General features: G+C 37.7%; 2 protein-coding genes across 11 annotated transcripts; one reads left to right on the top strand and one right to left on the bottom strand.

The window, feature by feature from the left end:
* Nucleotides 1-109,340: 109,340 nt before the first annotated feature.
* On the top strand, nucleotides 109,341-188,709 carry SMARCAD1 (SNF2 related chromatin remodeling ATPase with DExD box 1). Of its 8 annotated transcripts, none has more exons than XM_070505358.1 (24): nucleotides 109,341-109,501; nucleotides 110,119-110,357; nucleotides 126,333-126,510; nucleotides 133,394-133,565; nucleotides 136,601-136,667; nucleotides 142,712-142,812; nucleotides 152,217-152,318; nucleotides 153,301-153,382; nucleotides 155,159-155,550; nucleotides 165,154-165,353; nucleotides 170,833-170,923; nucleotides 173,654-173,753; nucleotides 174,466-174,525; nucleotides 174,634-174,709; nucleotides 175,807-175,942; nucleotides 176,472-176,609; nucleotides 177,855-177,950; nucleotides 178,048-178,165; nucleotides 178,384-178,505; nucleotides 179,817-180,005; nucleotides 180,603-180,721; nucleotides 181,853-182,035; nucleotides 182,895-183,004; nucleotides 187,366-188,709. In XM_070505358.1, the coding sequence occupies exons 2-24, from the start codon at nucleotides 110,168-110,170 to the stop codon at nucleotides 187,425-187,427; spliced, it is 3,084 nt and encodes a 1,027-aa protein (XP_070361459.1). In that variant the 5' UTR covers nucleotides 109,341-109,501; nucleotides 110,119-110,167; the 3' UTR covers nucleotides 187,428-188,709. The 8 variants fall into 8 exon arrangements, with proteins under 8 accessions (XP_070361459.1, XP_014694176.1, XP_070361460.1 ...); XM_014838690.3 differs by having other exon boundaries at nucleotides 142,709-142,812; XM_070505359.1 differs by having other exon boundaries at nucleotides 109,389-109,501; nucleotides 126,333-126,373; nucleotides 142,709-142,812.
* Nucleotides 188,710-190,021: 1,312 nt separating this feature from the next.
* On the bottom strand, nucleotides 190,022-219,234 carry HPGDS (hematopoietic prostaglandin D synthase). 3 transcript variants are annotated; one of them, XM_044766330.2, is made up of 7 exons: nucleotides 218,654-218,713; nucleotides 216,393-216,520; nucleotides 209,171-209,312; nucleotides 203,817-203,909; nucleotides 200,347-200,456; nucleotides 193,665-193,763; nucleotides 190,022-190,843 (listed from the first exon to the last, which is right to left on the bottom strand). In XM_044766330.2, exons 3-7 carry the CDS (start codon nucleotides 209,301-209,303, stop codon nucleotides 190,679-190,681), a joined length of 600 nt encoding a protein of 199 aa, XP_044622265.1. In that variant the 5' UTR covers nucleotides 209,304-209,312; nucleotides 216,393-216,520; nucleotides 218,654-218,713; the 3' UTR covers nucleotides 190,022-190,678. The 3 variants fall into 3 exon arrangements, with proteins under 3 accessions (XP_044622265.1, XP_070361462.1, XP_014694183.1); XM_070505361.1 differs by having other exon boundaries at nucleotides 216,273-216,520; nucleotides 218,654-218,711; XM_014838697.3 differs by lacking the exon at nucleotides 216,393-216,520 and having other exon boundaries at nucleotides 218,654-219,234.
* Between the last annotated feature and the right edge of the window lie 69,124 nt (nucleotides 219,235-288,358).

Below are 288,358 nucleotides of genomic sequence, written 5' to 3'. Positions count from 1 at the left end.
AGGTCAATGACCTAAATATAGGACAAAAGCTATAAACTTATGTAAGAAAACATAGGGGTAAATCTTCACGACTTCAGATTTAGCAATGGATTCTTAGATTTGACGCCAAAAGCATGAGCAACAAAAGAAAAAATAGATAAATTGGACTCTATCAAAATAAAAAAACTGTTGTGCATTAAAGAACATGAGAAGACAAACTACAGAAAATATTTGTAAATCACATATTTGATGAGGATTTAATATCCAGAATATGTAAATATGTTAGAAATCACCAACAGAAAGGCAACCCAATTAAAAAATAGGCAAAGGACTTGAATACAGATTTCTTCAAAGAAGATATACAAACGGCAACAAGCGCAGGAGAAATGCTCAACATCATTAGTCATCAGGGAAATGTAAATTAAAGCCACAATGAGATACAACTTCACACCCATTAGGATGACTAGAATCAAAAAAGCAGAAAATAACAAGTGTTAGTAAGGATTTGAAGAAATTCAAATCCTTGTACTTTGTCCCGTGTGGAAAACAGTTTGGCAGTTCTTCAAAACTCAAATATAGAGTTGCCATATGACCCATCAATTTTATTCCTAGATATTTACTCAAGAAAAATAAAAACGTGTGTTCCCACAAAAAGTTGTACACAAATGTTCACAGCAGTATTATTCACAATGGCAAAAAAATGGAAATAATCCAAATGTTCACCAACTGATGCATGGATAAACCAAACATGGTATATCCATACATAGTGAAACTAAGTAAGGATACCTGGGATCTTTTTTTATTGTTCCCTATGACTGCATGTGAATCAAAATAAAATATTTAATTAAATAAATCAACCTTATTTCTATATACTAGCAATAAAAAAATTAAAAACTAAAATTTTTAGAAACAATAGCTCATAGTATCTCCAAAAGTAAAATACTTGAGCATAAATCTAATAAAGCATGTGTATGATCTGTATGCTGAAAATTACAAAGTGCTACTGAAAAAAAATCAAAGGCTAAAACAAATAGAGAGGCATACCTTGTTTATGGATTGGAAGATTCAATATATATAAGATGTCAATTTAGATGGTCTCTAAATTGACCTATATGTTTAACAGAATGCTAGTCAAAATCCCATCAGGAATTGTTGAGGGCGGTGAATAGCCATTTATAACTAGCACCTAGAAGAACCTAAATAATTTTTTGAAGTAGAATATAGTTGGAAGAGTCACACTACCCAATTTTAAGACAGTATGAAGCTACAATTATCAAGACAGTGTGGCATTGGCGAAGGGATAGACACAAAACTCAATAGAAAAACACAAAGTCCAGAACGAGAAAACATGAAATATACCCAACTGAGTTTTTACAATGGTATTAAGGCAATTCAATAGAGGAAGGATGGTATTTTCAAAAAATGGTGTTGAAACCATTGAACATCCATAAGCACAAAAATGAACCTCAATCTGAACATCAAAAATTAACTCAAAAAGATTCCCAGATCTAAATGGAAAACATAAAACTATAAAATTTTTAGAGGAAACACTGGAGCCAACTTTCATGACCTGGGATTAGGCAAAGCGTTATTGGATAGTACACCAAAAGGACAATCCATGAAAGAATCAATTAATGGATCTCAACAAAATGTAAACATTTGGCTCTGTGAAAGACACTACTAAGAGAATGAAAAGACAAGCTAAAACTGGGAAAAAATATCTGCAAAACACATATCTAAAAAAGATTTATATCCAGAATTTATAAAAATTCTCAAAACTCAATAATAAAAATACAATCATACCCCCAAAAATGGGCAAAAAAATTGAACATTTTGCCAGAGAAATTGCACAATGGCAAATAAGCACATGACAATATGCTCAACATCATTAGCCATTAAGGAAATGCAAATTAAATCTCCAGCAAAATGTCACTGCACATCTATCAGGATGGCTTAAAAAAACTGACCACACCAAGTGTTGACAAGGAAGCTGATCATCTGAAATTCTCATACATTGCTGGTAGCAAGGCAAAATGGTACAGCTACTCCGGAAAACAGTTTGATAGTTTCTTTAAAAATCAAAAGCTCACTTCCCATATGACCTAGCAATTGCACTTCTGGGCACTTATCCCAGAGAAATGAAAACATATCCACCCAAAAACCTATATGTAAATGTTCCTAATGACTACTGGAAAATTTCAAATTATATACGTGGTCTGCATTGTATTGCTGTTGATAGTGCAACTGTACACTTCCATATCCAACTGCCTGCTATGCATCTCCTGGACATTCCACAAGCATCCCAAACTCAATTTGATTCAATATGTCAATATGTCTCAAATTCAATTCACCACCTTTTCTCGAAAACCAATTTATGTTTTTTTTCTTGATTACTGGCACCATGACACACTTATTCAAGAAAAACTCTTCATAGCCATCCTAGACTCTTTTAACCCACTCAACAGCTCATCAATCATCAGGTCCCATATTTTCTACCTCCTTAATCAGTCTCAAATCTGTATACAATTCTGCGCTGTTACTATTATCTCTTTATTTCATCTCTTCTTACTCTGATGACTGAACAGTCTCTAACTAGCCTCCTTGCTCTCCCTCTCATCTCCCCAGTTCCCACCTCCCTCAGTCTGTTACTTCCTCTGATAGTGGACTAATTTTCCTACAATTCAATTTCAGTCATATCACACCCCAACTCAAATTCCTGTAGCTGCTCCTTTGAAACTTTAAAAAATTCAAACTCCATAGCTTGGCCTAGATAGATCTTAAGTTTTTGTTTCTTGCCTCTGTGTTTTTAGACTGCTTTTTACCTTGTCTGGACTATAATTCCCCGACTTCATCATTTTAGCTCACTTATTAATTATCTCAGATTTTACCTCCCAAGGAAATGCTTTTTAAGAGTCACTCCCCAAACACCCTGTATATGTCTTCATCTGCCAGCACTTGAAGTAGCTGCCTCCTGTTTCATTTACCAGTGTGCCTGCAAGACTAGATTCTGTGAAATCAGGGTCATTTTTTGTTATTTTACACACCCAAAACCCGACACTTAAAAGGTTTTCGACACACGTTTACTAAATTAATGAGGCAGAGGCATCGTCCTTTTGCTTTCCTTTTTTCTTCATGAATATACAATTCATAATCTGATAGAAGTTCCAAGAATGTGAAAAATAATTATAAAACAATTTAACAAGTGATAAAAGAAGAGAGAGTGATAGTTTTATAGAAGTTTTTGACATGTTTTCTATGTAAAACTTAGAATTGAGTTTCCTTCTATAAAGAACGTTAAACAATTTCCTATAAGAGCAAACTAAGAAAAGTCCAGTTTAGATCAGATGTTCCTCACCAGTTTTTGTGTATAGATGTATAGGAAACAAAGTTAGCCTCTTTCTTTCCTTCTCTCTCTTCCTTCTCATAAGCAGAGGCAATAATTTACTTTAAATGTGATGTTATTAGTTTTCAGTAATTTTTCAGTCTGCATTACTATTATGTATGTCATTGCTGCTGAGCTTAGAGGCAAACTCCAAAAACTACGTTTTAAACCCTTACCTTGCCATTTGATAGTTCTCTCCCAATGGTGGGGTTCACTAACAATCCTATCGTGTTCTTATTTGACTTGGGAAGTGTTCTTTTGGGTATATGGGTGCCAAGGCATAGATTCAAATCCCACACGGTAAAATTCATAACGGTCCTTTAATATGCGTTCTGATATTTAATTCACACACAAAAAACCCTGTAAGGTATAAACTACTATCCCCACTAAACAGATAAGGAAAATGGAAACCACACAGATAAATTGGCTTACTCCAAGACCTTACTAGTAGTAAGCAGAAAACCAGGATCCAAACCCAGATCATGGATTTCCAACTCCAGTGTTTTCCCCATTTCATCACAATTTGCTTTGTGCACTGTCAATGCATCTTATCATTGAATGTAGTAGCTAATGTATTTGCATTAATATAAATCTTTTACCACAACAAACAAAACTCAAAGAGCACTCCTGATTGACAATTGACCTTTCATTTTTTTTTCCTCTGAGGAAGATTAGCCCGAACTAATATCTGCTGCCAATCTTCCTCTTTTTGTATGTGAGCCGCTGTCACAGCATGGCCACTGACAGATGCGTGGTGTAGGTCCACGCCCAGGAACTGACGCCAGGCATCTGAAATGGAATGCACCAAACTTAACACTAGGCCGTGGGGCTGGCCCCTGATGTAAAATATTACTAAACTTCCCCTTCAATGAGGCAAAGACTATTTTTCATAGCCTAGTTAAAAATATTTACATTTATCTTAACATGCTGCAGGTGTCCATTTGGTTGAATTTTTTAACTTACAAATGCCTGATAAAAACACAAATGATCAAAATATAAACATCACAGCAATAAAAATCTGTGGGCCTATAACAAAGAGGCTTGACTGAACCCTTAATGCTGATCGAAAACACGCTAGCAGGAAAAGGCTTACTTTTGTTAGTGTTGAAACTTATCTCAGTAATTGAAATTTTTTTCTGTAAGCTGTCAGCGTTTATTCTGAACTGTGAGTAACAACTGAAATCTTTGTAACAAATAAACAGAGGAGACACTGTCTAAATGGAGAGAGGATAGAGGGACAGAAAGGGAAAATGGCATGAAAAATTAGATATATTAGATCAAACAGGAGAAAATATAAGTCTATTTTATCCCATATTTTGAATAGCTATGACAGAGTTATTCCCTTTGTGACCTTTTGTGTCTTTCATTTCTTCCCGGCATTCAATCACATTTTCAATACAAATTCTCGTATTATTTTGCAGAAACACTTTTTGTCCCTGGGTGGATTTATTCCACTAATTAATGTTTAAAAAAAGAATTACTGAAAGCAAATATTGCGAGAAATAATTTCCAAACTGAAATTTATACACTTGAAAGCTGATTCCTACAAAAACGATTTGGCTCTATAAAAAAAGAAGCAATCCATCAGCTCCACAGACCCAGACATGGGCCTGAGAGGCTTTCTTTTTCATAGGAAATTACTGCTGTGATTGATTCTCGTTAACCCTAACGGGGAAAAAAATCCAATGGTGAGGCCAAATCAGAGACTGAAGCAGAATGTTCTAGTGTCTGAAATGGCTATCTTTGTGTAGTAGTTGAAAGACAAACTCAATGTGTTAGAATCGAGTGAAATATTCATTTTCCCTCTTTCTTCACTGGCTACCTCACTTTAACTGAATTACTGCTAGGTGCCTTTGCCCCTTAACTCCTCTCACATCCTGATAATTAAATCTATACCTCGTATTTTGTTTTTATTCAGACTCACAGCGGAAGACTGCTTGCTGTGGCCTGTCCGCCGATTTCACGGGGCCTGTCCCAGTACCCCTGCCCAGCTGTATTTGCTGCCTCAACCATTCCCTCAGGCCATCCTGTGCCGCTAAGGACCATGTCAGACACAATTCCCTGTCAGTCCTCCTTTCATAGGTGGCTTTTTCTTGAGAGCTGTCACCCTGACCCCCGTCCCAGAGGGTTCTTGCCAGCCCAGGCAGCAAGGTGGAGACAACGTGAGAATATTTACATCCAGTAGCTTCTGTTGCTGGTTGTATTTACTTGTGTTCCTATGAGTGTAAGATAGCTAAGGAGACAGGTTATATCTTTCAAGTGAAAATGCAGCGGCCCAAACCATTCCGGAAAGTTAAGCCTTCCATGTTGTTTTCTGATTTCCCAAGTTTACTAAAGATGCCGATAGTATTTTTGAACATCACAAATGCTTTTCTTCAATCTTCAACAAGAAGTGTTTGTCACATAATGAAACAGTGAACTGAAATCAACATCTCTGAAGACATATTTAAATGATAAATCACGACTCAGTGGTGTGTCTATAGTTCAAATAAGCTATGCATTTCACGGTGGCACCGCAGCAAGCCGTCGGCTCTGGCGTTCAACACCCACTCACTCCGACAATGGCTCTACGACCTTGAGCAAAGTACTGCAACTGCCTGTGCCTATTTCCTCCTTCCGTAAAATGGAGACGATAATAGTACCTATCTCCTCCAGCTGTCGTAAGAATGAACTGAGATAATACACGTAAAGCACATATGACAGTATCTTCCATGGAGTCAGACTTCCACAAGTGTTACTTGTTACAATTAATAAGAATATTGTAAATGAAAAATAGTCCAACATATTACTCTGTAGACAATATGAAGGCACGATATGGATTCTTAAATAACAATTTAAAAATCTTGGATCTTATTCCTCAGAGCTAGCTCTGCTGTCTTATAGCTATTATGAAAGAAGGAAGCGAATGAAAAAAGCCTAGAGTCATTAGTATTTATAGTAACGTAAGCTAACAAATAGGCCTCGTGTCAACTGCTGATGCTGTTACTTTGTGTTCCTATATCCCATGGGAGAACACACTGTTTTGAAAATAAGGCAACAAAGTAGCTGAGAAAATTTTCAAGAGAATTCCTCGTTCTAGGTCATTCCTTCCCAGCCACCACTTTTACCTTTATTTATTGTCTTAGAGAATAGCCTGATAGCCTATTTCTGCCCACCTAATCAAGTCGAAAACCCACATGTCAGAGGATACTTTACAACTGTTAGAATATTTGTCAATATACTGGTTGTTTTCATGTTTTTCCTCCTTCTTCTTAATGTATCTATAATTTTTCTTTTCTGTTTTTGCTTAGAAAGTAGAATCGAAAAGCATTCCGCCACGTGACTTAAATGTTCTGTTTGTTCTAACATTAGATTGTCAAGACAATATTCTATAACAAGAAGTAATTACAGGCGTTTTCATGGGCCTCTGCTGAATTGATATCAGTGTTTTTCATCTCTGCTTAAAATTAATACGCCTGGTGAAATCGGGTTCTGCCTCTGCCATACAGCGTTTGTGCTGCCACGTAATGTTCAGAACGCATCTCTTCAAATGCCTGCTATTTAGCTTTAGTCTTCCCCATGAAATGAGCAGCCAGTGATACCATTGTTCTTTTTTTATACTGGTGAAATCAACATTTTCTCATTTTACCTCCTGAATACAACACTGATTAGACTTTTGAAAGATATTTGCTTATAAAAATAAACGAATTCATTTTCCTCTCAATCATAAGTCTAATCTTCCTGGGAATCTTGCACTATTTTTCACCCTAATTATTCTCATTCTTTATTCAACATTTCAGAGAGAACTGACTTTGATATTGTAATGTCTGTGCCTAGCGATGGCTGGTTTTAAAAAAAAACAACACAGAACTTCCACTCAGAGCCTTTCATGAGACAGAATTCAAAGTTGGTCAGTCACTGACTAACTTGGATATTTGTGTCATACTAATGCCATGTCCCTAAAGGGAACTTGTTTATTTTGACAAGTAAACTACAGGACTAAGATACTTGAAGCTGAAGGTGGTCATTTAAAGCAAGCCCTTTCTTCCAGCCCAGCAGGCCATGGGGCGTCAGGCCCAATGCTGATCTTAGAGGTCCCTGTGGTAGCTAGAGCTGCCTGGAATCACGCTTTATATTCTCACTTAAATGCGTATTTCATGTAGACCCCACGCTTTCTTTCCCCCACAGTCATGCACAAATTTTGCATGGCTTCCTTTGAGACCCAAACCAAATATCTCTCCCCAGATGGACTATTCTTTTAGAAATACCTACCATGCGCTTGGTTTTTTATTGACAGTTCTCTTACCTATGTGTTCTTTTTTTATCTTTTTAAGGCAGTCATCCACTGCAATACTTCAATGCTTTGTATTTCACAGCCCCCACATATGGGTACAAGATTTGTGCCATAAGAATTTAATGTTACTTCTTGTACCCAGCAACAACAAAATAACCACCTGGTGGAATTCAACACATATGAATTTCTGTCCTTCATTGTAACTAGGTCTAGTTTAAATTATATTTTATTTAAAAGAACGAAGTTTGTGATGACAAAAATTAAAAACTGAGCGAATAAAGTAGATTAGATATCAGGCAAAAAAAAAATTAAATCCTCATTCCACTGCCTTTCTTTCTATTAAAATTTTCTATTGAGGAAGAGTGTTTATTCTTTTTCTTTGCTTTAGTGAGAAATAGAATTGTTTATTTTTGCAAATCTATAAATACAGTGTTTATGTTTTGGGTTTTAATTTTATTTTTCATTTTTGTTTTTGTCCTTATCTGTGAGCAACATTGAAATTTGCAAGTGTTCCCAAAGACATTTGCTAGGGTGGTGGTGTCACATTTTCTCCTTAATTCTTTGCTGCCAACAGAATTTTGTTATTCAAAATATGTGCATACACACAATAATTAATAAGAAATGTATAACAATGCAAGTACTGAATTTATGAAAAATGCATAGGAATATTGAAAGTACTTATATTACAGAATAATGTTGGAACTACTTGTATTACAGAATAGCCTTATGTTCTCACATACTTTTTACATACTGATTAAGAAAATTCTGGTAAACTTAAGCCAGCATGGTACTTTCTCTATGCTGTGACTTTCTCCATGCCCTGGAAAAGCAAGAAAAACTAAAGGTCCCAGTCTAATTTTATAAACTATTATTAAACGTGCAGCAAAGATTTCATTTAATTTAAAATGTAGGATATTGTCATAAAATAGTTCTGAATCATTTTTGTTTCATAAGAAAAACGTGATATGATTTCCTAACTTTATTTAGATTTGAATAAAGTGTTACCTTGGATTTATATAAAGATTGTATCCTATGTGTGTTACATCTTCCTTTCCTTATCCGTTCATGTTTACGTTTTGTTTTACCTCATTGTCGCATTTCCTGTAAGCCACCTGGAATACTTTCTGAAATGAAGGACAGTGTGAATAAATAACTTATCTTGTAAAATCACTTTTCAAATACAAAAGCAATAAAGTTATTCACTGTGGAGCAATACTGCAATGAACTTATGAACTATAGAACAGTATAACTTAGAAAAGTAATCACCTTTCTAGCAGGAATTTATGTCTATATTTTACATGTTGGAGTATTTTCCTTAGAGGGTTCTAAATTGTGCAGATTCTGGCTATGCAGTGACAACCTTCACCAAACTAAAACCCAAACAAGGAAGCTCAGCCCAACACTAATTGTGTGTGACGTTCAGTTCCGGGCATCCTCGGTCAGATCAGAAGCTACAGCCACTGTATTTCTGCATCCTGACACAGCAGGCAGGCAGGACCACTCTTCATTCAGGCAGATGCTTCTCCCCGTCTAGGGAGGACAGCAGGCAGAGTCTCTGCCAAATGACCTTTGGCTCTGAGTCACGGCTCAGAGAGACCAAGAGATACCCCAAGAACAAGCAGCAGTCAAGCCTTTTCGAGCTGGCAGTAGCGTTTGGCTACCAAGTTTGAGGTATATACTGAGCAAAAGTGAAGGACAGACAACACGAAAAGTTATCAAAACTTTTGAGCACATAAAACGTCTCATAGGGAAATTTTTTAATTTATCCTTCTGTAAATAAAAAGTTGTGACTGAGGATCAGCATCTTTCTAAACCAAAAATATATATACCTTGTTTCAGAAACAACTAGTCTTAGAAAGGATATAATTGATTTTGTGCACCATCTGCAGCTTGTTGAAATCTCCCCAACAATGGCAGTTTGGCAAATAATAAGCCTGTGAACAAATATGCATTTTTTTCTAATTGGTATCCATGATGAGGTTTCTATACAAAAGAAAAGAAAAGAAAAAACAATCCAAGATAAACTGATGAAGAGGAGGACCTCTCACAGCCTTTAGTGTTGAGATCATTTGGAATTGTTCTTTGACAAATGCAATAACCTTTTAAATTAATAATCATATTTATTTGTCAGGCCTTATTCTGAAGATACAAACCAGTCAGCTGAATCACAGAAAAAGGCTGGGATCTTTTTTCTTTTGTTGCCAATGCATTGACAATAAACATTTGCTGGCTGCAATTAAGAAAAAGTAGGTCTCTGTTTTTGGCAAAAGCTTATGTCAGATTTACTTTCTACAAATAACAGTGTTAAAGGAGTTTGAAATAACTGTCAACAATCACCTTAAACCAGTGCAACATGGGTTACTGACATCTGAAACTTCCATTGCTTATAAAATCACGATCTTCAAAACTAGTGGCTATTGGATCACTTGTCTCTAAACGCCATCACTAAAACAATAAGCTAGAGTCTCAACTCAAAGAGTTCTTTTCTTCTTTTGAATCTCACAGAACGAAAACCTGACCCACTATGTAAACTTGCTGGTACATCCTTTAAAGTGTACATTGGATTGTATACAGTCTGTGCTTTGGCTTCTTTCTTTTCTTTATCATGTCCAATAGAGATCTCTGAGAAGAGTAACTTAGCCCTTACAACACCACCGTTTTCCAGGATGCCTGCCAAGTGAGTACTTAGGAGGATGGCCTTTGGGCTGGGAGGAGTGTGTTATCCTCTATCTGGGCCCTAGACACAATCCAGGAGGCTCCCAGGAGGATAGGCTCTGTTATCTGATAGCTCTTTTCCATTTCTGACTAAATAGATGTCAGGAGTTTCCAAGGGGTTAATATTTCAATGTAGACCAATAAATAGACTTCTTTCGCCGCTTCCTTGAATTTAGCATGTCATATTTTTATTATTTGTAGTTTCTTATTCTCAGAAATGTGCACTCTATAATTGATTTCTTTAATTAAAAAAGAAAAAAAAGATTTTCAACCCTTCATTGAATCCAATTAGCAATTTCCCAATGCCACTCCATTCGAGTTCATAAGAAAAAAGAGTCATTCACTTCTTCCCTTTGGAATTTATTATATGTACAGGATTTGGGGGCCTTGGGAATCCTATTTTGTCATAGCCACAAATAATGCTTTCAAATAATATTTATCCTTCCTACATTTTGTCAGTTTAATTTCCCCTTGATGTATGTCCTTTTTAAAAAGTCTCTTTACAGAGCTGTTATTCTATTTATGACTCCAATCAAGCATGGGAGGAGCATTGTAGTGACGTTATGGTTTAGGCCAAAATTTGCAACCAACACTGCAATAACAGAGAATTTTGTTCTAATACTGTTGGCAGGACCTCATCCTCACAGACTCTAATTAATAAGTCTGGGTTGGGGCCCCAGCATCTGAATGTTTTTAGAAACTTTAAAATAATTTTATTATTTAGAAAATAATTGTTGTAAGTGCTCCAGGTGATTCTAATGTGTAGCCAAGGTTGAGAACTGCTGATTTATGGCCCAAAGAGGAGCTTAGAAGCCTGTCTTCAGGATGGTGATTTCCAAAGGACAGAGTGCACTATAACAGTGAAGCTTCACAAACTATCAAAAGAAAAAAAAACAATCCTGTTATAAGGTTTAATGATGAGCTTCATAGAGAATGTCAAAACATATTCCCCACCTCTCCTAAGCATATGCTTCCCAGTGAGTAATGGGGCTATTACCCAGCTACCTTGTATTTCCACTTTTCTTTCTTCCCTATATTTGGGAAATTTCACAACCATTAACAATTGAATCAAGAGGTATGGAAGAAAGAGGCGAAAGAAGCGGGAAAGAGATGGAAACTAACACTTGCTGAGCCAGATCTACCAGGAGTCAGCATTGTCGTCTTTGTTTCCATTAGTCCTTTCATCCGCTGTGAGGTGCATGTATTAAATCCAGTTTACGGGTGAGACAACTGCTTCAGAATGACTGTGCGGTTTATCCACGTTTATGTCACTAATAAGTGGTGGAGGATGGATTCTAACCCAAGATTCTCTGCCTCCTAGTTCATGTTATTTCCACCAGCTCCGAGGAACGATCTAAGATTTGTTTCATTATTCTTCATCGGCAATGGTGGATGGAGAGAAAAACACAAGAAAGGCAGATTTGAAAGAATATTTCAGCAGAAGTTTTGTGATTATCTGGGGACATGTAGCCATAAAACTTTCATGGCACCATACACAACAACCACTTCATTTCACCCTAGTGCGAAAAGTGAGCTGCTGCAGCACGTTGCAGACCACAGGGTTGAGGGCAGTTGTGTACGTCGGTGTCCTGACAGCACAGAGGGAGAATGGACCTCACCTGATACCAGAGCTGCTGCAGTGACTTCTCCATCAGTGCCGCTCCCACTGACTCATTGCCTAACTGGAGGGCAATATCTAAAGCAGAGATGGGAAGAGCAGACAGGAGAAAGGGGAGTTCTTACAACACATCACTCAAACACAAGACCTAGGTTACTCTGGTTGACTTGCTCAACCCTCTAAAGAAAATTAAAATGCTCTTCTTCATTCTCTACCACCCACCTCTAGTCATACAGCTCTCACTTGCCCAGGCTGAAGGAACACGAAGGTATTATTGACATGCGCTTCCACGATTCAATCTAAAATACTGAACAACGTATTGGACACTATACTGTGCCAGGGGATATAGAAATTATTGAGATAGATCTTTGCCACCAAGAACCTCACTAACAGGAGAGAGAAACACGTGACAGGACATTTCAGTAAAGATCATCAAGCCCCACAATAGTGGTAAGGACTAAGTAACATAGTGAGCCTGAAGAGGGAAGGTGGACCAGACAATGCTTCACATTCTGCAACCGGGTCTTGAAAAATGAGTAAGAATTTCCCAGGTAGACGCAAACACAGAGTCAATCTAGGAATGCATAATACGTAAAAGGAATAGAGAAATGAAACCACACAGAACTACCTAAGTATATACTTGTCCAAGTAAAACTAAGTATACGAGAGGCTACTGTGGAATAACGGGATCATCTCTAAGTGAAAACCAGAAGCTTTAAATTTAAGATCTGGCTCTGATATTTTGTAGGTATGTAACACTGGGCAAGTCCGGCTCAGAGTTTCCATTTCCTCTTTTGTAAAATAGAGACAATAATGCCTGCACAAGACACTATGGAAGTACACGTAGGGTACCCAAGCCAAGCTTGGGGAGTGGTGTCTTCTGGAGAAGTAAAATGTGAGGCTGAGACATGAAGGATGAGAAGATGCGATAAAACATCCTGGCTGAGATAAGGCAGCGTTTGGAAGTGAGAGAAAATATGGCACTTTCAAAGAATTGAAAGTTTAATATAGCTGGAGCGTGAAGTAGTAAAAGTGAAAGTTGAGGCTGTGGCAGAAAGATCATGAAAAACCATGAGTTGAGGCTTCAGTGGATGGGTTAGTGGTAAAGTACTGAAGATTTTTGCTTGTTTGTTTACGTTTTGCTTGCTTTTGTTCTGTTTTTATTTTAAAGCAGAGAAGTAAGTGGATCAGATGAGCCCTTTGGAAAGAGACAGATTATGCTTCAAGTTGGCAAATTACTTGGAGGAGAGTCACACTGGACTGAAACACACGGATGAGAGCACAGTTTCTGTCAATGAGTTGGAACTGGAAGGTGGGTGGAACTAAGGCAGGAGAAATGGAGTATTCTGATTTCTCTTCAGATTGCATGAATCCTTCGCCCTTTCCCCACAGATGTTGATTATAGCCACCCCCTCTCACTTATCACCTACCAAAGGTTTCTATTCCTTGGTTTGGCTCATCTTTCTTGCTTTTACTTAACTCAATCTACATTCATTTTTTAGATTTGTCCTAAATATCTTTCCCATCAAAATGGAAAATTATTATGAATATTGCGCCACTACAAAGGATATTCAGAGATGTGTGTGAGTGTCACACTTGTATTGACAACAAAGAGAAATATAGCGTTTGATCTCACTTGCAAGGTCTGGTTGATTGGCTTGGAAAAGTTGTTCCAGTGTCTGTAGACTTCAACAGTTACTGAGAAACTTTTACACAAAGCGACATTTGCACGTATCTACTCCTTAAATTACTTGACAAATGAACATTCTGTATTTTTATTGCCCTTCAGAGCATATGTCTTTATACAATAAATACAAGTTTCTCGAAACACTAACTGCACCAGGATTATACTTGTGTTGGAAGAACAAGGTCATCCAGGTTATACCAAATTGCTTGATGATGGATTATCCTAGACAGCATTTGCCGAAATCTCTATACAGTATGTCACAAGCAGGTCAAAGATCATGTTACTCTTCTGCCAGGCCCTCTATCTCGAGACGCTCTCTCTCACTCTGGGTTACATACCAGAAGAAGGCAAGAGAGTTTACAGAGATTTAGTATGTGTCACATGAGACGTTCTAAGAATACAGTTGCCTAAATTGCAACCATAATGTTGCCTGAGAACCTGGCAATAAACATCAGATCAAAGGCAAACTAAGATATAAAATAACAGAATGGCGAATATAAAGTCAGGTGGGCCTCTTTGATTTGGCAAAGTGCAGAGAATGCCTTGAAGTTGGCTCATTATCTACAGAAAGCAAAATAGTTATTTTGGCAAATGAGGAAAGAGTGCTAAAGCAATGTTTTTTTCATTTCTCAGAATTATTGTTCTTTCTATGGTGTGCCATTTTACTGTGACATGGTGTGATCTCCCCCTCCTAACAATTCCATATGATTTAAAGCTCTTTCATACCAAATTTTATGCAGTAATGTTATATAGAGTTGGATTTTGAAGTTAAAGTAAAAATATTAATTTGACATTTTTTAATCTCATTCATTTCAATGTTAGGAAAATATCATTTTATAGAAATATTTTGGCAAGCTATTTTCAAGACAGTTCTAATAACAGCTACCCTAGTCTTACATAATAAATTTGAAAAAAAGAACCTTGAATTATTCCACATAATACGTCACATATATTTGCTGAATATATAGTCGCATAATACCCACTGAAATACAAAAAATGCTTTGTTCGCTTCTCATTTACACTGTATACAAATTGCTGTGTCAACCATTGTGTCAAAAATTGCTCTTTTATCTCAATCCAGGAGCAAATAAGTTTTTCTTACCTATATTCCTAAATAACCAGAGTGATAATTTGCATTACACTAATATCCTTAAATATGTTAAAATCCTTAAATATGTGTTTATACTAATTCTATTTTTTATCACCAAAATGAATCATAGCATTGGAAAAAACTTTTAATTTCCCTTTCTTTGTTATATTATTTCATGCCAAAATTGAAAACACTAGATATTTTATAAAGACTATTAGTTCTGCCAATATAGAAACAATCTTTGTGCTTTCAAATTATAGAGATTAAATGTCATTTCTAATTTTTTTATTAAAATGAGTCTATAAAGTCATTCAAGTGTTTACTTATTTTATTTACATATTATTAGACTGTATTTTGTTCTTAAAAAGAAAGTAAAGCAGCACTTCAAAAATGTGTAAGAAATCACTCATGTTATATATTTGATTTATAGTATTTTATGTTATAGTAATGTTAAGTGTGTATGTGCCTCCAAGAGCAAGGAATCTCATCTTCAAGTAACCACTAGGAGAGTGGTTCTAAAGAAGCTGATCTACCTCCACTACACCCAAGGCCAATAAACCTCCCCTAAGCTTTATACCTGCTGTGAGTTGACCAAAAGCTGGTACTGACTGGACTGTCCAGAAAAAGAGAGCAAGCCTGCACGGGGGTGAGTGGGGGTGGTGCAGATATTGTGAAGCAGTCAGAAACACAGACCTGGAGTGATCACTACCTCTTCACTCCCTCCCTGCTCAGCCATTTGCTACGTGTGTGATCTGGAGCCAGTTAGATAACCTTTCTAATCTTCTGTGTCCTAATCCATCAGTCAGAGGTAATAACTGCACCTTCCTCTTATGTTTACTGTGAAGATTTGTTGAGGTAATCCACGCGCCACACTTGATATAGTGCTCAGCACAAATTATAACTGGGCCAAGTAGAGGAGATGCTAATCAACCGAAAGACGTAAGAGTAGATGAAGTCCAAAATCCCTTCTGGCTGTAAAGTTCCACAAGCTACTCACTTTTCTCTCTCCGAGAACATTAATTCTGTAGTTGGAGAATGAGTTGGGCACATTTTTCCTTAGTGCAGTATTGGAATATACACATGCAAGTTAAGAGTGGAGGAGTAATCTAAACATGTACCTCTCATTTGCTTTGTGGAGAAGTGGAGGTGGTTCGCTTCAAAAATTATCCGGTGAAGAGAGAAGGAAGCTAGTCAAAACCTCAGAGCAGATTAATAGCAGGCTTGCTTCCCTTATAAGCTACAATTTAATGCATTGTTCTTTGGAGATATGAAATACAAATTCATGTGCAAAAAATAGTTAGTAATCCAATAGTAGAAAACCTGTTTTATTCAAATATCTTAGTGGGAGGATTTGCCATATTATCCTATATACCTTAGGAGGAAAGATAATAATGGTAAATAATTACAGCTATTTATTGAGAAATTACTATGTGCCAGGAACTACGCTAAGCACATGGCATATACTATCAAGCATAATTTTCATTAAAATTCTATCATGAAGGCTCAAAAAATTAAGCAGTTTTCTTGTATTTGCACAGTTATTAATAGGTAGAACTAGGACTCAAATCCAGGTGTAATGAATTCCAAAAGTCCCAACCTTCCGCTATACCACATAACTCCCAGCAATCACTGAACGACTTTGATCTTCCTGGTGACAAGTCACTGCCTGTACATTGGTCCTGGCATCCAGGACCGAGGTGAGAGAAGCGGTGTCAATGGGACCCCTCATTTAAGTTCTGAGCACAATTGTTGCACCCATGTGAAGACGGTTTTTTTTGTTTGTTTTTGGCTTCATTTGTAAAACAGGGACATGGGAAATTTAGTCAACACCAAAAAATTAACCAACCTCATTATTGTTACCCCAATGGTGTCATAACAGAAATGATTTTAAGTGAAACAGCAATTCCATTTCCAAGCTTGTTTGGTCTCTCCAGCTCCTAATAATAGGCTCACAGTACCAACTGTCTTCCTTCCCTTTGTAATTCCTGACCACTTGTACCGAAACCAATCATCGTTTCCCCTTCATGGAGAGTGTTCTGCAGCAAGAGCTGCTAAAAAGACTTTGGCCGTTTTCTGTGTTCACCTGGGATCCGAGGTAGTAACTTGAAGTAGATAGTTTTATTCTCCAGTCTTTCGGTGTTGATCAGCACTTGCCTTTTTACTTCAGGATAACAAGAGGAGAGTGCCTAATTTAAATTCAAATATTTCTAAGCTCATCTCAGACCATTTACGAAAAGCTCAAGTATGATTTTGATCGGCAATGAATATATGTGTCACTCAATTTACTTTTCTTCTTATCACACGAGAGCCAACCCACAGAATCTTTAGCTTATTCTCAAGCTAGGGTGTAGCTTATCTTGAGACATCAAGATTTCCAAAACTAGGTAGAAATGTAACCTGAAAGCAGCAACCAAAATTTCATGACTTAATAAACCTATGCTTGCATGTTTTAGATACTGTCCTTTTAAGCAGTAAAACAAATCTTTGTGCAACTGCAGCTGATAAAAAACAAGCTGTTATTAGTAAACATGTTAATGAATACACAGGTTAAAATTATCTGAAGATATGCACAAGGAAATCACAGACTTTTCTATCACGTTCACCTCTCCTTTATTTAACGTAGATTTATTGAGTCTGTAACATGTACTGGACATCATGCTTGGCATTGGAGATACAGAAACAGACAGAGTAGATGTCATCTCTGCCCTCCTACTGGCCTCCGATATAAGTAATAAAGAAGAAAGGGGACTGTAGGTAAATTCCTTTATCATAAACAAAATGGTAAAGATTATAAAGATGTCATTTATGTGAGCTTATTGCCAGAAAACTGGAAATAAAAATCCAATGGGTCTTCATGCACCGGTATTTGTACTCATGCAGCAAGGTTTAATAAAATTTTTTAATTTTAGAGTAGAAGCCTTGTCAAATGCAGTTTACATTTCTCAGCCAGTAATTATATTTTCCTACAAGTGGCTATTACATTTTTAGAGACAGACACAACAAATAATAAGAGGTTTTATTTGAGAGGAGAAACAAGCATGATGGGGTTTTTTTTAGATGAAAGGGGTATAATAAATTTATGAGACCTCACATACAGCTATAATACAATAAATTAGAAGGATTAATAGAATTGTGAGCTACAGTAACCTGCACTAGTAGAATGCCTATTTTATGGAGCTCGATAATACAGTTTATCATTGACTCCATGGGAATTCCCACAATATATTAGCTGCAGTGTAACAATAAAGCACACACAGTAAGGGGCATGTCCCTTTTGACACACATTCTCTTCCCACACTTATTTTACCAGGGAAACAACTCTGGCGCAGTTTAATTAAACTGCACTGCCATGAATTAGCCCAGGTCTTAGCCCTCTGACAGAGAGGGGCCTGGCGGTACCTCAGGGGTTTGTCCCCTTATGACACCAGAGAGACTTCAGAAAACCTGGGAAAAAAAGTGCAGAGTCTCTCAAATGACAATGTCACTGGGCAAAGCTAGAGCTGTCAATCAGGTTGCTTAAGGAAGCACTCACCCCTTTAGAGAAGTCTCTATATTTCCCCATCTGGTGACTCTGGGTCAGTCTTTGGGGGGACATCTAAATGACTTGGGAAGGTTATGTTCTATTCCCCTAGTTGGGGACAAGACCATCTTTGCTGACTTTAAACAAAAATAACCTTTCTATTTTAAAGTCCACTGTGTATTCCTAGCTAGCTTCGGAACGGCAAGCCAGAAAGTAATAACTGGAAATAAACTTAGGATGATGATGAGTTCAAATAAACTCTATTGGAAATAAGATATGAGTAAAAGCATTTTCGTTCAAAGTAAAAACTCTGCAGATAAACATGATCTGGAATATCCAAGACAGGAATATATTGCAGAAAATATGTTATTTCCCCAGAGTTTCTGATCAACAGTGTAGTAAGGTTACCCCAACCTTGACATAGAAAATCTTGCATTATTGATGAATATTCTTATTATATCTAAATGCTGTTTATTAATTCATAAGGGTGTTTTGGAATTGAAAGATAAAAATTTACGAAACAATTATGTTTTTAATAACTGCTTCTAGCTAGATACAGTGAATATTTAAGTAAGCCGACACACAAAGACCTCAAAAGAATTTCTTAGACAATGGCAATTAGATCTCTAATAACTTGGCTCCACTGGAATTACTGAGCTCCATTTAGATGCCAGACATGACACCTTAGTGATGGTACACCATGTCGCCACCCTGCCTTTGGCTGGGGACCCTGAGAAATGACAGTCCCATTAGGTGTCGTGTAAAGCAGCTGACCTCACACTCTCAGCACTTGATCTCTGCACTGCAAGTGACCATTTGTCACAGTTGCCCAGAGATGGAACTCAGGTGACTCAATGTCACCACTGCCTTTTCAAAAGAATAAGACAATTGTACGATTTTTCCAAGCCTAGGACAGAAGATGCAAATTTGCTTAGAAAAATGGAAAGGCAAATTAAAAGCAAGAACTAGAACTTTTTTACGCATAAGGAATATGCTTTCCAATCATTACAAAAATTATCTGGACTTGAAACTTTTTGACCAAAGGAAAGAAAGGAGATTAATGGTTTCCTGAAAAATTTTTCTATTACAGTATTTTTCCTAAGTAGGTAATAGAGAATCAAAGTATTTCTACCAGAGCAAACACATTAACTAGAGCATCACAGAGGCTCATTCGCATAAAGCAATATTTCTCTCTCCTTCTCAAACAAGGCTTAGTTTTCTGTAAATTGAGACTCATGTAATAGAAAAATTCCCACCATATTTTCAAGCTTGGGGATAATATGCTCTCCTCTATTTGTTGTGCTTAGATATCCCAGAATTTGAGCTAATTAGTCAAGAAAATTTCCTCACATTTCCCGTCTTCTGGAAGCTTTTTTACTTCAAGTGATTCTGAAATGTCTATGTTGATTTCTTAATAGTACCGAGTGTGGACTCATGATCACTACATGCAGGCATTGTACTAAGGGCTTTATAAAGTGTATTTTATAAGTGTTTCATTTTACTTCTCACTAAAAGCATGGGAGTTTGATATTATTATTGTCATTTTATAGATAAGCAAACTGAGGGTCAGAGAACTTATTTTATTTGCCCAAAAGCAACAGAGCTAGTAGGTAGCGGAGTCTGGATTCAAACTGAGTGATTCTAGTTTTATAACAGATGCTGTTAAATTCTTAGCTACATTATCTCTCAAAATTAAAAGTTTGCCAATCTTATCTCACCAGTAAATATTTCCGTACTTATTCTACTTGAAAAAAAAGTCTAATTTTTTCAACAAGATTCTTAAGAGATTGAGTCATCTCTTGTCTCTCTAGACCCATCCTATTATGTAGTGATAGAGGCTGAAATACTGTTCTATTTGGAGAAGCAACTATATTATTATTTAGTCTGGACTCATGTTTCCTCAGAAATGAGATTGTTCATGTGGGGAATTGGAATTGGCCACCCCAAAATGTGTCTCTTTGGCATGAGGATTATTTTGGGATGGTTACTTTTAAAAACTGCAGACATGGGGCCGGCCCAGTGGCGCAGCAGTTAAGTTTACACGTTCCGCTTCTCGGCGGCCCGGGGTTTGCCAGTTCGGATCCCGGATGCGGACATGGCACCGCTTGGTAAAAGCCATGCTTTGGTAGGCGTCCCACGTATAAAGTAGAGGAAGATGGGCACGGATGTTAGCTCAGGGCCAGTCTTCCTCTGCAAAAAGAGGAGGATTGGCAGCAGATGTCAGCTCAGGGCTAATCTTTCTCAAAAAAAAAAAATTAATGTCATGCAAACAATGGAGGCATAGGCCCTATAGTAGATTAAAAAGATTTAAGAGATATAAGAAATAAAGGCAGTGTGTAGTTTTTGGTTGGATCCTGGTCTGAAAAAAGAGATTAGAAATATTCAGAACAATTGACAAATTTTGAATATCTACTGAGTGTTAGTTGATGTTAGAGAACTGTTGCTGATATTTTTATGTATGGTAATAGAATTTTATAAATATTGGAGCTACCCTTAGTTTAGAGAAACATGCTGAACTTTTTGCATTTAAGGGTGAATTAGCATGATGTCTGTAAACATATTTTAAGTTACTGGCTAAAGTGTGTTTGCGTGTGTGTGTAGATAGAGAGTGCAAACATGGCAAAAAGTTAACAAATTTTTGAATCTAGATGGTAGGCAAATAGGTGTATGTGGTCCTATTTTGTACTTTTCTGTATGTTTTAAATTTTCGTAATACAAAATACAGAAAGAAAGAAAGGATGATGTAAAGATATTCTCATTCAAAGACTGAGATAGGTTTTTGTCGCTCGCAAACCACACCAAAAGATTTAGCAATAAGTAAACTTTGGTAAGAAGGAAATTGAACTCAGGAAGTTACAGAGAACAAAGAAATCGGAATGTAAATCAATAGAAGCAATACCAGTAATGACTGTTAGAGGCAACGCAGGCAAAACCAGTGATGGATATAAAACACTCACATGAAAATTTGAAGCGTGATTCAAGGTATGCATCCTAAAAATTTACAAGAAATGTAAAAAGGTCAAAACCAAGATTTTTTAGACAAGTATGAGTAATAAAAAGTTGAGGGTTTTGCTGGAAGAATGGAAAAAATTTACTACTTCAAAAACAGAATGAAAAAAAGAAAATTATAAATCAAACCATTCCAATAGAAAGCAAGAGAAAAGAAACAAGAAAAGTAAATGGGAAATTAAATATAAGATAGCATAACTAAATTAAAATACTCCAGTTACGGTAGTAAGTATAAATGACTTTAAATCACTAGTTAACATATTCCTAGATTGGATGCTGAAACTGTAACCGTATGCTGTTTATAAAAAGATCAACAATGATCAATAGGGATGAATCAAAAACATAATGTTGCAAAAGGATAAAATAATTTGGTACGGTTTATATAAATGCTTAATACACACACAAAATTAAAACTATAATACACACACACAGAATACTATTCAGCAACAAAAAGAAACAAACTTTTGATCATTTCTGAAACAAACACAGAATAGTGGTTGCTAGAGGTTGGGGAAAGGAAAGTGGAGGAAAAGGGTTGGATGTGACTATAGAGGGATAGCATAAGGGAGATCTTCGTGGTGGTGGAATAGCTCTGTGTCTTGCAGTGGTGGTCACGCCAATCTACACATGGGATAAAAATGACAGAAGTATACACGTGTTGTACCAACGTCATGTTCCTGATTTTGATGTTGTACCCTAGCCACATAAGATGTAACCACAGCGGGAAACTGGGTGAAGGGTATACAGGACCTCCCCGTCCTAACCCTGCAATTCCAATGAATCTATAATTATTTCAAAATAAAAACATTTTTAAAATGCTATACTTTGCTTTTAACTAAACACATATTTAGTAAAAGTATAAACACGTCTTGATGTTTTTTAATTTTTCTAAATGCTACATGCTTGATACTTATTTATAGAATAATAGCAGTGATGCAGAAGACAAGAACTGCGATAGCTTACAAACAAATAAAAATGTTGGATCCTGGTATCAAGTGAGAAAATAATATGCACAGACAGGCAAACTAGTAAGATATTGAGACATTTTCTTTGTTTTGTGATAATTATTAATTCATTTAACTCCAGTCTCAGACACTCAGAGGGAATTATGACATTCCAGTTTAAGCAGAGAATGCAGGCAATCCTGACTTTGCAAGATTCCAATATTCATGCATTTCAATGACCATGGATTGGTCAAATAAAACCTGTGCCCCAACAACAATTCAAATTTCAGTTACCATGGTATATTTAATGTCAGTAATTGCTCAAAGTACAAACTCCTCTGCTAGGTCTTCAGTCCAAAAATCACTACATCAATAACACATGTTCCCTCACCATCAGTGAGCAACCACATCACTTCTTTCAACGTCTGTTGGTGATCAATCACTGAGCATCTATTATTCAGCTCACACACAGACAGTAAAGTGTGTAGTTGTGTTGTGTCCTTGTCTCACAGTGATAAACTCAGGTGACATTTTACAAAAATGGATAATCAAAAGAGGGAATTGGTCAGCAAAGATGAAAGTGCAGCAAAGGAAAGAAAAGTGAAATTGCTAGTAGTGAAATTAGAATCAAACACAAATGGAATTATAGGGGAAATAGTTTATCATGTAAACATAGTTACTGTCGCCATTAGAGAGTCCAGCAAGTGGAACTTAGTGAAGGAAAGCATCAATGGGAGAACTGGTTGTAATGAAAACGATGAAGATGTTCCAGAGGAAGTGACTCCAGCAAAAGCCTCACATAAAAGAAATTCTCAGAGATATTTCCCAATATTGAAATGCATAGGATAAAATGTTGGAAGCTGATGCAAACTTTAAAAGGCAAATGACAGATCACCAATGCATAGAAAGGATGCCCACTCATTAACTACATAAGTAGAAAAACACTTCTCAGACTACACTTAATAAATCCTTACAAACAAATACAACACATTAATTCTCAATATTTCTAATGTTTTATATTACAGTATACTAAATACTAGTTTTACTATTTTTTGTGTCCCTATATATACATAACCATCTATATATATGTATAAACAGCAGTAGGAGTTTTGTATATTTTGACAAAAATGTTTAAAGATCACAGACCAACCTCGGTTTTTTCCTATTGATTATTAAGATGTTCACACAGTTATTTTTATCGTCCCACACCGCTGCCCAAAGCGAGGACTGCCCATATAAAAGGGGATAACCTACTTGTGCTTAAATTGAGCAATGACTCCATTCTCTTTTAAGAAAATATATTTTCTGTATGACTTAAGAGGTAAATAGCACAAACAGGACTTACTTATGCTTCTCTACCACCCCTGCGTGCTGTCATTTGACAGTCAAATCCCCGTTTTAAAGGTCCTTCACATATTTTTAAGCAATAGAACTCTCACTTGAAATGAAATGAAATCTGAAATTAAACAACTTCTTAAACAACAAATCAAGATTATACTTAAATTTATTTTGTCTATAAAGTTAATTAATGAGAATTATGATAAGTTAATGACTGTACATGAGAGCTATTGCCCTTTCAACCTCAGCATCCAATTTTTTTCCTGCAATTTTTGTTGGTCAGAGATATACACAGATAAATAGCTGCAAGTGCTACCAGTTCGAGCTACCCTCAAAATCTCTGAATGCTCTTCAATTAATCTGAAATGGCTAGTGTGCCTGAGTACATGTGTGAAATTTTAGTACTAAAAACAAAGCCACTTTATTCAAAAACATGCACAAAAATTTAAAAAGGAAAAAGAAACAAATAAAATTATCATTAGTTCTAATGATATTAAAGAAAGAGGTTTGTAGTGGCATAATTTATAATGCCTAAAATTTTTTTAAAGGAATTGACTTAAATATTCAAATTTAGATGAATGGTTGTGCGATATATGGCAAATCCAGAATGGAATATTAAGCATCTATGAAAAATCATGTTTAGAAAAAGTTTTTAACAATGAGAGAAAATGCGCATGATAATTTACACAAAAAAGATTATAAGATGATACATGTAATGCAGCTACCTTTTTAAAATGCACAAAAATAGTGAATAGTGGTATAACACTAGTAATTGTCCCTGGAAGGTAGAATTGTGAATGTTTGACTGATTGATGGATAGAAGGATTGATATTTGCATCTTTAGACTTTCAACACTTTCCAAAATTTATATGGTAATAAAAGTGTTTCTAAATACCTCTCTAATAAAAACTGTATAAAACAAATAAGGCTTTCCTTTTGAACTAGAGGTGGTTCTCAAAAAGGCTCATGCAGCTTGGGCGACCAAGAAGGGACTCTTCTTGGTGAGGAACTTTCTGAGAAAGTTTATCTGCATCTACTTAAGGCCCATCCCAGAGACTAAGTGCATAAGGAAAGACAGGAGCCCCGGAGCCGCACCAAGGCAGCTGCCTGCAAACTCTGCGGCAATTCTCCACCAATCCCACGCCGGCCCCCATCTCCTTGTACTTATGATGGAGAATTTGCCAGATGGAATTGGCCTCTGGCTTTTGTATCATTTAGTGTTTTGTAACAACTTGACGTGCTGGAAAAATACTAGATCATTCCTGCCAAATTTGGCTATAGCTTATACAAGACTTCTTTAGTAAAATAGCATTTTTTAATAAGGAAAAGGTCAGGACAATGATTACTCTCTTAAAAAATTAAACTAAATAAATAATCAAACCCAACCAAGTGAAAAGAAGCAGAATCAGAGAGAACAGAAAATTATCACGCACCACTTTACCCTAAGTCAGTCTTGGAGGTAAAGCAGATGAAAAAGATCAGGATTATCAATGAACCTGTGTTATTGTGTTTTTCCACAGTTTCCTTATCAATAATTTATCTATAACTTAACAATATTGATTTACAAAAATGGCACAATTTTATTTTTTAATGTAATTTTTTATTATAAAAACAACATATGCACGTGATTTTTTAAAGTAAATTCAAATAAACTGAAGGCAATAAAATAAAAATCAATAAATACCTCCCTCTACTCTGACCCCAGGTCCCACTCTCTGGATGCAAAATTAATCGTTTCTTGAGCCTCGCTATAGAAATTTTGGGAATTATACAAGTATACAAACACAAACACACAGATATATATTTATTTTAAGCAAGTGAGAAACGAAATATGCCTGTTGTTCTGTATTATCTTTTCTTCCTTAAAAATATTCATTGGGAAATATTCCATGTTGGTACATAAAAGTACACTTCATTCTTTGTAATAGTTAGATATTATTGCTTGCACGGTTGTGCGATAGTTTATTTAACAATTCCCTATAGATATATGTTTCAGTTACTTCCAGTTCTCACATTACAATCTCCTGAAATGAACATCCATGTACATATATTTTTGTATATTAGTTCAAGTAGGATGATTTCTTAGCAATGGAATTGCGAGACCAAACGCATGTATATTTTAATTTTTGAGAGATACTACCAAATTACACTAAATGTAAGTTTACACTAACTGAGATTCCCACGAACAGTGTGTAGGAGTAATTCTCTCCCCACAACCTCATCTTGCAGCATTATTCTGTGATCGTAAAGCATACATCCTGAAAATAAGTACCATTTCATCCACAGTGAGCCATCACACCAGAAGACTTTGCTCATGTATTCTTCCGTGTTATTCTTGCCATCGGAAGTGTTCGCCTTAGTTCTGTAGTTGTTGCATTTCTGGTTTGCACATTCACCATAGAATCTAGTGGTACTGGATTTTGACACCCTCATCGTAATGAAGAAAATAACTGTATAATCTAATTTACAGAATCTTAGATGTATTAAAACTGTCCTGAATGGTACATCTAAATGCAGCCATTAAAGAAATGTTTTTTAAAAATAAAAAGTGGGTATTTATTTTTGAATGATACTCTTTGATTTCCATTTGTGCTCTTTTTTCAAAATATAATTTAAAAAACTTTTAGCATTCTTCATGCCCCCCCCCAAAATAACTTCGAAAGGTTTATCAGATCTCATACTAATATCTCCAAAAAATGCATGTTTTTCAAACCTTGGTAATGAAAAATTAGCTTCCTAATTATTAGCAATGTAAAAATAAATAACATCTTACCTGAAGTTCTTAAACTTCTTCAATACCTCTCTTAAAAGCTCTATAAAGCAGAAGCTGTGAAACATATGGTACATCCAAGAAGGGAGTCTTTACATTTTGGACACAGGCACAAAGTTGGTGGCTCTTTCAGAAGAGAATTTTCTCCACTGCAAACCAGCTGTAGGCACAGTCTAGTTACAGCGCTCTGAGAAGCTGTGCTGTGATATATTAATTTACACCTACTGTGCATTAAATGAGAAACCAAAGGCCGTGTACTGGGCACATAACTTATTACCCCGACATAAAATAGGTACTACGTTTACTAGTACAAATATTTAAGGTATGATGTCTGGGAATTTGTAATGTGACAAAAAAGTAAAGAGCTTGAGAATTTATGGTATAATTAGCTAACCCATGATACCAAAATGTCAATAATAAATAGTGAAAGAAATGATCAACCAGACCTTGAAAATGTAATCAAATAATGGAAGACTGGTTAATTACTAAAATTATGAAGGCCGGAAGTCAACGTTTTCACGCCAAATTTTTGAAGTGTAGTTGACATTAACTAAGCAGACTATATTACGTTATTCTTATTCCATAAAGCAGTATTGATTCTGCATTACTTTTTGAAAAGGCAGAGCCTTATATCTCACGAGCCAAACAGCAAATAAGTATAACTCTCTCATTAGCAATGTTCCTTTTTAATTGTGACAGTTGGGTTCCTTTTATATGAGAAAACAAGCAAGAACAATGCTATATTACTCAGACACTCTTGATGCCACCCCATATCAATGATTACTTCACCTGCGGTGACACATGAAAGTAGTTTCTGGAACATGACAGCTCTAGGGAGTAAACACGCTGGGAAGGAGACATTCTTACCCAATGGATAAGGGAGTGAGTCGATAAATATTCCAGAATCGCTGCTTACTGCTGGGTGATTTTAAGACGAGTTTTTCAGAAGGTCCCAAGTGGGATGTGCCCACAGCAGTTACCCATCTTTGTGCCTCCTTTATTGCCCTTTCTCTCTTGCTGTGCTTCCTAGGATGACGTCTCAAATACGTTAACTGCCTCCAAGTCCTTGTCTCAGAGTATGCTTTGGGGTAACCAAATTAAGAAAAGCAGCTTAAATATGATAGAGGTTTATTGCTGTTTCTTGAAACAGTTCAGAGGTGTATAGTCAAGGCTGATAGGGTGGCCCTGCCATCCTCAACATGTCACCTCTTTATCCAATTACAGGATGGTCCAAGTAGGCTGCTCTGTCTCTAACCATCTCCCACCTGTGGAAAAGTGGAAAAAGTCCCTTTTTCCCATTTTGAGACCTTGTCTTTTAATGGCACCTGGAAGTGATGCACAACACTGTTCATGGATCTTTGGTCAGGACTTAGTCTCATGGCTAAACTTGGCTGCAACGCTGATTGGGAAATGTCATCTCTATTGGGCAATGACATACACAGGTAAAACTCAGGAGTTCTATTATTTAAGAAAGGGAGAAAGGCTATTTGTGACAAGCAAACACTTGCACCTTTATAGTGCCCTACATTGCTTTAATCCAATTATATTTAATGTGATTATTGTTTGGGTTAGTTTTAAATCTACCATCGTGGTATTTGTTTTCTATTTGTCCCATCTGCTCTTGGTCCTATTTTCTTCTTTCTCTGACTTCTTTTGGATCATGTTCTATGATTCTGTTGTTTTCTCTTTTTTCAGTGTACTGGCTAAAAGTTTTTGTCTTATTATTTTAATGCTGGCTTAAGGACCTCTAGTATTCTCTTTTTTTTTTTTTTTTGAGGAAGATCAGCCCTGAGCTAACATCTGCTGCCAATCCTCCTCTTTTTGCTGAGGAAGACTGGCCCTGAGCTAACATCCATGCCCATCTTCCTCTACTTTATATGTGGGACGCCTGCCACAGCATGGCTTGCCAAGTGGTGCCATGTCTGCACCCGGGATCCCAACCAGCAAACCCAGGGCCGCTGAAGTGGAATGTGCACACTTAACCACTGCACCACCAGGCCAGCCCCAAGGACCTCTGGTATTCATCTTTAACTTACCACTATCTACCTTCAAGTAATATGATGTCACTTCACATACGGCGTCAGAACCTTGCAACAGTATATTTCCTTTCTTCCCTTGCAGTCTTTGTGCTATTTTTGTCACACATTTTATTTCTACATATGCATAATCCCCACAATACATTATTGTTTTTGTTTTGTCAATTATCTTTTTAAAAACTTAACTAATAAGAAAAAGTCATGCATTTACCTACGCAAATGGCATCTCCAGTGCCTTTTATTTCTTAACATAGATCCACATTTTTACCTGGTGTCGTTTTCCTTCTTCATGAAGGATTTCCTTTAGCATTTCTTGTACCACAAATCTGCTTATAATTAATTCTTTCAGCTTTTGTAGCTCTGAAAAAGTATCTCATGTTCACTTTTGAAAGACATTTTTGCTCAGTATAGAATTCTAGTTTTTTTCTTCCAGTACCCTAAAGTTGTTGCTTCACTGTATTCTTACTTGAATTGTTTTTTAAAAAGAAACCTGCTGTCATTCTTATTTTTGTTTCTCTGTACATAACATGTCTTTCTATTCTGGCTACTTTCAAGATTTTCTCTTGAAAATCTGGTTTTCTCTTGTAAATCACTGGTTTCCTCTTGAAAATCACTGGTTTTGAGAATTTGTTCATGATTTGTCATGCCATTTTCTTCATGTTTCTTGTGATTAAAGGTTGTTGAGCTTCTTGGATCTATAGGCTTACGGTTTTCATCAAACTTGATGGTTTTCATAAATCTCAGCCATTATTTCTTCAAGTATTTTTTCTAAACTCCTTTCCTTCAGGGACTTAAATTACACGTATAATAGGTTTCTTGAAGTTGTCTTATAACTAATACTCTGTTTCTTTTATTTGTTTGTTTATGTTTTGTTTTTTCTGTTTCATATTCGATAGTTTCTATGTCTTCAAGTTCACTAATATTTTCTTCTGCAATACTTAGTTTGCCATTATTTCCTCCAGCGTATTTTTCATCTCAGACATTGTAATTTTCATCTCCAGAAATTTGATTTGGGTTTTTTCCTTATTTTTCATGTCTCCACATATCCAATCTTCCCTTCAGCTTTTTAAACTTATAGCATACACTGTAATAACTATTTTAACGTCTTTGTCTGCTAATGCCAACACCTGTGCCACTCTGGGGCAGTTTAGATTGATTTTTCTCCTCATCGTGCATCATATTTTCCTGCTTATTTAACTTTACTGAAATTTAACATTATATGCAACCAATCTCCAGAACTTTTTCATTTTGCAAAACTAAAACTCTATATCCATTAAACAACAGCCCCTCATCCCCCTCCCCCCAGCCCCCGTGACCACCACTCTTTCTGTCTCTGTGAATTTGACCACTCTAAATACTTCATATAAGTGGAACCATACAACATTTGTCTTTCTATAACTGGCTTGTTTCCTGTGGCACAATGTCCTCAAGTTTCCTGAGTGTTGCAGCATGTTTCAGCATCTTAGTCGGCTCAAGCTGCTGTAACAAAATACCATAAACTGGGCAGCTTAAACAAGACATTTGCTTTTTGTTTTTTGTTTTTTGTGTTTTTTTTTTGAGGAGGGTTAGCCCTGAGCTGCCAATCCTCCTCGTTTTTGCTGAAGAAGACTGGCCCTGAGCTAACATACATACCCATCTTCCTCTACTTTATATGTGGGACACCCACCACAGCATGGCTTGACAAGCAGTGCATAGGTCTGTACCTGGGATCCAAACCAGCGAACCCGCAGCCTCTGAAGTGGAACATGCAAACTTAATCCCTGCGCTACCAGGCCGGCCCCAACAACAGACATTTGTTTCTCACAGTTCTGGAGGCTGGGAAGTCTAAGATCAGGGTGCTGGCTCAGTCAAGTTCAGGAAAAGTCCCTCTTGCTGGCTTGTAGACTTCTTGCTATATCCTCACATGGTGAAGAGAGAGAACTCTAGTGTCTTCCTCTTCTTATATGGACACTGACTCATCATCCTAGGGGCTCCATCCTCATGAACTTGTCTATACCTGATTACCTCCTAAAGGCCCCACCTCCAGATACCAACACATTGGGGATTACGGTTTCAACACACGAATTTGTGGGGGACACAAACATTCAGTCCATAACAGTCAGAGTGTCCTTTCTTCTTAAGGCTGAATTGTGTGTATATACCACATTTTGTTTATCCATTCATCCATCGATGGATACTTGGGTTATTCGGCCTCTAGGCTGTTGTGCAGAGTGCTGCTACGAACACAGGTATGAAAATACCTCTTGGAGATCCTGCTTTCAATTCTTTTGGACATATATCCAGAAGTAGAATTGCTGGATCATATGGTAATCACATTACTAATTTAGGTCTCAGGGTTAGGTCTCCGATCCAGCTGAGTTAATTTTTGTATACGGTGTTAACTAAGGTCCAACTTAATTCTTTTGCATGTTGATATCTAGTTTTCCTAACACCGTTTGTTGAAGAAACTATTCTTCCCCCATTGAATGGTCTTGGTACCCTTGTTGAAAATCATTTGACCATATTTGTGAGGGTTTATTTTTGGACTGTCTAATCTGTTTCATTGTTCTATATGTCTGTCTTTATGCCAGTACCACACTGTTTTGATTATTATAGTTTCATAATAAGTTTTGACATTGGGAAGTGTAAGACTCCCAACTTTGTTCTTCTTTTTCAAGGCTTTTTTGGCTATTCAGAGTCCCTGGAGATGCCATCCAAATTTTAGCACATTTTTTATGAATCTAAAATTATTCTAAAATTAAAAGTTTATAAAAAATGTCATGGATTTTTTCTGTCAACAAATATAGATATTCCTATGTATTTCATTACTACAAAATATAATATGTATGCACTACAATTTATTTCCACAATTTCTGATGATAAACACCTGGGTTTTTGCCAATGCTATGCTCTCCAAACTGCTTCAGTGAACATCCTTGTGCATATATCTTATCTAGCAAGAACAATTATCCTTTTAGAAGGCAGTACTAGGAGTGAGATTGCTAAATCAAAGGATATGCTCATTTTAAATGTTGACTTATACCGAACTGTACTAGAGGTTACTATTATCGATTTACACCCTCTCAGCAGTGCATGAGAGGGTTTGCCCTTCTCTCCTTAGTGTGGAGTTTTATCTCTTTTGTCCTTAATAATTTGAGGGGCTAAATTTGACATCTCCTTGTTGCTTTATCTTCTGCTGCATTCATTTTTAATCACCTAAACCTTGAAAGTTAGTGTTACAACCTCATTATCATGTGAACTTACTTAACTGTAACTATTCCCATTGCCTTCAGTGGAAATATTTCCTGATTACAAGCCATAGAAACCGACTCTGACTGACTTAGCAGAAGATAAGGTCCCAGAAGCAAATCAGGAGAGTCACAGAATTGACAGACGCTGAAGAATCAGCTTTTTAAAATAGGAGGTGGGAGTTCCTGAAGGTGAGGCCAAAAGAACTATAGCAGTGGTCCCTAAGCAAGAAGGATTTGATTAGCATGTTGCCACAGATTCAATGACTAACCTTCTGCTCCCTCTGTGTCTTTCACTCGATAAGCAAAGTCCTGGGAGAGTCAGGTCTAAGTTGGCCAGGTCTAAATCACACGCCTGCCCTTGGCGGCATCAGGGAGAAGGAAAACTGACCCCTTCAGTCACAGACTGACTTCCACAGTGGGAAGTTAGTTCTGCCTCCCTTCAACTACGCAAACAATGAGGATTCTCCAACAGGAAGGAGAAAGTGCTGTTGAAGACCAACCGGATGCTGAACTGCCCCCAAAATGACAGATGTCTGCTAAATGGGGGGGAAAAAAAAAACCACATGCTTATCACCTAATAAACTTTTCTGTGATTGGGTAAAGAATTTAAGTGAATTTTCCTTCAGATTAATGTCATTGGTACCTTAACATGTGTAGGTAGTTTTTTAAACTAAATATTTCAGACATTTGGTATCTTCAACAAAAGTTAGCATGCAAATAGACACATGAATTTATAGTTCTAATATATTAGTTTCTATTGGGTATTGAAACTTTAAATTTCCTAGTGAATCCAAGAATCTCAAAAAGTTTATAAAATCCATTCTAATAATACTCCTGAGGGAAGAAACTTCTGTTCTTAAATGAATTTTACAAGCATATGTTTAAAGTTCAGCTAACCAAAAAAAGAAAATTATTAGATCATTACAAAGCTAGCTGGTCAAAAAAGACAAATCTATAAATCTATACATACCAAAAAAATCTGACTTAAGGGGCAGCCCGGTGGCATAGTGCTTGAGTTCATGTGCTCAGCTTCAGTGCCTGGGGTTCACAGGTTCGGATCCCAGGCCCAGACCTAGCACGGCTGATCAAGCCACACTGTGGCGGCAGTCCATAAAGTAGAGGAAGATTAGCACAGATATTAGCTCAGCAACAATTTTCCTCAAGCAAAAAGAGGAAGATTGGCAACAGATGTTAGCCCAGGGCCAATCTTCCTCGCAAAAAAAAGAAAAGAAAAGAAAACACAGACATACACAAAAAAATCTTACAATTTTGTAGGTTTTTTTAGCGTTTTTGAGAGACTGTAAGACATTTAAGTAGTTTGCCAGAATTATTTACATTTTATTCAGTGATTCAGGAAAACAATTTCAAAAATGATTAGAAAATGTCTAAGATTCCATTCTACTCCTTATTCTAAAGTAATCACCCTGATCCTTGTCAAAACTTGGTTAGCTAGAAGCAAAAACTACATCTGAGGTAAAGGACAACATTCTACCTCATCAGGGAAAAATAATTGTAGGATATTATAAAACGAAGATGTCCTAAATCTAATTTAAATAATTTCAAATATCACAAAAATTATTTTTTAAATCTCTGAGTTTTTTGGCGTGTGAAGAGGCAGGAATTTGCACGATTTTCAGGCAGGAAGGCAGCAAGTAGATAACTGCCATCCCACTCATAGCCATTTTTCTTTAACCTTTTACATCGCATTTGGTTCCAAGTGACTTTCAGTTATGGCTACTAGCTGGAACAAAATCCACTCTCGAAGAAAAAGAATCCATGACTAAGAAGGATGTTGGGTCTATAATTGAATTTCCTGTTGGAGCTCTACCTCGGTGTAAGAATGTAATGGTCATGCTCACAGAAGTCTTCCATTCCTCGTGAATTCTAGTCTTACTTTATATGGGAAAATTTGCTTCTTGCTATACACATCAGTCTTGGTTAACACTGGTACTTCCTTGAGAGATTTTATTCATTAGAAGAGGCTAAGTTATTCTGAGATAAATGACTCAGCAAAAGCTCAGTGATTACAATACAGGGGTCTCCAGCTCTGATCCACATTATCTTCACTCTGGAGCCCCAGCCTTACAGAAGGTCTCCTATTGGGAACAGCACAGCACAAGAGAAAGAGAACGTGAAAGACCCCTACCTAGAAGTGATATCAGCAAGACAAGTCACTTAGCTTCATCTGAGTTCAATAAGGTGACAATACATTAGCCTCATTCAGTGAGGGGCAACAAGTGTTTGGAAACAATCCACTACAGATAAGTTCTTACTCTTTAAAGGCTGACAAAATTACATGCTTGAGCCTGAAAAGTTAAGGAGAAGACCCACCAAATACTTGCCTCTTTAGGGGACATCTTGGATGCCCCTGTAGTCAAACTCTGTTCTCTTTCAAGCTTCAACTGAACATCCTGATGTCTACTAACTACTAATGATCTATTAATGTGCTTTGTTAAATAAGCGATATTAATATACCGTTAAATGTTGTAGCTCCCCTGAAGCCGTCACTAGACAAGCTCTACAACTCTGTATCTTCAGAGAAGCAAGGGTGCCCTTTTCTGGGTGGAGACTAGGAAATACTCTTTCTGCTACTCCCTGTATCCAACAGCAAATCTAAATTAAATAACTTAGATTGTACTGGAGATCAACCTAACACGTAGTGGATTGCAGCCCGTCTCCATCTTCCTGGCCAGCAAATTCACCTACCAGCTATTAGAGTCTGAAATTTCTTGACAGTTCCAAGTTCTGAAAATGTATCTACTTGTATTTCTATTTTAACTCACAGTGTTCTTGGTTACTAGGATATTTGATGTTTGTGTACAGTGAACACACTTTCCAGCTGTCCAATGCTTAAAGCTAAAATGAGGCCCAGCATACACTAAAAAAGGTCAGCTGATGCCATAGAATAGGTACATACAAGATATTGCACAAGAACTCTGAGGAACCACCTAGACGCCATCTCTTAACTACAAAAAAGAGGAACTATTTTGTTGATTCTATTTTCCATTTTAAACTTAAAAATGGCAAGAGGGTTTCTTCAGAAATATTTGATAAAACTGTATAAGAATATTAATAAGCTAATTTGTTTGTTGGGTAAAAGAAACAACCAACAAATTCACAAAAGAAAAAAGAAAAAATATTAAATTATGTTTGACTTCATCAGTAATTGATGAAATATAAATTAAAATAATATTTTTTCAGTCTAATTAGCATAGAATTTTTTTATTTTGAATAGGTAATTCAAACAGGTGAATATGTGCCTATTGTATATAACTCAAAAAGCATAATTTCAATGTGAATCTCTCCAATATCACCTATGTTATATTCTTGCCAAAAATGATTAAGCTGAATCTAATCATGAGAGAATATCAGAAAAGTCCAGGTTATAGAACATTCTACAAGACAATTGGTTTGGGCTCTTTAAGAATACAAAGATCATCATAAAAAAAAACAGTGGGAGCAGGAATATTCTAGATTAAATGAGACTAAATAGTCTAATAGTTTAATCTAATTACAACTATATGCAGTGTGAAATCCTTGATTGGGCCCTGGAATGAAATGGAGGAAAGGAAGGGAGGGAAGGAAGCTATATAGCTCTATAAAGGGCATTTCGGGGACAATTGAGGAAATTTGAATACGGATTGTATTTTAGAAACTATTATATTCATTTTAATTTCTTGTGAAAATAGTTTTGAGATTTTGTAGAACATCCTTGCTTTTGGGAGACACATGCCAAGATATTTAAGAATAAATTATCATGATGTCTGCAAAGAGTTCACTTATTTTCGAAGGGTTCAGCAGCAACAACAAGAGATTCCAGTACAAGGCATTAATCACAATATAATTTAAAATAGTAAAATAATATTACAGTCTAAATGTCCATCGCTGAAATCTCTATATACTGAGGTTGTATATATTAAAATATCCTTATGCTTTTGGCTACATTTCCCTCAAGGAACATGTATTATTTAAGGAGAGTTTTCCAAAAGGTGGCCTTTTCAAAAAAAATAATTTTTAGTGTGAGTTCCTTGAAATATAAGAAGTACCAAAGAACCACCAAACCTAGTGCAAGAATCAGTAAGTTTCTGAAGTAGCATTCCAATTTTTCACTGACCTATTCCCTCAGATTCAAGGATTCCATGCAAACAAACCCATTGGCAAAAATGAGATAAAGAAACCTAGATGATTTACACGACCCAAATTTTGGTTCCTGTAGTCAAAACAACGACTAAATAGGAAAGACAGAAATAAGAGGGTGAACAACTTGGTATGTACTGTGCAGTTTAAGAAGGTTGAAATAATAAATTTGAAGTCACTTTCACATATTCTGGAAGAGGTCAGCCAATAAGCATTTATCAGGTAGCACCTTACTAGCAAAATTCAAGAAATATTTGAGAAGATAGTCATAAGGACGGAAAAATAAAGTGTTGAGGCATAAAAAGTTGTCAAGATGAACTTTTCGCACTACTCTTTTTTTTTTTCTGGGATCAGTCCTGACACCCACATAAATCTCTCTCTGGATTCCTTTCTACTGTCCATGAATAACGATCTCATGTCATCTTTGGCATGTGTACGTTGGTTACTGATTTGTTCTATCTCCCTGTTGCCAACAATAGGACAAGTAGAGAGAGTTGAGTTGCAATGTCTTAGGTCTATGAACGGGACCAGTTGGAAAAGCAGTTTTCCTGTGGAACCTGTCCTCTCTAACTGAAACCTCTTCAACAAGACTGTTCATTCCTGATCTCCTGCCCCCTTGACACTGATCTGTCCTTAGAGGATGCCAATAGATTGTCTGTCAAATTTATATTAGAAAGCCATAGCATAAGGTCCCTATTTCTACACTGCACACAATGCTTTATGTCAAAGTTTGATAAACATGAAATCACATTTTCAAAGGTTAAAAAACAAGTGTCAGTCAGTCAAAAATAGTTGACCCCTGTGAGGGTCTCACTGGTTGACGTTGAACTCCTCCATGACTCTGAGGTCAATGATATGTCATTAGAAGAGGAATTTCTTGCAGATTTATGATAAGCTTACTTCTTTGACTGTGATCTTGACATTAGAAACAATTTTAAGTTGTCCATCTTCAAACACCTACCTGGTAAACGAAAACATAAAGCTATGAAGGGATCAATATTCCTTTCAATTGTGCAATGAACTAACAATGTTCCTGCAATGAAATTGATGTTCATAGAAGTTGCATATCTGTGAGACAAAGAACCCTAAGATTTCAATAGAATCTAAGACAATAAAAGAGACAAGAAGGTAGAAGAAAAACAAAGAAATGTTCAGTATTTACCACACACTCTGTGTCCACCTCTATTTTATTTATATGTAACAGGAAAGAGTTAGCAGGTAGAATTATGCAAGCATCACCAAAGGTCTGAAAGATTTGTGAAGTTCGCCTTTTACTACATTATGGCTATGATATATTATTTAAATATTACTCTTATATTTATAACATGCACACAAATATATTAATTAATGCTGTCCAAAGATTGTCAGGGTCAGGTTTCAATGTCAAATACTAAAGGATTAAATACAACCCACGATAGTTTTTAATATCAAATACTAAGCGATTAAATATAATCCAAGACTCTGTTTGGATAGTAAAAGTGTCACGTACAGTTACTTACTCTCAAAATACAGTTCTGTCCTAGAAATAATGTTTTGTTGGCTAGTTTTATTTATTTGGTTGTTTGGTTTTCCCTACCTGAAAAAGACAGGGAAAGGAAAGGAATTAATCTGCATCTACTTTTCTTCAGTTTCTCTTCTACCAAAGTTATAAGCAATCAGAAAGATTTTAAACCAACGGCACAAATCTGTAGCAGACACTCACAGATGATTATAAAGAACATCCTTTTGTTTTTTTCATCCTTTGAACATTAAAAGTTAGCTGACTATCCTCCCAGGGATGCACAATGGACATAAAATAAATCTTAAAAATTCTCAATTATGATTTAAAAGAAGTGATATCCACTTAAGTATTCTGCACAACTACAAGGACATAAATATAGGCTGCTGTCTCTAAATATTTGTTAAGCTATGCATTTCAAGTGTTTTCAGCCATGTGATATTCTGTACTGTGTCTTTCACATCAGATGAAGTGTGACTGAAAATAATGCTAGGCAGCTTTATTATTACTAGCAAACACTGCTCTTTAACCTATTTGAGTTTCCAACTCAGATAATCAAGTTCATTACACTTTAGTGTCTATGGACATTTCCTTAATGCCATTTGTTAAGACTGGAGTAAAGATCGTCACTGGGGGGAAGACAGCCCTTAAACCCTATACTTAGTAACTTTAGACTCACATCTACTTGCAGGAGAAATACATGACAGATCTATTGTTCTGTATTAGCAGGACATTGTCCCAGTATATGAACACATGCAAACTACTCAGGAAGGCCTTTGAATATTTAAGGCAAGACACTAGTGGCTCATCCCAGTGGGAAACCGCAGAAAAGGGGAACCTGATTAAATTTAATGTCATTGTCACTTTTTTTCATTGCGAAGAATTATATAGGTAGCCATAGCTACCACACTGTTCAGACAGCATGACCACAATATTCCCCCTCAGAGGTTGGCGTCAAGGACTGAATTATTCACTCGAAGAATGTGATTCATTGCTGGATGTGGTTCTTACAAGATTAAAAGAGTCATCAGTATATAAAACGCACGTACATACTGTAGCGGCAAAAGTAAAACAAACCGCTGCAACATTTGATCACTGATTAGGGTTTGTAAGAACAATTTGTTAAAAATTATAAATATTTATTTTTTGAGTATAATTTGGACTGTGAGACCAGGTCTCTCTTTTTTTCCCCATTTAAAAATCAATTTGAAGTTAAAAAGGTTTCCTATAAACTGTTAGGGGAGTTTAGAACAAGACCTTCTTATTCCTATTCCTTTTAAAAGGGAAGGCATTGGCTCAATATTTAATTCTATTTTTCTACAGTATGCAGCATCGCTGGGTAAGACCTGTTAATTCATAAAAGACTGCTTGTTCAGCAACAGCAAGGAAGCAGCGTAATAACCGAACAAGGTTTACAACATTCATTCTCTTTTGTTGAAATGTAATTTCTCTTAAGTCTCTAAATTTACAATTTTCCTTGTCTTGGGCAAAATTTTTTAAGTGTGCAGAATCATTTCCAAACACATATTTTGCCTAGTTAATTCAAGTAAATATGTTTAAGTAAGGTTGTAGAAAATTTAAACTTCAGATAGTTTTCACTTACTCATCTAATTAAATAATCTTCTCTCTCATAGAAGAAAATATGCTATTACTTAGTTATCTATATTAAATTTCTTGGACTTGTTATCTTTTTTACTAAATCAGGCCCTGCTCTTTAAAAGGCAATATAAAAGTAAACACTAGCTGCTGCATCAAGTAGTCAACCGAGGAAGTAATTGGTGGCTTTTGATAAACTCTGGGGACTAGTAACAAGCTTTCACTTGCAGAATGTCAGTTCATCAGTTCAAACTCAGCCCACGTGGGCCTGACGGAAAGCCATGCCACCTGAGTGTCACTCACTGGAGTTTGTACTATGAACTGAAGGCAGACTCAGTCTGGTTAATGGTGGGCACAAGTCTATAACCCTGTGCCCACCATCATAATTGGCTCCCTCGCTTGAAGTCTCAGGAGACTGAATGGGCAATGGAATTTGAACCACCCACTCATTCCCGTCTCACCAGGGAAAGATAAAGGCTCCCTGGTGGGGCTACTTGGAGAAGCTGGTAATGATGCTATTGTGCCCTGGACCTGTCCTATAGATAAAAAGAGAGTTTTCCTCTGAATAAGTACACACTTATGCACCTTTAAAACACCAAATAATTCATTCTGCATAATAGGATTAAAGTACTGTTCTTGAACGATTGGCTTCAAAATAAAGAGGTAAATGAGCTTCTTTATTTGTATTTTAATCTACTTGGTAACAATTTTGTTGAAAATATTAATTGTATTGCAAAGAATTTAATTTGTACTCTAGTAAACTTAATCACATTATCTTCTAGTAAAATTTTATTTACTGAAATGAAATCACATCTAGAATTTTCTTAAATAAAATCTTATTCCACAGTATGAAAACATGCTAATGTCCAATTCAGAGATCATAACTTCTTTCTGTTTTAAAAACATCTCTATGAAGATTCTACATATTGATTATTCAAGTTAGATGCCTACAGAGATATTACTTTATTGAGAGTTGGGTTGGTTACCATAGAATTTCTGAGAAGACACTGTAAGCAGAGGAAGCTTTGGAGAGGCAACTTTGCCCCTGAAATACCAAGGGATATTTTCCTCCGTGAAAAGTTAACAATGTGCCTTCAACAATAAACCGACAATGCCTTTCCTGAGGCTTGTGGTGTGGTCACGGTGTTGATCTTGTCTTTTCTTCTTACTGTGCTCCCATACCAGAGACACTACAATGGTCATTCACAAAAACTACAGTACGGCGAAGTTTAAGATGCTTCTTCTGTAATGTTTCTTTCTTCCATCTGCAGCTGGGGGTTTACAGCTGCTGTCTTTTTTTTTGGTTACCTGAATGGATTTCCGCTTCTTAACTGTACCAGCTTGCCATTCATTGTGATGATAGGTTCCATCAGAATATTTTAGTGTCCTTTGGCTTCTGAGTTACCTTTCACCCTTTAAACAGTTTTAAAGCAATTTTTGCTAATGTTGAAAATTTTCTTATTTAATGCCCTCAGTTATATTCCTTTATAATTATCTGAAACTCTCTCACATGGTGAAATGACTAATAGTTGCAAATAAAAATGATTGAGAAAGTTTTTAAGGCCTATATGTAAAGGACTTTCCTTTTCAAAAATAGCTTAGAAGCAGAAAAGAGGTTATTAAAAATGGAATTACTTAACCACAGTTTTTTGATATTTCATCTGTAAATTTTTATGGCATTTACAGAAATAAGGGGAAATGAGGCATAAAATAACTAGAATTAGGCTCTCTGCTTCTTAGTCTATATTCTATCTAGGACAAGCAATGGAAAAGACTCAATCCAAGGTCACTACTAGGATTGTTCAATATCAGATACTGAAACAACACAGACTTGACCTGAATATTTACAATAACAATAGTTACCATTTATGATGTCCTTACTACTTACTATGCATTGTACATATACTTTACATTATCATATTAAATTAATTTTCACATTTTCAAACCTATGAGGTGAGTGCAAATATGCCCATTTCACAGATGAGAAAACGAGTGATTAGACAGGCTAAGTAAATCGCCTAAGGTCCATAATGATCTAGGAGAATTTGAACTCACATCTTTCTGACTTCAAGCCCCTTGCTCTTAAATGCTGCATTACACGGTCTCACCATATTTATATACGCAGTAGGATGTTTGTCAACTGTGGCTTTTTTGCTGAGAAAGATTCTCCCTGAGCTAGCATCTGTGCCAGTGTTCCTCTATTTTCTTGTATGTGGGACAGCTCCCAACTGTGGCTTTTTTGATAAACTATTACTCAATAGAGTAATATCCTCAATGGAGGATATCCCCTGGTATTTCTTATTATTGGCTTTGATTTGTTTTTGTTGACAAACTGAATACTTACCGAATGAGTAACCTTGGGTATGTCATCTTCTCTTCCTGATTCTCAACTCTCTCATCTCAAAAATGAGAGAAATGAATTAGATAAGTTTCTAAAAGTCTGTATTAGTTAGCTTCTGCTGCATAACAAACTATGCCAAAACTCAACGACTTAAACAAAAAACAACCATTATTAGCGCGTGATTTTGTGGGTGAGAAATCTGGGTTGAGTTTAGACCATGGTTCTTCTGCTGGTCCTGGCTGGTTTCAGTCATGTATCTAGGATAACCAACCATTTCACTTTGCCTGGGACAGACTTGGTTCCTGGGATGTTGGACTTCTAGTGCTAAAACTGAGACAGTTCTGGACAAACCAAGATGAGTTGGCCACCCTATATATAACTGTGGTCAAGTAGTGTTCAAGACTTCACTCACATGTGTGGAGACTGGCTGGCTGTCAACTGAAGCAACTAGGTAAGTGAGGGACGAATATGACCATCCTGCCGGGCTTGTCCAGGTTCATTTACGTTGTGGTGGATATAGGATTCCCAAGAGCAGCAAGAGAGGCAAGTCCCAAAGAGCAAAGTCTCTATTTCTGTTACATTTGCTACTCTCCCATGGTTCAAAGCAAGTCACATGGCCCAGATTCAAGTAATGAAAAAATAGATTCCACCTCTTTATGGAAGGCTATACAAAGTCACACTGTAAAAGAAAAAGAGGTATATAAAGGGATAGAAAGAATTTGTATCCATTTTTGCAATCTACGGCAAGATCATTTCTGGCTCTGAAATCAGTATTTCTGTGCTTATCTCCATGCTCTATCCAAAAACATCCACGGGAGTAACAGAAGTGACAGAAGTTACAGTCTACCTGTGGCTATTCTGCCCTGAGTAAACAATGTGGCTCGTTAACCTGTTCCGGGACTGCCTGTTCCAGTTGGTGAGTTTGCTTGGACCCTTTAAGCGGGAGACAGACAAGGGTTAAATTTGCGATGATGATCTTTATATTATGTTTCTTCTCTTAACTTCTGTTACGATTAAATCTGAAAAGATATTCAAAACTGTGATTATATACACTGAGTAGCATTTCTATTTAATTTCAGCTGTGCATTGAAAGGGACCCTCCCCAAAGGGTCAGTGACCCAAGACAGTCTAAACTGAGGGCAACCCAATAACAGTTGTTTCCCAAATTAGAAAGATCTTTGTGAAATGAAGGAGGAAAAAGGAAAGTAAGGAAGTGAGTTTCTCATAAAGGAAAATACATTGGGCTATTTTTATAAATAATGGATAAGTACATATGTAGCATATATCCATACATGTATAAATTTATGTATATTGTATATATAAGATATATCTTCCTTTCGTATTGCATTTGTCTTGTAGTTTATCTGACTTGCAATACAACAGTCAGACAAATAATGCAAACGAGTAAAATTGGAGAAGTAGTTTGGTGCAATAAAAAACAAAGAATGGAGGGGAACATAGCAAAATGGAAGCAGGTGTCCCATTTAGAGGATGAAACTGTTACTGACTTCTTGATCTATCTGATTATCATTTTCAGATAGAATTAGAGCCCAATGTTTCTTTTTGTTTTTAAAGAGAAACCAGAAATACACAATTTCTCAACTTTAAAATGTTGAAACCTGAATTTTTCAAACTTTGTTAATAGTACAAGCTAAAAAAACTACATCCAGGGCCTAACTCAAGCCACAGCCACCAGGTTCCAGCTTCTAAAATAGTTGTCACTGTGGATTATTTCCTTATTTGCCAAAATATGAAGTTGTGACAAATATTTGGGGGAAATTTACTGGTCTGTAAGTTTTCCAAGTTTGGTGTATTTGTTATCTATTGCTATGTTACATATTACCACAAATTTAGCAGCTTAAAACAACACATCTATTGTCTCACCATTTCTGTAGTTTCGAAGTCCAGCATGGTGCACTGGTTGTCTGCTCATGGCCTCACTAGGAGGAAGTCAAGCTGTTGGCCAGCGTTGAGTCTCACCTAAGGTTCAGGGTCCTCTTCCAAACTTACTTGTTATTAGCAGAATTCAGTTCCTTGCAGTTGTAGGACTGAGGTCCTGCTTTCCTGCTGGCTGTAAAGTGGACTCATCCACAGCTCCCAGAGGCATCCCACAGTTGCCTAAGGTGGGTTCCTCTCCACAACGTGGCAGTTTGCTTCTTCAAGGCCAGGAAGAAAATCTCTCTATCTCTTTTAAGAGCTTGCCTGATTAGGTCAGACTCACCCCAAGTAATCTCTCTTTTTGATTAAGTCAAAGTCAATTGACTAGGGACCTTAACTACGTCTGCAAAATCCCTTCTGCCATATAATGAACATAATCACAAGCACAACATCCGTCATATTCCCAAATTCCAGTCACATGCAAGGGGAAGGGATTATTCAGGATGTGTAGAGGAGATGGGAATCTTGAGGGCCGTCTCGGAATTCTGCCTACCACACACAGGAAACACTAGTTTAGAGAATTATGATGCTCTACGTCAATATACATGCAGGGAACATGTTTTGTGCCCTAATCCTCTAAAGAATTACCTTTACCAAGATGTACCATTTCTATTCTTTTGTTTTGTCACTTTCTTTTAATGAAAACTGATCTAAGACACAGTCTTTGAAAACTGTTTCTTCTTGCTTTGTACAAATAACGAAATTATAGTCCAAACTATACTCTGATCTCCTTTAAGAGAAAAAGAGACAAAATAACAGTTGCGTATTCTTCCCATTTTATAGTCTACCTATTCAATTCCATAAATGTATGTACCTGTCCTTGTACCAATATCTCATCATTTTATTTTAACAGTATTCTAACATACTTCATAGTCTAGAAGGGTCTTGTTTTCAATTGATGTAGTTCTTTACAAAAAAAATCAGTGATAAAATGAATGATAATCAATTATTTTAATATTAGCATTTAATATTAGTTCACCAATCTATTCTCTTTTTTTCCCCCAATTTTCTACTTTCTTTGAACATGTTGTGTCTGATGCCTTATAAATGTAACCTTACCAAAGTTTTGGAGATACAGTCTTATTCCTGCTTACATTCATAGTTCTCTAGAGGCGTTAGACCAATTTTAAAACCACAGAGCTGTTTATTTCTCTTACAGAATATTTCTACGTTGCATTTATATAACCATAGTCACTTGGCATTAACTCCATACTTTTACCACATGTGCACCTCATCAGAGAAAAGATGCTGTAGGTAAAAGGTTTATTCAAATAATTGTAATTTATTTTGTTTTTAAATTTATTTTTATACCCTATTAAAATTTAAAAATACAATAATCAATAATTATTAATAATTGAAATCTAAATATAAGAGAGTGTATAGATTATCAAGACGAATATTCCAAATGTGACAGTACTTCAAGCCTTTGAGTTCTCTAAAATTAAGATAGTCATCTCCTAATAATGATTTCCGGAGTATATTGAAGTTATCATATGTCTAAGATTCTGAGACATTCCCAATGAATTCAAATATTTACTCCCACCGTGTAGAAATAGATATTTCAGGTCTATGGCAGGGAAAGTATAGAAGGCAAGTCTGGAAGATTTTGTGCCATAAAGCAAGGAAGTGCTCAAAGAATGATGGAGTTATGTAGAAAGAACACAAGTGCCAGCTTGAAGAGGCTCCCACTGACCAAATTTCACAAAATGTGAGCATCAGAAATAATTATAACAGATGAAATTGAGCAAAACAACTGAGTCCTTAGAGTTACTCGAAATGCAGGAGGAGACGGGAGAGGGCATGGAACACACGTCTTTACAGAAGAGTGACAAGTAATAAATGCCAAAGGATGATAGGAAAATCATTAAATGGGGAAACTAGGGAAGGTGCATATGGTTGTCCATTGAACAGTTCTTAGCTTTTCTCTGGGTTAGAAAATTTTTTTAATTAAAAAATAAATTAGGGGCCGGCCTGGCAGTTAAGTTCTCACGTTCCGCTTTGGTGGCCCAGGGTTCACCGGTCCTGATCCCAGGTGCGGACATGGCACCGATTGGCAAGCCATGCTGTGGTAGGCGTCCCACATATAAAAAGTAGAGGAAGATGGGCACAGATGTGAGCTCAGGGCCAGTCTTCTTCAGCAAAAAGAGGAGGATTGGCAGCAGATGTTAGCTCAGGGCTAATCTTCCTCAAAAAAAAATAATAATAATTAATTAGCAATGCAACAGCTAAACTATATTTGAGCCTAGCATCATACTTTGTTCCAGAAAATAAATTTTATTCCCTTTTGAGTTGGATACAGTTTAACTGATATCCAATTACAAACAGACTAGGAAACAAGGAAACATTCTAAGATGCTGATAAGGATTTTGGAGTTTTCTTGAGTAGCTGATATTCACGCTGTAGCTTTACTAGTTTGTTAAAATACTCAGAATTACAAGAACAACATATGTGCGTGCAGTCAAAATATAGTCCAAAAATATATCTGAAAGTCTAGCATAAAAAAATGCACTTGCACTACTTACAATTTTGGTTAAGATTCACAACATGGCACTTAATTAAAAGTTAAGGCAGCTAGGCAAAGGGAAGGTGGACGAGCTTTGGACTCAGCCAAGCCCAGTTTTGAATCAGGTTCTGCTACTTGCTATCTGAGCAATCTCACACAAATTATTTTCCTACTGAATCCTCAGTTTCCTCACCCATAAAGAAAATGGATATAATAATATCTGCTTCAGAATTATTTGAGGACCAAATGAGATAAATGTGTGGAGCATCTATCCCGGTGACTGGCACTCCGTGTGACAAGCACTGACCTGGGCCCAGGGACCCAGCAGTAAAGAAAACGGAGACATTCTCCTCTTGGAGCTCATGGTCTCGAGGAGAAAAGAAAATAATCAGACAAATTACTACGTAATTACAACTTGTAAATGATGGGAGAATACGACAGGAGTGTTTAATGTACTCACAATAAACACTTTCTAATGTGTGTAGACGCAGTTACACACACCCACACTCACATATGCACACAGACGCATTTCCATGTAAAACTGAGCAGTCAAATAATCATTGGCAAATCCAGAATCAGAACTTGGGCCTTGCTCACTGGTAATCTAGCACTTCCTCTTTTACACACGTGCTTTATAAAGCAGTGTCTACTGAGACGGCTGTATACCAGCTACATTTACATCACAATTCAGTTTGTAATAAAATGTAAAAGATTATCAGTAATGATTGAATCACAGGTCTGGAAGGAAACAGAAGACGTCTTACAATGAAGCTATCACCTTCCGGGCAAGTTCTCACCTTAAAAGAAAAGTGTGAATCAGATATTCTCTTTTTTGTTTGTTTAAAATATATTTACTTCTGATACATACTACAATATGAACTTTGGAGGCATTATGCCAAGTGAAATAAACCGTACACAAAAGGACAAATATTGTATGGTTCTCCTTATATAAGGTACCTAAAATAGTTAAATTCATAGAGACAGAAATTAGAATAGTGGTTACCAGGGGCTGGGAAGAGGGCAGACTGGAGAGTTATTATTTAATGGGTACAGGAGTTCAGTATGGGATGATTTTAAAGTTCTGGAGATGGATAGTGGTGATGGCTGCACAACAATGGGAATGTACTTGATGTCACTAAAGTGTACACTTAAAAATGGCTAAGATGGCAAACTTTATGTTATCTGTATTTTACCACACAATTGTAGTATTGTAGTACTGTATTGTAGTAAAATACAGATAACATAAAATTGACAAATATAAATAATATTTCATGCAATTAACATAAGCATGAAATTCTTAATATTTGTTATCCTTAAACAGGGATCATAGTGAAGAGGAATATTTGTAGTTTCTGTGTAATATATATCTCCTTTGTTTAAATTATTTATGTGTTACTTTTATAAGCTGTAATAAATTTTTTAAATAAAATTTACTTTCAAGGTTTCATCCCTATAACTATATAAATATGGCAAGATGGTATCCGTAATATGCACAAAAGATAATGCTGTCATACGAAAAAATTTTCCATTATATTTTCTTTACTAATGAAGGGTAAAGAACAATAATATAAGATGTAAGGCAACATAAACGGCTTGCGGGCACCGTAACACAAATATACCTCCAAGGATCCTCTTATGAGGGCCCCACCCTTCATACACGGTGGCTCCTGTTGTCAGGGCCAGGATAGGGAAAACTTCTGTGCAAGCTAAGCCTGGACAAGTCTGCTCGGTGCTAATCCTCCAGGGGAGACCTGCAGGTGGGCAAGGAATCAGAACCTGAGCATTAGACCTGGAGGGGAACAGAGAGAAAGGACTTAGAAGACCTAATGGTGATCCCATAAGGAAAGCAGGCATTTCACGTGTTCCTAGGTTCACCCACACATTTTTTGGAGAACGTCGTGAGAATCCCACTTCACAACAGGGTACTGCTTGAGATAAACATATTCTAATTCTGGAGATACTCAAGGTCAAACCTGGGGGAGTTTAGTCATACAGAGGATTTTTTCCTTCAGGGTAACTTTGAGGACCAGCCAAATCTTAAACTTAAGGGGTGATCTGCAAAAGACTTAACTTCTGTTTTTCACCACTTTTGTAGGAAGATTATATAAAGTCTCTTGGTTGATCCTATTGACTGGGCACTCTGGGGGTGACGAGAGAATGTGGACAGTGAATAGCAATGGCAGAGAAATGTATCCCTTGACCAGGAAACCCAAAAGTCCATCTGAGCCCCCAAGATTTAGGCCTATCTTATCTCTAAGAAACATATAAAGTTCTTTATGAGTTTCCAAGTTCTTCCTTTGGTACTCAAGGGCCTGAAAGGAGGTGTGCAGACACATTAGGGAGTTATCAAATATTATTCTTCCAACAATTGTAATTATTCAAATTATTACCAAGTGAGAAATTTCTTCTACAATATGCACTGAGACCTATAGAGAAAGTGAATACTAACGTTATATTCCAACTTGAGGTCTTTTGTTTAGATAGTCTATTAATACTTCTGTTATCTAAGGATTTGAACAATGAACATATTCTATTAGAGTTTAAAATTTTTAAGATCTTGTAGATTGCTTAAGGAGAGTTCTCCACCCCAAGACACACACCAGGCCACCCCCTTACACTCTTGAACAATTTTTTTCTTTTGGAGGAAGAGTCACCCTGAGCTAACGTCTGTTGCCAATCCTCCTCTTTTTTCCGCTTCAGGAATATTAGCCCTGAGCTAACATCTGTGCCACTCTTCCTCCACTTTGTATGTGGGATGCCTCCACCACATGGCTGATGAGTGGGGTAGGTCCACACCTGGGATCCACACCTGCAAACCCAGGCTGCTGAGCAGAACGTGTGGAACTTTAACCACGTGGCCACGGGGCTGGCCCCCTCTTGATCTAATTTTTAACAGGATCCAGATCTAAACACATTTCAATCTTCATCAATACACATTAGTTCATCTCAGCACTAACTTGGAAAAGGAATTCTTGAGGACTTCATGCGTTACTGTCCACAGTGCCTATAATATGCAGATCATATTCTCAATGCTCAAATACGTTCACTGCCTGGCAATTTTTTTCTAGATGACTTCTGACACAAGTACAATTTCTTTGAAAATGGGAGGGGTGAAGGTAAAGTTTGTCTTTAAGGCAGTCTGTTTACTCTTAGAATTCAATGGAAGTAAATTACAGTACAAATTACAGTATCTTTACCATAGTAACATCATTCAGACAAGGGTAAAAAATGTTTTTTGAGGGCTTAGTCTCTGGGTTTCCTTCGCCTGTAACTAGCCCTTTGATCTTTCAGTGCGTACTCTTAGAGGCAATCATAAAGAAACTAGAATGAACATCATCAGTCGCTTCTTAGAGTAGTTTCAGGAGGTGTCAAACATTGCTATCTTGTTTTGTTTACTTGAACCCTTTTACAAAGCTACATTTTGGTTGATCTATTTCTTCTAGTTTCCTTTGGAAAGTTGCCACAAGTTGTGTACGTTTCCCAGTGAATGGAATCTCCAACAATAGATGCTACATACATGGGAAAAAAATACTCGAAAAAAATGTGAAACGATAGGAATTTATTTGAATACCTTCTGTTATAGATATACAGATTTTCTAAATTGACAGCTCAAAGCAGTTTCGTTGATTGGACTGTTTGTTGTTTTCTTTTTTGTTGTTTAGTTTGGAGATTTGTTTGGTTAGTGTTTTTCCTCCCCTATAGAATTTATTATTTTCTTCAACAAATTGACCTGTAAATTTAGTCAATCTTATGTCAATTATCAAGAGAAAGAAAAAAAGACAGACTTTCACACAGGTTACATTAAAAGAGATTTATCTGGAAATTAACCCTCAAAACACATTAATTTAAAAAAGAAAAAAATTGCAAACCAACTGGTAAATACACTAGTTACTCCAGCAGCTAAAGTCAGCCTAAGTGTGATTTTTAAAATTCACTGCAGATTCCTTGGTGATCAGGTATAGTGATCAGATCCTCCAAAGATCTTGAGAATAGGGAAAACGTAATGCTATAAAGTTGTAACTGTCCCAGGGAACAATTGCTCAGGTGACTAGTTATCCGGAAGAAGAGAACTGGCCTCACACTATCACATGATTAAGGTGTGTTATTTGCTTTTTATCACCAAATGCTGATCTCAGATTACTTTCTCGTGAAGATGCCATAATTGACAATTCACAGGTAGGTACGTCAAATACTGTGATTCGAACTGAGTATCAGGATTCTGAATACTCGGTAGTCCTTTCAGGTTTGTCTCATAGCATAGGGTAGGAGTTCGTGAGATAGTGCCTTGTACTGCATCGTTTACTGCATTCGATCCATGTCATTATTGAATTCGACCTACTGAAAATGTCAAAGAAAATGGAAAGATCTTTATTTTTCCAGTTTTAATAGTCTCTGAAAACAAAGTAAAATATCAGTGCCCCTAAATATAATTCAATGACAGTTTCATTCAACACTGTGTTCTAAACAGTTCAATTGTGACTCTTCATTACACTTTTAGAAAATTGGATTTTTTCCTGTATTTTCCTGATAGAGGAACAGAATAAACATACATGAAAAAAGAGCATGTAATTTAAAAAATTAAATGATGGAAAGGACAAATGAAGCCATCTTTAGCTGCCAAAGACAAAAAAAAACCCCAAAATGACTTGATCTTTAAGTCAGTAACTATAAGTTCCCTATACTCCTGCCAAAGGATCTCAACAGCACTTTACCAAGCTACACTACTATGCAAATTTTGGATGATTAGGCATATTGATGGAGGAGGAGCATCAGAGAGAGAATGTAAGAGAAAAGACAATGAGTTAGGGTCCTGTGACCAGATAAAATTGCATCTGCTTGAGGCTTGCCGAACTACTGCTCTACTCTGCAAAGGAAGTGTGGCATCTAGTGGACATTTCGTTTCTGCAATGCCTTCCTGCGTTTTGCAGAGAAGTGGATGTGGTATAGGTTATATCTTTATGGTTTAACTGTTTTTCTGTTGTTGTTTTAAATAAGCCGTGTTTTCATCTTCTATGTTGAGTGTGATTTTTTTTTCACTAATTTGGCAATAAAATTCCTTTCAGCTCATATGAAAAAAATTATTTAGAATCAATAGTCCTACAAAGTGATTCTTATCTGTGTGCTTACTGTTTATTTTGAAAAATATTGCAATATGAGATTATTAAATTGTATTAACCTGAAATAAAATCCTTTTTGTTTTTCTTGGAATATTAAATTTCACAAAGTGATTTAAGAAAATTAAAATGAAAAATTAATAAGAAAATGTATTGCTTCATATCATGAAAATCTTCTACAAATCAGAGATTTCAAGTAATAACAGACATAATGAACTTGAAATTCATACTGTTCTAAGGTGCATTTGACTTTATTTTGAAAAACAGCATTTTCAAAATAAGATATTTTAAATTACAAATTACAGATGAATTTCAGGCTTTGTTGATTTTACTTATTCACTGATAAAATAAAAGAGTTAAACATGTTTCCAATAAAAATTTACTTCTGAATATTCATCATGATTCAAAATACATTAACTTACTACATTATAAAGGCATATTTCAAAATTCACCTCTGTTTTCATGTCAAATCAGTCAAGTGTTTTTAAAAACTTATAAGTGTACAACTTAGTATTTATTAAAAGTTGAACAATTTCAAAATAGTTTAGTGCTTTCTATCAATTGACTAAACTTTCAAGTGATCAAAGACTCTAGACAACCTTTGGCTCTACTCTAAAATATTATTGGTCTACTATTGATTCCTCAATGTTTCTATAGAGTTGCTCATATATCCTGATAGAGTTGCCCTTTTACCAAGAGGGAACTTTGAGAATAATTTGTGAATTTTGGTAGGCGGTCTGAAATGGCTTGGGTGTCTTGCCACTTGGGGAAATAGAAGCATAAACTTCTGTTCATGGTTTGGTCCCCCCTAGTGGACATCAGGTAACACTGTAAATCAAAATTCTCAGATAATAATCCAATGGTCAGTCAAGTAATAGAGAGTAGTTGTAGGTTCAGCTGAGGGAACTGAAGCAGTCATGGTCCTGTGACATGTTTGAATCTTACACTTCACATTTGGTATCTAACCATCCGTTACTCAAAATGTGGTTGAAAGACCTTTAAATAATCTGTGAATCCATGAAGAAAATTACACATATCCAAAGTTAATATCTTGATGATTTGAAAAATATTGAAATAACACATTTATGTGGAAACTTTTTTCCTCTTTTATTTCCAAAGTAAATAAATAATCATCCATATTTTGTTCCATGAGACTTTTGTAAATTTGAGAGCAAACCTCCTCCCACTTCCTAAAAGATACCTCACTCTTAATATTCTGCAGTGGCTTATAAAGTGGGCAGCAGTATTCTTAAAGGGAAAGCTCTTCTTTCCCTTATAATGATACACTTCAGCATATAATATTCCTTCCATGAACGCATGAGAAAATAAAATGGAAAGAATCAGTGAATTTTTAATGTAATATTTGTGCTTAATAAAACTTGTTCTTCCTAAAAAGTTTAATAAAACTTTGAAAAAAGAGAGAGAGACAGGGAGGGGGAAGGAGGGGAGTGGAGAGACAGGAGTAAAATTGCCGTGCAACCTCAGAGAAAGGGAAATGCCCCGGTCTGGGCATTTCAGCGTGGCACTATACAAATAGCGATGGCAAAATATGGCAATTAACACGAATGCATTCCACACACATAGCTGCAAATGGCTTTAGTACCAGTTACGACAGGGTTTCTGCCAGCATTAAATGTGAACGTTTTCCGTAATGTCTAAAGCACTACACAAATGTAAGGTAGTGCTATTAGAATTGCTGTTTTTAGCAGCAGGGATAGTAACTAAGACAGAGTTTTCTTACAAAGCAGCAGACACAGCTGTGACTGGTGTATATACATCTCTTCATTTAATCCTCAAAACAGCCCTACAAAGCGGGCTCTATTTGATCTTTATTTTACATAAGAGGAAAATGAGACAAAGAGGTAAATTGCCCAAAGCCACACAGTTAGGAAATGGTAGAGTAAGCTTTTTCGCCAATAATCCTCACTCCCAAATCTGTATGCTTAACCTCTGAAGCTCTTGAAAATAACTTTAGTGATGCTAATAGTAGGAATAGCAGTAAGAATCTGGCAAGCAAGCATACTAAGTGCATATAGTAGAGCCAAATTATTATGACCTCAATTTTGGCAAATTCTACTTCAAAATTACAAGCATCACTATCATGCATTTTAGATGTTGATATTGTCATTTAGATTTATTTTTACATTTGAGAAAACAAGCAGCAAAAGTTGCCCTTTTGCAGAATCAGCTTGTTGCTACAGATGAATATTTAGAATGAAAACAGAAAAATGACAAGGCTCTGTACTAACCTGTAACAAGAAAATAATGTATTTAATCCAAGATATTCATTTATTCTTTTTTAAAAAGTTTTTTTTGTAAATAGTGAGCCACTTATAACCTTTCAAAGGCCCTGGATTAAAGGGAGATTTACCTTTTTCTTTAAAAACAGCTTGCATGTAAAGATTTGGAAGTTCCCCAGTTTTGGGTGACGAAAGGTGAGGGTTTATACAAATGTATTATTCTTCAGGGATATTTGGAATTGGATGAGTTATAGCAAACATTAAATAAATAATACCAATTTCAAGGTGCTTCTTGTAGTTATAAAAGGTCAAAGTATCATGTCTGCCATAATAGTACCATTGATACATTTTAATACCAATCTTTGTAGTATTCACCATCATTTTGCACACAATGACTAATTAATTTAGTTCTATCTTCTGTAATAATGTTAATTTTAGTGGTATTATTTGATATGAGGAAATACAGCACTCAAATCACATGAATTTCTTAAACCAGAAAAGATAAAAATGGATCTTCCAGAAATTTCCTCTTTTCAATTGATATGTTTCTGATTGCTATACAAGTGGGATTTTTTATTTTTAATAGACCTCAAAAACATAAATACTAATATATTAGAGCCAATACCAAAAGTATCCAAATAGAGTAGGTATTTCAAAGAATTAATGACCCTTGAGTAATAAAAGAAGTTAATAGAAGCAACAACAATGAGGTACCCCAGAACTGCTTAAAGTGTTTTAAGTTATCTTATTTCATTGATTCTCACTGTGGCTTCCATTCCAGCACATAATCATCACCAGGATACTTGTTAGAAACACAAATTCTCAGGCCCACATCAGAGCTACTCAATCTGAAACACTGGAGGTGAGGCTCAGCAACTAGTGTTTTAATAAGCCTTTCAGCTGTCTAATTTAATCTTCACAATGACCCTATGAAATGAATAATTTCTATATTTTGTAAACAAATGTTAACCAACATCCTAATGGTACCAAAAGAGGGAGAGAGATCCAGCTCTTTGCTATCTACAAAGGGCACATTTTAGATTCAAAGACACAAATAAGTTTAAAGTAAAAAGATGAAATAAAGATATAATGTGCAATGGATAACCATAAGAGAGCTGTGGTGGGTACACTAATATCGGACAGAATAGACTTTAAGACAAAAATTATTACTAGAGCCAAGAATGGCATTTTAAGATAAAAGAGTCAATTCATCAGGAAGATATGACAATTATAAACACATATACATCCAACAACTGAGCCCCAAAATACATGACACAAAAAGTAAAAGAATTGAAGGGAGAAATAGACAACTCAAGAATAATAGTGGAGGGTTTAATACCCTACTCTTAATAATAACAAGGGGTAGAGCAACCAGACAGAAAATCAGCATGGATATAGAAGATCTGGATAACGTTATCAACGAACTTGACCTAATTGACATCTATGGCACACTCCAGCCAAGAGTAACAGAATAATTCTGAAATGCACATGGAACATTCTCCAGGACAGACTATATGTTAGACCATAAAGCAAGTCTCAATAAATTTACAAGGATTGACATCATACAGAATATGTTTTCTGACCATAAAGGAATTAAATTAGATATCAAACAGGAGAAAATATGGAACATCTACAAATACTTAGAAATTTAAAAATGTACCTCTAAATAATCTATGGGTCAAAGAAGAAATAACAAATATTAGAAAATATTTTGAGCTGAATAACAATGAAAACAACATATTACAATTTATAAGATGTTGCTAAATCAGTATTTAGAAGGAAATATATAGCTGTAAACGTGTATATTAGAAAGGAAATAGAAAAACTAAATAGACATAACAAGTAAAGAAATTGAATTAGTAATTAAAAATCCTCACACAAAGAAAAGCCCAGGCCCACATGGCTTCACTGATAAGATCGACCAAACCCTTCACAAATTCTTCCAGAAAATAAAAAAGGAAGTAACAGCTCATTCTATGAGATAAGTATTATCTTCACATTAGAAAAGAAGAAGAGCTGGTCAGAAAAAGAGAAAACACAAACTACCAAAATCACAAATGAAAGAAGGGACATCACCAATGATTTTACAGAAATTAAAATTATCATAGGGGAATACTGTGAAAAACTCTATGCCAACAAATTGGACAACTCAGATGAAATGGACAAATTCCTAAAAAAAGATAAAAATACTGTTATTGAAACTGACTCAAGAAAAAGAGAAAATCTGAATATGCCTACACAAATAAAGACATTGAGTCAGTAATTTGAAATCTTTGCACAAAAACAAAGCTCAAGCCTAGATGGCTGCACAGATGAATTGTACCAAACGTTTAAAGGAAGAGTGCCAATCCTTCCCCAACTCTTCCCAGAGACGGAGGAGAAGGGAACACTTTCCAACTCATTCTATAAAACCAATTTTATCCTGATACCAAAGCCAGACAAAGATATCACAAGGAAACTACAAGCCGATATCCCTCATGAATATACACACAAAAGTCCTCAACAATATATTGGCAAACCAAATCCAGGAACATAAGAAAAAGGGTAATGTAGCATGATCAAGTGGGATTCAAACTTGGAATGCAAGGTTGGTTTAACATCCAAATAGCAGGTAACGTAATATCTTATTAATAGAATAAAGAACAAAACACACACAATCCTCTTAATAAATGCAGGAAAGGCATTTGACAATCCACTGATGATAAAAGCAAAAAGAAACAAATAAACAACAACAATAAAAAACCCTTGACAAGTTAAGGATAGAAGGGAACTTTCTTAATTTGATAAAAGAAATTCATGAAAAACCTACAGCTAACACTTAACGATGAAAGACTGAATGCTTTACCCCTAAGAACAAGGCAAGGATGCTTGCTCTCGCCACTTCTATTCAACATTGTACTGGAGATTATAATCAAGGTAATCAGGCTCTATAGACTAAATGTTTGTGTTACCCCAAAATTCATGTATTGAAATCAAATCCCCAATGTGACAGCATTTGATGGTGGGGTTTTGGAGGTTAGTGCTCTTATAAAAGAGACCCCAGAGAGCTACCTCCACCTTCCCCCATGTGAAGACAGAGAGAGAAGATGTCTGTCTACGAACCAGGAAATCGATCCTCATCAGACACCTAATCTGCCAGAGCCTTGATCTGGGACTTCCCAGCCTCCAGAACTGTGGCAGATAAGTTGTAGTTTAAGCCCCCCACTTTATGGCATTTTGTTACAGCAGCCCGAACAGACTAAATAAAAGATGTCTTCCTGAGAAAGGAAGAAGTAAAAAAATGGTCTTTATTCACAGGCAACATGATCTGATATGTAGAAAATGCCAAAGGATCCACAACAAAACTACAAGAACTAATTAATAAGTTCAGCAATGTCATGGGACTCAAGAATATATAAAAATCAATTGTAGGGGCTGGCCCCATGGCCTAGTGGTTAAGTTCTCGCGCTCTGCTGCAGCGGCCTGGGGTTTTGCTGGTTCGGATCCTGGGCGTGGACATGGTACCATTCATCAGGCCATGTTGAGGCGGCGTCCCACATGCCACAACCAGAAGGACCCACAACTAAAATATACAGCTATGTCCTGGAGGGATTTGGGGAGAAAAAGCAATTAAAAAAACAAACAAACAAAACATTGGCAACAGTTTTTAGCTCAGGTGCCTATCTTTAAAAAAAAAATCAATTGTACTTCTAAATACTAAAAGTGATTAACCCAAAAATGAAATTAAAAAGACAATTCTATTCACAGTAGCTTCCAAAAAATCAAATATCTAGGAAAAAAATTAACAAAAGAAGTACAAGACGTATACACTGAAAACTACAAAATATTGCTTAGAAAAATTAAAGAAGATCTAAATTATAAGAGAGACATTCCACGTTCATCAATTGGAACAAGAATATAAACACAGCAATTCTTCCCATACTGATCTGCAGATTCAACATAATCCTAATCAAAATTCCATCAAGCTTTTTTACAGACGTTGACAAGCTGATCCTAAAATTTATACAGAAATGCAAAGGACTCACAATAACAAAAAAAAATCTTGAAAAAGAACAAAGCTCACACTATTCCATTTCAAAATTTTCTGTAAAGCTACAGTAATCGAGGCTGTGTGCTTGGCATGAGGAGAGACACATAGATCAATTGAATTAAGTTGAGAATCCAAAAATAAACCACAAAACTATGATCAATTACTTTTAGACGAGGGTGCCAAGATAATTCAATGGGGAAAGGGTAATCTTTTCAAAACTTAGATCTCTACATGCAAAACAGTGAATTTACACTATTAACTCACACATTACACAAATGTCAACTCAAAATTGATCTTAGCCCTAAACAGGAGGCTAACTACGCATAAAGTAACTAAAACTCTTACAAGAAAACATTACAAGAAAATTTTCATGACTTTGGGTTAAGCAAAGATTTCTTAGCTACAACACCAAAAGTGTAATCCATAAAAGAAAAACTGTTAAATTGAATATCAAATTTTAGAATATTGCAGTACAAAAGATGCCATTAAGAAAATTATAAGACAAACCACAAATTAAGAGAAAATGTTTGTAAATCATATCTGATGAAGGACTCCTATCCAAAAATATATATATATATTTAAAGCACTCTAGCAACTTAATGAGAAGAAGACAAATAAGCCAGTTAAATAGGCAGAAGACTTGAATAGATATTTCACCAAAGAAAATATATGAATGGCCAATAAATACATGAAAAAAGTAAATTAGCTGTCAGCAAAATGCAGATTAAAATCATTTCACACCCACTAAGATGGCTATAATAAAAAAGACAGAAAATAGCAAGTATTGAAGAGGACATGGAGAAACTAGAACCTTGAAACTGTAGCCACTTCAAAAAACAGTTTCGTAGTTTCTTTAAAAATTATACATAAACTTACCCTACAGCCTTGCATTTCTGCTTTCAACTATCTACATCTGAGAAATGAAAACATATGTCCACACAAGGACTTGACAAGGAATGTTTACAATAGCATTATCCGCAATTGCCCAAAGTGGAAAATTCCAAATGATCATCAGCCGATGAATGGGTAAACAAAATGTGGCATGTCTATATATCGGAATTCTATTCTGCAATAAAAAGAAGCAAACTACTGAAATGGATGAACCTCAAAACATTTTGCTAAATGAAAGAAGGTAGCCACAAAAGACCACATATTATCAGATTCTGTTTATGTGAAATGCCCAGAAAAGTCATATCTATCGAGAAAAAAGAGTAGACTAGTGCTTGCCTGGGCCTGGGGGGTGGGGATTGATTGCAAATGGGCAGAAAGGAGCTTTGGGGGTGATAAAAATGTTGTAAAATTGGGTTGTGGTAATGGTTCCATAACTCTGTAAATTGACTAAAAGATCATTGAATTGTACACTTAGAACGGGTAGATTCTATGGCCTGTAAATTATACCTCAATCAAGTTGTTAAAAAAATTATCCCCTTCAAGGGATGGGCCTGGGGTTTAAATTTAGGACTAACTTGTCTTCAAATCTGTATTCTCTTTTATGATGACTTAATTCCATAAAAAATAGAACTTTTAGATTCGGAGGTAGCTGAAAATAAAATATTTCAGCAAAAGTTGCCTTCCGATAACAATTGGCTTGTGAAGCATTTTTTCACATTTCCTTGCCAAAATATTTGCCTTTAATAAAAATTGTGATTAGTCAATGATAATTTGCAGGTTATTATCCTTCATTTGCTAACAACCTTACAAACAAAAAGGCATAAAAAATTCTGGAGTTCAAAACATAGTATACTTTGAAAAGTGCTTTGTTTTCCTCTCTTCAACAAAGTAACAGATTCTATCAGTAGCCGGCTCAGCCTCTGATTCCTACTCTCTCCTTCTCACTTCATCACAGGCTGAGAGTGAGTCACCTTATCCAACACCTGCATAAAGCAGGATCACCCCAATACTAATCCCACTAAGATTTTTATCTAGCTCATTTTTCTACACCTCTAATGATCCTGGTTTAATAACAAAATATGGCAATATATCAGAAAAACACAATTCCTTTACAAAAAATAATAGGAATTGTCCTATGTTTCACAAAACAGAGTAAAGCAAATTTCCTTTTTTTTTCTCCCCAAAGCCCTAGTACACAACTGTACATCCTAGTTGCAAGTCCTTCTAGTTCTTCTATGTGGGACTCTGCCACAGCACGGCTTGATGAATGGTGTGTAGGTCCACGCCCAGGATCAGAACTGGTGAGCCCCTGCGCCACCGAAGTAGAGCACCAAACTTAACCACTATGCCACCGGCAGGCCCCAAGTAAAGCAAATTTCTAACCCAATATTTGTGACATTTGTTCCAGATGGTCTTTCTCTTTTCGAAAGTTTCCAGAAGCTCTATGCCGAAAACTCTTCCCATGCTCCCTTCCTACTACACACCCTTTGCCTAGTTAAGCTCTAGTCCTCTTTGTGGTCTTAGTTTAAAAGTTTCTTCATTTAGTTGTTCATTTACTTAAAAACAAAAAAATTACCAAATGCATACTAGAGGCAAGGTGCTCTGCTGAGTCCTGAGAAGAAGTAGGGGAAAGAAACATTGCAACCTAAAACAGACATATACCCACATGATCACTAAAGGATGAGTTCTTTGAGGGGACAGTGCAGGTTAGAAAGGGAAAACCAGGGGCCAGCCCGGTGGGGCAGTAGTTAAGTTGGCGCGCTCCACTTCCGCAGCCTGGGGTTCACAGGTTCAGATCCCAGGCACAGACCTGCACACTGCTTATCAAGCCATGCTGTGGCGGGTGTCCCACATATAAAATAGAAGAAGATGGGCAACTTCAAAGAGCCACACCAGAAACCTGCATGTTATGGGGACCAATGATTGCTAATAAACGCAAAAATAAGTCTGAGAGTAAAAAAAGTAAAGTGTATTTAATCTTGCGTCTCTACCCTGAAGTCTAACAGGGGACCTCTTAAAAGTTCTATTTTTTTATTATCTCACTTTGAGAGATGAGAATAGGAGGGAGGGCAAATGCCATCATGTTTATATTTTGTTTAAGAAAGCAGAATTAGAGTGAATTGAAGATTAAAAATATCTGATTTACATGGGGAAATATCATGTTTGGAATCACTTCAAAATCATTCAACAGAAAGGGTTAAAAATGAAGTTGGTGGGGCTGGCCCCATGGCCAAGTGGTTAAGTTGGCATGCTCCACTGCAGGCGGCCCAGTGTTTCGTTGGTTCAAATCCTGGGCGCGGACATGGCACTGCTCATCAAACCACACTGAGGCAGCGTCCCACATGCCACAACTAAAAGGACCCACAACGAAGAACACACAACTATGTACTGGGGGGCTTTGGGGAAAAAAATAAAATCTTTAAAAAAAATAAAAAATAAGTGAAGTTGGTAATTGCTGAAACTGGATGTTGTGTCCATGGGTGTTCATGACTATTTTCTATTTTACATAAATTGGAAATTTTTCGTAATAAAAAGCTTAAAAACCCCATATGGATTGAGGAAGTAGACATTCTCTCACACACTATTAATGAGAGCATAAATTGTCACAGCCTTTTAAAAATGAATGTGGAAATAACTGTTAAAATTTAAAATCTTCTGCACAGCAAAGGAAACCATCAACAAAATGAAAAGGCAAGCTACCAAAGGGGAGAAAATATTTGCAAATCATATATCTGATACATCTGACAAGAAATTTTCACGTATTGAGGTATATTGGGTAACTATTTGGGTTCAAAACTGATTCGGTTTGGGGGCTGGCCCCGTGGCCGAGTGGTTAAGTTCGCGCGCTCCGCTGCAGGCGGCCCAGTGTTTCGTCGGTTCGAATCCTGGGCGCGGACATGGCACTGCTCGTCAGACCACGCTGAGGAAGCGTCCCACATGCCACAAATAGAGGAACCCACAACGAAGAATACACAACTATGTACCGGGGGGCTTTGGGGAGAAAAAGGAAAAAATAAAAAAAACCTCATAAATTTAAAAAAAAAAAACTGATTCGGTTTGAACCAAAAAGCCTGACTTATGGCTTATCAAACATACATTGTACATCTGCTTAACCGTTAAAGTAAATAACGCACTCTCTTAAGAATGCATACTTCCCCTCCCTACGCCCTATTGGTAATGCCCTATTGATAACACCTGGATTAGTCCCTTTCCTGACATCACAGTCATGTTGACCTGCTAATTTGCAACTGAATACCTTTGAAAATGTATCCTGGGTGTGTTTAATGTATCTTCTTTGCTCTAAAAAGATATAAGACTGTACTGACACCCATGCTTCTCCAGAACACCATCTAAGGCCTTTCCAGGTTGTGATCCTCACTCTGGCTCATAATAAACTCACCCCAATTTTGATTTATAGGTTGTTTATGGATTATTTGCATTGACACAGGGTTAATATCCAAAATATATAAAGAACTCACACAACTCAACAGCAAAAAGAAAACCAATCTGATTAAAAAGTGGGCAGAAGATCCACATAGATATTTTTCCAAAGAAGAAATACAGATGGGCAATATGTACATGAAAACATGCTCAATTCACTATTAATCAGGGAAATGCAAATCAAAACCACAATGAGATATCATCTCACGCCTGTTAGAATGGTTATTATGAAAAAGACAAGAAATAACAAGTGTTGGTGAGGATGTGGAGAAAAGGGAACCCATGTGCACTGCTGGTGGGAATGTGAATTGGTGCAACAACTATGGAAACTAGTATGGAGGTTCACCAAAAAATTAAAAATAGAACTACTATATGATTCATCAATACTGCTTGTGGGTATTTATCCAAAGGAAGTAAAATCACTATCTCAAAAAGGTATCTGCAACCCCATGTTCATTGCAGCATTATTTACAATAGCTAAGACGTGGAAGCAACCTGAAAGTCCATTGATGGATGAATAAATAAAGAAAATGTGGTGTATATGTGTGTGTGTGTGTGTGTGCGTGTGAGTATATACACACAATAGAGTATTATTCAGCCATAAAAAAGAAGAAAATCTTGCCATTGACAACAACAGGGGTGGATCTTGAGGGCATTGTGCTTAGTGAAGTAAGATAGACAGAGAAAGACAAATACCATTATGATCCTACTTATATGTGGAATCTTAAAAAAAAAAAATGAACTCATAGATACAGATAACAGATTGGTGATTGCCAGAAGCAGGGGGTAGGGGGTAGGTGAAATGGATGAAGAGGGTCAAAAAGTACAAACTTCCAGTTACAAGTAAGTCCTGGGGATGTAATGTACAGCTGGGTGACTATAGTTAATAACACTGTATTATAGGGGCCAGCCCAGTGGTGCACTGGTTAAGTTCACACATTCTGCTTCGGCTGCTCGGGATTCGCCGGTTTGGCTCCTGGGTGCGGACATGGCACCACTTGGCAAAGCCATGCTGTGGCAGGCATCCCACATATAAAGTAGAGGGAGATGGGCACGGATGTTAGCTCAGGGCCAGTCTTCCTCAGCAAAAAAAAGGAGGATTGGCAGATGTTAGCTCAGGGCTAATCTTCCTCAAAAATAATAATAATAATACTGTATTGTATTTTTGAAAGTTGCTAAGTGAATAAATCTTAAAAGTTCTCATCACACACAAAAATTTGTAACTATGTAGTGATGGATGCTAGCTAGACTTATTGTGGTGAACATTTTGCAATATATAAAAATATTGAATCATTATGTTGTACATCTGAAACTAATACATATGTCAATTGTATCAATTAAAAAATAATTAAATTAAATTAAATATATGCGTGTCTTTTGACTCATCAGCCCAGTTTGAAGTCTAACCTACAGAAATAATAACATTAATATTTATGTATTAGGATGTTCACTCTACCACCAGTGGCAAAATCATGGAAACCTAAATGCTCATTAAATAGACCAACAGTTAAGAAGACCAAGGAATACTATAGTCATCTTTGTCATGAGGTAGATTCATATATACTAACCCAGAAAATGGTCCATGTTAGATCATTAAATGGTTTTTTTTTAATTGCAAGCCAATTGATTGGCATCATGCATGTGTCTATTATATACTGGTGCGTATAACTTCGGGAAAAAAGTTGAAAAGGATTCAATCAAATGTAGAGTGGTTAATGAAGTACACGTTTGCTTTCATCCCTTATTGTAAATACTTTGTATTTTCTTAAGTAGTGGGATTATAGGTGGTTTTTATTTGTTCTCCTTAAAATCACACACACTTAGTGGCAAAGCTGAGCGACAAAGCCCGGCAGTCTGGCCCTGCTTTTAACTGCTCTCTAAACTGCCCTTATCTGGAGCAGTATGTAAAACACAAGCTAACAATCTTAGAATTTTATTTAGTTCTTACTTAGCACACCCAGAGTCACCGTACATCTCTGATTCCAAATCCCTCCTACCTTTAATGAGTCGAGTGCCTTTTGTTTCGCAAAGTCTTGACCCATAACATTTCAGGCCCTGGTTATTCTTTCAGAGGTCTATCTACAGGACAGAAAGAGCAGAGAACTACTTACAGAGCTTTAAAATAAATCATTGTTAATTGTGGTGCCCTTAAAATTACAACAACTTAGTTTGGGCATGTAACTAGGCCAATTATCTTGAAAATGCTACTGAAACTTTCAGTAAGCAACCACTCTCCTGGCCTCTTTGCCTGGCACCCCTGCCAGGTTCGGAGCTTCTGTTTTGAAGCACAATAACGTCCTTGTTGCAGAGCCACAGGTAAAAAGCGCTCTTGCTCAAAGGTGACAGGATGCCTTCACCACTAATCTCAGGAGGCCCCCGCCCCACCCTCCAGAAGTTCTTAGACTATAAAGGTTCTCGTGTACATGCCTGTTAAAACCAAGTCCTTTAGCCCTGTTCTTGTCTCTTTCTTCCCACCTCCTTCGCAACTTCTTCCTTAAGGCATTTTATTTAAGTAGAAACACTAAGTTAAGGAAAGGTGACAAAGAACATTTTCTTGCCTATCCAACTAAAGGAATCCTCTTGAAATGAACTGAGATGGGATTAGTGAAAAAGAGAAAACCTTCTGCCAAAAAAAGCAAAAAAAAAATGTTGTTAATAGAGCCCAGAATTAATTAGATGGATAGTTACATTACTAATTTTTTCCCTTATCTCCAGTAGCTTTTAAAAGACTGTGATTTACCAGGCATATTTTCTGGCCAAGATTTCTTTTATGGAAAAATTTCCTTTACCTACACAAAGTACATGAAAGCAATTTAAAGCACATGTAGAACTTAAAGAGGTTCCAATTTTTTTTCAAAGCATGTCTTTAAATTATCCTGGTCTTTCCCGTTCTTTTTTACAATCAGTTAGTGCAGGAGCTTGTGCAACACGCACACTTACTAACTTCGATCTGAAAATGTTTTGCTCTCAGAGTTCTACATAAAACTCCACTGCAGATCCAATGAATTCTTTAAGATTGATATCGGTCCTACTTGTGATCTGGACAATTAACTCTGCAGCAATATATAAGTATCATGCACATTTGTGTACACATGAAAATGGTGGCTAGCTGAAATAATACCTTCCCTGAAAAGCTATGCCCTGAGTTAGCACACACAGTTACACTATCATGCCCAATAATACTTACCGGATTCTTTCATCTACAAAAATTTTTGAGGACTTTTTCTCCCAGAGTGAGATGAATGAACTAACTTTTTCTGATCTTCATATTAAATAATTGAGAGACTGCCTACCATGGCAGCCACTCCCCATAAGGACCACAATGAGATGGCAATTTGAATGCAAAAAAGCACCCTATTAACCCCAATTTGCTCCAGGAAGTGGCCAGCCATGGAAAACCCTCCTCTCTTAACATTTGGTGGGGATCAGGGCAGGTTGCCCCAAAATTTGCTACTTTGACGTACTGATTATTTTGAATTAAAGTTACTTAAGAAACAGCTGGTGCAGGAAGGACACTCTCACCCTCCTCTCCGGACCTCTGAAAGCAGGAGCAACTCTCCCGTGTGAAAGGCAGCCTTCCTGCAGCAGGAGGTAGACACATCCTCATCTTCAGAGAGAGGCATTCAGGGCCGAGAAGACTGAGTAGACAACCTCTGGCTTAGTTTCTTCACTAATTAGCATCCAAGTCTAAGTTTCTTTGTCTTGTCAGTTCTTCACAAGTTTACTATTTTTTTGTCTAAAAGCTGCCTGTGTGGTCACTTCTTTGAGTTTTCCTATGAGCTCCCATAAGTACATAATTAAATTTGTTTTTCTCCTATTAATCTGTTCTAGGACAATTTAGTTACTAGGCCAGCCAAAAAACCTAGAAGGGTAGAGGAAAAATTTTTTCCTCCTCGACACATTGAACAATCAATCTTTCTGCTTTTGAAAAGACCTCAACCTGCTTGCCGCCTTACAGCCAACCAATAACTGCCAAATGGACACAACAATCAATTAGAAAGTCTCCTCTGCTTCCAAAAATTCCCACTCTAACGAATGCTTGCCAATCAGACACTGTCTCAGAACTCTCTTTTCACACATAAACTCAGGCCTTCCTAACACTATTGAAAGCCTGCTGAAGTTAAAGTGATGGCAGAGGATTCCTTTGCTGCAAATTTATGAATAAATAGGGTTTGTTAATTTTGTCTCGTGCTTAGTTTTGTCTTTAACATAATTGTATATGATGTTATGTTAAACTATCTCCTAAATACCTCTGAGTCTTCTTCTCCCATCTCTACTGTCATTACTAATATCCTTATCATGCCTCACCTGAAGTGAGAAATAGTCCAGGAGGTGATCTTTTTGCCTCCAGTGTCCTCATATTTGGCCTTCTCCTGCTGACAAAGCAGTCTTGGTGGAAGGCAAATTTGTTCACTCTCTTCCCCTATTTCATTGGCAGTCCAAGAGCTAACTACAGTAATAAAGCCTAAATGATTTCCATGAAGAGGACTTATTGTAATACTACTAGTAGAATATTCAAGTTTAATTCAATTAATATATGTTAATTTATAATAAGTTTATAAATTATAAATTATATTTCCATTATTATTAATTTATAATGTTTCACATATTCTGAAAGGTAGAGAGGTTTTGTTATTCCAGCCCAGGAATCTGAGATTCGAGGAAGCTAAGTGTCTTCGTCTGTTTGGGCTGCTATAACAAAATACCACAGACTGGGTGGCTGATAAACAAGAGAAATTTATTTCTCACAGTTCTGGAGGCTGAGTGTTAGGATGCCAGCATGGTTAGGTGAGGGCTCTCTTCTGGACCCCAGACTTCCTGTTGTATCTTCTCTGGATGAAGGGGTTTAGGGAGCTGTGGGATCTCTTTTATAAGAGCACTAATCCCATTCACGAGGCCCCCACGTTAGTGACCTAATGACCTCCCAAAAGCCCCCCCTACTAATAACCATCACCTTTGTGGTTAGGATTTCAACAAACGAATTGCGGGGGGACAGAAACATTCAGACCACAGCACTAAGTGAATTTATCTAAAGTCATTAGCTAGTAAGTGGTAGAGCCAGAATCTGAACCCATGTGTGTCAGACTCCAAAGCCTGTGCTTTGCTCTAAATGTCCTACCCCACAGCTAAATTAAACCAGCACTATGCTTTCAACGTGTTGTGCTGGTCCGTACGCCCTTGCCTCTGTATTGTTTCGACCACCCTCATCTTTCTGGGAGGTTTACCTCACCTTCACTCTCTCCAGGCAGAGATGATTATTCCCTCTTTGCCCCACTGCTTTAGCTGAAACTTGCCTTTTATATCCCTTATCCCACTTTAACATTAGCATTTCACTACACTATAAGCTCTTTGATGACAAAGAATTCCATTCTGTTTCCTAGTAAAATTTGTTATTCTGACATACCAATGATAGGAATTTTCAGAGAAGGGAAATAAGCTGAATTTTTTATAGCCCACCTGGGCTCTTCAGTGAAGGAAAAAAATGAAAATAGTGATTAGTAATTACCTCACAGGGTTATTCTGAAGACTAAATCAGTGGTTCCAAAATCTGACTGCATATCGGGATCTCCGTAGGAGATTGGGATGATGGAAGTATCCAGATCTGATGCCACGTCTTCTCCCTCATAATCTGTAAATGGGGAGCTCGTGAATCTGTACGTGTGTAGGTTCCCAGGGGATCTACACTGGGCAACTAGATTTGGTAACCACAGAATTTAATGTCATAAACTATATAACCTCCCAGCACAGTGCCTCCCCTATGGTAAATGCTCAATAAATATTAGAATTTAAATGATAACACCTTACAAATATCATACCACTTTATAATTTACAAAGCACTCACACAAGAACTATCCCCTTTGATCTTCAGAGCAAAACAAGCATCAATATTAATCTTCATTACTGCAAATTATTCAGTAGATTGTAATCACTTAAATGCTGTATTTTTCAAGTGGAATAAAATAGCAAGACGGAAACTTCTTAATAAGGTCTTCCTTAGTCTGACAAATATCCATCTGCTCCTCCAATGGCTTGTTGTCTACAATTCCTCTCAACTTTGAGTAATCAGATCTCTAGCTTCTTTAAATGATATTTAGATCCACTGGAATTAGCAGGATGAAAACAATGAGTCCTGGTTAAGCAACCAACACTTCTGTTACAGGGACATCTTTAAGGAGGATAAAAAGGAACGTTTAACCAAGAGAGTCCTAAATTTGTACCTTGCGAGAAGTGTCCCAAAAGGTTGAGAAAAGATGCTGCTGTAAATCTAACACCAAGTTGGGCAATCCCTGCTCGTTTCCTGGGGCAACTCCAGAAAACACTGAACAAATTCTTCCAGATCTTTGCTTCTGGAAGGCCCAGAAGGGCAGACTAGAGGTAGTACTGAGGAATTAATAAATACGTACGTCTGAAGCAGAAGGTGATCTTTGTCAATAAATGACTACAGAAAGTAGTCCATGAGACACATAAAAAAATAAAATATATGGTAGGTTTGGTGTCAAATCAGGTAGTAATGAAATTCACCATAATTCTGATAGACGTGAAGAATTTCAACAGTGTAAACATGGCAATTAAAAGGTGTGGCAAAGACTACCAACACAAAGCACCAGGGGGCAAAAAATAGCACGAGTGTAAAAGTCACATTACAGTAAAAATTAATATTAACCTGGGGCTTGAGGGGAAATCGTCCTGTAAGTAGTGTCCTGGTCCCTTATGTTGACACAAATAACCCATAATCAATTTACAAACCAAAATTTGGGTGAGCTTATTGTGAGCCAGGACTGAGGACTACAGCCCAGGGCTTTCCTTCCCTAAGGAAGGAGGCGCGCCAAAGAAGTAGGGTGTACAGAATGGTTACATACCATCTTGGAACAAAGAGCATACACCACATATGACAGGAATATGTCTTTTACTACTGTCACAAGATGCTTCGCTGGCACAGCAGGTCAGTGGTCACAAGATGAGCACAGATAACCCTTAGTTTCCAGGAAGAGATACTTACCCTTAAAGAAATACCGAGATGGGGGGAAGCCACATCCCTCTCTTTAAGGGCATCTTTCTTGGCTTTGGGACACAGTAAATGTTTAAAGCAGATGTACAATGCATGCTCAACAGGACATGTCAGGCTTTCTGGAAAAACAAGGTCAGGCTGAATTAGTTTTAAACAAAATGGCTTCCTCATATACTGCAATAAATCCTATTGCTTTTCATCTGTCTATCACTTAGGAATCTGTAACAGTGTAAAGTTTTCAAGTGCTAACCAGTCATCTTAGGCACGGGCAATGGTGGGCATGCAATACTGCACCCCTGACAATCTAACAAATTAAATACGTGATTTAATATCAAATATTTAAGTGCCATTAGATTTATAGATTTAATTTGAACTGTATAAGTGAATTTGACTAATATTAGACTTGTGATTTTAACAGAAAATTGCAAAATACTTTAATTTGTTTATAAGCCTTATTTCAAATTTTAAAACAAAATCTGGGAGCCGGCCTGGTGGTGTAGTGGTTAAGTTTGTGCGCTCCACTCCAGTAGCCCAGGAGTTTGCGGGTTCTGATCCCAGACATGGACCTACACACCACTCATCAAGCCACGTTGTGGCAACATCCCACATACAAAATAGGGAAAGATTGGCACAGATGTTAGCTCAGCAACAATCTTCCTCAAGCAAAAAGAGGAGGATTGGCATCAGATGTTAGCTCAGGGCCAATGTCCCTCACCAAAAAAATAATAAATAAATATAAAATCCAATAGTAGGGGCCGACCTGGTGGCGCAGCAGTTGAGTGCGCACATTCCGATTTGGTGGCCCCAGGCTTCACTGGTTCAGATCCCAGATGTGGACATGGCACCGCTTGGCACGCCATGCTGTGGTAGACATGTCACATATAAAGTAGAGGAAGATGGGCATGGATGTTAGCTCAAGGCCAGCCTTCCTCAGCAAAAAGAGGAGGATTGGCAGCAGTTAGCTCAAGGCTAATCTTCCTCAAAAAAAAACAGAAATTCAGTAGTAAACCTCTAAGATTAAATTTACCAGATTTGTAAGTAGCATTTAAATGCTTACAAAGATTTGTTGGGCTTGTAAGCCTTCCTAGATTGGTTGCTTGAAGTACTTGAGAAAATAAAAATGTGAAATCCGTGATTATATTAAAAATTTACAACTTCAGTACATTGAATGTTATTTTAAATATAAGTAGGGGCCGCCTGGTGGCACAGCAGTTAAGTGCACACATTCCACTTCAGCAGCCCGGGGTTCGCCGGTTCGGATCCCGGGTGCAGACATGGCACTGCTTGCACACCATGCTGTGGTAGGCATCCCACATATAAAGTAGAGGAAGATGGGCACGGATGTTAGCTCAGGGCCTGTCTTCCTCAGCAAAAAGAGGAGGACTGGCAGCAGATGTTAGCTCAGGGTTAATCTTCCTCAAAAAATAAATAAATAAATAAATAAAAATAAATACAAGTAAGTGTGAGTATTCTCCTCCCAGGCATTAAAAAATTCAATTGACTATCTTCCTCTAGCTAGAGGGGAGGAATGTATTACAGGTAGAGGGGGAAAAAAAAAACCAGAGAAAATGACTGAGCATTTGGTTTTGGAACTGTATCTACTAATTTGCTCTGTTTGGAGTGATCGCTGTTTCTTAAAATTTCTGATTCTACTAACACTGAGTGGAATGCCTAAAATTCTCTGATTTTTATCAGGTAATGTACAAATTTAATCATAGTTTATATTTAGGTGGACAGGCATTTCATTCACAAAATTATTTTAATTGTATTTCTGATTACCTAATATATATGCCTTTGAAAAAAAAAAAGAAGGGAGGGAGGAAGGAAGAAGGAGAGGGAGGAAGGGCAGAAAAATAGAGAAAAAGGTAAGATTCCTGTCTTCCAGAGAGATTCAAAATATTATCTTTTTATTCTTTCCTGTTTTGGAAATATTCATGACCAAATATTTTTCTGGTGCCCAAGGGCCAAGTCCTATGTTCAATGCTAACAATACAGCCCTGAACAATACAGGCAGAGTCTGTGTCTGTGCTGAATTTCAATAGAACTTGACAAACTATAATAGAAAGGACTAAAAAAGTAAAAGGACAAGTAGATGTTAATGTTTCTAATTAATTTAAAATATCTCAGGGCTGGCCCCGTGGCCAAGTGGTTAAGTTCGCGCGCTCCGCTGCAGGTGGCCCGGTGTTTTGTTGGTTCGAATCCTGGGTGCGGACATGGCACTGCTCATCGGGCCACGCTGGGGCGGCGTCCCACATGCCACAACTAGAAGGACCCACAACGAAGAATATACAACTATGTACCGGGGGGCTTTGGGGAGAAAAAGGAAAAAATAAAATCTTAAATAAATAAATAAATAAATAAATAAATAAAATAAAATTTCTCTAAAGTATGTTTTAATTATGCACTTTACCAAACTTAACTATATCCTGATAGTTATATATACTGAATTTAAATATATACTGAATTTAAAGGGTAGATGTGGGAAAAATGATGTTCTGCTATCACCTTGTAGGTGATATTTAAGAAAAACATTTCCATATTTCAGTCTTACAGACTAGTTGAGACTATTTACTGTTGTTGAACATAGGGACAAATAAAACATAACAGGCTAACTATGCTGTGTGGGGAAATAGTTTTTAAAATAGTCACAATTAGTATAGTTCAAGAATTGTTTTCTAGGTTTGCACAAAGCCAAGGGACAAAAAATTCTTACTTTTAATCCATGGAAATTAAGTCTGAAATTATCACATACAACAGAAATAGAAATATTTGAAATCAAAGTTACTTAAGAAAATCTCTTATATAATAAAAAAATTGTCCTATAGTCTACAAGGTTTTAAGGGAAATAATTAAGTGCAGATAAGAAAACCATCTCAATATGAATTCTCCTGACTCTTGAGAACATATTTCAATTTAAAAACCATTTCATATACTTGTTCTTTTCTAAGTGCTTCACCCATTTCCACAATCTGAAAAGTAGAATTTAGTAAAAAGCATAATTTAGATTTAAGTCTTCCCTCCAAGAAAGGGTGAGCACGAAAGGCTAATTCTACTACCTTAAGTATAAAGAAAAATCATTACTAGGAAAGAAATAGGCTAAGCTGGCAGAGGCTGAGAGTGTGTGAGTCCTCTCTCAGGGCTTCGTTCCTGTCTGGCTTCTTCTTTCCCCTCAGCCCCTCACCAACGCTGCACCTCTCCCTCATCCTAAACACCACTTAGCACCCTCAGGTTGTCCTGATTCATTCACGTCTCTTGACATCTTGGTTTGTTTCTTCTCATGTTGTACCATACACTTCCTTTCGCTCTGTTGAAGCAACAGAAATTATTTCCCGTAAACTCTGACCCCAGCGCTTGTTCAAGAACGGGTACATCAAAATTTTTTCCTTACCTTTTAGATGTTTCCCAAATAATCCTATAGGCTTCACTCAAATTCAAAGATCTAGTTTGGTCTCTGTGGCGCTGAAATGTTTACGGACGGCCTCCTCACTGGCTCTGCATCTCCAGGCTGCCTCCCACTTTTCAAATCATTCCATAATCTCATTTGAGAAGACAATGGCAGCAGTGACTATCAGCTAACGTTTGATACCTTCCAGAACCCAGTATTTCATGTCCGACCTCTGGGACACGTGCCTGAGTAACACCAAGCTCACCCTATTACTGCCTGGTAAGCTATCACTGCTCTTCAATTTCTTGCTTTGTCCTTGGAAGATGTCTAAAAGAGCTTGGATAGGGTTGTCTGTCTTGCAGGAATCAGATCTTAAGCAGTGCCAGTCCACAGAACATCAGACTCAGCACCTGCATCAGGCTCTGATACACATCTGTTGGCCTCTACCTAGTTCAAAAACATACAAGTTTTGTGTATGCATGGCCACATGATCCAAAAAAAGCAGGCGGCATGAATTATTTTACTAGTAACAATGATGAAGCAAAAAGGTCTGTGTGGCAACTCTCAGGGGTAATCAAACAAGTCTGGAGGTTCTAGCTGTACTCATTTTCCATCTATTGGTGGTTATTCATATGCTCCAATTCAAAGGGGTTTTTAGTGGAATTTAATTTGAATGTCTCAAAATCAATTAGCCAGCTTCAATTGCTATTTGTAGTGTAATACCTTATAGCAGGCAATTACCACGACAGCACAGAATTGGTTAGGACATAGTGACACCCAGCTTATATGTGTTCCGTAATATATAATTTCTTCTTTTAAAATCTCAGCACAGACATACAGCGTTTGGGATGCTCAGGGTCTACTTTATTTCAGGAATAACAACGTTGTATTTTTACTGCTACCCCTCCTAGTTTGGTACACATCCTATAACTCAAAAAGTGTTTAATAAATGTGTACTAAAATTTTTTAAGCTAGCAGGCTGCCTTTCTGGTAAAGCAGAGCTATAATTCTCCTGGTTTTTAAAGTTACATTTCAACTGAACCACAATTTTGATCTCAAACCCATATAATCAACCTTTGAGTGAAAGACAAAATGTACCTGACAATTAAACAGAAGGTTTTATTCAGGCTATTGTAATAGGGAGAAGATTGATTAATGAGGAACATCTCAAGGAAAAGGAGGTGGGGCTAGGGTTTCATAGAGGCAGATAAACCAGGGAGTCGTTGAGGCAGGATGGAGATGGGTCTTCCCTGGAAGCAGAGTATGTGACAGCAGCATAGTCTTTTATGGTTGGCCATTTCTTGGAACACAAACAGTAGGAAGAAAGGGTCCCAACTGTTGCTGCTCTCCAAGAACCCAGGGCTCAGTTCAACATTGTCAAGACAGTGACAACTGTTCAAGACAAATGACTATCATTCATCAACTCAGAGCCGATTGTAAACCTCCTGAATGGGATGAAGCAAGGTCTAAGAAATAGTCTCTCAAGGGTTCTTATTGGCATTGTTGCTATAAAATTAGATAAACCATCTGTTGAGAGGTGGTGGCAAATGTCAATTGTTTTAGGATCCTGGAGGCCCCAAAGACAGGAATTTTAAAAGAAGGATGCTTAAAAGGAAAAAGAGAAATATTGTTATCAAAACTTGTATTGAAATAAAGAGCCAAGTGTTGAACCCTGAGGGTAACCAGACCAATGGGTTCCAAGAGCTATGGAGGAGAATCTTTTGGTTATGCAGCACTGTTTGTTGAGTTTCATGTTCTCAAGCTGGGACAACAGTGCTCTTGGTGATACTGTCCATAGTATTGGATACGTCTTTTTTTTTTTTTTGAGGAAGATTAGCCCTGAGCTAACTGTTGCCAATACTCCTCTTTTTGCTGAAGAAGACTGGCCTTGAGCTAACATCCATGCCCATCTTCCTCCACTTTATATGTGGGACGCCTACCACAGCATGGGCTGCCAAGCGGTGCCATGTCAACACCCAGGGTCTGAACCAGCCAACCCCAGGCCACCAAAGCAGAACGTGCACACTTAACGGCTGCGCCCCTGAATACATCTTATTTTTTTATTTTTAATATTTTACTTTTCCTTTTTCTCCCCAAAGGCCCCCCGGTACATAGTTGTATATTCTTCGTTGTGGGTCCTTCTAGTTGTGGCATGTGGGACGCTGCCTCAGCATGGTCTGATGAGCAGTGCCATGTCCGCGCCCAGGATTCGAACCAACGAAACACTGGTCTGCCTGCAGCGGAGCCCGCGAACCTAACCACTCAGCGCGGGGCCAGCCCCTGGATACGTCTTATTTAAGGGCATGCTTGACCCAAGCGTTTCTCTGGACTTCCTTAGCGGTCTAGACACTTATTTGTCTGGTGGAAATCCAGTTCACACACATCAGCTGTTGCAGTGGTGAGTTCTCCAAGGTTTATATCAGGTCACAGGGCTTCAGCTTGCAGTTTCTGATCCTCTGGAAAGGAGTGGCTATAAGCAGCCTAGAGTCTGGGGGATTTGGGCAGTCACGTTTTAGTTCAAGATGCCGATTCAGGCAGAAGTGAGAAAAATTGGAAATAGTTTGGATGGCTATAGCTGGATATTGAAGGAAACTTGTAGAATTTAAAATTTGGTAAAGATTGACAATTTCAAGAACATAACTGAATCCAGTTCCACTTACAAGTAGGTACCAAAGCTGATTTTTCCACAGGGTGGGGGTGGAAGCCATTTAAATCTCTGCCAGACAACACAGAAGTTACATATCCACCAGTTATCTGTAATTTACCAAGAGGTATGCAAAGGAGCTCAAAGACCACAAACCAGGCTTGAATCTGATAACTGGGAAGGGTGTGCTATAAATGCTGTGGTTTTCCATGAAACACAAAATTTCTCTCTACAGTCACTCACCTGTTGATCAAAAATAATCACAAAGAAAGATTATTCTTGATCACAAAATAAAACTGATATAATTAGATTTACCCGATTATTTACATAACGTGTGGTGAAAATGTGATTTACCGTCTAGGCCTTCTTAAATTTACTTGGCTGGAAGTGTTGATAAGAAATCTCAGATTAGACTCTTAAAGGCCTCCTGAGGCAAAGAAGCCAAGCCAAGAAACTGATATTAGATTTCACCTGCAGTAGCTATAAATTTCGGGTGATGCTTCTTTTCTCAAGATCCCCAAAATACCCTAAGTTTCCTGGGCTTGCCAGGAAGTAATCTTCCTTACTCACCCGTAAGTCAGGGAGCTCTATAAACCAGGTGCCAGGTTAGTTTTCCCAAGAGAGCTATGTGGGCCTTGCTTCATAAAGTCAATCTTAGTTCCTTAAAAGTGCCTTGTTGAGCCAGCCCTGGTGGCCTAGTGGTTAAGTTCAGCACACCCACTTTGGCAGCCCAGGTTCAGTCCCTGGGTGTGGACCTAAAACACTCATCTGTCAGTGGCCATGCTGTGGCAGCAGCTCACATACAAAAAGAGGAAGACTGGCAACAGAGGTTAGCCCAGGGCAAATCTTCCTCAGCAAAAAAAATAAAATTAAAAAAAAGGACCTGGTCATACAGATTAAATGAACCTCATTCTCAAACATGATTTTCTAGGCAAGGTCTCAGTTGCATAACCAATGCTTCCAATTATGTCCTTGTAACTAGGAAGACAGATTCTTTCTGAACCTATGCAAATAACTATGTTACTATTAAAATAAGAATGCAAATAACTATGTTGCAATAAGGGTTTTACAAATTCTAGAGAGGCCAGACAAAGAGAAAAAGATCATTTACAAATATTTTATTTCTGTTTTAAAAAAGCAGAATCTACTAAATTGTTACATTATAGATAGCTTAGGAGAAAAGAGAAAGTAGTTTCTTATATATCCAAAAAATAGAACATTAAAACATCAATAATATTCCAAACAAAACCCACAATTATCTCTCATTAGTTCATTCAGTGCTATGTAATTAACTCTTGTACTGCTCACTCTTGGATTAGCAGTTTCTTGGACCCATCTGCTTCTTGACTAAAGTTCTGGAGATCCTGACTCAGTTCATTGATATGGTCTCAAAGTCGTTGAAGCAATGCCATCAGAAGCATGTACCCCTAAATACCTGGCATCATCTTTTTGCACTGAGACAGTCCTTTGTTGACGAAATATTCAGGCCCATAGCTGACTGTAAGAGCTTTCATGGAAGCATTAGAGAAAAACAAAAAATTCTCTATAGATGTAAAATGACTGTGGTTAAATTATCACTAATAATTTTACAAAGTGAAAGGCCTCATAAGAGCTCTTAACAAGAATAGTGCAACTGACAACGAAATTTGGTTGTTTCTGTGGCATGCAAAACAAGATTCTAAAGTTAATCCAAAAATAAGTTTTAGACAAAATATCTATAAACATAATATTTACAAAGAAGAATGGCTAGTACGTCTAATGTATTAAAATGGCTGAACATAATCTTTACAAAGAAAACTTTGGGTATAATATATAACAATCCTGAGACACAATATACCATGAATACACCAAGCATATAATTAGAATATAACAAGAATATGTCAAGAATATCAAGTAAAACAATTCTATAAGTCTGAAGTAGGTCCTAAACATTTGTATATTCATAAAACTCCATAGGCAAGTGACGTGGAAATCACTCTCCTAGAAGATGCTAGATTCAAATTGAAGAAGTAAAGTTGTGGCCAATATTTTTGTTTGATTTTGGGGTTTTTTTGGTTTTTGTTTTATTGGTTTACATTTTTTTCTTTTCTACTTTATTTTTATTGAAGTAACATTGGTTTATAACATTATATAAATTTCAGATGTATGACATTATATTTCTGTTTCTGTGTAGACTACATCATGTTCACCACCCAAAGACTAATTACCATCCATCCCCACACACATGCCCTCTCGCCCCTTCCGCTCCCCCCCCCCCCCCCGGTAACCACCAATCTAATCTCTGTATCTGTGTGTTTGTTCGTTTATTGTTGTTTTTATCTTCCACTTATGAGTGAAATCATACAGTATTTGACTTTCTCCTTCTGACTTATTTCCCTTAGCATAACACCCTCAAGGTCCATCCACGTTGTCACACATGGCAAGACTTCATCCTTTTTTATAGCTGAGTAGTATTCCATTGTGTATAAATACCACATCTTCTTTATTCCTTTGTCCCTTAATGGGCGCCTAGGTTGCTTCCAAATCTTGGCTATTGTGAATAATGCTGCAATGAACATAGGGGTGCATATATCTTTACACATTCATGTTTTCATGTTCTTTGGATAAATACCCAGAAGTGGAACAGCTGGATCATATGGTAGTTCTATTTTTAACTTTTTGAGGACTCTCCGTACTATTATCCATAGTGGCTGCACCAGTTTGCACTTCCACCAGCAGTGAATGAGAATTCCCTTCTCTGGCAGAGGCAAGCCAATAAACAAACGCCTCTTGGTTTCTGGGCCCAATTATGGAAAGGGGCTGAAAATCAGTATAGCGCCCTGAACAACAATTGTGTGCTGCTTATCTGGCCCTCCAGCATGTGGAACCCATAACTCGTTCCCTGCCAGTCACAGTCCGTACTCATCTGCCCATTGTGGAGTGGCTACAGGACACTTTCCAAAAGCCCCACTCAGGAACAGCCCAAACACAAATATTGGCAAAATGGCATGCACACTTACAACAACGAGGGACCCCCACTAGGAGTCCCCTAAGTGCAGAACTGCATGTCACCCTGGGACCAGTAACATATACTACAGAGGAAACAACCCCATTAGATGAGGAGCCCATGCCTGAAACCCTGCCAAGTATATAGGAAGGAGAAGGACCAATCCTGGAAGAGGCCTGGTATACGGATGGCTCCACAAGAGGAGACCCCCTCACTGCCATGGACAGAGTGGCCATCCAGCCTTCGACTGACAGCATGTGGTTGGACTCTGGGTCTGGGTACAGTAGTCAGTGAGCTGAACTGTGCGCCACCTGGATGGTGCTGACTCGTAAGCCCGATCCAATATGTCTGTGCACGGACAGGTGGGCAGCCTATAAGGGGCTCACCCTGTGGATGGCCCAGTGGGAGCGACAAAAGTGGACTGTTAACAGTCGCCTGTTGTCGGGGGCAGAGCTCTGGGATGATATCTGGCAATGGATCCTGGGAAAGACAGTAACAGTGCACCATTTGTCTAAACAACAGGCGAGAACACCACCAGGGAACCAACAAGCAGACGAGTTAGCTCCGACTCATCTCCTTGAGGAAGTTCTAGCTGAGAGAGTGGCAGTATGGCTACACAAGAAGACTGGACACAGAGGACAAAGGACCCTATGGGCTATTGCCAAGGCCTGAGGCCTCCCCCTGCACTATGCTGATACTTACAGGCGTGCCCTTCTTGTTCCTTGCAGAGACCCCAGGCCATTCACCGGGCACAGGCCAAATCACCAGAGGCAACCAGCCTGCTCAGTGCTGGCAGGTGGACTACATTGGGCCCTTGCCTCTTTCTGATGGCTGCCGATATGCCCTTACTTGTGTGGACATGTACACAGGACTCCTGCAGGCGTACCCCAGCACAAGGCAACACAAAGGACAACCATAAGAGGCCTGGAACACCTCTGTGCTGCGTATGATGTGCCCGTGGACATTGACAGTGACCAAGGTATGCATTTTTCTAGACTGTAGGTACAGACATTGGCTGATCGAATGGACGTACTTGGCTCTTTCACCTGCCCTACAACCCTACGGCTGCAGGGCTGGTGGAATGAATGAATGGCCTACTCAAACAATAGCTGAGGACAGAAGACAGGACACTAGCCCACTGGACAAGATGTGTGACCATTGCAATATGTCAACTGAACGAGCATGAAAGACACGCTTGACCCAGTGCATAACAAATGTTGACACAAGGACCTGACAGGACCGTATGGCTATAGGCAAAAGCTACTCAAGGAGACACACTACAACCACAGATGGGAGCTCAAAACAACTTGCTTTTCCTCTGCCACAAGAACTTCCTGTCAGGACCCATGTGGTCAATTGGCCCTGGGACTGGCAGGTGGGGCCCCACTGATGTGGTCTCTTAGCCTCTTGGGGAACAGGCTTAAAACAGGATATCACAGTAGCACCCTTCATGGTGGGGATGCCACCCAAAACCTCCAAACTTACTAATCCAGGGCCTCCAGTTCCCCACGGTACGTTCATCCTTTCCCTCTGGTGTGTTATTGTTCCGCCCTTATCCTATAGCACAGCAAGCACATGTGTCTTGTTGGACAGTCATGACCTTCTTGCTTTAGTTCCCTCTAAATATCTTACTTTCATCCTTAGGACAACGTCTGCCAACCTTTTCACTGCTTGGGCACACACCGTTGCTGGCATATAAAACCGCTCCAGCTGCTGGGTATGCAGCCAGCTGCCTCTCTCTTCAACCACAGGCTTACCATGGCTTCTCCAAGCTGCCCACACCTCTCACTGGAGAACCCCTCGAGAGTGGAGGAACACCACCCACTTTCCCATTCCTACTCCCCTCCCACCAAGTACCCTGTCCTTGCCCTCTTATGCTGTCTCTCAAAAGTGTATCTCCCAGCTTGTGCATGAGCAGGTTAATACAACCCCAAAGGTGTTGTGATATCTGGTTACAATGCTCCTCTGTGTGTCTGGCTCAGGGACTCTGTGAAAGAATGATGTGATAAGATCGTGAGGGCCCTTCGGACACTTTAGGGGTGGAGTGTAGGGCCTGGGCCTTGCTTGCTCAGCAAGAACCCACAAGCCCATTGCAACCTTGTGTCCTTCTGGCTCCCCTCTGGGCAAGATGTGTAGCAATCCAGGGCCTGGCCAGCCCAGATTCTACCTTATCTCACTTCAGGAACATCACATCTTGAAGGGACACAGAGCCCCTCCACGTGAGCTCTCGTTCCTGGGAACTCTGGTCATACCAAGGACAGCCTCTAGGCAGGCATATAGCCTTTGTATCCCCTGCGTCTATAAGAAACCCCCGCCCCGCCCGCAGTAGTGGGTGCACATTGCTGTCCAGCCGGCGGCCACTGGATCTCCCTCGAAGTAACTCCCAATAACCTGTATGTCTCGTTTGATGACTCTCGGTCTTTTCTTTGGTCTCTCCACAACCTATCCCACACTGCTCACCCAACTGGACCTGCGGCCACACATAGAGAAAGGGTTTCTTTTAGGGGAGAATAAAATGTTCTAAAATTAGATTGTCGTGATGGTTACACAACCCTGTGAATATATTAAAAAATATTGAATTAGGGGCTGGCCAGGTGGTGAAGTGGTTAAGTTTGTGCACTCTGCTTCGGTGGCCCAGGGTTCAAGAGTTCAGATCCAAGGTGTGGACATACACATCACTCATTAAGCCACGCTGTGGCAGCGTCCCACATACAAAATAGAGGAAGATTGGCACAGATGTTAGCTCAACTACAATCTTCCTCATCAAAAAGAAAAAAAATTAAATTGTCACTTTGTATAAATTATATGGTATGTGAATTAAATATCAATAAAGCTGTTTTTAAAAAATTTTATTCATTCTATGTTTAAGAGAACTAAAATGTACTAAAATTCAAAAACATATAGTTATTAACAACTCGATAACATGGTAATGAAATATTTCAGAACTTATGTCCTCTATTAAAAATAATTGTTATTAATCACGAGAAGAGAATTGTTTACCTAATTGATTTAGGAAGGCCATTTATTTAAAAAATACCATGATATTTCAATATAATACCGTCTGGTCTTTTTTTTAAAAAAGTGTGTTATCATGGAGACTGCCTTATAATTTATTTCACAATGCTTGTACTTCCATAATTTAAGTGATTTAAAACAAATTGTATTGAATTTTGTTCTCTACTAATATTTTAATGTGACATTAATGCTTTGGCTTCTGTTTGGACCATATTTATAAAACTTTGCAGTTATTGGTTATTTTAATTACAAAATAATGCTGAATCATTTCATCAAAGATTAACAAATTTCTCCAGCATGGATTGCGAAGCATTAACTCCAAGATGTCCCTTAGCCGTTGGATACATCATCTCCTCAGGGATTTTTACTGCTACACTGTAGGACCAAATTAGGTTTCCAAATCAGTCTTACTTACATTCTTCTTAGCAGCCTTTGTTTTTTATGCATTCATTCACTTAACAAATTTTTATTGAGCACCTCTTATGTGCCAGGTGCTGGGAACACACAACAGACATTATCACTGGAAGGTAAGAGTCTAGGAAAAATGTATAAGTGAATAAATCATTACAATAGTGTAGACATTGTGAGAGCACGTAGCATGGAGACCTCAACAAGTCAGGCTAAGGCATTTCAAAGAAGGCGATGTCAAAGTTGAGACGAAAAAATGAGCAGAAATTAGGGAAGCAATAAGTAGGGTAGTTCAAAGGAAAAACAGTATATGAAAAAGTTCAGAAATAGGTGACACCATTAAGCTAGCAAGGTAATTTTCCCACAGTCCAGAATGGTTTAAGAATTGAGTGCAAAGAAGGAGATATGGCTGGAGAGAACTAAACAGGTTTTGAAACGCCTAATAAGCCGTTCTAAGGAATTTAGATCTTCTAAGGGCAGTGAAAGGCTTTGAAGAGTTTTAAGCTTTACAACAAGATAAGACCTGTGTTTTAAAAAGAGTAAGTAGGATTTTTTTTCTTTAAAGTTACCTCTCAAAACCAGGCAACCTCCCAAATCCTTATAATCATGATTCTTATGGACTTCAGCTATTATTTCCAAATATTTGACAAGTTTCCCACTTGTAAGAGAGCCATCCCAGGGCAATAATCAGTCCCATCTGTTATCAGGTCATCAATTTGCACAGGGAGCCCTCTTGGCCAGGAGCTTCTGGGTGACCTGGTCAAGGACAGTAAGAGCAACCGTTTTTAAAACTCTCACTTTGTGGAATGTTCCCCTTTGCAGAAATAATGGTGCATTTGCACCATGGCACATTATGCAATCATTAAAAATAAAGAATTAGCACTATTGACATAGAAAGGATTCCAGGAGTAATTCTGACAAGAAATGCAAAATGTAGGTAAATGTCTCCTAAGCCCATTTTTGCAAAACCATGACATCCCACCATAATATGTATGCATTAATATATAAGTAGTATTTATATATGTCTGACTATGATAACATGAGCATTTATCACAAGATCTGAGCTGAGTAAATTCACTCTTACTCATTGAGCTTCCTTTTCCTTTTGCTATGTCCTTATAAAAATACACATTTGACTGTACAGAACAGAACTAAAAAGAACCCCACCAACTAATTCCCACGAGGAATCTCAGATTGGTCTTGATTTTTTAGTGGATGTGAATATATATATTCCCCCTCTCTTAAATTATCAAATAACTCTACTACCTTACTAACCTATTGCGTTCTTCCCAATTCCAGTCATTACTGAAAGTGGGGATCGAAGGTGTTTCCAGTTTGCTCATACGTTCCAGAATTTTTATTTTTGTGGCACACTCCTTTCTTTCTACAATTGCTATATAACATATATTAATATATATTAATCACTTCTAATGTATAAAAATTACCTTTATTTTTCCCTTCTTATACTTATAAATCATGTTTATTTGAGAAAATGCCAACCATTTTTTATGTATAAATACATACACACGTATATAATTTTGCAAAAATGCATTGATTGAATCATAAACTCCCTGGCTGTGTTTGTTTGTTCGTTTTTTGCTGAGGGAGATTTGTTTGCTTTCCGCTGAGGAAGATCTTGCTGAGGAACAGCTAACATCTGTTGCTAATCTTCCTCTGTATGTGAGCTGCCACCGCAGCATGGCCGCTGACAGACAAGTGGTGTAGGTCCATGTCCGGGAACCGAGCCCAGGCGACCAAAGCAGAGCACACCAAATGTAACCCCTAGGCCACCAGGGCCGGCCCTCATTGGGGTTTTTTCCCTAGTGCTGACTCTTTTGTTTTTGTTTTTGCTGCCCTGCCCACCTCCTTCCCTCAACTTGCAGCAAAAATGGAAGTAATGGAACAATAATTCCAAAGCCAGCACTTTACACACTTACCATTACCAAGAACTGTTCAGAGTGCTCTATACGTACTAACTTATTTAACCCTGGCAACAATCTCATATGGTAGACGCCATGGTCCACGTGTGATAAACAAGGAAACTGAAGCACTGAAAGATAAAGTAGCCTGCCCAAGGTCACCTAGGTGGTGAAGGGCAGGGACACACTTGAACCTAGGCAGTCCACACTGCAGCCACTATTCTAGTCTCCCCTTCACAATTAACACAGCCTTCATGCTCATCTCACCATATGCAAACACATATAAACATGAACTACATACACTCACACACACATACATACATGAGTGGGAATGGATGGTTTTGCAAAAATGGGATGATAGAGACTTTCCCACACTTTGTCTTTCTTACATACAAGCAACCTTCTTATTTTCAATACTACAACAAATATTCTTTGACTATATTCTTACTTACTGGTATTCTAATTTCTCAAATATATGTAGATCCCAAGTAGTGGAATTACTGAGTTGGAGTACATGTATATGTACTTTTATTTTTAACTGATGTTGTCATACTGCGTTACCAAAAAAAGCTGTATAATTCACATTTCTATAACAATATGAGAATACACTCTTCATTTCCACCAGCAGTAGACACTAGATTTTTACATGTTAATTAACTAATTAGTTCTGAACAGATAATACAAGCACGTGGTTCAATGTTGATCAGGTACACAATAATACGCAGAAAAACAACCCTTTTACTCCTGTTCCCTTTCAAGGAAGGAAGTTTCCCTTCCTAGAAGCAATTAATGATACCAATTTTGAAGTAAATTAACAAAGGTATTTCATGCACAAACACACACAAATATATCTGGCTTCTCCCCGACCTTGTTGTTGACCCATAAGCCTGCTGTACTCACTATTCTGCACCATTTTTACTTCATAATGATACTTGAGGAACCTTCCAACATTACCATTTTTTAAGACCATCTTTTCATACATCTCCCTAAGTTTGTTTATATATACATTTATAATTGTACAAAAATGTATAATATTATATGTGCTATTTAGTAAACTTTTTTTTTTTTTCGTGAGGAAGATTGGCCCTGACCTAACATCTGTTGTCAATACTCCTCTTTTTGCTTGAGGAAGATTGTCCCTGAGCTAATATCCGTGCCTATCTTCCTCTATTTTGTATGTGGGACATCGCCACAACATGGCTTGATGAGCGGTGTGTATGTCTGCACCCGGGACCCAAAGCCATGAACCCTGGGCCACCAAAGCAGAGTACACGAACTTAACCACTATGCCACCAGGCTAGCCCCTGTTTTGTAAACTTTTTAATTGCAAGGTATACATTTGTGTTTCCAAAAAGAAAAAAGAAAAAAAATCTCAGTCTTCTTCACTTCAATTACTGGCAACTTCATACTTCTGCTTGCTCAGATCAAAAACATTGACAATCCTTGATTCTTTACTTTCTCTCACACCCTATACTCACTCTGTCAGGGTATTTTGTTGGCTCCACCTTTATAATATATCTAGAACCCAGTTACTCCTCACCACCTGCTCTGCTGCCGCTGGCTCAGTCCCACAGCCCTTACCTGGATTATGGCCATAAGCCTCCTAAATGGTCTTCCTCCTTCCACCCTTCTGTGTACTCTCAACACCACGGTCAGAGCGACACTTCCAAGACCTAAGTCAGATCACGTAACTTCTTGGCCCCAAAGCCTACAATGTCTTCCTATTATCCTCAGATGAAAAGCCACAAACTTCGTAGCAGCTGCAAGGACCTACATGATCTAGCCCAGGTACCTCTCTAACTTCCTCTCCAACTTCTCTTCTTGCTGCTCACTCTACTCCATACTGGCCGCCTTGCTCTTCCCTAAGATACCAGTCATGTTCCTAATTTAAGTCTTTTCACTGTTGCTCCCGCTGCCTTCCTGATGCATTCACGGTTTACCGCTTCACCTTCCAGTCTTTCATAAAAATCTCATTTTAACAATGAGACTTCATTCTAGTACTCCTTGTCTTCCTTAACTACCCTACCTTATTTTTTCCCATAGACATCACTTTCTAATATAAGAACTAATTTATTGCTGTATTTATTATTATTGATCTTGTCCCACTATAATGTAAGCTCCATGAGAGCAGAGAACATTGTTTTGTTTATTGAAATATTCCTAAGCGCCTGAAACAGTGTCTGCCACATGGAGGCACTAAATAAATGTGGGTTGAATAAATAAACATACAGAGGAGAGCATAAATTATTTATCTATCAATCTACCTGTCTCTATACATACATATATCTAGTTTAAAAATAATTAGGGGCCAGCCTGGTGGTGCAGCAGTTAAGTGCACACAGTCCACTTAGCGGCTCAGGGTTCGCAAGTTCGGATCCCGGGTGTGGACGTGGCACCACTTGGCACGGCATTCTGTGGCAGGCATCCCACATATAAAGTAGAGGAAGATGGGCACGGATGTTAGCTCAGGGCCAGTCTTCCTCAGCAAAAAGAGGAGGATTGGTGGCAGATGTTAGCTCAGGGCTAATCTTCCTCAAAAAGAAATTAAAAAGCAAATAATCACCAACCACTCAGGTCAAGAAATAGAACATTACCAGCACTGCCAAAAATCCCTTATGTGGTCACCCCAATCACATTCTCCTCTGTTGTCATTATTTTTTTTCCAATATATTTTTCATGCCTAGAAATTGTTAAATAAAAAAAATTTGATGTATCTTTTAAGGGTTACAAAAAACACGGCTATGAACTCACTTGATTCAGGTGCCTTTGTTAATGTTAGAGTTTAAATCACCTTTCTAATCACCTTTATGGCAATTGTTCTATTTCAATTGTTCAGTGTAATGGTTCTTACACTTTAGCATGCTTCTCAAAACACAGATCAATAAGTCCACTCCTAGGGTTTCTGAGCTAGTGGGTCTGAGGATTTTAATTCTAACAAGTTTTTTGGTGATGCTAATGCTGCTCATTAAAGGACTACATCTTGAGAACCAGTCGTCTCCATAATTAATCCATTCTTTCTAAGTTTTCAAATATGTAGCCATGAAGTCTCATATAATGGTCTCATAATTCCTTTTCTACCTCCTGGTTTGTTATAATAGCTCCTTTTTCATGTCTAACCTTGTTTACCTTCGCCTTCTTTCATTTTTCCATAGTCAGGTTCTACTTCAATGGTCTTATCAAAAATAGCTTTTGGATTTTTTTTTTTCCTATCAAACGTGTTTTGTTACTATTTCTTTAATTTCAACTTTTTCTTTGCTTAATTTTTTTTTAATTTTATTTTTTTCCTTTTTCTCCCCAAAGCCCCCCAGTACATAGTTGTATATTCTTCATTGTGGGTCCTTCTAGTTGTGGTATGTGGGATGCTGCCTCAGCGTGGTTTGATGAGCAGTGCCATGTCCGCGCCCAGGATTCGAACCAACGAAACACTGGGCCGCCTGCAGCGGAGCGCGCAAACTTAACCACTCAGCCACGGGGCCAGCCCCTTATTTGCTTAATTTTTTAAAAAATTTCTTCAGGGCCGGTCCCATGGCCAAGTGGTTAAGTTCACACACTCTGCTTCCGGTGCCCAGGGTTTTGCCAGTCCAAATCTTGGGCGCGGACAGCATTGCTCATCAAGCCATGCTGAGGCGGCATCCCACATGCCACAACAAGAAGGACCCACAACTAAAAATACACAACTATGTACTGAGAGGCTTTGGGAGAAAAAAGAAAAATAAAATCTTCAAAAAAAATTTCTTCAGAAGATTATAAAATTCCTTTATTTCTCATCCTTAGTATTACTTTTTAAAAATTTCTTCAGATAATTTAATGATGAGCGTGTCAAAGTCACATTACAATCTTTCTGCAAGGGAAAAGCCAATTCAAAGACGTTCTCTTGGTAAAAACAGTTAGAAATAATTGTTTGCCTAAATATTCCACCGAAAAAAAGTTCAGTATAAACAAACTAGACTCTAATCTAGCAGTCAGCTAGATGGATGGGTGACTAGTAATTAAATATATATTGTGGTAGCCAATGATCCAAAATGGCCCCCAATGATCCAGGCCTCCTGGTTCTCATACCCATGTATAGTTCCCTCCCACCACATACTAGGATTAGTCTGTGTGACCAGTGGAATATAGTGGAAGTGATGGCACGTCAATAACGAAGTGAAGTTAGAAAAGGCACTTCCCATCACTCTCTTTTTGGGTCACTTGCTCTGGGGAATGCTAGCCGCCATAGCCAGTCTGAGTAGTAGGGACCTGAAGTGTGCAAATAACCACGTGAATGAGTTTGGAAGCGGATCTTCTAGTCCTATTTGAGTCTTAAGATAACTGCAGCCTCAGCTAAAAACTTGATTGCTATCTCATGAGAGACCCTGAGCCAGAATCACCCAGCTAGGTCACTCCCAGATTCCTGATCCTCAGAAATGGTGTGAGACAATAAATGTTGTTTTGTTTGTTTGTTTGTTTTTATTAATTTTTTTTCCTTTTTCTCCCCAAAGCCCCCCGGTACATAGTTGTGTATTCTTCGTTGTGGGTCCTTCTAGTTGTGGCACGTGGGACGCTGCCTCAGCGTGGTCTGATGAGCAGTGCCATGTCCGCGCCCAGGATTCGAACCAACGAAACACTGGGCTGCCGGCAGCGGAGCACACGAATTTAACCACTCAGCCACGGGGCCAGCCCCAATAAATGTTGTTTTAACCTGCTATGTCTGGAGGATAATCTGTTATGTGGCAATAGATAACTGATAGATCTATATTTTAAATTATTGAACTTTTTCTACCAAAGCTCCTGGAACTCATGAAAGTATAATTTATACCAGTTAAAATAAATAGAAGAGGCTGAAGAGTAGATTATTAGAACATTTAGGACTATTGTACATTTTACTTTTTAGAATCTAGATACTTGTGCAGGCAGAGGAATAGTAAGATTACTACAAAAACAGCATGTACTATACACACCCTTTCTTGTGTCCTCTCCTACAGATGGTTTAGCTGGTTTAAACATTTGAGGACTTCTCTTTTTTTCTACCTTCTTTCATTTTTTAGAAAATTAATATTCATGTAGAAACTCATGGGGAACTGGCAGTCTGGAGTCTAGTTTACAATTTATAGCAAGGCAGAACACCTACTTTTAATGATGTTCTACAATCTTTGGGGACAGGTCGTAACACACGTGCTGCAAATGTTTGTTTCCAAGACAATAATGAGAACTTTGTCGATTTCAAACAGCAATGTGTTAGAATGGGGCTGTGTGCCAGTATTTGTTGAAAAACTTAAAACAATCATGAATCAACAACTAAAATGATAAGATTTAAAGGAAACTGGACTGATGGAAAACTACTATCATACTTTTATGTATTTTTTCTTAAATATACTAAAATTTTTATTTTGAGTTTATGTTGTTTTCAACAAATCAGTGTATTTTAAGAATTAATTTGAAAATCCCTACATCATTAAAGGCAGATCGTTTCATAGAAATCACAAGGAACATAGAAACAAAAAATTCTTAAGCAACAAATAGAAGTACAATAACTTTATGAAACTTAGAAGAACTCCAAGGAGTTTGCAACAGAGCCCATTAGCCACAAAATCCAAAAATGGAACACAAATATTTTTCAAGCACTAGAAATCATTCAACCTAATGCGTTCATTTATAAACGAGAACCAGAGTAGTAATAATGGTTGATAGTATTTTACTGAAAGCTCATAAATGTCAAGCATATGCACCCATCTAAGCACAAATCTCTACTCCTGACCTTCTCAACCTTGCTTCACCCTTTTCTTTCCAAAAGGAATGATCACTTTTTAATATACCACATAATTTACATATTTATTAATATAGTGTTGGGTTCAGTGATTTACCTGCCCTCATACAGCTCGAGCTTGGATTAGCATCTATTTTTCTTTGTACCCTTTTGAGCCAATCAATCCAGCCAACTCATATTTGAGCACCTACGATGCACCACACAGAACCCATCCATAGGCCCAACTGCTCCTAAAACTTTTTGAGGAGAAAAAATGCTTTAAGAACAATTCTAAAATTTTTTATTGCCTCAGAGCTTATTTTATGAATACATATTAATTATGAATTATTTTATTATTTGAATACATCTTGTATTCTATGACCCTCTTTCCAAAGTATACAAAAACGCGTGAAACAAAATGTCCCTTGCAGAATCAGCTCTTTATCTTAAACTGTCATCATGTTCCTAGTTAACTTTGTGATTAGGAACTGGAATTCAGGCACAGTAAAGACCTGTTTGGTTTGTGACTCATGCTGTATAGATTTTGGGTGGCTTGGTGCCTCTGGCAGTTCAGACCTGTAACAACAAATCATTGCTGGAATAATGATTTTTCCCCTCACTTTTGAAATCCTTCATCAAATGAATAAGTACACTTAACTAGTTTGACTTATGTAGGCTGAATATGGCAAAAACAGATTTGGGATTATGCATTAACACACCTTTTCCAGAATTTTTACTAAGAGCTCACATTTAACCAATTACATTTTGATCCCTATTTTCCCCCATGATTGGTCCCAAAACACAACCCTAAATATCAAAGGTGTTTGCACACCAAATTGTTAAAAGTACATTTATATATTTCCGAGTTATTTCTCATTTAATCCGGTTAGACTTGGTGAGTTTCAGGCGGAACTTGTCATGCATTCCTTCATTCCCAACACATTTATAGAGCGTCTGTTTCAAAGTGCATTTCTGTAGGCTCTGTCATGCAGTTTAGAGACTAAGAGGGGTGACAGAATTATATGAGGAGTTGTAATACAGCACGATAATGACATCTGATAAGGAAACACTGTATAATCTAAGAACACTGAGAATGGTTGAGGTAAGGCATGAAAGTCAGCTAAATGAAGTGGATCGAGACATAACCAGAATGCAAGGAACAATTCTTCAGGGAAGGAAGAACAGTTTGTGTAAAGGCTACGAAGGGAGAGGGAGAATGGCATGTGGGAGGGACTGAAAGTTCAGTATGGCTGGAGTAGGGGTAGGAGGGTCATGGCTAAAGATAAGACTAGAGAGGAGCCTAAAGGTAGGGCCAGAACACCTAGAATCTTAAGAGCCAGCTTTAAGATTCTGTACCTTATCCTAGGACAATGGAGAGCCTTGTAAGTGTGTAAAAGTGATGTGATATTTTTGGAGAGTGGACTGGAGACCGGCAAACCAGGCTGTGGAGGTTACAGCAGGAAGAGGAATTGAAGATGTGAGAGTATCATCCAGTAGAGGAGAATAAGTGTGGCATCTGAAATGGTGTTGAAGAGCCTAATGATTTCGGTAGGATGAGATGGGAGCAGAAGAGATATTCCAGACAGAAAGCATCTAGAATTCTTGAATTTAAGGGTAATAATTTCCTTTACTAAATAGGAATCAATGGACTGCTGGGATGAGTGTCAAACACTGTTGACTGGCAACATAAAAGCATTCCTAATCGCCCTTTCTCTTTGTCACTTTCTGCTAGAGAGCCAAGAAAACCAGGTTCTCATTTTCCTGGCCTCCCTTTGATGTAGGGTAGACATATGGCTCAGTTCTGTTCAATGAACTGATAGGGGCAGTCTTCTGAGTGGCTTTCTAATAAAGGAATAAGTAAAAAATAGAGCTGCCTGCACTGCCCCTTCTCTTCTAGCTTGAATGTGGATGTGATGTTTGGGATTGTGCAGCCCTCTGGTAAACAACCATAAGACAATATTATGTGGATGAAATGCTAAGGATGATGGAGAAAAAGTTAGAAAAGTATGGGTCCTTAATGATATTTTGACCAATTCTGAGACCAACAACCAATAGACTTCTTGTAAAGAAAACAATAAATGGCCTTATGATTTAAGCCACTATTAGTTTTTCTGTTTCTTGCAGCAAAAGCCTTCCCAACTGAAGCAGGAAATAAGTGAGGAAAAGGAAGACAGGAAGGAATTAACTGGCACTAAGTTAAGACTTCTTGTGTTACACAGAAGTGGTCTTTAGGTATGACTTCAATATAACCAACACCAACAGGGGCCGGCCTGGTGGCACAGCAGTTAAGTTTGCACATTCCACTTTGGTGGCCAGGGGTTCACCAGTTTGGATCCTGGGTGTGGACCTACACACGACTTGTCAAGCCATGCTGTGGTAGGTGTCCCACATACAAAGTAGAGGAAGATGGGCATGGATGTTAGCTCAGGGCCAATCTTCCTCAGCAAAAAAGAGAAGGATTGGAACAGATGTTAGCTCAGGGCTAATCTTCCCAGAAAAAAAAACAAGAAATGTTCTCCAAAACAGAAACTATCTCCTTGTCTATTTGTTGATACTTCAAATTCAATTAACCTCCTTACTGTTTACTGATGATTCAAACTCAAGCCTTTCATTATATAATTAAAAATCAAATTTAAACTGCAAAGATATATGGCAGAAATAGCCACTGACAAAGCGTTAATGACAGATTATTTCAATAGCTCAGGTATTCGGGAAATGAATCCCAGAAGCCTAAAGTTGTGGTGCAGATGCTTGAGGATTGGGATGTTGACCCTTTATTACATACACCTTGAACAGATAGATTTCATTCACACTTATCTCCACCCCCTTTTCAGAAGACACAGAAACATTCATAACTCAGTGCCCATGTGTAGATACTGCTTCCAGCCAGAAAGTCTGCTCCTGCCTTTTTTCTGTGACCTATTCTGGACTTGTTTTTCAGGACCCAACTCAATTACCATCTCCTTAACGTAGCATTTCCCAATACCCACAAAGCTAATTGCATGCCTCTGTGCTACCAAAGTATGTCGTTCGTTTCTTTATAACAGCGTTTACCCCGTGGTAACATTCTGTTGACAAGTTCTTCTCCAACATTTGATAACAAGATCCTTTCCTGCAGGGACAAGATTTAGTTGTCTCTGAATCTTAGCACCAAGCACTGTAACTAGCTTATAAAACACAAAACTATTGGGACAGAAATTAAATCCATGGCTGAGGAATAGGGAAAAAGACTGATCACCGAAGGACAGGAGGGAACTTTTGGGATAATGAAAATGCTCTATTTCTTAGTTGTGGTGGTTAAATGACCACATATATTTGTCAGTCATCCAACTGTACACTAGGGAGAATTTTACTGTATGTAAATCATACCTCAATAAACGTGTATTATAAAAAACTATATTGGAAAAAGGGAAAGAACATGAATGAATCAAAGATACAATGACACATTCACCTGTGCCTTAATTTTCTTTCTAGGAGTGCTTCCTGTTTTAAGCACCATCTGAAACCAGGGCAACACTTAGCACAAATCACACTTAAGTGGTGGGAATTTTAGGGAAGCCAGCGAGAATACTGCACAGAGGAACTTCTAGGAATCCCTTAAATTATTCTATACAATTTGCCTAAGTAGACAAGTGAGGGGTCAGCCCTGTGGCCGAGCAGTTAAGTCCGTGCGCTCTGCTTTGGCCCAGGGTTTCGCCGATTCGGATCCTGGGTACAGACGTGGCACTACTCATCAGGCCACACACATGCCACAACTAGAAAGACCCACAACTAAAAGTACACAACTATGTACCGGGGTGCTTTGGGGAGAAAAAGGAAAAGTTTGAAAAAAAAAACTAAAAAAAACTTAAAAAGTGACTAAGTGGTCAATATCTATTACTCAAAGACAACTTTTTTTTTTTTGAGGAAGATGAGCCCTGAGCTAACTACTGCCAATCCTCCTCTTTTTGCTGAGGAAGACTGGCCCTGAGCTACCATCGTGCCCATCTTCCTCTACTTTATATGTGAGATGCCTACCACAGCATGGCTTGACAAGCGGTACCACGTCCACACCCGGGATCTGAACTGGCGAATCCCGGGCCCCTGAAGCAGAATGTGTGAACTTAACGCTGAGCCACCGGCTGGCCTGAGACAACCTTGATATTGATTCGATATCATCTAAATCATTCACAAATCAAAAAAATAAAGTAATCCCTCCTAGTACACTACCTCAAAAGTGCTTTTTGTCAGTCTCAGAAGTACATTATGTTGATATTAAGAGGAGAAAGCAGATGTTATAGAAATTTCAAATGGAGCCAAACTCTGAACATGTAAAATTTATAAAATATTTTGTCTATGCTGTATTTTATCGCATTAGATTTATGATATTTTTACATATATTCTTCTTAATATTATATTGTCTTATATAATATATATTATATCTTGTATATATATTTTATATATATATATATCTTACATAGGATAATAGAAGAAGAAGAAGAAGAAGACAGGCAACAGATATTAGCTCAGGTGCCAATCTTTTTTTCCCAAGTAATTTTATTGGGATTATAATGGTTTATAAAATTGTGTAATTTCGGGTGTACATTATTGTTTATCAATTCCTGAATACACTTCATTGTGCTCACCCCGAGTAGTCCAATTTTTATCCATCACCATACATATGTGCCCTTTTACCCCTTTCACCCACACCCCCAACCTCCTTCCCCTCTGGTAACCAAAAATCTGTTCTCTTTATCCATGTATTTGTTATCTTCCACATATGAGTGAAGTCATGCAGTATTTCTCTTTCTCTGTCTGGCTTATTTCATTTAACATGATACCCTCAAGGTCCATCCATGTTGTTGCAAATGGGATGATTTTGTCTTTTTTATGGCTGAGTAGTATTCCATTATATATATATACCACATCTTCTTTATCCATTCATCTATAGATGGGCACTGGGTTGCTTTCACACCTCAGCTATTGCGAATAATGCTGCAATGAACATAGAGGTGCATAAATCTCTTCAGATCATTGATTTCAAGTTCTTTGGGTAAATACTCAGTACTGGGATAGCTGGATCATATAGTATTTTTATTTTTAATTTTATTTTTTCTCTTTTTTTTTTTAAAGATTGGCACCTGAGCTAACAACTGTTGCCAAGCTTCTCTTTTTTTTTTTTTTTTTCTGCTTTATCCCTCCAAATCCCCCCTGTACATAGTTGTATAGCTTAGCTGCAGGTCCTTCTAGTTGTGGCATGTGGGATGCTGCTTCAACATGGCCTGATGAGCGGTGTCATGTCCGCGCCCAGGATCCGACCAGGCGAAACCCTGGGCTGCTGCAGCGGAGCACACGAACTTAACCATTCGGCCACCAGGCCAGCCCCTATTTTCAATTTTCTAAGGATACTCCATACTGTTTTCCATAGTGGCTGCACCAGTTTGCATTCCCACCGGCCGTGTATGAGCGTTCCCTTTTCTCCACATCCTCTCCAACATTTGTTGTTTTTTGGCTTGGTAATTATAGCCATTCTGACAGATGTAAGGTGATATCTCATTGTAGTTTTGATTTGCATTTCCCTAGTGATTAGTGATGTTGAGCATCATTTCATGTGCCTGTTGGTCATCTGTATATCTTCCTTGGAAAAATGTCTATTCATATCCTCTGCCCATTTTTTGATCAGGTTGTTCGATTTTTGTTTTGTTGAGTTGTATGAGTTCTTTTTTTTTATTTTAGAGATTTTATTTTTTCCTTTTTCTCCCCAAAGCCCCCAGGTACATAGTTGTGTATTCTTCCAGTTGTGGCATGTGGGATGCCGCCTCAGTGTGGCTCGATGAGCGGTGCCATGTCGGCACCCAGGATTCGAACCGGCAAAACCCTGGGCCACTGCAGCAGAGAGCGTGAACTTAACCACTCAGCCACGGGGCTGGCCCCAAGTTGTATGAGTTCTTTTTACAATTTAGAGATCAGCCCCTTGTCTGATAAATGATTGGCAAATATTTTCTCCCAGTTGGTGGGTTGTCTTTCCATTTTGTTCATGGTTTCCCTTGCTTTGCAGAAGCTTTTTAGTCTGATGTAGTCCCATTTGTTTACTTTTTCTTTTGTTTCCCTTTCAGGTGCTAATCTTAAAAAATAATAAAAATATAAAATAAATTTGTCTTAAGACATAAATTTAAATATTTACTACTTCTAATCACCAATGAAGGATGGTATATGTCTATGCAGGTATGTACACATAGCATCCATCTCACCCCGCATGAATTTCAATCTCTGTCCAGAAAAGCAACAAGCCTAACATTAAAAGTGGACCTTGAGAGGCAGCCCCATGGCCGAGTGGTTAAGTTTGCGTGCCCTGCTTGGGCGGCCCAGGGTTTCATCGGTTTGGATCCTGGACGCGGACATGGCACTGCTCATCAAGCCATGCTGAGGTGGCATCCCACATGCCACAACTAGAAGGACCCGCAACTGAAAATATACAACTATGTACTTGGGGGCTTTGGGAAGAAGAAGGAAAACATAAAATCTTTAAAAAAAAAAAAAAAAGCGAAACTTGAAACCTACATAGAGTGCTATTGTACATTACCTGGAGCAAGGTCTAGGACCACATAAAATGCACAGTTGTTTCATTTCTTCTCAGTCAATTTTTGAACTCAGCATTTTCTGTAGCACCTGTGGGGTTTAAAAACAGCCCATGTCTGTTTTCCAGTCTTAGTTCTGCCTCTTAGCAGCTAAAATATGGGCTAAGTCATTGCCATTTAGTCTTTCCAGGAGTCAATTTCTTCATTTATAACATGTAAAAATAACATCTTCCTAATTATAGTCAAGATTAAATGAACTGATCTATTACTTTGATAAACACAACACAGTCTATTATTTTTATCCTGAATTCTTATCTTAGGGCACTTACGAATCAGTAACTTTGTTGTAACTGCTCATAGCACGAGCTTGTCTGTTGATAGAATGAGAAGTGAACACGGGGAAATTTCAGAGATATCGTATTCAATTCAACATATATTTATGAAGCACTTATTATATACATAGGTGTTAGTAGGCACCTGAGATACAACACAATTCCTGCTTCCTGAAGTTTATTGTGACATGACTAAGTATTATCCTTGTTTTACAGTGAGGAACTAAGGCTCAGAAAAAATACACCAAATAATTATTTCATTGGACAGTGTGAGGTTTATATGTGTAATGTATTCATAAGTGCCTAGCATAGTTCTTGGTTTCATAATTAATTATAAACTCCATTAAAATATTATTTACAGAAAAATGGGTGGCCTTTCAAGCAGGTGTACACCATGATGAAGTTGTTATGAGAGCTCAGTTGGCTCCGAAATCCTGATTGGTGGTTGTCATTATCCAAAGTTGATTTTGTCATTTCCCCCAAACTAGCTCCCCAGCCCCAGCCCCTCCTCCTCCTCCTCCTCCTTTTCTTCCTCCCCCTCCTCCCCCCCTCCTCTTCCTCCTCTTTCTTCTTATCTCAGGGAAACCACCATCTACATCAGTGTCCATTCCAGAATTCCCCTCTCCCCTGACCAACACCTCCACCACATGTCAAACTATGAACAAATCCTGCCAATTCTGTATTATAATTTTTTTTTTTTCAAAATCCATCCTCTTTTCTCCATCTCTCCTATCACTGCCCTGGTCTCGACCACTGTCACTTCTCACTTGGAGTATTATAATATCCTGCCTGAACTTCAGTAGGTCTTTGGGCTCTTTATCACCACCCCAACAAAAACATTCTTATTTTAAAAAGTATAAAAAATAACACAATTAGTTCCTACATATCTCTCACCTAGATTCACCAGTTAACATTTTGCTACATTTGCTTTATGTCTCTCTCTTTCTCTCTATACATCTGCAAATTTTACCTGCTAAACTCTTTGAAAGTAGCTTGCAGATATCTTTACCCCAAATGCTTCAGCCTGAATATCCTAATAAAGATATTCTCCTACATAAGCACAGTACCATCATTACACTTAAGACAATTAACAATAATTCCATAATATTATCTAATGTATAGTCCCTATTTAAGTTTCCTCGATTGTCCCAAAAATGTCTTTACGTTATAAAAGTTCTCTCGTGTAGGATCTAGTCAATGTTTACATTTGCTTATTAGGTGTCTTTAATCTCTTTTCATTTAGAATATCTCCTCTCAACATTTTTTTTATTGTTTTATAACTTTGACCTGTTTGACAAGTCCAGGTCAGTTGTCACAGAACGTTCTACATTCTGATTTTGTCTGATTGTTTCCTTATAGCGCTGTTTAACTTGTTCCTATATCCCCTGTATTTCCTGTATATTGAAAGTAAGGCAGAGATTTAACTGGACTTTTTAAACATTTTTTGGCAAGAATATTTACAAAAGTTTGTACTTGTGTCTTATTTTCCTAGCACTGCCATAACTAAGTACCACAGACTGGGTGGTTTAAGCAAGAGAAGTTTGTTTTCTCACAGTTCTGGAGGCTGGGTGTAAAATTAGGGTGTCATTAATGTTGGTTTCTCTGAGGGCCTCCCTCCTGGGCTTGTAGATGGCCATCTTTTTTCCGTCTTCACATGGTCTTTCCTCTGAGTGTATCCATGTGCTAATCTTCACTTCTTAGAAGCTCACCAGTCGTAGTGGATTAGTGTCCACCCCCGTGACCTCATTTTATCTTAATTACTTCTTTAAAGGCCCTGTCTCCAAATATAGTCGCATTCTGAGATACTGGGGTGAGGATGTCAACTTATGATTTTTTGGGAGACACAGTTCAACCCTTAACAACTTCTTACTGCAATACATCAAGAGGCACACAATGTCAAGTTCACCTAATCTCTCTCCGTTGTAAGGATATATATTTCTCTTTGTAATTAGTAAATCATCTGTGGGATGGAAAACCCGAACACCTTGTGACTATCCTGTTTCTCACCCTTTTTTCACTCATTCATTTTGCCATCATCTATTAATGATTCTTGCCTAAATTATCTTAAGACTGCAAAGTAGTGGTTTTCCAATTTTATCATTCTTTACACTTATTAGCTGTCACTCTTCTGATAATTCTTCTTAAGATAAGCCTTCAGTCTTGCGGCACTCCAATTCAATGTTTATATAATATCAGAGTGAACTTTCTTAACTATAATTGTTTAAAAACCTTTGAGCTTTCCTCTGCCCTTAGGATTAAGTACAAACTCCCTTACATGACCTCCTAAGCATTTCAGCCTCCTCTAGCCTTGTCACCACTTTTCCTGGTTTACTCCTGCTCATCCTTCAGGACCCAGTTGTCACTTTCTTTCTCCCTGGCTCCCTCCACCAGTCATAAGAGCCCTTCTAGCACTCTATGCTTTCACCATCACAGCATCTATTGTACTATTTTGTAATTTAGGGGTAATTGTCTCACTGACAGACTTTAAGCTCTCTGAGGAGAAGAATCACATCGGTCTTGTTCACTCTCATATTTCCCAGCACTTCTCATAATCCTTGGCACAGAGTAGGCATACAATAGTGACTTATTAAATCAATTAATGGGAAATGGGTACTATATACAAATCCACGTACACTGTAATTTACAATTGATTTATAGAATTTACAAGGGTAATTTTAATTAAAAGTGATTTTTCACATAAGTTGCTTACTGGAAGCCTAACTTCTAGGTAAGATGAATTCTATTTTAAAAATAATAAATATTTACTTGGTATTAACATATGTCAGGCCCTGCCCTAAGCATGAATTATTTCAAATTTAATTCACAGAAACCCCTTAGTGTGGGTACTATTTTTTTTATATTACAGATGAGGAAATTGAGAGAATATCACACCACTGGTAAACAGAAGAGATGGGATTTGAACCCAGGTATCTTCAATTTCATAATGACTTTGTAATTTTGAAGTTACTTTCTTATGAAGAGTTCATTATAGCTAACTATAAATATATCATCCATGACTATTTATTGAAGCCATGATTTGATTCAGTAATGTTTCTACTTTCCAGAGTACAGACATGTAGAATGTAAGGCATTTATAATATTATCAAATACCTAAGTAGGAACAGTCCACTGGCAACATACATTGCACAAAAATATAAAATGTTAACGTGCAATTTATCCCCTAGACTGTGTTTTGACTAAAGTAGATCTGGTAGTAAGAAGAATTTTGAATTATATTTAATGTTTGTGGAATTTGAAATGGCTGAAAGAAAAGAATAACTTAGGGGGCCGGCCCAGTGGCATCATGGTTAAGTTCGCGCACTCTGCTTTGGTGGCCCAGGGTTCACCGTTTTGGATGCTGGGCATGGACCTATGCACCACTCATCAAGCCATGCTGTGGTGGCGTCCCACATAGAAGAGCTAGAAAGACTTGCAACTAGGATATACAACTATGTACTGGGGCTTTGGGGAGAAAAAAAAGAGGAAGGTTGGCAACAGATGTTAGCTCTAGGCCAATTTTCCTCACCAAAAAAAAAGAAGAAGAAGAAGAAAGAAAGAAGGGAAAAAATATCTTATTTTCTTTTGGAATCTCTTTGTAAAGACCAATTCAAGAAGAAATAAATCTCTGTACAGGAGTGATTACAATGATCCAGTTTGAGTTAAATATATTGTGAAATGTGACATTTGCAGAATGGTAGATATACTTCAAGGTAAGAATTACTACAACAAAAATGAGATGCCACAAGTATAGATGCGGTAAAATTTGAACCGGCATGTGTGAGTTGAATAATTGAAAGTATCAAGTGCCATCCTGACACTGTGGGTGTAGACAATCAAAATGGTGACCACATAATGTCATGAGGAAACTGACTTGCAAGCACACTGGGAGAAAAAGTAGGGTCTTGTGTGTAAGTGTGTGTAAACTCAAGTTTCTAGAGTATCCTGACAATTGTAAGACATACATAAGTAGAAAAAAGAAGTGAAAAAAATTAGGATAAAAAAATTAAGTAAGGAAAGATATAACATGAGATTTGTCCTTTAATGAGAGGTTACTGAAAATAAAGCATTATATGCTTTATTTAGAATTTAAATCCTACCTTTTTCCAGAAAAGCAATTACAGTAGTTAACAAAATATAGCAGGCAATTATCATAAGGGTAAAAAATACTCAATAATATTTTTTAATCCCTTAAATTGGTAATGGCAGTTACCAGAGGTTGTAAGTTTTATTTATTTATTTATTTATTTTAAAGATTTTCTTTTTTTCCTTTTTCTCCCCAAAGCCACCGGGTACATGGTTGTATATTCTTAGTTGTGGGTCCTTCTAGTTGTGGCATGTGGGATGCTGCCTCAGCGTGGCTTAATGAGTGGTGCCACGTCTGCGCCCAGGATTCGAACCAAGGAAACACTGGGCCGCCTGCAGTGGAGCACGCGAACTTAACCACTCAGGCATGGGGCCAGCCCCCAGAGGTTTTAAGTTTTAAAAGGCACACACAGGGATGGAATCACCATGGATTCTACCGGAGTTATGAGGCTTAAGGACCTCTCTGCCAGAATATCTTAATGTGAAGTCCATGGAGCACTGGGGATCCGTGAGCCTCCTGAAATTATGTACAATCCGTTGCGTGCATATGCAGTTTTCTGGAAGGCATTACATAGGTTTTTAAAATCAGATTATCAAAAGAGGTTCATGACCATCCCTTCCACCTTTCCAAATTAAGAATAATTACCCTGGGAAAGAAGTATTTGCTTATAAATTGGTAATTTGTCTTAGTTTCTTGTTACCAAGGAAGAAAGATCTGTTTAGTTTTATGATTTGGTATCTTGTCTTTTCCATTTCATATTTGTGTGTGTGAGGTAAGATTAGTTTATGCAAGTTTCCATTACCAACCAGGTGTGGTTTACATTTTTAAGATACCAAGTTATTAAGGATCCAGATTTGTAAATCCCCTTTTTAATCTCTCTTGCTGTTTATTATTTTGTTTGGTTTCTTATTCAATTCAAGTTTGGAAGGGTTGCTCCTACCACAAATTGCTGCATGGTTTTATTTCGGTAAATATAGAGCAAAAAGAAATAAAATAAAATTTCCACAGTCATTCCTCCTATTTAATGAAGAAATTTGAGGATTCTAGCAAATATTTTCATTGAGCCCATCTCAAAACTAACAGGTAATTAACAGGATTTTGGCAGCTGTATTAGTCAGAGTTCCATGGAAAAACAGAACCAAGAGGATACATAAAAGTATATAGAAAGAGATTTATTACTAGGGATTGGCTCACTCGGTTTTGGAAAGCGAGAAGTCCCTCTGCAAGCTGGAGGTCCAGGAAAGCCACTGGTGTGTTCCAGTCCAAGACCTAAGTCTGAAGGCCTGACAACAGGTCCGAAAGGCAGGAGAAGATGGATGTCCCAGTTCAGAGAGTGAATTCACCCTTTTCCACCTTTTTGTTCTATTCAGGCCCTCAATGGATTGGATGATGCCCACCCACACTAGTGAGGACAATCTTTACTGAGTCTATCAATTCAAATGCTAATCTCTTTACAGAAACACCCTCACAGACACACCCAGAAACAATGTTTTACCAGCTAAGGTATCCCTTAGCCCAGCCAAACTGACACATAAAATTAACCACCACAGCGGTCCCACATAAATATTTATTTTAATTTAAAAGGTGAATTCTACCCCCATAGGGACCCTTGAAGCAATAATTTATTTCTGAAATCTTATCCACCACATTTGAGTAGTCCTGATGACAAAATTCTATTTTATGGGCTATAATCTAGGAACTTTATCTTAATTCTCATGGTGAATCACAAAAACACCTTAATACAAATTAGAAATGATAATGCAAATTTTCTGTGACTAAGTGTGTATTTCTATTTTTTTTTAAGACTTTATTTTTCCTTTTTCTCCCCAAAGCCCCCCGGTACATGGTTGTATATTTTTAGTTGTGGGTCCTTCTAGTTGTGGCATGTGGGATGCTGCCACAGCATGGCCTGATGAGCAGTGCCAAGTCCTCACCCAGGATTCAAACCAGCGAATCCCTGGGCCACCGAAGCAGAGGGTGCGAACTTAACTGCTCGGTCACAGGGCCAGCCCCATAAGTGTATGTTTCTAAAGAAAAGGTGCCTTTAATCTCATTTGCACTATTGAGAAAGAGGAATTAGATACTGTTGTGGGAAATAATTCTTCTGGAAAAGAAGGCAGAAAGAAAGTGTGAGGAAACATAAGCAAAATCTATTAAATGTCGGCTTTCGTACTCAGCTACTCCAAGCATGAGGTGGATAGACAATGAGCCTAAAATTTCCAGTTCCTGAGTGCAGGTATTTTAAGATGGGAAAATAAGGAACATTGTAATTCTAACTAGAAGAATCAGTACATTTGACAGAAAAATGTAGAAAAATATTTGGATATGTTCCAATTATCTATTACTGCATAACGAACTAACCCCAAAACTTATTGGCTTAAAACAATAGCCATTTTATTATATCTTATGATTTTGTAGGTCAGGAATTTGGGCCAAGGTGAGTGATTCAAATTTTACCATTTCTTTCTCATTTACTAATTGGAATACTTTTATAAACAGATACTTTGCTTCATCTGTTATTTGATTACCTAGTAGAACTCTTCATAGAGTAAAGGCAGGAAAAATCTTCTTTTACTTAACTTGTCAGTATTCGTGATAGTGAATTTTCTTCCTTTCATTCTCCAAAGATGAGTTTTTAAAAAAAATACTGTAAAGAACTCACGAATTTAAACAAATTTGATGGCTTTCACATAATGGCAATTTTTAATTGTACTGAAGTTCAAATTGGCCCACTTTGCCTCTTCAAGTTGATTCTTGAATGTTTTTGACATGATGTTAGTGGTCTTTGATAACTTCCCTGCTTTTATGGTATATGAGGATATTCCAGGTTCACCCCGTATGTTTCCTGTCCCAGACTGGAATTTTTCCTTTTTCTAAGAAGTCTTGGTTTCCTTTAGTGCTAAATGATATTTCAAGACCGCAATCTTGGAGGCAGGGATGTGTATTGGGCTAGTCACTTCCTGGGCCATTTCAGTGGACACAGATAGGAAATACACACACGTTATATACGTATGTATATGTATATATATAGTATGTGTGTATGTGTGTCTCAAACCTCATAAGTTCCTACTGATATTTCCAATTCAAATAAAGAACTCCTCTGCAGTCTAGGCTGTACACTCTAACATCGCTCTATCACATCTGTATCTCCTTTCTTCTACTTGAGAATCCTGGTTCTCAAAGAAAAAGGAAATTATATAATAGAGTTATTCATTTGTTTTATGCAACAAAATACACACAACAGTCTCAGAATAATATACTAATACACTTACTCCAATTACTGAAAAGTTAAAAAATATTCTTTTCATGTGTTCCTACCATTCCTTCCCCATTTTAAGAGGTGTGCATTGATAGATCATATAACCATTATATACTATACTTTTTTCCTTTTAAACCTCATATTGTCTTCATTCTACAAATAACCATATGTTAGTGCTCAATATCTGTCCTTTCACCAGTCTCGACAGACATTTTGGTTGTATATAGCTCGCTCTTTAATAGATTCTTCAGAAGTGCTCCTGACAACAATATCCACAGAGTTCTTGTATAATGTTAAAGTTTATCTGTGACTTTATATTTGAAAGACACCTTGTTCAGTATAAAATCCTTGGATCATATTTTGTTTCCTAAAAACAATACTCCACTTTCTTTTGACATGAAGACTTGCTGTTAAAACTGTGATGATAGGGGGGTTGGCCCCGTGGCCGAGTGGTTAAGTTCGCGCGCTCCGCTGCAGGCGGCCCAGTGTTTCGTTGGTTCGAATCCTGGGCGCGGACATGGCACTGCTCATCAGACCACGCTGAGGCAGCATCTCACATGCCACAACTAGAAGGACCCACAACGAAGAATACACAACTATGTACCGGGGGGCTTTGGGGAGAAAAAGGAAAAAAAAATTAAATTAAATTAAAAAAAAAAAAAAAACTGTGATGATAGGGGCTGGCCCCGTGGCTGAGTAGTTAAGTTGGCTTGCTCTGCTTCGGCAGCCCAGGGTTTTGCCGGTTCGGATCCTGGGCACCGACATGGCACCACTCATTAGGCCATGCTGAGGCGGTATCCCACATGCCACAACTAGAAGGACCCACAACTGAAAAAATATACAACTATATACTGGGGGGTTTGGGGGAGAAAAAGGAAAAATAAAATCGTAAAAAAAAAAAACTGTGATGATAATATAATTTTCTTTCTCTTTCTTTTTTTTTTTTCTGCTTTATTTCCCAAACCCCCACCCCCCCCCCCGCCCCAGTACATAGTTGTATATCCTAGTTGCAGGTCCTTCTAGTTGTGGGATAATTTTCTTTCTCTTATAGGTCACTTGCTTGCTTTTATCTAACTGGTCAAGGAAATTTTAAATTTTTCCTTTGAAGTCTAAATTTTATTAGAACATGTCTTGGTGTTGGCCATATAGGTTGATATTCTCAGGTAAATGATATGCTCTTTCAGTATATAGTTTCAAATCTTTATAATTTTCAGGAAATGCTTTTTGACTTAGAGTTTTAATAATTTCTTCCACACCTTTGCTCCAGTTTCCTTCTGTAGTGACTCCTATTATAATTATGTTGGATCTTCTTTGCTTATCTTCAGTTTTTATCGTTTCCTCTTGAAATCTATTTACCTTTCTAGTTTCACTTTTAGTTTTTTCCTCCTTTTCATCTTCTATTTCTCTTAAAGCATTATCTGTTACATTTATTCATCTATGTGCTACATCTAATTTAATCTTCATTTCTAAAGTATTTTTTCTTTTACTTCTCTTCGTTTCTTGAGTTATGTCACCTCTTTCCTGAGATTTTTTTAAACTCTGGTTATGTTGTTCTTCCATGGCATGTACCATTTTAAAGATACTAAGCTTATTTTAAAATTTATTTGTGGTTTTCTGTATGCTTAGGCACTTTTTCTAGTTATTGATATCATTCATTCACTCAATAAATATTACTTCCCACGTACTATGTGCAGACAGACATACTAGCCTGAAGTTGAGCCACACTAGCCAATCAAACTTATTGTTTATGCAGCGAAAAAATTTTTTTTGGATGAAGATTAGCCCTGAGCTAACATCTGTTGCCAATCCTCCTCTTTTTGCTGAGGAAGACTGGCCCTGAGCTAACATCCGTGCCAATGTTCCTCTATTGTATATGTGGGACGCCTGCCTCAGCATGGCTTGTCAAGCGTTGCCATGTCCGCACCCAGGATCCGAATTGGTGAACCCTGGGCCACCAAAATGGAACATGCAAACTTAACTGCTGCACCACCGGGCCAGCCCCAATGCAGCTAAAATTTTGTGGTTGTTTGTTATGCAACAAAACATTGACTAATACACCACATTTATAATTATTAAGTCCTGACTGTATTTAGTCTCAACAGAATACTTTTACAGCATGAATTCTCCATTTTTGAAATCTTCATTTTTGACCATGTCCACTGGATGTATGTCTTTAGAAACATTTTAAGAAAGATATATTTTCAAAGAACTAAAAGTTTGAAATTGTTTTATTTTTCCTTCCATAAATGACTGACCTAGAAAGTTAGTGAGTCACAGTCCTTTCCCTCCAGAGCTTTGTAGATGTTGCATCATTACCTTCTGGCTTTTAGGTTTTGTTTTTTTGTTTTTTTGTTTTTGAGGAAGATTAGCTCTGAGCTAACATCTGCTGCCAATCCTCCTCTTTTTTTTGCTGAGGAAGACTCGCCCTGAGCTAAATCTGTGCCCATGTTCCTCTATGTTATATGTGGGACACCTACCACAGCATGGCTTGCCAAGCGGTGCCATGTCCACACCTGGGATCTGAACTGGCGAATCCCAGGACGCCAAAACAGAACGTGCACACTTAACTGCTGTGCCACCAGGCCAGCCCTTGGGTTTTAGTTTAGTGAACAAGTTTTTCACTTATTTTTTTTTGTCTCTTGTAGGCTGCAGGGTCTTTCTGAAAAAACGCTTGCACGACATTTTTTAAATTCTTGAAATTTAAAAAAAAAATTCTTTAGGGCATTTTTTAGTGTACAGTGTCTTTTCATTGCTTCTGTCTTTAATCCAGTGAGCTCTTTCACTTACAAACTAAAGGGAGCTCATGAACATTTTCTATTCTATTTCTCATTATATATTCTGTTCATTTTGTGTATGTGTGTATTCTTTGATTATATTAATTCAAAGTTGCTTCTCAATCCTCTGACTGCTATATTTATCATCCCTTTGAATCTCACTGATTTCATCTCTTTGCCTTTTTCCTCTGCATTTTGGGGGAACAGGTGGTTTTCAAATTTTTCTTCCATATTTTTTTCTGCCAGTCTCAGCCTATGAATAAGCAATGTTGGGTTGGATCAGTCTTTGTGGTTCTTATTATGATTTCGAAAAGCCCTCAGCAATAACCACCAGGAAACTTTGAAAAAAAAGATTACTCAAAGGATCTGGAAATCACACAGCACACCTGGGGCCAAACAGCGAGGTCAGGGTAGAGAGAGAGAGTACACAGGCCTGGGGTTCTCCTTTTATTGGGGTCAAGGGTGGGCCCAGAGTTTCATGGGCTCACTCTTTATTGGTGAATTTTACACATAAGAGCCAGAATTTAAAGCGTAAGAAAAAAAACCAAGTGGCCCAAATGGTTAGTTACTGAAATCAATCAAGATAGCTAAAACAAAGGGGCCTCAGTGGAGAGGCAGCCTGGTTCTTTGTCTAGTCATGTGGCTAGCAGTGTGTTTATTTGAGATAGCCATCTTGAAGCGACTGGTTCTGCAATCAAACGTTAAGTCAGGCATTTGCATTACCAAAAAAAACCAAAAACAAAAACAAAAAACAACTGTCAGGGCTTACACTATACATACGAATAATTGAATGTTTATGGTCACTTTCTAAAAAATTTGTTAGGTTTATTGAGCTATAATTTATACTGTATATTATACAGTATAAAATATTGAGTTATAATTTATACTGTATGAGAATTGTCATATTCCACTCTAAGATCCACAGTAAGATTAACCCCTTCTACATCTGTAGTAGTTGCTTAAAATTTGACAAATATATTTAGTCACCACCCTAATCAGTCTATTCTGGGAAAGAGTGAGACAAGCAGAGGACCAAAGACTGAACTTCAGAGAATGACCATATTTAGGGTCAGAAGGAAGAAACCTCAGAGAACTACTTTTCAGTCCCAACGCCTGCTATCATTCTAAGATTTCAGGGTCAATATAGAGAATCCTTTCACTCTTTGTTATGGGCTGAATTGTATTCCCCCCAAAATTTACATGTCAAAGTCCTAACCTCAAGTATCTCAGGATGTGACTGCACTTGGATATAGGCCCTTTGGAGAGGTAATTAAGTTAAAATGTGTCATTAGGGTGGGCCCTAACCCAATATGATAGATGTCCTTCTAAGAAAAGGAAATTTGGACACAGACAAGTACAAAGGGAAAACTATGTAAAGACACAGGGAGAATATGGCCATCTATAAGCTAAGGAAAGAGGCTTAGAGCAGATCCTTCCTTCATGATCCTCAGATAAAACCAATCCTACCAACACTTTGATATCCAACTTCTAGCCTTCAGAGCTGCAAGAAAATAAATTTCTGTTGTGCAAGCCATCCAGTCTATGTTACTTTGTTATACACTCCCTTAAGCTTTTGATCTCCCATCAAGTAAAATCTCATCACGTATCATTCAATTCTCCCAGGTCAATGAACACTACAGGACAACCCTACCCTTAGAACTGGGCAAGAATGGTTCCTATATAGGGTGGTTTACAGGGCTCAATCTTGCTCTTTTCCAGCTATGCCCAACCACAAAGGGAAGGAATCTGTGGGCCAAGCAGACAAGCTCACTCAAAACTTGCACCTTGACTTTTAGACAATGCTTTAGAGTTCTTGATCCCTGAAATTCTATGCTCACACAGCTCCAAGAAGGCTAAGAGTGACTTTTCCCTAGATCCTTTCTGCTGAGGGCCAACAGTATTTCCAGTATCTATATCCTTAGACCCAACATGTAGCACAAAAAGGCCCCTAGGCCCAAGAGGTGATGAAGCAGTAGGTGGGGGTAGGTTTGCCAAATAAAATACAGAACATCTTGTTAAACTTGAATTTCAGATAGACAACAAATAATTTTCTAGGATGAGTAAGTTCTAGTTATTGCATGGGACATACTTATTCTAAAAAAGTATTTGTTGTTTATCTAAAACTCAAATTCAGCAGAGCATCCTTTTTTTTTTTTTTTTTTTAACAAATACGGAAACCCTAGGTGGAGTCAGAGTTGGAATTTGAGCTGGGTGTCTATATGCATGAACACAAGGTCCCTAATAGCATCACATGAGTGGGAAAACGGAAGGCACCATACTGAGTGAATGTGTGTCACAGCAGGAATGGCATCCCACTGAGTGATACAGGGAAGGCAAGGTACATCAGCCAACCAGTTCTCCTTGAATCACCCCCACTCTGTCTGACACATAAGAAGTCTAAATTCAACCTGGTTTTCCAGGTCATTTTTAAAATAGGACAATAGAACATATTTTCTTTTTACATTTTGTTAGCTGTATTTATAATGCTTAAATATTTAGACATATGATATGTAGGTCTCCATTTTCACTCTCGCCCCAGCTGTACAAATGTCAAAGGAGTAGGACTGCTGCAGAAAATTACCCTAAATGGTCAACAGTATTATCAACCACATCTAAAAGATGAGGAAACTAAGGCTTACAGAAATTATATATAATTTTCCCAAAGTCATTCAACTAGTGGAATCCATTTTCAATGTTAGATCTGTCTAAATATAAAGCAAATACTCTTGTTTTTATTACATTTATAGCATGATGACTATAGTTAATACTGTATTGCATATTTGAAAGTTGCTAAGAGAGGAGATCTTAAAGCAAATATTCTTCATCGCCAAAAACAATTTACTATTTATAAGTTGATATATCCTTTGGTCATATCATTTAACATGCATGCATAAAACTAGTGCATTTCTTTTTTTTTTTTTTAAAGATTTTATTTTTTCCTTTTTCTCCCCAAAGCCCCCTGGTGCATAGTTGTATATTCTTCATTGTGGGTCCTTCTAGTTGTGGCATGTGGGACGCTGCCTCAGCGTGGTTTGATGAGCAGTGCCATGTCCACGCCCAGGATTTGAACCAACGAAAACACTGGGCCACCTGCAGTGGAGCGTGGGAACTTAACCACTCGGCCACGGGGCCAGCCCCAAAACTAGTGCATTTCATGGGACATCAGAAATAGATACAATGGAAATTCCAATTGTTCAGGCTTTGATTCTTAATTTCATGGGTCCAGACACTTGATTTTATAAGCATTCCACATTTGATAAAACTGTGGGTTCGTGTTATAATTATACAGTTCAAAACACTGATTTCTAAAACAGAATGCCAATTTAAATTTACAATGACCAATGTATTTGGCAGAATAATGATTTGTATTATTTCGTCTTTAAGGGAAATACCAACTAGAGGATCAAATTACAATTCAGGAAATTGTCTGTTTAGTCTAATGTTAGAACAAAGAATAAATATTCTTAAGATAATATTTCCATCAAGATAGGTGAATTGTCATATTCCACTCTAAGAACAATCCAGCCAACTAGTGGAGAGGCAGTTTATGCGCTTTGAAACTCAACATACCCGGGTTTTTACTCCTTAGTAATAACTACTTAACATCTGCAGGCCTCTGTTTCCTTACTTTGCAAAGACAGGCTTCTTGCAAGTGTTGAGATTATACACGTAAAACACCTAGCACAATATTATTATACAGTCTCTATATTATGTAAAATATTATAGATTACAATATACCAAATATTACATTATATACTTTTATTATGCTATCTATAGTCATTGTGCTATTTATTACCATGCTGTTCAACAACTCTCTAGCTAACCTGGAAAAACAGGCATAAGCGCGCTTCCCAGGCAAAGAGGCGGGTACCAGTTACCAGGACAACAGCGCGCGCCTAGTCACTTTCCGCTCGCGCGTCGCTGGGGAAGAAAAAAGCCTAGGCTGCGTGTTGCGTCATCACTACGCGCTCGTTGGGTTTCTCTGTGCTGTTCTGGAAGGTCCCGGCCCGGCTACCGTCGCCTCACGCCAGGAATTATTTTTTTCTTTTCAACCTTTGTTACATCGCACCGAGGCTGCAAGACTGTAAGTACCCTGCGAGAAATGAAAGAGAGCGAGCGAGTGAGCACGAAAGAGATGCCGCCGCACGCTCTCCACCTCTGAGCCTTCCTTGTGTTTTCTTGATCCTATCAGCTTCCTCTCAGCTGGGATCGCGCCGCGTCAACTTCCGGGCGGGTGCCCGCCAGCACGGCCGCCGCCGCTCCCCTTCTTTGGCCCCTTTGTGTCCCCGCAGTGTCGAGGCTCGGGCCCTCGCACGTCCTTTCTCGAGGCAGGGAGCACTGTAGTGCAGGGAGCCTCTCACTGGGCGCAGGCGCGCGGCCCGCAGGGGGGTTAGAGTGGGGAACGTGCCTGCGCGTGCTGGGTAAGAGGAGGTTGCACGAGGGTCAGCTCGTGGTTCGAGGAAGGAGGGGCGGCGGGGGAGGGGGGATGAAGGAGAGTAAAAAGAGCGATGGAAATTTTTAAAAAGAGACCCCTGAGCACCTTCTGATTGTTATGGCCTAACAATGAGGCGCAGCCGTAATAGTCATCCTGAGCCGCTGGCATGTTTGCGGGCTCTTAATTGCCTTGGGAATGAACTGCTATGGCTTTGTATTTTATATTGTTTTCATGCCCTCTTTTTCTCTTTTATTTTTTCCCTGCAGATAGTTCACTTAAAGCTCCCAACCTCCCAAGCTGGTGGTTTCTACCATTATGAATCTTTTCAACCTGGACCGTTTTCGCTTTGAGAAAAGGAGTAAGGTTGAGGAAGCGCCCGAAGCAACCCCTCAGCTCTCCCAGCCTGGCCCTTCTTCGCCCATTTCTCTTAGTGCTGAAGAGGAGAATGCCGAAGGGGAAGTTAGCAGGGCAGGCACCCCTGATTCAGATATAACTGAAAAAACAGGTGAGTTACAATGTTGCAAATTGATGTAGCATCAAGAGACATTTCTTAAAAGATGAAAGCCACAAGAGATTCTATTTTTATTCTTGAGGTCATACAAACTGACGCGTTGTCCTTCACCATGCCCCTTTAAATGCAGCTTTTCACTGCCATAGGCACCGTGTTTCTCCAACTGAGCATCCATCCATAGTTGCTTCACTTTGATATGAGTGCTTAGAATATGGCCCAGTGATGGAAGTTGAAATCAGAATTTAGGTCATCCTTAGGTCAGAATGGTTGCTACTGGAAGAGAAACTAGGTGATTCAGTCCTGTGATAGACTTTGAGGCTGTTATTGCCAGGTGTTTACATTCATTCCAGTATTCTTCCAGAAAATATTGATCACCTGCTATGAGCTAGACTTTATTCAGGGTGCATGAAGACAAGCACTGTGAACAAATGAAGATTGGATCATTTTCAGATTTGCCATCACTGAACTTCCTGGAGATCGCCAGAGAACGAATGAATGATTGGTATTCTTCATGGTGAATGAATCATTTTTAACCTCTTCACCAGATTCTCATGGACAGTAGGATTTGAGAAGAAGCCAAAAATTAGCATTTCTATTTTAGTCTGTGTTGTCCGAACAAGTTAACAATTAGATTATATTTATATTTGAACTCTTACTATGTTCTAGGCATAGTGCTGAGTGCTTCACATTCTCTCATTTTATTTGCGCAACAATCCTGCAAGGTGTTATTTCCGTATTTTGCAGAAATGAGACCCAGGGAGGTTAAGTTGTTAGGAAGCTGGTAGAAACGAAATTAAAATCGAAGCGGTCCAATTCCTGAGCATAACCTTTTACTCATTTACATTATATAGTTTATTATAAGAGGTGAGAGGGATAGTAGAAGCTTTACTTTAATGTTTATTTCAGTAATACTTTTTTTTTAAATGCAAAACTAAATATTTCACAAGCAGCTTTTAAATTAACCTGGCCCTGACAAGATTGATAATGTATATATCTTCACCCTTGGTGTCCCTGTTTTGTTTGGTAAATTCTGCTTAAATGTAACGGTGAGGGCAGAGTCGCTGCAAGTTAACAATAGAATAACGTTTTAAAATACTCTGGTGTAATTGGAATATGGTGGAATGATTGGGTAGGTTGGATTAAGTGAGAGTTAGGAGTCCAATTTGGAAAGGCTTTGTTTGTCTAAAGAGTTTTGAGCTTGTCTGGATTTTCTGGGGAACCTCTGAAGGATTTTAAGCACAGGAGTGACATCCCTTTGTTTGTTCTTTCAACAGATATTTGATTTGCATAACATGTTGTAGTTAATGTCTAAACATCCGTGCTCTTTAATATTTTAACAGTAAATATTTTAATTGTTTCTTATGTAGTTAGAGAGGACAGGGAAGGTTAGAGTGTAGGCATGGGGTTTTGAGTCCTTAAAAGTCTCTGCTGGCGCCGGCCCAGTGGCACAGCAGTTGAGTTTGCGTACTCTGCCTTGGCAGTCCGGGGGTTGCTGGTTTGAATCCCGGGTGCGGACATGGCACCGCTTATCAAGCCATGCTGTGGCAGGCATCCCACATATAAAACAGAGGAAGATGGGCACAGATGTTACCTCAGGGCCTATCTTCCTCAGCAAAAAGAAGAGGATTGGTAGCAGATGTTGGCTCAGGGCTAATCTTCCTCAAAACAAAGATAGTCTCTGCTGCTGCTTTTTTAGTTAAAGGGAACATTGGACAAGTCACTTAAAATCTGAGGTCCACAATTTTTTCATCTTTAAAATAAAAGTACTTTGTAAACTGGAATTCAATGGAATGTTTTAGTTATTTATCAATATTAGTAATATGAAATTCTTAATTGCCTTTTCTAGTCAAAAGATGTTTTTCTGCCTTTTTCTGTCTGAAGAGACTTCACTCATTTTCTCTTTATTGGGACTTTTTCTTTTCATACATAAATTCCTCTTAGAAACTGAGATTGCCTTTAGGAATCACATGGTGAGTCTTGATGACACTGGGAAATATGAAAATTAAGTGTGTTCTGGGATTGGTGAGAATTCATCCTATTAGGAATCGAGAGCTTTGCTTTAAGAAAAGATTAGTGTGAATGATACTGAATTTTAGAAATTTGAAAACTAAGGCTAAGTTTAGACTTTATGGGCTCTAGGAGCCATTAAAGGCTTTAGATAAAGGAGTAAAATGATGAAAGAAAGTTGTTTTGTAAATTCAGTCTAGCAGTTGTGAGTACTGTACATTATAGAGAGTAGGGCTTGAAGGGTTAGGAATCGTTTAGGAAGCTCTTAGAATCCAAACTTGATGATCGTGGTAGAAATGAAGAAGAACGAGATGTGAGAGATTTCTAAGTGAGAAAGGGCAAGGTTTTACAGCAAGATTCTTGGTAGGAATGAGATAAAATGAATGTTAAGAATTTTAGCATAGATAATTGAAAAAAAAAAAGAGTTCTCTACATCAGAATAGGTATGAAGTACCCATCTTAAGTTATTGGGCACGCATTTAAAAGTGCAAATAGGAATCAAAGGTCCTGCCCCCAATTTAGCTGTTGGAGTAGACCAAAGGCAACTTCCCTTAGCATGAGGGAGGGCCTGCTGAATTGAGTGTTGTGCCTTGGGCTATGGAGAGGATAAGATGCTGAAGTTGGATTTAAGATCAGGACTGCATATGGAGATTGGGAATCATCAGTGGCATACAGATAATGACTTGACTTCCTTTATCATCGTGTAACTTAGTCTGCCATTGTGGGATAATGCTATATTTGTTTATTTACAATAGTGTTAGTCTCTAAGTCAGCTTATAGGATGAAAATTGTATACAGTTAAGATTACCTGTAATCACTCTTTTTCAGCTTATCCTGTTATTTCACCTAATATGAGTTAATATTTTATTTATTACCATCCTCTTTCAGTTACTGTGCCACAGATACACTGTTCCTTGAATAGGCCAAGCACAGTCCGATCTTTCCTTCTTCCCATTTGCTCTTTGCCTGCAAGACCCTTTTTGCTGGTATTTGCATATGACTCAGCTTCTTTCAGTAGGGCTTGGTGAAATGTTACCTTTTTTAGAAGGCCTTCACTTGATCACTTTCTCTGAGGTAGCAACTCCCTCCCCCTCCCCAGTTTTACTCTACTGTATTTTTCTGTATAATTTATTACTACGTAACATTAGATTATATATTTGTCTCCCCTCTTATTAGAATATAGTCATGCATTGCTTAATGACGGGATCACTTCTGAGAAATTCATTGTTAGGTGATTTTGTCATTGTGGGAACATCATAGAGTGTACTTATACAAATCTAGATGGTATAGCCTACTAGATTCCTAGGCCATATGGCGCTAATTGTATGGGACCATCGTCATATGTGTGATCTGTCATTGACCAAAACATTGTTATGCAGCACATGACTAAGATCCATGAGAGCAGAGATCTTGTCTGTCTTGTTCACCTGTTCATCTCCGTTGCTCAGAACAGTGAGTGGCATGTAGTAGGCCCTCAGTTCACTGAGAATGTGTTGAAGAAAGGAACATCGGGGGGCCCACCCAGTGCTGCAGGGTTAAGTTTGCACATTGTACTTTGGCGGCCTGGGGTTCACCACTTGGGATCCCAGGTGTGGACCTGCACACTGCTCATCAAGCCATGCTGTGGTAGGCGTCCCACATATAAAGTGGAGGAAGATGGGCACAGATGTTAGCTCAGGGCCAGTCTTCCTCAGCACAAAGAGTAGGCTTGGCAGCAGATGTTCGCTCGGGGCTAATCTTTCTCAAAATAAATAAATAAAATATTTAAAAAAAAAGGGAGTATCGGATGATAAATGGGTGATATTTATACTTTGTATATATTTTTTAAATATCCCTCTTTCTCTTTATGATCTCAAAATAGTCCCTTAGCCATCAGACATTCTTCAGCCATGGATGCTTTAAACTACTTTTGATAGAGGACAGGCTCCTTTAATCCAGTCTTTGGATGTGAGGGCATACACTTTACGTTCATTGCAGTATTCCTTCAAAAAATATTGATCACTTACTATGAGCTAGACTTTTTTCAAGGTATGTGAAACAACCACTGTGAACAAATGGAGATCAGATCGCATTATTTTGCTACCACTTGACTTTCTGGAGATCTCCTTCTCTTCCCTTCTCCCCTCCTCAGGTTTATTTCACTCTCACAATGCCCAGAGTTATCAATAGTTATTACTTACAGTTTATTTCTCTTTTTTCTTTGACTTTTTTGGGAGTGTAGTGGGTTTGGAGGGAGTAAAGCAGTGGCAGATGAGTGTGAAAGGAGAGAGCCTACTATGTTTTATGCATAAGGGATAAAAATGTGAACAAAGCGTGATCCTCAAGGAGCACCAGGAGGAAGGAGCATGTAAATTTATATAGTTAAAATAGTGTACAATATGATAACTCATATAGAGAGGAAGATAGCAAGCATTGTAGGGTCACAGTCAAATTCACAAATGATTAAATTATATCTATTCTTCCTGGGGAGGATCAGGAAAAGTCATAGAGAGATGATTTTGAGTGGACCCTAAACAATGAATCATTGCTTCTTCGGTGAACAAGGGATGAAAAATATGTTGCTTTGAAGAGTCTGTGGTGTGTGTATGGGAAAGGAGAGGTTATCTATGGAAGAGGAGATTTGGGGCAATATAGATGAAGCTGAAAAATAGAAATGTAAACTGCTGGGTTGTGAGGGGCCAGGGAGGATGGACTTTATTTGGTACACTCTATAGAGCATTTCAGTGTGGGAAAACCATTAATGAAGCTATTGTATTAATTGAAGCCTAAAGGTAGGAAATGACAGCAGGGATGACAGAGGAGGCAATTTAGGAAAGTTTTAAGGGACATGTGTTGGATGGTGTTTGATGATCAGTTAAATGTGGAGGATTTAAAGAGAACTCACATGTCTTTTCTTGGACAGCTGAGTGATTGGCACTATCAACTGAATTAGGCAAGTAGGATTAGGAGGATATTAAAATATGCTGCATTTGATACCTCTCATATTTCAGTAGCAAGGTCTAGTAAAGGGTTGAACGTTAGAGTTTGGAGCTCAGAGAGTGGTCGAAACCTGAGAAATCAACTTTGGAATCATCTTTGTGGTAGTGAACAAAAACTGTCCGAAGCAAGGTGTGTATTAAGAAGCATCAACATTTAGTGACGGACAAAGGAAGGGAAACCAATGAAAGATATAAAGGATGATTAGAATAGTCAGAGAAAATGATAATACCCTGGAAGCTAAAGAAAGAAAGTTTCCAGTTTGGTGTATTATGAACAGTTTCAAACTCTGTAGAGAAGTCAAGTTGGATGGGGACTGATCAGAGACCCCTTTCCTTGGAAATTAAGTTACTGTTGACCTTTAACAGACAGTTTCAGTAGAAAGGTAAGGAGGTGAAGACTACTCTTTCAAGAAGGAAAGAGAGAAACGGCTTGACTGGGAAGGAATGTCAAGAAAAGATGTTTCAGGATTGTTGAAAATTGAGCATGTTTGTTGACCAAGGGAAAGAAGCTAGTGGAGAAGAAAAGGGTGCAGGGAGAAGAGACATCTGAAGAGAGGCATCAAGAGTATGGGAATGGGAGCACAGCCGCACTGTTTGACCTTGCAAAGGAGCAGAGACACATTTTCCCTGGGGGAAAGTGAAAGACAAAAATCGATAGGTTCGTAGATCATTTAGAGGTTAGAATGGAGGAAAGTTTTAGTTTATGCTTGATGACTTTCTTTTCTTGGTGAAATAAATCGTCCTCTAAAGTCATTGCCGTTTTAATGTGGTTGCCATGTTGAACGTTAGATTTTTAATTAGTGAGAGAAAGAATTGAAAATCATACCACTTATCAAAAAAATTTCCAGAGCGCTGTCTGCCACATAAAGGTTGTATGCTCTTCAGTAAGACATCAGTGTTTTGGGACTTCACTTCCTTTGTCTAGATGTTCTCTGAAGTCCCTGCAAAGAATAAATGGCTATGATCCTTTGAATGCTGAAGCCGAATGTATCATTTTGGTGTCGATTCTATAACCACCACGAGATACTCAGTCCTTTTTAGGTGTGTGTGGCCAAAATGTGAATCATCGCTATATGTTTAGATAGTCACTCTAGCGTCTTAATGTCTGCTAGTGTTAGTTAAAAAGCAGTACTTGGTAAAAGGGTCACTGTTGAATTGTTTTAATAGAAAGTACAATGAGTACTCATGCTTAAGTAAAAATCTTAAGCACATTTTAAATGTACATCTTTTGTCTGTTTTCCTTCTCTACCTTTTTACTTTCCATGCTTAGCTATTGTTTTCTTCAAAATAAAATGTTATATAAAAAATTAAATGATACAGTGTGTAATCAAGAGAGAATCTTCAGTAATGCTTGTTTAGTTTTGGTGTTTATTCTTTCACATTTTTTTCTGCCTGTTTATATTTCAGATTTTTATGTTTATTTTTAAACTAAATAGCATTATATTAACATACGTATTGTAATGCAACTTGCTGTTAAAGAATAGATTTTTTTTTTGTTACACTTTCCATGTCAGTCCATATAAAAGATACTATACTTCAATTTTTTGAAATGACTACAGAGCATCGTCTTATATAGATGTATTGTAATTCATATAGTTTCCTATTAATGGACATTGGTTGATTTGGGTTTTTTCTTCATGTTTTTGCTATCAAGAATGCCGTGGTTACCATCATTTTACACAGATTTGTGCATATGTACAATCTGTGGGAAAATTCCTGGAAATGGAATTGTCAGATTAGAGGGAGTCTAAGTAATATTTTAGTAATTGCCAAATCACCATACACAAACGTTTTATCAGTTTGCACCAGACTACAGCTTGGTTTTCAGATGTCTACTTTTTCGTAACAGGCCAAAATATTGAGAACTTTTTAAATATTAGGCTAATAAGCAATTAAGTTGCTTTATTTTTTTATTTTTAAGGTTATGTATATTTTCATAAATATATTAGCCATTTGAATTTTTTTGTGTTCCTTTGTTTTTTTCTTTTTCTGAGAAATAATTTGTAAGTCTTTTTATTGTTTTAATTCTCTCTTGTTCATGATAAAGAAATTTTACACTTTTATGTGATCAATTTGTTCATCCTTTTCTTTAAGCTTCTGGGTTTTAGATCCTGATCAGACAGGCATTCCCTACTACCACATTATAGATAAATTCATTCATATTTTCTTCTAGCACATCTGTGTTAATTATATTTTTAATTGTAGTAAAGTATACGTAACATAAAATTTACCTTCCTAACTATTTTTAAGTGTACATCTCAAGGAGTGTTAACTCCATTCACATTGTTGTACAACCAATCTTCAGAACTCTTTTCATCCTGCAAAAACTGAAACTCTCCCCATTAAACAATTCCCTCCTACCCCCAGCTTCTGGCAGCCACCCGTATGCTTTCTCTATGAATTTGACTGCTCTAGGTATGTCATGAAAGTGGAATCATACAGGATTTGTCTTTTTGTGATTGGCCTATTTCACTTTACATAGTGTCATCAAGGTTCACCCATGTTATAACATGTATCTAAATTTCATTACTTTTTAAGGCTGAAAAATATTCCATTGTATGTATATCTACATTTTGTTGATCCCTTCATCCATGGATGGACACTTGGATTGCTTCCACCTTTTGGCTATTGTGAATAATGCTGCTGTGAACATGAGTGTACAAAAATTTCTTCAAGACCCTGCTTTCAGTTCTTTGGGATATATACCCAGAAATGGAATTGCTGGATCATGTAAGAAATCACATGTTTCCATAGCAGCCACACCATTTTACCTTCCCACCAGCAGTGTACAAGGGTTCCAGTTTCTCCACAGCCTTGCCAACACTTATTTTCTGTTGGGTTTGGTTTGTTTTTAGAGGGGTGGTTTTGTTGTTGTTTTTGGTTTTGGTTTTTTACTTATTTTTTTGAGGAAGATTAGCCCTGAGCCTAACATCTGCTGCCAGTCCTCCTCTTTTTTGCTGAGGAAGACTAGCCCCGAGCTAACATCTGTGATCATCTTCCTCTACTTTATGTGTGAGATGTCTGCCAGAGCATGGCTTGACTCGCGGTACGTAGATCCACACCCAGGATCTGAACTGGCAAACCCTGGGCCACTGAAGCAGAATGTGCGAACTTAACCACTGTGCCACTGGGCCAGCCGCATACATTTCTTTCTTTTTTTTTTTCCTTAGTACTTTTTGGTAAGGAAGATTGGCCCTGAGCTAACATCCACTGCCAATCCTCCTCTTTTGTTTTTTCTTTTCCCAAAGCCCCGGTATATAGCTGGATATCCTAGTTGCAGGTCATTCTAGTTCTTTTATGTGGGGTGCTGCCACAGCACAGCTTGATGAGTGGTGCATAGGTCCATGCCCAGGATCTGAAACAGCGGACCCCGGGCCACCAAAGCAGAGCATGTGAACTTAACCACTCAGCCACTGGACCGGCCCCTTTTTGGGTTTTTTTGATAGCCAAACTAATGGATGTGAGTTGGTTTTTGTGTTGATTTTTTTAACCTTAAATTTCATCTGGAATTTATTTTGTTATAAGGACTAAAGGGTGATACTAGTTTTCTCTTTTGCTCAGTATCACTTACTAATCAGTTGTCCCAGAACCATTTATGGACAAATCCTTTTTCTTACATTTGAAACGTCATCATTATAGTCTAAATTCCCATGTATGTTTGTATCTGTGGGCCATTAATTTGTTTCTGTAATCTTACATTAGTTTACCACATTATTTCAAATCTTGTGTAGTGTTATGATATATGATGTTTTATAGATTTTGATTTGTTTTTTGTTGTTTTTTTCTTGCTCTTTGACCTGAAAGTTCAAAGAAGTGGTTTCTAAGTTTTCCTTTCTTTTTTGAATTTCCAGGTATCTGAAATTTTGTGTCAATGTTTTTATTAAAATTTACTTCTACTTTCAGTGTTCTGTGACCAGAGAATGTGGTCTGTCATATTTCTTCTTTGGTGAATTTACTGATATTTTATTTGTGGCCTAATACACAATTAATTTCTGTGACAGTTCTGAGAGTACTTGGAAGAAAAGACGTAATCTAAGTATAGATTTAATTATATGCCAAATAATAGATGAGTTTTATTATTTATATATTTTTCAAACTGTGGATCACAAACAATGTCATAAAGTCAGTTTCTTGGGTCCTGACTAAATACATGTAACTGTTTTTTAATTGAGTAGAATAAGTAGAAAATTATCAAAGTATCACTTACAGTAAAACTTATGAAACTTTTGTTTCAGTTATATGTGTCTAACAGTCAGTGTTGAGGGTCATAATCTATATTGCATCTGTTACAGTGGGTCTTGATCAAAAATGTTTGAAAAACACTGTTCCATCCTGGCCTGGTGGCACAGCGGTTAAGTTTGCATGCTCTGCTTTGGCAGCCTGGGGTTCACCAGTTCAGATCCCAGGGGCAGACCTATGCACTACTTTCGAGCCATGCTGTGGCAGGCGTCTCATATATAAAATAGAGGAAGATGGGCACAGATGTTAGCTCAGGGCCAGTCTTCCTCAGCAAACAGAGTAGGATTGGTGGCAGATGTTAGCTCAGGGCTAGTCTTCCTCAAAAAACAGTTAAAAAAAAGTACTGTTCTATATCTTAATTATTTTTGTGCACTGTTATCTATTACAAGCTTAGAGAAGAGAGTTAAAGCCTCATATTTGTCTCTGTTGACTTTTTGCCTTATATATCCTGCAGTGTTTATACATTTCATTATTGCAATGCAGTTGTGACATGTCAGTTATATTTTTATTGTGAATATAAATTATCTTATTAAAAAATACCACTCAGGTTTGACATTTTTGCCTTGTCCAATCTTAGAAGCATGACTTTATTTTTTCCTTTACATTTTCTCTGTTTATCTTTTCTTTTGGCTTAAACCTGAAATGTTTCTTCATGCTCAGTTCTCATTTCATCTTAGAGTGATGTGTTAGAAACTACTCTTTGAATTTCTTTTTTCTTCTTCTCCCCAAAGACCCCATGGCCTGATGAGTGGTGCCATGTCCACGCCCAGGATCCAAACCAGTGAAACCCTGGGCCACCAAAGTGCAGCACACGAGCTTAACCACTTGGCCACGGGCCAGCCCCTCTTTGATCTTGTATTCAATGTATTCTTTGTTTTTTTCTAGAGCTTTCATCAGAGAGTTTAATTTATCTAATATGTTACAGGTATTTACCTCTCTACTATGACATTCAAATTAAGATTGTCCAGATTTTGTAATCTATTTTTTGGTAATAACCCTTTTAAGAAGGCAAATATAGGTGCTGCCTCTGTGGCTTAGAGGTTGGGTTTGGTTCAGCGGCTCGAGTTCACAAATTTGAATCTCAGGCATGGACCTATACCACTAGTCAACCATGCTGGGGCAATGACCTACGTATAAAATAGAGGAAGATTGGCATAGATATTAACTCAGGGACAATATTCTTCAAGCAAAAAAAAAAGAGGAAGATTGGTGATGAGGTTAGCACAGGGCAAATCTTCCTCACCAAAAATTTAAAAAAAAAGCAAATATGTGATGTGTTTTATTTGATAGTCAGAGGAAATGCTTTGAAAGTCAGTTGCCATGTTAAAGATGTGAGCTATGTAGAGCAATACACAATTGGAATATCAAAAGTGTCAGGGGCTGACCCGGTGGCGCAGCGGTTAACTTCACGCATTATGCTTCTCGGCAGCCCGGGGTTCGCTGGTTCGGATCCCGGGTGCAGACATGGCACCGCTTGGCAAGCCATGCTGTGGTAGGCATCCCACATATAAAAAGTAGAGGAAGATGGGCATGATGTTAGCTCGGAGCCAGGCTTCCTCAGCAAAAAAAGGAGGACTGGCAGTAGTTAGCTCAGGGCTAATCTTCCTCCAAAAAAAAAAAAAGTGTCACACTTCCATAAATCTGCAGGACAGTTGTAAAGATATATGTGTTTTCATTTTACATTGTGAGATCACCTTTATGTATGGATTATCAAATTGATTTAGACTATTTCCACGTGAACTCATAATCTCCCAGGAGTGATTTTTTTGTCTGTGTTTTGAGTGGTCCTTGATCTTGGACCACTTAGAAAAGTGAAATCGGCGATAGGCTTAAATGCTTCTTTTGTTTCTTGGTAGAGTTAGATATGAGAATGGGTACAAATCATACTGAAAAAATTGGGGATATACAGTTGTTTTCTGTTGTGCATTCTACTAATGAGAAAGTTCATTTGGAATTTCTCCCTGGGACCTTGGAACCTTCTTGCATATGCTGATGATGTAGGTTTCCATTACCTTTGGTAATGAGAAAATATCATCTTCTGTCTTTAAAACATGATAGCCTTTTTTGTTTTTATATGAAAGGACAGGCTGTTTTTCCGCATGTTCCTTTAGCATTTTGTTTATTCCTCTCTCATGGCACAAATTATGTCTCATAACATAGTTATTTGTGCACATGGCTACTTAGCTCCTATTACTAGTTTCTTTAGGGCAAGTTGAACTATAACTCTTTTTTTCTTTAATATCCCCTACCTCCTGGTACGGTGTCTTAAACACAGAAGGCATTCAGCAAATATCAGAACTGAATAGTAGCCAGTGTCTTCATAATTATTTCTGCTTTTCACCATTCTTTCCCTCATTTTTGTATTTTTCTTTTTTGTTTCCTGTCCTCCTTTGCTCTGCTGCTTAAAAGTGCTTCTTTGCTTTGGGTCAAAAAGCATCATTGCATCAGGGATATCTTTTTGGCCGTTGCTCTTAGCTATTTTTGCTGTTGCTTACTTCTAAAAATAGTGCAAACAAATCTAAGCATTCAGCACTGTTCTAATTGTAGATTATTGACTATATTGGGAAGTTGATATTTTATATAAACAAGCTTTTACTGCGTCCCATCAGTTTTCAAAGTGTAGTCTCTGAACCTTTGCGGTCCCTAAGACCTAAAAGTGGGTCCACAAGACCAAAATTTTTCATAATAATATAAGACGTTACTTGCCCTTTCTGGTGTGTTGGTATTTGCACTGATGGTGCAGAAGCAGTGGTCGGTAAAATGGCTGATGCCCTAGCACAAATCAAGGCTAAGGCTCCAAACTGTTCCAGTAATCATTGTATTCTTAAAATTTTTTAAATGCCAGTTTCACCTAAGAATGTTCTTGATCAAACAGTAAAAACTGTTAAGTTTATTAAATCTCAACTTCTCAGTAGGCACCTTTTTAATATTTTGTGAAACAAAATGTGAACTACACTTTGCTGCATGCTGAAGTACAGGGCTTATCTCCGGGGAAAGCATTTGAGCAGTTGCTTTGAGTTTTGAACCGAGCTTGTCTTTTTTTTCACAGAACACCATTTTTACCTAAAGAATGACTGACAAACTACAGTTATGCAGACTTAGATCTTTAGCAGACATTTTCTCAAAAATAAGCAGTGATATCAAGGAAAACAAATGACAGTATTTATTGCAAGAGATAAAATTCCAATTTTCAGAGGAAAGTTTGGATTTTGAAAAACTTATTCACGACTGTGAATTTGACAATCTCCAGATATTTAGAGATCAGTGGTGATATTAATGAATGTAGTTTTTGATAAGATACCATGAAATGTGTCAACATTTAGAAGATCTGCATTAATCAGTGAGTGCGCCGATATTTTCCAAATGACCAATGCACATAGAGTTACAAAATAATGCATGGGTTAAAAGTCCATTAAAGTGCAAGATGGACACTGGGTTTTAATGAAACAGAATGCAAAAGCTTATTCATATGGTTTCAGATGACACATTGAAACTAACATTTAAAACCTACCACCTGTCAAATTTGGGTTTAGTATCAAAGAAGAGTAATGTAAAAAGGCTTTGAAAATACTCCTCCCTTCCCTAACTATATAACTGTGGGAGGCACGATTTTCTTCATTAACCTGACAAAAACAGTATACTGAAACAGATTAATTGCAGACACAGAAATGAGAATCTGGCAAGCTTCTACTTAAACCAGAGATTTTCACAAATGTAAAACAATACCATTCTTCTCACCAAAATTTGGGGAGTGAGAGGAGGGGATATGGTTTTCTTGAAAATATTTGTGTTAGTATGTCGAGTTTGTTTAGTAAATATTTATTTTCTCAGTTTCTATTTTCTAATACGATAAATTTCATAGATATAACCAAAAGCTCCTTAGGGCCCTCAATTTTTTTTTTGGTCAGGAACATTGGCCCTAAGCTAACACCTGTTGCCAATCCTACTCTTTTTGCTTCAGGAAGCTTGTTGCCAAGCTAACATCTGTGCCATTCTTCCTCTGCGTGGCTTGATGAGCAGTGTGTAGGTCTGTGCCCGGGATCTGAACCTGTGAACCCAGGGCCGCCAAAGCAGAGCTTGCAAACTTAACCACTACCCCACAGGGCCTGTCCCTGGGCCCGTCAGTTTTTAAGAGTGAAGGGGTCCTGAGTTTGAGAAATGCTGCTGTTTTGCAACCTTCCCTCATCCCTGTATCACCAAACCGCCACTTCTGTTCGTCACCTGCCCGTCAGGCTGTGCGGATGCCACTTGTTTCAGTGCAGTATGCGTGTTGAGTGTGTATATTTTCATGATATATATCCAGTAAAAGCTTGAAGTAATTGAGTGCATGAGGGAGAGTAAGCCACACTCTTTTTTCTGTCTTAACGAAGCATAGTAAATCTTTTGTTTCAAAAATTGGTATGTCTTGGCCACATATTTTTGTACTATGATCTGTATAAAATAAAGGGAATAAAATCAAAGAAAAGATGAATGTATAATCAAGTTGAAGAAATGCTAGTTCTCAGAATACTCTCACTAATAGAATTTTTCGACCCTCAAGCAGTTAGGCATTTGAGTGGCTGGTTTTGAAAAGATTGTTCTTCATTTTGAATAAAGAGATTTTTTTAAGAAAAGTGGACAATCGAAATTATTTTGCCATAAGCCCTTTTAAAACAGAAAGCAAGACACTATTGTCAAACTGTTCAAATGATATGCATTAACTTTAGCTCAAATTTTTAATACAGTAAAGATCTAAATTTTTAATTTTATGTGTGATTTGTGATATGTCAGGAATGCTTTGTAAAAGCAGAGTTCATAGTATCTTTATACTTATTTTACAGGAGTTGGACTCTAATTTTATTACTTTACATAATTATCAGAATTTGTAATTGCCTTCATATTTATGTCAGTTAACATAGCTGTGATGTGTTGCAACACAGAGTTTTTCACCCAGGGCACACTACATTTATAAAATTCTTTATTGGAAAAAAACATGATTTGCTTTTCAGTGGTGTTTCTAGGACTTCATTGTAGGAAGTAAAGGAATGTTGTTTTAGTGTTCCTGAGGCAAATGGTTATGTAGGCCTTGGTTAGTGTTGTTTACAAATATAGCTCATGAACCCCATAATAATGATTGCTGTTGTTTCGTGACAGTTAATTGGGGGGGGGGGGCCAAGAGTTTTAGAGTGTGAGGATTTAGACTTTGAGCTTGGATTTCAGATCTACTGCTTTCTCCTGTATGACTTTGAACAAGTTGCTTTCTCTAAACCTTAGTTTATCTATAAAAATGTAATATAATGTGTGCCCTTGGGTTTATTGTGAGGATTAAAAATGTTTGTGTTTCACTTGAGGACTGGCTAATGACCTAAAAAGTAGTTAACGGTAGCTATTGTTCTTTAAATTGACCCCTTTGAACTGAAGATTCCATGTGGTCATTGCCTTTTTTTTTTTTTTAAAGATTTTTAATTTTTCCTTTTTCTCCCCAACAACCCCCCCCAACAACCCCCCTCCCCAGTACATAGTTGCACATCTTAGTTGTGGGTCCTTCTAGTTGTGGCATGTGGGATGCTGCCTCAGCATTGCCTGATGAGTGGTGCCATGTCCGCGCCCAGGATTTGAACCGACGAAACACTGGGCCACCTGCAGTAGAGCGCACGAACTTAACCACTCGGCCACGGGGCCGGCCCCTGGTCATTGCCTTTTAAAGTGTTCAGTAGACCAGGGCTCTGACTGCTTTTTACTTCAGTATGAGTTCCTTAAATCTGATCTCTCTCCTCGAATTTATAAGGGAGGATAAGTTTGGAACTCAGCCCTTGGAGAGAGGAGACCTTGGTAGAATATGGACACAGACAGATGATGCCAACATTAGTTGTGAGGGCTGCCATAACTAAATACCACAGAATGGGTGGCATAAACAACTGGCCTGCTTTTTTCCCATGGGTCTGGAGGCTAGCATTCCAAGATCAAGGTGTTGGCAGGTTTGGTTTCTTCCGAGTCCTCTCTTCTTGGCTTGCAGATGGCCACCTCACTGTGTCCTCACATGGCTTTCCTCCATGCACACACATCCTTGGTGTCTCTTTCTTCTTATGAGGACATCAGTCATATTGGATTAGGGTCCCGCCCTAATGGTCTTATTTTAACTTAATCACCTTTGAAGGCCCTATCTCCAGATAGAGTACATTTTGAGGTACTAGGGGTTGGAACTTCAACACAGAAATTTTGGAGGGGACATAATTCAGCCCATAACACCAGCGTTTGCATGAGAACTAATGTTTATTGGATGCTGGCCATCTGCCAATTACTGAACTAAATGCTTAGTGTATATCATCTGATTTTATGAGCACATTAGCCCTGTGATTATTAGCATATCTGCTTCATGGGTGAGGACAGAGACTAGATTAAGTAACTTGGCTAAGAGACACGACTGAAATTGAACTCTTTGGGGCTCTAGTGTTCATGTTCTCTTAGGCAAGAACTGGATACTAGGAAATATAAGCATAGAGAGAAAAGGTTTAGAATATGAAACGCAAACCTCTGTTTTGCAGTTTCCATTAAGGTCTTGCTAGTAAGTAATCTGTGAAATAGAAAGTCGTTTAACACCAGCCCTGGTTGACTTAATTTTTTCTTTAAAAAGCAGTAGGAATTTTTGGTTTTAGAATGGGAACAGTGAATAAAGTTAAAGATTTTTAGCACATGATTATAATTATCAAAAACAAATTTTTCTTTTCAAATTGCTCAAAATGCCTTTTTTCTTTTTCTTTTGCAGAAGATTCTAGTGTTCCAGAAACTCCAGAAAATGAGAGAAAAGCAAGTATATCATATTTAAAGAATCAAAGAGGAATCCAGTATATTGATTTGTCTTCTGATAGTGAAGATGTTATTTCCCCAAATTGCTCTAGTACAGTTCAAGAGAAAAAATTCAACAGAGACACAGTGATTATAGTGTAAGCGGCTTAATGGGTTCACTATATTTGCATGTGTAAGAGTTGTTTCAGAAAGAGTTATTTAATATGAAATATTTTGGTGACTTCCCCTTTTCTTTTTTTTGCCTTTTCCCTACTGCATCTTGGTTCTTTTTCCCTAACTTGGAGATGTAGAGAGGTACTGGGTATGTGTTTGTGTGTTTTTCTGGATAACAGTGATTTTCAATAAAAAGTTTAGTGAGAACAGATATTTGTGCTTTTTTAGCCCTCTATAGATAGGGAAATTATTTTAACAAGTATATTTGCTCATCTATAACTGCTTTATGATTTGCTCTTGAGTCCCAGAGTCAAATCATTTTAACATTTTTTGGGCACATTCTCTCAGCTAGCATGGAGCTTGTATTATGGTCAGGTAGAAAGACAATAAACAAGTGAAAAATGCAGTAGGTCAAATAATAAATATTATCGGCGAAAGGGAAGGGAAATTCAGGGTTCAGGGCCATGGGTAAGGGCATGGTTTTAAAGAGCACTGTTGGAAAAGGCTTCGTTGAGAAGACGATGCTTGAGCAAAGACCTGAAGTGGGTGAGTAAGTGAACCATCTGGATATGGTCGGGGAGGGGTGGTATTCTGCATTGGGAATCGTCTGTTTAAGGACCTAGAAGTCATATTAGGCCTGGTATTCTTGAGGAAAGTGGGGGGACAAATGATAGAGAGTGAAGGACGTGAGGCCACAAGGTAAGGAGTAGGGTCGAGGAGGGCCGTAATCATGTTAAGCCCACGGGCCGTTTGACTTGTATTCTAAATGAGGTGGGAAGCTAATGGAACACATTGAGCAGAGGTGCCAAATGATCTGACTTAGGAGTTTAGAAGGTCTTTGAGGCCGTAGGGGAGCAGTAGTAGAAGCATGGATACTGTTGTTGTAACCCAGGCAAGAAATGATGGAGGCTTAGACCAGGCTAGTACCTATGGAAGCGATAAGAAGTGGTTAGATTCGGGATACACTTTGAAGGTAGAACAGAGAGGATTTATTGATGGATTTGATATGGGGTGGGAGAGAAAGGAGTCAAGGATGACCCTAAGATTTTTGGCCTGAGTAACTGGAAGGATGGAGTAACCATTAACTGAGATAAGGAATACCGTTTTGGGTGTGGTGCAGGATGAAAGAAAGAGCAGTTGGGTCTTGAACAAAGCTGTGATTGAGAAGACTTAGACGTCTAAGCGGAGGTGTCAGGTGGGGAGTTGGATTTGGGACTTTTGCGTTCTGGAGAGAGGTGTAGCTTACATATCTAAATTTAGGAGCTGTGAGAATATAGATTTGATATTTAAAGTCTTATGATTAGATGAAATCACTAAGTGACACTAGTGTAGCTGGAAAAGAGAACATCTCTTGGTTTAAGGACTTAAGCCAGAGGACCCCTGGATTTTAGGAATGGGGAGATGAGAAGAAACCTATAGAAGGTTCTAAGAAGGAGTAGTCATTGAGGTAAAAGTCAGAAGATTGTGTGATCAGGAGCTAAGTGAAGAAAGTGTCGCAAGTAGTGAGACATTGAGACTCCCACTGCTAAGGGGAGGATTTGCTCTTCCAATGAACTTCTTTGTGTCATCTAAAATAAAAAATAAACTTCACTCTAAAATAAAAAATGTTGGAGATCCTGTGTGGGTAATCCTAAGGAAAGTTGAGGTATTAGGACCCCAGTTTTTGTATTTTATTTTTAAAAAAATTTAAACTTACAGAAAAGATGCAAAAATAAGGTAATCAACTCTCACAGTTCTTTCAAAAAGATTCACTTGTAGTTAACATTTCCCCATATTTGCTTGTAACCTTCTTCGTAATTAAGAGTTAGAATTATTACTGAATCCTTTGCCTCTAATAATTTCACATTTATCTTCTAACAAGGTCATTCTCTTAGATAACAGAAGTAGCATTTCAGATTCAGGAATACCAATTAACGTTGGTACAGTACTATTATCTATTAGAGAGTCCACACTTAAATTTTACCAGTTATCCCAAGAGTGTTCTTCGTGGTAGTACTACTAAAGTTCTGGTTTGTAAATAAGAAATGTACCCTAGAATGTAAATCAAGAGACTGATTCCGTCACCAAGAAAGCCTTGTAATGGAAACAAAATCAACTGAACTAAGCAATGTGCTTAGTAATGTAGTTGTTTTACATTCTGATTTGAGTTCCTTATCTTGTCGCAGGTAGATTAACAAACATTTTGAGTTTGCAGACTAGCAGTCAGTCCACGGACCGTGCTTCAGTTACTGCTTTATAGTAATTTGTTTTCCCTGGCATCACAATGTTGGATTTAGTTTGTCGTATCTCTTCAGACTCATTTAATCTGAAACAGTTTCTCAGCATTTTTTTGTTTATCTTGATATTGGCCTTTGAACGTTAACAGGCCATTTTTTTTTAGCATGTCTCTCAATTTATACGTACCTGATGTTTTTTCATAATTGAATTTAGATTAAGTGGCAGGAATGCTACATAATGATTTTGTGTCCTTCTCACTGTGTCGTGTTAGGATGCACACTCATATCAATTTGTCCCATTATCGGTGAAGTAAACTTTAACCATTCAGAAACCTGTTCCTGTAAAGTTACCATTTTCCTCTTTGTAATGATTACACTGTGGGGAGAAACTTTGAGACTGGGTAATAATCCTTTTCCCTAGCAGACTTTCACTCAGTAGTTTTAAATCAGTTATTACAATGATAGTTGCAAAATGGTGGTATTCCAACTAGCATTCTAGAACTTATGCTTTAATTATTTGGTATTCTACAGAGTTTTCTCTTTTCTTCCTATTTATTCATATATTTATATAGTATAGTAAATATAAAAATGGGGTTCATAGATGCTTATTTGTTCAATGGATTATAATCCATTACTATCATTAATTCATTTTGATGCTCAAATTGCTCAGTTTTGGCAAGCAAGGGCCGCTTCAAGCAGGCTCTGGTTTTGAGAGTGTCCTGTGATTTTTTGAGCCTTTCCCTTCTGGCACAAGATGTTCCAGATTAGTACTTTGCCTATCCTAGCCTGAAATTAGAATTAGCCGTTTCTCCAAGTAGCACTGGTTCCTCTTAGTAGGGAGTGGTATTTGAAAATCTGGGGACTAGCTGTGTTCTTTCTTTGCTCTTGGGTGAGGCAGGGGTTATGTCACTGCCCTTTAAGCAGAATGGGCTAGGAAATAAGAGAGACGGAGGGGGAATGTGTGGTGGTGTTTTGCTGTTTTTTTAAATCATGAGTTGTGATGTTACCTTTAATTTTAATCTACCACCACAAGGCTCTTCCTTGCCTCCTGTATTTCCTTCTGTGACTGAGAACTCTGCTTCCACCAATATCAGTATATTTACTAGTTTGCTCAATTATCCAACATACGTAAAATAGTTTCAGAATTGCTGTAATCATACCACTTGACCATTAAGCCCACTATGAGTTCAAAATTTGTTTATAAGTTTTATTTGTCTTTTAGATTAAGGGTATATGGTCAAAGTACTTGGATTAAATTTTTCTCTGTGTTATTCACTTGAACTATAGTTCAGTTCATTAATTTCTGTTTGTATTCCTTTTAGGGTTTTTCCTTTGTCCCTTTTTTAAAAAAAATTATTTTTATTTAAGATATTAAATATATAAATATTTAAGATATTAAAAAGATTCGAAAAATCAAAACTCTACATAGAGTATGAACTCATACATGTGCTGAGAGAAGTATTACTTTTGTTCCTTCTCCTTCCAGCCCCCACCCACCTCCCACCTCAGAACTAACCAGTTCGTTTGGTTTCTAGTAATAGTTTATTTTTCTTTCCTATGTCTCTTTTCTTCTTGTTTCTTATACAAAAGCACACTACGTTCATATATATGTATATACTTTTGTGCTTTATTTTTTTCCACTTAGCAGTATATGTATCCTGGAAATCATATCAGCTCATAGGAATCTTTATTCTTTTCTACAACTCCATAGTACTGCATTGTGTGAATGCTCCATAGTTAGAATCAGTACCTTTGCGTGGGCCATGGGCCATTTTGGTTATCAGGGTTTCTTAATCTTGACACTCTTGACGTTTTGGGCCAGATCATTCTTTGTTTGAGGAGTTGTCCTATACATCATAGTATGTTTGGCAGAATCGCTGACTTCTACCAGCTAGATGCCAGTAGCACCTCTCTAGTCAGGACTATCAAGAATGTCTCCAGACGTCACCAGATGTCCTCTGGGGGCAAAACTGCTGCCCTTTTGAGAATCACTGATAGAGGTAATAGTCAGAAACTCTGACAGTTGATGAAATCTCCCAGGAAGCATTAATAGACAAAAAGGAGCTGAAGATAGAATCCTAGTAACACTGGCAATTCAAGAAGGTAAACAAAGGAAGAAAAGCCTCCCGTAGAGATTAAGGTCAGGCTGAGAGGTAAAGGGAAGATCAGAAGTAATAATGCTGCAGAACCATGGGGTGATGGTGGGGGTGGGACAAGACTTTTAAAGAGCAACAGTGTATGGGACCGCAGAGGAATAGGTAACCAACGAAAGGTTTTTATCACAGTCAGCATTTTAGAGAATATTATTGCCCTTAGTGAGAACAATTTCACCAAAGCAGTAGGGCAGAAGATATAAAAAGTGAGTTGAGAACTATATAGGAAATGAGGAAGTAGAAAATCAGTCTTAAAAAATTTGTGAAGGAGACGAGAATTTGTTTATTTCACTGCTGTGTCCATAGTCCCTAGAATTCCTGGCACATTGAATTAATGCAATCCTGAGCACATCGGAGACTTGGGAGGAAGAGCTTAAGGAGAGAGACAAGATTTGGGAGAGAAGATAGTAGATAGTTAAAGCAGGATCCTGTAGGAAGCAGAAAGGGCTAGAATCCCTGAGCACTGAGAGGAGACTTCACCTTCAGCGAAAGGGAACAACTTTATCTGAGACCAGGTAAAAGAACGCGAAGTGGGCAATCTTGTTCTTGTGGATTTTTTCTTTTATGTTTAAAGCTTAAGGCATATAAGAAAATGAAAGAATATATAACGAACACCTACATACCTACCACCTAGATTTAACAGTTGTTAACATTCTTCCTTGTTTGTTTCATTGTTTCATCTATTATTATTATTAGCTGACGTATTTTAAAGTAAATTATAGACATCCCAACATTTCTTTCCTTAATACTTGGTTATACACCCCGCTACTCCCCCCAAAACACTATTGTTATCAATGAAAAATTCTCTAAATCATGTGATTCCCAGTTTATATTCTCATTTCATGTGTGTCGTAGCTTGTCGTTCAAACTAGGATCCAAAACAAGGAACATCCATTGCATTTGGACGTTACAACTCTCAACTCCCTTGATCTTAAGAAGTCCACTTGCCTCCTCTCCTCTCCTCTCCTTTAAGGATTGCAACTTTTTGAAGAGACTAAGTCTCAGAGAAAATAGATTTTTCTGATTGTTTCCTCATGATGGTATTGAATGTATTTCTCTGTCACTTGTATTTCCTGTGACCTGTTACATTAAATCCCAAGGTATGGTAAGATTCATGGCCAATGTTAATACTTACGTCAAGAGGCATCTGAGCTTGATCATGAGTCTGATCACTAGGTTAAAGTTGTCATGGCCAGAAGAGTAAGGACCTTTAAAGTGGTTATCCAGGGCAGAAATTGTAAATGGATTCCAACCTCAATACTTTTTATTTTCTCAGTGAACTAACAGGCAAAATTAGGTAAGGAGCATGAACGGAGTGAGGTGGAGTGAAAATTCAGAGTTGAGCACATCAGGAATGAGAAGTCTGGGTGTAATGGAAAGGGAGCACATGTAATTGTCTTCCCTAATATTGAAGGACAAGCAGAGTGATAAAAGAAGAGATTTATTTTATTTTGTTACTTTAGAGCATTCTTAGATCAAGATTCAAGAAGTCAGCCTAGAATCTTGTTCAAATGCATATTCCTGATCCTTGGGAACCTGCTTTTAAATGTTTTCAGGGGATTCTTAGGCATAACCAGTGCCCTAACAGGGACAACTGAACTAACATGAATGGGTATAGAGAAGTTACTAAAATACAGATTCTGGATCTGTGTCTAAGAGAGCTGTCCAAAAATAGAATTAGCTGTATAACAAAGTCTGCATTATCTGACAGTAGGAATATACTTAACTATGTTCTCACCTTGCTTGCTTTCTCTGATCTTTATACCTTCGTCCCGTTTGTTACACTTCTACTTTCTCATCTCCATAATACCTACCATGGTAGAAAACCAAAATTTCAAAATGAGATTTTTCTGTTTGGGAGATAGAGGAGTAAGATTTGGCACAAAATGTCTTTTTCTGTAGGATAAACACAAAAACTGAAATGGAATGAGGTTGAAGTTAGTTGTTGTAGAATAAAGCCTCATATGGAATAAATGCTCCCTATCTACTAAAGAAATGTTTTGTTCCTGGCAGAGATTCTGATATTGAATCAGACCATTGCAATTGTAACATTTAGATTCTGATCACCTAGGTAGGCTGTGAAAATTCTTTTATCTTTGTTTTAGTGTAGGCTTCATAATTTCTCAGGAGCAACATGACAACACTCATGTTTTATGCAGAGTACAGGTGAAAAAAAAGGAGTAGGAAAGAGAAGGTGGGCATGCAATAAATGTGTGTGGATTGTAACAAAACAAATGCCAGGTATTTTGTTGTTCTTTTCCATCCCAGCCCAGATAACTTGAGATATTTTCAAAGTATGCCGACTTTCGGAATGTAGATTTATATACCTAACAATACTGAAATGAAAAACGTTGTTTTAATTTTTGATAGGTATGGACTGCATTTAATATAGAAAATAACTGCAGATATGCTGTATTATATGTACACGTGTTCATTTATAATAAAATAGCATTAGTAAAACATTAAAATATTGTTTTTTTCTCTGAAAATATTTTTAGTTCTGAACCTTCTGAAGATGAAGAGTCCCAAGGACTTCCTGCCATGGCAGGTAGAAATAATAATGATATTTCAGAATTGGAAGACCTTTCGGAATTGGAAGACCTTAAAGATGCTAAGCTTCAGACCTTGAAGGAGCTTTTTCCACAAAGAAGTGACAGTGATTTGCTTAAGGTTATACCCTTTGATAGTAATTGGTTATTATATCTGTAATAATAGAAATCTCTCCTGTATCCAGTGCTGTATTTAGTGCATAGTCATTTTTCAAAAGATATCTTATGTTTGAAGACAATTATTAACTTTTATGTAATAGTAAAGGTAAATGCCAGAGATTTAGTTGGTGAGAGTCAACTTGTTAATAGGTGAGGTTCATTCACCTATAAATAATGTAATAATTTGAGCTTCCCTCAATAGCTCACATAGATTTTGAATTTTTTTGTGTTTGAGTGGTTCTAAAATTGGGACAAACCCCTCTCCTATCTCCCACTAGAAACTCTCGGAAATGTCAAGAGGTTTTTGTTTTGTTTTTCATAATGACAAGGGGTTGCTGTTGACGTTTAGCGCTGTGGGACCAGGGATGTAAACACCCTGCAATACTGAGGCAGTCTTGCATACCAAGAGAATTTTCCTGCCAAGAGCACCCTTGCTGAGAAACGTTGATTGGACTATAGAAACAAAATTAAGTTATTGTGGTTGGACTGTAATAAATATCTCTTGTTATGAGAGTAAATAAAAATAAACCATTCAATTAAATTTTAAATAGAGAATAAATCTCTGAAGGTTAGTAATAGTTTATCCTTAACTCTGCCACTTACCAGTTGAATGATGTTAGGGGAATGGTTTAATTGATAAATACAGATCACGTTTGTATTTATCATCACTGCCACCATCCCCAGTTCCCCTCCCCTAATCTGAGTCTTAGCAGGTGCCATGTCTTTATGGGCTAGGTAGGTGATTCTGAAAGGGTGGACACTGGCGTACCATATAGTGCCTGCTTTTCCTGAAAGGGCAGCTGCTCCTTAGCTTCAGCAGGACGTGGCCATGTGATATCAGTGATAGCCCATTTTTATCAGATATTCAGATTTTTCAAAAAAAGTGAAAAGCCTGGATTTTTATTTAGCGTTGATCATCCATTTAATACCTTTATTGGATATAATTTACATGCCACAAAGATCACCTATTTAAAGTGTTTAATTTACTGGCTTTTAGTATGTTTACAAAGTTGTGCAGTCAGCAGCAGAATCTTAATTTGAAACGTTTTAATCATTCTGAAAAGAAGTCTTGTACCCATTAGTGGTCACTCCCCATTTCCCTTCCCAAGCCCTAGGCGACCACTAATCTCTGCCTTTATAGATTGGCCTATTCTGGACAATTTGTATAAATCAGATCATACAATATGTGACCTTTGGTGACTGGCTTCATTCTCTTAACATATGATTTTGAAGTTCATCCATGTTGTATCAGTACTTTGTTACTTTTTATAGTAACTAAAGAAAGACAAAATCAAAAACACTGTTCAGGCCAAAAGAACATGTCTGAACCAAAGGTGGTCCTGGACCTGCTAGCTTGAATTCTAAGTGTAGATTAAATTCTTCCTATTCTCTGATATTTTTAACATGAATTTGTTTTTCCCAGATCATTTTGATCCCTTCTTTCTGTTAGCTAAATGAAACTTTAGTGGTCTCTTAAGTCTGCATTTTTCCCTACCAGCATGTTATATGCCTCCTGGGGTGATTTTTTTTTCCAGAAAAAGAAGGGAAGAAATGTAGCCACTAGTAGCAACACTTACAGTGTTGGAAGGAGCTTTCAACAGAATAAACGCGATGGAGTATTAAAATATTAAACATAAAGGAGCAAGTCTCAGTTTAAAAATACGTTAGCTTGATTGCCAATTTTTCGTGTAGTTCAAGGGGATTTATTTCCTGTAGAAATATTTATCTCTAATTATGTTGTTATAATGGCAAAATAGGATTGATACACAGACTTTGTATGTATGTTTCATTAATTAGTATCTGAAATTTTGGGAATTTAGCCTATCACTTGCTCAAAAGCAGAGTACTCTCTTGAAGTAATCTGGATTTCAAGTGATCCCCATCATTTCAAGAGACTTAAAGATGACATTTATGAATTACTCTACGAAGACTTTTAGACCCATATAAAAGAATTCATAAGTTAATAAAATATAAATTTAGTCTTAGGCTTGATAAGAATGTCTTTTGGCTATTTTGAAAATGAGGGATTTTGAGGATCCAAGATTAGGAGAACTAGTGTAGAAGAGAGCACTCTCATTTGGTTTAAAGCTCTTTCATTGAATACAAAAATAGCTTATTTAAAAAAGTAAGATTTTTTAAAACAAGTAACTCATTGAAAATATAGGAAACTATAGCAAGAGAAAACTACAGGATGTTCACTTCCTTCTGAAATCCAAAATGTTATAGAACAATATAAAAAATGGCATACTGAAACTGTCAGTTATCTAAGTAATATATGAATATGTTCTTGAACAAATTCAAGCAATTCAGAAATAGAGTAACAATCAAAAGAGCCCTTTATCCCACTCATCTTAAGAAGTATTAGATTTTAAAAAATGTAGGATTGTGGCTTATTTTTTCAGAAATTAATACTGTAAATGTCTGTCAGTCTCTCATGTGCATGCGTACACACATGGTGACTGGACACGTAAGTAGGAAGTTTGTAAGGCTTCAGTGCACAACCGTCTTGAATAGAGTGTACATATTTGACTATATTTTAATTTTTCCTTTATAGACATAAGTAAATCTGATACATTTTAAGATGCTTAGACAAATTCAGATTTTTTTTAGATAAACTAGGTTTTCTGAAAATGTATCATAGGACTTAATGAATTTAAACTAGGACATATGTATTCCTCTACCTTGTGTATATTTAATATTTTTGTTCTTAAATACAGTCATGTGCTGCATAGTGACTTTTTGGTCAACAACAGATACAACACTTACACGACGGTGGTCCCATAAGATTAGCACCATGTAGCCCAGGTGTATATAGCCTGTACCATCTGGGTTTGTGTAAGTACATTCTGTGATGTTCACACAATGGTAAAATTGGCTAACAACACCTCTCAGCCCATATCCCTGTTGTTAAGCGATGCGTGACTGTGTTTTGATAACTTTGTGAAATAATTCTTCTAGTGTTATTTTTTAAATGTTAATCTTTTCTCATTCTGTTAGTTGATTGAATCAACAAGCACTATGGATGGAGCAATTGCTGCTGCCTTGCTGATGTTTGGTGATGCAGGTATGTCCGACTTAGTTTCAAGACAAGTTGATATATTAGTTATATAATAATGAACATCTTCTCATTTTTAATATTGCTCTACAATTTACCCAGCTCCTTCATGAATTCTTAGAGGAGCCTTATGAGGTATTAATACCTTCAGGTTTTTTAGACGGTTGAGTTAAAGTTAACCTTAAGAAGATTAAGTGACTTACCTAAGGTCATACAGCTATTTGGGAACTGAATTTTCTGGGTTGATTTTTTTCACCCCCATAAAAGAGGAGAGGTGGTTTTTCATTGTAATTTTATTTGTTTTCTGCAGATGAAATCTCGTATCAGTGAAGTTTTAGATGGCATATTTTCTTTCTTGTGTCCTTTCTAATTGCATTGTGGTTTTATTTACAGGTCTGCAAATCTGTGTCAGTAGGAACATAATGTCTTGTGGAAAGTCCTAGCTGGTAATCAGCATTCCTTCATTTAGTAAATATTTATGTTATGTTCCGGGCTTGAGATACAAAAATAAATGCACTCAAAGGAGCTTGCAATATAAAACCACCTCCAATTTTTTTAATAAATGCTATCTAGATTTTTTTTTCTCACTTGTACATACCAAACAAAAAATAACCTGTAATCACACTACAAAAAATGTATTTAAGGAATGAAAGCAAGCCCATATGCATTAACCACTTTTAAATTTGCTTTGTATAGCATTCTCCAACTTTTCCTATTCTTATACACAACATTATATAATACATACACATTAGGGTACAAAATGTAATTACAGTGTTGATTTGGATTAAAAAAAATCATTTGATGATTTGTCACGGCAACCCATCAGTACAATCAGATATATCTAATTAAAAACAATGGCTCCATAACATTCCTCTGTGACTACCCATAGGATTACTTTATTATTTCTCTATTAATTTGCATTTGTTTGCATTATTTCTTATTCTAGTATTGAAATAAATAGCCTTATAAGTAAATCTTTATGTTAGTATTTCTGTAGGCTAAATGTCAAACTAGAATGCTAAATCATAGGGTATGCACATTTAAAATTTTAATATGTACTTCCATAGTACTTTTTTAAGCGTTGTGCCAATTTATGCTTTCATCAACAGTGTGTGAATAAATGCCCGTTTCCCTAAGTGGATTTTTTCCAGTTTTTAAAATTTTTTTTTTGAAACTTAAAAATATATACAAAAATACAAAATAGTATAATATGTTCCCATTGGCCCATCCTCTCTCTTTAACAATTATCTACCTCATTTTTATCCCCACTAAGTAGATTATATTAGAGTAGATTCCAAAGGTGATATTATTTCATTCACATGAAGTATTTTAATTCTAATTTTCTCCACTTTGAGCAAAGGAACAGTATTGTGGTGTGTGGGAGCTGTCTACACAGAATGTTAAGATTCTTCCTTTTATTTACTAGCTGTGTGACCTTGGGCATTGTTACTTAACTCTTCTATGTGTCTGTTTCCTTAGAAGTAAAATAGTATGATAAAAGTACCAAACTCATAGGTTGTTGTGATCAAGTTAATGTGCAGTTCTCATGGTGTGTGATATATAGCAAGTACGTAGCGTGTGTTCGCGGTTGTTTGTTCTGAAGGGACGTCTGATGATGAAGATGGTGCAGGAGAAGGCTGCCTGTGTCTTCCTCATTACCATACCCTAGCGCTCGCTGTAAGTTCCTGAGGGAGGCTCATTAACATTTGCTGAGTTACAGAATGGCTAGAGACATTTTACATATTCTTTCCTGTCCTCATATCTCAATATTCCATAATCTTTCCATTGAAAAATTTGTAGAATAACTTTACTCCACAGTAGTGTCTAATTTTGTTTTCTCTTGAGCAATTTATGTCATTCAACTTATTCATTAGTTTAACAAATAATTATTGTGCACCTACTGCTCAGTGCCAGATGCTACTTTAGGCACTGAGGATACGTAAGGAAACAAAATGGACAAAACCCTGTCCTCATGGAGTTTACACTCGCCGTTAAATTTGAACTTCAGCTGAGTTTTTTTCTTCTCATTCTTATACTGTACTTTGATATTATTTCTTTTTAAAAAAATGTTAAGTGGCAAATTACAAGGAAAGAGGATATCAGGGTTTCCTTGTTTTTTAAGTAAACTTCCACACTTCCTCTTGGAATGGACAGGAAGTCATATCAGTCATTTTCATCGTTACACTTTTGAGGTGATGTATGGGATGACAGCTTTGTCTCACCAAAATAACCTTCAATATACTGCGTCATCAGGATGAGAAGTATTTTTGATATATTAGGACAGTTTTCAACAAAAGACCTTTTAAACACCTGTAAGGGTTCTTAGTTCCACAAATCATGATGTTGGACATTGTTTTTACCACAAATTATAATCTTTTATAGACAGTATCATCCTGCATATTAAAGAATAAGGATGTCTTTTATGCATTGTCTTCTGAAAGTTTTCATTTATGAATACTAAGTTATAAAAACAAAAAATATATATCCAAAGTTTTAACCCTACTTTAAAAGGTAAAAATAGAATTTATTGATCTTGCCAGGAGTTTCTATAGCTATTTCTTCCACTTCTCTATATCTGTATGAGTAGTCAAAACATTTTTATGTGACTGTCATCTTGTTATATCTACTGTTTTGTAACCTTTTCATTTATTAGAAACATCTTTCCAGGGCCGGCCCGGTGGCGCAGCGGTTAAGTTCGCACATTCCGCTTCTTGGTGGCCTGGGGTTCGCTGGTTCGGATGCCGGGTGTGGACATGGCACCGCTTGGCACCCCATGCTGTGGCAGGCGTCCCACATATAAAGTAGAGGAAGATGGGCAGGGATGTTAGTTCAGGGCCAGTCTTCCTCAGCAAAAAGAGGACTGGCAGTAGTGAGCTCAGGGCTAATCTTCCTCAGAAAAAAGAGACATCTTTCCATGTTATTTTATTTTTAAAAGTATACCTTTGGGGCCGGCCCAGTGGCGTAGTGGTTAAGTTTGAATGCTCTGCTTCAGCAGCATGGGTTCACAGGTTCAGATCCCAGGTGCAGACCCAGCACCATTTATCGAGCCATGCTGTGGCGGCATCCCACATAAAATAGAGGAAGATTGTCACATGTGTTAGCTCAGTGACAATCTTCCTCAAGCAAAAAAAGAAGAGGAAGAATGCCACCAGATGTTAGCTCAGGGCCAGTCTTCCTCACCAAAAAAAGGAGGAAAGAAAAGTCTGCCTGAGTCTTTGTAACCGTGGCATTTATGTTCGTATCCTAATTTATGTAATATCTTATTGATGGGTATTTAGACACTTTGGTAGAATTTTGTATGTATGCAAAGTGATAGAAAATGCACACATTTTATGTCAGTTTTGTGGAATAAATTTCTAGAAATTTATTTCTAAGGATTTTTTTTTTTTTTTGACGAAGATTAGCCCTGAGCTAACGTCTGCTGTCAATCCTCCTCTTTTTGCTGAGGAAGACTGGCCCTGAGCTAACATCCGTGCCCATCTTCCTGTACTTTATATGTGGGATGCCTACCGCAGCATGGCTTGCCAAGTGATGCCATGTCTGCACCTGGGATCCAAACCAGCGAACCCCGGGTCGCTGAAGTGGAACGTGTGCACTTAACCGCTGTGCCACCAGGCCAGCCCCAGGAATTGTTGGACTTAAAAATATACGCATCTAAAATTCTGAGATGTATTATTTAGATTGCCTTCCAGAAAAGCTATGGCAATTCATAATGTTTAAAAGTGCCTGTTTGCCCACAGTCTGCTCGGACTGTCCATTCACTGCTCTTTACTCTTAGGGGAAAAAAAAAAACTACTATATTTTATTATTTAATTAATTAATGAGGTTAAGCATCTTTTCAGTTTTTTTCCTGTTGAACTGCCTACTTGTGTTCTTTTTTCATATTTTCTTTAATTTCATGTTTTATTTTTCATTTTTGACTATTGTATTTAGGTGAAATTTATTTTTATCTGGAGTGTGAGATACGTCCCTAACTTAGTTTTTTTTCCCCCTGAAATTGATGATGGGGATTCCCAATAAAAGATGAGAATTTGTGAAATACATAATTTAGAAGTGGTATTTAGTGTAGAATATTAACTTGTTTTCTTTAGATATATGCAAAATTTTTAATTAATAATTATAAATAGAATAGATTTAGACGTAGATAACTGAGCATTGTGTGCTCTTATGTAACCTTTTGTACTAAAATTTTAGTTGTACATTTTCTCCCACATTTATTTGCAGATTTTTGCCCTGTAACCATTTCATATCTGTGTGAAGATTTGATGACATAATATTAACAAAACAAAAACCATGTATAAGCAGATAACTAAAACTCGAGAGTTTTTTATTGACAAAGCAAAGCTCTTGTTCCTTTTAGGAAAGAATTAAACATGGCTTGGTGACATGGCATAAATCTTCTAGTTTGAAGCTTTTCTCAGACTTATTTACGAGCAGTACTCACCTGTCCTCAGCAAATAGATAGGTGATGATGGGATGGTGCTGATCATATAGGTGATGATGGAATGGTGCTTATATTTAGCCCTTTTTAAAGCAGATGCTGGAAATTAGTTGGCATATGTAGAATGAACATTTACTTTATGAAGTGAATTGGGAGAAAAAAATTTAAGCATTCATACTAATGTGTAATTACTATAAAATATTAATGGCATTTAATTTCATTATAGCCATATTATGAAATTTTTAGGCTTACAACTTAAAAGGTGTCATGTTTGTATTCATTTTGAATATTGTATTTCTACACATTTTATTTCTAATTGCATAGAGGACTAATATAATTAATACTGAAATCTGAAACCATTATAAGCTTTAGCAGATGCTTTCTTTTTGGGGGGGAAGAAAATAATTATGTATTATCTACTTATATGCCAACTACATTCTTATTTATTGTGTCTTTTAATTATCACAAGATGTCTGTGAAATAGCTGTCATTATTCAGAATTTTACAGATGAATATATTAGGGCTTAGATAAATTAGATAATTCTGCTAAAGTCACACACTAAGTGATGGTGCTTGGATTCAAACCCATGAGGTTTTGATCCTACGATCTCAGTCACTTTGAATTGTAGCATGTTGCCTCATTCATTACTTTGAGTGTGAAAGCACACACCACCAGGCAGAGGTGCCCTTTTCCTTTACCATTTAGATCTTACGTATTCTGGTAACTTTCTTTTTGCATTTGGACTTATTTTTTATTCTTTTTTTCAGGTGTACATCATTATATTTCAGTTTCTGTATATATTACATCATGTTCACCACCTAAAAACTAATTGCCATCCATCACCATATACATATAGCAGATGCTTTCATACTAGCACAGCAATATATCTCTGGAATTTGCTCTCTGAAAGTGAAAGTATTTAAGAAATAGATAAATGTGTACAAAGTATAAATATGTTACATAACTGCTTAAGATCATGTAAATTGAGTTTTTCTTTCAGCCGTGACAGAATATGCAAATTTCCTATTGCCGTTGTACTCTCTTATTTTTAGGTTAAGAGCGTGACTCGCTTGAGCTCTCAATATCTCGGTTCCTCCTCATTTAGAAAATGAGAATATTACCTACTTTGTAGGTTCGTTGTGGAATCTAAATGAAACAACAGTTAAAAAACGCCTTCTGCAAAGCCTGGTCCATAGTAGACACAATGATTGGCGTCAGTAATGTATTCAGATAACCACAGTGATGGGGCTCTGCTTTTTCACTGCTGAACGCTCAGTCACTGGGCAGAACCCCTTCCTCCCAGTGTTGTTCTGTAAAATTACTAGTCAGTTTAGAGATGTATATTTTCAGCATTGAATAATGTGATGGTTTACAAATACGTTTTTACAGTGATTTCTACTTTTGAAAGACTGAAAAAGAGTCTCTGTTCACTTTTTCTTCAATTCACTTGACATTTATTGAGTATATGCGACATGTAGAGGAAATGACATTGGGCTTGATGTCAAGAGAACTGTCTACAGATGTACTCATTATAACATTCTGCCTTTGTATTGCATTAATGATTCTTATGATATCTGTGCAAACATTGAGTGTCCTTCTCTGTTTTAGAAGGTGGTGGACCCAGGAAAAGAAAATTATCTTCTTCTTCAGAGCCGTATGAGGAAGATGAATTTAATGATGATCAATCTATAAAAAAGAAAAGACTGGATCATGTAAGTTACATTTGACTTGTGGTATCAAAATTAGCTGGGAAGCACAGAATATGTTGAGTCTAGATATCAGACCTGAAAATACACCTAAATGAATCAGTCTTCTCTCTCACAGCTAAGCCAGAAAATTGATGTTTGCATTTCATTTGTGACTGTTTTTGCTTTCTTTTAAATTTGTCCAGTATTAATTGCTTATCTCTGAGTTATAAAATTAATTTAAAAAAATATTCTAGGGGCCGGCCCAGTGGCGTAGCGGTTAAGTTCACACGTTCTGCTTCGGCGGCCCAGGGTTCGCCAGTTCGGATCCCAGGTGCAGACATGGCATCACTTGGCAAGCCATGCTGTGGCAGGCATCCCACATATAAAGTAGAGGAAGATGGGCATGGATGTTAGCCCACGGCCAGTCTTCCTCAGCAAAACAAGGAGGATTGACAGCAGATGTTAGCTAAGGGCTAATCTTCCTGAAAAAAAAAAAAAAAATTTCTAGTGGTATGGTAAAATAACTTAGGAAAATATACTTTTAAATTTTATTTCATAAAAGTTATAGATATATATATATGAGTGTACAACACTTATGAAAAATAACTGTTAACTGCCACCAGCACCATTTCCTCCTCCCCGGTGGCGACTACTTATACCTCTTCTAAATGACTTCTTTGACATTTATCTGCTTATCTACAAATAATAGTGGTTGTGCTCTTATGGATGACTTTAGTTTTCCATTAACTTTTTTACTTTATGAATAGAAATACTAAGAGGCCTCGCAGTGAATCTGGACACAGTCCTCCCTGTCTGCAGTCATGACAACACAGCTTCTTCTGGGTCATCAAAATCAGTCACCCCAGCCAGCACAGTAACCTCCTTCTTTGCCTGTGATTTAGTGACATAAGAAGCCCTCAATAGCCAGGTGGCAATCTCTACCCTAATTGAATGGGGACAGTTGTAACCCTCCATGGAAGCACTCTTCCCTTGGGAGCTAATGTTGAAGGGAAGTAAAAATTCTGTGAGTGGGTCTTTAGGTATGAGGAATAGCTGTGATGGAAGATACTGGGCCTGAGTTTTAGTACAGACCTATGTATAATGGCTGTGGGAAAAAGTGCATTATATTGATTGCTGATTCATAACTTTTGCTTTGCTTGTGAACAGCAAAGCTTGTGAACATCCTGTTGAACAGCACATTAGCCTTGTAGGATGCTATCAACAAGTGTACATTCTGAATTTTCAGAGTGATACCACTGTTTTGTAAGCCATCTGCTTCTAGGTGTTGAGGCACATGGTGAGATCAGTGAATTCCATGAACATGGATCCATTGATGTACTTTTCTTCCAGTGAAATTAGCTCCCTGGTCAGAAACACTGTTGTGTCACAATGTACTGGGACTGTGAATTTGGCTTTCCTTGTATCTGTAAATGAGGTATTAGTTTCCTAAGACTACCATAACAAAGTACCACAAACTGGGGGGCTTCAACAGCAGACATATATTGTCTCACAGTTCTGGAGGATAGAAGACCAAGATCAAGGTGGCGGTCACATGGTTAGTTCTTTCTGAGGGGTGTTCCATCCTGCTGTCCTAGATTCTAATGGTTTCTGGCAATCTTTGGTGTTCCTTGATTTATAGATCTCTGCCTTCATCTTCACATTGTGTACTTCCTGTGTGCTTCTCTGTCTCTGAATTTCCTCTTTTGGGGCCGGCCCCATGGCCAAGTTGTTAAGTTCACATGCTCTGCTTCAGCAGCACAGGCTTTCACCGGTTCACATCCTGGATGTGGACATGGCACCGCTCATCAGGCCATGCTGAGGCGGCGTCCCACATGCCACAACTAAAAGGACCCACAGCTAAAAAATATGCAGCTATGTACTGGGGGGATTTGGGGAGAAAAAAGCAGAAGAAAAAAAAAGATTGGCAACAGTTGTTAGCTCAGATGCCAATCTTTAAAAAGAAAATTTTCTCTTTTTATAAGGACACTAGTCATTAGATTAGGGCCCACCCTAATCACCTCACTTTAACTTGATTACCTCAGTAAAGACCCTGTCTTCAAATAAGGTCACATTCTGAGGTACTAAGCATTATTCAACATGAATTTTGGAGGGACACAGTTCAACCCGTAACCGGTGTTGCCAAAAGCAAGTGGGTAGGGAAAAGTAATTTGTACTCAGAGTACGTTTCTATTACTGTCTCTTCCACAATGAAAGGAATCCAGTGTAATCAACTTGCCAGCACACAGTTGACTGAATCTCCCAAGGAATGGTGCTATCATGGGAACTCATTGTCGCCCCGTGCTCTTGGCAGGTCAAATATTCACCAGTTGCGATAGCCACATAAGTCTTGGTGTGGGACAGTGATATTTTGTTGATCTGCCTGCTTAACCTCAGTCCCTGTTGCCATGGGCATTTATTATAGACCATTGAGCAAGCATCCGAGTGGCTACGGTCTTATTGGTGTTCACAGAATGAATCATCTCGTCCACATGATTCGTAAAAACTTCCTCTACAATAGACACCCTTTGCTGAGCAGTCACATTGAACACTGTTATCCTTGCCTTCTGTTCTCGGAAAAACTTACGAGAAGTTCAGCAATGCCTCTCTTCCTCAGACTTGTAGTCATTGATCTTCCATTCTTGTTCTTCTCCTTAGCTATTCTCTATGATATATCGTTGATCTGTACCTCTGGCCATCTCCTTCTATACAAAATTGACAAAGTTGTGCACAGGGCTACTGTCTTAAATGTGATTATATTATAGCAGTTGTTCATTTTCAGCTGGTTCTAACAAGTAGGTAAACCTTTTGTAAACAAGTTCAGATTTTTCTCCCGCTTTATCTGATCATAAAGAAGTCCCCATAGTGCCTTAGATATTGGTTGAAGGAGGGGCATCAGCAAAGCAGAAGTAAGTCCCGTGGGAGTTACTTCTGCACATGCAACTTATTGGAGCTTCATGCACCTGCTCAAGTCCAGTCTCAAATATACTCCACTTGTTGATGGGTGGCTGCTGCTCATGCTGTTTTAGGCTTGGTGGATAAGATACCCAGATCACGTAACAGCTCGTGTCTCATGGTCACTTGATGTCCCATGGCCCATCATTCTGGTCCTCTCAGAACCCCCTATCAAGCCAACAGTTGTTTCACAAAAATGGATCAGTCTGTTCTGTTTTAAAAAGGTGAATTTGTTCCAGTGCAGTAATTATGTTAGAAAACAGAGTGTATCCTGAATTTTGTGTTGTCTAGGTACAAGTTTGTCTATGAGAAAAGCTAGGTGAACACAGAGAACTGCACCTAGCTTAACTGGCCACATAGGAATACAACACACATACCTCAGACATCTGCTGGCCGGGTCAGTTCACCATGTTTGTTATCCCACAAGATTGTGTTTTGTTATTCTTTCACATTTGTGAACTTTTCTGTTTGAAAAAAGCACTCATTCAGCCTCCCAAACATATCTAAGCATTCTCATTCAAAAATACCAAGCAGTAGATATGAAAGGAAAGTTTTAGGTGTTGAGGGGAGGCTTGAAACAAACATTTGGAAAGAAATGAGAACATGAGATACATATACCTTGAGCAGCAGGCGTAGAGGAATCCACACTGTGGACCATTAGAGACAGTGCTACAAAAATAAAAGTATATAGCTGGGTCATCTTCAAATGCTGTGAAGTCAGTGAGAACGGTCATAAAGAAATAGAAGGAGGGCCAGCCCTGTGGCCACGTGGTGAAAGTTCTGTGTTCTCTGCTTCGGCAGCCCAGGTTTATGGGTTTGGATCCCGGGTGAGGACCTGCTCTACTCATCAGCCATGCTGTGGAGACATCCCACATACACAACATAGAGGAAGTTTGGCACAGATGTTAGCTCAGGGCTAATCTTCCTCACCAAAAAAAATAGAAAAAGAAAGACTTGAGCATTTGAATTAAAGACCAGAGAGTGAAAAAATCAGAAACAACCTTTTTCATGTGGATCTCTATATCTGTATACAAAGACCTTAAACAGAAATCAATCCTGGAAAGCTTACCCTCTTTTAGTGCCGGTAATGGTTGCGTTAGTGGTTTCAAACAATGCTGTAAATTCCTAAGCCATCAACTGTCACATGAAGCTATGAGTGCAGATGGGAAAGCTGCAGAAGAATTTTCCAGCGGTGGTAAGAAGCAAACTGAAGAAGGCGGCCACACACTGAATTAAATTCTCAGTCTTGATGGAACAAGTATCTGTTATGAATGCATGCATCAAAAGACTCAGATCTGAAAGACAGAAAACACTCTAGGTAGGATATAAGGGTTTGAAAGGTAGCGGCATTGTCATGTTCAGCACCAGTGCCAGGAAAAGGCTTGGAGCTGAAGCCACTGGAGTTTATCACTTACCAAACTGAGCCTTTTAAAAGAAATTCTTAGTCAGCCTTGGAGTTCGCTACAGGTATAGCAAAAATGGATGGCCTGCCCAAATCTGCACTGATGTTGTTACTTAATTCTTCTCTGTTGTAGAGGGTTATTGAAAAAAAAACCCTATGTGTTTTTCCATAAAACTTAGCTTTTAAAATTCTCATAATTCATCAAGCCTAGCCCTCTATAAAAGCTAAACCCAAACTTTTTCTTCCCTTTTTTCCTTTTTTTCCCTTGAAAACCACCTTTGCAGACAGCCCCTTGATAAAAAGGTGATAGTAGTATTTATGGCTTACTGTTGAAAGTGGCCATTTAAGGTGCTCATTGCTGTTATTGAAGGTGAGGATGCCAATACAGTTACGGAATTTTGGGAGAGATTTAACATTGGAATGGCTGTTGCTGCCACTGCAGAAGCCTGGAGTGATAGGACCAGAGCGCTTGCGTTGTGTATCATGGAAAATTCCTCTTGATGTGTAGTTTTGAAGGATGTGATCCTTCAGAGAAACTTTTGAAAATCAAAACAAGATGTGTTGATTTAGGAGAACAGGTTGGATTTGAGGAGGTAGAAAATGAAGATGTTGAAGAGCTTCTAGGGTCCCAACCTGATGATCTAACCGCAGAAGACTTGGAACAGTTTGCTGCTCATGGCCATATGGATGTAGATGATGATGGTGGCTGATAATCATCAAAAGGCTATATTGTGACAGATTAATACATCAAGTTATCAATTTTTTGTTTGTTTGTTTTGTGGAAGATTAGCCCTGAGCTAACTTCTGCTGCCAATCCTCCTCTTTTTTGCTGAGGAAGACTGGCCCTGAGCTAACATCCGTGCTCATCTTCCTCCACTTTGTATGTGGGACGCCCACCACAGCATGGCTTGCCACACAGTGCCATGTCCGTACCTGGGATCCAAACCGGCAAACCCCGGGCCACTGAAGCGGAATGTGCAAACTTAACTGCTTCGCCACCAGGCCGGCCCCCAAGTTATCAGTTTTTTAAGTGTTATTGACAATAGTTGTACTGGTTTGGAAATAATGGCTTTAATGCTGAACGTAGTAGGAGAGTCATGTGTGGCATCCAGATGAATTTGGAACTGTACAGGTAGCTTTAGTATGAAAGGAGGAGAGTAGCAAAGCTGCAGAAATTTATTTATTTGTTTATTTTTAAATTTATTATTGATATTTTCAGCCAGTACAGCAAAGATAACACAAGGACAATGAGCCATGCCTTTCTACAGCTGGTGCTAACATTTTTTTTTGGTGAGGAAGATTGGCCCTGAACTAACATCTGTACCAGTCTTCCTCCACTTTGTATGTGGGATGCTGCCGCAGCATGACTTGACAAGTGGTATGTAGGTTCATGCTCAGGATTTGAACCAGTGAACCCCGGGCCACTAAATCGGAACGTGTGAACTTAACCACTGTGCCACCGGTCTGGCCCCTTGTGTATTTTCTTAATCATTTAATGTGTGTAAAATTATTCTACCCTTTTGTAAGATTCCTTTCTCTTTTTTTAATGTGTTGCTGGTTTTTTTGAATGTTGTGCCTCTAAGATGATTTTTCTCACTGTAGTTTTCATTTTTATGATTTTGCACAGCATAGTAAATTTTAGAAATGCGTTTGTCTAATACGCATTTGTCTAAGAGCAGGACAGACTATAGTTGTCAGCAGAAGAGGACATGACCTTTCTTCAAAACCTGATCTCTGCTGTGATTTCTCCTCTTGGGGCTTGCCAGAGATTTCATACAGCATCTTTATTGGCCACAGATTCTTTGAGAATCATTGCATCTGCTTTCTGGTCACAAAACCCAGTTGGCACAACACCTCGTACTGCACCCTGGACCTCCTCCAGAGCTTTTTCTTAATCTGGGCCCCATTCATAACTGACAGTTTTTGTTTTGTTTTGTTTTCTTTTTTTTTTTAAAGATTGGCACCTGAGCTAACTGTTGCTGATCTTCTTTTTTTATCTTTTCTCCTTCTCCCCAAAGCCAGTACATAGTTGTGTATTCTAGTTGTGGGTTCTTCTCGTTGTGCTTTGTGAGACGCCACCTCAGCATGGCCTGATGAGTGGTGCCATGTCCACACCCAGGATCCAAACCTGTGAAACCCTAGGCCTCCGAAGCAGAGTACATGAACTCAATGACTTGGCCACGGGGCCAGCCCCCGTAACTGTCAGTTTTAAAGATGACTTTGTGAACACATGAGAGCAGTACACACCGTAATGAGGTATACCTTCCCTCCAGTGTTTGATGAGGCCCACCAAGTGTTGTCCTTCTTTCTTAGAGGCAGATAACGTGAAGCCATTTGGCCTTTGTTTTTTCAGAGCAGAATTTGCAACAAGCTCCAGATAGGACCCCCATGAAATTCGTGGAAGTGGTGGCAGAATTTGAGGATGGTTATTTCCTACTCTTTGGCATGCATATATCTATGTAAAATATCAACTGCTTCCTGCTCATCAAGTCCAGTCAGTGTGTTGTCTTCGGTGTAGAGGATCAAAGTGATATTCCGTGGACTGTACAAAACTGTCAAAGTCCTTGAGTACTATATTATGAAAGAAAGCAGGAGAGTCACCACAGGCTTAAGACATAAGAGTGTGTCTGTCATTGATCTTGCCCATGTGAAAACAAGTTGCTTCTGCTTGTCCTTTCTAATTGGATAGGGGAGAAAAAGCATCTGGCTGATTGATAACTGCATAGTTGTATTGATTTGCTCCAGTAAAAATACCACATCTGGTATAGCAGCTGCAATTGGGGTCATCACCTATTTCTTTATGATAACCTGTTAAGATAATTCTCCAAGACTCATCCAGCTTTTGTGTAAGTCAAGGAGACACATTACCATGGGATGGGATGGTCCTGTCAGTCTGCAGTTCCTTCAGGAGTGTGGTATTGCTGCTGCTGCCTGATGGGCAGTTCTAGGGACTTAGACTTCCTAAAATAATGGCCCTTACTCCACAGGTCAGGAAGCTAATATGGGATTTCTGCCAGTGCTTATGTCTATTCTAACTTCACGTTCTGGAACCAGAAAAATAATCCCAGGAAAGATTTGTAAGCCCTGGGCCTACTGAGATAGGTTTGGGCCCAAACTCCATGGGTCACCCAGCATCTGACAAGCTCCAGTTTAACCACTGGACTGCATAGGTATTTTCAGTCACCGGGGATTAGCAGAGCTGGCAGAAGCGTGGGATCCAAGAGCAAAGAGTAAACAACGGACACACCACCTACTGACTGTTTCATTTGTACTATCATATATTTGATTCCCAAAAGAGATTTACTATTTTCAAAATATTTTAACTTTTTTTTAATTGAGGTGAAATTAAAATGAACCATTTTAGAATGAACAATTCACTGGCATTTAGTACATTGACACTAGTGCTCCTATCTAGTTCGAAAACATTTTTATCACCCATAATATTATGCTGTACCTTTTAAGCAGTTTCTTGCATTCTTTCCTCCTCCCACTCCCTGGCAACCACCACTTGGCTTTCTGTCTCTATGCATTTCCCTACTCTGAATGTTTCATATAAATGGAATCATATTCAATATGTGACCTTTTGTGTCTACCTTCTTTCACTTAGTGTATTGTGTGTGAGGTTCATCCACATTGTAGTATGTGTCAGTACTTCATTTTTTTTAAAGGCTGAATAATATCCATTTAGTGCATACTACAGTTCATTATCCATTCATCCTTTGGTGGACATTTGATGTATTTAAAACCAGGAAAGTGCTATGTAAATGACTAAAGTTGAGGAAACACTTACGTAGCAGAGAAACACTGATAGAGAGTTAGGCACCTGAGTTCCTATTCGTACATCAGCTGGTTATTCTCCATCTGTGACCTTTAAAAGGCTTGTTCTTGGAGTTTCAGTGTTTTCAGCTATAAAGTGAGGATGGCGGAATGAATTTTTGAGGGCTTTGAAATGCTTTCTCCAAATATTAGTGTTTTACTATTCACCTGTGCTCGAAATCCTGCTGCTTTCTGAATGAAGACTGACCCTCAGTTTGGCACTTCAGGCCTAATGCTGTATTAGCTGTGGTTTAATTTTTCAGCCTTGTAACCTATCCATGGTCTCTGCTCCAACCCAAATGGGCTGCTTACTATTATGAAAGTACATGCAGTTATCTTCTTCCTACTCCAGACTCCCATAGCATTTTATTTGTCTCTTGTCTTGTGGAAGGAACTTCATCTTACTTCTGTGTGCAAGAGAGAGATGTCACTCACAATTTAGTTGTTTCTATCTTAGGTAGTGAAAAAAAGGTAGCATACAGTTCTTGGTTAAGAAAGGAGGTGGAAGAGGAAGTATGAGACTATTCTTCTCTGTTTGTATAGCACGTGGTTCTAAGCAGAGTAGATAAATGGTTTTTGATTGACTAAAATACAAAATTTTTCTTATGCGTAAACCCAAGGAATCTGTTTTTGCTTAAATGTAGAATTTGAACTGGTTTCTTCAAGTGAAGTTAAGTGAGAAGAAAGAGATGTGTGTATGAATAGCCACAATCATTCCCAGATTCATTTTTAATTTATATATTAGTTTCATGTAAGTTTCTTTAGCATTGTGTCACTTTTATGTTGTGACTGAGCAATTAATAATTAAGCCATTCTGTGAATCAAGACTGAAGTAGAAGCAAACTTCTCTCTCAGTATGTGAAGCTTGTGGCAGGGTGTGACATTGTGAGCATGGAGGACGTAATTGAATCACTTTTTTTTTAATTTACCGTTAGCTTGGAGAGACTTCAGTCTTTGTGAATTATTTTGAGGAACTTTCTAGTTTTTTAGCAGATTTATCTCATTTTGAGCACTATAGGAATGAAGTATGAGTTATTAGGTATGCAGTCAAGGTCTTCCACTGATTGTAAACCAGCAGTATTTTTTATCCTTAAAGATATAAATCTGTCAATTTTCCTGTGAACGAAAAGAAACATTTTTGGATTCTTCCAATCAAATGTGGTAACTCCCAGTTCGTCTGAATACAAATGTAATTGTCTTAAGGTTATTGTTATTGATCTTCTCTGAAATTGGTTCTCTTTTTTTTTCTCCCCATTAGGGAGAGGAATCAAATGAGTCTGCAGAATCTAGCAGTAATTGGGAAAAGCAGGAAAGTATTGTATTGAAATTACAAAAGGAATTTCCCAATTTTGATAAGCAGGTGAGTAGCCACACACGAAATTTAATCAGCATGTACCAAATGTTTCTATTGCAAAACAGTGTTGTAGATCAGCCGTGTAAAAGCTTAGTATGAGTTTTGCATTTTTGTAATTAATTATTCTCCTTTATCGATATTATAACATATTTTTATACTGCTTGTTAATTTTTTCCGTTGTTTATTTCTTTATTCGTGAGCTGTGATATCCACATTATGACCATAATCATAACAAACATAACTGTAATAACAACTGTGAACTCAAGTATAAATGTAGATCATCCAAAAGCCATCTATAACTCCAGGTCAACAGTTTGAGCTTTTTTCATATTCTCATCTTTCAGATTTCTCATAAAGAATTTTGAAGTGTGATCCTGCACTTCAGTGTTTTAATACTCCATAAACTTTGTTCTCTTTGCCAGATAGTAAGAATACTTTCAGAGTCAGTGAAGACCTGTGCCAAGCATGCCGGTGTTAAAAGGGCCTATGTTTAACACATGGTCGTATATGGAAGCGTGTTATTTAACATTTGGAATACACGTACGCTTGCATTGGTTTACTCAGATATGTGCACAGGTGGTACATGTGGTGAATTCCGATAAGCTGAATGCAGAGTCTCATTGCTACACTGGTCCTTTACGTGTGTTGAAGCTACATGTGTTGGAGCTGGCAGTTTGTAAAAGCCTCGCTGCGCCTTAAAGCTTTAACTAGCAAACGTGTGACCCTCTGGTGTTCAGAACATCTCTCAGGGCGAGGAGAGATGTGCACAGTCAAGCCTCCTTCCCTTTGAGGCCTGTTGTGTACTTGTGGAGGTGACATTGTGTACCCAGAAAGCATTTGTAAAGCAGCATGGAAACAACTGTGAAATAATCAGATATGAATTCTGTTAAGTTTTCAAGTGATTTACTTATTTATAAAAGAGCATAAAAAGTTTTCTACGAGTTGCTAATTTTAGTATCTTAACAAAACATCAATGACTTATTTCTAGGAACTAAGGGAAGTACTCAAAGAACATGAATGGATGTACACAGAAGCTTTAGAATCTTTAAAAGTATTCGCAGAAGACCAAGGTAATTATTCTATGCGATTATAGAAAATGCATACTTCCCGTTACATTCTGTATTTTAGTATATAAGAAAATAGAAAACATATTAGCTAATAATCAGAGAATGGGATTGCAAGAGATGTTGGAAATAATGATGTAAAAAATTTTAAATAACCAGTTCCCAAATGTTTAGGCCTATTCTTTTTTTTTTTTTTTAAAGATTGGCACCTGAGCTAACACCTGTTGCCAATCTTCTTTTTTTTCCTCGTTTTTCTGCCCAAATACCACCAGTATGTAGTTGTATATTTTAGTTATGAGTCCTTCTAGTTGTGGCATGTGGGATGCCACCTCAGCATGGCCTTCTGAGTGGTACCATATCTGCGCCCAGGATCTGAACTGGTGAAACCCTGCGCCTCCGAAGTGGAGTGCACGAACTTAACCACTCGGCAACAAGGCCGGCCCCTGGCCTATTCTTTATGGCAGTGTGAAATGAAACAATATATTTTTCTCTTTGGCTAACATTTTTTTTTGATAGTTAAAGCTACCTTTAAACCAGCCTTTTTTATTAAATGTAAAAGAAACATTTATTACATTTTAACAGCTCTCAGTCAGGGTGGATCATAGGATTGCTGGTGGCTTCTAATCGCTGTAATGTAGATGTGTCCTAGCCTGCGCTTGCAGGAAGATCAGAAGGACCAGTATCAGAAACTTACTCAAATGGATATCACTGACGTGCGAGAAAGTCCCTGCTTCCACGGTGGAACACTCTTAACTTAAGGAACTAAATAGTAGAGGAGAAATAGTGGGGAACAGTTGAATATCACGGATTTAGTAACATCCTTAAGTAAGAATCAAGTAGACTAGCTCTTCATAATTGCAAAACCAGCTTAAAAGCCCAGCACAATGACTTTGAGTTTGTTTTTGTTTGCTTTCTTTTAATGAATTCTTTTAAGAAGAGCTATACTGTAAATGCTCTTGAGGTCACAGAGAATGATATTGTGTGTAGAAAACAAAGCCAGCAATATCACCAATTTTGAGTCTGAAAAATAATTCAGAAGAGATAGATTATGACTATGAAGTAATTGAGGAATACTTTATCCATTTTATTTTGCATGTCTTTTTTATATATGCACAGGAATGAATGTACCATAATATATAAGTCTAAAAGCTCTTTGAGTAAGTAAAACATAAACAGCCTAAAAAAGTATTGTTACAGATTAATTGGTATGTATTTTCTTACTGGTCCCATAAGATCACAGTGTGCTTTCAATTCACAGGCATATTAGAAATCTTTGGAATATGATAGATTAATCATTGATAAAGTAGAGTTGCTTTTTAACAATAATGTATTTAATTTTTTAAGTAATGCTGAGCTTAGAACAGTGGAGATGGTGAGGGAAAGATGGATTATAATATGGATGATTTTGTTTCTGCTGTGCCCGTCAGTGCTGGCTGGGGATGGGTCTGCTAAAGACCATCTGGGGCTTCCTCTGGGTATGTAGCTGCCGTTTATACTCTCAGGACCTTTATCAGAAAATGGGGATTTATGTTTAATTCATTTTTAAAAAGAAGTTATCACCTGTTTTTGAAACTGATTCTCTCAGGTCTTTGTATAACTTCAAATTCTATTTCAGTATTTCTCTTTTGAGTATATCAAGATTTAATAATAAATTAAAGTTGAATTCTATATTTGAGAAGAAAATATAAATGTTTAAATATTTTCTTATCTTATTTGAAGTCTTATATCTTTATATTTAATTTATAGCTTTCTAATTTAGTTATTTTTTCTTTCTTTGTACAGATATGCAATATGCTTCACAAAGTGAGTTTCCAAATGGAAAAGAAGTTTCTTCAAGAAGTCAAAATTATCCTAAAAATGCAGCTAAAACAAAACTGAAACAGAAATGTTCCATGAAACCACAAAATGGTTTTAACAAGAAACGTAAAAAAAATGTATTTAATCCTAAGAGAGTTATTGAAGATTCTGAATATGATTCAGGTTCTGATGTCGGTAGTTCACTAGATGAGGACTATAGTAGTGGTGAAGAAGTGATGGAGGATGGCTATAAAGGTAAAATACTTCACTTCCTTCAAGATGCTTCAATTGGTGAACTTACTTTGATTCCTCAGTGTTCTCAGAAAAAGGCTCAGAAGATAACAGAGCTCCGGCCCTTTAATAGTTGGGAAGCTCTGGTAAGGCTACATTCTTTTTCCTCCCCTGTGTGTCTGTGTGTGTAATTTACAGTACCGCTTAGAGTCAAGGTGTCTTCAGCCCAGGGAAGTATAGATGGGTGGCCTTATCCTGTGTAGAGTCAAACATTACTTTCATTGTAAGCCAATAGTATTTCAAATAGTGTCATATGACCTTATTTTGAATGAATTAAGGGGTGATTTTCCTGAAAAAACCCAAGCTGATTGGCTGAGCATACTGTCACTCATTCTTTTGCATAGAAACTTGGTTCATTTCACTGCAGAAGAAGAAATTAGAGCTTACATTTAGGAAGGAGTTGTTTGCTAGCCTGTTCTGATCTGTTACTGCTGAGACACCATGCACAAAGCAAGAATGTGGCAGAAGTTTTACTACGACTACTTGAAGAACAGTAGCAACGTCCAGGCGAGCTCCATGATTCCAGATGCCGGCCTAAGTGTTTGTGCTTCACCACAAAGGAAGCAATTGTTTATTTTCTTTTTCTTTTAAAAGTGACAGCTCAATCTCTAATGTGTTTTTCTTGTTAAACAACGTGGTCATTTTATGGAGTATAGCAGGCTGCAGCGTATTTAATTGGAAAGATAGAAAAGTGTGTGGAAGCCTAGAATTCAAGCATTAGGTGAAGGGAAGGCATAAGCCCTGGTAAGTACACTTTGCATGATCATTTTCTGGAATTTGATTTTCTGTAAACAAGTTTTATCAAAAAGACCTGTATTTTGAGTTTTATAAATGTCAACAGTCAGTGTATCTTATTCATTCAGAAATAGAAGAACTCTGCCTTTTAAATTTTGCTTCGACTTTTGTGAGAATGTGGACTTTTATACCATGAATATATAGGCCCCACTGTGAAGGCAGTACGGATGATTTTTTACAACTTTAGAAGATGAAGTGACTCTTGATGCTTTATAAATTTTTAGGAAGTTTTATTCCCTAACATAGGAAGTAAAGTTGCTTTTGTGATTAATTTTATACTTATGACAAATCTATATGAGCATAACTTCCTTTGATAAGTGTCTTGAAATGGCAGTATGGGAAGGTCCCTGAACAATGGTTGTAAAAAGCATTTTTTAAAAAATTAAAATATTTGAAAAATATAGAAACAGCAGTACTCGTATTTCGTAGCTTTAAAAAAAATAAATAAGTAAAGCCATTCGTTTTGCCTGAAGCCTTCGCTTTTCCAGAGAACATCTGTCAAAGCAGGCCCTTTCAAAACTTGTTCGGCTTTGCCTGAGTGATTTATTTGTTAAAGTATTTGCTGAAGGGCTTTCTTGTTCTTCTTTTCTTCCTTTTCTTCTTTCTTTTAATCTTTAATGGTCTCCTGTGCTATTGCAGAGTTAGGTTGCTCGGGCTTGTTGGGATTCTAATTTATTTAATAAGGAATGCATTATCTGCACCAGTGTGTTCAGTCACTGTAACTACTTGCCCAAATATTTTACAGTAAAAGTAAATTATAGCAGAGTTAATGTGCCAGATGCTTTTAAAAATATTTAGCAATTTAGCATGTAGAAAGCATATTTCCCCTACTAATTAATTGGCATAGTTTAAATTAGTCTTGACATGAATTTGTAGATTGTTACCTACTTAAACCTCCTATAGCATCTTGCCCCCTTTTTAAAAGTTGAACACAGAGACTGTATTTTTTGCTAGCCATTCATCTAAGTGTTGATTATTTTATTTAATAGTTAAAGGTAAACTTGCTACTTGAGTCCAGCGAATACAGGGCTTTGCTGTCCTGAAAAATGTAGGTAAATGAAGAGTTTCAAATCAACAGTGAAAATTAGCAGGTCAATGTATATAAGCTTTGAGTTTTAATTTGTTTAGAACTTTAAGCTTCTACTTTCAACTACTATAGAATTTTGAATATGACTGATTTATAGAAAAATTTAATATCTTAAAATCATCCAAGAAAAGTCAATCTTAATGTACATTTTGGTAAAAAGGTATATGATTTATTCCTTCCTTATTAATCAGAAAGTTTTGATAATGTGCCTATAATCAACTTCAAAAAGAGACAAAAGAAAAAACGTTTACTTTTGTTCTCATAGCTACTGTTTTTAGAAATTCCACTGAGAATTAATTGAAGTTTTAATTGTCAGTCATATTTTAATGAAAATTATAAAGCATTATATATTAAGAAAAGCATGGAAATGTCTAGTAAACTCTTAATGTTGTTGAAACTTATTTAGTCTTAAGGATTGGGGAATTTGGCAGACCTTTAAAATTCATTAATATTTTATAAAAAAGTGCATACTGAGCCAACAAGTCAAGTACACACAATTTAGTTATGATTTTTGTTAAAACTGAAGTCTGTATAACATTGGTAAGTTAAATGTAATCATTAGTGTTTAATTGTTTTTCTACAAAATAATTTGAATGTAAAAATTATGTTAGCATTGCTTTTTAAAGCAAAATTTGAAAAGTTGTATGTCGTTATGATTGTGTTGTCATAGAATTACAGTTTTTAAAAATTAAAATGTTCTGAGATATTCTAGTCACCCTCATTTTACTTGAGGAAAATTTGGTTATTTAACAAAAGTGCGTTATGTAAGAGGATGTTTATGGTTGCAGCTTTATACTCATTGGTTTTTTTTCTTTAAATCAAAATTTAAATATTGTTTTTCAAGTTTTCTTCCTAATTTTTCCATTTTACTGATTTTTCTGTTTACTAGCAGTAAAGTACACACTTATTGTAAGAAACCACATCACTAAATCATGTAGACTTTGGAAATATAGCAAGCCAAAAATGTCATTAGTTTAAAAATGTCTACTGTTAATGTGGTAGAATTGGGATTTTTATTGCCAGATGTCACACATTTGATGGCATCAGTTCACCAAATAATTACTGAATTTTTGTCTAGCTTTGTGCAGAGTAGGATGGGGGTGCTGTTATGTCTATGATAATCTCATTACGTTGCATCTGTATGCTTTAAACCAGAATAGTAATGTGTACTGTCCGAATCAAGATTCATGAATAACTCATTCATGAATAGCTCAACCTAAAAACTTTTAATATATGCATCTACTTCGTTAACATTTAGATCAGAGTAGATGGAGTTTTCCTTCATTATTAACCAAGCAGCCCAGGTGTAGTTCATGTGGAAACACTTTCTGCTCCTCATTCTTGCTGCTACCGTCTACTAGTAACTCAGACCACAGGTTTTCTTTTCTGCTTTGTTTTCCCAGTGGTTATTGTAAAATGTCTGTCTAAAATAAAGCATTGGAATGCCTCCTGCTTCCTTCTTGATAGGGTGGCTTCAGTAAATTTGTGTATAAGATTACATATTCAGGCTTTGTTTTGTTTTTTTAAGTTTGTTAAACATGAAAACATTATAAATGCATTCTGAGCACTTTTAGGCTGCTACCAGGTATTTATAGCAGTGAATAAGGCTAGCACTCTATCCCCAAGAATAGTACTTGTTAGGTGGGGAATTAAATCTGCTTTTAAACAATTTTCCCGTTTCTATAGAAATTTGGAGATATTTGTACTGTAAGAGTGACACACTGTGGCAAGAGAGAGGTACTTCAGTTTGTGACTGCTTTTTAAAGATAAAGTCCTTAGAGTGATACTTGAATTTTTAATCAAAGAGCTAGTAACCAGAGCCATGATGATGCTCTTTTTTTCATGTAATTATCCAGCAAGTAGCAATTACTTCCTTTTTCATTTCTTCTCCCTGAAAAAAATAACTTTATCATTTTTTGGATGAATGATGTGTTTTTTTTGGTGTAAAATTGAAACAGTACATGCAAGAACAAGGAAGAAAGTAAAGTTTAGCCAAAAAGTCCACCAAAGATACCCACCATTGAGACTTTATTGAGATTCTAGCTATTTATGCTTGCATTTGTAAATTTCGTATTATATAAACAGGGTCTTATTTTCTATGCTCGATAACTTTAGATTTACTAGTAATCCTGCATTTACAGAGTACTTTATATTTCTTAAATGCTTTTTTGGTGAAGCTAAGTAAGTTACAGGATTATTAAATGTTTTTTGTTTTCAGAAGACAGGAACATAACAAGTAGGGTATTCCTACACCTTTCCCTAAGTGCTCACTCACCAGGTCCCCTCCCGCACACACACCTCATGAAGATACTGTGGAATTAAATATTGGGTTTTATTTTTTCTGATGGCTTCTGATCTGTACTGTTTGTATCTATGTCCTGGGAGGTAGAGGGAGGAAGCAGGGTCAGGATACCAGGAGTTTGGGAAAGTTTTTAATTTTTTTTAAAGATTGGCCCCCCACCCCACTCCCCCCGCCCCCGAGCTAATATCTGTTGCCAATCTTCTTTTTTTCTTCTTTTGTTTTCTTCTTCTCCCCAAACCCCCAAGTACATAGCTATATATTCTAGTTGTAGGTCCTTCTTGTGCTATGTAGGACGCCGCCTCAGCATGGCTTGATGAGTGGTGCTAGGTCTGTGCCCAGGATCCTAACCTCCGAAAACCTGGGCCACGGAAGTGGAGTGCACGAACCTAACCACTGAGCCACGGGGCCGGCCCCAGATATTGGGTTTTTCATTTCTTTTGTCTGATTCTTAGCATTTCCATAGCACTAGGTAATATAAACATAATGCTATTTTTTATTTTACAGTTGCAGGTCTTATCTACTGACATAACATTATAGACATAATAACTTTATAGTAGGATTAGCTCTCTTCTCACTGTCTTTCTCACCTCACATGCCCATTTCCTATTCCCCAATCCAGCAATATAAGTTAATTGGTAATTTTGAAGATCATTTTTTAATGTCTACACTGTTATGACTATGTAATTGCCTTTCATAGCTGAGCCATGTACTATACCATGACGACTTTTTTCCCTTGCTCAGCATTTTTTCCCTCTAGTTATTAGTTGTCTTGGTTTTTCTGTGTGCTTAGTTTTCTGGATACTTATTACCTCAACTCTGATCTCTGCCCTAGTTGTCAAATTTCCCCTCAGTTTTTAGACTCTTCCAGTATTCTGTCAGTTTCATCTTCTTGAAGAAGTCTCTTCTGGAGTCTCATGACTTGCTCTGGTTTGGACTGGTTGTGTCATAGGCCAGCTGATAGCTGTGGCCTTGGATCTCATTTTCTTGACATCCTGAGGAAGCTTGTTTTCTCTTTTGTGTTTGAATCTCTTGTTTCTGAATTCCACACATGCCTCTTTATTTATTCTCTTGGTTTCGTTAAGTACTGCCAGCAGGTAGGTGAATAGTAATGTAGTAATGTAGTAGAACTAGCCTGGTTTTGAATACCAGTTCTGACCTTTCCTAGCAGTTTACGTGAACTTAAGCAAATTCTCTCATTTCTCTTTATCTTCATCTGTAAGTGGAATGTAATTATGATACTAACCTATGGGAGAGTCAAAGGATTCAGTAAGATAAATGCCCATTCAATTGCCTGACTCTTAGAAAATGTTAGTTACAGATATCTACAATATTTTGCATTGCAAGCGTTGTATATATTATTAGTGAAATTGAAATGCTGAAAAAGCCTTTGTTGTTTTCTGCTTATCCTTCAATATCGGTTCTAGCCATATTGAATTGAACTTTTTTGGATCAAACCATTTCTCTCTCTCGCTCTCTTTTTTAACCCTCTCTGGGCTTTTAAATAGATTTATGGCTGGTTACATTACCCACAATGTATTAAGACTACATTCTTCCTCCTCCTTTGTGGTAATTTGACAAAGTTCTGTCCAATGAGATGTATGCAGAAGAGTATATTTCAACTTGTGGAAAGTGTCTTTAAAGAATCCTTTCTTCCTATTGGTTGAGATGTCAATATGATGGTAGGAACCACCTATTAAGGATTATGAAGCAATAAAGTAGAAGAATCCTTGATTTGTGGATGCCATGCTATGGTATGGATACCACCATACCAGATCTGAACTGCTTCCTTGGGTCTTCATTTACATGAGGGAGAAATAAATTTATGTTTCATTTAAACCCCTTATGTAGATTTACTGCCACTCATAACTGAACCTAATCCTAACAGATTCATCATTCAGTGAAACTCTTTTCTCAAAAATCTGTCTACTGATGTTTTACATTTGTGGACAGTGTATGACTACTAGATAGATCTAAATTCTACACTAGCAGCAATAATTCGAATCAGCTCTAACATTGGTTGGCTTGTATGGAAGGAGAGGTAGGGAGAATGGCAAGCCCCAGGGAATTAAGTTTTGAAATTTTGACTTCAAAAATATCCAAAAATGTCAAGTTCAGTTGAAAATCTCAGTAACCAACTCAAACTATTGTAACATAAAATAAGGGGTGCCTTTTGCAGTCCCCTTTATTGCCCCTACAAGAATTTTTAAACATAAAAATTAGAATGGTATAGTGAACCTCCGTGTACTCATCACCAGGTTCAGTTTCCAGCCTCTGTCTGATCTTGTTTCATCTATACCATCATCCTCTTCCTTCAGTCTCATGTTATTTTGAAGCAAGTCCCAGACTTCATTTTATCTATAAAAATGTAAATATGTATATCAAAGAAGGTTTTTTTCTGTAAACAAAAGCACTGTAAAATTGTCATACCTATTAAAAGTCACCAGTATTTCATTAATATTAGAAAATATCCATTCAGTGTTCAAATTTCCTGTTTCTTTTAAATGCCATAAATATTTGTTTGGTTGGTTTTTTCCAGTTAGTTTGAATTAGGATCCAGATAAGGTCCACATGCCGATATTGCTTGATAGGTCTTTTTAACTCTCTTTTAATCTATAGGTTCTCCATCCGTCTCTCTCACTTTCTTTTCCTGTAATATATTTGGTGAAGAAACTGGCTCATTTGTTCTGTAGCTTCCGAGTCTGGACTTTTCTACTATAGTTTAACACGTTCCTCTGGTCCAGTATTTTCTATAAAATTATAATTAGAAGGTTAAATGCTCCCACTTGTACTATTATATGGTTCGTGATGTGTTCTTTCATCAGGATACAGTAATGTCTGGTTGTTGCCTTTTTGTGACATAAGAAGAGCTTTTCTCTAGGTTCTGACATGTTGAATTGATCTTCTTTGGGTCAAAACAGTTCTTTCTTATTTCTGACCTTATTACCCTGAAAGGACTTCCTAGATCCTAGATTATCAGTCAGTCTCCTTGGGGAAAGTGCCCATGAAATTTTGTTCTTTCCCTTGTAATACAGTTACACTTAAAATTACTTGTTACATGTCTTTCCCAATGACTATAAACCACATGAGGACAGGGACTGTGTCTGTATACCACATACCTTCACCAGCCAGGATGGTACTTGGTAAAAAAAAAAAAAAAAAGAACATAATAAATGATGGCTGGTTATAGGAAAAAAAGTTTTTGGTTTTTTTAACTTTTAAGGTCTTAAATTTTTTTTATGTAGGGAGGTACTAATTATAATTAAAAGAAAAGAGCTTAGACTTTGGAATCTCTTTTCCTGGTTTGTGAGCTTGGAGATTAACCTTAGTTTATTCATCCAGAATGGTGAATTGATCTTTTTATTGTTGTGAGGATTTAATGAGTTAGTGAATAAAAGACATCTAGTAGTTTCTAGCACATACAAGGCACACAGTGTATATTGCTTCATTTCCTGGTTATTCTCGTTGGTTCTCTCACACACATACATATCATAAAGACATTCACACACTATAATAGGCATGAGATTGGTTTTTTTGGCCTTTAATTTTCGCATTTCATTTGGAAAAAAATATTTTAATTCAAAGTTCTAATAGAACCTCCTTAAAATCTTCAAGTCACTTATTCTTATATATCCTGCTTTTTATGTATAAATCTTTTCCCTGGAAAGCACAAAGTGAGAGGTCACTTTGTGATTATGAATGTTATCCTTGTGTAATTGTAAAGTAATGTGCAAATAACCTTCATATCTCACAAGGCCATTTTATGAAGTACTAAGTTTTGTTTTGTTTTTTGGGGGTTCTTTTGGTGAGGAAGATTGGCCCTGAGCTAACATCTATTGCCAATCTTCCTCTCTGCTTGAGGGAGATTGTCACTGAACTAACATCTGTGCCAGTCTTCCTCCACTTTATATGGGGGTCATTGCCACAGCGTGGCTGACAAATGGTTTAGGTCCACGTGTGGGATCCCAACCCATGAACCCTGGGCCACTGAAACAGAGTGCACACACTTAACCACTACATGACCGGGCCAGCCCCTATGTTTTGTTTTGTTTTGTTTTTTTGAGGAAGATTAGCCCTGAGCTAAGATCTGCCACCAATCCTCCTCTTTTCGCTGAGGAAGACTGGATCTGAGCTAACATCCATGCCCATCTTCCTCTACTTTATATGTGGTACGTCTGCCACAGCATAGCTTGACAAGCGGTGCATAGGTCTACACCTGGGATCCAAACCAGTGAACCCCGGGCCGCCAAAGTGGAACGTGCAGACTTAACCACTGCACCACCAGGTTGGCCCCCCAGCCCTTTTGTTTTTTAATCCTACAGTACGTTAATAACATGGCTTTGGAATAGATCGAAAATTTTGTTTCATAGCAAATTATTCTAGGTTAGATATTAACAATGTATATTATAAGCTGCAGTTTTTATGAAATTCTTAGTATATCCTGTGTTGAATTTCTATTGCTTGAGCTTCTCTGTGATCTTAGAAATACTGTGATCACAGAGATTATTTCGAGTTGTTAATGTGATTCTTGTTGTAACTTGAAAGAATATGCCAAGTAAGATGACATGAATCAAAATCGTGTGTAATTTTATCCTAACAGGTGGTTGTACTTCAGTTTCCTGTATTCAGTTCTGGATTATGGGATTTTTCTTTTTGCTCAACAAGGTGGTTAGCTTCCAACAGCTATTGGGCTTTCTAATCCTTTTCACCAAAAAATATTTTTTTGTAATGTTCTTCAGGTATCCATATGGAGAAATTCTCTTACAGCTTTTACATTTGAAGTATTCAGTGTCTCCTTTAGAAAAATAAATACAAATACAATTTGAAAGAAATTCTTTGAGTTTTCACACGAAACTATACAAGTGTTGTATTGAAACTGATTTTTTTAAAGTTTTATCAAATTATTGAATTGGTCATAGTTAACTTTTGATTCATGCAGTATCTTTCCAAGTAACAGTCTCAGTTTAGGAGTAAAATATCAAGTGACAAATAATAATTGGAGTTTTGCACGCTTGAGGGGTTGTACTTTGATGACAGGTAGGGAGAAGTATGTTTCAGGAGGGTGAGTCTCACAGTCATTTTCATAGGAAGTGACGAGGACGGAGGCAAGAGATCAGGGGCACAGTTACTTCGTTTGGTACTGTTGCCCTTGGTAATAAAGGTGAACCTGAGAGTTTGAAGGCAAAACTTGATAGGAGACATGAACAATTACTTTAGTATTTCTCCTATAAGAGAGCAGCTGCCAGGGTCAAAGTAACAAGCTTCGGATTGTGCATTTGGGAAGATATTTTTTACTTCAGCATGATGTGTTTGAGGTGACAGTAGAATGTATCAAAGTGAAACATGGGAATTCAAATGTAGTCATGAAGAATCAGGTTCCCTTAGCACTTGATTAAAGTCCTTAGTAAAAGTTTAAATTAACAAACTTCTCTCCCTCATAAAGAAATTGAGATTGGCCTTCTGTTTACTAGATTGAACTGTTAAATTATTTTTCTTTTCATACCATAGTTCACAAAGATGTCCAAAACTAATGGCTTATCAGAAGATTTGATATGGCACTGTAAAACACTGATCCAAGAAAGGGATGTAGTTATAAGGCTTATGAACAAATGTGAAGACATTTCAAATAAATTGACAAAACAAGTTACCATGCTCACTGGAAATGGAGGTGGATGGAACATAGAACAACCCTCCATTCTAAACCAAAGGTAATATTTATTGTACACACCTATTCATTATTTTATCCCAGTTGTATAAAAATTCTGGTCTTATTTCGGTATTGTACCTAGGGAACTTAAATCTGGAAGTGATATGAAAACTAATGATAAAAGGGAAACGCAGTTTCCTAAAATGACACATAAGTGGTATATGAATTGTTTTTCATTGATTCCTTCTCCCCCTCCCCAATCAGGGTATTTTACTCCATTATATAATTATAAATTAGAGGGAAGAAATGTTATGGTCTTATATAACCTGTGTTTTCCTTTTCTGGTGACAGATAATTTCATATATAATCACAGAAACTGCAAAGTTGCTTTTAGCTACCCTTTACATAATTTGTTGCTTCAGAAAGTCAGCTGCTTAATTACATCAATGTAAAAATTTCTGTCTTAACTCAATTTTTTTAATCATAAATAACAAATGATTAAAATATGCTATATCAGTGATTAAATGTTTTAAATGCTTTCAAAAGCCCAGATTTTTAAATCTCTTTTTGGGGTAGAAAGACATCAAAAATGAAAAGGACACTTTATTAAATAGATTCTATAAGGAAAGAGTATAAAAAATTTATTTATAAAAAGTATATTCTTGAAAACTGCTTTCAGTAAAATACTTTGTCAGAATTCTTGCAAAAGATAAACACTAAATTGTTTTCATTAAAAAATTTATCCAACAGCCAGTACATAGTAAAATGGCACTTTGGGATTTTAAACACCCATATTTTGCATGGTTTGGGGATGATGGATGGAGGAGATTGTCCTGAACTTTCTTTAAAAGTTTATTTTTAAGTGGTTTGGGGACTCAGAACTGTTCAGAATACTTCCTTTCAAGAAAATGTGTAAAATTGTTTACTGTGATAATATTTATAGTGGCAAAAACATGGAAACAATCCACATTCGTAAAATCAGAGAATAGCTAGAATGAGTTATGGTATATCCATACTGTGCAGTGTTATGCAACTTTAAAACTGAGTTATATCTATTAAGAATATTTCTGGCAGGTATTTAATAAGATTAGCACTAGGATCTCATTAAAATCAGTTACCTTAGTTGGTGATTTTATTTACTACTTCTGGTATTTTTCTAAGTTAATGATCAAAGCATATTTGCTGATCATTGATTAATGAAAAATCAAGCTATGAAAAAAAATCAAGGTATGGTTACTGGCCTTTAATAGTAAGCTACGATGTTTTCTGTGCCCTTCTAGGGTGCTATGGGATGGTGTAGGGAAACGTGATGCAGTTCCCACAAAGAAGCTCTTTTCTCTGTTGCATAGAAAGAACTATGGCCATGTCAGCAAATTCATCTCCTAAAAGTGTAGTTGGAGCTGCTCCTTGTTCTACAGCATTGGATATGGGGAGTTCTTCACTCTACGAGGCTTACCCAGTTGAGTCTACTTTATCATAATTTGGATTTTAAAAAGTCAAGTGCTTTATTGCATCACTTAAAAAACCTCTCTCTCAAACGTACATCCACCAAGTCCTGTTACTTGTAAATAGTATGATCAGGTAATAAACTATCCTTTCCATTAGACTGAGGATTTTCTTTAATGAAATATTTAATAGATGAGAAAAAGTTTTTTATTTGAAATGCTTCTTGGATCTAGTCCAAAGAACGGTTTCTAAAACCTGTGTGGATAGTCTCTTCAGAGCTTAGAGAAAGTCACTTTTAGGGGGTGAAATTTGTTGTCTTGGTTGCTGTTTTTAGCCGAGGTGAGCGTCACACTGGCAGTTTCCCTGGAACGCCAGCGGGGCACCACAGCTCTTAGTATGGAGACGTGCCGCTCGTTCCCTGCCATGGGAAAGGCTTTGTTAGCGCAGAGGAGAAGGTTAAACTTGCCCGAGGAATATGTTGTCATGCTTTTTCTTAGCTGAACAAATTCTTTGTAGCAAAGTTTGCATTGAAGCAAAATTATGTTGACTGTTTATTTTCCTATTACAAATTTATATGAATTCTAACAGAAAAATTCCCTTTTAGAGATAAAGGAAATACAGACATACCATAAATCCTTGTTAAAAACAGTCTTTGCAGGGAAAAACAAAAATTCTCATATGTATCTCAAAACCATTACATTCATGATCTGTATTTTAAATTGTCAAAACTAAAATTGCCTGTAAAGTTAAAATATAATGCAGTGAGGGAAAAGAAAAACCTCAGTATTTCTCCTATTTTATTCCCACTGTAGGTGTAGCTATCTCTCAAGCGTTAGCAATTTGTCTAAAATTTATCAGCTTTAAACTGTTTTAACTGAAAAGATTTCTCACATGTTCAGTAGAAAATATGTTTAATCACGTGTCTCCTGTCTTTTCTGGGCTAAATCTACCAGGGTTTTTCTGATGTTGTCCATCCTCAACCTGGCAGGATGGTCCCTGTTCCTACACAGTGGCTGTCAGACCATTTCCCCTTGATGGGAATGCAAACCAGTGCTGCAGATGTGGCTTGACTACCTCAGAGTACTATGATGTAAACATTTTAGTCCTTTGAAGACCACTATTAGCACAAACTAATGTTGTTGTGGTAGTATTTTCAGCAGCCACATCACACTTAAGGGACATAAATTTTTGGTCAGCTAGCATCCGGAATCTGTTCCATAGGAACTACTTCAAACAAGTCTAGCCGTGTATTTCTGCATTTTAAACTCAAATTGAGCACGTGTGTGTACTCTTGTTTCTATTTCAGGCCTTTCTCACCTTTCAAAATAATTTTGATACGAGTTTCTCTGACAGATTTAAACCCAATTTAATTTTCACTCTGAAAGAAATCATAGTAACTGTCTGTAAGGACTTTTTCACCCCTAGCAAAACAAGTGACTTCAAAATAACATGCTGCCTCTTTTTCTGTCATGATCTCAGAAAATCTTAAAATCTTTTCCTTAGCTGGAAGTAAGAAAACTTTCAGTTTAAAGATGTTTATAGTCTCGAGAAGACAGCACGTAACTACTTGAGAAAGCCTGGGCTGTAGGTCTTAGCATTTGGGTGACCCACATGCTTATCTGGAAACTGGTGGTTGGGGTTCATGTGCAGTCATGAAAATTCTTAGGAAACTGTAGAATATCAAACTAAATGTAAGGAATGATTCCATCTAAATATTAGAGCCTGCTAGAGAAAGAATACAGCTGCCCTTTAAAAATTGTCATAATAAGTGAATTGGACTTCAAAACTGCATTTTCATTGATCCTTTTGCATTCTGAAGAAAGGATTTGTGATGAGCAGTACTGTTGTGATACTGAGATAAATCTATTTAAATTAGATAAATCTAGCAGAGGAGCATATGTACACACAAACACACACCCACAAATACTTAACAATTTTAAAGCAAATATTTCAGTATAACAAAGCTATTTAATGTCCTGATTAAAATAGCTACAAAACTACTTTGTGATTGTGGATGAAACAATTTTATTTGAATGAAAAGTTCTAGGTAGTAAATGTTTATCAAAATTTTCTTAACACTTTTTAAAGTTTTATGTATAAGGAAGAGCATTTTAATAAACTCGTTTCTCAACATGTGTTGGTGATGAAGAAATTGAGTGAAATTTGTTTGTTAAGAATATTTCTTGGCTATTTATGACAGATTGACGTTGGGATAGCATGTTGGCCATTCAATGCATTTATAAATAAGTGATGTTCATAAGCCTACCTTATCAAGTTTCATCATTTTCATGAAATGTGAAGTTTATGTATATGGGATGTCCAAGATATTGGAGAGGACTCAGAACAATCATAGGGAATTCAGTTTTGGTCATAGAGTGGGTGGGTCAGAGAGAGAGAACTTTCTCATGTTTGCTCTTTAGTGGTTAAAGGCTGAGGTCTGGGTAAGACCGGGATTGGATACCACCCTGTGCCACTGCAGGCGTGGATTTGGATAGCTTGTGACCTTGGGCAAGTAACTTTACTTCTCTGTCCCAGAGAACTTTTCATCTGTAAAATGGGGATAATAATAGTATCTACTTTATAATGTAGGTTAAATAAAGTAATAATGCATGTAAAACCCATCGTATAATGTCTGGAATATGGTAAACATTCCAATATTGGCATTTGCTCTTATCGCTACTGTAATAGAAAGAATTCCTTTGTATCTGGAAATTAAGATATCTGTGATAGTATGTTATTTATTATTAGTTTTGTAGTCCAAGAAGGCAAAGACATTTTAAAAAATGAAATGTAAAGACTTAAGCAATACTACTGAGTTTTTCCTACCTATACTTTTAATTTTTTCAAATGAGACGTGTTTTATAGATTGCACATCCCAGAGTTGAGACATAGATTCTGATTTAAGATGGATATCTTTCCCCTCCATCTCTTTTACCTCTGTTCTAATTAAGATGTCTTGATTTCGGAATTTGATCCCTTAGCCATTTATTATACCATAGTTATGTCCAGACCCCTTCCCTGTGTGCACATAGTCTGTGTAACAGGAAATTAAGGGGACAAGATAAAAGCTGGAGAATGGAAGGCATGGCCTTGTCCTAGGTTTGCATGTTAGTGTGGGGTGTGTGCTCTCCTAGTGATCATGAGACAAAGATCCACGTGAGAGAGACTTCCCGAGTTAAAATCTTAGCCATAACACTTTGTAGCTGTGGAACCTCAGGAAAATTACTGAGCCTCATGCTTTTTCATCTGTTAAAATGATGATAATACTTACCTTTATAGAATGTTACAAGATTAAATGAGGTGATGCTGGAAAGTGATATCTTTGTGTATCTGTAATTAATAGATGTTTAGTAAATAACTGTTTGTAACCACTTGAACTTTTAAAAAAAACTATTGTTTTTGTCCATTATCACCCTCCCATTAATACCTTCCAAACAAGTTATTCCCAGGGATTAATCTGTTTATATATTTCCAAATTAAATAAGATTTTTGAGACTTGTCAGGTGTTTTCTACTCACTGTTGTTCATTGATGTCTAGCAAATTTACATTTATACGTAGTTCAAACAGATACACACATACGTCACATGCCAGAACTATGCATGCCACTGACATTAGAGGTGATTGTCATTCATTCAGAAAATGTTAAATCAGCCTGGCAAAGTAGCACATTTTACTTGTGTTTTTATCTGAATACTTTAAGTTCCTTAATGGGCTAAAATCCAAATCAGTACAGTACAATTTTCTAGTGTAAATGTTAGTAATATGTTATCATAGTTAATTCTCTGATCATTTGTGGAACTGGTTAATTTGGTGACATACATTATTACATTATATTTTGTAATTCTTACTGCCAGAAGAAATAAATGAACATGTAAGAGAATTAAATTTGAGAAGATAAAAAAACTGTATTATGTTTTGGGCTCATTTTCTTAAGTAAATATAAATAGCTTATGACAGTAAGTTTAAAGGTAAGACTAGACCTAGGTAATTCAGTTTGTGTGTGCATTGTAGACCTAAACCTCACGTCAGGAAATGAGTGGCGGAAACTCATGAAGTATAAATCTATAATATTTGGTAACTCTCTCTTTACCAGTTTGTCACTCAAGCCCTATCAGAAGGTTGGTTTGAATTGGCTGGCGCTGGTACATAAACATGGACTTAATGGCATTTTGGCGGATGAAATGGTAAGTAGTACTCTATTTCTAGGATTTGTCATTAAAAGACATCCGTGCTGTCATTTAAAAGATGAAATTTTCTCTTGACTCTGTAGTTGATTGTTCTCACCTCAGTCTCTCCTGTTGCCTGTCTTAGCTCTAGCCTCCTCACTGCTCCCCCCAAAATGAAAGTGGGTTTGTAACCTTTCAGATTACCAAATTAACATATGAGTTTAAAAATTAGCCATCATGTAAAAATACCAAAAAATGTCAAAATCACCTGTAATCCTACCACCTTAAGTACTATTTTGGTGTATTTCTTTCTAGATTATTTTCTTCTGCAGATGTATGTTTGTGTGTGCATACATCCATCCATACATACACATACATATATAATTAATACTAAATGATGCTATATTATATGGGCTTTTGTATAGCTGCCTTTAAAATGTATCATAGATACCTGTCCTTGGCAGTGAGTAAACCCACAGCAACATCATCACCATCATTTCTGCCATTTTACTTTTATTAGGTGTGTCTGAGTTTCTCTTCTTTCCCAAATCACAAATGCTTGAAGCTAAGCTTAGGAAGTTCATTACAGCCAGTAGTCTAGGTATTGTCACAGAGAAACTTGATATTTAATCTAACCTTACCTTCCTTCTTCTGGCTATCCTTTTTGAAAAGTGTTTGTTAAAAATGAGTCATGTTCGGGGCCAGCCCGGTGGCACAGTGGTTAAGTTTGCACGTTCCGCTTCAGTGGCCCAAGGTTCGCCAGTTCGGATCCCAAGTGTGAACCAGTTGTCAAGCCATGCTGTGGCAGATGTCTCACATATAAAGTAGAGGAAGATGGGTACAGATGTTAGCCCAGGGCCAGTCTTCCTCAGCAAAAAGAGGAGGATTGGCAGCACATGTTAGCCCAGGGCTAATCTTCCGCCAAAAAAAAATGAGTCATGTTCAGTGGAGAAAATATTTATTGACTATATATGTATTACATTGTGTATAGATTTCTAAAATAAAAATTAATGAGGAAAATGACCCTTGTTCTCTAGTTAGTGTCTAGTAATCTTTAGTACTTTAAGACTATCCCCACATGTACATGATACAAAGATGCACACACATCAAACAAGGATGCTGTTTATCTGATAGAAAAGTGAATAATATATGCAGGATTTCAAAATAGTTATAGAAATTAGTTTAGAGTATAGAACGTTTACAGTTGTCAAAAACTGGACTTGGGAATCAAATCTGAGTTTTGGGTACCAACTTTGCCTTTCATGGGCTGTCTAATCCTTATCAAATGACCTAATCTCAAGCCACTGTTAATAAAACCTAGGTAGTTTTTATATTATAAGATTATATTTAGTATCAAATGAGGTATGTTCTGCGAAACTATATTTGTAACCTGTAAAACACAGTATTTATAAGTTATTATCTTAGTCTGCTAGGGCTGCCATAACAAAACACCAAAGACTAGGTGACCTAAACAGAAAGTTATTTCTTACAGTTTTGGAGGCTGGAAGTCCAAGATGAAGGTGTTAGCACGTTTGGTTTCTCCTGAGGCCTCTCTCCTTGGTTTGCAAGTGTCCTTCTTAATGTGTCCTCACATGGCTTTTTCTCTGTGCATGCACATCCCTGGTGTCTCTTTCTCTTCTTTTAAGATGAGGATTGGGTCCCCATCCTTGTGACCTCATTTAACCTTAATTACTTTCTTGAAGGCCCTGTCTCCAAATACAGTCACATTAGGGGTTAGGGCTTCAGCACATGAATTTGGAGTTAGGGGCGGGGCTGGCAATTCAGTTGGTAATATTTAGCTCCACTTAGAAGTTAACTACCTCAGTAGGCCTTTTAAAAAAGAAAAAAACCCAGTGCTTTATTGATATATAATTTACCTGCAGTTCAGCTTAGTGACTTTTTACATATCTGTACACCCATGTGAGCACCTCCCAGATCAACATTTCTCTCATCCCAAAAAGCTTCCTCATGTTCCTTTTCAGTCATTACACCACCCCTGATGCCTGTCAACACAGGTGAATTTTTTCTGATTTTGAACTTGATATAAATAGAACTATACAGTATCTACCATTTGTTTCTGGTTCATTTGGTGCCTCATAAAGTTACTGAGATTCACCCACGTTCTTAAATGTATCAGTAGTTTGTGTGTTTTATTGGTGTGTGGTAGTTCATAGTATAAATAGGCTACAACTTGTTTATTCGTTCTCCTGTTGATGGAAATTTAGGTTATTTCCAGTGTTTGGCTATTATAATAAAACTACTATGATGAACATTCTTACGCAAATCTTTTGTGGACATACGCTCTCATGTCTCTTGAATATATTAGGAGTGGAATTGCTGGGTAATAGAATAGACATATATTCAAACCCAGTTAGTCATTGGAACATTGTCCTCAGTCTTTCTAGTGTTTATTAAACATTTGCTTTATATAAAACAATTACCAAGATTATACCTTTATATACAATGCAAAGGTCTTCCATATTAATGTGCGTCCCATATTAATTAGCAGCTGAGGTACATCCCGCTCACTAAACTAAGTTGTAGTGTCACTTGGAGATTGTGATCTGTTTTGTTTTATCTGTCATTGAGAACTAAGATCATAGTAGAAATTCTCATAGAGTTGCATTATGGGGAATCAAAAATAAATGAAACTAGAAATTCGCTTTTTTCTTTTGTATTTTCCAGTATTTATTTGGTTTTTGTTTATTTTTAAATTTCATATATTGTCTTTTAAACTTTCAATTTTAGGGCCTAGGAAAAACTATTCAAGCCATTGCATTCCTGGCATACCTCTATCAGGAGGGTAATAAAGGTCCTCATTTGATCGTTGTTCCAGCATCAACTATAGGTTTGTAATACTGTGGACAGCTGTCCTTGTCTGTATAGTGTTTTATATAGGGAAAAGAAAAACCATGCGTGTATGTGGGATTTCTTAGTTTTGGAGGTGAATGTTAATTTCTATGGTCTCCTTACACTTGTTTTCCCCTTGTAGATATGTGTGTGTTTGATTGTACTGAAAGTCTTTTAAAAGAAAATAAATCAAATTTAAGTCAGTTATTTAGCTTGTAAATTATTACAGATCAAGGGCCGTTTGATAGGATCATTTATTTTGTTTTGATAATATTTTTAAATTGCTTTAACGAGTAACTAAGAGAAACTAAGTGCTTTTAAATATGAAAGTAAACATTTATTGAGTGAGAAGTATGCAGTTCATTCCCACTCAGATTACTTTTCCCTTCTTTCTCAATTGATTGGATGTAGAGCAGAATAAGAGAACGTTTATACACATGAACATGACCCCAAAAAATCTCTTTCAGTTAGAAATTAATATCATCTATAAAGATAATGGTTGGTCCTCTGCCCTTCATTTTGATGCCACCTCAAAATCATTTTAATCATCAGGAGTAAAATTGTGAAGGGTCTGTGATCTTCAAAAGTCATCTTGTATTATTTTATAAGAGGACAGTTTCTGGGTATAACTTGCCAAAGTTCAGTGTTCATTTCACTGCGCGCACGTCCCCTATAACAGCAGGTGCGAGTAATATCTCTTTTGTTCATAGATAACTGGTTAAGAGAAGTTAATTTATGGTGCCCCACTTTAAAGGTGCTCTGTTACTATGGTAAGAAAATGTCATTTTCCTTTTAATTTTGGAAATTTTAAAAAATCCTAATAGATAATAAAGTACAAAAAATACAATCAGTATGTGTGTATTGTTTTTAAATTCTAGGTTCTCAAGAAGAGCGTAAACAGATTAGGTATAACATTCATAGTAAATATGAAGAATACAATGTAATTGTGACCACGTAAGTATTGAGAAAAAAAAATTTTTGGAAAAAACGTTTTGTGCAGCCCACCAATAATTTTTTAAAATCTTTAATAATAGTAGTAGTAATATGAGGGAAAGTCTGTGCTAAGAACAATGCAAATAAAGTAATGGAATGACTTATGTTGGGGATTCAGACAGTTTTCAGTTTGGTGTATAACACCAAGATAGCAGATTTTGCTAGTACATTAGGTGATTGACAGTGCTTATAAGACAGTTTTCATAACTTGATTAAAAAGCATTATCTTATAATAAAACTCTCATTTAAACTTGAAGTAAAATCTAAGATATCCCACCAAAATGATTGATAAATATTATAGCTTATAAACAAGTGTTACTAATAACTATGAAATCTCTCTTAATGAAAAATTTGAGTTAGAATAGAAATAAGGATAGAAAATATACTTTGAATAAGTTAATCATTCCTTGGTAGTGACTATTCGGCTTAAATATCTAGCAGAAAACTTAATGCTCTCGTGTTGCAATTATTTTATAGGTTATTTCAGGCTTCATCGTAGCTGTCACTATGTGGTTATTATTTCTCTCTACTGACTTCTATAGGAGGCCATGATTAAAAGAATTCATCCAAAATTTGTCTTAATAAAGTGGACCCCATTTTCATATGTAGTCTTGTACTGCTGGCTGCTATTAACTCTCATTTCTTGGATCTACTCTGTTAGTTTAACACAGTAGTATTAAGTTCTCAACTGAAATGTCTAAGCTTCATGTCCTTTTTCCCTGCTTCTTCATAAAATATAACAGTTCATGAAGTAAAGTGTATAACAATGGCAGATTACATATAAATTGTACCCAAATTGACCTCATCTTAGTTGTGTATAACATTGAAATTTCTTTAGCTACATATTGCATCTTTTATAACTTGGTTAATGTACATCAATAATTATTGGATACAAGTGCATCAGTGTTTATTTGAGCATCAGCTGTGTCTGGTGGTATCTTTTAGATACTGGCTATTAGAAATGTCTAAATAAAAATAATTTTAGAAAACCTTAAGTCCCACTAGAGTCCAGCCTCTTAGCAGTATAACGTTAGAGATTTCTTTTTCTTTGGTGACAGGTATAATTGTGCAATCAGCAGTTCTGATGACCGTAGTCTATTTCGACGGCTGAAACTTAATTATGCAATTTTTGATGAGGGCCATATGCTGAAGAATATGGGCTCCATCCGATACCAGCACCTTATGACGATTAACGTAAGAGAGTGTTCTGTGAATTTTTCTGATTATGATAAAATTTTAGATTATGTATTTTAATGTATATAGTATTTTACATCAGGGGTCAGCAACTTTTTGTAAAGGGCCAGATAGTAAATATTCCATGCTTTGTGGGCTATTCAGCCTCTGTCACTTGTTCTTTGCTTTTTGTTTTCTGGGTTTTTTTAAACCCTTTAAAAATATAAAAACCATTCTTAGCTCATGAGCCTCAACTTACCAACCACTGTTCTATACGATAAACTTTATGAATATCAACTATAATGTCTCTTCTTTCATTACCTCATAAAAGAGATATGAAGACACAAGTTACCTACTTAGAAAATGAAACCATTTGTTTCACATTCTGCCTTAAAGTACAATAGATAATTTTTGTAAATTACTAATCTTTTGTCACAGAATATTAGATTATTAATAATGGTTTTAATTTTTTTCTTCCCCACTGAGGACAGTAGACAAAAAGAATGTGGCTTTAAAAAAAACCTAATCTAAATTTCGTCTTCATTCACAGGCAAATAATCGTCTGCTACTCACAGGCACACCTGTCCAGAATAATCTGTTAGAGCTTATGTCGCTGTTGAATTTTGTTATGCCACACATGTTTAGTAGTAGCACCAGTGAAATACGAAGAATGTTTTCTTCTAAGACAGTAAGCATAAATTCATATTTTATCCAAAATAGGATATTTTGTGTTTTACCTGGGCCATTTTTCTATGTTGTCTCTTTTTCCTGTTTTCATTGTGCATATACACTATGAAATAAGTTTAAGTAGTTGATATCCCTTTATTTGGATGAGTTGGGAAGTCACCCACAATACAGTGGAAAATAATGACTTCTATAATCAGTATCTAAAAGTTTTGGTTTTTAATATCCTAATTTTCTTAAGAATGATAATTTTAAATTAGTAGAGAGCTCAGATATGTAGTATGTGGGGAAAGTTTGAGCATTGTATATTCTTTATTAAAATTAGTCAAGTAAATTAGCATTTTTTTAATGGGTAAAATGTAGAACTGGGCAGAGGTAGATTATCTAGAAAATTCCTCTACTGAGAAAGAAGTACCATTTTGAAATAAAAGTCCGTAAATACAAAAGTAACAATTTCCAAAAGTTACAGTAAAGAAATCCTATCTAGAAGAAAACCTGGTTAGTTTTCTCTCTGTTGCTTAGCAAAGGTATAGTATAATTTTCAAGAACGCCCAAATTTTCTAGTACAGTGATGTTTATCTAGATTCTTGACTCTCTCCCAAGTCACATATATTTTGCAAGAGTTTTCTATGATATTCTTTCACTGCAAATTAACTGCCTTTTTTTCACTAATCTGTTTCCTCCCACTTGATAGCCTGGCAGATCACAGGATATTGGAGATCTCCTTCACATCTTAGAATAAAAGTCCACTTCTTTAATTCTCCAAAACTAACAGGTTTTGACTAGGAAACTATCCTCATTTTTTAGACCACATGCTCTAGCTTTCTTTTGGGACCATTTTCCACAAATAAATACAAGTTTTCTGCCTTTCTCTCTCTCTCTTCCCTCTACCCACCCCCCCACCCTCCAATCCCTTATACACACACGCACACTTTTTTTCATGAGAGTTATCTAGGTGATCAGTAATGACTCCTCAGTTAATGACTTCTGAACACCAGCCTAGCACAGTTCAATTTCGTTACCTCAGCAGAGTACACGATTACATATCACAAAACCTCAAAATACATGTGGAGCCTTAAGAAGTAGATTATAGTCCAAAATTCGAATATGAAGTTCCGTCTAGGATGAATTGAGTTTCTGGGGAAAATAACTCAGATTGTAGTGAGGGAGATTTTCATGTTATTTAATATTGTTATTGTGATCATTTAAATGAATAACTTTTAAAAGAGTATGTTCTTATTTTACTTAGAAATCAGCAGATGAGCAAAGTATTTATGAAAAGGAGAGAATAGCACATGCAAAACAAATTATAAAACCATTTATTCTCAGAAGAGTAAAAGAAGAGGTAACTCTTATTTGCATCTATTTTATTATGATTGGTTTTTAAAACTCTGTTTTCCTCTTTATTTGAATGATCTGCTTCAACTGTTTTTCTTTCTCAGGTTCTCAAGCAGCTACCCCCCAAGAAAGATCAAATTGAGCTGTGTGCAATGTCAGAGAAGCAGGAGCAACTCTATTTGGGTCTCTTCAACAGATTGAAAAAATCTATCAATAACATGGGTATAATCTGCTTGTCACAATTTTATGTGAAAAATAATCCTGTACTGGGGCTGCATTTTGTCTAGTCACGTGATAGTGGGATTTGCTCATTTTAAAAAATTAGTTGGAATTTGAAGAACTAATTTTAAAACTTTTTGTTTGCATTGAGATGTATTTCAACAAACAGCTGTCAGCTTCATTTTTGTTTTTTTTTTTAATGTGTATTCTTTGGATCACAGAAAAAAACACAGAAATGTGCAATGTCATGATGCAATTGAGAAAAATGGCCAATCATCCTTTATTACATCGCCAATATTACACAGCTGAAAAACTCAAGGAAATGTCTCAGCTTATGCTAAAGGTAGGATTTCATATTATACTAACATTAAGCTTTATTAACACTATTAAACATGAAGTTAAATTGTTAGGCTAGAAATCAGATCGTCAAATCTAATGAACATATTGACCCTCGAACCACACAGTTAAGGAAACATTTTTTTTCTTTTGGTGAGGAAGATTGGCCCTGAGCTAACCTCTGTTGCCAGTCTTCCTCTTTTTTTGCTTGAGGAAGATTGTCACTGAGCTAAGATCTGTGTCAGTCTTCCTCCATGTTGTATCTGGGATGCCACCACAGCATGGCTTGATGGGCAGTGTGTGGGTCCACACCCAGAATCTGAACCTGTGAACCCCGGGCCATCAAAGTGGAGCACACGAACTTAACCACTGTGCACAAACAGGCCAACCCTGCTCCAGAAAAATATTTTTAAGACAAAGTTTAAGATAATTTGGGGGAGCTTAAGACAGGCTGACAATCTGCATCAAGTCAGCAGACTATGACCTTAGGGCCAAATACATCTGTGACTGTTTTTGTAAGTTTTTATTCTAACCCAGCCACACACTTTTGTTTCTGTGTTGTCTCAATGCTTTCTCAAAACAAGGATGGAGTTGAGTAGTTTTGAAACAGATCATTTTGACTACAGAGCCTAAAATATTTACTGTCTTGCCCTTTACAGAAAATCATTGCCAGCTCCTGATCTAGACTTCATAATGTACTTCTTTATTTTATTTATTCCTTTTTTTACCAAAAAGATCTCTCAGATTTTATGTCTTGGCTAATGAGTCATTTCTCCCCACTTATTTTCTTCTTTTTCTTTCTTCTTTATCATATTTTGTCTATAGTTTTAGCCAATACTCTTTATTTTTGCTATGTTCTCCCTTATTTCTCCATATAGAGTTTTGTGTTGAAAGCAACCATTTGCTTTTTAATTTTTTTAATATTATTTTAAACTTATGGTAGGTTTCAAACATGTAAAAATAGAGAGAATTGTATAACAAAATCCTCTGCCAGTGTGACCATCACTCATTTTCTACAGTTATCATCTGGCATGACTCTACCCTGGTTTCATCCATACCCCTCCTGGGGATTTTGAACCAAATTCTAGGCAGTATTTCATCTGTAAATATTTCAGTATGTTATCTTTAAAACAGTAAGAACTTTTCTCCCTTGATTTTACCTAAAAAATGAAAATTAATTTCCTTTGCTAAACTCTGTTGCACTGAAATGTTCTTTGATTTAGATATTTTATCAAATGTGAACAATTCTATTAGGTTTTTCTGATCATGTTATAAATTATTTTATATTGAAGTGTATATTGTTTTGTTTTGTTTTGAGGAACCTACACATTGTGAGGCTAACCCAGACCTGATCTTTGAAGATATGGAAGTTATGACAGACTTTGAATTACATGTACTTTGTAAACAGTATCGACACATTAATAACTTCCAGTTAGACATGGACTTGATTTTAGATTCTGGAAAATTCCGAGTTTTAGGCCGCATCTTGTCTGAATTAAAACAGAAGGTATTAAAGAAGAATGCTGCTCCTTTTGTATTTTCCCACTTAGTTAAACTTCTTGAAAACAATTCTGGCATGATTTTACTTTCCTGAAGCTTTAGCCTGTGCTTTTCTGCAGTCTCCTAGAAACTAGTGTTTTGAGCATTTTTTGGATATATTTGGGCATATGTTTTCCTGGATACTTTTCCTCCATTAAAACTCAGAAAGAAAAATAGAAGTTAGTAGAATACATCTATGTTGATGTTTTTAAAAAGTGATCTTGTCATCATTTCATAGCTGGTAATCTGTATGATTGCTTCAAAATGAGTATTTTGAAGCTACTGTTAAATAGTAGTACAGTTTGTGTGTGAAGTAGCTTAAAATTGTAAGATCGCAATCCAAGTAGTGCTTTCGTAGCTATTCCCATTTACTATCCTTAAAAGTCAAAACTGAGAATTAAACTTTAGGTCTGAAGTTTAGAAGTTAAGGTAATTTATTTCTATATAATTTAAAACAAGAAATTTACCCTAGCTATGATTACTTGATTTTTGTTAAAGAAGTCATTAGATACTTATGTCTGATTTTATTTTTCCATTTGTCTAATCCATGTCTGTATTTTCACAGGGCGATAGGGTTGTATTATTTAGCCAGTTTACCATGATGCTGGATATTTTAGAGGTTCTCTTAAAACATCATCAGCATAGATACCTCAGATTAGATGGAAAGACTCAGATTTCTGAAAGGTTGGTATACTTCACTTTGGTTTCAGAAAATCTCTCTCTACCTTACCCTCAAATGGGAATAAATGTTAGAATTTTAAATGTCTAGAGCGTTTGATAGAATTGTATTGCTTGCTTACTTCAAGTCATTACATTAGATGAGGAAAATTTTCGGTCTGAGTTGCATACAAATAGATTTTTAAACAGCTATTAGAATTGTATACTCATCAGTTTTTTCCCCTAACTTTAAAAATTATTCAAAGTCTGAAGTGCCTTATCTTTAAACCAAGGTTGTTTTAAAATCTTGGGCTTTTCACATTTTCAGGGTAATTGACTAAGTTTGGTTAATTCTTTTTTAATTTCCAAAAGTTAAAAAGGTTATCTTAAAAATAAAAAAAAAGGAATGCTTTTTCTACTGTGGTTAAACTGCATGGCATCTTTTGGGTTGTTATTTTTTCCTGTGTTAGAGTAAGGATAGAAGTCCTGCTAGAAGAGAAGAATACACCCCTGTGGTTTGATCCTGAGATCTTAGCTCATCGGGTCTAGTATCTGCAAGTAGCAGCTGACAGACTTCTGAGAAGGTTAAAGATGGAAAAGCCACAGCAGAACTTAGATAAGCCAGAAGTCATTAAACAAAGGACAAAATGGTCCTTTAGGAATTAATCATATTTGAATAGTTGAATTAAAGTAAGAAATAGTAGGGAGATAAATAGTATAGAAAGGAAGTTGGCGAACTGAGAAAGTTTTCAATAAAACAGCTACAGGAAAATAATGCTGAGAGCGGGTATTTACATCTTCAAGTTTATTTTTTATGTGATGTGATTATTTTCAGTTTGTTTTTGTTTTTGTTTTTGTTTTTTTGAGAAAGATTAGCCCTGAGCTAACATCCACTGCCAATCCTCCTCTTTTTTGCTGAGGAAGACTGGCCCTGAACTAACATCCGTGCCCATCTTCCTCTATTTTATGTGGGACGCCTGCCACAGCATGGCTTTCGCCAAGCAGTGCCATGTCCACACCCGGGATCCGAACCAGCTAACCCTTGGGCCACCAAAGCGGAACGTGTGAACTTAACCACTGCACCACCAGGCTGGCCCTGTTTTCAGTTTTAATCGTATACTTTTTAGTGAAATTTAACCTAATATATTTATCTTACAGGATTCATCTAATTGATGAGTTCAATACCGATATGGATATCTTTGTGTTTCTGCTGTCAACAAAAGCTGGTGGTCTAGGAATAAACCTGACTTCAGCAAATGTTGTTATACTTCATGATATTGACTGTAATCCTTACAATGACAAACAAGCAGAAGATAGATGCCATAGAGTAGGCCAGACTAAGTAAGTGTTTTCAGTTGAAATTTATTTTTAATTAAATGACAGTTTAATTTGTCTAGAATATTAGAATGTAGTCTGTCAGATGCCCTGCCTTAGTTTTTATATTTTCAGGAAAATGTGGCTGCTGATGTATTCTATACCAGCAGTGTTGCATGTGAACTCCACTGTGAACCTATTCATTTTCTAGTAATTAAAATAACCTCCTACCCCTACCCCAAATAGTTCTGCCGCTAATGAAAATGAGGTATTATCAATGATCCTGCCCCTTTGAAAAAGATTAATAATTGAAAAGACTTGCTTATTAACCATCTAAGAGCCAGATAGACTTCGTAATATACATACTATTGCTACCCTGTTACCCTTGAGAAAATTGATTATTTCAATTGTAGCTATTTCAGATGAAGTTGAATTTTGACACTGGTCACAGGACCATAAAGGGGTAAAACTATTATAATTCAACTCTCCTTTCACATGTATAGAGTAGACAGTCAATGTTTTCTTTGTGGAACATTGTACTGTATTTCCAAAAGACATTGATATATTCATTTATGAACCAAATATTTATCGGCACCTTATCAGGAATCTGATAAGCAAAGCATTTTCCTTTTTAAAATCGGATACCTAGTTGAACCCAGAATTGTTTGTTGTAATATAGGTTTACTAATAATTTTTACTAGGAAAAGATGTTTAAAAGTGACATGCTCAGAAAACGTAGTTTGAATAAAATGAGAATTTATGGATATATTTGTTACACAATTTTCAAATTAGTCTTATTGAACTCTAAAATGATTTATACAGTTTATATGTAATCCAAATAGTTTTATATTAAGTAACCAATGGACATATCTTGTATTTTCCTTAGAGAAGTACTAGTTATAAAATTAATAAGCCAAGGGACGATCGAAGAATCCATGCTAAAAATTAACCAACAGAAATTGAAACTAGAACAAGATATGACCACAGTAGACGAAGGTAAGTTGTTTATAAGCAGAAATTTAAATATTTATTTATATGAAAAGGCGTCAAATTAGCAGTAGCAAGGGGATAGCAAAGATGGTCTGAGCCCTTAACTGGCGTACAGTTTAGGGGTGGCCTGGGAGAAGACAAGCATGCTCATTTCAGAAGTCCTGCAGTAACCAAGGTCATTTTGCCAGAATTGATATAAACACTTTGATTTTGGAAAATTCTGTCTCTTCCATTCCTTATCTCTGACACCAGAACATCCTGGGAATAAATTAAAATTGGATCTATAATTTTATCCACAGTTTTATGATTTACTTAATACATAATTAATATTTGTGAATCCGGAGATTTAAAATACATGGCATGATATTAACTTATTATCTAAAATTTACATTAATTTCATTTTGAATAGCAAATATTTATTACACGAGTGCAATAAAATGCATTTTTTCAAAAATTTGTTAATTTCAGATTGAAGTGGTTAGGTACCAGAGGGAACCCTCAAATAAGAAAACCTCCACTCCACCTTTTTGAAAAGAATAATTTTTGAAGTTTAAGATTTTTATTTATATTTATATTTTATTTTTATTAAGATTTTATTTATTTATTTGTATATACATTTGAAAAGAGAATGCGTTCATGTAGTTCAAAATTCAAATGATACAAAAGGGCACACCAAAGCCACCTTCCTGCCCTGTCACCAGCTTCCCTTTCATGAACGTGACACATTAGGGTTTTTAGTGCATGACCACTTATTTTATGCAGATATAAGTAAATAAGTGTATAGGTTATTTTTCCCTCTTACACAAGTTAGCATGCAATCTTCTGCATCTTGCTTTTCTTATTTAATGTTAAATTTAATTGGAAACAAGCAATTATATCAGTATTCTGATAAATAAGGATATTCCTATTACTGATAATGGTTCATTTCCACTCAGCAAACTTCCATTGAATATTTACTATGTCCCAGTATCTTGTTAGGCACTCTGTACTATAAAGAGATCAATTCATTTTCATCTGTCATCAGAGAGGAAGACAGATGATGAAATTAGTACGTGGCCTTCCTGTATAGCCTTTGTTTTGGGGTGCTGTGCCAGCTTGGGGAGGTGGCCATTACAGAAAGTTTGAGTAAGAAGCAACTGAGTTAGACCTTTAAGGGTGAGGATGAGTAGGTAGATCATAACTTAAACAATTAACAGCAGTTTCTAGGCTTTGTGTGGAGATGGCAACTTGTAATTTCAGGTTATTCAGCCAAAGCAATATAGTGAACTCGCAAGGCAAGTTCCACTAGGCAACATGTTTTCCTGATTATTTTGTTTAGGGAACCGTTTCAAATTTAGTAAAGCAATTAAATACCTAGGTTAAATTCTCTTTTAGCAATGCTAGCAAACATCCAGATATATAAATTTTATCCTAACAGTAAGTTTTTAAATAGAACCATCATAGTTACTTAATTTGGGGACTCAGCTGTTTGACTGTTGGACAGACTCCAAACTGTCTTGCACTGTCTTTAAGTATCTTTAACTATAGGTCATTTCTCATGGGCTAGTTTTTCCCCAGAAAGATGCTCTCCCCTCTCTTCGGAAGTGAGGACGGTGAGAGAGGTGCATAAGCCTACTGGCTGCGTTCTTATAGCTGAGGGACGTGGGGGAGAGGAGGTAGTTGCCATATTCACATGGGTAGCTTTCCTGATCCAGTACAGCTTCGCTGTCCTCTGATATCCCCGTGTCCAGCATTCCTGTGGTTCACATTTTCCAAAAAGTCAGGCTTTGCACATCTGGGGTAAATGGCTGCTCTGCGGGGCAGGCTTTAGGAGTCGCGCCTCTTTAACCTGCTTTTTAGCTCCATGTGTCCCCCACCTTTCAGAAGCACCCATGGCCTCCATGTCCTGAGCTTCAGTGGGGAGGGGATTCTGAGTATAAAGGAGCCTTCTTGCATTTCTCAGCTGCAGGCACCTAAGTTTTTGCTTTGCCTCTTCTACTAAAGTCAGTTTCCATTGTTCCATCTTGTTTTCATCTTCCAAATTTCTTGACCGCTTTCTCTCTCCACTGTTGTCTTTTTCTTCTGTTCTTGCTCAACAAGTGTGTGTTAAAACAGCAACTTACTTCAGCTCTGCTCTCAGGCCATTGGCTTTAAAATGTGTAGTTGGGAAGAATTTCCCCCCAGTTACCACTCTTCCCTTCTGCAGGAAATTTTCCTCCTTTGTCTTGTTAAAGCTATTTATATATATATCAGTTTTTCCCAGTAAGTGTTTTATTTGGTAGACTAAGGATACAGAAATGCCTTTTATTTATTTAATCTCTTAACTATAGTGATTTTGTCTTTAGCTTTGCCCCTGGTTTCATTTAAATAATTTGACACCAACCTGGTGGGAGTCACGGATACCTTCCTTTGATGTCTCACAGTGCAGTCCTCTCCTCTGAACAGAGGGCATACCTGTCATTGAGCATGTATGTGCTTTATGTTAACAATCTGTATGACCGCCTTTCCATCAACCTGTGAGAGATTAGAGACCACGGTTCCTCTCAGATATGCTTGTCAGATTTTTTTTTCTAGAGCTTGTCTTAGTGCTTCTCAAAGTGCAGTCTCTTGACCAGTGGCAGCAGCAGTACCACCTGGGACACTGCCAATTTGATATGCAAATTCCCAAGCCCATCTCCGACCCTGCTCAGTCAGAAACTGGGGATGGGACTCAGTCATCTGGTCGGTGTTTCTGATGCCTGCTAGTCAGAAACTGCTGCTTTGGAATAAGGTTGTGGGTTGGGTGTGAAGCGGGTGTTTTTGATGTTCCTTACTGGGATTACATTAATCAATTTTCTACCTTTTAAAACTTTTTTATTGTGGAAATTTTCATGCAAAAATGTTGAAAGCATATCGTGGATGAAAGTATAATGATCTAACAGTTGTAACATTTCAAGATGTTTACTTCATCTACCTTTTTTTCCCAATGAACCGTTTCGAAGTCAGTTGTAGACATGACACTTCATTCTGAATATTTCAGCATATTCCTCTAAGTTGCCACAATACCATTATTACATCCAAGAAAATTGTCAGTAATTTCAAATATTATCATATATTATCCATATCCAGATTTTTTCCAATTATCCTCTTAATGTTTTTTATAGCTTTTTTTTAAAAAACAGGATCCAGTGAGAGTTCACACATTACATTGTATTGTACTGTATCTGTAGTATCTTTAGATTTAGAAGAGTGCCCTCACTGTTTCCTTCTTTTCTCCTCTCCCTGCCCTCCTCAGTAATAATGGATTTTGGAGAGTCTTATTGTCTTGTCGATTTGTCTGCTTGTTGTCTTATTGTGTTCTGGATTTGTCCAGTTATTTACTCATGGTGTCAGTTAATTTAGGACAAGTTTCGCTTTAGATCTCATGGGCAGTTTTCAAGTCTGTGGATGAGCTTGGAGGCAAGGACGTCAGTGAGTTCCCTGAGAGTTCGTGCAGGAGTTTGTGTCCTGTACATACGTTTCTTCACTGCCAGGAGAAGAGCACGTAAAAGGACTCTCATAATTTTAGATTATAACTGAGGGGTGTGACAGAGAGGGAGAAAAGGAATTAGTTTTGCTGCTTTTTAGCCACATCTAATTTATAATATTATTCATGGCTATGAATGTACAAATATTTATGAATTGTCACCTATGCCATTATTATTGTAAACTAATACATCAGTTCAATTAAAAGCAATCTAAGTGATTAATTGACTTAAGGCTGACTACATTTTGTGCCACCTTGACACAGGATGTTTTCCACATCTTAGAATATCCTGAGTAATTCCTGGATAAATGTCTGGATACTGGGGCCCCATTTAATTGAAATATGGGGCAGACATTGGGAAAAGGCAATTTACAGTGGGTGCTTTAATCCTCGACTGGTGCACTGTACTCACAATATTGTGTAGACGTGCGGTTAAGTTCTAAGTCAGGATGTGTCTTTGGACTGAAAATAAGGGTGTAGATGAAATGATTTCTGTTCAGTTAGGATTTGAAAGCTTTACTGTCTTTGTTTTCACTATTCAGTTTGTTACATAAATGTTTTTGTTTAGGGAACCATATGTGCTATATGAGTAGGATATGATGCAAACTATATCTCTGTGTCTTTATAGATCTATATCTATATCTATATATCTCAAGTCAGAAACAGAAGCTGTCCATTGTGCTGCTGGCACTGCGACCACGAACACAGAGGCAGCACCCCTAATAGACGTAGGGATTTGGGGGGATTTTAACAGGGAGTGGCACCGAAGCACACGGAGCCTGGAAAGATAATTAGGAATTCACCAAAGGTAGAGAAAATTGGAGAGAGGATATATTTCATAAAATATGTTATTAAACTTTTAACTCCACTTTATGACCTGCAGGTGACGAAGGGAGTATGCCCGCAGATATAGCCACGTTACTAAAGACGTCAATGGGCCTGTGAGAGGAATTGTGAGTTCCTAACTGAAGAGGAAATATCAACTTGGTGCACTCAAGGACATTTACATTATGATGACCATGGGGTTTATGAACATTTATAACTTTTTATAATTTCCATATTACATTTCTCATAGTATGGACAACTTTTTTGCCACTAACTGAATTCTCCAGATGCTCACATGTAAAATTTCAAAAAAAGCCACAAATATGTAGTCCTAAAGATGTTGAATAATCATTTTACAAAACAGTTTTCTGAATGGGGATTAGTTGGTGATTGTTTGTAACAAATATGCTAATGCTTTAGAAATGTCAGTATTTTTGTAATTATTTCTACCTCTAAATATATATATATTGTCTTTCACTGGATAACGTGTGTAGATTTTTACATGTGCCTTATTTGACAATGCTTATGTCTTGTTCTTGCTTGTCTCATTTGAAGTTCTTTTTTATTATGTTAGTTTAAAGGATGCAGCTGTATAGATTCTATAGCTTTCATTTTATTGCTATTTGAAGCAGATGTTCACCACTGTCAACAAGAACTCAACCTGAATTTAAAGGTGGCATTCCATGTACTGACACCCCCAGGTCCTCCCGAGTACTTCTGTTCAAACAGGTTTGTTTGGCTAGGCACTAAGTTGTTTTCCAGTGAGTAGTAACTAAAGAAGCCCTTCCCTGGCTCCATGGGTTAACGCCTTCTGTTCATTTCCCGACTGCACTAACTGTGCTTGTTACTCTGCCTATTCTTGTGCATGTTTTCATTGATTTCCTTCTGGCTTTTGCTTCTCTTGAAACCGTTGCCCAGTCACTTCTGCTCCACTTCTCCTTCCTCTCGAAACAGTAGTTTATTCCTGCCACATCTCCACGTGTCAGCAAAATGTTGGTGACATTTTCTAGCCTGGCAGAACATATTAACAGGCTATTTCACTTCAAAGCAGACTGAAAGTGACTTCATGTTAAGGCAGCATTAGGTACTGCATGGAAATAGGTCATTAACTTTAAACTCTTACCAAAATATAGTTTACCAGTTTCCAGAATTTCCAGTACAGGACCTCCTGAAGAGAGAGCCATTGTTCAACTCCAATGCAGTGTGGGTGACAAAGTGAAATTTAGAAGTAAAGTTGTCTACTTGATATTTAACTCTTTATTAAATCTTTCTTTAAATTTTTGCCTGTCAGTCTATATTGCTGTTTTTATTATACATCAGTTTCTTTGTATGACTTGTGAGTTTCATGTGTTTTGTTTTTATTATGTAAATATCATTATAAATAAACTTATTTATAAATGAAGGATTTGTTGATTATTGGAGATTTTAGTTTCATGGCATCCTGACTTGCTGAGGTGCTAAGGGTAATAATCCTTTGAGCTTAGAAGGCTAATGAAGCCCTTGTAGTGCTTCAGATATTGTAGTCTGAAAACTCATGACTCAGTGGACTTCCAATCTTGAAGGTATACTGAACATATTCAATATATTTTAGCGTAATGGGGCTAAAAGGAATCTGCAAATATTATTACTATCTCCTCCTGCCTTGCAGTACCCAAATCACTTAGTCAAATTGTTGGGAATATTACCTTTTGAAATCTCATAATGGATTTCTCATAACTTTTCTGTATTAATGTATCTTCAGTGATAGGCCATTTCTTTTGTTGTTGTTAAATCCACAGTTTTATCTTTAATGAAGTGTAGTTGAGTTCTCCCTGTAATGCTCTATTATGTCTTGGGCTTAATAAAAATATTTGTGATCCTAAGTTGTATTTTCACACCCTTTTTAATAGTTTCTAACCCTCCCTCCCTTTACCCTTACAAAATATAATATTGAGCACAAATGAGATCATATTATGTGCTTAGTATTGTCTGTTTCTCAATAAACTGGAATTTGTTCCTTAGGATGTATTCTCATTAGTCCCTTCATTGGACTGTTGTCAGTAGACGTCATCATCCATTATCAGTAAAGAGAGCGCATGAAGCCATGGCTGTTGGAGTATTTTAATTCTTCCCAAAATGTATGGGTGGTTTTCTGATTATACATGTAATGTGAACTCCATTTCTGCTCTGATTCTTCCGTATTCACACTCTCATGCACTTGCTCACTTGCTCAGCAAGGAGACACTTAATTTGGGTACAGGATGGGGTAATAGAACATGTTGTCTTTCAGTGAAAAAAGATGACCTAAAGGTTATGATGATGCTCTGATTGAAATGAAATGTTTTCTTAGGAAACCTGGTGTACTTGCACTTTATATTTAAATTATGATTTAGGTAGGGGCCGGCCCCACAGTGTAGTGGTTAAGTTCATGCGCTCCACTTCAGCAGCCTGGGGTTCGTGGGTTCAGATCCTGGGTGCAGACCTACACACTATTCATCAAGCCATGCTGTGGTGGCATCCCACATACAGAGGAAGATTGGCAACAGATGTTATCTCAGGATCAATCTTCCTCACCGAAAAATAAGTTATGATTTGTGTAAACAAATGGAAGTGATTCATAATTTAGGTAAGCGTTGTATTTCTAACTTTGACTAAATTCTCTTTTCATTAAAGCTTATCAAAATACATGGAGGAAAATGAACATGCATAAGAGAGAAGAAAAGTTACTACCTTCATTATCCAAAGTATTACTTGAATTTATTTTGTAAAAAAGTTTTTGCTTCAGACTGCATTGACAATGTGATAGAGTACTTTGCCGTGAGATTCACTCATAACCCATTATCATTTATTAATGGCCACTAACGATAAAAAAATGTAATCCAAAGAAGCCAGGTGCTTGGGAAATCACTTTGTTTTTGTGTGTAATCCTTAATAATGAATGAAATAGCTAACATTTTTTCCCCATTTCATAGAACGTTGGGAGGAAAGAAGCCCCTTAAACAAGAGCATCCTTAGCTGGGCTTTCCTTTTCTCCTTTTCTCTGTTCGTCTCCCACACTCTCTCCATTTCATGTTCTCCTTCCTCTACCCTGCCTTCCGAGTATAAAGCCATCTGTTTCCACATGTAACATGACATACTAAGATTCAGACAATCCAATATTAATAGTATGTTTGTAATTATTTCTACCTCTAAATATATGTATATTGTCTTTCACTGGATAACGTGTGTAGATTTTTGCATGTGCCTTATTTGACAATGCTCATGTCTTGTTTTTGCTTGTCTCATTTGAAGTTCTTTTTTATTATGTTAAAGGATGCAGCTGTATAGATTATGTATCTTTCATTTTATTGCTATTTGAAGCAGATGTTCACCAGTGTCAGCAAGAACTCAGCCTAGAGTCTGGTTTGCGGCCTTCGTTGTATCCAGTCAGCGATGGCAGGAATGGCTTGGACTTTCTTCCGTACCGTCACCAGCCTGGGATGGACATCCAACAAGTCAGGTTTAAAGACCAAAAGTGTGGTACTGCAGATTTCCCAGTAGAAATCTGCCCAAGTCACCTAGTTTAAAGGAAACAAAAATTTCGACTTGAACATAAAAGGCATTAACTACTTCATCGAAAAGTAGTTTCTTTTTAATTCAAAATAATCTGTTACTCCAAAAGTAGAATGTGTATATGATAGAAAATTATAGATTACCAGATTCCTAACACCCAGAGGTTACTAATATTAACAACTTGTGGATAAGGTATTTTTCTGTGTGTGTGTATGCATGTATTTTTGCTAAAATGAGATCTTACAGTACATACTGTTGTAACTTGATTCAATCTCTACCTCTCTGTGACAATAAATTTTCATCTTATCTAATAGTCAATATTTTTCCATCTGTTGCAAAAGTGTTCTTTATAGGACAAGGCAGAATCCATTCTAGGACCATACATTTCATCTGCTTATGTCGTTTAACTCTCTTAATTCAGAACAGTACCCTTTTTTTCATGGCTCTGAATTATTGAGTATTCCACATTAGTCATGCAGAATGTCCTGTCTTCAGGATTTATGCAATTATTTCATCTTGTTTACTTTGTTCCTTTATACTGTAGAATATAAAAGAATAGAATGCGGGCCAGCCCAGTGGTGCAGCAGTTAAGTTCGCCCGTTCCGCTTATCGGCGGCCCGGGGTTCCCCGATTCGGATCCCGGGTGCAGTCATGGCACCACTTGGCACACCATGCTGTGGTAGGCGTCCCACATAGAAAGTAGAGAAAGATGGGCACGGATGTTAGCTCAGCACCAGTCTTCCTCGGAAAAAAGAGGAGGACTGGCAGTGGTTAGCTCAGGGCTAATCTTCCTCCAAAAAAAAAAAAGAATAGAATGCAAGTTATCCCTAGAGAGTTCATAGTTTCGAGTTAAATATTTTTGGCTAACACATTATATTGCATCACATCAGAAGACACAATATATGGGTGTCTAACCATGGTGGAGCCTTAAGATTGACCACTATATTAGGGTGATGACAGCCTGGTCCTACCCTTGTACACTTGTTTTCCTTTGTACACTTTTTTTTTTTTATCCTTTGTGACTAGAAACTAATCTGGATGATGTTACTTTGGCTCTGTATGAATATCAATCAAAGAGTGAAGTTTAAATGTGGACTATTCTTAGTTTTCTTTTTGTATGGAATTTAATGATGCCGATTGTTAGTGTTTTATTAACTTGCTTACTAAACACCTGTCAACCAGGAGAGTCTATTGGTGAGAGGGCTCAGATTTCAGTCAACAAATAGTGATGCAGTTCCTCCCTCCCATGTGCTGTGTACAGGTCTAGGTGCTGGCACTGACTGGGGAGCAAGATGTGGCGCAAGCCCCTTCTTTGATGCAGATTTGATTTTAGAAGTAGGAAGACAAACATGGAAACTGATAGGTGTGATGAAGAAGTGCCATGATGAGAGGGACTCTCAGGTGGTCAGCGGGGGACGACTTTCAAGAGATGACATTTAAGCCAAGGCTTGAGTGGTAAAATGGATCCAGACGTGCATTGATCTGGGAATTAAGCATTTCAGGCAGAGGAAACAGCAAGTGTAAAGGCTCTCAGGTGGGAGTGTGACTTGTGTCTGAGGAACAAACCAAACACCAGTGTGTTTGGGACACTGTGAGGAAGGGAGAGAGTTTACAAAGGAATCTTAATAGTAAGCAGAAGAAATAGTTTTGTTTATTTCTAAATTTTCAGAATAATAATTTGGTTCCATAGCATCTTCTAAAAGTAACCAAAGAAGTTTGGTTTGGTTTAGGGGTTTGTATGTGTGTGTGTTTGGTTGTGGTGGTGGTGATTGTCATAAACTCACGGATTCACTCATTTTGATTTGTTTCGATCCACTGCAGTTAATATTCTTACTGAAGCGCTTTTGATACAACCCCAATTGTCTTTGATCATTTATTTGCTTCTGATATGACACCTATTCCCAGCTCATCTTTTACATTTCCCATTCCAAATGGAGAATGAGCCATTTCTCCAAGAAGCCCTGCTTCCTTTTAGTATTTAGAGACCAGATTCCAGGTCCTAGGGGTGCCCAGGACAACTGGGTTGGTCACTGTTTGAAGAAAAAGAGATAAAAACTGCTTTTTTCTTTATCCTAAGGTAAAGAACATCCTGAGTTTAGATTGTTAGTTCTGGTTCACATTCAGGAATAGGATGTTTGCTTAATCTCACTGATCTTACGTCTCCATCTAATTTCTCCCACACTGAGGATTCTGGTTCTCAATGACATCCACATAATTTCTTACTGCTTTACCCCACAATATAGACATTATAATATTAGGGGAAAAAAGATACCACTCTACCCAATACCACCAACAATAGTTACTCAAAATGGTATATGATTTTTATTTTTTGTCCCGAGAGAATATCTATAAAGAGACATATAGTGAAGTTACTGTGTTTTACAAATGATGATATTTCTTAAAACGGTCCTTCATTAATAGAGTACAGGGTCCTTCTCTACGTGCTCTGTGCGTCCATTTGTCACAGGCTCATTTGTCTCACTTTGCTTTTGCTTTGCATTGATAGCTTTTTAAAATGTTTTTTGTTGTTATATAATTATATAAAATATTTTAGTTCATGGTTCCAAAGGTAAGTTCATCAAAAAAGGTTTATTCAAAGATGTTTAGCTTTTTATCCCTGCTCTCTAACCTATTCCCTCCCCATGGTAACATTTTTTTCTCAAGAAGTTTTTATAAGTTTTTGTTTTATCCTATTTTGTATATATATACAGAGATATATATAATATACACATACTTCCTATATGTTATATGTTGTATATATATTATTATATATACTTACAAACATATGTATTTGCATGCATTTTTTAAGATGTAAAACATACTCACAGAGTTACCAATCAACCACTCTTTTTCCCCTAAATATGTGTCCAAATCTTGCAGAAGATGAGGTGCATCATAGGTAAGTAGCTCATTAATCGTCTGATCCTAGGAGAGGCAGAAAAAAGATCACTTTAAGGTTAATGGGAATAAAAATAAATAATAGGATTTGAAGAGGAAGTAGGTTTTTCCCTCTTTCTCCTCCCACATGAATTCAGAAAGGAAGGTAAGAAGCTATGTGTTGTTGGCTGTTTTTTGTTTCAAATGTATGACACTATAGAGATTCAGGTCTGATTCTCTAAAGGTCTTAGTCACCCCTGTATTACTCATGGATTAAAAAATAAATACTTTTGTCACCAGTTCTTAAAATTTTTTTGTATTTAATGACTAAATATTTCACCCATAAAATCTTTTCATGATTTTCATCTTAATTTTTGTTAATGAAAATGATTCCATTATGTTTTTACATTTGTAAAATTCTTCTTTTTCTTAGCCCCGCTCCCTTTAAAGTTTAATAATATAACTGAAGGCAAAGAAATTAATTCTATGTTGTAAGGCTAGATTCCTCCAGTTTGGCAGTCTTTCGTTTCACCATTGCACTTAATGGAAGTAACCCATAACGAACCATCATGCGCTCAGGTCTTTATGAATGTTCTGTCTTTGGTTTGACATTGTGCCTTAGTATGAGATTTGTCTGCCTTGAATATAATCTACAAACCCCATCATCTAGATGCCCCCTTTTGATATATTTGAAGGTAATATTGAAAACCAAATAATATCTTTACAAAAGAAAAATTAACAGATCTATCCATTTTTTTTAAATTGTGTTACTCTTTGAATCTCCGAAGACCAAGTAATTTATTCATTCTCTCTTTCTTGGTAAGAAGTATTTATATATGAAAATTTTGGCTGGTTTGTATTCTGAAGATGAAATGTAAGCCAAACTCAAAAATGTTATAAAATACATATATATATCATTTAGTAATATTCATAAATGACCTGTAACACAATCCAGCCTTTATTAAGGTAGGTCACATAGTGGATAATGACCTCACCAATTTGCTGATTAACTTCCTGTTGTTATTACGACTTAGGTAATGTAGATAATTGTAATATCGTGCCTTACATTTGTAGAGTACAGTTTGGAAAAGCATCATTACTTAATTACGTACATTTGCCAGATTTTACAAACTGAAGCCTAGAGAGCTTGTCATTATTTTGACTTTATATTCTTTCCACTGTTCTAAACCACCTTTTGTACATACAGTTTTCTCTCCATGGTTAATACGTTCGTTTTAAATAAAACAGTGTGAGTTCTTCTGCCCCTTACACAGAATTTGTGAGCCGAGAGGCAATGAGCCCAGAGCCGAGTGGCACATCCCACAGCTCAGCTCTGCTCAGCGTCAGTGGGAAAGGTCACGGCCCACGTGGCTGTCCTGGAACAGCTAGAAACAGGAGGGAGTTGAGCAGAGCAGGCTGTAACTGCTAGACAGCTCTCCAATGACTGCTGTGTGCTCACCTGGGTGATTGCGTCACTTTTTGAATGTGCATTTCCACAACTGAGGTTGCACTGGTGCTTGTGTACATGCAGTGCCAAATAAAAATCTGGTCTCTGTGCTGCTGACTTTAGCCCAGAGTCTCTTTACATGTTTGGTGGATCGTCTCAGACTCGTGAAATGTAAAGTACTAAACAGCATAATCATCTGTATTTGAGTCATAGTAAAGAATACTCACCAAAATATCATAAAGAAGATGAAATTTGATTCTTCTTCCTTTTTGCAAATGTGTACTTTTTAAAATGCATTTCCTGATAAATTTTAGCCATTCTTATACCTGGTGGACTCAGAAATTTCCTACTTCCTCCCCCAGAGAGTTATAAGGAGGTTTTTTTCACCCTGAGAAGTCATTGCTATCATATTGCATCAAATGGCTTTTAGAAGCATTAGGGAGGGTTGTATATTTCTCCGAAGCATTATTTTTAAATCGACACTACCAAAATCATGTAGTATTGGAAATGGGCCCCTAACATTCCTCCAGTCCTGCTCATCCTCCACCCTGCCCCCTGTTCTTAGAGGAGGAAGCGGAAACAGATACACTGAATAACCAAAGAAACACCAGTGTTAAGTTCAAGGATTATCAGGGTGACCAATGTTCAGAGACATATTTTGCCTTTAAAAGATTGGAAATGGAAGTTTCTAGTAATCAGTACAGAAACATTTATAATTGTGTATTTGATAGACTTTTGAAGCCCATATAATAAGAGGCCCGTTTTCACTTCTTTACTGCATCAATATTCAACTTTTGACAATTTTACCTGACCACAAGGTGGCAGCAATGCAACTCACTACAAAGAGACTAGGCAACGAAGTACAAAAGAACTCTGTATTTTTCATGGTACCCTAGCCAGGTTCTGCTTGTTACTCAGAGAGTCTGTAGCCATCCGCAGTTACTCTGCAACATGTTCTCCCTTCACGTGATTGATTCATGAGCTTGGATTACGTCCTGTGAGTTTTGCTTTGTTTGAGTAGGTGGTATATAAGAGCCTTGTTACTCTAATAAGGTAGAGTGTTACTCTTGTCATAAACGTTCAAAGAACATTTTCCTCTGGAAGGTTACCTCTGTTATGGAGCCTCAGCCACCGAAGCGTACAAAATAGAGAAAGGCAAGCCTATCTCTTGATAAAGTGTCAATCGGTGGGGTCTTTGGCATGTAGAACAAAAAGCTTTAGATACTTTTTTCTAAGTTGGGGTTTCTATCTACTTGTCTCTGTATTTATAAGGATATATAAAATATAGATGCCATGTCTGACAAAGAAAAGGAAAAACAATGAGCACTGAACTATATAATAACACTGTATTAATTACAATAGCTAATATTTATTGAACAGTTTCTACCTAGCCATCGGTACTTGTGCTACCATTTAATCCTGCCAACATACGTCAAAGTAGATTCTATGATATCTCTACTTTACAGGCAAAGAATGTGAACCATTGATAGAGAGCTAAGTGACAACTAGTAAGAAAGGAATCAGGATTCAAGGCTGGCAGTCTGACTCCAGAGCCCAAGTGTATTTCTATCATCAAAGCTGAGTTTTTATTTAAGACTTTGTCCTAGTTAGTCGTATATATGTAGATATAAGTGTGTGTCTGTGTGTGTGTGTCTGTCTGTCTCCTCACACACCTTGCGTTTATGTCAAGGAATCAGTAAATGTGAATAATTTTATGTTCCAAATATCTACTCAAATCAGGAGGTCCTAATTAAATAGTATTTGGAACAAATGTGCTCAAGTAAATTGATAAGGCTGCATTTGTTCTGTGCTGTAGCTTTTGGAAATAGGCCTTAAGCTGTAACGTGTACGTAACAATTCATGCCCAGCTGCTGCCGCTGTGGCATTACACCCAGTGGTTAAGAACATGGAGTCCGAGCCAGAGTGATGGGATTTGAATTCTTTCTGCACCACTTACTAGCTAAATAATCTTAAGCAAGTTACTTAAACCACATGAACCTCAAGTTCTTCATCTGGAAAGTGAGAGTAAGAACAGTTTCTTCCTAAAGGAATGCTTTGGGAATTAGTCACTCATTTAAGAGAAAGTATGCATAGCTGATGAGGCTCTGGGTTCTACAGCCGGGCAGTCTTGATGTCTGACTTGGGCAACTCCACAGCCACTCTATTTCTCAGCTTCTTCATCTGCAAAGTAAGCATGTCAATAAAGAACACTTTCCTCATGGGGGCCTAGAGAGGAGCGACTGAGATAAAACACAGAAAAGGGTTTGAACAGCATCGGCATAGGTGAGCGAGTGATGAATTTAGCTCTCCCTATCACTCATTCAACAGGTATTTAGTGCCTGCTGCCTAAAGGCACTGTGGTAGGTGTGGAGGTACACCAGCGAATAAAACAGACATGATTCCTGCCCTCGTGGCACATTCTACTGGAGGAGACAAACAAGGAAGTTTATTTTAAAGTATAGATTGTGATGAACGCCCCAAAGGAAACCACGAGTGGGCTGTAATGGAGAATATCCAAGGAAGTCTACTTAGAATTCTGAATAAAGATGATGGATTTGACACACATATATAACTTTTTCATCCCAAAACCACAGTAAATGCATATTTTTGAAAAGGTAGAGCCTGCAAGGAGGTGGAAAACAGGAGAGGAGACAAGAGCAGACACAATCTGAAGCTGTAAAACAGATGGATGAATGGTACATGCAAAAGGAAAGCTGAAAACCAACACTACCTACCCTCCAAACCCTCACGTGGTTCAGGAAGTGGCAGGGTAGATCTAGAAGGGGGTCAGGCGGTAAGGGGGGATAAAATGAGGATTGGAGGAAAGCTGTGACAGAAGTGGTTTTAGCATAGGATCTCCTCCTTCCTCGCACACTGCTAGACACCTGCCCCTTGCATCCTTCACAGAGGCTGCAGAGGGTGAAACAGACGGTCTCTGAGGTGGGAGGTGTCATATACAATGTGCTGAGTGAGTATATGCACCCTGATGCTAAAGTCTGGACTCTCGGCCTTCTTTTTGCCACTTGCCTCCCAGAACACTGGCAGTCAGGCCTTTACTTCTGGGCAGGAGACTGTCTTCTCTAAGGAGATGCCTGAAGATAGTGATGTTGAGAAATAGCCCCAAAGGGCCTAGTGATGCTGAAAATCAACAAGCCCCATCCACATGCTGAGAGCTTTGAGTAATCTTTACTTTCTCTACCTTTACCGTGGACTATAAAGGATTCTCTGACTCCTAAAGAATGAAAGAGACCAAAACAAAGAGGAAAAATAGCAACTTTTAACAAACATACAATAGGCAGGGAGTTGATATTACATCCATTAAGTAAATATAAAATAATGTTTTTTAGAAAACAGAGAACATTACAGAAGAAGAGTCCTTATAAATTTAAAAACACAATTATCAGAAATTTTGAACCAAGGAGAAGGGTTGATGAGTAAAGTTGAAGAATTCTTCCTGAAAGTAATGCAAAGAAACAGAGATGGGAAGTAGAGAAAAGATCCAACATCTGAATAACAGGAATTCTAATATAATGGATCAAAGAAAAGAAAGGGGGAGGGAATTATCAATGAAATAATTAAAGGAAATTTCCTAGAATTAAAGGACACAAGTCCCAGATTTGAAAGGGCCCCAAAAGAAGAACGCACAATTTGGGCCAGCCCTAGTGGCCTATGGTTAAGTTCAGCACGCTCCACTTCGGCGGCCTGGGTTCAGTTCCCAGGCGTGGACCTGTATCACTCTGTTAGCAGCCACGCTGTGCTGGCAGCCCACATGCTAAAAACTAGAGGAAGATTAGCACAGATGTGAGCTCAGGGTGAATCTTCCTCAGCAACAAAAAAATTTTAAAAAGACAGCACAATGGATGAAAAGAGGATCATACCAAGACTAATCATTATAAAACTTTAGAACTCTACAGCCAAAAGTATTCCCAGCTTTCAGAGAGAAAAAGAATAAGTCATGTCTGAAAGGTCAGAAATTAGATTGGATTCAGACTTCTCAACAGCTAGAAGACCACAGATAAATGCTTTCCAAATGCTAAAAAAAAATTACTTTCAATATAGAAATCTATACCCAACCAAATTATGAAATAAGTATGAAGATGAAATAAAAATATTTTTAGATAAACAAGGCCCCAAACTTTGTCCTATGCTCAGTAAGCTATTGGAGGATTGCTCCACAAAAACAAGGATGGAAAAGTGAAGAATTAACCCAAGAAAGGATCAAAAGAAACATCCAAGATGATAATAAAGATTCCAGGATGACAACTGTGCTCCAGGGCTCTAGGTCAACCAAACCAGACTGAAGCAGTGTGACACACAAGACAGACACCTCCATACTGTCTGTCAACATCATACCTCTTCTCATCAAGCCTTCATTTTAACTCCTGGAATACTAGAGGATGTGCCCCAAATAAACAAAGGAGTAAATGAAGACAAAGATGGAATCCGGGAAACAGGATCCCAAATCAAGAGAAAGACATCCCTGGGACAGCAGTGAAGGGCAGTCTGATGATGACAGCTGTGCAGAAGGCCCAGGCAGCTCTACAAAGGAGAATGGAAATCTCCAAGAAAATAATGGAAATAACAGATTATCTCATATCATTGACCTTGTGGAAAACAGTATTGGCAGGCCATTGGATAGTGTGGGAGGGTTCAGCAATAAAAGCAAAAAGAATTCAGCAGATGAAAAAAGGCAATTACTGATTTTGAGGAGGAAAAGTGAGAAAGGAAATCAAATCTAAGTGTACTACAATGCACAATTCTGTATAATATTTGCATAGGCATGCTAATGTGATGACTGAATAGGAGTTAACCAAAAAACTTTAATATCATTATTTTGGGAGTTTGGGGAAAGGGAAGCAGAGAGGATGACTATGTAAGACATAAATTCTTATTACTATAAAAGAAGTCAGTAGAAACTAAAATTAGCGAATGAAAGAGAGCCATGTTACACATTCTCTAGGAATAATGCAGATGCGTAAGTCCTAAAAAAACAGCTAAAAGGGTTAAAAAGAGGGTTATGTCTGAGGAGGGGTTAATATGAGGAGGTAGGGCAGGGAATCACTGTACTTTGTTTTAAACTTTTTAATACAATATGGTATTTTAAAAGGAACTTTCTGAAGCACCTGACTAAAGTCTGGCAAGTGGATACGGTTAATGGCAGTAACAGCCAACTGATCACATTACTTTTATATCTTGTCTCTTCTCTGCCCAAGGAAAACGTGACATGAAATCGTCCAACGTGTCCACAATTGCATCAACTTGACATTGTTCCACTTCTGTTTTTCCAGCCAAATCTATGGAATAGAGAAAAGCCATTTTATGCCCAAGAATATGCTTGATTTAATTTACTATATTAAGATGCTTTTTTTAAATAGGCAATATATTCATATGGTTCAAAAATTCAAAGCAATTTAAAACAGTATCCAGTGAAGACTAACTCCCCCCCCCCCCCGCCCCGCCACCATGCGCCTCATTTTGCTCCCTTATCTGCCTACCATATTGGTCACCACTTTTATTAGTTATTTTGCATTCTTCCATTGTTTCTTTTTGAAAATAAGAATATATATGCCACTCAATAGGCACCTCCCCCATATATCCCAGAGATCTATCCTTGCAAGGCCCTCAAGGGCATCCTTGCTCTTTTTCAGCTACACGGGGTTCGTTGAAGCAGAAGTGCCACCATTTATTTAACTAGCCTCAACCGATTAGGTTTGTTTCCACTCTTTTGCTAATATAAGCAATACTACAATAAATAAGCTGTACCATGTATATTATCACTTGTTTTATAAAAAGAATTATTATTTTTTGGAGATAAGCTTTGTCAAGAGCATTTGTTTTCTTCCTGGAAACTACAATTTTAAAATAATAGAGGATTTTTTTTTCTTTCCTGCCATTCGTTGATCATCATTTTGCTAAGAAATAATTGGTCTTCCTAAATATTTTCTCATTGGTGTCAATTTAAAATGCTTCAGTGTGGAAGCATTCTAAAGTAGATTGCTTTTGTACAATTGTATAAATTTACTAAAAATCAAGGAGCTGTATACCGACAATGGGTGAATTGTGTGTAAATCACACCTTAAGAAAGCTGTTAAAAGTGAAGGAAAATGCTTTAGTGATTTAGAGTTCTTCTGTAAACTATGTTTTTTGTGTTTGATGTTCAAAGGTTGATTCTTCTTTCGGACCTTGAAAAGTCCCTCTGAATTTATCATAGGTTCTCTTCACTCATTTTCATCCTACTTTGACTTCCATGCTCAAGGCTTCAGCTATCAGTTTTATGCAGATGACACCTTATTCAACATGTTTGGCCCTTTCCCATATTCTCAGCCTCCTTTTAGACATTTCTCTGTGTATCCTTTTGGCCCCTGAACTTCCTCAACAAATCTCAAAATGGAGTCATCACGTCCTACCTCAAACCAGCTCTTCTTCCTTCATTCATTCAACAAATAATTACCGGGCTGCAACTGTGGGTTGGCCCCAACTGGAGGCTACAGCAGTGAACAAAAAAGAGAAATTCCTTACCTGCAAGGCACTTACGGCCAACTGGACATTGAAAGGGGTATTGCAAGTGAAGGAATGTTTCCCTTTTTTTAAGAAAAGGAGGAGGAGACGGAGGAGGAGCTAAGAGAATGACAAACTGTGTCCACGCTGTCATCTGCCAGCCCCTTACTCTCCTGGTCAAACAGATGCCCCCACATGCCAACATCTGTCTTCTAGCCCTATGCTGATGCTGTCATCACAAACTTCCTCATTTTTCCTCACTCCTTTTCCGTTGCTGTCTGAACTATTTCCGATGCATCTAAATGTGCATCGCTGAGGTCACGCCAATCAAATACAAAGTATGCCAGAATAATCTCCCCCAGCTCATAGCTATAATCACGTTGCTTTTCTAGATGAAGACCTACAATTGAAGTAAGACAGAGAAAGATAAATATTGTATGATCTCGCTTATATGTGGAATCCAAAAAAAAACAATACCAAACTCATAGATACAGAGAACAGATTTGTGGTTGCCAGAGGTGGGGGGATGGGTGAAAGTGGTCAAAAGGTAGAAACTTTCAGTTACAAGAGAAATAAGTTCTGGGGATGTAGTGTACAGCATGGGGACTATAGTTAATAACACTGTAGTGTATATTTGAAAGTTACTAAGAGAGTAAATCTTAAAAGTGCTCATCACAAGAAGAAAAAATTTCTAACTGTGTGGTAATGGATGTTAACTAGACATTGTGGTCATCATTAGCAATATATACATATATCAAATCGTTATGTTGTACACCTGAAGCTAATATAATGTTATATGTCGATTATATCTCAATTTTTAAAAACCCTACAATTGCTTAAGGAATGACATTCAGTCTCTGGAACTTTTTAACCAGGGCTCAATCTATTTTTCTATTGATTTCTCTTTCTACTTCTCCTCCACTTGGCAAATTTGAAGGTCTTTTCTTTTTCTCATGCCATTTTCTCTCTCCCTGGAATGTTCTAGCCCAGTGATGCTCAAGTGAGGTCCATGGACCAGCTGCATCAGCATCATTGGGAAGTTGTTAAGAAGGTAAATTCTTGGTCCCCACCCCGGGACTACTGAATCACGATCTCTGGAGTCAAGGCTGAGCAATCCGTGTTTTAATGACCCTCCAAGCCATCCTGATGCACAGACAGTTTGAGAAATCCTGCCCAAGTCCAGGTCTTCCTCTTGAAATTCTAGGCATCCTTTAAGGCTCAACTCAAATGTCATTTTCACTTCCAAGTCAAATTTCCATAGTCTGAAGTAATTGCCATCTCTTCTAAACTTCCAAAGAATTTTGTTTGTTGAAACATGTGTTAGTGAAAACCAAAATTTTTGTGTTTTTAACACATACACACTACTTTCGACCAAAAATGAAGGTCTGGTAATTATGGCCCATTTTATTTGTGGGCTAACCACGTGTCCATGGCTTGGATCACAGTGGTTGTCAGGGGAGGGGAAGAGGAATAGGGTGGGGAGCGGGGCATGGTGATTCTGCAGACCGATTAGAAAGGCACTGTAAAAGAAACCAAACATAGCTTTTTCCTCAAAAAGAGTGTTGGGGGGGTCTATGGGGGACTGTATGGGGGACTGTATGAGGGTGGGAGAAAGGGCATCAGGCAAAGAGGAGAACCAACAGTTTCTGTATTTCTCCTTATCTCACCATGGTCGGGAGATGATCCAGAAGCCAGCTACCCACAGAGAGCCTCAGGTGGCCCTTGGTGGAGGCAGAGAAGACTCCCCTTCTATTGTTTTCAGCGTGATTAGGAGGAAGGACCTCGAGAACATGATTTTAACAGTCTGAGTCATTTCAAGCTCTGTATACCATATGTCTTTCCTATTAGTTAATCTTCTCTGATAACTTATGATAGGCATGCTGGCCAAAGTTTGGATTCAGACCTATCTGTCCAATTTTCTCAGTTAGGGATTGGGGCAAGGAGGTGTGGGGCAGGAGGGGTAGCAGGTGATAAAAATAAAATTATTGTCTGAGAAACTCATGGAAAGTTAAACTGATACAGAGGGGACATTTACATTTCTCTAGCATTTAATTCCATTTTTCTTTGTTCAATAATAAAGTTATTTAAGAAATATTGAATATATGTCATGTATTTTTTTCAGTTATGAAAAGTCTTAAACACAATAAACCTATTACCTGTGTTTCTGGTCAAGTATCTTGCTATTGCGAGGCTCTGGTGAAGGTTAAGCCCATCGACTTCCAAGATGGGGATTTTGCCAAATGGAAGAGCTTAAAATAAAACAAGCAAAGAATCAACTTCCATAACAAAATCAAGTTTTGCTACTTCCATTTTTGCTGATAATTGTGAAAATAAAGCATGATTTTGAAGTTATGGAATTCTTGAATATTTATTCTAAAAGGGACATTAGGGACCCTCTAGTGGAATGTTTACATTTTACAAGTTTTAAAAAAAAAAGAGTGGTTAGAAGACCTGCTATAGCCAGTGACAGACCCAGGTCTGGGACCCAGGCTTACAGTGAAACTAGATATCATCTCGTATACTTACTACTTAACTATTTGAAAACTTTTCTTTTAAAGCTTCATTAATTTTGTGGCCTTGATCAGGGATCACATGAAATATTTTTAAAACCATAGTCTGAAGAATATGGAGAGTTTGACTGACTTACTGAGTTATGGTAAGGAATTTAGCCAAATTCTTATTTCGATGAGGGACTATTTGAAGTGTATAGTGAGGCAGCAAGCATATTTGTACAAACATAGGATAGACACAGCAGATGTATTAAAATTTTATCTGTAAATTCTACTTTGTTTTCTTATCTAAACCTATTATATTTTTGTCAGAAAGTAATGCACATTTTAATAGAAAAATTCTAAGATGAAGATAAATAAAAATAATTCTACCACATAATTATAACCATTTTAATTGCCTTCCCATATATATTTTTTAAAAAATCATAATGTATATAATGTTTATAACCCACTTTTTTCATGTGACAATATCCTTTTAAAATTTTTCTAAATCAGTGAAACTATCTTTTTAATGACTTTTCTTTATACTTTGCCATATGAATTGATCACAGTTTTCCCAACCAGTGCCTCAGTTTTGGACATATAATTGTTTAGGAAAGAGGGAAAAGGATAAAGTTCCACTCATACTCCCATGACGCTAACACAACTCTTAGCCCCAACCTTCAAGTGTCTTTCATGCGCACACCGAATAAGTACAAGATGAACTGCAGATCTTATCAGGAATAAAACATCGTGAGTACTCACCTGATGAGTGTGCCAGGTACTGTTCGAGTGCCTGAGAGACGGTAGTGAGCAAAACGAAGTCCCAAACAAGCTGACACGAATTGTGATGCCTTATTTGAAGCAAGGTATGTGATCAAGAGGGAATTAACATGCCTAACATTAGGGGGGTGGGGCGGTGCTTCCTTTGTGCTAGGCATTGTTCAAAACATTTTACATGCCCATTAGGTCTTCTAGTACTTACAACCACCGTATGAAGCAGGCGTTAATTACTATCTCATTTTATAACTGAAGAAATGAGGTGAAGAGAGGTTATGTAAATAGTCCAGGTCACACCTGGTAGAGATGAGATTCAAACTGAGGTCAGTTGGAATCCTGGCTCAAGCTGTTTTGCTAGTTCTAAGAGCCATATTTTGAGAAAGACATTAAAAATCAGAGCAAGCTCAAAGGAGAGTATCCAAGTTAGAGGGGGTCTAAAATCACGTTTCATGAGGATTGGCTGAAGAACATGGCACTCTTCACAAGAGGAGACAAAACAAACAGAGTGGAACATAACAGCCATCTCCAGATACGGCCCAGCTATCAGATGGAAGAAAAAATTGACTTAGTCTGACTCTCTCTAAAATGCAGAACTAGAACTACAAGTAACAGAAGGGCAGATGTTAACTCAAGGCGAAGGATAATTTTGGTCACACTGGAACTACTGACAACAGAATGTGTTTTCTTATGAGATGGTGAGCTGTCACCTACTGGAACCATTTGAGCCAAGCTCGGGATAACTGCCAACAGTTGGAATATTGGGGTGCATCTAACAAGAAGAAATTTAAGAAGACAAATGCTAAGTCCTTCATTTGGTTCTAGAAAAAAATAATTTCAGAACTGTTGGAGGTAACAGGGTCACCTGTCCAAAAGCTTATAAGGAATTTAGTGATGCTTGAATATAAGGCGTCAGTGTGATACAGCTACCAAAATAACTACTGTGATCTTGGTAAGATGTATCAGAATAATAATCTAGACCTGTGCTAGAGCAATGGTCCCATTCTGCTTTGTGCCGCTCTTGTGACTGGAACATTGTGTCTCCCCACAGGCACCACACATTAAATGGCAGACATACTTGTGTCACGAGGAAACTCAAACCAGGGGATATAGATGGAAGACTCAAGGAAGAGAAAAGAGTCTTCCCTTGGGCCTAGATGTGATTGCAGATCTCAGATAGTCTGTGGGAAACAGCATCTAAATCAAGAAGCAGAGCCAGGGGTGGGAAGGTTGGACTGAAATTCACAACGATGATCAGGGAAACAATCAAGGAAGTTCCAAAAGTTGACATCTAAATAGACGTCCAGACACATGAGTTAGCTGGGGACGCAGGTCTGAATTCATCCGAAGACCTTTATCTTCACTCCAAGTATTTTCACTGAACTGGCTACCCAGCACTGGCTTTTTCTCTATGATGCCTTAAAGGTACTAAATTTCCTCAAATAACTTGATGAGAAAGAAGGAACAATCTGTTCTCCATGGATTACAGTGATAACCCAAGACCAATGTATGAAAGCCATCAGGAGATGGACTCCAATTGTGTATAAGATTCTTTTAAAAGTTCTCCTTCCTTATATTGTCTGTTCTCTCCTAGAATTTCATTGAGATGTTGAACCTCCTAAACAGATTGATTCTCAATTTTCCTTGTCTTTTTTCTCTTATCTTTCATTTCTTTTTCCTATTGTTGTACTTTCTGGGGGATTTCCTTATTTTTCATCATTTTATTGACTTGTTTGTATCAAATTTTTAAACTTTTCGTCCCTGAATATTCCTTTCTAGAGCTATCATATTCAAGCTTGATTTCTTTGTCCTTGTGGGTCTTTGCCTTTTTTTGGAAAAAAAGTACCTTAATGTTATTAAAGGAGAGAAAAAAATATAAACACCTGTGCACAATCTACCAGGTTGGACCAGGAAGAACTTTTTAGTAGAAAACCCAATGATATTCTAGGCCATAGCAGAGGAGATGCCATAGAAAGTTTCAAACACTAGAGAGTATTCCTCAATTGAATAGATGAGACCAGATAAAATTTGTAATAGAAACTGTTTTTCAACATCTGTTCTTTCCTTTTTTCTCAAAGTAATAAATCTTGGATTTTTAACTGGGCAAATGATTATCCACAATAAAGTCAACATTTTCCAACTTCCCTTGAAGTACAGTGACTACGTTCTAGCCAAAGGGATGTAAGCAGAAGCGATGTGTGAAACTCTCTGGTCAGGCTCTTAAAAGGAAGAGGTGTGTCCCCTTTCCTTTTTCACATGTATGAATGGAGTGTAAAAGGAGAATGAATTATCTTACACTGAGTAACTGAGACAACCCACTAGGGGTGACAGGTCAACAGAAAAGGAGGAGCCTAATTTTTGACAACTTTGTGGAACAGAATCATTACAGCAGCTTGGGCTTTTATGCAAAGGAAATAAATTTCTATCCTCTTTAAGCCATTTTTTGTGTTGGCTGTCTGTTAAAACATTTGAAACTATATCCTAACCATCAGGAACTTTGAGATCTCTTTCAACTCTAAGAATCCATGAAAATATTAAGAAAATGCAGCAATTCCATTTCCAAAAACATAATGAAAAATCAAGGTAGAATAGGGTAAGAGGCACTCAAAGAACTTATATCTAAAAATTGAAAGGCAGAATTTGTTATATGTAACATCTCTGCAACTTGCTATCCATCTTAATTAGTAGATAAAATTAATTTTTACCTATTTTATGTCCACAGAATTAAACATCCCATGTACAAATTCTGGTATTAGAACACATTTGGATATTAATGGTAACGTTTTATGAGAACAGGAAATAAGATATCCTATCCCACTAGAGCAGTGGCTATGGGGACAATGACTTCTAGGGAACTGATGCTTCCAAAAAGTGTGTGGCAATATTTATTGTTAATATACCAATTATCCTGGTATTATTGTTGTTGGCATTATCTAGCACAAATAACTTAGCCATATTATTAAATTGACCTGTGTTTGAAAATCAGCTCTACCTTGTTAGGGCTATGAACCTGGAAAAATTACCTAAACTCCGTGTGCTTCAGTCATTCCAACTATAAGACAGAAACAACAATATATCCCACATAGGCAGACTTGAGAAATGAAATGACATAGGGTCTGTAGGGAATCTACAAAAGGGGCCAGATCGTCTTCAAGGACGTGACAGTTGTTTTCCTCAACTTCATTTTTATGTGATTCTGTAATAATCCACTCATAAACGTGAATTTTAGACATGTAATTAATATCTAGTTCGTATTTCTAGGTAACATGGCAAGCATCTCAAGGATAATTTACAACTTACTGAGAACCACATACTGTTGTTTGTTTAGGTAACAATATTTCTAATTCTTTGCCATTGCCTGAGTGGTAAGTAGCATGTTTTCATTGGGTCACCCGCCCAATTTGCCAATTAGTTCTTTCCTCTGATCAAACAGATCCCAGCTTTGTTCACAGATCCACTCCTCTCTCACAAAGCCACATGCCTCATGAAAACTGATTCCATCCCCGAATTCAGAGGTGGATCAGACAGTTCTAAGGTTGTCCTCATCCCTTTTGCCAGTGACTGGCTCAGAAATGGACACGTGACCCAATGTGAGCCAGTGAGACACAAGAACTTTGCTGAGGTCTTCCAGAAAAGTTTTCCTTCATTCATCTGAGAACACTGAAGGAAACAAGGCTCTCTCTCTTTTTCTTTCTCTTTCTATCCTCTTGATGATGCTGTCCAAGGATGTGAGGCTGGAATTGCAGCAAACACATCGCTACTGGCCTCGTGATACAGCCAACACAGAGGAGAAAAAGCAGATAAAACCATCTTTTGAAACCTGTCCTACTTCAAAATTTTCAATTATGTAATGCAATTCATTTCCTTATTATTTAAGTCACTTTGAGCTTGCTTTTCTGTTAGAGCAACATATCTGATCCATTGTCAAAACATAGATATCTGTGGCAAGCCCACCAATTCCAATTGTCAAGAACATTGACTTCAGTATTCCCTCATTTCAGCTTTCCTGACAAAGCTTAATATTAGTTTATCTTTATATTCTCTGTGAGGTTTTTGTTTTCACCTCGAATAGGAAATTTCCCGAGTCACATAGCATTTACTTAACTTGGCTGAACTGCTGCTTCTCAATGTAAAGCTACGGCAGATTTAAAAACTTTTATTTTCTCATTTCCCTGAGGAAAGATGAAAGGTTCTAGAAACATATTTTTCCCACATTTCCACAAACTATTATTTGTGCTACTTACCTGATTTGATTTCAGGCCAATCAGCTTGTTCTATTCGGTGGTCTTCATACTTTATGTCTAAATATGCAAATATGTAACGGATAATTTCTGCCCTCCCCCTCATATTAAAATAAGTGAGTTTGTAGTTTGGCATGGTGTGATTCTGCAAAGAGAAAAATGGAAGGATTATGTTAACAGCCCCTTAGAGAAGTTTCAACATGTTTCTTTGGGGACTTTTTGAAAATTTTATGGCATCTTTTGAGATAACTGGAGATATTAGAGGATATTTCAAAACCAGAATTATTAATCATTATCCTAATAACATATGGGGAAGACTTGATAGAAATAAAATCAAATTCAAATTCTATTTATAAAAAGACTTTAGAGTGAAAGGTTATCTACACACCAGCATTCACAGGAGAGAGTCAAAAACTTTCCACTTTAAGATGTATTTGTCCTGCCTTTAGTCATGTGTCATGGGTGGTGTTTGACATTTGGTTTGTTGTTGCTTTGGTGACACAGCTGAGTTTGTGAGGACAGCTGAGTAAGGACGGCAAGGCAGGGTGCATGCAAGAGGAATGTGAGCCGGTGTGCCAACCTGCCATCCCCTCCCTCCCTCGCCCGAGGCCTTGCCCTCTGAGAATCAAAGGCTTAGGGGAACAGTGCTCTCTTTGCTCTCTTACTGCTGCCGGGTTTTACTGGGTTGCTTGCACCATACAAGCATACCCCATCTTGGGGACTTCTGGTAGGATGGGACAATGGTGAGCATACTCCTCCATTCCCTCTACGGAGGAGCAAGAAAGAAAGAAAATTAGTCTTACATTTCAGAACGTTTGCTATTACTGACCATATTGGTTAGATGGAGGTCATTATAATTTTGTGAGTTTTCTGTGATTTGTATCATCTCAATTCCATCGTTTATAAACAGTTGATTTTAAGCATTAATAATATGATGTATTATAATTTTATAATGATCAGGCAACTGAGAAAGAAACCTTTTCATTTGAAATTCAATTCTTCCACTTAGTTGCTGTGTATCTTAGGGCTAGTCAACAAAATCTTTCTGAATTTCAAAGCCCTCTTTTTATAGAGACACTAATATGGATTTGGGGATTTAATAAGGTAATACACGTAAAGCATTTAGCATAATGAGAAACACAATAATTATTAGCTATTAACAGTAATAACTTTGAACTTGTTCTATAGTCAAGAAGAAACACTGTGAGTACAGCACACCAAAATAAATAATAGAGTAATTAAATAAAAATCATAAATAACAATTATTTATTTAAAGTGGCACGTTTAAATAGCTTATTCTCCACCGAGGAGGTCTTCCAAAGATACTAATGGAATATGAGATAAAAAGAAAAGTTGGGCTCAAGCCTCAAAATCAAGTTCCATTTGAAATCACATCAAATAAACGGTCAAACACAAATCACGAAAATCTAGATTGCCAAGTTCATATCTCAAGTTAATGCGTTCATGGTGTCTATCTGCAGAGAGGATTACCAGAAAACTATCTGGTTGCCTACCTAGACCCCCTCAGGATCCAGGAAATGATGGGGATGACGATTCCTAGTGAATCCATTTCTCTGGGCCCAGCTTCTCCATGTCCAGAGGTCATGGAGTGGAGGTGGTGCTCCTTGTTAGAAGCAGAGTCACCCTAATCATTTCATCTCCTGTCCACTCCCATTAGCCAGTCCAGCCCCTACCCAAGTGAAGTGTGGCACATGCCACACACATCAACATGGGAGGGAATGTCCTCTGCAGAGAAAAGGCCCTAAATTCATTTAGGGGAGAAATACGCATAAAGGGAGTTCAAATTTGGGGGACTAAATGAAGTGCCCATCAGAACAATGAGGCAGTTTTCCAAGTTTCTTAGAAACATTGAACTTAAAAATAAATAGTGAGAAAAGTATGAGGTCACAAAAGTAGTAATAAAAAGTATAAAGTAATAAGGTTCCCTCTGAAAAAACAAAACATTTTACGTAATCATAATAAAGGGAACATTCTTACCGGGGAAATAAAAACATGTTGTTACAATTCCCTAACTTATTTGTTTTAAATCTGAAAAGGACAAAAAAAGCCTTCAGAATGGGAAAAGTACCATTCTTAGTTGCCACTTTTATTTAAAAGGCATTTTATACCATTGCTTAAATTGATTTGTGCTGTTGTAGGTCAATTCTTCCATGGCAACAAAGAAATTATATATATTTTCCTTATAAACATTATATATGTGTATAGATTCATTTATGTCCATATGATCAACATTAAAAATGAAACATTTGGTCAAATATCACACAAATATCAGTGTCCACCTCCTGAATCCTGCATGAAAACAAAGCGTGGTTTGTGGTTGTTGTTAACTTGCAAAGCCGTGCTATTTTATATTGTATTTCACTCAAGTAAAGAAGACACTTAAAAATTCTTAGCATAGGTTGATAGCTAGCTGTATTTCTCTGAAAACAGATCTTTAAATCTAAGATTTGGCACAACTCCATGAAGATCTGACAAATGCTTATCATTCCTTCTAGAACATCCTGTCAACCGTCGTTAACTCAATGAAACTGTGCGTGCACATCACATTCCTGTAGTTACTTGCATATTACATTTTACACTGAGCAAAAGTCTGGTTTCTTGATTTCTACAGCTACAAAGTTCCAAAGTTGAAGACTTACTTTTAGGATATATGTGCACATTTTTATAACACGAAAAATAAGTAAAGGTAAATGCAGTTGGAAATATTTACTGATTCTAAAAATCCTTTCTATATTTTATAAAGCTTTTACATAAGAACTAACAGAAAAAATTCCAAGTAAATGTTTCTATGGCCTAGGAAAATATAAGGAAATTTACTATAAATGCTAAATATAAGTATAGAGGATACTCTCTGGAAGAATTTTTCTCCCTCGTATTGCATGTAGCAGTATATCTCTGTTACAATAATCTCACTTTGTTAAAGCCTTTGTTTCATAAGGACAATGGACTAAAAGGATGAAGGTAAAACATCCCCACCCGACTAAGGGGTGAATCTCAAGGTTAGAGCAGGTGGATGGCGGAAGGGCGCTGTGACTTTGGAGCCACCCCACCACTCACGATCTGAACGGCCTTGGGCAAGTTATCTGTTTCTAGCTTTAGTTTCCACATCTATAAAAGGGTAGTGAAAATATAGTATAGTTTCCTCATCTGTAAAAGGGTAATGAAAATATTATGTGTAAAGTACCAACACAGTGCTTGGCGCACAGTGTGTGTTTAGAAAGAAAAGAACGAACGAAAAGGGAGACGGGGAGGGAGAGAGCGAGAAAGGGGCAGTTCCTGCCCCGGGAGAGGTTAGAGTCAGCTTTGTGTGATTGACTGGACTCCAATCCTCAAGATCGTGATCTCTGATAAACTCATCCTGCTGCAAGCACACAAACAAGACAAATTAAATATAAAAGGAAAATTTATAGTGAGGATTAGAAGCAAGATCAACTTTGCCTGGACCAAGATGAACAGACAGAGGACCCAGCGAGCAGGCCCCGAGTGGGGAGGGAGGTGAGGCCAGGCAGGAGCTTAGCTCCTTCAGAATAAAGGAGAATGAGACCCTCCACACAGCTGGGAGCCTGGAGCGATGTGTGCTGGAAAAGAGCAACTGGCAGGCTGTTCCATGAAACTTTTAAAAGGTCAAATTGCAAACCTCTAGTAACACTGATAAAGAGGGAAAAAATGTAAGTCACAAATCATTAATATTACAAATAAAAAGGGCTCCTAATAGCAGATAAAATAGATATTTAAAAATCATCAGCTAACACTACAAATAACTTTGTCACTAAAGTTTGTCACTAAAAATTAAAATGGAAAAATTCTGAGAAATATATAAACTGACACACTCAAATCAAAAAGAAACTGAGAATCCGCATTTAACAATAACCAGTAAAGAAACTGAATTAGTAACTAGTTATCCCAAGAAAGACACCAGGTTCAGGTGATTTACAGGTAAATTTTACCTAATCTTCAAGGGCAAGGTAATCCTTATCTTCTACAAATAGTTTCAGACAATTGAAATATGAGAAATGTTCAAAGATATTAAAACACGAAGTTTGTAGGCTAATCTCACTATAAACATAGATATAAACATCCTAAGTAACTTATTAGCTGTTCAAATTTAGTAGTGTGTAAAGAGAAATAAAACATAATGACAAGATAGTGTTTGTCCCAGGAATGCAAGATGTTTCAACATCAAAACATCCATTTGTATAATATACTACAATACTAGATTTAAAAGGGAAAAATCATAAACCATACTATCTTCTCAATAGATGCTAAAGAAATGCCTTAAAAAAAGTATACATAAAATTAATCACTTACCATGTGATCAACACTTTTAAAAAAAAATTTAGCAAACTGATAGAAGAAAACTTCCTTAACCTGATAAGTGTCTACAAAACACTTAGAGCAAACATCATACACAATGGGGAGCCAATAGAAGCATCTTCTCTAATGTTAGGAACAACAAGAACCCCACCATTACCCCTACTATTCAACATGGCCCTGGAAGGCCCAACCAATTCAGTAAGCTAAGACAACAGTAGATAAGGCAGCAAAGGAGTGAAAAGGAAGAGACAAAACTGTCCTTATTTGCAATCAAAATGACTGTGTTTAAAATCCAAGAGTCTACAGATAAACCCGATCCTAACTTTTGAATGGAAATGACCAGAATAGCCAAGACAAATCAAGAGGACAAGACAGGACCTGACCTACCAGATGGCAAGACTTATATAAAAAGCCTCGTAATTAAGGTATGTGATATTTGTTCAGGACTAGACATATGGAGATGCACAGAGTCTTGAAAAAGATGCTCAGATATAAGACGACATGACCTTACAGTGGGGACATTAAGAGACTAGACAAAAATGGTTCTGAGACAAAAGAGGAAAAGTATACATAATTAGACCCCAACTTCCCATAATTCATAGAAATAACATCCAGGTGGATTAGAGACCTAAATATGATTTGACTGGCCTAGGCAAATTCCATTGCCGTGCTGATCTCTTCTGTCCTGTTAGCTTCATTTCTGAGCCCTTCCACTGTGATTCTGTGTTAAGAATCCCAAATAGGGAAAGTTGCATATATTTCCTGAAATGATACAGAAACAAGAAGTAAAAAGGTTGATTATGCTTACACTAAAACTAAACACGGGTGTCCTTCCACTCCATGTCAAGTCCCTGATTCAGCAGAGAAATAAAAAGCCCTTAGAATCCTGCTTGAAAAATAAGATATACAGTTTCTCAAAGAACATATGAATGATGACTAATAAACACCTTGGATACAAACTTCCACATGTGAACTCATATGAAATTAGCATTAAATGCAAAAGGAGATTTAGCTTGTAGTTATGTTAAACTTGTTGAGAAATTAAATCTTTTACATGGAAATGATAGTGTTTTTGAAAAGTGCTGTCTTGGGTCCTTCCTTTCTTTCTCCTAAGTTTGTAGCTCTTTTTACTCTATATAACACTGATACATTTCAGCCGACTAACAACAACAAAATACAGGAGCATTCAATCCCAGAGGGAATTTTAATGCAGTCATTGATAAAATGCAAACTATCATAACATAACCATTTAATTTTAACTAAGGCGGCATTCTAGTCTGTATATTGCTGTAAGAGCAAAGAAAAACATAGTCTCAAAAATTCTAGTCTATGCCAGAAAGGTGACAACAATCCAAATTCAACTCTGGCAAAGGAAGTTAATATTCAATGACCACGTTATGCACCTTAAAGATTTCAGCAGATAACTGAAAAAAGGGATAGAATTTTGGGAGTAATTTTGATGGACAGAAAACTTACAAATAAGGAATTAACTATTAACCTTTTACAACTGAATTCCAAACATAAATGCTATTTATCTTAATTTATTTTATTCATGAAAGTGTTCATCTACAGGAGCTCTTACTCTGAAATAAACAGGACTTCAAACATACTTGGGAATTCCAGATACAGTTTTATATAGGCCTAGCGATAGAGCAAAACCTATGAGTTCGAAGTAGGAAAACAAACATTACTTGTGAATTTGCCAACAGTCTTCTTTACTACGTCTTAACTTGACCAGGAATAAACCTATTCATGTAGTGGCGTGGAGTATAATGTTTGTACTCCCCTTGTATAGGCTATTGTGTTTTGAAATGAAAAATTGGATTCAGACTGCAATCCCGTGAGATGCCATTATCTACACAGGAACTTCTTGTACATAATGACGTTAATTAAAAACACTGTATTACCTGCTAGCAGTTGGTGGTAAAGTATTTTGATTTCCCTTATTCACAATGTTCCTGAGCATTTCTAGTTCAGTTCTGGAAAAGTTGCCAGGTTCGAGTTAAATGTAGGACAATGGAGAAATATAAAAATGTTTGTTAACTGAGTAAGTTCTTGAATTCAATCAAACACTGGATATTTAATTTTGAATTGGCAAGCCGGGATCTCTAATTTCCCATCAAAGGCCAACTAAATACCATTTGCCTCACAGTAAAGCCAAAGCAAGAAGAACAACAGAAATATCTTCTGGGAGCTGTGAGTTCAAATTCCTAGATGGGGAAAATCCCTTAAACGACACTTGAAACCAAATTATAATAGAATGCAATGCTTGGCATAACATGAAGACACGTCAACCAAATGAGCCTTAAAGTGATAGAAAATATCACAAAGAAAATCCCTGAATTTAAAAGAAAAAAGACAAGTGAAGAACCATGAAATGAAATTCTCTACTGCTTCACACATTGAAAACATCACTTGGGAAAATTGTGGAAGAAGTCACCAACCCTGATTAGGACAGAATTTTTCCTCTGGTATTGACTGTATTTTCTGTGTAAAAATCCACTCGAAGGATCTTTCAAATTCTCTTAAAATCTTTTAAAAACTCTCGTACCTGTATTTCTCTTAGAAACTACCATTTGATTCCCACATGGTCACTAACATAGAGAGGCTCCAAATGAGACAAAGTCAGAGTAAGTGAAATGGCGAAAATAGGTGACAAGACAGTCACTCAGTCACACACAGACTATGATAGTAATAAAATTAAGCCCTAAAATGAAGAGTGAAGACTACCTCATTTCTAATCTTTGTAGAGTCCAGTCATATCACTTACTTGTGCTGCGTCTCTGTGGAGTCTCCAGTATCTTCTATGCCCTCGTACGTGACTGCAACTTGGGTTCATATGACAAGTAAGTGACAGTCACAAGCCAATGAAAGAGAAGAGGCAACTTACTTCCACCTAAGTCTCTTCTTCGTTTCTTAGATGGAACATGCCTGGTGTGCAGTGCGAGCCTGCAAAAACTGCTGGTTGTTCTTGTATCGGATTTCTGTGTATAAAGAACCTCGGATATTTGCATACAGCTGTAAAGTCAAAGTTGTAGGTGCTGACATGAGCCAACTGCTACATGTTCATTTATTTTTAAAGTTTTGCACCACAAGCCCCTAGAGAATGAGAAAACGTGAGCACGAGTGGGCCCTCCTGACAGGCACACAGGGTCTGCCTTCTCACTCCTTGAGGTCTCCTGGGAGCTGCCCTGGCTGACCACGCACCCACGGAACCCTGCGTCTGCAGTGTCGCACCTCGCCTGCCGTGTGCTTCTCCGCCACAGTGTCTGACCACAGTGTGTGCCCGTGGTTCTCAGCCTCCCCCAGGGGCATGCAAGCTCCAGAAGGGCAGGGACTTCATTGCTGAGGGTACTCTTGTGTCCTCAGTATGGAGAGGAGCACCGGGCACGTTGTAGGCACTAATGTGTATTTGATGAATGAACGATCCCAATTTCTATTTCTCCACAAATCACCTTTTTACAAGGACTCTAAATTCTCATTGCCGCTTCACCTACACTATTTCCTCAAAAGGGTCACACTGTTTAAAGCACACCAGAGTAGAAGGTCCTGATACATCTCATTGATAATCTTTATACAGACTAGTAACAAACGTCTAAATGTTTTAGCAATTTATTTTTTCACTCCTGAGAGCAGGACTTAATTCCAGCTATCATATTAGGACAGCTCCGGGGGAAAGATGGAGTAAAATGCCTGCCTGTGCGTTATTGGGCCTGCAGACTATCCATGAAACATTGTAATGACAGGCTGGCTTCAACTTCCAGAAAACTGCATCCTAGGCAGCAACAGAAACCTATCAGTCAGGTAATATTTTCTATTTCTAAGCACTGTAAACTTTGAAAAATCTGTTTACATCCATTTATGGTAAACATAAGTGAAAATAAGGGGCTGGCCTGGTGGCATAGTGGTTAAGTTGGCGTGCTCCACTTGATGGCCCAGGTTCACAGGTTTGGACCTGGCATGGACCTAGCGGCATCGCACAGAAAACAGAGGAAGATTGGCACAGATGTTAGTTAGCTCAGCGACAATCTTCCTCAAAAGCAAAAAGAGGAAGACTGGCAACAGATGTTAGCTCAGGGCCAGTCTTCCTCACAAAAAAAAGAAAAGAAAAGAAATATAAATATTAGTCTGTAAAAAGTTTAATTAAGAAGACACAAGGACAGCCCCTTACCTTCCAAAAAAGATATTATGTGAGTCAAAATCAAGTGAGACTGAAATGAGAACTATACAAAATTAACACTGTGTTAATTATCTTTCACTGTGTTTCAACTTACACTTTTAAAAAATCTTTTTGTCCTCATCTCAATCATTTTTAATCCCCGGTTTACATAGGAGGAAACAGATACAGGGAAATTGGCCAGGAATTTGGGATGGGACAAGCTGGGAGTAAACCCTAGGCCTTCTGATGACACAGTTAATATTCTTTCCCTAGACAACGCTTCAGTAAAAAAAAAAAAAAAAAGGAAAAAAAATCAGATATGCAAGAAAGAGCACTTTCCTCATTTTCTCTAACAATTTTCTGCTTTACAACCCATTCTGCTTGGCTGGAGGAAAACCGAAAACAAATCACGGATGAGGGGAGGGGCAGCTGTTTGATCCTGATCATGCGTCAGCACAGGCTGTCCTGGAGGCCGCCACTGCCTGTGTGCATGGCTTCTGCATGGTCCTCGTTCTGCCACTCTCCCACCCACACGTGGCAGTGTAGTCACCGGCAATGCTGCCTGAGGCTCCCGCTGCCCACCACCCACCACCACCATTTCCTCAATGTGGTCTTGCCACCTCCCCGGTGACCCAATAGGGCCCTCGCGTCTCTCTGCTCTCCAGAACCACAGATTTCTCTTCCTCTCTCTTCTATCCCAGCCCAGGTGGGGACACTGCAAAAGCCCCTCGTCTACGACCAGCTGTGGGACTTTGGGCACGTTATTAACCTCTCTGTGCCTCCCTGTTTACCTAAAGCAGTAAACAAAAACAGACACAAATCCTGACCCCTCTGGGGCATTCTAAGGATGCTCGTGATCACTCCCTCATAGGGTTTTAGAGCATTAAATGAATACAGAGATACGTGCTTACAAAGGTGCCTAACGCCTGGTTAGAGACCTGCGTGTTAGCCTGCTAACACTGTTGGCAATTCGTCTGAAAGGAGGCTCTTACCTTCGAGATGTGTGCTTGACGAATTCGTGCCCTCTCTGTGCTTGGGCTTTGCAACTAAAAGCCAGAAAGAGAGCAGTCGCCTAGCACTTTTATTTTTCACCCTGCCGTCACCCTCTCCTGAGGAAATGAGCACAGACAGACGACCTGCACGTGCAGGGGTTGAGGGACAGGCGGGGAAGAGTCTCCGACTCTCCCGCCGCTGGGCGCCGCCTGAGAGCAGCCCCGGGATCACGTGACCAGCTCGAGGCTGCCTTCCTCCCAGCTTGGAAGCATGTTCGAGTTCAGTCGAATACATCTGCGTTGTCTCCAGCGGCTCCCATATTGGAAAACTCTTACCCCTGTGGTATTTAATCAGCAGGTTCCTAACTGCTGTTCGTTATCCAACGCTGACTCGGAGTCCAGTTTTACTCTTGTTTTCCTTCTTTTCCGACCTGTGCAGTAAGGTGGTCCTACCACGTCCCGATGAGGGCTTCCAGTCTGCACGACGACTGCTCACCCCAAAGTGGAATCTCCACCCCGCCGCCTTTCAGCTCTGGAACTTTCGGCAGATCCCTACCCTCTCTCAGCATCAGTGTCCTCATCTGTAAAGTAGTGATGACAAAGATCATCTGATTTCTCAGTTGAAAGGATTAAACGAGTTAATGTGTTTAAATTACTCAGTGCATTGCTTGGCAAGTAGTTACCTTGTGACAAGTGCTAGTGGTTATTACATATTTCTCTAACAGAAAAATGAATATAATATTTAAAAAATAGCCCACATGTTAGTTCCTCTCTCTTTCTTTATGTCAGTAAAGGGGAAGTGTACAGACAGACCCGTCTCCTTCCCTAGCTCTCTTTGGCAGACAAGGAGGAAGCGAGCTCCCTTTATTTGGCGGCAGGAGTTCCTTTGCACAGTCAGTGACTTGAGAAACTAAAAACATCTAAAACCAGAGTATTTAAGCCCAGATGGAGAAAGCAGGAGATTAAGAATATGTTTCTCTGCTTCTGGCTATCTGGGTGATTGAAATGTGCTTGCAAATCTTAAGTGTCTGTGTTTTCCCACATTTCAGCCAGGATAACACGATTTTTCTTATTTGACTCTTCAGAGGCTGTGAAGACTGATAGAGTAACTATCTCGAAGGTTGTGCGTAGATGTTTTTCTGCCTAGCCTCATGGCTGAAAGATGATTCTCAGACATAAGCAATTAATGGTAATATAAATAGCTAATATCTGCTAACTGCTTTCCGTGGGCCAGGCACTGAACAAAGTGTTTGCCATGTATTATCTCATTTGTCCGCAAAATGACCTAGCAATTGCTGTGCACATCCTGGAGTCCGGTTATGTAACTGACTAAGGCATGTCATGAAAGCATTTCTAGATGTAAAATTCTTCAAACATTCGAATCTTGTTCCTGAGATTTCACGTTGATTCATCTGTCAAGAATGGGGAAAACAAGCATTGAAATAGAGTAAGTTAAGTTGTTTTTCAAGATTTTTCCACAACCAATTACTGTCCCCTTTGCATCATTACCCCATACATTGAAAGGACCATGCGTTAGACGCCCCCTGTCTTTTCCCTGCCCTGCTACCCAGAGTCTCATCTCCTCTTGGAACCTCAGGGCTTGCAAAATAAAAGAGTTGCCCTCGTGACTGCTGAAGTCACTTTCTGCTCTATTACTCAGCAACATAATTCTCCTCCTGAAGACATTTCTCTGTCTTACACGATAACTGGAATGAAAACTAAGTCCAAAGGGACGTAGAGTTCATGGAATGAGGGCTCCAGGGGGACAAATTATCTTTGTCCCCAGTCTAGCAACAAAGACAAGATACTCAGATCACGGGAAGGCCACCCTCTCTGATAATCCAGGTTCCAGGGTGGGCCTACTATTTGCAGATACTAAAATAACACAGACAAAAGTGTAATTTCGAGAGCATTTTCACTTTCCTGGAAGTTATCAAGAAGCAAGCAACCAAAATGTATCTATTAAAATGATTTGTGTATTTGGATTTTTTACATGTTTTAAAAATATATGAATCTGAAGAGGCATGTTTTCCTCATGAAATTAGAAAGAGGAGATTTTGGAGAATAAGAATGTGTCAAAAAATGTCCAGGACTACAGGGGACTAGTAATAGCAAACATTGATGTTCGTGCTCATCATGTCCCTGGTACCCACTCAGTGTTTTAATTTGTGGAGGTCTCAAAGCCAGCCACCAGCAGATCCAACATCTGAGCCAGCCAGTGCGCCTTCAGAGTCCCCGCTGTTAGTCACTGCATTTGATCGTCCCATAGTGAAACATACATTTCTCATTCTATCAGGCTTCTATCATCTGCTGACACCACTTCTCAGGATTATTCAACTTTCTTTAGCCCGCCTCTACATATCAAGCAAATTTCTGATGTAAATTCGCTCTCCTAAGCTAGTTTCTTCACCATCCCATTCTAGAAATTCATTTGCCCTCACATCAAACACACAGGATTTCTGGCAGAATTGTTTCAGACCAGCCTGTAAGGCAGAGAGGAAATTGTTTAGAACAAAGGAAATCAGGAGATCTTGGTTCTGCTGACACAACTAACATCTGCTGCCCTCTTCTATAAGCGAAACAGCTCCAGTGAAAAGTGAATTCTAAGAGATGGCTACAGAAATCAGATGAAGCTTCAATCCTTGGAGCACACTTAGACGAGACTATTAAAAGAACACAGTTTGTATAGGAAAGAAGCAGCAGTTTTCATTTATAGAAAAGTAAAACAAAAAAAAACAAGATCCAGAAAACAGTGAACAAAGTTGTGGTGAGAAATATTTTTCTGGCCTCCAAGATACAATTTTGCTATGTGAGTACTTTGGTTCTTCATACGCCTGAGCCACATGGAGAGGAAACAGCAGCTGTTTCCAAAATGCTGGGACCTAGGCCACAAAGACCGGAAGTGGTCTGTTTTCTGGCAGTATGTACATCTCGTTGATGAAACATTTTCAGTGGCTCCCGGGAAGCTACAGGCCTCGAGTTGGATAAACCTCCGTGGCCTGGGGACAAGATCCAGCATTGTCACTAGGCCTGGGGTTTGGAGGAATTTATATAAATGATTAAAATTCGTCATCTGTGGACACCAACTGAAAGAAGACGTGTAAATGTGATTCTGGAAAGAACTGAATGCTTCCTAAACATTAACATGGTCCCCACGGCCCATTCAACAGATGCCAGGCACAACAGTGCTGTGATCGCAACATCTTAGTTTAATTGGTTGCTAGGGTGGTTTTGACCATTTGGCTTCCTTCCTCAAAACCCATTTGATTTCTGCTCAAAGTTCTATATTCTTTCAAAGAGAGCAACCTGCCTCAATCAAATACTTCTGTTTAATCAAGGAATGAAAAGTAAACACAGAAATGAGTGATTAACATGAGATTATCACTCACTTAACATTCCTGCAACCAACATGTATAAACACTGGTGCCAGCGCTGTGAGATGTCTCCTATAAAGATTTGATCTTATGACGTGCGCTTTTTGGCGTCTGGTAAGAATACTTGAAAAGAAAAACTTCGTAAGACAATTTTCAGGTTTCCATCACTGTCTGAGATAAAAGATGCTTTAGTAGACAGGTGCAAGTGTTCTCTTTCCCTGAGATTGATCCCTCCATTGATTAAGCTCTTTGTTCAATGACCCAGTTCTCTATAATTCGATCTAACACTTGGAAAGGGGATTTGCTAAACAACAAGAATGTTGCGATTTATTTCGCAAATGTATTTCTTAGAATATTCTAATAAATTTATGTTTTGTTTTTTCAGTGATTCATGAAATCCTGAGTGACCTAATTCAGTTTCCAAAGAGGCCAAACTAGGGAGCGGATCTTGGATTAACAGAGACTTGCTAATTACAGGCATTTTGCTAGGCCCAACTTGAAAAGACAGACTTTCTTTTCTTCAAATAAATAGAAATTCATATGAAACTGTATGTTATACTGATTAAACTGCATGCTAATATGCTACAATGTTTTCGTAAATGTTCGGAATCAAAGCTTTGTCCTTTACTGTATGTCTTCGGATGTAGTGGTAATCCTACATCAATTTTAAATTTCTACTTGGTTCCTGTTTCCAAACAGCAGATTCGAGATAAGAATGCTCTGGACTCCAGCAAAGTCTGCTCAGGTCCACAGCTCAGGCAGAGTGGTGTGCTGATGCCTATGAGCTAGCAAGAGTCAGCTGCTGTTCATGGTTCATTTTTCAATTTTACCAAATGCAAAGTATTACATTGTTTAGAAAAAAATCAAAGGCATGTTTTATCAAAGTCAAAGGCAACTTTTAACACACTTTGAATTTCAAAATGTGAAGTTTGAATTTAAATCAGTAGAGTTGAATTTTAGTTCTCATTCTTTGGATCCTATTTAAAAAGCCCAGTTTATAAATTCAAAGGACAAGGATAGCAAAATTCCTGAAGAATGTGCTTTTTAAAAAAATAAGTCTTCAAGCTTTTTCCTGCATTATCTTAACAGTTTTATTGATGGAAGTGCTCAAACTAAATGTATGGGATTGATCTCCAGAAACTGAAAAGTCACAATTCTTATACATCCTTTTCTTGAAGTTTTTAAAATTGCTTTCTCTTTTTTTACTATTCGTATCTAACTTAAATCCTATTGTTTAAATTTCCAAACTTGTTCTTCCCAAAGCAGCTGGTTAAGCATGCCATATTAACAACACATCTTAATATCCCTAAGCCCCACTAAAAAGACAGCAAAAGCATAAGAAAGGTGTGGTCAGCAAGGACAAAGAGAAAGGGGAGATCAAGAGTATAGGGAACATTTCCGAAAACATTTTGGCAGAAAGGGAGCAGGTGGAGGAGTGGCCCTGAGCAAACCATGCAGTCAAAGTTGTGACCCAAGTTTCCCCGAACGTGGGGAAGAGGATGCATACCGAGGAGATGCCACCCCAATACCCTTGAAGAACCCGGGAGCCACCAGGGCGCAAGACCCACAAAAGTGTACTTGAGATTCAGGACCGAAAACAAGGGGATTGGTTAAAAGCCAGCAGAGAAAGCATTGCACCCCTGGCTGCCCTACCTTTTCTCAGCCCCTACTGCCCACCCTCTAGCCCCTTGGTCTTAAAAGAAAAAGTAGGGGGGAATCTTGGGGAAGCAGAGGCCATGCAACATATGAGATATAAGGATTCTAATTACTGAAGAATTTTCTTAAAGATGTGTTGTTTTGGAAAATGATTTCCATAAAATTTAAGTAAAATGAGAAAATTGCAGCCCATTCAAATATTTGGTATGCTTGTTTCATAATAATGATAGTTGTGGGGCTGTTTAAGGCACACAGCCAATCTGGAATGCAGATGTTAGACCCATTATACAGATGAGAAAAATCAAGGCTAGGAGTGATTAAGTAACTTGCCCTGGGTCATACAGCTGTTAGGCAGTGGTACTAGTACTCACACTCAGTCCTGTTGATAACAAGGCTATGCTCTTACAACTACCCCCAAATCCCTCACAAAGTTTTGGTTTACAACCACTCTGCACTAAAGGAAGATTCTTCACCATAAAGAAAGATGTGTTGTGGGACATTCTCTACAAGTTTAGAACTTCTGACTACCTCATTGTTTAATAGATTGATGAACTTGAAATTAAAAGTCTGGTATCGATACTTTCAAATATTATTTTTTTCCTACAGCTGCAAATACACAAAATTAAATTTAGAAGTACAAATTAAACTGAACAATGTGGGTCCATTTTACCAAGAGTTTCTTATCTTTTTTCCGTTAGTCATTTCCCCTGAGACTGTTTTCCTCTGTCCTAATGTGTTCTGGACTCACTGTTCTCTGATAAAAGTCTTGCTCTGGCTGATAGTCCGGACCAAAGTCCTTATATGAACTCTACTCATTTAAATATTACCTTAATATTTTTTGTACTCTTTACCAACCTTTGTCAGGTAGTCTAAATAGCAATTTGCATTTCACATATTGATTCTCAGTTCCTGTTTTCTCTGTATGAATAGTTACGAAGAGCCATCCCTCAGGAGAGTTGGGCTGAGGTGGGGTGTGGAGAATTGGGTAGGATGGGTAGGGGCATAAATTTGCAGGAAGATCTAGAAGGAAAAAGCTTACATCATGACTTTTGTCAATCTGCCACACGCTCAAAATGGAGTCGCTTATGTTAAGCCTCACGTCACTGAACTGAGACTTAAAGCTCTCCCAGAAATGGAATCTTAAACCAGTCAATCAGGAATTGCCCAATCAGCACCACTCAGGTAATCTGCCTGATGGACCCCTGCCATCCCCATAAGGAAGGTGACTTTGCAATAATCAGTCAGGTTTTGTGCCGGAACAACTTTCTTGTTCCTGCTCCCTTCTGCCTATAAGAGTCTTCCATTTTTTACAGCTCCTCAGAGCTCCTTTCTCTCTGCTAGATTGATGCTGCTCAATTCATGAATTGTTAAATAAAGCTACTAAGATCTTTATAATTTACTCAGTTGAATTTTGTTTTTTAACAACAGCAAAATGTTTTGTGAAGGTAGTATGCACATGGGGGAGGGGCAGTGTCACCCAGTACAACTCAGGTGACGCCTAAGGAGGGAGCGAAGTCCTTGAACGAGTTCCAGCCTCCATAGTTGATGGCGGTGTCGGGGAGGAGGACATTTCCTCTCCCCAAATGGGGGTTCGTCTGGCTGGAGAACGAATTAAATTCACATGAGACAGAATAGCAAGAGAAAATTAAACAAAGCTTTATGAGGAACCATGGCCCGGGGCCTTTCTTCCAGAAGGAAGAAAGGGCACCAAAGAAGTGGGGTGCACATAGTGGTTATATACCCCCAAACAGGGTGTTTCACATGTGATTGAAATGTCCCTCCCACAATAGTCACAAGATTGCCCTGTGAGCACAGCGCTTGATGGACACAGCAGGTAGTGGTCTGCTGTCTCAGAGGGCGTAGCCAGAGGCAAGTCGATTGTCTGGAGCTGGGCAGTCACAGGTGAGCTCAGCATTCAGTTCCTAGCCTAAGGAAAGATGCTTAATCGTTAAAGAAATGCCAACGTTGGGAGGGGGAGGGAAGTCAGTTACAGGAGGTTACCAGACAAGCACAATAAAATGCAGATTTAAGTCCTTGCCTTTGGTATTGATTAAGAGTTTTTGGAGAGAAGGTCATCGCCTCTCTTCTTCCTGGTACAGAGAGGGAGGCACCTTTTACAGATAGAGATTTACCTTGCAAATGTAAACGTGTCCTAACAAAGGGCAAGTTTCATTCCTCAGAGCCTCCTTCCCTGTCCCAGTTTATCAAAAGCAATCAGCCTCAAATAATCCTGATGCCAAAGAGACATATCTTGGGGTGACCAACCTCAGGTCCCCACAGTCCCACCTTTGAAACTTTTTAAAGTTTCACAGTCCAGAAGCTGAGTGGTAGATTGTTTCATCTCACTGAACACATTTCTTAGTCCTGTTAATAGATCAGTCCAGTTAAAGTCATTTTAGAAGGCGGCGACGCAGGTGGGCTCCCAAAGTTAGGCCTATATTTTGGAAACAAGCAATCAGATATTTAATAAGTATTTCTATGGAAATAAAAGAAAAACAAGGTTAGTGATTGGAGCAAATTATAAACTAGTTCCTGAGTCCAGGAGGCAGCCAGTCAAGACGAATTCTGGATGTCAGAGTGAAGCATCTTTAGCAGCTTGAAATATCTCTGATGATGTCATTGGGCATTCAGGTATCTTTCTGAGTGGCTAGCAGCTTACACAGCAACAGACAGGAATCTCTTCAGTTTTTATCAAGTTGTCCAGCTTTAGTTAGCAAGTCTTCAGGAAAAAGAGCAGGTTCAATTCTCAATGATTCCAAATGAAAATGAGGAAAAGATTGAAAACATTAGTTTGGAGATTTGTAACCAGATATTTCAGCAGAAGAATTCAGGATCCAGTCCAGTTCACAGGTAGAAAAAAACCTCAAAGACAATTAACAAAACTAGGATCTAAGATCCACAAATGTGTCTTATAGTTTTTCACTGAAACATAGTTCTTCTCTCTAAAATAATCCTCATTTTTACCAAAGATAGCCAAATTAAGACTAAATGGTTTGCAAAATAAGTTTAGTTTCAAGAAACTTGGCCCAATTATTTACATAAGTGCAGCAAGAATAACAATTGATCATATAGGCTCTTAAATCTGCTTTGCTGGAATTTTTTTTTATGAGGAATCTCAGATTGAACTGTAAAGGCCTCTGGGGGCCAGGAAAGCCAAGCCAAGGACTTGCCGTCAGATTTTGCCTGCAGTACCTACAGATTTGGGTGGACTCCTCTCTTCTTGAGGTCCCCCAAAATATTCTGAGGTTCCTTGCATCTGCCAGATAAGCAACCTTCCTCGCTTACCAGGTAAGATTGCTGGAATCTCTCTCTGTAAAGCAAGGTACCAGGCCCGTATTTCCAAGTGGCTTTATTTTCACAAAATCAACCTTATTCTTCAAAGGCGGTATTGTCATATCCAAGTCTGTATGTTTCCCTCAAATATGACATTTCCAGTCAAAGTGTCCTGCTATAAGGAGAACAGATTCTTATTGAACTTATGCAAATAACTATATTGCCATGAAATAACCATACTCACAAAGAGTGTCCAAATTCTGGAGGGATCAGGTAGGGAGAAAAAGGTAAATGTTTCAGTTTTGCTCATAAAGGTATAATTTCACCAAATTGCTAAGTCATAGTTAGCACAAGAGAAAAGAGAAAAAGATTTTCTTGAATCTGAGAAAACAAAACAAAACATCAAAAAGTCAACAATATTTCAAACAAAAGTCACAAAAATTATAATCATTCTCAGTTCATTCAGTCCTGTATAATCAGTTCTTGATCTTAATCTTCTGTTAGCAGTTTTATGAGGTCATCAGTTTCTCCTTTAGATTTCTGTAATTTCTTACCCAGTTCAGTTCTATGATCTGAAAGTTTATCAGAAAACTGTGTTCCACAGTAAGTGTCAGAGTCCTTTCTATGAATCCCTCTGAAGATGAGACATATTTGCAAAAGCAAAAAGCAGAGTAAAACAGCTAACTGTAAATAATAAAAGTCTTAAAAATGACAATTGAGGGGCTGGCCTCGTGGCCGAGTGGTTAAGTTCGCGCGCTCCGCTGCAGGCGGCCCAGTGTTTCGTTGGTTCGGATCCTGGGCGCGGACATGGCACTGCTCATCGGACCACGCTGGGGCAGCGCCCCACATGCCACAGCTGGAAGAACCCACAGCGAAGAATACACAACTATGTACCGGGGGGCTTTGGGGAGAAAAAGGAAAAAATAAAATCTTTAAAAAAAAAATGACAATTGACAGAGAAACTTGGTTATTTCTGTGATATACATCTTAAAATAATCATTAGAATTATGACTGATAACCAGGACAGATCAGAATTTTAGGAATGTTATATAATTTTCAAAACACTTATGTCAATAACATTTACCCACATAATACCAACTAAGAAAGATTATCATCACTTATATGACAATGTTTCCAATGTAATTTAACAGACCAATAAGCCTAATTAATTTAGAATTTTCCACCTTATAGGAAGAGAGCAAATTTCTCTGTAAAGTCCCACTGGCCCTCTGAAAATCCCCAGAGACATCCTCTTCCTTCATCCAGGTCAAAAGAAAGCCTTTATTCAGGACTTGAATATTTTTGAGGGAGAAGCTTGGCAAATATCAAAAGGTTTTAAACACTTCTTCAGATAGGCAACAACACTCATTGTGAAACAATGCTCAGGTATATACTCAAAATGACAACAAATAGTCAAGGGTAAATAGCTGAAACAGCCAAAATCTTAAGAGACCTCTTTCTGAAGATGGGAAATCATTTTAACAAAACAGATTTTCTGTCTTTTAGGTAGACCTAGAGCAGGCCAAAAGTTCAAGATAATCATCCTTTTGAGAGAGAAAACCAAATTCTAATTTTTGTACCAGTTTACTTTTTCATATTGAAACCCATTTACCTAATTAGATTCATTTTAATCTTAACCAACTTGACCAGGTACAAAACTCTTTTCAGAATTTCTATAACTTTCTTTTTGCATTCAGAATTTGTTCTGTGCTTTCTTTCTTACTTTCTAGTATATTAGGACAAATTCATCTTTCTTAACCAGTCAAACAAAAATATGTCCATTCTTTATATCGTCTTTACTGAAAACATACATTTTACCTTGCTTGAATTCAGAACTGTTTTTTCTTATTAACTTCCAGTAGCTTTAATTACATGTTAATTAGAACTTTTAACCCTTAACAGACCCTAATAAAAACTAAAAACTAAGCAATTACAAATTGTCTTTTATATGAACATTCTAAACACTTCATAATTTCTAGAAACATGCCACTTCACAATAAAACACGAGGCATACTTTCCAATAGACCCAAATGCTTTTAGCCTTTTTGCAATAAGAAGCCAAAAGTAGATAAATGTTGTAGGGGAGGAGGACATTTCCTCTCCCCAAATGGGGCTTCGTCTGGCCGGAGAACGAATTAAATTCACATGAGACAGAATAGCAAGAGAAAATTAAACAAAGCTTTATGAGGAACCATGGCCCGGGGCCTTTCTTCCCAAAGGAAGAAAGGGCACCGAAGAAGTGGGGTGCACATAGTGGTTATATACCCCCAAATGGGGTGTTTCACATGTGATTGAAATGTCCCTCCCACAATAGTCACAAGATTGCCCTGTTGGCACAGCGCTTGATGGACACAGCAGTCAGTGGTCTGCTATCTCCGTGGGCGGTGGGCGTAGCAGGAGGCAAGTGGATTGTCTGGAGCTGGGCAGTCACAGGTGAGCTCGGCAATCAGTTCCTAGCCTAAGGAAAGATGCTTAATCCTTAAGAAATGCCAGCGTTGGGAGGGGGAGGGAAGTCAGTTACAGGAGGTTACCAGACTAGCACAATAAAATGCAGATTTTAAGTCCTTGCCTTTGGTATTGATTAAGAGTTTTTGGAGAGAAGGTCATCTCCTTTCTTCTTCCTGGTACAGAGAGGGAGGCACCTTTTACAGATAGAGATTTACCTTGCAAATGTAAACGTGTCCTAACAAAGGGCAAGTTTCATTCCTCAGAGCCTCCTTCCCTGTCCCAGTTTATCAAAAACAATCAGCCTCAAATAATCCTGTTGCCAAAGAGACATATCTTGGGGTGGCCAATTTCAGGTCCCCACAGTCCCGCCTTTGAAACTTTTTAAAGTTTCACAGTCCAGAAGCTGAGTGGTAGATTGTTTCATCTCACTGAACACATTTCTTAGTCCTGTTAATAGATCAGTCCAGTTAAAGTCATTTTAGAAGGCGGCGACGCAGGTGGGCTCCCAAAGTTAGGCCTATATTTTGGAAGCAAGCAATCAGGTATTTAACAAGTATTTCTATGGAAATAAAAAGAAAAACAAGGTTAATGATTGGAGCAAATTATAAACTGGTTCCTGAGTCCAGCAGGCAGTCAGTAAAGAAGACTTCTAGATGTCAGAGTCAAAGCATCTTTTGTAGCTTGAAAGTCATCAGGCATTCAGGTATCTTTCTGAGTGGCTTACAGCTTACACAGCAACAGACAGGAATCTCTCTTAAGTTTCTATCAAGTTGCTTAGCTTTAGTTAGCAAGGCTTTAGGAAAAAGAGCAGGTTCAATTCTCAATGATTCCAAATGAAAATGAGGTAAAAATTGAAAACATTAGTTTGACGATTTGTAACCAGATTTTTCAGCAGAAGAATTCAGGATCCAGTCCAGTTCACAGGTGGAAAAAGCCTCAAAGACAATTAACAGAACTAGGATCCAACATGTATTATAGTTTTTCACTGAAACATAGTTCTTCTCTCTAAAATCACCCTCATTTTTACCAAAGATAGCCAAATTAAGACTAGTTGGTTTGCGATATAAGTTTAGTTTCAAGAAATTTGGCCCAATTATTTACATAAGTGCAGCAAGAATAACAATTGATCATACAGCCTCTTAAATCTGCTTTGCTGGAATTCTTTTATGAGGAATCTCAGATTGAACCGTAAAGGGCTCTCGAGGCCAGAAAAGCCAAGCCAAAGACTTGCCGTCAGATTTTGCCTGCAGTTCCTACAGATTTGGGTGGACGTCTCTCTTCTTGAGGTCCCCCAAAATATTCCGAGGTTCCTTACATCTACCAGATAAGCAACCTTCCTCACTTACCAGGTAAGATTGCCAGAATCTCTGTAAACAAGGTACCAGGCCCATGTTTCCAAGTGGCTTTATTTCCAGAAAGTCCAATCTTATTCCTCAAAGGCAGTATTGTCATATCCGAGTCTGTAAATATGACATTCCAGTCAAAGCTTTGGCAAGATAACCAATGTGTCCTGTTATAAGGAGAACAGATTCTTATTGAACTTATGCAAATGACTATATTGCCATGAAATAACGATACTCACTCACAAAGAGTTTCTAAATTCTGGAGGGATCAGGTAGAGAGAAAAAGTTAAATGTTTCAGTTTTGCTCACAAAGGTATAATTTCACCAAATTGCTGTAAGTCATAGTTAGCACAAGAGAAAAGAGAAAAAGATTTTCTTGAATCTGAGAAAACAAAGCAAAACATCAAAAACAATATTTCAAACAAAAGTCGTAAAAAAATTATAATCATCCTCAGATCATTCAGTCCTGTATAATCAGTTCTTGATCTTAATCTTCTGTTAGCAGTTTTATGAAGTCATCAGTTTCGCCATTAGATTTCTGTAATTTCTTACCCAGTTCAGTTCTATGATCTGAAAGTTTATCAGAAAACTGTGTTCCAGAGTAAGTGTCAGAGTCCTTTGCATGAATTCCTCCAAAGATGAGACATATTTGCAAAAGCAAAAAGCATCAGAATAAAACAACTGACCGTAAACAGCAAAAGTCTTAAAATGACAATTGACAGAGAAACTTGGTTATTTCTGTGATATATAACACCTTAAAATAATATTTAGAATTATGGCTGATAGCCAGGACAGATCAGAATTTTAGGAATGTTATATAATTTCAGAACATTTATATCAGTAACATTTACCCACATAATACCAACTAAGAAAGATTATCATCGCTTATTTGACAATGCTTCCAATGTAATTTAACAGACCAATAAGCCTCATTAGTTTAGAATCTTCCACCTTACAGGAAGAGAGAGCAAATTTCTCTGTGAAGTCCCAGTGGCCCTCTGAAAATCCCCAGAGAAATCCTCTTCCTTCATCCAGGCCAAAAAAAAAAAGCCTTTATTCAGGACTTGAATATTTTTGAGGGAGAAGCTTTGTCAAAAATATCAAAAGGTTTTAAAACACTTGTTCAATGTTCACTGTGAAACAATGCTCTGGTATTACTCAAAATTACAACAAATATTCAAGGGTAAATAGCTGAAACAGTCAAAATCTTAAGAGACCTCTTTCTGAAGATGGGAAATCATTTTAACAAAACAGATTTTCTGTCTTTTAGGCAGACTTAGAGCAGGCTGAAAAGTTCAAGAAAATTATCCTTTTGAGCGAGAAAACCAAATTCTAATTTCTGCACCAGTTTACTTTTTCATATTAAAACCCATTTACTTAATTAGATTCATTTTAATCTTAGCCAACTTGACCAGGTACAAAACTCTTTTCAGAATTTCTATAACTGTCTTTTGCATTCAGAATTTGTTCCATGCTTTCTTTCTTACTTTCTAGTACTTTAGGACAAATTTATCTTTCTTAACCCATCAAACAAAATATTTCCATTCTTTATACCCTCTTTACTGAAAACATACATTTTAACTTTCCTTGAATACAGAAACATTTTCCTTCTTAATTTCCAGTAGCTTTAATTACATGTTAATTAGAACTTTTAACCCTTACAGACCCTAGTAAAAAACTAAAAACTAAGCAATTACGAATTGTCTTTTATATCAACATTCTAAACACTTTTCATAATTTCTAGAAACATGCCACTTTACAGTAAAACACGAGGCATACTTTCTAATAGACCCAAACGCTTTTAACCTCTTTACAATAAGCCAAAAGTAGATAAACTTACATTTAATGATTAATGTCTAATATCTTATTTGGAAATGATCTAGTTACTCAATGAATTTTATCATTTAAATTAACCTAGCAAAACTTCAAAATTTCGAGTTACCAAAAACATTTTGGAAGTTATTTTAAATACACATACCATAAACTATAATTGTTGCTAAAAGTTTATCTATAAACTCTTATTTCATTTATAACTAAACCATTTGTTCCCAATAATTATGTTTAGATTACCCACAAAAACTTTGAGACATTAGACAAACTTTAGCTATCATTTAAAGCTATTATGCTGACAAATTTCTAACAGACAACATGAACTTATTTGACTAGTAAACCCAGGCTGTATATCTGCATATGCAGTGTTAACTCTGGAGGACATGTCCAAACATTTTAATCAAACCAACAAACTTAAACTTTCATTAACCAAAGATTAATCCATATCATCTTAACTTAAAAGACATTGGGTTAATTTCTATTGCATTTAGAATTTATGTAAGGGCTTACTTTAATCCAATTAAACAGAGCTCTTAGTTTTGGCCATATCACCCGGGGTAAAAATATCACACACATATAGACACACACAGACACAGCGCTTCCACAGCCATTGTTTTAACAATCACTCCATGAATCTGGTACAATACAAAACTCCCTAGTTATGAATCCGAATTTTGTTCTGAGCCTTTTTACTAATATTTCTGGAGAAGACACTCAAGATGCTAGATTTTTTTCTCGGCAAGGGCACACTTATGACCTTTCCCCTCTTTTTTTTTTTTTTTTTCCAGTCTTAGGAATTAGTGATGGGCTAGATAGTAGTTCCTGGAGAGGGGAGATGATAATCCTTTTTGAGATAAAGGAACTAGGTGGAATCTGAACTGCTTCTAGAGCTGTATTTCCAGTCTTGCAAGGATTTTCTAAGGACAGTTGGAAGTTACTGGGTTTAACGTAATCACATTCTAGATTGACCTGCCTGTCCAACTACATCACAAAGGCACAGAGAAACTCCTCAAGTTTTCTCCCAGATGGAGTTAGAACGCAGCCACAGGGTGGGTCTCTGGGGATGCTTAGGGGCCTTCCCTGTGGCGGTAAAGCCAGTGTCTGACTGACAGCAGCTGGAGAAAGGGTGCAGAGGCCGATTGCGGGTGTGCAGAGGCCAATTGCGGGTGTTGACATAGTTATAAGATTTAGTCAAGTCCCGCTCAGCCTGGGCACTTAGTCCCTGAGCCAGCACAGGTGAGCCAGGCAGGGAAGCAGGAGGCAAAGGCCTGGAGAACAAAGGAAAAGAAATCAGGCCTCACCCTCATGGCCTCTTCCCCAAGGGTTATCGAGATAGAGGTCACACAGCAGTGCCTGTGCCGGGGCACACAACACCATCAGGACAGTTCACAGAATAAATCACAGGTCTCCTATCCTCATAACCGACTCAGTATGCCACCTAAAATGCTTAACGAGTCAATCGCCAAGAGAGGGCACCCCACGTGGTTGCCGGGGTGATCAGGCCCAGAAACCAGAGTAGGGGCTCCCAGGAGTGGAGGCTTTGACACTTTAAAGATTTCCTTGTTTTTCTATTGCAAAGCTCAAAAGGAGCCCAAAAATGGTCACTGTCACTTTAAGAGAGAGGAAAGAAAAGGGTCCATTACCTTGAAAATCTCCTGAACCTAGGGCAGCATCCTACTTGTTCTACCTGTGGGGTTCCTATAGCAAGGGGTGATGGGGGCGTCCCCCTGCATTGCATCCCTTGTACACCTTCCCTATTATGCCTGGCAGTCATTAAGTGCCAGGTGAGTTGTCCCAAAGATCAAAGAACAGAGAAAAACAGTGAGGAATTTTTCCACCGGTCTGGGGGACATTCTACCCAATTGCGTCGTGGAGCCATTCTCCCAAGACGGGGTTCCCATACTCAACCAAAGGTTAGAGTTTGGTACTTGCCTTGAACTGGAGTCCCAATTGGGACTTTTCCCGCAGTTCAGAGCATGGTCAGGTGCCAGAGGAAGGGATCCCAATCCAGCCTTAGGAAAAGAAACCTCTCACGGGAGTCTTGGAGTTTGGCGGCTGTCCTAATGACTTAAGTGGCTGACCCGTGCCCACGTAAAATTTGTCTATTAGAGATAGAGTCAGGAAGGAATGGATTAATTCATTTTCCATCACCCTCAGGCTTAAGGTACTGATTCTCTTCAGGCTGAATGCCACAATTTGCCCCATAGAGTAGCCATGGGCAGCAAACGTGAATTCATACAGCTGTCTGAGAAGGTTCCCGATGGAGCAGTGAATTTAGATCCACCCTTGAAAAAGAGAAAGGCACAAGGAAAACTATAACTTCAGCTCACAAGCTGGTGAAGCAAGCGGGCTCAGCAAGCCAAGGAGTCCAAAAGAAAGACTTCCTGGGCTCAAGGTCTGGAAGTAGTGCTCCTCTATTCAAATAGCATGGGGACAGGGCCTATGGGCAGTGAAGAGCTGCAGCATGGCGACAGGGCCCATGGCCAGGACTTACCAGGTCTTAGTCTTATAATATTGCATAAGGAAGCATTCCCAGTCAGACATTTTAAAACATACTCAGGCAAAGTTGATGTAACCTCTTCATAAAAAGAAAATCAGCTCAAGCATTCCAACCTTTATAATCTTATCAACACTTAGACCTTTATATTTCACCAATTCAATTATAACCTTACTCAGGGTTTAAACCTAGTTACCATTTTCCGTGTTTCTTTTTTAATTTGGCTTTTTGTCATAGATACCAATAAAAATTATGATGAGAGCTCTCACAATTTTTTTCCCCAATTTAGAAGTTGTCCGAATTTAAATGATCCATCGTCTGGCTGAATTGACGAGTAGGATCTTAAGAGCGACTCAACCAAAGCTTAACCAAGGACAAAGAGGCGTCCCCAAAAGAGATCCAGAAAATTCACTCCCAAAAATAGCCTAAGAAAGTAAAGGCAAGCAACAAGGGTTGAGACGACAAAGGCTCCTTATGAAAGCAGTTGGGACCTCTTATGACAAACTCCCCCGAGAGCTGAAACAGCTGGACAAAGAGTGTGTCCCGGAACCCCAGTCTACTCGACTGGCCGCCAAGATGCGTGCCGGTACATGCATCCTCCGATGGCGGAGACCAGAAAGGTCACAAAGCCAAGCTCTCAAGACATAGAACAAGACAAAAAGCCCAGACAACAGGCTTATAGAGATGCCTGTGTCTTATGACAAACAAAAAGACAGAGACAAGGAAAAGTCTATCTCTGGGAGGAAAAGGATCTACAACCAGTGAGTACTCAAATCCTAGAGTCGCTGAATCCAAGAAGATAGCTTCACCAACATTTTCTCCTGCTAATCTAAATTTAGAGCAAAAAACTCACCACTCTTGCTTCCTTTGGACTCTGCAGGCAGAGATCCGGGAGACTGACGTGGTAAGAACTCTTACCTCTTGCCGGCTCTCGTCAGGGGTCCGGGATCTCTCTACCACAGCAGTCCAGGAGCAAGCAGTTACCGGCCAGTGAAATTTCATCCTGCCGACTACGCCAAAACTGTAGGGGAGGAGGACATTTCCTCTCCCCAAATGTGGGTTCGTCTGGCTGGAGAATGAATTAAATTTACATGAGACAGAATAGCAAGAGAAAATTAAACAAAGCTTTATGAGGAACCATGGCCTGGGCCCTTTCTTCCCAAAGGAAGAAAGGGCACTGAAGAAGTGGGGTACACATAGTGGTTATATACCCCCAAACAGGGTGTTTCACATGTGATTGAAATGTCCCTCCCACAATAGTCACAAGATTGCCCTGTCAGCACAGCACTTGATGGACACAGCAGGTAATGGTCTGCCGTCTCAGAGGGCGTAGCAGGAGGCAAGTCGATTGTCTGGAACTGGGCGGTCACAGGTGAGCTCAGCAATCAGTTCCTAGCCTAAGGAAAGATGCTTAATCGTTAAAGAAATGCCAACGTTGGGAGGGGGAGGGAAGTCAGTTACAGGAGGTTACCAGACAAGCACAATAAAATGCAGATTTAAGTCCTTGCCTTTGGTATTGATTAAGAGTTTTTGGAGAGAAGGTCATCGCCTCTCTTCTTCCTGGTACAGAGAGGGAGGCACTTTTACAGATAGAGATTTACCTTACAAACGTAAATGTGTCCTAACAAAGGGCAAGTTCCATTCCTCAGAGCCTCCTTCCCTGTCCCAGTTTATCAAAAGCAATCAGCCTCAAATAATCCTGATGCCAAAGAGACATATCTTGGGGTGGCCAACCCCAGGTCCCCACAGCGGCCACTGGAAGTGCTTCCTCCACCCACCACCATGTGCTCGCCCCGTAGGGAAGGCCCTCAAATGAGGAGCCTGGGCTGACCAGCCAGGTCCCTCTTTACTAGAAACTGCTTGAAAATGTTCCGAATCCGTCATGCTGCGCGTCCCTTCCAGCCATTCGGTCTCACAATATATGCTAAACCAATTCCTAACGAAGTGTGTTAGGTGCAAAGGGTTTCAATTTATATGTAAAATGCTGTCAAGCTCAACCTTTTTAAAGGCCCACAATGAAACCCAGAAAGCACGTTAAAATGAATTGCCTGATAACCTTTCTGTTTTCATTTTTTTCTGCTTTCTCTTTCTTTTTCTCTCATTTCCTCCTTCCTGTGGAGATATTTTTTTTTATTGAGTTATTGATAGGTTACAATCTTGTGAAATTTCAGTTGTACATTAATGTTTGTCAGTCATGTTGTAGGTGCACCACTTCACCCTTTGTGCCCACCCCCCACCCCACCTTTCCCCTGGTATCCACTAAACTGTTCTTAGTCCATAATTTTAAATTCCTCATATGAGTGGAGTCATACACAGATTATCCTTCTCTCACTGGCTTATTCCATTTAACATAATTCTCTCAAGGTCCATCCATGTTATTGCAAATGGAATGATTTTGTTCTGTTTTGCAGCCGAGTAGTATTCCATTGTATATATGTACCACATCTTCTTCATCCATTCGTCTGTTGCTGGACACTTAGGTTGCTTCCACGTCTTGGCTATTGTAAACAGTGCTGCAATAAACATTGGGGTGCATGGGACTTTTGGGATTGCTGACTTCAAGCTCTTTGGATAAATACCCAGTAGTAGGATGGCTGGATAGTATGGTAGTTCTATTTTTAATTTTTTGAGGAATCTCCATACTGTTTTCCATCGTGGCTGCACCAGTTTGCATTCCCACCAGCAGTCTATGAGGGTTCCTTTTTCTCTGCAACCTCTCCAACATTTGTTGCTATTAGTTTTAGATATTTTTGTCATTCTGACGGGTGTAAGGTGATATCTTAGTGTAGTTTTGATTTGCATTTCCCTGATGATCAGCGATGATGAGCATCTTTTCATGTGCCTATTGGCCATCAGTATATCTTCTTTGGAGAAATGTCTGTTCATGTTTCCAGCCCATTTTTTGATTGGGTTGTTTGATGTTTTGTTGTTGAGTTGCGAGAGTTCTTTATATATTATGGATATTAAGCTTTTGTCAGATATATGACTTGCAAATATTTTTTCCCAGTTAGTGGGTTGCTTTTTGTTTCAATCCTGTTTTCATTTGCCTTGAAGAAGCTCTTTAATCTGATGAAGTCCCATTTGTTTATTCTTTCTATTGTTTCCCTTCTCTGAGAAGGCATGGTGTCCGAAAAGATCCTTTTAACACTGATGTCAAAGAGTGTACTGCCTACGTTTTCTTCTAGAAGCCTTATGGTTTCAGGTCTCACCTTTAGGTCTTTGATCCATTTTGAGTTTATTTTGGTGAATGGTGAAAAAGAATGGTCAATTTTCATTCTTTTACATGTGGCTTTCCAGTTTTCCCAGCATCATTTGTTGAAAAGACTCTTTTCTCCATTGTATGTCCTCAGCTCCTTTGTCAAAGATAAGCTGTCCATAGATGTGTGGTTTTATTTCTGGGCTTTCAATTCTGTTCCATTGATCTGTGCACCTGTTTTTGTACCAGTACCATGCTGTTTTGATTACTGTAGCTTTGTAGTAAGTTTTGAAGTCAGGGATTGTGATGCCTCCCGTTTTGTTCTTTTTTCTCAGGATTGCTTTAGAAATTCGGGGTCTTTTGTTGCCCCATATGAATTTTAGGATTCTTTGTTCTAATTCTGTAAAGAATGTCACTGGGATTCTGATTGGGATGGCGTTGAATCTGTAGATTGCTTTAGGTAGAACGGACATTTTAACTATGTTTATTCTTCCAATCCATGTACATGGAATGTATTTCCATCTCCATATGTCGTCATCCAATTCTCTCAGAAAGGCCTTGTAATTTTCATCATATAGGTCCTTCACTTCCTTAGTTAAATTTACCCCAAGGTATTTTATTCTTTTTGTTGCGATTGTGAATGGTATTGTATTCTTGAGTTCTTTTTCTGTTGGTTCATTACTGGAGTATAGAAATGCTACTGATTTATGCAAATTGATTTTATACCCTGCAACTTTGCTGTAGTTGTTGATTACTTCTAACAGTTTTCCAATGGATTCTTTGGGGTTTTCTATATATAAGATCATGTTGTCTGCAAACAGCAAGAGTTTCACTTCTTCCCTCCCTATTTGGATTCCTTTTATTCCTTTTTCTTGCCTGATTGCTCTGGCCAGGACCTCCAGTACTATGTTAAATAAGAGTGGTGATAGAGAGCATCCTTGTCTCTTTCTGTTTTCAGGGGGATGGCGTTCAGTTTTTGCCCATTGAGTATGATGTTGGCTGTGGGTTTGTCATATATGGCCTTTATTATGTTGAGGTAGTTTCCTTCTATGCCCATTTTGTTCAGAGTTTTTATCATAAATGGCTGTTGGATCTTGTCAAATGCCTTCTCTGCATCCATTGAGATGATCATGTGGTTTTTATTCCTCAGTTTGTTGATGTGGTGTATCACGTTGATTGATTTGCAGATGTTGAACCATCCCTGTGTCCCTGGTATGAATCCCCACCTGATCATGATGTATGATCCTTTTGATGAATTGCTGAATTCAGGTTGCCAAACTTTTGTTTAGAATTTTTGCATCTATGTTCATCAGTGATATTGGCCTGTAGTTCTCTTTTTTCGTGGTGTCCTTGTCAGGTTTTGGTATCAGCGTGATGTTGGCCTCATAGAATGTGTTAGGAAGTGTTCCATCTTCCCTAATTTTTTGGCATAGCTTGAAAAGGATAGGTATTAAATCCTTTCTGAAAGTTTGGTAGAATTCCCCAGGAAAGCCATCTGGTCCTGGGGTTTTATTCTTTGGGATGCTTTTGATTGCTGTTTCAATCTCTTTCCTTGTGATTGGTCTGTTCAAATTGTCTGCCTCTTCTTGAGTGAGCTTTGGGAGATTGTAGGAGTCCAAGAATTTATCCATTTCCTCTAGGTTATCCATTCTGTTGGCATATAGTTTTTTGTAGTATTCTTTTATAATCTGTTGTAATTCTGCAGAGTCTGTTGTTATTTCTCCTCGCTCATTTCTGATTTTGTTTATTTGAGCTTTCTCCCTTTTTTTCTTTTTAAGTCTGGCTAGTGGTTTGTCACTTTTATTTATCTTCTCAAAAAACCAGCTCTTTGGCTCATTGATCCTTTCTACTGCCTTTTTCATTTCAATAGTATTTATTTCTGCTCTGATTTTTATTATTTCTCTCCTTCTGCTGACTTTGGGCTTCATTTGTTCTTTTTTCTCTAGTTCAGTTAGGTGTGTTTTAAGGTTGCTTATTTGGGATTTTTCTTGTTTGTTAAGATGTGCCTGTATTGCGATGAATTTTCCTCTTAATACAGCTTTTGCTGTATCCCATATGAGTTGGTATGGCATGCTATCATTTTCATTTGTTTCCCGGTATGTTTTTATTTCTTCTTTAATTTCTTCAATGATCCATTGCTTGTTCAGTAGTGTGTTGTTTAGTCTCCACATCTTTGTGCCTTTCTCAGCTTTTTTCTTGTAATTAATTTCTAGCCTTATAGCGCTATGATCAGAGAAGATGCTTGTTATTATTTCAATTTTTTTAAATTTGTAGAGGCTTGCCTTGTTTCTCAACATATGGTCTATCCTAGAGAATGTTCCATGTGCACTTGAGAAGAATGTGTATTCAGCTCCTTCAGGATGGAGTGATCTATATATGTCTATTAAGTCCAATTGTTTTTGTTTTTCATTCAGCTCCACTATTTCCTTGTTGATTTTCTGTCTGGATGATCTGTCCATTGATGTGAGTGGGGTGTTGAGGTCCCCTACTATTATTGTGTTGTTTTTAACATCTTCCTTTAGGTCTGTTAATAGTTGCTTTATGAATCTTGGTGCTCCTGTGTTGGGTGCATAGATATTTATAAGTGTTATTTCTTCTTGATGAAGTGTCCCTTTGATCATTATATATTGTCCCTCTGTGTCTCTCTTTACCTATCTTATTTTGAAATCCACTTGGTCTGATATAAGAATTGCAACACCTGCCTTTTTTTCCTTGCTATTTGCTTGAAGTATTGTCCTCCACCCCTTCACCCTGAGTCTGTGTTTGTCCTTGGGGCTGAGGTGTGTTTCCTGGAGGCAACAAATTGTTGGATCGTGTTCTTTAATCCATTTTGCCACTCTGTGTCTTTTTATTGGAGAGTTCAATCTGTTCACATTGAGAGTGATTATTGATGCATGTGGACTTAGTGCTGTTAATCTGTCGCTCGTTATCTTGTTTTTCTGCCTTTCTTTTCCTGTTTGCTTTAGACTACCCATTTAATACTGCAATTTCTTATGCTGGGTTTCTTAGATTTTTCCTTATTTATGATTTGTGACTCTGTTCTGTACTTTATTTTAGTGTCTACCTTGAAGTTTGTATTTAGAATCTCATGTATAATATAGTCTATTCTCTGGTGTCTCTTACTTACTTGACCAATACTGATTTAGACCCTTTGCTCTTCCCCTCCTAAATAATTATTTTCATTTTTTATTCCAACTCATCTTATTAATTGGCAGTTAGAGTGCTAAGATCGTCCTTGTTTTGGTAGTTTCCTTACCTTTACCCTAATGCTATAATTGAATATTTGCTATCCTGTTCTGGTTCTATCCATCAGTCTCCCTAGTCTGTGGATTGTGTCCCCTTTCTCCCTTTTTTCTTTTTTCAGGTATGAGAGCCTTCTTGAGGATTTCTTGTAGTGGAGGGCTTTTAGTTACAAATTCCCTTAACTTTTGTTTGTCTGGAAAAGATTTAATTTCTCCCTCATATCTGAAGGAAATTCTTGCTGGATAGAGTATTCTTGGCTGAAGATTTTTATCCTTTAAAGCTTTGAATATGTCACTCCATTCTCTCCTAGCTTGTAGGGTTTCTGTAGAGAAATCCGCTGACAGTTTGATAGGGGCTCCTTTATAGGTTATTCTCTTTTTTTCCCTTACTTCCCTGAGTATTCTTTCCTTATCATTCCTTTTTGCCAACTTTACTACTATGTGCCGTGGGGTAGCTCTTTTTACATTGACAAGTCTAGGAGATCTGAAACCCTCCTCTACACACATTTCTCCGTCGATCCCTAGATTTGGGAAGTTATCTTCAATAATTTCGTTAAGCACACTTTCTGCTCCATTTTCCTTTTCCATATTCTCGGGAATTCCTATGATCCTTATGTTCTTACTCCTCATCGAATCCATTATCTCTTGGAGATTTTCCTCATTTTTTTAAATTCTTAGTTCTCTTTCTTCCTCTGTCTGGTGCCATTCAGCCTGTCTATCTTTGATTATGCTAATTTTCTCCTCTATGGTGTCTACATGGGAATTCAGGGAATCCGTATTCTGTTTTATCTGGTCCATTGTGTTTTTCATCTCAAGTAATTCTGTTTGATTCTTCTTTATGATTTCAATCTCTTTTGTGAAGTAACTCCAGAACTCGGCTTGTTTCTCTATCTTTCTCTCTACCTCACTGAGTTTTTTTATTATAGCTGCTCTGAATTCATTATCACTTAGTTTACCTAATTCCAAGTCCTCAGGACTTAATTCTATGTTTTTATTGTTTTCCTTCTGGTCTGGGGCTTTTATAAATTGCTGGATGGTAGAGGAGCGGTTTTTTCACATGGTGGTAGAATTCAGTTGCAGTTACAGCCTGTCGCCACTAGATGGGGGGTCGAGAGCCGCGTGTTATGAGCTATCTGCCTTGGGGCAAGATGGCTGCGCCCACTGGCTTTGCTGGGGGGGAGGGGCTGTTACATGCACAGGTCTGGGTTCAGATCAGTTCTGTTCTCTGGTCTCCCAGGGCCCTTGATTTATAGGGTCCCCACGGATGGAAGCTTTCCCCCCCATCAGCGGGTCTCCACTGAATCAGTGGCAGGAGTCCTGGATGATCCCCCGGTCGCGCGGCCCCTCCCCCGCTCCTTCCCGACCCGTGCCGCAGTGATCGCAGACTAGGGGAGGGAGTGATGTTCTCTCCTACCGTTCCGGCGTCTCCAAAGGTGTAAGCAAGGTTATGATCTCCGCCTTCTTGGTATTGTAGGTCTCTAACGAGCTGGCCTTATGTTTATTCTCTGAAATTCAGTTCTTCCAATCTTTTGTTGTATTTTGGAGGGGAGAGAATCCCGGGTCAGCTCACCCCGCCATTTTGCTCTGCCCCCTTTGTGGTGGAGATATTTTTTAATGTTTCACAAAAAAAGCACATTTTTAGTGCAGAAAAGAAATTCATCATGTCGATGGTGGTAAATTACTTTACTGGTAAATTTAATTGACTAGGTCATTGTGCGAAATTTGTGATTATATGCCACAGACTAAATGGCTAATTTACCTGTGCCACGTAGATAGTGATAAGGTTCAAGCAAAACCAAGAGAACAAAGAACTTTCTTCAATCCATTTGGCCGTCTTTTCCTTGTCCCCCATCATAAATCTTTGCAGTCTTTTTTTTTGTAGAGTAAATTCCTAGAAGGGGAATTGTTGAGTAATTGGTTATGTGCATTTTGAATACTAATACCCATTGCCAGACTGACATCCAGAAAGGTTGCACAAATTTGTCCTCTATCTAATATGAGTTAATGTTAATTATCTTATTGTTTTCCAGTCTCTTAGGTAAACATTATCTCATAGTGTTCTTATTTTTTGAGGAAGATTAGCCCTGAGCTAACATCTGCCGCCAATCTTACCTCTTTTTGCTGAGGAAGACTGGCCCTGAGCTAACATACATGCCCATCTTCCTCTACTTTGTATGTGGGACGCCTGCCACAGCATGGCTTGTGTAGGTCTGCGCCCGGGACCCAAACTGGTGAACCCTGGGCTGCCAAATCGGAACATGTGAACTTAATGGCTGCACCACCAGGCTGCCCCTCATGGTGTTTTAAATTAGCACGTCTTTGATTACAGATAAGGTTGAAGATCCTGTGTTTCTTTGTCATTTCTATTTCTTCTCTTGTGTATTTCCTGCAATTTTTTACTTTTGGGGTTTTCGTCTTTTTTTGTGTTGATTTGCAAGAATCTTGTACATGTCACAGATATGCTGTAGAGTTATCCTTCCCCACCCTGGCTGTGGATTCACAGTAGACAGAGTGTAACTTCCCACCCTTTGACTTAGGACTTGGCCGTGTGGCTTCTTGTGCCCAGTGTAATCCTAGAGGTGTGATAGAGCTGGAGGCTTTAACTGTGCCTGCACAGTTGGGATTTCCCTTCTGGACCCCTGAGATGTGCCATAGGAAGCACACACCCTGGGAGCACTGGCTCCAGAATGGGAGCACAGGACGCCTGAAGCAGAGCAACCCCAGCTGCTCAGTGGACCTGTGCATGAGGACACTACCTGTTTGTCATTGTAAGCCACTGAGAATTTGTTATGCAGCATTACAGAAGCAATCACTGAGGAATACAGTGCTGTGAGGACTTTCGCTAACTATCAGTGTGGTGTTATCAGGTAATTGAAAGAAGGAGAGAAATTTTAAAATAAAAAAATAAAATAACATGTTGAAAATGTACTGCTCTTTTTCATGAAAAGAGGTATTGTAGGGACACTTTGCCCATAAATAGTTTCTGGGGTCGGCTGGAGAAGTAGTAGCTTCTAGCAAACCAGCTAATGTAGGAGAGTGCACTAAAAAGCAAAGGCAGAACAATGAATATTTCTTCAAGAAATATCTAACAGTCATCACATTAGTCAGAGCTCTCCAGATGTGTGTGCATGTCTGTGTCTGTGTGTCTAGTTTCTGGGGAGTAATTGGCTCGTGTGACCGTGGAGGCTGGCGAGTCCAAAGTCTTAGGGTGGGCTAGCAGGCTGGAGACCCGGGAGAGCCGATGCTGCAGTTCCAGTTCAAAGGCCGTCTGCTAGAGAATTCTTTCTTCTTCAGGGAAATTGAGTCTTTTGGTCTATTCAAACCTTCAGCTGATTGGATGAATGCAAACACGTTATGGAGGGTGATCTGCTTTACTCAATGTCCACTAACTTAAATGTTAACCTCTCCCAAAAACACCCACCCAGAAACCCTCAGAATAATATTTGACCAAGTATCTGGGCATCCTGTGGCTCAGTCAAGTTGACATATAAAATGAGCCATCACAGTCACTTTGGGACTAATAGTGACCATAAGGCTAAACATGGTATTTGAGGTCAACATGAATGCAGTGCAACCAGGATATGTAGCATGACAAGCCTGATGTAAAGGCATTGAAGTCACTGACATGAAGGAGACTGGGTCAATTGGAGTCCAATCTGGAGACTATGCCCACACCAGTTATTTTAAGAGAGATTGTAAGAAAAAGAAAGGCAAAAAGATTACTTTAAAATCCCATGGAGTAAGCACATGCAGAAACAGTTCCCACCTCTGGGAAAGGCATTGAAGTAATTTAAACTTAGAAGCTTGAAACAGATGCCGACATCACAGAAACTCTGATCCAGAGGCCACGGGGCTGGGATGCAGACCCCGGAGGGGGACTCCAGTCAACTATTGTTACTGCCCCCCATAGGGCAGGATGGGACTGGTCCTGTGAGTGTTGGAAAAACTGAGCCCTGGAGTCAGGGGCTGCTGCTGGAACGAACTGCCCCTTCCAGGGTGAAGAAGTGTCACTAGGCGACACTCAGAGGTATAGCAACAAACAGGAAGGAGCAAGTCCTTCCTTCCTCCTTGAAAAGGAAGTCTCTCTCTAGCATCTTCTCTTGGCAGAGCGTAAAAGGTCGGTAGCTGGCCAGAGAGAAATGTGTTTTGCAGAGCACAGCTCAGTCCCAGCTGAGTAGAGAAGGGTGGATTTGTAGCTAGGAGACATTAGCTTAGTAAAGGGCACAGAGTCCCTTAGAGCTGTCATCTCCAAAGTGGGGTATATGTCCCCAGAGGGCACACAAGACAGTCACTACGAAAAGGAGAGAAACCTATCTATATTTTTATCTAAAACATAGAAGGAAAGAAAGAAAGTTTTATTAATATTTAAAATACAGATGGATAGTAAAAGCTCTCTTTGGGAACATTAAGATGCAGGGAAATGAAAATAAAGAATGCAGCCAGGAGAAAAAAAGAGTCTAAACAGGGGGCTGGTCCCATGGCGTAGTGGTAAAGTTTGGCACGTTTCACTTTGGTAGCCCAGGTTCACAAGTTTGGATTCTGGGCGTGGACCTACATGACTGATCTGCCATGCTGTGGCAGCGACCCACCTACAGAATAGAGGAGGACTGGCACAGATGCTAGCTCAGTGACAATCTTCCTCAAGTAACAAAAGAGGAAGATTGGCAATAGATGTTAGCTCAGGGTTAGTCTTCCTCAGGAAAAAAAAAATCTAAACAAAACAGTAGGAGGGAAACTGGTCTCACTAAAATGCGATACTTACATGTGTTGTGGCAAGGAAAAGGAACTAAGAGTAGCAGTTCAGAACTTTTTGTACAGGTAGGACATGTTTGTACTAGTGGACTTGAAAGAAATTCAATCAGAGCCTTTGAATTAGGTTTTGGATTTGAGAATCATAAGGCCTGCCCAGCTCAGATTCACTAGTTTTTTTCTCTAACCTGGTGTAGTGTCTGTAAGAGTAGCAGTTACTTAAAAATTAAAGGGTATCAGAGAGAATGACTGGCTGCTAAGGATGGAAAGAAGTCTTCCCTAAGAAAGACACCTTTGCGTTGCTAGTCTTGATCAGGGCCAGAGTCCTAGAGATGATCATCAGTAGATGAGCTTGAAGGAGCAGAGGCCAGATCGTAAAAGGTCTCACATGGCTTGTGGGAAGAAAATAAAAAGGCCCATATACACTGCTTGTATCCCCTCCTCCTTGAGAACTCTATCAGGTGCTAACACCATGTTCAACCACTGTCTCTTGTGTGTGTCTATAGAATTAAGCCTTGATTTTACCTCTAAACACAAGTGCATGGACAAGAACATTGACATTGTAAGTCCATTAGTGGTTGTCAAGAGCAAATAAGAGACCCCTTTAGATTCTGTCTTTTAGAGTTTAGACATAATCCCAGCTGACAACACTTTATTGAGCACAACCAGCCAAATGTCCAGACAAGAAGGCACAGTGCAGGAGAACAGCAGTCCAGGCAGAGGGAAAGTTGGAGCAAGGACACAGAAGGAAGGGTGAAGAAGACGTTCAATATGGAAAACACAGGAGCCTGGCGGGCTCAGAGGAGCAGGGGTGGTGAGGGGGGCATCTGTCCGAGAGGGCCTAACCCACAGGACTGAAATGCTAGGGAGTTTATGCTGCAACACAGCAAGGAATCATTGAAGGATTTTAAGTAGGGAGGTGACAGGAGGACCTTTTTGTTTGTGAACAGTCACTCTGTCCAGTATGGGTTGGAGAAATAAGAGAACTAATTTGAGGAAACCAGTGAAATTGCAAAGGCTAAATAGAATTATGGAGCCTTTCCCAAAGTACCATGTCTCTGTATAAATCTACCTGGTCTATGCGAACAGCATAAGCAGAGTATTTGTTTACCTGTTTTTTAAGTTTTTAATTAGGCAGTTTTGTTTCAGGGAGCACTCTCTTGAACAGAAACTCCACATTACGCGGGCTTATGAAAAAGGCATTGTAGGGGTCCGTGAGCAGTTAGGCTGCTTGATTCAGTGCTGACAACAGATCTGTCCCCTGCTCTGTTTCCTCCAGGTTAGCTCCATTCTCGGGCTCCCAGCTGCTCCCAGATTTCCCCTCCTCGTTGAAAATACCTGGGCAGCTGCAAGCCAAAAGTCTTTTGCCAGCAAATCCAGCAGAATAGAAGGCTTCTGTCTCCCAGAAGCCTGGCGGGCACCATCTAGACTCTGACTGGCTGGCTGCAGGGCTGACTCATCCTTTAGGCACAGGGCAGCCCAGTGCCTACAGCCCACAGCACTTTTAGGCACCCATGGAAATGTTTTCATTTCTCTTCAAATCAGATGAAAATAAAGTAAACTTCTAGTTCAAAAAATGTTTCATAGATAATATATTCATTTTTATACCAACACAGACATAAAATATAGTATTTAATATTTTTTATGAAAGAAGGAGATTTACCACCCAAGAGGAGCAGTCTGCTAGCTGCAAGACATGACGATAGTCAGGAGACAAGGTGGTAGGAGAGAAAGGACTTTATTACAGCTTGCTAGCAAGGGGGAAGACGGCTGACTGATGTCCCAAAGAACCATCTCACTGAACAAAGACTAGAGGCCAGTTATATATGGGGCTATTCTCCAGGTATGGGGGTGGGGGGTCTCTGGGTGGGGCAGACATCTGGTCCCAGCTCCTGATAGTCCTTTGTTTTACTGCATCAGAGACAGGAGCAATGCCCTATACCCTGATCTTTCAGGTGTCAGTGATGGTGGCCATCAGCATAGACTCTCTGCCCAGAGGGTCATCACATTCCTAGAGAACTCAAAAGAACAAAGTTATCATCTTAAAGCAGCTGGGAGGGGCCACAAAATCTACAGAGAATGTCTGGTCTAGTTAATCAAAGGTCATTTAAAGTTACAATATGGTTCCTTTTCTACAATATGGCTTCCCTATGTCAACCTTGTGTTGGGCTGGTATCAGGAGTATACAAAGGAAAAAGTACCCATGGCCCAAAAAAGTCATGAAGTGGTCCTGGCGAACTGTCTTTGTGCTCATCTCTGAACCAGCCACTAAGGTCAGAATGGTAGGATATGATGACTAGGGGAAACCGATAAAGGCTCCCTCTGGGGCTTTAGTTAAATTCTACTTCAACCACCTGACTAGAAAACCTTACTTGGGTAAGGTTTCAGGGTAATGTTTCCAGAAAGGGGAAGATGGTGCTGGACAGTAAATAACAGATGCCCAGCATAGCAGGGTGATGGATTTTGCCTCCTGATGACACAATAATTTGTATAATTCTTTGCTACTGACTCTGAAAGCCCCAAGCAATGTCTGAGATACTTTCTGTTATAAACATTGATTATTTCATAGTTCTCTTGGCAAATCTAAGTTTTTAGTGTCAGGTCTTTGAGAAAAGAAATTTCCCAGGCACAGTTTCAGTGATATCTGATTTCACGCCTGTTAGATATGAAAGAAATGCCTTTCTGGTTTATCATAAAAATAATTTTAATTAAGATAATGGACCTTGTTATTTTTCATCTGTCTAGTACGTCCCTTTTCCCATTCCATGGGAGTCTAATGGGGCTTTCCATCGCATTGCTCCCCAACACGGAGGTGGATGTATGACTTGTGCAAGGTCAACCTGAATTGTAACTTTTTTTATGAATGATTATTCTTACTCATTTAATGAAAACAAATGGTTCTTCAACTGTGATGGGATATCTCAGCCAAACTCAAGCTAGGAGTCAGAGTCTGGCTAGGTCATTGGATCATTGAGACAGGCCTTCATCTGAGATATTGATTTGAATTCTTTCATCGGCATGAGAGGAGAATGCTTTGGCATCAGTCCATTAGTGAGTGACAGTGGAAGGATGGAAAGATAGAAAATACAACTTTTTTTTTTATTCTCTGTGCCTGGCCCCAGGACTAGATCTACAGGACTGCAAGAAGCAGAGAAGGGAGCTCTTTTCTTAAAGGGTTTTTTGAGTACTGCTCTGGGTGCCTGGCGTCAGAGTGAGCTGGGGTAAAGAAAGGATTCTCCCTATCTCTTTGTGGAAAACAGCGTGGCTCCAGTGCCCAGACAACTGAAAGACACACTATGCCATTTGCCAGCCCAAGATTTTTCAGCCAGAGGAGCATCAGAACAAGCACTGCTGTCAAGGGCAGCCTCGTGCTCATGTTACCCCATAGATTAGCCACGGCAATGAGAATGAGAAGACACTCCCTCAAGTTGTTTGTGGGCCACAGGCTGGAGGAACCAGGAAGCTGGGTCAGGAGAACCACAACAGACTTGTTCTTACACAAGGGAGACACATTTGGGGGATGTCTACAAAACACTGCAGATTTGGGAAGAGGGAAGCTAATAACCATCAGTCAGTCAAGGGAGGCATTGAGCCTGTTAAATTTGGGTAATGAATGTTAACGTGATCTCATTTGTACCCTCAGTCTGGTGGAAACAAAGAATGGGGGTGTGTGGGGGGGGGGTGGATAGGGGTTTATTCTTTCATTCTAGAAATACTTCTTGAGTGCCTCCTGTATGCTTGGCACTATTCCAGTGGTATGGGGTGAACAAGATTGACAAGATCCCTTTCCTCAAGGGTTACACCCCTAAGGAGTCCCTATGAAGTAGCAATGACCTGGAACTTCATTTCCTTGACATTCTTGAGCTCTGTAGGTGTTACAGTTCATGTCATCTAAGGATTCTCAATCTCTACGACCCAGCTCCTAAATCAAGGTAATCTTCCAACTCTACAGCCAATTCAGTCAGACTGTAATGCCTGTCCCAAGTTAAATCCAAAGCACAAAGCATTCCTCCAAAGTCAAGAAGTCATTTAGTAACTCTATTAATGTCTTCTATACATAATATTCGGAGGCCAGCTGTCATCATGAAAGGAAAGATGTGGTTATCCAGCTTGGTTAGAGAGATGGAGACTGAATTCTTGACATCAAACCATGAGTGTTTTTCTTTTTCTCAGTTTCTTCAGATGTACCTTTAAAAAATAGAATCATTATGATATTAGATCCAGAAATTATTTGATGCAGTAGAATGCTGATCGCCCATGTGCATAACTGCCCTCAATATTTGTGAATTCTTACACTGTTTTACATTGGATGAAAATATAATCCAGGGTAACTTTCTGCTCATCAGGATTGTTTGTGTCTTATTCCCAGTAAAGCTATTTTCTCGTGCTCCCAAGCAGAGAATTAAAAAACAGAAATAGCAAAGCACGCATTTGAACAAATTGAACTCATATGGTGAACTCAGATACACATTCTTTTAAGGAACTGTGAAGTAATCAAAAGTTTCTTCAAAATGACATTTTTAGGGAATCAATTTGAAAGAAGCCAAACCTGTTTATATTCTAAAACTACTCATCCATTGGAATGATGAAAATTTTCTGGAGATGGATGGTAGTAATGGTTGCACAACAATGTGAACGTACTTATGCCACTGAGCTGTACACATGAAACTGGCTAAAATGGTAAATTTTACATGTATTTTATTATAATAAAAATATTTTTAAAAAACAGTTCATCCTGAATAAAACCTAATTTGAAAATGTTCTCCAAATTGAACTGAACCTTTCATCATATGTTATTTGGTTTGAGCCTTGAGTGACTACCATGACCAGTGTTTCTTAAGTTCCTGCCAAAATCTTTCTGAGTATATTTGGCTTGGTTTTGAAGGATAACATTTACTGGATACATAAAATATAACTCATGTCCTTACAGATTCATTAAAATAAATAAACAAACATGCTGTCCAAATTAAGGCTAATTTTGAATTAAAAGTCATATCTCAAGCTCCAAGAAAATGCCCATTGCCTTTCTAGCATATGTCTTCAATACTTGTATCTGCCAATCCTTCCTCCAGAGATGCCATATGACTGTTTTTAATTGAAACGTGTTGGAATGCTTTATCTGATGTCTAAAGCTTATGAAAAATGTTTGTATGGAAAACTGCTCAATGGTTCAATGTCCAGCTTCAGGCCAAGGTATGTACGTGGCTCAAATGATGTTCGGTTCTGGTCCGTTGGGATCAACGCACAATACAGAGTTGATGATCGTATGATCCAGGAGATTCTTGTCAACTATCTCAAGTAAGATTCTTCAGCCAAGTGGCTGTATGTTTTTAACGTAAAACTGACCGAGGTTTATATCTGTCACAGATTCAGGATGTTGTCTTCCAAGATTTTTTCATTACCAGGAGATAAGATATTCTGCAGGAAGTCTAGGTAGACATTATTGAAATTTTTGATCTTGTTTGTATTTGGACAATTTTCTGTTATGAATAATTTAATATAACTCCAGCTGGTTGTAGGTGTTTTTATTAATTTAAATGTGTGCTTAATTCTCATCATTCATAAAGTGATTACTATCCAATGAAATACAAAAGGCTTGTTGCAAAAGTAATATTTCAATTCCTGGTCAGTGATGTTTATGTTAAGGATTTTTTTCCCCAAAGAAAAATCCTAAATTCTTCTCCAGTGTATCTTACGGCATATATATAATTAGTGGCATACTATGCAGAATACTATCATTGATGATGATTCTAGTTAACATTTAAATCGAAAAAAATTCAATCAGTTACTAACTAACCATCTGTGATCAAATAAATTAATTCTTTAGAATATCATGTTTGGCTTTTTGTTTTGAAATACAGTGGCTGCATTTTATACTTTGAATAAGTTATTGTCCTTTATTTCCTCTTAATAATACTCGTAGCTTCCATAACTTATTGGCATCAGGCATTTTATAAGCACTTCATATTAATTAACTTATTTTATCCTCATTTAACTATGGGATATGTATTATTATTATGCCTATTTAATAAGTAAGGAAATTGAGGCTCAGAACTTGCCATGTTCACGCAACTAATAATTGAAAGAGTCAGGATTTGAACCCGGCAGTCTGTCTTTGAAAGCATTGCTCTTAATTGCTAGACCCTAATACAGGCACACCCTGATAAATTTCCTGTCTGTATCTAGCTTCCTTTCTTGGCTTTGCCTCTTTGTACCCTATGCCCATGTGTTATACAATGCTGGGCTGTTTTGTTTTGTTTTGCTTTTGGCCTTTACAATACTTATTTTAGTCAGTAAAACTTATGTGACAGAGGGCAGAAGAATGTCCCTGATTCAGTGGCCTTGCTCTGAGTTGCTGGGTCATGGTCTCCTTGTCAGTTGGGCCTAGCAGTCAATAAGGATTGCTAACGTGAGTTTCTCATATGGAAATCAGCTTTTGCAGAAATGCAATAGGATAAAAGATACCACAAATATATTTTAAAGTATTCCCTATGGGATTACTGATATTCCATGTAAAGATAATCTAGGCAAGCACTGTAATAAGGAAAATAAAAGCTGAGGTCCAGCATCATTCACAGTTTGTCTATGGTGAGACTGAGAGTTGGCAAGAAAGCTGAGAGCAGAGGCTCCCTCTCCTGACTCCCAATTTAGTGCTCTTTCTGGTCTGTCCTCAAGAATTCATAGTCCAACAGTGGGTACAGAGAAGTAAAAAGACAGTTATAAAACTGGGAATGTGTTAGAGGTGAGCACAGAATGGAAAATGGAACTCAAACGGAGAGACTAGAAAGTGTTTCCCAAAGCGGATGATCCAAAACTTTAGAGTCGACAAGGTAGAGGGAAGAAAGAACGCTCCAACCAGTGAGAGCAGCATCTTCACAAATCCCAGATCTGTGAGAGCCAAGGGCCTGTTCAGACACTGCCACTCAGCCTGATGTCTGGGTGAGCTGGGGTGTGGGAAAGAGGAGGCTGGACACAGATAGGAGAAAAAACTAAGTGCCTATTATGCCATACTAAAGAATTCAAATTTGAGCAAACTTTTTGAGATGACACTGGAGGATTTTATACAAAGAAGTGCTGTGATTCGATTTGCATTTTAGAAAGACTGCTCTGCCAGAGAAGGTACTGGACTCAAGAGCAGCGAGAGAGGGCTCTAAAGACTAAAGGCAGAGTGCAAAGATAAAGAGGAAGCTGGCAATGCAGTGGAGAGAAAAAAGCAACTTCCAGAGACTGTAAGGAAAGAGTATTATGAAAACACATGCATAGGTGTCTATTCCATGACACCTAGTCAAAAATGCTGAACAAGGAGCACACTAAGGAGGGACATCCAAGTGGAGACCTCTAGTTGGTGTATGGTTCTGAGCCTCTGGTGCTCAGGAGAACAGTCAAAAGAGAGAGAGAATTGCGGTGATGGTCAATCATCCATTCAATAAACATCTAGTGAGCATTTACAAGGTGCCAGGTATTGTGATGGGCTCTGGAATTCAGAAGTGAATCAAATCAGAGCTCATCCTTGTCTCCCAGGAGGCAAGGGACGTGTGAAGAGTTAATGGAAGGAAAGAATCATAGGTTCTACTATGTAGTTGTGTCCAGAGTACAGTGGGGTAGTTGGTTCTCTCCGGAAAAAGCTAATTTGATGGAGTACCCTGCAGTTATATTCTCAGCGTCCTTGAAAAAAATGATGTGGATAAACAGTAAAGTGATAAATTGCTCAGAAGTTTCCTTTGGCATTTGGTCCTAATGAATAAGGTGCTCATTGGTCAGTTTATCTAAACCATTATTTTATGAATAATAGTGGTAGCTAACGTTTATTGACTGTCTCCTACTTGTCAGACAATCTTCTTAACATGTTGACTACTCCAGGAAGTTGGTACTATTATAATCTCTATTTTACACATGAGCGAATCAAAGCACAGAAAGAATAGGCAATTTACCCAAGGTCACTTGGTAGAAAATGGCTGATTTAGAATTCAGGCATGCAGATTAACTACAGATCCTGTATCTCCTTATAGGAAAAATCAGAATAAGCCGCAATAGAAAAGACAATAAAATGCCCTGCCATCATCAGTTGTGTATTAATGTTGACTTTTGCTATTTTCCTCTTCTTAAAAATTATTATGAGTTGTTTATTTTCAGAAGATCATGATTGTTTTGGCTGAATAAGCACATCAGACCTCCTCCTTTCACGCACGTGAACTTGCCAGAATCAGGTAAGGTCCTTATGCTCCTCAGGTCTGCGTGGAGATCTTCCAGGATCTCTCTAACAAGAAAGACCTTCTACAAAGACACTTAGTTCTTTTATAAAGAGTTGGTTAGTAAAATATATTTACTGGATAATTATCTTGGCCAAGAGTAGTATTGTAACAAAGAAAGTTACAATCCATTCGAGGAAAATCATTGAGCACTTACCCCTGTGTTAGGCTCTAGAGATAAAAACATAAATAAGACATGATTTCTGCCAACATGTTAGAAAGAAATAATGATTAAAGCATTCATTTCTGTTTCCCAATAGAGAAAGCCCACCCACAGAACATACAGAGGGCATAATTCTTAGTGGGTGAAATTGGAAAAAAATCAGATACATGCATTATATGTCATGCACTGCATAACAATGTTTTGGTCAATGACAGACCATATATTTGACAGTGGTGCCATGAGGTTAGTAGCATAGAACCTAGGAGTGTAGTAGGCTGTACCACCTAGGTTTGTGTAAGTACACTCTATGATGTTCACACAATGACAAAATCGCCAGACACATTTCTCAGAATGTATACCCCTTGTTAAGCAACGCATGCCTGTACTATGCTTGGTTAATACATTAAGATACGATAACCACTTAGTTTGGTTTCCAAAGTGAGGGCCGTTATTAGACCCCTGGAGGTGTCCTTGTTCTTTCCTCATTGATTTTCAGGGTAGTCCAGACAGCTTTACTTTATAGCTTCACTCTTTTGTTGATCAAACACTTAACCATTATGCCCCAGATCTACACATTTGGGTGTATTTAATTGATTGAGAATCACTGACATCTTTTTGTGTGCAGAGAAGTAAATTACCCTCTTGATTTCTTTGATTATGTTTGCTTTTGTTGGTTTTTAGTCTTCCAAAACACTTAAAGACTAACCAAGAATGTGACCACCCCTGTCGTTGCCACATTAAACAAGCTTAGTCAAGCAGAGGCCTCTTTCACTGGCCCATTTATCTTCTCTTTTTTAAAAAATCAATTCTGGAGGCATTTCCTTTTAGTATCTTTATTTTCTCTTATCTCTCCAACTCTAACTCTTCTATTAATTGTGGCTTTTGTTCCAGAGAAAAGACAAAGATCCTTAGCAACAAGCTCAGTCTTGGCACATGTGGTGATAAAAGCAATGCGGCCTCAGATCGCTCACAGGCGCTCTGAGGAAAGAGCAGCAGAGCGGGAAGAAGGCCCAGCAGTGAGATGTGAGCGTGTGTTTATTTACCTCCCTGCAACGCTGTGAGGACAGATACGGTAATGAATTAGATTGTCCCTAATCTCCTGACTTTAACGTCCTCGAAAGAAAGGCAGAGGAAGAGCAAACTATGTGAACGAATATGAAACACATCACACAGGAACAAACAAACAAAAATAACTAAATTTTCTGCTAGAAGTTTCATTCTCTCAGTCTGGAACCCAGTACGCTGGCTGCAGCAATTACAATCGTAAAGTGAAATTAATATTCAATTAATTAAACTGTGCTGTGTTCTGGGCCTGCTTAATAATGTTTTCTTTTGAAGTTATGTTTGAACCTTAAAACATTTGATCAATTGTTTTTGGTCATGATTATGAGACAGAGTTAATTTTTTTAATATAAATTATTTTGGGTCCCGATTTAAAAAGTACAGTTAAGGAAGCCACCTCATCGGCGTACCATAAGAGCCGACAATTGCAATGTGACTGCCAGTTAGACTTTTCAGGTTTGATAGAAATTACCAGCAAGCTGTATTTGAGGACACAGAAAGAGGATGCTGTCCTGAACATTAAGCTACATCCTTCGAAACCGGTCTTCCTGCCTCCAGTCTCTCTCCTGCAGATTCTGCCTGAATCTTACAATTGGACTAACCTTCCTAAATAGCAATAGAACCATGTTACACTTGGGCTCAAAACCTTCAGTAGTTTTGTATTGTCTACAAAAAGGTAGGGCAGTTGATCACAGCAGTGGTCTCTAAGATGTTTTTACAATTAGCTACGCATAAACAGTAAAACAAAAATTGACATGCAAATATGCAATTCCTCCATATAAAATTATGTAAGTGTATTACTATAATTATCCAATATCTTAAAGTATAGTTATTTCTTAGCACACAGCTTATTGCTAAGCATTGCGATGTAAACTCACGTCTCGAATGGCCTCCTTGATCATTTGACCAACTTTCTTAGACTGCTTCCTCCTCTCCTATCTGGTTAGATGATCATTTGCTTTTTATCTCCTAATGTAGTTGTCGAAGAAGGGCAGTAGAAAGTCAGCTTTGTCATTTCCTTTTGTCTGCCTGTGCCTGCATTTTAATATTTTCTATTTACAGTTCCTTTGCATGAATGTTTTCATGGATTTTCCATTTATAATTTCCATAATAATCCAGCAGCTCAAATATCAGGCGTACAGTGTACAGTATGCAAAGACTTTAAGGTCTGGGCCCTGACAAGATAGCCTATCTTTACTTTCGTTTCTGGAAATACGGAAATCTGATATTCAGAGAAATCCTTCCTAGTAGGACACATCTAACAATATTGTATAAAATATTTTTCAAAAAGGATTACTTCACACCTGTCAGAATGGCTATAATCAAAAAGACAACAAATAAGTGTTGGTGAAGACATGGAGAAAAGGAACCCTTGTGCACTGTTGGTGGAAATGCAAATTGGTGCAGCCATTATGGAAAAGAGTATGGAGGTTCCTCAAAAAATTAAAAAGAGAACTACCACACGATCCTGCAATTCTACTTATGGGTATATATGCAAAGAAAAGAAAACACTAATTCAAAAAGGTATATGCACCCCTATAGTCATTGCAGCATTGTTTACAATAGCCAAGATATGGAAGCAACCTAAGTGTCCATCAAGAGATGAGTAGATAAAGAAGATGCGGTATACATATATATATATATATATACAGTGGAATATTAGCCATAAAAAAGAATGAAATTTTTCCGTTTGCAACAACATGGATGAAACTAGAGTGTATTTTGTTAAGTGAAATAAGTCAGACGGAAAAATACAAATACCATATGATTTCACTTATAGTGGAAACTGAAAAACAAAACAGAAATAGGCTCACAGATACAGAGAACAAACTGGTGGTTGCTAGAGGGAAAGAGGTGGGGGCGGGGGATGAATAACATAGATGAAGAAGATTAAGAAGTACGAATTTCCAGTCATAAAAAAATAAGTCACAGGGCTGTGATGTACAGCATAGAAAACATAGTCAATAATATTGTAATGACTTTGTATGGGGACAGATGGTAGCTAGACATATCGTGGTGATCATTTTGTAATGTATAAAAGCATTGAGTCACTATGTTGTTGTCTGGCCACATGCCCAGTTGGGTGAGCAGTGGGGGATAGGTTGTGGAGAGACCAAAGAAAAGACCCAGAGATGAAGAACGAGACATGCGGGGTTAATTGCAAGTTACTTACAGGGAATCTCCAGTGGCGGCTGGCTGGACGGAAGTGGGTACCCGTAACCATGGGTGGGGGTTTCCTCGGTCTCCTGGCTGGCTCACCAATTGTCTGGCTGCACCCCTAGTTGGGTGAGCAGTGAGGATAGGTTGTGGGGAGTCCAAAGAAAAGACCCAGAGATGGCGAACAAGATATATGGGTTTATTGCAAGTTACTTACAGGGAATGTCCAGTGGCAGCCAGCTGGACAGAAGCGTGTACCTGCAACCATGGGTGGGGAGAGGGTTGCTTATACAGGCAGGGAGCACAAAGACTATATGCTTACCAAGGGGGCTGTCCCTGTTACAGCCAGCATTCCTAGGAACAGTAGTTCATGTGGAGGGGCTCTGTGTTCCTTTAAGATGTGATGTTCTTTGAGTGAGATAAGGTAAGATCCAGGCTAGCTAGGCCCTGGATGGTTACAAATCCCAGCAGCTGGAGGTCCTGCCCAGAAGAGGACCAGAAGGACACATGGCTATTAAAAGGGATGCAGGCTAGTGCCCCTAGAGATGTACATGTGAAATTAATATAATATTGTATGGCAATTATACTTCACTGAAAAAAATGAAAGAAGGAAAGTTTAAAAAAAGGATTACTGATTAATGCTGGCAGAGGAGTTAAGGAATCTTCAGAGGCCAAAAACAAGAAGAAAGGGGAAAGTGAGCACTGGGTTTAGTGGACTGCCCATGTGGTAAAGAGACAAAGCTGGGCCCTGACTAAGGTAGAAGTTTAGACTTAAGACCTTGGCATAAAGTCGGGACATCCAAAGGACAATATCCTTATTAGGTGAAATAAGAAAAAATTAACCATCCTCAGAGAGAAATATCTACCATATTCTGTGAAGACTGAAAACAAAGAAAGTTTTAATAATTCCTACTCTCAAGCCCACACTCACACTATCTTGTACCCCCCTCCGAAAAACACAGATCAAAAATTTAACTTAAAGTAATTCCAGGTTGTTGTGCTATCTGGAGGAAAGCAAATTGAACTTCGTTGTCAAAGAAATCTCATAGATAAAATTCCAAAGAAAATCAGAGCACAATAAAAAATTAGTAATACACATGAAAACAAGATACCATGAGTGAGAGTCAACAGAAACAACAAAATACTCTATTCACATCTTAAAAACTACAGATATTAGAACTGATAACAAAGGAGAATTTGAAACGTGTGTCTAAAGATATAGAATAATTCTTGAAGTATGATGAAACTACAAATGATTATCAAAACTGATTAAGCAATTTATAAAAAGTACCAAAATGAATTCAAAAAATGAAAAATATAGTATTGACATTAGAAACTCAATGTTTTGGCTGCATAGCAGATTGGAAATGGCTGAAAAGCTAATTAATAAATGAAGATAGTAGAGCTAAAGAAATTACAAAAATGTAAGTTAGAGACACAAGGATATGAAAGAAAAAGGTCAGGAACGTAGAAGATAGAGGGAGGAAACCCTACACAGATTTAATGGAAGTTCCACATGAAGTAAATATAGAGAATAGGAGAGAGAATTTAAAGAGATAATGGCTGAAAATTTTCCAGATACGATAAAAGATGTTAATCCTCAGGATTCAGAAGACCAATGAATCCAATGAAAAATAGATATATAAAATTCACTCCTTTATCACACTGTAGTGAAATTTCAAAATACCAAAGGCAAGATCTTAAAAGTAGCCAGATAACCTTAAAATACAGATCAACTGAGTTCTCAACTACAATAATGGAAGCCAGTTGATAGTGGAATTAGATTTAATTGTTCTCAACCGAGTTATTACTCCATCCTGATGGAGCATTTGAAATACGGGGGATTGTTTTCATTGCCACGACTGAAGTGTGACTGGCAAGTTACTTAACTTCCCTGTGCCTAAGTTTTCTTATTGTTATAGGAATGATAATATTTATCTCATAAGATTGTTGTGAAGATTCCATGAGTTAAATACATAGAAAGCATTCATAACAGTGCTTGGCATATAGTAAGTGCAATGGAAGTGTAACTATATCGCCAATGTTGGGAGCCAATGCCCTATAACGCAAAAGGGATTTAAGACAATGAAGGAGGGCCGGCCCAGTGGCACAGCGGTTAAGTGTACCCGTTCTACTTCTCGGCGGCCCAGGGTTCACTGATTCGGATCCCGGGTGCAGACATGGCACCGATTGTCAAGCCATGCTGTGGTAGGCGTCCCATTTTTGAAGTAGGGGAAGATGAGCACAGATGTTAGCTCAGGGCCAGGCTTCCTCAGCAAAAAAAAGAGGAGGACTGGCAGTAGTTAGCTCAGGGCTAATCTTCCTCAAAAAAAAAAAAAAAAGACAATGAAGGATTGTCTCATCCAAATTTCTAAGAAAGTCCCTCATTGAAAAACACTGAAAACCTATCCAACTTCTTCTTACACTGTTCCCACTATTTTCTCTATCTCCCCTCAACACACCGTATCCTCTGTCCCTCTCCGAACTCGCTTTTTCATATGACAAATAGTTACAGAAAGCAATACTAGGTGCCAAGAGCTATTCTTTGCATTGTCTTATGATTGGAGAGTGCCTGAGGGCATATATGGCAGACTGGCTAGTCTCTGGCAGTCTCATTTCCTCTTCCAGTTCATATAGGGAAGACATTTCTCAGCCTCCCTTGCAATTGCAGTTGGTCACACAACTGGATTCTGGCTGGTGAAAGAGTAGACCACCTCCAGGCCTGAGCTTGAAACATCCATGTCATCCTCTTCTCCCTTGCTGTCTTTGCTTACAAGCCTGCAGCATGCGGAGTACGCAGGGGTGGATCGCAAGGAGACCAGGAGCTCGGAATCAGCACATCCAAAACACCTAGTCAGACTTTGACATAGCAAGAAATAAATTATTGTTGTGTTAAGCTATTGGAAATTTTGTCTTGACCAATGTAACATGATTCTTTCCTTTTTATCTTTATAAACCTAGAAGAGAGCACAACGCCTAGTATGCAGAAGGTCTGTGTAAGTCTTTGCTAAGACAGGGAAGGAAGGAAAAAATCTTCAAACTAACTTAGCTCTTCCTTATTTTATCTGAAGCAATTATTCTACTCTATCTACAACTCTTTCAATTTTAATAGTCATGCTCTTTTTTTTTCTTTTTTTTTTTTTGGTAAAGAAGACTCCCTTCTCTGTCTCTTAATTATTTTCTTTTACTTACACTCTGTAAGCAAACACAAGACCACTTTAGTGGTAATGTTGGCCTTTCGGGTACCGTTCATCATGGATTGTAGTAAGATCATCTATATTTCAAGGGAAAACTCAAAAGTGTTCCTCAAACATTTCCTTTTCCAGAAAGGAAACCATCCTAAATGTTTCCCCATCGGAGGCGGAATAAAGTTACACAGCAGGGCAGGATGGAGAGTCTGGAGGAGGCAAGAGATCTTGGACTAGTACTGGAGACCCTGCAGAGGAGATGAGCCCAGGAGCAGAACAGGGAGGAGGCCAGGAGGAGCGGTAGGAGAGTGGCTTCCCTTTGCGCTTTGCCTTCACCCGTCTCTTGCCGTAGACCCTTCACTAAAGTAGTGCTGGGAGGATAGGCATGAAGAATCTGGGCGAGTGGAAGGGTAGGAGGCAGGATGGAGGGAGAGGAGGAAGAGAGGGCTCAAGATCAGCAGCTGGGCGGAAATGAGAAGCTCTGTCCCCAGCACTCTGTGGCGAGTTTTCCTGTAGAAGCACCAGTTGTAAATTAAGCTTAAATGCTTTGTAGACTGCCATACGTGTCTTAATGCTAATGCACATGATTACATGTTCTTTATTTAATTTTTACAGTTAAAATTACTCTGAAGCTTTTAAGAAAGGGAGACTAAACCACGCACTTCAATTTATGTTAAATATGTCTACATTTGAAAACCACACATGTATTTGTTTTATTTCCTGTTACTTTCCTTACATTTCTCCAAGTTTTCTTTGGACATAAGCACTGTTGTAAGTGCTCTGGTGTATCCAGGGAGAGAATTAGAAGGCTAGTTTCAAACATATGGGAAAACAATGTGTAAAAGTATTTGAAAATGAATTTTTCCAATCACAAACTTTCTTACCAATGGTTGGGAAAGCACAAAAGAAACATTTATAGCTCTCTGGTGGTGCTTTGATTTAAGACAAGAAAATGCTGGTAGTCATTTTTCTCCTCAGTACTTTACTTATGATTTTTACCCCTTTCTATAAAGGAAAACATTTTTATGAGACTATTGCTTTAACTGAAGAAATAACTATTTTTATATATCACACCATTTAAACCAATTTATGTTCTGATTTTTTAAAGTGCCCTCAGTATCAGAGTAATCTTTATAATTTTCTTTTGAACTCTTCACAAAACGCTTTCTTACACAGGTCTTTAAACATTTGATAGAATTATATTTTCATAAATTTTATATAGTCTCTTTCTGAAATGAAAACTTCAGATCAAGTTTATAAGGAGCCCATGCGCTCGCTACCACATTTCAGGATACATAGAGATAGTTTCCGCGTAATTTGTTCTCCCAGGAACCCCATTTTTGGAATCACGAATACACATGACATACTTCAAGACTGACCACTGGGAATGAGGCCTCTTAGAAGCAAGATAATTCAAGAATGTCGGAAGGAAATGAATTAGAGCAACGACTTTTCACTTCCAGCCCACATGATCAGAGGAGGTTTCCAAACTAAGGAAGGAGTCTTTACGCACATGAAAAGCTAACTGTATTCAGAATAAATAAAATGTCTTGCAAACGTATGTATTAGTAGTTCTCAGATTTATGTAGATGCTTTTAAAAGTAGCAAAATGTCAAAGTGTTGCTGAACTCACAGCGGCTGTTGCCACTATCTGTTCCCCACCAGTTACTTTCAAGCAGAATGTGCATTAAGCCCATTACCAGAGCACAACCAGAGAAGAGTGGGCCTAGCTGAGAGCAGAGACATCCTGGGAGGTCCAGAAATCTCTATTTTAATAGAAGCAAATAGTCTTCACTGGATGTTCCCCATTTATCAGTGAGAGTTGTCATCCTTTCCTTCCACAGAACAGCATATCTTGGTAATAGCTGCAGAGCTAAGTTCTCAGTCAAGTTACAGATTGTTGGTTTTGTTGACCGGAGGCTCACCTACCCATGGATAAGCTTCCCTGATGGCAATTGTCTGTATGACTCAGATTATAAATAGCCTTGCTGCAATCTCTGTCGTAGGCACCATCAACCTGTTGGGACATCCAGGTGATTCAGTTTATACTTCTGCACTGTGATGTTTGCTTGAACTGTATTTGAAGACTATTGAAACCCTTGGATATGCAGGCTTTTCTGCAAGGCTAAGTTTGTGTTGTCAACAACTACAGTGGGGCAGGTTTCCTCAGGTCTCTCCTGCTCTGGTGGATGGGTTTACTGCCATCCCTATATCTACTGTCTCAGCCAGTCAAGTGCCATAGAGTATCATAAAAGTTCAACAATGGACACCAAATGGAAATATTCTCTAAAGGATAATACAGTTCTTCCTCTAGAAAAAGAATGCCCCTTCTTTTCTGGAGAGTTCCAAATTGTTTTTGTTTAATTTGCCCTCTGCTTTAATTGAACTAAACATTCATCTTGAGTATGTTGAGCTGCTATAGGGTTTTTTTCCCTACTACAAAATAGTAATGAACCAGATTGTTTTCCATTTTCAACTATCCATATCAGTAGTCTGCAAACTAGGGCAAACAAAGACTTTTCACTGGGGACGTAAACGCAGAAAGATTGAAGGGAATCAATTTCCTCATTCTCAACTTTCATATCTACGTTTCCTTAAAACTGATCTGCCTCAAGGAGTTATGCCAAGTTTCCTCTCCCACCTTCCCTATCACTGTATAAAAGCGAGGTGAATAGTTCACCCGTCCTGAATTTTCTTATTTACTTTATGCCAGGATGTAAAAATCCCCAAGAGCGCCAAGTATAGGAAAAACTCAAAATATCTCTGTCAGTGAAGCCTCGTTTAAGCAAAGCACCATAAGTGCACAGCAGGACTTTATATATTTCCCCATTTTATACATATTTCCGTGCATGCTGTCAGAAATGGGGTGTTTTGCCCACTTTGGAATGTTCTGAATTTAGATATATTGTAGAGTAGGAGTAGTAAGAGTGATGACTATTTTAGTTTAATGATCATTTCTTTTCTCTCCCCTAATTACAGGCAATAAAAATAGATTTCATCTGAGGGAGAGTGCAGTGAGGGCAAAGAGAGCATCGGTAATGCCTACTTAAGGTGACAACACCTTATTTCATCCAGTCAGAAAATTCAGTTTTTTTAACTCTTCTCCTCCAATGATCTCGTGCCTTACCCTACCTCAGCCATTAACTTCCAGGATCACAGACTAGACCGTGTCATTTCCAATAACTGCAATACTTCCACAGTCTCCCACCACCACCGGCTGAGAAATGTAACCATATACTGTGCTGTCCCACCTGTCAGTAAGAGAACTGTCCTGCTGTGTGGTAGAAAGCCAGTTCCTCCACTCGGGCTCCCCATCCTCTCTCTCCCTGCTCAAGAACTGAGAACAGCAATTCCTCCCCTTCCTACATCGGCTTTTCACTCTGGATCAAATATTCCCTATCATATTCAAACACACTGTTATTTTTCCTATTTTAAAAATATCCTCTTTCAAACTGACTGACTCTCAAAACTACCGTTCTTTTTTTGTTCTCATTTCTAATAAAGCTCCTCAAAACAACTGTCTATACTTGATTTCCCTGATTACCTGATTCTCTTCTTAATCGATTAAGCGCTGCAAAATTAGGCTTTCACCCATCATTACACCAAAAGTTCGTTATGAAGTTCATTACTGACTTTCACAGCTACTAAACCCAATGATCAATTCTGCTTCATCTTACTTGGTCTATCAGCATAGCAGGGTTTAATATAGTTGATTATCTTTCCTCCCTAATAGAAATTTTCATAGAAAAATGTTCACTCTTGGTGTTCCTCCTTTCTCACTGGTCTCTCTTTCTCAGTCACCTTTGTTTTTCCTTCCTCTTTACCCCGGCCTCAAAATGTTAGTCTACCACAGGGCTCAGCCCTTGATCCTCCACCATTCTCAACCCTCATTCTCTGTGATCTCATTCAACCCCGTGGCCTTAAATAACAGTCCATGTTGCCAATGACTCTCTCAAATGTGTATTTCCACCATAATCCATTCTCCTGACCTTCAGGCTTATCTATAGATTTTGTTTTACACATACATTTATTTACATCAAAAGTCCTAAGTCCTCCTTTTCTCCTTTCTTTCTCTCATGTTGCGGATCCAATGCATCTAGAAATCTTGTGACTTGCCTTTAAAAAAATCCATAATCAGACCACTTGTCACTAGCCTGTTCTGAGACATCATCATTTCTCTCTTGAATTATTCAATAGCCTCCTTAGAGGTCTTCCTGCTTTTGCCCTTGCCTCTGGACAGTCTGTTCTCAATAAAGCAACCAGAATGATGCTTTAAAAATGTAGTTCAGATCATGTTATTCCTCTACTTAAAACCCTCCAGTGCCCTCTCCCCACATCTTGCTCAGAGACAAAAACCAAGTTCCTTACAATGGCCACCAGATCCCCTCAGGATCTGGCCTCCCGTTGCCTCTCTGAATTCCTCTCCTACTAACCCCCCATCCTTTACCACACTCCAGAGACATTGGTATCTTGAACGTGCCTGGAAAGCTGCCCCGTTAGGGCCTTTGCATGGGCTGTTCCCTTTGTCTGGAATGGCCATCTTCTTCCCTCTTGTAAGGCATGGCTCAAATCTTATAAACACTGCAAACTGCCCGGTCCTTTCCTCCTGCCTTTGCATTCCTGATCTCCTTTTCCTCTTCAACGTTTTTGTTCATAGTACATATCACCTTCTAACATATTATTTTGGTTATTGTGCTTATTATCTGTTTCTAGACTGTAAGCTCCTTGAAGGCAGGATCTTGGTTTATTTTGTTTACTGATGTATCCAAAGAACTTAGAATAGCACTTATCCTTTGAAGGCGCTCAAAAAATATTTGTTGAATAAATGCATGAAAAATCCTTTAGGGGATATACAAGCAAACAATTTTGAAAACCACAGATATGAACGATTTCCCATTTCATAAGGGAATTAGAAGTTCAAATGAGACATGTCTAAATGAAAACCTAACTTCGAATTATGTTTTCAATTTTTTTAATTCAACAGTGTTGAATTTGGAAACTGTTTTAAGTCATTTTGTGGAAGGCGGTTCTGAACGAACAGATACAGACTGCTGTTCAGCTCAGAGCAATGAGCAACTACTACCTCATTCATGAACAACTTAAAAGAGGACACTATCTGTACGTCTGCTTTCAGCAAAGAATGGAGAGCTACCTGGAAGGTTTCATACTGTGCGATTATATATTTTTTTAAAGACAAAATGAAGAATTGATTTATTGCTTTAGTGTTTTTAATGCCAATTTTTAGTATTTCTTTGTTAACTATAAATTCTCTCAGTAAGAGCCAACACAGGGCCTGTCTTTTTAAAAAAGAAAGGGGTTCTTTAGAAATTGTAGTTAATCGTTTAATGCCTCTTCCTTCCAAATGCCCCTTAGAAACTGTAGATTTAAAAGTTCAACAACTCTTCCTGCCAAAGAGCCAAATTTAATCGTTAGAAAATCAATTGGCAAATACTTTGAGAACAACAGAATACCAAGCAGCGTGGCTTTGTGGAAAAAAAGCCTATGGGACCAATCTAACTTTTTCACAGACCAGAATGACAGAACTGGTTAGATAGGTATAATTTATCTGGATTTGAATGGGATCACTGTAGGAATGGACATCACGGCCCCAGAAAAATACGATCTGGCGGGAGTGTCAGCCTCTTCTTTCAGTCAATTTCTAGTCAGACTATAAGAGAGGTTTTTGCACATACTGCTTTTTGTGGTTATGGTAAAAATTTCATTGGAGACAGCTCGTAGCCACGGTTTGGTGGCATACAAAAGCTGTCAGATGCTTCAACAAAACCGCACTGCAGAAGAGGCCTGCAGACGCTAGTGCCGATGGTACAAGCTCACGATAGGCCATTTCTGGTCTGTCTACAGAAGGTAAATGAAGTGCTGTTGAGAAAGGACCTCAGCACAGCAACAACGCAGATCAACACCCCAAACGGAATAGGCATGTGTGCTGCCCCTGAGACTGCCTGGCTAAGGCTAGTGTTCAATGGAAACATTTCCCCAGGAAAAAAAAATAGTCCTCAGAGGTAACATTGACCTGGAAGCCAAATATTATGTAGAGATTATGTTGAATCTAGTTTTTTTAAAATATTTTATTTGATGATCACATTAATGGAATATAGACCATATAAATTTAAATCATAGGTAATTTCAAATTAGAATAAAAAGATACTTACCACTATAATAAGATTTGTCCTAGTCAGAAAAAAATAGAATTCAGTTTAAAGATTCATGTTCAAAAAGTGACCCAAATACATTAGAAAAAATACACTAATTAAATTCTAGAATGTGTGGTGGAGCTTAAAAGAAGATAGTAATCACAAAGAACACAGATAATGATGTATTAGAAATGAATAATATTGTTTATAAGTGGATATGATACCGGCTATGGACATAGATGTAGCAGGGAAAAGAAATACTCTCAAATCTGGTATAAATATTAAGGTATCTTGTACACAATTTATGAAAGACATGAAAAACTTTAAATTCACAGGCATGAATTAAAATGATTAAGTGTCTGCAAATAGGTGCTACAAGGACAGGTTAAATGAATGGGATCATTACCTAGTAGAAGAGAAGACTGTGGGATGACCTCAGACTTCTAATTTATAAAGGAATATTATGCAGATGGTGACCAGCTGTTCTCCATCTCCACTGAGGACTGAGGACCGAACCCAAGGAAACTTTGGCTTGTGGGATTTAGGTTAAATATGAAGAATAGTTTCCTGACAGCAAGGGTTGTAAAGTCCTGAACAAATTCCTGGGAGGCCTTATAGAATCTCTTTCCCTGGATATCTCTTAAGAACGGAAAGTGCTTTACCATCTGCCAGCAATGAGCACGCTGTAGAGTTGCAGAGAACAGGAGATAATTCAAAATCTTGCCTTTGTGAGTCAATTCAAGCAGATGTGATATTTCCACCCAAAATGATTTTCATGTACTTTTGTTTGGGGGGGGGGCTTTTGTTTTTGTTTTGTTTTTGAGAAGTGTTGTCTTAATGGTTGAGAATTTTACTCACGCCAATATGTCTTTCTATGGAAGGTAAAAACATACCCTTCTACTTAATTTCATCATATGTGTTGCCCATTTTTACTGTTCTGTAAAAGTAGTTTAGTTTTGTAGGACTACTAGACAATTAAATACTGCCTTATTTGTCGCTCAGGGGGGAGGTGTTATGAGAGCTGACAGTTTTTGTCCCAGTATTTTTTCACTCTGGGGCTAGAGCACTGTTTCTAAGAGAACCTAAATCAGTCTATTTTCATATTAAGAAAATATTTCAACTGCCAATGAAAAGGAGGCTTGAGAATGACTCTCAGCATTGTAAGAACAATGGTGTTTTATCTCCACTTTACACATATTTAAACTTTTATTTCTCTTTTGAAAGGAGAGAAAATAAAACCTATTGTATGTGCCTGGGCATAAGAAATCAGCTCTGTGTATCTGCTCTTGCTATCTGAGTAAATCAGACAAGGTAAGTAAGTAGGAAGCTTATTATTCATGCATATGTATGTGGGAAAAATTAATAAACATTTAAAGTCCAATTCCAAATTTTCTAAGGAGGCAATATATATTGGCTATAGTTCTTACTGTTTTACAAGTGAGTTTTTATATAAAATCTTATGGCATTAATGGGGGACTTTTTTTGCCTGTACAAAAATGTCATGTTTAATATTGGCTCTAGGAACTTTCCATACCTATTACCTTATTAATGTCTTTGAGAATTTAATAAGTCACTATTTTACAAAGTATATCCCAATGCAGTCAAATAATTTGCCCAAGGTCCCATGGTTAGTAATTGAATAATCAGAACTAGATCTCAGAAACTCTATGGGTGGAAGTTTACTGAGAACTCCTTGTCTCAGGGAATACTTTCTCTATCCATTAAACTTTACAAAACTAATGCTTGCCTCTTCCTCTTCTCTTGTGCTTCCTTTCTCTTCCAATCAGAAGACTATAGCATCACTTCTGTCATAATCCTGCCAAGGATACCTAAATTAATCATGAGGAAGCACTTGTTTTTTTAAATGCAGGATATTTTGCAAAATAACTGGCCATAATATTCAAAAGTGTCAAGGTCATGAAAGTCAAGGAGGGAAATATTCAGGGTAGTTCCAGATTAAAAGAGACTAAAGAGACATAACAACCAATGTAACATATGATTCTGGGCTGCATTTTTTGCTTAATGACATTATTAACTTAAAGTGTTTCAATGTCTTAAGAGGGAAAGAGGCTCTTGGTGGATATAGATATACCACTAGCACCCAAGCATACATTAGTAATACTTCCTCAGGGGGACTTGAACACCTATGTCATACACAAGAGGTAGGGATCAAAGCTTAACGCAGTGCCTCTAATCTCTGATGTTCATTCTTTTCAGGAATGTTTATATAGTGAACAGCCTTGGTCTCTTCCAGAGCAAAGGGAAGGCATACTTTCTGCTCATTATAAAATATTCGGGTTCCTTTCCTGGAACAGAACTCATTGCATGAGCAGGTGTCATCTGGTCCTCTTTGAGTTGCCTTGTAGAAATTGAGGCTCAGGGAACCAGCACAAAAAATTGCTGATTCTCTGGCCACTGCTGTTGATGTGAGTGATGAACTGTCCTTCATATCTGACCCAAGAGTCTTGCGTCTTCTACCAGCATCTATGAAACTCTGGCTGGTTAACTTGCAAGTAGGGTAAATCTCATACCCTTTGCAGTTTTTGACAGCTCATCCCTCCACTGGTTTCATTCACAATCACATATTGATACCCTGTACCAAATTTGTAAAGTTAACCACTACTGACCATGCCATATAAAACTTCCTTCAGAGAGAAGAAAGAAAGGCAAAAAAAAATGCAACTGATTTTGTATATGCATAACATATACATGATAAGGCGAGACAAAATGTAAATAACTACCACACTCCTCATTTCTGCAATACATCAAAGGCCAAAATTTATGTTTATAACTTGTTTTTCTAATATCCATTTTCCATTCTTCTTGCCCTTGGTTGCACTCAGTTGGTCTAAGTTCTTTATTAATCAAATGTGATAACTCAAAAATACATTATGGTATATTTGTACAGTGGAATACATATCTCAAAATGGATGGACCTCACAAATATAAGTGTTGATAAAGTAAGTCACAGCAGAATGCACACAGTCTGGTATCAGTTACACTAAAACTCAACAATATATATTTAGCGGCAACATATACGTAGCAAAACTGCAGTGACGAGAAAGAAAATCACAAAAATTATAAACGTAAAAGTCAGAACAGAGCTACCTGGGGGAAAAGTGGGAAATTTGTTCACATAGCCTTCAAGAGGTAGATAATATTCTATCTGTTGGGATGGGTGGTATGCACAAGTGTCTGTTTTGGTTTGGTTTTTTTAAAAGATTTTATTTTTCCTTTTTCTCCGCAAAGCCCCCCAGTACATAGCTGTATATATATATATTTTTAGTTGTGGGTCCTTCTAGTTGTGGCGTGTGGGATGCCACCTCAGCATGGCTTGATGAGCAGTGCCGTGTCCTTGCCCTGGATCCGAACCAGTGAAACCCTGGGCCCGGGAAGCGGAACGTGGGAACTTAACCACTCGGCCACGGGGCTGGTCCCACAAATGTCTGTTTTATTAATGTTTTACAATATATGTATTTGTTGGACATATGAGTGATATTCAAAGCATTTCTGCCCTAGCCCAAAAAATCAATGTAAAACAATAGTTCCTTTTAATAAGAATTTGTAATTTTCTTCCCTCTTTGTCATCTTGGCTATATTAATTAAGAAAATAAAATTAAAACACAAAATTAAAAAAAAACAACAACACTTCTCATTTTAGAGAAGCTCCTTTGAAATCTCCTTGAAAGAACTGTTGATATATTTTAGTGTTTTACTCATTTGTTCCTTCATGGGTGTCCTTTTCTTCTCTGGATAGTAAACAGCTTTCAGGTGGTAACTATTAAGGTGTGAACAGAATAAGTAGCAATGCCAGGAACCTGGATCCAAATCTTAGATTTTGTACTTACAATTTGTATTTTTAAATTTCCCTTTTCTCTTTTTGACATAGGGCCACCTGCTGGCAGTAGGGTGTTAGTTAATCTTGAAAATATTTCAGAACACAATTAATTCAAGTGTTGAGAAAAAGTAAAGCTAATGAGGATGAACCTCAAAATGTTTTATAGATTTTACTGATAGTAAGACTGTTAATGATACTGAAAATGTTAATGTTAAAATGTGTCATGTAGTTGAAGGAAGCATTTTTTTTATGCTGAGAAAAATTAGATCAAATTGAAATGTTGATAGGAAAGCTCATTAAGAGCAGAGAGATTGAAGGTAAAGTGTGGAGGAGGGAGAATCCATTCTGGAGAGTTCCTGAAAGGCAGGAGAAGAATTCCTGGACGTAGATGGAAAATTAGTTATGACAAGAGATGACGACTCTCCTCAGATGCATCAGGCAAGAAGGGGAAGAGACAGGTGGGAGTTGGGGAGGTACCAAGGAGTTGATTGTTTTAATTTTATCTGGACTGAAAGGGAAGATGGGATAACAGTCCCAGAGCATTTAAGAGAAAATGTGAAGTAGCTAAGCAAATAAGAAAGCAAGTTACCTAGGGAAACAAACTAGGATTTCAGCGCCATGTTGAGAGCCCAGCTGAAGCTGGTGAACATAAATTTCTGATGGTAATGATATGTCCTGTCTTGTGATTCCCCCCCCCCCACAATTGTTCTGTTGTCCAGATAAAGACATAGAAAAAGACTTGGGATCACAGTGGGAGGACTTTTGCCAGATAGAAGAGATAAGACAAAAAAAAAAAGACAGTTTATGGCATTGATAAAACTGTTCTTAAAATTATAGACCTTGGAAAATTAACTGAATAGGAAGAAAATTAAGCATAGAAGAGAAGATATAGAAATGGGGACTGGTCCCTCACTGGAGGACCCAAAGAGGTTTAATAATTGTCAAGGTGGAAGTAGTTGAAGAAGCAAGCAGGAAAGATGAGAGATTGTGGTGAGAGTGCTCAATGTCTAAGCCATTGATTTGGAAAATCAATAATTTTGTTGATTAAAAGATCCAGAGTATGACCGTGGTAAGAGGTAGCTGAGTTGGAGTAGAAAAGGCCATAGAGATGAGGAGGGTAAGGAAACAAGAAGCCAGAGTGTTGAAAGGACAGTGTGGATATTGAAGCCACCTATGATAATGTCAGGAATTGGAACAGAGAGAAGAATGTGAGTCTGGTGACAAAGTTTTTGATGAACAAAGAAAAGTGGTCAAGTGGTAGATGGCAATGACAAAGAAAATTAGCAGGTCATAGAAGCCAAATGGCATAATCCTCAAAGAAGTAGGATTACTTTCTATAAGGGATTGGGTGGATAATGATCTCAGAGATGTCATGAAGAGAAGAAAAGATTCCAATCTGGCCTCTAGAGAGTAAATTTTGAAAGGTTTGGAAGAATCACATACACCACCCCACTGGGCTGCTAGGGAGCGTCAGAGCTGCATTAAGACAGGTGGAGACAGTGGTTAGAGAAGAGGAGTTTGTGCCAATGATGGAGCAGCAGTTTCAGGGCTCCACAGTTGGAGAGGTCGGAAGTGGAGATAGAATCAGGGCAAATAACTTATCACCAAAGTCTGCTTAGTGTCTTCATCTTTCCTGAAGGAGTTTCTTAAATTGAAGAACTAAGTTGAGGCTATTTCTATCAAATATTTACTGTTATTGAAGCAAGAATAAGTTGGTTACTGAAATAAGAGGGTATTGCTCTCTAGAAACTAATTAGTTCATATGAAACATACAGCAAAGTCTAGACTTCAGTTTCCTTGTTTATAAAATGGGCATAATTAGTAGCCCACAGATTTAGAATGATGAAATGGAATTTAATTGTATATGTGTGTATATACGTCTATGTACACACACATGCAATATCATTAAAGATAATTGACGCTTTGCAAAAATAAATGCATACAATGGAACATAAAATTACAGGGCAAGAAAAATTAGGATAGTAAGATGAAGGCCAGGATAAAGCTAATATACTGAAATCTTATATTCTTACGTAGATGCTGGGGTTAAGCCACAAATTCCTGATTTCCTAGGAGGAAGTATGATGATTCAAAATTCAGTGTCCATAAAATGAAAATAGTCTGGTTGATTAGGTCAAGTACAACTTTTCCTAGCACTGGGGGTTAAAATGTCTCTCACAGCATCTCATTAAATGGAATTCTCATGTAGTTACCATTTTCAACAAGATCCTGAAAATGAATTCCATAGCAGAAAAACTTTTGTGTATTGTATGACCATTATATGAGAATTTATGAATGAACATCAAGTGGCTGCCACCAGATAAGAGTAATACTTTGTTTATGAAATTCAAGCCTTTACATTGGCTTTTTACAGTTATGAGCAAATGAATTTTAGTTTTTCTATCAAAATAACTCTTTAACTTTGAGAAATAAAAATAAATAAATAAAATAATTGGGGGAGAGGTGGGAATGAAGGAGAGAGAAACCCACAACACAGTAAGTTAGACAATTTCTCATACAGGATTTGAATTTTTTAAAAACATTGTTATTTGAAACTAGGAAGTATCCTTCTCAAATTGATCAATAGTTCCAACACTTTCAATCAAAATCTCAGCAGGCTTTTTTGTAGAAACTCACAAGGTGATTCTAAAATTTATATGAGAAAGCAGATTATCTAGAAGAGCCAAAACAGTTTTGAAAAAGAAGAAAATTGGAGAATTTACACTGCCTGCCTTAAAGATTCACTGTAAAGTAACAGTAATCAAGAAAATGTGGTTTTGGCATAAGGATAGACATATAAATCAATGGAACAGAGGACAGTCCAGAAATAGACTTACGTGGTCAATTGATTTTCCACACAGATGCCAAGGCATTTCAATGGAAAAACAATAAGTCTTTTCAACAAATGTTAACAACTGGATATCAGTGTGGAAAAAAATTAATTTCAGCCTTTACCTAATAAAAATCAATTGAAAGTGGATCAAAAACTAAACCACAAACTTTTTAGGAAAAAACCCTTGTGAACTTGGGTTAGGCAAAGATTTCTTAAACAGAACACATACATGCAAAACAGACCAAAAAGAGAACATTATACTTTATAAAATTTAAATAATTTTGGTCATTTAAAGACTGTTCAGAAAACAAAAAAGTAAACCACAGACTGAGAAAAAGTATTTGCAAAATATGTATCTTACAAAAGACTTGTATTCAGAGCATATGAACAACTTTTACAAAACAATAATAAGACAAACTATTCAATATTTTTAAATGGACAATAAATGTGAACAGACATTTCACCAAAAAAGATACAAATGGCCAATAAGCATCAGAAAAGATGATTATTAGTCATCTCTTAATAATAAAAGCATGTTATTAGTCATTAAAAAAATTCATAATTAAATGAGATGCCACTACACATTCACTACAATGCTTAAACTTAAAAAGACTATCAAGTGTTGCCAAGGAAGTGGAACAGCTGGAGTACTCATATATTGCTAGTGAGAGTGTAAAATGGTACAGTTGGCTTGGAAAACAGTTTGGCAGTTTCTTTAAAATTTAAACATAAATTTATCATAAAACTCAGCAATTCCACTCCTAGGCATCTACCCAAGAGAAATTAAAACATATGCCCACACAAAGATTTCTACATGAATGTTCACAGCAGCATTGTTCATAATAACCAAAAAAAGAAAAGCAACCTAAATATTCACCAACTGGAAAATGGATGAACAAATTACGGTATATCTATACAACAGAACAGTACCCAGCAATAAAAAGGAACAAACTACTGACACACACAACAACATAAATGACTCTCCAAAACGTTGTGTTTAGGAGAAGAACCCAGAAGTACATACTATACGATTCCATTATTATGATATTCTGGAAAAGGTAAAACTCTAGTGGACAGAAAGTTGATCCCTGTTTACCTGACTCTAAGGGTGGAGGTAAGGAACTTTTGAGGGTAGTGGAAATGATCTAAATCTTATTGTGTTAGAAGTTACATGACTATTTGTCAAAACTCATCAAACGATTCTTAAAATAGATGTAAATTATGTAGCAATAAGGCTATTAAAATAGTGGAAAGCATAGTGTAACAAGGTGTGGTGGGTTGTTTTGGTTTATAGTAATGATATGATATATAATAATTACCCTTATGTTGAGGCTTTTATTTCACTTTGATTTAAATTTTATACAAGGTATCTGAGAGTGATGTCAGCATCATGGCAGAATGAGTTGTTCCCTTAGTCTCTCCTCTCTAAGTTACAACTAAATGGACATTCATTGACCAACAGAAGATTCCTTACACAGCACAACACAACCATATATGTGAAGGTAGGTGGACTAGATCCCTGGGAAGCAATGGAACTAGGTGAGCGAACCACTCTCCCTCCCTGGCAGCAGCAAGCCAGGTCATGGATCCTCACACAGCGGCTGGCCCCATGTGACTGTAAGTGGAGGCAAGGGCAGCCTGGTCCATGAGCAAATGCTTTCGGAATGGTGGCCTGGCCTGCAGGAGCACCTACCAAGTCACTGCGGCCCTGCCTGTGGGAATCCTCCCCGCTGAGTGGTGGCTGGTAGCTCAGCCCACAAGTAGGCGCCCCACCCACCAAGCATAGCATCTCAGCCAAATGGCCCACAAGCACAGCACCTGCTCATGCAAAAGAAAGCACCCTTCTCACCTAGCACAGCTCAGCCAGGCCCCTGCTAAGTGCAGCAGCCCCACCCACATGAGAGTGACCCACCTGTCTAGTGCAGAGGCCCCGCCTGCAATGTGCAACCCACCTGCCAAGTGCAGGACCACACCCACATGAGCACAACCTGCCTGAGAGGCTGCAGCCAGCCCACATAAATGCATAACAGCCCTACTTGTATAACTACCAACAGACAGAGCAGGATCAGAAAACACAGCTCCTGCCCTTCCCAAGTGGTGGCAAGTGGAATCTGTGACCTGATACTACCACAAATGCACTAGCAGAGGGTCAATTCATCAAACATCATGAAGAACAACAGTAACACTTCAGAGCAGAAGGAAAACAATGTCTCCAGAAACCAATCCTGAAGTCACAGAAGTTTACAATCTAAATGACAGAGAACTCAAAATAGTTGTCATAAAGAAACTGAAGGAGTTTCAAGAAAACTCAGAAAGACAGTTCAATGAGCTCAGGAATAAAATTAATGAGGAGAAGGAATACTTCACCAAAGAGATTGAAGCTCTAAAAACAAACACACAGAAATTCTGGATATGAAAAATATAATTAATGAGATTTAAAAAATTATCTAGAAACCATAAAAAATAGAGCTGACATTATGGAGGACAGAATTAGTGAATTAGAGGATAGAAATGTAGAAATGCGTCAGGTGGAGGAGGAGAGAGAACTAAGATTTTTCAAAACTGAAGAAATTCTTTGGAAGTACCTTACTCAATTAGGAGAAGCAATATAAGGATTATAGTTATTGCAGAGGGAGAAGTGAGAGAGAAGAGAGCAGAGAACCTATTCAAAGAAATAATAGCTGAGAATTTTGCAAACCTGGGGAAAGAACTGGACGTACAAGTACATTAAGCCCACAGAACTCCTAATTATATCAATGCAAAAAGATATTCTCCAAGGCATATAATAGTAAAACTGATAAAAGTAAATGACAAAGAAAAAAATACTAAGGGCAGAAAGGCAGAAGAAAATAACTTACAAAGCAACCCCTATCAGACTTTCAGTGGATTTCTTAGCAGAAACCCTACAGGCTAGGAGAGAATAGAATGATATATTCAAAATACTGAAAGACAAAAACTTTCAGCCAAGAATACTCTATCCATCAAAACTACCCTTCAGATTCAAGGGAGAAATAAAAGTTTTCCAAGGTAAATAAAAACTGAAGTAGTTGATTGCCACCAGACTTGCCTTATAAGAAATAATGAAGGAAGCCCTCATTACTGAAACAAAAAGGTAAAGGTTTAAAAAACTTTGAGCAAGGAGATAAATAGACAAACAAAAATCAGAAAATTGAAGCTCTCTATCAGAACAGGTTAGCAAACACAATTATAATATAAAAGATAAAGGGAAGGAAAGCAGCAAAAGTAACTATAAATATTTCAATTTAGTCACAAACTCACAACATAAAAAAAGAATAATTTGTGACAACAATAGCTCAGAAGGGGAAGAGGCAATGGGTGGAACCTCCTTAGGCTAATGAAGATAAGAGGCTATCAGAAAATAGACTATTTCATCTATGAGATCTTTTATACAAACTTCATGGGAACCACTAAACAAAAAATCAGAGCAAAGCCACAAATCATAAATATAGAAAAAAGAGGAAACTATCACAGAAAACCACCAAATTGAAATGACAGTCAGAAATACAAAGGAAGAGAAACAATGGAAATGTAGAACTGGAAAACAAGAGATAAAATGGCAGTATTAAGACTTCATATATCAATAATCACTCTAAACGTAAATGGATTAAATTCTCCAATCAAAAGACAGAGTGGCTAGATAGATTAAAAAACAAGACCCAACAATATGCTGCCTCCAGGAAACACATCTCAGCTCTAAAGACAAGCAGGCTCAGAGTGAAGGGATGGAAGTTGATACGTCGAGCAAATGGCAAACCAAAGAGAGCAGGTGTTGCTATACTTATATCAGACAAAAAAAACTTCAAGATAAAAAAGACAATGAGAGACAAAGGGGCAGGATATAATGATAAAAGGGACATTCCACCAAGAGCACATAACACTTATGAATATATATGCACCTATCACAAGAGCAACAAAGTATAAAAAGCAACTATTAACAGACCTAAAAGGAGAAATTGACAGCAACACAATAATAGTAGGGTACCTCAAAACCCACTTACAACAATGGGTAGATCATCCAGAGAGAAAGTCAACAAGGAAACAGTGGCTTTAAATGAAACACTAGACCAGATGGACTTAACAGATACACATGGGACATTCCATACAAAAACAGCAGAATACACATTCTCTTCAAGTCCACATGGAACATTCTCAAAGATAGACTGCATGTTGGGAAACAAGGCAAGCCTAAATAAATTTATGAAGATTGAAATCATATCAAGCATCTTTTCTGACCACAATGCTATGAAAACTAGAAATCAACTACAAGAAAAAAACTGGAAAAAACTCAAATATGTGGAAATTAAACAACATGCTACTGAACAACCATTATATCAATGAAGAAATCAAATGAGAAATAAAAAAATACATAGAGACAAATGAAAATGAAAACACAACCTGCCAACTTTTACAGGATGCAGCAAAAGTAGTACTAAGAGGGAAATATACAGCAATACAGGCCTACCTCAACAAACAAGAAAAATCTCAAGTAAGTAATATTAAACTACACCTAACAGAACTAGAAAAAGATGAACAAACAAAGCCCAAAGTTAGCAGGAGGAGGAAAATAATAAAAATTAGAGCAGAAATAAATGAAATAGAGACCAAAAAAAATAATAGAAAGAATCAATAAAACTAAGAGCTAGTTCTTTGAGAAGATAAACAAAATTGACAAACCCTTAGTCAGACTCGCTAAGAAAAAAGAGAGAAGGTGCAAATAAATAAAAATAAAAGAGTAGAAATTACAACAGATACCACAGAAATAGAAAGGATTATAAGAGAATACTATTAAAAACTATATGCCAACAAATGGGACAATCTAGAAATGGATAAATTCTTAGACTCATATGACCTCCCAAAACTGAATCAAGAAGAAATAGAGAACCTGAATAGACCAATCACAAGTAAAGAGATAGAAACAGCAATCAAAAACCTCCCAGAAGACAAAAGTCCAGGACCAGATGGCTTCTCTGGAGAATTCTACCAAACATCCAATGAAGACTTAATACGTATCCTTCTCAAACTACTCCAAAAAACTGAAGAAGACAGAGTGCTTTCCTAACTCATTCTATGAGGCCAATATTACTCTGATACCAAAACCAGACAAGGACAGCACAAAGAAGGGAAATTACAGCCCAATGTCACTGATGAACATAGATGCAAAAATCCTCAATAAAATATTGGTAAATCTAATACAACAGTACATTAAAAGGATCATACGCCACAAGCAAGTGAGATTTATACTAGGGACACAGGGATGGTTCGACATCTGCAAATCAATTAATGTGACACATCACATTAACAGAATCAGGAATAAAAATCACACAATCATCTCAATAGATGCAGAGAAAGCATTTGACAAGATCCAACAGCCATTTATGATAAAGACTCAATAAAACGGGTATAGACGGAAAGTACCTCAACATAATAAAGGCTATATATGACGAATCCACAGCCAACATTATACTGAATGGTAAAAACTGAAAGCCATCTTCTGAGAACAGGGGCAAAATAAGGGTTCCCACTCTCACCACTCTTATTTAACATAGTACTGGAGGTTTGGGTCAGAGCAATTAGGCAGAAAAAAGAAATAAAAAGTATCCAAATTGGAAAGGAAGAAGTGAAACTCTTGCTGTTTGTGAACAATGTGGTTCTATATATAGAAAACCCTAAAGAATCCTCCAGAAAACTATTAAAGTAATCAACAACTACAGCAAAGTTGCAGAGTATAAAATCAACCTACAAAAATCAGTTGCATTTCTGTACACTGATAATGAACTAGTAGAAAGAGAAGTCAAGATTACAATTGCAACAGAAAGAATAAAATATCTAGGAATACATTTAACCAAGGAAGCGAAAGACCTATACTCTGAAAAGTATAAGACATTACTGAAAGAAATCAAAGAAGACAAAGAAATGGGAAGATATTCCATGCTCATGGATTGGAAGAATAAACATAGTTAAAATGCCCATATTACGTAAAGCAATCTACAGATTCAATGTAATCCCAATCAGAATCCCAATGACATTCTTCATGGAAATAGAACAAAGAATCCTAAAATTTATATGGAACAACAAAAGAACCCAAATACCCAAAACAATCCTGAGAAAAAAACAAAGCTGGAGGCATCACATCCCCTGACTTTAAAATATACTACAAAGCTATAGTAATCAAACAGCATGGTACTGGCACAAAAACAGACACACAGATCAATGGAACAGAATAGAAAACCCGAAAATAAAACCACACATCTATGGACAGCTAATTTTAGACAAAGGCGTCAAGAGCATACAATGGAGAAAGGAAAGTCTCTTCAATAAATGGTGTTTGGAAAATTGGCCAGGCAGTTGCAAAAGAATGAAAGTAGACCATTATCTTATGCTATACACAAAAATTAATGGATTAAAGACTTGAAAGTAAGACCTGAAACCATAAAACTCCTAGAAGACTACACTCTTTGACATCAGTCTTAGCAGCATCTTTTTGAATACCGTGTCTCCTCAGGCAAAGGCAACAAAAGCAAAAATAAACAAATGGGACTACATTAAAATAAAAAATTTCTGCAAGGCAATGGAAACCATGAACAAAATGGACCACTGGGAGAAAATATTTGCAAATCAAATATCTGATGAGGGGTTAATTTCCAAAAAATATAAAGAACTAATACATCTCAGCTACAAAAAAAAACAAACACCACAATCAAAAAATGGACAGAAGGGGGCTGGCCCCATGGCCAAGTGGTTAAGTTTGCGCACTCCACTGCAGGCGGCCCAGTGTTTCGTTGGTTCGAATCCTGGGCGCGGACATGGCACTGCTCATCAAACCATGCTGAGGCAGTGTCCCACATGCCACAACTAGAAGGACCCACAATGAAGAATATACAACTATGTACTGGGGGGGGAGCCTTGGGGAGAAAAAGGGAAAAATAAAATCTTTAAAAAAAAAAAAAGAACAGAGGATGTGAACAGACATTTTTCCAAAGAAGATACATAGATGGCCAACAGGCACATGAAAAGATGTTCAACATCACTAACTATTAGGGACATGCAAATAAAAACTGTAGTAACCTTACACCTGTCAGAATGGCTACAATTAACAAGATAAAAAATAATAAATGTTGGAGAGGATGTGGAGAAAAGGGAACCCTCATACACTGCTGGTGGGAATGCACACTGCTGCAGCCACTATGGAAAACAGTATGGAGATTTCTCAAAAAATTAAAGATGGGAATACCATATAACCCAGCTATCCCACTACTGGGTCTGGGTATTTATCCAAAGAACATGAGATCAACAATACAAAGAGATTTATGCACCCCTATGTTAACTGCAGCAGTATTCACAATAGCCAAGACATGGAAGAAACCCAAGTGCCCATCAAGTGAGGAATTGATAAAGAAGATGTGGTATATATACACAACGGAATACTACTCAGCCATAAAAAAGACAAAATTGTCCCATTTGCAACAAAATGGATGGACCTTGAGGGTATGTTGTTAAGCTAAATAAATCAGACAGAGAAAGACAAAGACTGCACGTGGAAGATAAACACATGGATAAGGAGAATATGTTAGTGGTTACCAGATGGGAAGGAGGTGTGATGGTGGGGAAAAGCGGTAAAGGGGCACATATATATGATGATGGATAAAAACTAGATTAATGGTGGTGAGCAGGATGCAGTCTATACAGAAACTGATATATAATAATGTACACCTGAAATTACACAATGTTATAAACCAATATGACCTCAATAAAATAATTTTAAAAAACAAAAAATAAAAGGTATCTGAGCACCTATTTGCAAACTTTGATTGATCCACATATTTTCTTTTTGTTTGCTTATTTAGGAATTCTTGACAGATTTGACATAAGTTTAATTGCTTTGGACATCAAAATTTTTCACTATAACTGCTGAATTTATAGTCTCATCCCTGGACCACATTTGTTACTGCTATCAATAGCACTATAAAACTCCCAATCTATTTCTGTCCCTAGTCCCCACATGATTAAAATTCTTCATTTTGCCAAAAAGAAAACTGATGTGAAAGTGAGTTGACTTGCTCAGGTGACACAGGGTGAAGCTCCACTCTATTAACTGCTAACATTCTAATTGTAGCTCACACGCTACATCTTCCATGAAGCTTTTCCTGATCACTCCAGTCAAAAACGATCTCTTTGGACTTTGTTCATTTTTCATATCACTCTGAGGATATTTTCACGTCTTAACTTTTACTGTCATTATGTATGATGGGTCTTGTTTTCCCCCATTAAATTGGAAAGTACCGGACTAACATTTAATGAGTGCTTACAAAGTCAGACACTGTGCTGGGTGCATTACGTATATTATCTCATTTACTCCTCACTAGTGAATGCCCGCGGGGGCCCATGTGAATATTGCCTATGCTGATTCTCCATCACCATGCTCTCCCACACATCTGTCACTTCAGTTATCTGACACTGTTGACTGTCTGAGGAGAATTTATGGCACCACCGTTTTCTTACCCCGGTTCCTTTGATGCTCAGTTCCTCCAGTGCTCACACGACTGCCTCTTCCTGATGTGGTAACAGATCAGCTTCTGAAGTAAGAGAGCAGCAAAATCGTAGGAGACATTTGTGTGTGTGTGTTGTGTGCACTGTCTACATTTAGTATACTGTCTAACACATAGGAAGGAGGAGCTCAATATAGTAAATAAGTGAATTTTTATTTTTAAAGAAATGACAATGGCTAAAGATGTTTTGTTCCTGGCTTAAGAAAACCCCTGCAAAATATCTCTGCTGTTTTCTAGTTACACATAAATTACTGCATATAAAAATCCACTGCTTTCATCCAAATTATACTTACTCATGGATATTTAGAAAAATCTTATAGAAATACATAGAAATATCACCACAGTTGAATTTATAGAAATGCTGCCTTACATCGCTAGTAGAAAAAAAAATTGAGAGTCAGAAGACCTTGGTTCTAACGAAAGTATCTCTCTAGTTATGTAGGATTACTTAATATTTCTTTTTTTTGCTCCCTGAAGCCCCAGTGCATGGTTGGATATCCTAGTTGTAAGTCCTTCTCGGTCTTCTATGTGAGCCACCACCACAGCATGGCTGCTGACAGACGAGTGGTGTGGTTCCATGACTGGGAAGCAAACTGAGCCGCTGAAGTGGTGAAAGCACTGAATTTGAACTCTTAGGCCATATGGGCTGGCCCTCGCTTAATATTTGTGAATCTATCTTATTATCTGTAAAGCAGAACTTATATAACTTACTTGTATCAATAGAATTTTTGTTAAAGTCAAAGCACAAAAAATAATTTGCAAATTCTAACATGGACTATAAATATAAGGCATTAGGAGGAAAAGCAGTGCTCATACGCATTTTCAAAAACACTTGTCTTTAGGACATTAAAAGCTGCTTCACTAGTAGAAAAAGATGAAATATAAATTTAATGTAATTAACTTAAAAGGGAAATGAAGAAAGAATTCAAGAAAAGAAAATATAAACAGACCTAAAATACTAGAAATTGTTTCAATTATCTCTATCTACCTATCCTTCTACATACTTAGGACTTTCACTTACTCAACAAATATTTATGGAACAGCTACTATTTGAAAATCCAGTGATTTGTAGCTTGTAGTTTGCCTGTCATACCCACTAACAGAAGTTTTGAATATATAGTTAGAGAAAATATTACAATCATGTGGCCACATGGGTCCAAAACTTAATCTTCATAAAACCATAAAATGCCTTCATTCAATGCATTACATTAGTTACACAGTCCTGTGGTTTGTGTTAAGTAATGAAGTAAATATGTATAATATTTATCAGACTCCTGCACTTTTGGCTTTTTGGACCATGTTGGGATGCGTGCAGTTGGCACCACGTGGAATTTCTTCAGTGTTACTTGTTCCAACTTATACTGCACTATGAGTCATTAAAACCTTCCATTCTTAAACTTAGGTTTTAAAAATTTCCCTTAAGATGTCTAAATATTCAAACATCTACCTATATGTTAACTAAGATTTAGTATGGAAAATATATTAAACAGTAATTGTATTTTGAATACAATGGATAAATAAATTTATTTTCTTTTCCCAAATATTATTTAGATTCATGCTTTGAACAAAGATTTTTGGCATTAAAACAGTAAAAATTTTGGCCTTACAATAGTATTTTACATCATTTAAAATCTACAATTTTCTTTTTTGATTTAGGCTACGGTTGGAAAGAAGAAATTATAAAAACAGAAAACCATTCGCTTTCTCATATTAGCAGGAAAACATGAGGCATTTAACTCTAATTCTGGTATATTATAGTCTACTTTCAGAATCTTGGCATTATTTTTATTGGTTGCATATCTCAGCGATGTATCATATATATGTATCTATATATATATGTACACATATATGTATACACACACATGCACATAAGTGTGTCAACTCGGCAGCATTCACATTTTTTTATTCCACAATAACTTTCAAAGTAGCTGAATGATTTTGACTATATTTAGTTTACTTCTAAAGAATCTAAAAATAGGGCAAGCCCGGTGGTCGAGTGGTTAAAGTTTCATGCACCCTGCTTTGGCGGCCAGGAGTTCACGGGGTCAGATCCTGGGTGCAGACCTACGCCACTCACTAGCCATGCTGTGGAGGCATCCCAAAAGTGAAGAGCAGGAAGATGGGCACAGATGGTAGCTCAGGGCTAATCCTCAAGCAAAAAAAGAGGATTGGCAATGGACATTAGCTCAGGGCGAATCTTCCTCACACACAAAAAAGAATATAAAAACAAATATAAAGTTTAATTTGTGTTTCTCTGCCATTTGAAGTAAACTCAGTCACAAAAATATTCAAGCAGCTATGTTTTCTATGATAGTGAAGATGGAGCTGACATCTGCTGACCCCTACCAGGCACATCCAGTATTACACGTAATGTTTTGGATAGAAGGTGCAGAAATAAAATTTCCTCATATTCCAGGCATTAACTTTTCCCTTGAACAAAGGTCTTCTGGTTTCCAAAAGCCCAGCATGATGAGGAGGTGTGCTGGCTTAGCTCTCTGGTCTGGAGCTTGCCGTTAGTTGTGTAGGTTTGCAACTCATTTCAGTCATAGAGCTTGATCTTGGCAAAGGGACATGATTACCCTTTGAATACATCAAGGCTTTATAGAGAATATTCTATGTCTAATCTGTCATTCTCTTGGAACTAAAGAAGATGCAGCTGTTTTGTGGGAAATATGCCTTTATGTAGATTTATTTTGTCAAGAAACTGAATTATATTTCTCTTTGGGGAGTTTTCTTGCTAAATAAAAATCATGAGTCCTCTTTTTATTTTCAAAACAAGGTTTGCATTTCAATGAGGTAGTATTAATTAAAAACTTTTCATCTAAATTAAAGTAATAGCATATTTTTCTAATTATCTGTATCAAAGTTAACAGCTTGCTTTCTCCTTCAAAATCTAAACCTTTTGTAGAAAGCATAGTCAAAGAGAAGTGGCGGCAAGAATTTTGGAAGGACTTAGCAAAAGCAGGAAGGTGATACAGACTCTATTTGGTGAGTTTGTTGTGGAATAAGATAAGCACGAATAAAAGACTAGAAAGGCAACATATAGCTTCATTAAATTATGCTGTGATAGTAATTTTTATATCTTTCTGCTCTATTTATAGGAAAAATCATTCATTATTCCTCACACATTTAAACTTCAAAATGTGGAAAATCTCTACTACAAGGATATTATTTAGTATCGTTAAGAAATTTATAGGTAAACAACAATACCTTAAAACTTAAAATCACATGAAAAATATTTGTTAAATTAAAACTCCTTGAAAATATATACTAAATTTAAACAAAAATGCTTATTGTTATTGAAATAGTATTTTAATATATATTGTTTTGCAAGAAATTATTATTTTCAAAACATCTATTCCTTCTGATTGTAAAATTAGTGCATATTTTTTGCAGAAAATTTAGCAAGAAAGAAAATGAAAACCTATCATAATATCCCACTCCCCCAGAGATAATCACAGAAATGTCTCTGAGAGATAATCAGAGTTAGTATTTTGGCATTTCCTCCTAGTCCTTTTTAGTATCTTCGTGTGCATGTACAAACTAAAAAGGAACATTTTGCATTTAGTTTTATTTCTTTATATTATATATAGTAAGAATTTTTCCATGACATTAAAGAGTTTCCAAAATATAGTGAATAAATGCTCAATACATCTCATGTTAATTTTGGTTACTGCATTTACCTGTAATAGCATTTTCAAGTTAGTTTTAAACCCTGGAAACCTTTGGTGAAATGAAATCTTAAATGGAAGGAAGCAAGGAGGCTGGAGGGGAGAGGTGGTGGGGAGTGGGCACACAGGACATGAGGACATACTTTCACTCATCCTTCTCTCTGGGGCAACTTTCTCTGAAACACAGTTTGAAAAACATTTTGTATTCTATCCTTTCTCTAACAAACACAAATTAATCTTCTGAATCAACATAGCTGTGTTTAGACTGCTGTATAAATTACAGAAAATTAAGACCTCAGTGCAACCAGCAGAACCTCCAACAACATCAGAAATCGATGAGAAGCTAGCAAGTACCTAGAAATTAGAACTCAGTTAGTGTTTTTTTTAAACCTTTCATTTTTAAAGACTTTATTTCTTCTTCTTCTCCCCAAAGCTCCACAGCACATAGTTGTATATATTTTAGTTGTGGGTCCTTTTAGTTGTGGTACGTGGGATGCCACCTCAGCATGCCCTGATGAGCAGTGCTAGGTCCGCGCCCAGGATTCAAAACAGTGAAACCCTGGGCTGTCAAAGTAAAGTGTGCAAACTTAACCAGTCAGCCATGGGGCCAGCCCCTCAACTAGTGTTTTTAATGAGCATGCTTATATCCATTCATTTAGCTTTAGTACTATTTAATATGCTATTTTAGTGCTAACATTATTGTTTCACAAGTTGAACGATCCATAGTACTAAAAATAAGTAGAGACAAAGGTATATAATCTTGAGAATAGTATCTCATTTGTTTGTAGTTTACAATACCCCTTAAATAATAATTTTCTTTTTAATTCTCTGATCTCAGTCTCACCTGTATCCATGGATTCTGTAATTAAAAGAATGTATAATTGAGCAGAGAAGGAAAATCTCCGATATTAACAACAACTTAAAATAAATGAGTATTGGATCCCAACACTGGGTGTTCATTAATTAATATCTCTGTCAAAGTGTTTGTATACTTTTAAGTAAAGTTTTGAAAGAGTATATTTATAAAGATGATAAAATATGATAAAATTCTATTCAAGGAGTGACATCAGCAACATGGCGGCATAAGCTCACCCAGGACTCTCTCCCCTCCAAATTACAACCAAAAAGAGCAACTGCTTTCCAACCAAAAAAAAAAATCCTAATAACAGAAATCATCGGAGACCCACAGCAGCCAAATGATGGAGGGCGGAGAGGCTGGAGCTGCCCTTGGAGGAGCTGGACGGGGTAGGAGAGAACTTTGCTCCCTCCCCTAGAGACTGGGTTTGCTGCTGCAGGTAAGGGAAGGAGCAGGGGAGGGGCCATGCATCCAGGGATTGTCCAGGACTCAAAACGCCCATGCAGTGGAAACCCTCTAATGGGGAAAAGCTTTCACATGGGGGAACCCCAGCAAGCCAGGGCCCCAGGAGACCAGAGAGCAAGAGCAGATCCGAATCCAGGTCAGCACGCAAGAGAAAGTGCCCCTCCTCCCCCAACCCATGCTGCAGCCCCACCATCATAATTGAAGGTGGAGGGCTCAGAAAGCATGGCTCTTGACCTCGCTCTAGTGGCGACAGGCTGTAACTGCAACTGAATAATAGCATCATACGCAAAAACCACTCTCTACCATCCAGCAATTTATAAAAGCTCCAGTCAAAAAGGAAAACAATGAAAATACAGAAGTATGTCCTGAGGACTTGGAAATAGGTAAACTAAGTGAAGATGAGTTCAAAATAGCTATCATCAAAATACTCAATGAGGTAAAGGGGAATATGGAGAAACAACTCAATGAGTTCGGGAGTTACTTCACAAAAGAGATTGAAACTATAAAGAAGAATCAATCAGAAATACTAGAGATGAAAAATACAATGGATAAGATAAAGCAGAATACGGATTCCCTGAATGCCCATGTAGACACCATAGAGGAGCAAATTAGCATAATCGAAGATAGACAGGCTGAATGGCTCCAGACAGAGGAAGAAAGAGAACTAAGAATTTAAAAAACTGAAGAAAATCTCTGAGAAAGAGCTGACTTAATGAGAAAATGCAACTTAAGAATAATCGAAATTCCTGAGGGCATGGAAAAGGAAAATGGAGCAGAAAGTGTGCTCAACGAAATAATAGAAGAGAATTTCCCAAATCTAGGGATTGAGAGAGAAATGTGTGTGGAGGAAGCTTTCAGATCTCTTAGATTTGTCAATGTAAAAAGACCTACTGCAA

Source organism: Equus asinus, chromosome 3 (assembly GCF_041296235.1).
Source record: "Equus asinus isolate D_3611 breed Donkey chromosome 3, EquAss-T2T_v2, whole genome shotgun sequence".
In the NCBI taxonomy this organism is placed as follows: domain Eukaryota; kingdom Metazoa; phylum Chordata; class Mammalia; order Perissodactyla; family Equidae; genus Equus; species Equus asinus.
The sequence above is the reverse complement of the archived record's forward strand: the minus strand, read 5'-3'. Positions and strand labels throughout refer to the sequence as shown.

Excerpts from the sequence above, each read along its gene's own strand:
- SMARCAD1 (XM_014838690.3), top strand. The coding sequence starts at position 110,168 with ATGAATCTTTTCAACCTGGACCGTTTTCGCTTTGAGAAAAGGAGTAAG. Across the intron at positions 110,358-126,332 it reads AGATATAACTGAAAAAACAG|AAGATTCTAGTGTTCCAGAA; the intron begins GTGAGTTACAAT and ends TTTCTTTTGCAG. Across the intron at positions 182,036-182,894 it reads CATAGAGTAGGCCAGACTAA|AGAAGTACTAGTTATAAAAT; the intron begins GTAAGTGTTTTC and ends TATTTTCCTTAG.
- HPGDS (XM_070505361.1), bottom strand. The coding sequence starts at position 216,341 with ATGAACCCAAGTTGCAGTCACGTACGAGGGCATAGAAGATACTGGAGA. Across the intron at positions 209,313-216,272 it reads TCCACAGAGACGCAGCACAA|AATCACACCATGCCAAACTA; the intron begins GTAAGTGATATG and ends TTCTCTTTGCAG. Across the intron at positions 193,764-200,346 it reads AGAAGAGACAAGATATAAAA|GATCAGACGATTAATGAGCT; the intron begins GTAATGTGATCA and ends TGCCTCTCCTAG.